The sequence below is a fragment of the Equus quagga genome, chromosome 13 (assembly GCF_021613505.1).
Source record: "Equus quagga isolate Etosha38 chromosome 13, UCLA_HA_Equagga_1.0, whole genome shotgun sequence".
Classification (NCBI taxonomy): Eukaryota; Metazoa; Chordata; class Mammalia; order Perissodactyla; family Equidae; genus Equus; species Equus quagga.
In genome coordinates, this window is record NC_060279.1 from 100,646,908 (window position 1) to 100,890,700 (window position 243,793).

Here is a 243,793-nt window from a genome sequence, read left to right on the forward strand (position 1 = left end):
GGCAAAAGCCATGCTGTGGTATAAAACAGAGGAAGATGGGCATGGATGTTAGCTCAGGGCCAGTCTTCCTCAGCAAAAAGAGGAAGATAGGCAGTAGTTAGCTCAGGGCTAATCTTCCTCAAAAAAAAAAAAAAAAGAAATCAGAGTGGCAGTATAATAAGTTAAACATTTTAATTTGCTGTTTTACTGTGTATGGTATATTATGTATAGTCTATTTTCTCATCATTTCTAGCATTATTTTGCAACAGATTGGTTGGACTCATATATTTGTTATTATCCTGTTATTTAAATAATGATACATGCAGTGTCTTTGTGAAGAGAATTCAATTTCTCAGAGAAACTGACTTGGGTATTCATTTCCTGACTTGTTCTCTTTAAGCTGAATAGTAAAGGTTTAGAAATTTAGTGTCTTATTATAATATTTTAAACGAAGAAAATCATTCTACTTTCTAGATCTTCCATTAAGCCATTGAGTAAAATGCCAACCTATTCATCTCAGCTTCAGTCTTGCAGAGTTTTTTTTTTTCTCGAGCAATTCTGACTGATAAGATTTTCTGAAAGAACGCGTGCCACAATTACTCCCATCCCTCCCAGTGGTGAGGGAGCTGGGATAGTTACATACCAGTCCCTGGGGGATGTTGACTCCCCTTCCTTGTGACCTGCTGCCCTCTCCTGGGCAGAGCGGTATTTCACAGCTATGAAAAAATCCCTCAGGCACAGAGATGCAGGTACCAACAGCTGAAAGTTGTCTGAGGCATACTGCCGCTCTTTGCTCCTGTTTAATGGTACTTAGGAACAAGTAGGCGAACATGGCCACTGCCTACATGAGTTTTACATTCTAGTGGCGAAGGGGGAAAAAAGTGAAAAAAGTAAAGGAGGGAAATGAGGTAATTTGATATTGTGATAAATACTGCAAAAGAAAGAAATAGGTGATAAAGAGTAAGCTAGGCGATATTTTCAGTAGAATTGTTAGGGAAGATGTCCGAGAGATAACAGAGCTGGGATGGTAAGGAAGCAGCAGTGTGGAAGAGTGTTCTAACGAGAGGGATAGGGACTCTCAAGACTTTGAAATAAGACAGAGCTTGGGGTATGCCAGTCACAGAAAGGAAGCTGGTGTGGCTGCAGCTTAGGGAGGGGGAAAGCGGTCCACTGAAGGGTCTTCAGTATGAATTACATTTTGAAAAGATTGCTATCTGTAGAAAATGGATTGGGTGGAGCCTGAGTGAAATCAGAGAAAGCAAGTAAACTACTGCCGTAATCCAATGTAGGGATGACAGTGGCTTACACTGGAAATGTTACAGGGGGAAAGAAGAGAAATGGACAGTTTGAGATATATTTTTGAGGTAAAAATAGGACTTGAGGTAGCTGAAGAGAAAAAAGGAGTTATCAAAGATAATTTTTAGGTTTTTTGATTCAGCCACTGAGAAGTTGGTCGTGCCATTTAGGAGCATGGGGAGACGCATGGAAGCAAGAATGCTGTTTTGGACACATTAAGATTGAGGTGTCTCTTCAATAGGAAGTACAGATGTAAAGCAGACAGATTAGTTATATGTGATTCTCAAGATAACCGGCATTTTTGCCATTTCAGACCACATTGTTGGATTAAAGAAGTTTGTTTTTGACCCCCATAGCTTAGCCATTCCACACTTTCAAATTCATATTTGCATTCTTTCTTATGGTAAATTCATTGAGTTCTTTTGGGAGGTGATTAGGTCATGAGGGCAGAGCCCTCATGTTTGAGATTAGTGCCCTTATAAAAGAGACCCCAGAGAGCTAGCTCGCCCCTTCCACCATGCCAGAAGTCTGCAACCCAGAAGAGGGCCCTCACCGGACCCTGACGATGCTGGCACTCTGATCTTGGACTTCCTGTCTCCAGAACTGGGAGCAATACCTTTCTGCTGGTTATAGGTCACCCAGTCTATGGTGCGTTGTTACAGCAGCCTGAATGGACTGAGACATGTTAACATGCATCTTCGGTCTATCATCATAAGTAAAATCTCTTGCAGTTGAAGTGGTACTTCATTAAGTTTCAAAAACAATCAAAGCCGTAGAGCATATGTTGTTTTGTTGTTTGCTGCTCTCTCAGACCTCACATATTCTTCATTATCAACACAAAATTTTCTGAAAAGGTGATCATAGTTGTTATGTGACATTATTGATAGTCTTGATTACTAAGAGATCGGTAAAGAACTAACAGTTTTTCATTTGCTCCATCGAATCCTTATGATGTAAGTATTATTATAATTACAATTTTACAGATAAGAAAACTGAGGCAAGTTGCGCAAGGTAAGCTAGAAAATGGGAGAGCCGGACATCAAACCCCAGCAGTCTCGCTCTTACTGCGCTTTACTCCTTCTCACACACGACCTTGGAAGAGACTTTCATGAATTAGAAACACCAACAAATGGTTAGAAAAATTGCTAAGTCAAAATTAACTGGTCAAAAAAAGGAATAAGCCATTGGACAGTAAGGAAAAATGATCGGAAGTGTTTTTTAAAAATAGGCATTTGCGGGGGATGAAGACACAAGTATAAATACAAACGAGCAAATGAAAAGGAACAAGAACTTAAGAGCTAGTAAAGGGTGGCTACTGGGGAAGAACGAGGGCACGTTCCTTTTTGAAATGAGAGGGAAATTGAGGTAAGGGCCCAGAGAATAATCATTGAGGATACAGAAGGGTCATGCTGAAAAGACCTTATCTCCTCCCAATGTCCCTGGTCTTTCTCCATAGGCCACGGCCTTTGAGACCTTCCCACCAAAGATCTCAGTGTTGTTTCTGGGGCTTTCCCCTACCTGGTCAACCTTTGCTCACTGGGGACAGTCCTTCTGTCACGTCCCTGGCAACCATCCAGGGCCCTTTCCCCTGTTCCAAGAAGGAGACCACATCTGGCTTAGAAATGGAACATCCCGATCATAAGAAAAGAAATAGGACTTGATGGTGCTGTAGAAGTTCCAGAATTCAAATTCTGTCCCTTAGAAATTAAGGAAGACAGGCAAGAGCAGAAAGGATGAGAAAGAGGACGAAAGCTCAATAGAGCGGCCCATTTCCCAGTCTACAAAGCACAAAGCACGCCCTTAAGAGGAGGGAAGAGCGGTTCTGCCATGCATCTGAAAGACAACCTGGAAATGCACAAATAAGGAAGAAGAAACTCCAGAAATCTTTGGAGATGGATGTGCTTACCCACTGAGATCAGGTTGCTCTCGTTCTGTAACATCGTATCTCTGTACAAATTCTTCTGAGCGGAGTCCAGGCACTCCCACTCTTCCTGAGAAAAGTCCAAGCCACATCCCTGAACGTGAGCAATCTCTGGAAAAGCAAATGCCTGTAGTACTAGTGAAGTTAAATACTTTAAGATGGAAGAATAGGAAATGTAAAAGGACAAAGAAGGGAAAGGGTGAGAAAGGCTGGATCTAGAAGCTTGCGTTATAGTAGAGCGCACTAAGATGATTAGAGTACATTCTAGTCGCTTCCGCATGGTAGGACCAATCCATTAACCGCCCGCGCCTGGGAGTGAACAAAACCCACGTGGAGATTCGAAACACAGAACACAATGTTTATAAAATTCAAAGCAAACTATAGGCTTGTCAATGAACAATTGTCAAAGACAGAAATTCCTCATCTCCCTTGAAGGACTAAGGAAGAAATGGGATTTTTCCAAACTAGCTAATAAATATTTATTTCTCGGAAAGTAGGATTTGTTAGAACTAGGAACTAAAAAGTGGCTGGATCTAGGAACAAGAGGACTTCCAACTGGAGAGACAGAGGCTGGGCCTTCTTTTCACTGTAATTTTTAAAAACAAATTCAAGCTTACAGGATAGCTGCAAGTACAGTGGAAAGACATGCCCCATACCTGAATATGTGTGAGTGTGTTTCTAACAAACAAGGACATTCTCGTATATAACACAATGCGACCCTCAAAATCAGGAAACATTGAATAATGATTGCCTAGACAAATCATTTGAATTTTGCCAATTGTCCCAATAATGTCATTGATTGCAAAAGAAGTTCAAAATCATGTCATGTCTCCTTCATTCCTTCAGTCTGAAGCAGTTTTTCAGTATTACTTTGACCTTCATGAATTTGATGATTTGAAGATTATGGGCCAGTTATTTTGTGGAATAACCTTAAATTTGGTTTTGCCTTATACCTCCTCATGATTAGATTCAGATTAGACATCTTTGGCAGAAATGTCACACAAGTGAGACTGTGTTCTCAGTGCATCATATCAGGTGATACCCAACTTGTCCCATTACTGAAGATATTCACTTAGATAATTAAATTAAGGTGGTGGTGTCAGACTTAGCTGAGGAAGAAACTTTAAGAGTATGTAAATACTTTTTAAGAAAAATGGCCCACGTTTCTGAATTTTTTTTAATGTACCCATATTATTTTCAATATGAGGAAAGAACGGTTAAACTATTTTCAATACAGGAGAATGAAGGTGGGCAATATCCAAGGAGGGGAGGCATTCTGAGCAAAGGAAAATTATGAGAAAATGGGACAATGTTGTGACTTAAGAGGTGACCAGGAAGAGAATTAGTGTGCCCGAATCAAATCACACCTACATGTTCCTGAATATCCCTTCAGTATCCCTTTGTCTCGGGCTAGAGACAAAGCCTCCTTGGAACAGAGAAATATTATCATATCCAGACCGTTCTGTGAATAAACAAAATTCAGGTGAGTGCCATTTCAGAAGCAGTGACACCGTGCACATAAAACAGACAGCACAGGATCTGGCACACAGCTGGTGTTCAACAGTATAAATGTAAGTTCCACTCTGTCCTCTACTGAGTTACTTATTTTAAAATTCTATGGATAGAATCTTTACAAAATACCATGCAAATCTTTACTGTGGATGGAAATCTTTATAAAATGTCTTACAAATCATTACTTTAGAAAATGGGATTTAATGCAACTCTAAACATTTCGTAAGTAGTTTATTCCTCATTAATAATGTCTTTAAATGGAATATCATAAACACTTCATTATGAAAAACCTTATAATAGTAATTTTTATTAGATGCATATTCCACTATGTGGATATAGAATGATTTACTTGACGATTTACCTATTACTGCCTGTGAACTCTGGACCAGTTCTTTACACATACAGAATTCTGCATATCTCTAAGTATATCCATGAAATAAATATCCAGAAGTAAAATTATTGAAAATTAAAGGTCATTCCCAGGTATTACAGTCTTTGATTCTAGACAAATCATTCTAAATCTTCTTTTTTTTTTTTTAGAAGACTTATTTAGTCTCCTTCCTTCTTTTTTTTTTTTTAAGTACACTTTTTGGTGAAGAAGATTGGCCCTGAGCTAACATCCACAGCCAAGCTTCCTCTTTTTTTTTTTTCTCCCCAAAGCCCCATACATAGTTGTCTATCCTAGTTGTAGGTCATTCTAGTTCCTCTATGTGGGACGCTGCCACAGCATGGCTTCATGAGCAGGGCTAGGTCTGCACCAGGATCTGAACGAGCAAACACTGGGCCACAGAAGCAGAGGGTGCAAATGTAACCATTCGGCCACGGGGCAGCCCCTAAACCTTTTGAGGTTAGATTCCCTTTGGAGGATATTAAGGAAATATAGCTTCTTTCCTCAGAGGACAGAACTGGACTCTTCGGGTCCACCTGAGCATTGTCCAATAAAAACATAACGCAAGCCATACACGTATTTTTAAATTTTCTTGTGGCCATATTTTAAAAAGTAAAATGAGGGGCTGGCCCCGTGGCCGAGTGGTTGCGTTCGCGCGCTCCGCTGCAGGCGGCCCAGTGTTTCGTGGGTTCGAATCCTGGGCGCGTACATGGCACTGCTCGTCGGACCACGCTGAGGCAGCGTCCCACATGCCACAACTAGAGGAACCCACAACGAAGAATGCACAACTATGTACCGGGGGGCTTTGGGGAGAAAAAGGAAAAAATAAAATCTTTAAAAAAAAAAAAAAGTAAAATGAAACAAATAAAATTAATTTTAATAATATACTTTATTTAATCCAGTATTTCCAAATATCATTTCATCACATAATCAATATAAAAGAATTATTAAAGGGCTATCTTACATTCTTTTGTCCTAGTAAGAAAATCTTGAAATCTGAGTGTATTTTACACATACAGCACATCTCAACGCTGACCAGTTACATTTCAAGTGCTCGAAAGCCACTCATGGCTGGTGGCTAGCAACCTGGAGAGCCCAGGCTCAGCGCTGCAGCTCCCATCATCCCCTCAGGCAGGAACGACCGAGAGGAAAGATCACTGGATAGGTCTTGATTAAGACATCTCAGGAGAAGGAAAACAAACACTCCCGTGCTCTGAAAAACAAGACTTTCAGGGAAGAAAGAAAACAGCCACTCGCCTCACAGTGTATAGATGTCCACCGTTTTTTTCCTTGTCCTCTGGCGCCTTTCTTGGAGAAGGGCACAAGCAGGGAAAGAGGGAGGAGTCGTGAAACACAGGCCCCTTCTTGCAACCCAGACTGACCAAGAAAGATCACAGCCTCCATCCTTCTCCCCTACTTGTCACAGACCCACAGAGGGAGTCTGGGAGGGCAGTCCCTCCAGGATCAGAGAAGCGCCAAGTTTCTGGGGGCCGGGGGGGGGGCTTGCAGTCCAAGGGTCCAAGGTAGGGCAATTCAGAGGATGCAGGGCATCTCCTCCTCCTGTCCCAGAGCTAAACTGGGGGAAACTTTCCATTCTAACTTTCATTCTGAGACCTGGTATGGGGCATGGGGACTCTTCACCTGAAAACTTCACTCCGGGCTCATGTTCCTACTTGGGGGCCATTTCTCCGAAACTGAGGCCCCTGTTACAATAAGGTGAGAGGACAGAGGAGTAGCAGAGAACTCATAGTCACAAGCTCCTAGAAAGTCTTGCACCCACAGTTAGCCTCAGGGTGCACGTCACTCCCATAATGTCCAATTTGTGTCTGCTCCTAACAGGATACAGAGTGGACATACCAAGAGGAAACTGTATAGCGGGGCTGGGCCCGTGGCTGAGTGGCTAAGTTCAGGCGCTCCACTTCGGTGGCCCAGGGTTTCGCTGGTTCGGATCCTTGGCATGGACACGGTGTTGCTCATCAGGCCACGCTGAGGCAGCGTCCCACATGCCACAGCTAGAAGGACCCACAACTGAAAATACACAACTATGTACCAGGGGGCTTTCGGAGGAAAAAGGAAAAATAAAATCTTAAAAAAAAAAAACTGTATAGGACGTGCTCCCATGGAGGCACTGTTGTAAAAACCTGGGATAGGCCCTGAAAGAAAAACAAGGGACAGGCACTAATACCAATCCCAGAAACACGGAAATCAGACACACAATGCACCCATTCCCTGACAGTTACATTCCTATAGTCAACATTGACCAGGGGCTACCCAGTGGCATAGTGATTGAGTCTGCGCTTGCTTAGGGCCAATCTTCCTCACCAAAAAAATTAAAATAAAAAAAAAATTGACCAATGGTCAAATGTTCACAACTTCCCTCACAGTCTCAAAGATCCCCAAAAGAGATGATCCCAGAAACCCAGAAATGAAGACAGGAACCTCCCACACCCACTAGCTTCTTAGCCAAACTCCTACATCCCTTACACGATGTAACCACACTCACAGTTGCCCTCACAGAGACACAAGAGCATCCCCACACAGCCACAAACCCACCGTTAGAAACAGTGAAATGACGACACGCTGCTCCCCAGTCCCAGCCAAATTCCTACCCAGTCAGTAACACAAATGGTGACACACAGCCACACAAACGATGTTTCCACATTCTCAAAGATCCGCAAAAGCACTATCACACTGTCACAATCCAGCCAATATAAATACCAGAGACAGCAGAATGACGATATGCTCGGCCATCTCCACTTCCCCTCGCCACCAAACTCTTACCAGAGTCAGTAACGTCAGTGTGACGAATGGTCACACGCAGTCACACAGATTCACATTCACGGTCGTACCATCACACTCACAACCCGGACTAGAAAGACAATCCCTCTACATACACTCAGTAACAAGGGCAAGAGTCACACACAGCCCCGCAAGCCCCGTTCCCGTCGTCGCAAACAGCCACACACGCAATCCCAAAGCAACAATCATGCACAATGTCACCCAGCCGGCCGGCGCGCGCACACACACGCCTCGCCTTCGCCGGCTCGGGCCCCCGCAGCCCTGAGTCCCCCGCCCCGGGCTCCCGGCTCCCTCGCCGACCGCCTCTCCCGGGTGGGTTCGGTGCGGCTGGGTCTCAGCCGAACCCTCCACAGCCGAACTGCAGGAGCGGAGCTCCCGCCTCCGACCCGGGAGCCCGCGCCCGCCCTGCACCCCCAGGCGAAGGGACTGCGGCAGAGAGCAGCCTCGGACGCAGGCGCCTCCAGGAGAGGTGGCCCAGAGCCCGGAGAGCCGCGGGCGGCGCCCTGCACTGCGGGGCCTCAGAGCACCCCGACCTCCCTTCCCCGGGGAACCAGAGAGTTGGCCCAACCGCGAACGGGGGCAGGCGGTGGCCTCGAGGAGGGGAGGGTCCTGGGAAATGTAGTCCAGGGCAGGCGGCCCCTGGGGCGCAGTGGACCCTGGGAAAGGTAGTCCCGAGTCGGGCCGGGCGGGACTCCTCTCCGCGTTGCAATGGCTGTGCCTGCGCAGAGCCGGCCTGGCCTGCGATTAGGGACCGGGCCGGAGCCCCCCCGCCCCCCGGAACTGAGCCTCTTTCGTTGGCTGGGTCATTCACGCCCTCTAGGCGCGAGTCGGCGCCCCTAAAAGGTGTGAGTGTCCAGGGAGGGGGCAGCATCCCGCTCTAGGCGGAGGCTCTGGCGGCGGGGAGCGGAGGGAGGCAGCAAAGGAGAGGCTGGGGTCCTTAGTGACAGACCCTGGGACTCTGTACGTATTGTGACTTTACTCCTGTAGGGCCCAGTGAGGGAGGCTCCGTAGCTGCGACTGTGGGTCACACGCTCAAAAGAAATAAAACAAAAAGTCCAATGATAAGAGAAGTAGAGTTTTAAAAGTTTTCTAGCCAGTGAATAGAATAATAGAGATCTGAGAAGAGATAACAGAGAAAATAGAATGGTGAAATTATCAAATAACACAAGAAAATTTCCCCAAGCTGACAGACATGAGTCAAGACGAAAGTCTATCGAATACCAAGCACCAATGGGTGAAAAAGATCCACTCCAAGGCATATAACTAGACACTTTCAAAGCATCAGGGGTGGCAAACGGCCACTACTGGCCAACAGGGAATAAGCCCGTTACAGTGTCTCTCTCCCACTAATTACTACTTAACACTGTGGACCAAATACAAAAGGTACTACCTGAGGACTCAGAAATGTAAACAATAGTAAACGGAAGTGGAAGGAGATAAAAACATGACGAATGAACAATATGGAGGCATGTTTACAGGGGTATTTTCCTCCTTTTCTCCTGGCTTTGACTGGAAGGAGGGCATGTCCCAGAACTGTGCAGTCGGTGAAAATAGCAAAAGTTATGAGAGAAACCCCTTCTTTCTAGCCAGAGGACTAGAAAAAAAGGCACCTGCATGGGGGCGGGGGAGAAATCCCTCCCCTTTCTTCTCTTTCCTTCTTTTTTTTCTACTGACTTTGCACTAAGACTGCGGCTACCCGGTCAAAAGGCTGCACTGCCACTATGGTAGCTGTCAGCAGAACCAAGAAAAGAGGCCCATGGGATCCAAAAAGGGTATGTTATTTTTTTCTCTCTCTACTCTTGCCACCTCTCCACAAAGTGAAGTATGTGACAGCATGAGGGGAGGAGGAACAGCCAAAACTTTGACAGAAACCCACTCTTTCTAGCCAGAGGACTGGCAAAAGAGGCCCCTGGCAGTAGCAGAATGTGGGGAAAGTCCTGGAAGAGAGACCGAGAAAAGAGGATCCCTTGATTAATTGAATGAACTGACACAAGACTCACACTCACCCTCGAGCTATAACAGGAGTGGAACAGACCCAAAGAAGCATAATAAAAGCTCTGAGAACTGAACTATGATAGAAACCACCTCACAAGTCCGAGACTAATCTCAGAGTGGCACATGTGTGGGCATACCTCAAGCATCAGGGCAAAGCTTTGGAAAACTAAGCTGATATTGGATCCACTGCCCACAGAAGGTTAAAAGAACTTGCAATCTTGAGCAGTCTTAACCTAACTGGGTATATTGCCTGCTAAAAAAATTTTGTTTAAATAATTATCCAGATGATTTTATCAGAACACAGAGTCTCAGAAAATAATACTTAAAATGTCCAGGATACAACCCCAAATTATTTGATATACAAAGAACCAGGAAAATGTGATCAACTGTCAAGGCAAAAGAAAATCAACAGATGCCAAAGTCAAAATGACTCAAATGTAAGAATTATCAAAGATTTTAAGGCAGTTATCACTATGCTGCATTTCACTCTTGAAATAAATGGAAATATAGAATTTCTCGAAAGAGACATAAACACTATAAAAAGATCCAAATGGAAAGATTAAAACTGAAAAATAAAATACTTGGAATTAAAAAATTATTAGATGGGCTCAATAGCAGAATGGATATAACAGAGGAAAGAGTCCGTGAACTTGAAAGTAGAGCAACAAAAATTATCCAGTCTGAAGAACAGAGAGAAAAAGATGGAAACAGAAAAATGAACAGATCCTTAGCAACTTGTGGGACAATATCAAATGCTCTAAAATTTGTGTCATTTGGGGCTGGCCCCGTGGCCGAGTGGTTAAGTTCGCGCACTCCACAGCAGGCGGCCCAGTGTTTCGTTGGTTCGAATCCTGGGCGCGGACATGACACTGCTCATCAGACCACGCTGAGGCAGCGTCCCACATACCACAACTAGAAGAACCCACAACGAAGAATACACAACTATGTACCGGGGGGCTTTGGGGAGAAAAAGGAAAAAAATAAAATCTTTAAAAAAAAAAAATTTGTGTCATTTGAGTTCCAGAAATTGAGAAGAGAGAAATTGATGCAGAAAAAATATGTAAAGAAATAATGGCTGGGGCCAGCCCTGTGGCACAGCGGTTAAGTTTGCATGTTCCACTTCAGTGACCCTGGTTCAGTTCGGATCCCAGGTGCGGACCTACGCATGGCTTGTCAAGCCCTGCTGTGGTAGGCGTCCCACATATAGAGGAAGATGGGCACAGATGTTAGCTCAGGGCCAGTCTTCCTCAGCAAAAAGAGGAGGATTGGCAGCAGATTTTAGCTCAGGGCTAATCATCCTCAAAAAAAAAGAATGGCTGAAATTTGGTGGAAGACATAAATTTACAAGTTGAAGGAGCTCAGTGAACCCCAAACGGGATAAATACAAAGAAAATCATGCCCAGACACATCGTTATCAAACTGCTGAAAAACAAAGATAAAATGTTTTGAAAGCAGCCAAAGAAAAAGAACACATTATATATAGGGGAGCAATGACTCCAATGGTCATGGATTTCCTATCGGAAATGTTAGAGGCCAGAAGACAGGGAAAAGAATATGTTTAAAGTGCTGATAAAAAAAGGTGTCAGTCCATAACTCCGTATCCAGTGGAAATATCCTTCAGGAACTACGGTGAGATAAGGACATTCTCAGATGAAGGAACACCAAGAAAATTCATCGCCAGCAGCCTGCTCTAAAAGAAATGCCAAAGGAAGTTCTTAAGGTAGAAGAGAAATGAAGGAATGGGGAAACTTGGCACTTTAGGGAGTAAGGAAGAGCAACATAATTGGTAAATACCTGGGAAACTATACGAGACTATTTTTCTCTTCTTAAGTTCTTTAAAGTATGTATGACTGTTCAAAAAGTATTACATTGTCTGGTGGGGTTTTCATTGTATGCAGATGTAATACATATGATAACTGTAAAAGGAAGTAGGGAGGGTAATGGGACAAACATGTTTTTAAGGCTTATACATTTAATTTGAAGTAGTTAAATATTAAGCCAGTAAACTGTGATAACATAGGAATGTACATTGTAACACTTAGAGGAACCACTAAAAAAAATACAGAGAGAGAGCCAGATGGACAATATTAAAATGTATAATTAAAGTGTAGGGTAATACATAAATTAAAATTAAACATAACATTAAAATGTATTCTAATGGAAAACTGTTTCTCCACTCACAACACATCTGATATCAAATGTGTGTGGGGTTTTCCCCCCATACCAATCAATTTTCCAACTCTCCAGACACTAACAGGTATAATTTAATTCAATTCTCACACTAACCAACCAGAGTTAGTGTCAGACTCCACAGGTTTAAAGCCTCAGTCTCACAACAGTGCTCTCACTTCAGACACCAGTTGCAAGTACTAGGTCCCCAGAGTACCCACATTTCTATGCAACTTGGCTACAAAGCCAAGGATTTCCACAACCCCCCTCAGGTTTGATAATTTGCTGGAATGGCTCACAAAACTCAGAAAAACATTTACTTATATTTACCAGTTTATTATAAAGGATACAGATGAAAAGGCACATAAGGTGAAGTCTGGAAGTCTCGAGTGCAAGAGCTTCTGCTCCTGTGGAATGGGGTGACCACCCTGCCAGCACATGGACGTGTTCACCAACCCAGAAGCTCTCCAAATCCTCTAGTTTAGGGATTTTTATGGAGGCTTCATCACATAAGCATGTTGGATTATTAACTCGGTCTTCAGCCCCTCTCCCCTCCCTGGAGGATGAGAGGGTGGGGCTGAAAGTTCCAAGCTTCTAATCATAGGTTGCTCTTTCTGGCGACCAGCCCTCATCCTGCAACTATCCAGGAGCCCACTGAGAGTTACTCATTAGGACAACAAATGCTCCTATCACCCTGGAAATTCCAAGACATTTAGGAGCTCTGTGTAAATGCTCCTATCACCACCATCACTCAGGAAATTACAAGGATTTTAGAAGCTCTCTGTCAGGAACTAGAGGCAGAAGACAAATAGACATTTCTTACTATGTCACAGTTCAGATAATCCAAAAGAAGACAGGAAAGAGGGAACAGAAAAACAAAGCACAGAGAGGCCAACATAAAACAAATAACAAAATGGTTATTTTGTTAATAAATCTAACCTCATCGATAATTACATTAAATGTAAAGGATCTTAACACACCAAATAAAAGGGAGATTTTCTCAGATTATATTGAAAGAATCGTTTTCCAACTATGGGTTGTCTAAAGAAATCTATCAGAAATACAATGATATAGCTAGGTTAAGGGTAAAAGGATAGGAAAAGATATGCCGTGAAAACACTAATAAAACTTAGCTTGTAATGGCTACAGTAATATCAGACCTAGATTTCAAAGCAAGGAAAATTACTGGGCATAAAGAACAGAGTGAAAGTTTTTTAAAAGAATTTGCAGAAACCTCAGGAACTTACGGGGCAATATCAAAAGATCTAACATTCAGGTCATTGGTGTCCCAGAAGGAGAGGAGACTAAGTCAGGTGCTGAAAAAAAATTTGAAGAAATGATGGCTAAAAACTTCCCAAATTTGGTGAAAGACACAAATTATAAGATCAAGGTGCTCTAGGAACCCCAAATAGAATAAACTCAACGAAAATCATGCCCAGGCACATCATAATCAGACTGCTAAAAAAAAAAAAAAAAAAAAAAAAAGAAAGGTATTGAAAAAACTTTAAAGCAGTCAAACAAAAATAACACATTACATGTAGGGAAAAAATGAATCAGTTGTGAACTTCTCATGAGAAAAAAAAATAGAGGCCAGAAGACAAGGAACCAACATTCTGAAAGTGCTAGTAAAAAGAACTGCCAATCAACAATTCTGTATCCAGTGAGAATATCCCTTAGGAATTAAGGTGAAATAAATGTCTTCTTGGATGAAGGAAAACTAAGAGAATTCATTGCCAATATCCTTGCTCTAAAAGAAATGCTAAAGGAAGTTCATTAGGCTGAAAAAAAATAAAAGAAATGGGAAACTTGGAACTTCAGAAATGAAGGGAGACCAACAACAATGGTAGATATCTGGATAAATACAAAAGGTTACTCATCCCTTTAAGGGTTATCAATGTATATAGATATAACAGCTACAACATAAAATGGAGAAGATAAAAGGACTTTATGGTTGTGAGACTACATTTTACTTAAAGTGGTAAAATATCAATTCTAAGTAGACTTAGAGCACTTAGATAAGTATACTATAATCTTCAGAGCACCACTAAAAAATAATACAAAGAGATGTAGCAAAAAAAAAGGGCAATAGATGAGATAAAATTGAATATTAAAAAATATACAACTACAAACAACAAAAGCTAAAAGCAACAAATGGGACTACATCAAACTCAAAAGCTCTGCACAGCAAAAGAAACAACAAAATGAAAAGACAACCTACAGAATGGGAAAAAATTTTTGCAAACTATATATCAGATAAGAGATTAATATCTAAAATACATTAAGAACTCAGTCAACTTAATAACAAAATCGAACAATCCGATTAAAAAATGGGCAGAAGAACTAAGTAGACATTTTTCCAAAGAGCACATCAAAATGGCCAACAGACACATGAAAAGATGCTCAAGTAATCATCAGGGAAGTGCAAATCAAAACCACAATGAGACATCACCTCACATCTGTTGAAATGGCTATCATCAAGAAGACAAGAGACAACAGGTGCTGCTTAAGGCAGGGTGAAAAGGGAACCCTTACGCATTGTTGATGGGAATGTAAATCGGTCCAACCACTGTGGAAAACAATATGGAAGTTCTTCAAAAAATTAAAAATTGGTCTACCATATGATCCAGCAATTCTACTTCTGGGTATACACACAAAGGAAATGAAAACAGGATTTTGATGAGATATATGCACTCCCATGTTTATTGCAGCATTATGCACAAAAGCGAAGGTCTGGAAACAACTCAAATGCCTATCAGTGGATGAATGGATAAAAAAGATGTGGTACGTATACACAATGGAATATTATACAGCCATGAGAAAGGAGTATATCCTCCCATTTGTGACAACATGGATGGACCTTGAGCATATTATGCTAAGCAAGGTAAGTCAGAGAAAGACAAGTACTGTATGATATCACTTATATGTGGAATCTAAAATAGTTAAACCTGTGAAAAAACAGAGAGTAAAATGGTGGTTATCAAGAGGTGGGGGGAGGAGATAAGAGTGATTGTGTTTAAGGGTACAAACTTATAATGAGTAGTAAATGAGCAATAGAGATCTAATGCACAATATGATGAATATAGACAATAATATTGTACAATAATTATGTAATGTGATAAATGTCACATGAGCAATCATATTACAAGATATAAATGTATCAAAGTAACACACTGTACACCTTAAACTTACACAATGTTACATGTCAAATTTATTCAATAAAAAACAAAAATATATATACAACTAATCCAAAGGAAGGAATGGAGGGGGAACAGAAAAAAGAAAAAAAGAAGGTAAAAAAAGAAAAGAAATAAAATTATAAACAAATTTAACCACATCTATAATTACATTAAATGTAAATAGCCTGAACATAACAAAACAAAGGATAAAAGACAGAGATTGTTAGATTGGATTTTAAAACACATGTTGCTTTTGATAGCAGTCTCATTTACATAAAATTAGCCATTTTAACATGTATAATTCCATAGCATTTAGTACTTTCATATTATGCAAAAAACACCTGTACCTAGCTAGTTTCAAAACATTTTCATCACCCCAAAAGGAAACTCCATACCTATTAAGTAGTCATGTACCATTCTCCCTCCCCCAGCACCTGGCTATCTGCTTTCTAAATGGATTTACCTATTCTGAATATTTCATATAAAATAAATCATACAATATGGGACCTTTTGTGTCTGACATCTTTCACTGAACATAATGTTTTTCATGTTCATTAATGATGTAACATGTATCAGTATTTCATTCCTTTTTAAGACAGTATTATCCCATTGTCTGATGGATATACCACCTTCTGTTTATACATTCGTCAGGTGATTGATTGGCTTTTGGCTATTGTGAAAACCGCTGCTATGAACATTCTTATACAAGTTTTTGTTTAAACACATGTTTTCAATTCTTTGTTATATCCCTAGGAGTAGAGTGTCTGGGTCATATGGTAATACTATGTTTAACTTATTTGATAGTTTTTCCATAGCAGCTGCACCATTTTAAATTCCCTCCTACAATGTATGAGGGTTCCAATTTCTCTACATGCTTGACGACACTTGTTATTTTCCATTGTTTTGGCTATTGCCACCCTAGTGGATGTGAAGTGGTATCTCATTGTGTTTTTTTTTTTTTTTTAAGATTAGCCCTCAGCTAACATCTGTCGCCAATCTTCCTTTTTTTTTTTTTTCTCCTCAAAGCCCCAGTACATAGTTCTATATCCTACTGTAAGTCATGCCACCACAGCATGGCTTGAGGAGTGGTGTGTAGGTCCGCACCCATGATCTGAACCAGCAAACCCCAGGCTGCCAAAGCAGAGTGCACAAACTTAACCACTCATCCACGGAGCCAGCACCCTTGTTGTGGTTTTGATTTGTATCTCCCTAAAGATTAGCGATGTTGAACATCTTGTCATGTGCTTGTTGAACATTTGTATGTATTCTTTGAAGAAAAAGGCTTCTAAGCTACTTGCCCATTTCTTATTGGGTTGTCTTTTTGTTGTTGAGTTGTAAGAGTTTTTTTATATATTCTAGATACTAAACCCTTATCAGATATATGATTTGCAAATATTTTTTTCATTCTGTATGTTGTTTTTTCACTTTCTTTATGGTGTCCTTTGATGCACAAAAGTTTTCGATTTTGATGTCCAATTTAGGTTTTTCTTTTTTCGCTTGTGTTTTTTGGTGTCATATCTAAGAAATCATTGCCAAATCCAAAGTCATGAAGATCTACCCTTATGTTTTCTTCTGAGTTTTATGGTTTTAGCTCTTATGTTTAGGTCTTTGATCCATTTCGAGTTAATTTTTTTATGTGGTATGAGGTAAAGGTCCAACTACTTTTTTTTGCATTGATTTTCCCAGCACCATTTGCTTAACAGACTATTCTTTCCCATTGAATGGCTTTCACACTCTGGTCAAATATCAATTGACCATGGATGTATGGGTTTATTTGGGGACTCTATTCCATTGATCTATGTCTCTATCATTATTCCAGTAACACATTGTTTTTATTACTGTAGCTTTGTAGTAAATTTTGAAATATATCTTTTTCCCAGTCTCTTCCTTCTAGGTTTTTCCATCTGTCTGCTGCTTGCTCTACTATTTCTTGTCACAGGCGGCTGTGGATAGTACAAGCTTTTAAATGCTTTTGACAAAAGCCTCTTAGGAGGCCACTCCAGCCCTTAGATAGCTCTGAGAGGGAAGCAAAGAAACAAAGGTGCCTATCCACTCAGGGAGTCGCCAGACAGGTCACAACACACACAATTCTTTGAGAACAAGGTCTGTATTGCCCACTATGACACCAACAAGCTGCACCAGGAATGCAGGCCACCACACCCACAGCCATCTCTGAGCTGGGGGATCATAGGTAGGTAAGCAAAAATGCCACAATTCCTTACCGAAATTTAGCAGCTTTTCTCTTCATTAAGCACTCCCCTGGTTTGTTATAATTTTTACATTAGATTCTAGAGTTCTGAAAAAGTTGATTCTGACCATTTTTGCCAGCTTAATCATTGTTTCAGTGAAGGGATAGATCCATGGAGCTCCCTATTCCACCATTCTCAGTGACATCACACCCATTTCTATCAGATTTGACTTACGTATGTCACAGCTCTGTTGTTCAGGACATACAGATTTAGGATTGCTCTACTTGAATAGACATTCTTGAAGGATATTTTCACTAAGTAGAGAATTCTGGGTTGAACAGTTATTTGTTCTTTCACCACCAGAAAAATGTTGTCACTTCCTCCATGATTTGTGATGAGAAATCTGCTGTCCTTCAACTGTTTTCCTCCTATGGGTGAGGTGTCATTTCTCTCACTGCTTTCAAGATTTTTTCTTTGTATTTAGTTTTCAGAGGTTTGATTATGTGTCTTGGCTTGGATTTCTTTTGTTTTTACTGTTTGGATTTTGCTCAGCTTCTTGAATCTTCTTACATCTTTTGCCATATTGGGGACATTTTCTTCAACTACTTATTTAGCCCTGCCCTTCTTTTTACCCTCGCTGTGGGACTCCTATGACATGAATACTAGATCCCTTCTTATCATCTCACAGGTCTCTGAGGCTCTGTTTTTGTTTTCAGTCTATTTTCTTTCTGCTGTCAGACTGAATAATTTCTATTGGCTGTCTTCAAATTTACGGAATCTTTCCTCTGTACCTTCCATACTGCTGTTGAGCCCATCTGTTGAGGTTTTTTTTAAATTGTAGTTATTGTATTTTTCAATTCTAAAATTCCCATTTGGTTCTTACGTCTTCTATTTCTTGCTGAAACTTTCTGTTTTTCATTTGCTTCAAATGTGTTTGCAGTTGCTCATTGAAGCATATTTATGATGGCTGGTTTACAATCTTTGTCACATCATTCTAACATGTGTCATCTGTTGGCATCTATTAATATTTTTAATAGACTTCATTCTTTAGAACAGTTTTAGGTTCACAATAAAACATCTACTGATCTTTATTCAAGTTGAGATTTTCCTGTTTGGGTATCATGAGTGATTTTCTATTGAAACATGGACATTTTGGGCATTATATTATGAGACTACATCTTATTTAAACCTTCTGTTTAACTGGCTTCCTCTGACACCATTATGGCTGAGAGAGCAGAGACACTACCTTGTTTCTGCCAGATGTGGGTAGAAGTCTAGGTTCGCCACTCAGCCTTCTTTGACACCCAAGGGGAAGGCCTCCTTGTTATTGCTGAGCAAGGATGGAAGTTCCAGCTCCCCGTTAGGCATCCACGGGGAACCACCCTGGCTGGAATGGATAAGACTGTATTATTACTGCTTCCCAGGTGGTCTCCACTCAGACTACAGCGGTGTGTGTGGCCTCCCTATCACTGGGCAGTGGTGAAAGTCCTGACTTTCCTGTAGGTCTCTCCGACACCACGCAGTACAGAGGTTGAGGGGTGCGGTGCCTCATTACTGCTGGGTGGGGGTAGAAATCCCAGCCCCCTAAATGGTCTACACAGACACCATGGGTGGTGGCGGGGGGAGGGGCAGGGATGCTGTCTCATAATTACCCAGTGGGAATGAAAGTCCCAGCTCCCTACTGGTCCTTTTCTCATACCGCCTCTGTGAATGGGGAGGTTGGGTTTGAGCACCTTTTTATAGCCTGGCAAGGGCAGAAATCTAGGCTCCCCAAATAGCCTTTGCTGGTACGGGCGGGACCAGTTTTTTCTGTGATGTTTTGCTGGAGAAGAGCAGTTATTGTCTAAAAGTTTTTGGTCCGACTACGTTGCTCCTTTCCTTGTTCTTTGGTTAGAGAGAGCAAACTTTTGTTGTTTTTTTCGTTTTTCTTTTTTTTCCTTCTGTTTACACCAATTGGCATTTCAGGGTTGCCAGCTTCTTCAGTTCCAAGTCTGGGATATATGTGGCAAAAAGAAAACCCAGGGAACTCACCACCATGTTATTCCTTAGGTACCATGGTCCCAACCCTGTTTTCTTTTCCCATCTTTCAAAGTCTTATATTTGTTTTCTTTGTACTTAGGGTTTTATTTGTCCTTAGCAAGAGAAAAGGAAAAGTACGTCTACTCAATCTTCCCTGAGGCAGAAGTCCCTCTTCTATTATTTTTAAATTACTTCTACCTTGTACATCTGTTCTTTTTGTGCCCTTTTAAATGTCTATTGTGCATATAGAGGATATTCTAGATCTATTTTTTATGCTTTTCCCTTTCTCATAATTTCAATCTATTTTTCTCGGTCCTGTGATGATTTATCGAGACGTTAAGATTAACCATTAAGATTAACAGAGTACCAGATATGGTACTCTGCCATATCTGTTCTGCTAATTATAGTTCCTGAGTCAAACTGGTACATTTTATTGGCCTCAGTTTGTTCACTTATAAAATAATGAGATTGGAATAAAGTCTTTAGCTTCCCATCAATCTCTAAAGATGTACAATTACAATAATAGTTTGAGAATTAATGGTTAATTACTAGCTATGTAAATTTCTATTTCTTTGGCAAAATGAAAATGTATGGTTAATTATATTCTATTTCCTCATTTGTAAAATGGAAATGAGTGACTACACTGCATAGACTTGATGTGAATAGTGACACATTATAAAGTCTTTAGAACAGTGTCTGGCAAATATTAAAGACTCAGTTACTGGTAGTTATTATTCAGAAACCTATGATTCCTGAGTGGACAAAGGCAGAGAGGAAGAGGAAAGGCTAAACGGAAGAGTAATAGCTGATCTCTGCCTTTGATGATGAATACATTTTGATAGCTGGTAATTGAGAATTATAGTGGATGGACATTCCAAGCAGAAGAAAAGTTGCTAATGTGGAAAAGTGCAAAGCAAGTTCTGGGACCATCAAGCAATCTATTTTTAGTTGATATATAAAGTACACGCTCTAAATTAGTGATAGATGAAACTAAAAATGTAGGAAGTGAACAAAATATGAAAGACATTGAATATTGATGTGAGGAGCTTAGCTTGTTCTTTACAAGATTTGAAGAATGATAGACATTTATTCTTAGTATGGCAATGAGATAACCAAAATTATCTTTTATATTTCTCCGTGAGATAAATGGAGATTGCATGTTATGCAATGTTTATGGCTCTATCTCAAAAAAGTTGCTTCTCTTGCCATTTCCTTCCTGGATTATCTATCAGACTGGAATCCTTCAATTATCTCAGGAACCCAGGCAACCAGACATTTAACCATTTCAACAAAATGAAGTTAGGAAAAATAAAAACTGGTTCTGGTTACAGGTGATTTTTCAGTTGATGGATGTGTGTCTACAGTAGTCCAGGGACCACACCCGAAAGCCAAACAACCATGAGGCCTCTGCAGCCCTTTTCAGTCCTGTCAGCACAGCCACTACTCAACCATCCTCACACACACTTCCCTTCTACTACTGTTTGTGCTTAGTTCATTTTGCCCCTGGAAATGACAACCAAATTACAAACACTGCGAATCTATTAAACCTCAACACTAAAGGTTCTACCTCCACTTTCTGCCTTAACTTAGCCATGCTTTAAGGATTTCTCTTCCCCCATAGTCCTCTAAAGTTGATGTTGCTCATTTTGCACTATTCGCATGCCATGGATCTCAGAAAAAGGGAGGATGTTTTTTATTGCCTACACATTTGTGTCCCTTATCCCCGTGTAAAAGTCCTTCCAGAAGAGCTGTCATATGCTCATACCCTTTCCTATACTTTGAACTACTGTAACTTGCTCAAAACTCATTCTAGGAATATAGTTTCAGGAAGAACTCATGGATCTAAGGTTTTTTTGTTTTTTAAAGAATCTGTAGTATTTCAGCTAGATTTGCTCAAACTCATGCTGATAATTTTAAGGACTTATGTATCTAAGATTATTTGCACAGAAACTGCTGTTTGAGCTGGGTTTACTGATTTCCAGGTTGTGGGCTGGATTGTCTCCCAAAAAGATACGTTTATGTCCTAACCCTGGTACCTGTGAATGTGACTTTATTTGGAAACAGGGTCTTTGCAGATGTAATCAAGTTAAGATGAGATCATACTGGATTAGGGTAGGCCCTAAATCCAATAGGAGGAGGAAGTTTGGAGACAAAGACCGAGGAGACAAGGGGAAGAGGGCCATGTGAAGAGACTGGAGCATGCAACTACAAGCCAAGGAATGCCTGGGGTCACAAAAATTGTAAGAGGCAAGGAAGGAGTCTTCCCTAGAGCTTTCAGAGGTAGCATGGCCCTGATCGTACCTACAGGCTTTGGACTCCTAGCCTCCAGAACTGTGAGGAGAGCAAAATACCACAAAATTGGTGGCCCATTAACAAAACACTTAGTGGCTTGTTTTAAGTTTTGTGGTATTCTGCTATGGCAGCCCTAGGGAAAAACACTCTCCTCATTCAGTGAAAACTTCAATACCAGTTTTTGAATTTTCTCTCTAATTCCTTTATCATTATCTGCGTGGAAAACTTACCCGGTTGGCCAGTCCTCCTCTTCTCACATACACTTTCACAATGATAGGGAATGTAATGAATGAGAACATACGTGTAATATAAACTTCAAGAGGGAAACTATGTATCAGTTTCATTTCTGCAATAAGATTTGAAAGCTCAAATACCACCAAACTTATTCCAGCAGGACTCCACGTTGGCCAAGCAGGAATTCTATAAGGAATGCAATAAATGGGCCTTTGTTGTTCACTTTTATTACATAATACAGGTAAATTATTTTAAAGAGAGAATAAAGAAAAAAAAAAAATCATCCATAATTCCAGCTATTCAGGATGATCACTTTAACCTTTGCTAACTGTCCTTCCTCATATTGTATTCTGAATGTGTACAGAAAGGGGATCTTGTCTAGCAATTGTTACTTATTTTACATCTTGTTTTGTTGGTTTCCTTATCATATTCTAGGAAATTACATATTTTTATTGCACTCGAAAAACATGTACAGGCAGTGGAAAAAGTGATCTGAGAGTAATACAGTATGTGCCACCTGGCTTTCCCACTCCACTCTGTTCACGCTTCTTGGCACTCCCCAGTTAGGGGAGAGAAAGAGACAGATTCCTGCTTGAAGACACTTTTAGGTGAAAAGGTTCTCGAGAGGGGTGTGAGCCTTCCAACTTACTGAGAGCCCTATGAGAAGGCCAGGCCTAAATGATCATCCATAACTGATGAGTGAGGAAACGGAGCCCCGAGTAGAAAGAGCCAGGTTAAGGCCATGACACAATTTGGGGCCCAGCTCCCCTCTCTTCCAAAGAACTCTCTCATCTTTTTAGGCATTTAAGAACAAGAGATTAAAAAATGATAAAAATGATCATAAATTTACCCTGAATTGGCTTGCTCCAGATAGTTTTAAAATATCTGTGAATTTGTCAATTTCTCTCTCCGGTTTTTAATTTTTGCTTTATATTCATTCTTTATATTCAGGCTATATTATTTAGGAATATTTAAGATTAGAATCATTCATTCACCTGGTGAGTTGACATTTTTACCATTCTCTAGGAACTTTATCTCTAGCAATGTGTTTGCCTTAAAGACTATTTTGTCTGGTATTAAATAAAACAGCTTTCTCTTGGATACAATGTGCCTAGTATATCTTTTTGTGTATTTTTCATGTGTGTCCTTATCTTTTTAGACATGTCTGTTGTAAATAGCATATAGCTGCTTTAAAAAAAAATCATATTTCACAAGCTTTGATTTTAACTGAAAATTTGAGCCCATTTACATTTATTGAGATTAATGATGTACTTAGATCTATTTCTAAAATAAATTCATTTTGTGGTTTCTATTTATCTCACTTTTTCTGTTTTTTGTTTTTGTTTCCTCCTCATTTTCCCGCCTTTCTTTGGGTTGTTTTTTAACTCACTCCATCATTTTCTTCTAGTTTGGAAGTTCTCTCTCTCCCTGCCCCCTCCCTCTTTTTAGCAGCTACCCTGGTTATTTTAACGTGTACACTTAATACATCTGCCATCCTTCCAAAATAAAAGGATTTTAGAATGCTTTACCCCAAGAACTTGCTAAGAAAATTTGCTTCTCAAAACTTTAGTCCTTGTGTTAACTCCACAAGTAGACATTATCATTGTTTTAGTCACTATTCTTAATCAAAATATTTATATTAAAAATTCTTTTGCATAAATATTTAACCCTGGGTATATTTTAGTCTGGTCTCCAGTATTTTCTCCTGTTTTACCTATCAACTTATTTTTTACAAGATTCCTGATGTAGACTAGCCAGGAATTCCCTGGATCCATATACTAATTAATTCTACCCAGCTAATGCAGACTTGCTTCACAGTTCACTATTCCGACCATCTGCATTTTATCTTCACTTCTGTAGGATAATAATCTCATAATGAACTTTTACTCAATAACATACTCTCAAAATTTCCTTTTATGTGGTAAGATGTCAACAAAAAGCTCTTAAGTCTGATAGTCATCTTAGGGTAGAAAATAACAATTGGAGAAAAGCCACCATTAGAATCTTCTAAGTCAACTCCACAAAATCCCCAGGGCCTGCAGTTCAAATTGTACACATCTTCAGGATGTCTGAAATGAGAGTTGCCTCATGAGGAAAAAGGAATTTTTACTGAAAAAAAAAAAAAACTTCTACCTCCTCAAATCTTACACACTCCCTCCTCTTCTTTTATTCTAACCAAAAACTTCATCTGATGCTTCATTGAGAAAATACGATTAACCATAGGGGCTCCTTTTATTCTCCCCATCACCAAATTCTCAGATCTGTTTCCATTGACACCTATATCCTCTCTTCCCTCCTGCTCACAGAGAAAGTAACCTAGTTCCTATCAACCACTAACTGGTCATCTATGCAACAGCTCATCTTCTCTTGGCCTCTCAAAAACTTCTGTCCTGAAGTTATCTTACTGGGCCATCAGTTTACAAATAAACCCTGTATCTTCCATCTACTAACAAACCGAAGAACTGAAAATTCCTTCTTTAATTTCACATCTCCCTCAAACTGACTCACCTCTGGGCTTCCAGCAAAACATTTCAAGAGTAGTCTACACTTGCTATCACCTCTTCCTATCTTTATGTTCAGTCTTTAATTCAATCTAATGATGATAAACATTTATTGATCATTTATTAGGTGCTGAGTACTGTTCAAAGATGGTTTTAATGTGAATTATTACTTAATCCTCACAAGTCTATGAGAAGATGATGCATCGGATAAGGCAACTGAGGCACAATGTTACAGAACTTGCAGAAAGCCTCAAAAACGGCAGGACAAGACTTCAAAACCAGGCAGGTTGACAGCAGAGCCGTGCTCTCATCAATCTACCCTATGCTGCTCCAATCTGGTTTATGACCCCAGCAGAGCACCACAAAGACCTACAATGGCCTACATTTTGCCAAATCTAAAGGACACTGTATTCATCTTATTCAATTTTATAGTAGCAATCACCAGTATGACTGGCTCTATCTTGAACCACATGGCTCTCCTGACTTCTAAGACACCACACTCTAGATTAGATATCCTCCTGCCTCGTTAGCATAGGAGACTGGCTACTTTTCCTTCCTCTGCATGACATCTAAATGTTGGAAGAGTGCCGAGGCAGAAACCTAGGCTTTCTTGTTTTCTCTATATTTATACTTTGCCTAAGTGATCTTATCCTATCACCCATCTTGAATACTATCTGAAGGCTGAAGTTACTGAGCTGTCCCCTGATTTCCACTTAGTGTCAAACAAGCTTTTCACACCTAACGTATCCAAAACCAACTTGATTTTATTCCCTCCCAAACTGATTCTCCATAGCCACCTAACATCTTCATTACCCAGTTCTAGTTTAAAAAGTTGGCACTGAATTTAACGTCTTCCCTTGTTATCACGCACCTCAGTAAGTCCTGTCAGCTCACCTCCAAATAAATCTCAGACCTATCCATTTCCATCCATCTCCAATGCAACTCCTCTGTCCTAACCTCTATCATCTTGCTTCAGTAATTATGCAGCCCCTAAAATGGTCGCCCTGCCTCTACTCTTGCTCCCATTTCAATCCACTCTTCACAGAGCATCAAGCGACCTTGTCAAAATGTCAGACATGTCACTGCCATACTCAAGTCTCCTTTGGCAAATTCTCATAACACCTTAAGAATAAATTCCAAGGGGCCAGCCCTGTGGCCGAGTGGTTAAGTTCACGCACTCCACTTCAGCAGCCTTGGGTTTTGCCGGTTCACATCCTGGGTGCAGACCTAGCACTGCTGATCAAGCCATGCTGAGGTGGCGTCCCACACAGCCAGAGCCAGGACTACAACTAGAATATGCAACTACGTACTGGAGGGCTTTGGGGAGAAGGGAGAGAAAAAAAAAAGATGGGCAACAGATGTTAGCTCAGGTGCCAATCTTAAAAAAATGAAAATCCAAGCCTTTGACACAAAGGCCTGTGACCCTTACAGCATATGCTCCATGCCTGTATCTTCAACTACATCTCGCAACATTCTTTCCTATTAGTGCATTATTTTTTCATTACGTTTATCACAAAACAAAAAACTTAATGCTTCCCCCCACCAGATGCAAAAGTAGTAGTAAGATCTCAAGAGGGCACGAGCATGTTGTCTTGATGGTCACCATTTATCTAATGTCTGGCATGTAATAGGCAATAGCCGAATATTCGTCAAAAAAGTTCACAAGAACATTCTCTCCCATCTATTACACTGAAATATTATAAAAGCCATAACTTGCTTCATAGTCTTAGCTCTACCACTAAGTAGATGTAAAACACTGAGTTTGCTGCTCATCTCTCATTTTTTCTAGATATTAAAATAGAGAAATAATATGCATACTGTCATCTACCAGAGAGCTGTTCTGGATAAAAATGTTTAGATCAGTTCTCAAAGTGTGGTCCCTGGCACAACAGCATCACCTGGGAACTTGTTAGAAATACAAATTCGCAACCCCCGCTCCAAATTTACTGCATCAGGAACTCTGGAGGTGGGGCTCAGCAACAAGCCCTCTAGGAGATTCTATGTATACTCAAGTTTAAGAACCACTGATTTAGATGAAAATACTTTGGGGGAAAAAAAGTAGAGCCAAACAAATGCCCGGTTATTGCCTTATATGACAAAATCATGCTTAACCTTGTTATTTGTCAGTGAACGTAAACAGTAAAATTACGAAGCCAGGGTTTTCATAATAGTTTATGTTGTTCATAGTATCTTAAACACAGAAGACCTTAAATGTGAAATACTTACGCAAGCAAAGCCAAGAGATGGTATTGCCTACACACACAACTAAGGAATACCTAACAGTAGATGCAAGGTTATGACTGAAAATTAGGACATTTTAGGGGTTTTGTTAGGCTGAGGGTAAGAATAAAGGAGGATGTTTTGTGGTCCTTCACATGGTTTGAAATTATATAAGATAGCAGTTAATATGTATACAGGCAATGTGGAATTAACCAAGATTTCTCTTATAAATCTTGACTAATGAGGATTCAGGTGTCCAACCGTCAAGTCATTTATATCTACACTCTATGAATTAGGATGGAGTAAAATACATGTACTTAGAGAGTTCAGATCATCTGCCTCCTGACATGAGTAAAACAGTAATTCTGAACTACAGATTCAACTTTCTTCTATGAGCCAACACAATGAGTATTGCTGGGTGGGGGAGGGGGTCCTAGGCCATGGCAAATAGACACATTAAGATATTCTCCTGGTTTTGTCTTAGCCTCAGGATTGTCATTTACTCTGCTGACTCTGAAGCTGCACAAACACACAAGCAGAGGTAGAAGAGCTACATGAAGCATGAGAGATTAAGGGAAAAAAAAGTAGTTTAGGAAAACATGTCTTATGCCTAAAATCTTTATATAGAATGTTTCTCCGTACTAAGAGTAACAAATGGAGGCAATTTTTAAATGGTGTACAAAAATTTGGTGCTGTTCCTCAGTAGGTTTAGTACATAACACCCTTTTTAAAAAAGTGGTGGGGGGGGGGGGGGGGTAGCCCTGTGGCTGAGTGGTTAACTTCCTGCGCTCTGCTTTGGCGGCCCAGGGTTTCACCAGTTGGGATCCTGGGCGCAGACATGGCACCGCTCATCAGGCCATGTTGAGGCGGCATCCCAAATGTCAAAACCAGAAGGACCCACAACTAAAACATACAACTATGTACCAGGGGGCTTTGGGGAGAAAAAGGAGAAATAAAATCTTTAAAAAAAAGAGGGGTGGGGACTTCATGTTAGGAAGGACTAAGATTCATGTGGATATTTCAGTATATAAGTCATGGTCATTCCTCCAAAAAGACTAATAAAAGATACAGAGTAACGTGGCATTTAACTGAGATTAAGAGCTTTTTTAAAAGGTTTTGAAATCAACCTCAAATGTTGTATTGCTGATGTTCACCATTATTTAAGAAAACCTTTAATAATAGTAGTTATATCAAGTTACACTGTGATGAGGGACCAGACAAAAAATATCTTTAGGAAGGACTGGTTTTCACAATCGAATTCTGCCGAGGGTCTGAACCACTTTTCTCATCATACCCATCCCATCCTTTCCACCTCTGTAAAAGAAACTAACAGTAACTCAATGGGGACAATCCCTTCACAATGTATACATATATCAAATCATCATGTTGTACACTTGAAATACTGTACAATTTTGTCAATTACACCTCAATAATGTTGGGAGAAAAAACAACAAAAAAAAGTGTCTGTCTAAGCAATCGGAGACATGCAATAGGCTACAGGTGAGATCCAAGTGTTGGCATTTAACTCGAATTGGGGGAAGTTCTGAGAACTTGAACGATTTTCTCTTTAAAAATGAAAAAATCAAAAACATGTTTAAAACCCATGCTATTCCTATGGAAATTCACAGGACCAGAAAACTGAAATTTCAAACTCTGTTTATATGAAGTATGTGCATGTATCTGTATTTAACTAAAGTTCTCAAAAATGTCTAAGCTCAAACAATATGTTGCAAAATAATGTTAGAAATGTGAAGATATGGACCATATAGTCTACACTATAACACGTAAAAATAAAACAGATTTGGATTATGCTGTCATTTTTAATTTTAATAAAATAGATTATTTCATATTACATAGAGAGCAAGTCCATCAACTCATCATTGATAAAATTTTAGAAATATTTTCTATAAAAAGTTTAGTATTTGATTGGGAATGAATCCATTAGAACATGATTTCTATAGGTACAGTGTTCCCATCCTCACCCCCATTCTTATCAATTATGAGAAAATTTAAAAATACAGAAAAGTACAAAAAATAAGACAAGATATCCATATACCATAACCCAGAATTATCCAACATTTTGATATATTTACTTGCAGTCTTTTTCATTTTTAAGAGAAATGAATGTTTATATATAAAACTGAAGTCCCCTTTAATGAATCCCTACCCTAACCCTCCCCATTCATTCCCCACTCCACTCTTCACAGGCAACCACTATCAAGAGTTTGGTCTGTATCCTTCCAACCCACTTCAAAAACATTTTAAAAACATACATACATATATGTATCCATTACCAATATATAGTACTGAATTTTGTGAAAGAAGTTTTAATTTAAATTTACAAAAATGTCATCGTACTATATGTGTCATTCTGCAACTTCATTTTCCCCCCTCAACTTAATTTTTGAGATCCTTCTCTGTAATACATGTAGATCTCATTTGTTACATTTTACAGATATACAGTATTCCATCATAAGTTGTTTTCCATTTTGTTCCTGATGGGCATTTAAGTTGTTTCCAATTTATGGCTACTACAAATCATGCCACAGTATATAGCCTGGTATATATTTCCTGAGCATAGAAACTCAGAGAATTGCTAGGGATTTTTGTTGTCAGGAATGTTTCCCTACTCCCAAGGTCATAATTTTAGTATATATAGCTTTGTCATAGTCCTGCTTCTAATCCCTTTAGATCTTACCTTTGCATATAGTTCATGGTCTATTTTTTTTCCTTGGAGAACAAAATACCTCCAAATCATTTGTTAAATAGTCCCATTATCTTCTCACCTCCTGATGCCATTTCTATCATATTCTAAATTTTAATAAATGCATAGGTGTTTCCAGAATCTCTTCTGTTCTGCTAAAGCAATATTATAAAAGTCTCTTCCTTTCCAAAACTCATGACTTCTTTTTATTACACTGAAGATCTCCAGATCTACGCAGATAGCAATAAGCATGTTTTCCATTCCCAATTTTAGTGGTAATGTGTCTTAAGATTCAGCATTACCTTTGCTGGAGGTTTTTTCGTTGAGCACAGGATTTTTATCATACAAATGTCCTTCTCGGCATGGTGTCCCATAAGTTTTTAGCTTTTCTTTCCCTCATTGTGATGCTTTCCTTCAGAACAATTATTTCTGGTGTGCTAGGAGGTGTAAATTCCTGATGAATGCTTTCCCATTTTCAAGGTATTCACAGGGCTTTTAATGAGTATGAATTTTCTGATGTCTAATGTGGTGAGACTTCTGGCTAAAGGCCTTCCCACATTCACTACATTGATAAGGCTTCTTACCTGTGTGTATTCTCAAATGCAGAGCAAGGGTTGAGAACTGAGAGAAAGCTTTCCCACATTCATTACAACCATAGGGTTTCTCCCCTGTATGGCTTCTCACATGCACGGTAAGAGATGAGCTTTGAGAGAAGGCTTTTCCACATACATTGCATTCATAAGGTTTATCACCTGAATGAATTCTCACATGTACAATAAGTGACGTTCGTTGAGAGAAGGCTTTTCCACATTCATTACATTCATACGGTTTCTCTCCAGTGTGAATGTTTTGATGTTTTATGAGGTACTTCTTCTGGCCAAAAGCTGTTCCACATTCACTACATTTAAACGGTTTTTCTCCAATATGAATTTTCTCATGCTCAGTAAGATTTGATTTGCCACTGAAGGTTTTCCCACACTCCTTACATACAAAGGGCTTCTCTCCTGTGTGGGTTCTCTGGTGTCTGATGAGGTTTGATTTCTGAATGAAAGCTTTCCCACAATCCTTACACTCAAAAGGTTTCTCTCCAGTGTGAATTTTCTGATGCGTAAGGAGGTTTTCCTTCTGGCTGAAGGATTTTCCACATTCATTACATTCAAAGAGCTTCTCTCCAGTATGGGTGTTCTGATGTTTAATGACATACTGCTTTTGGCTGAAGGCTTTCCCACATTCATTACATTCAAAAGGTTTCTCTCTATTATGAAAATGCTCATGCTCTGTGAGATTTGATTTGTGGCTGAAGACTTTCCCACATACCTTACAGGCAAAGGGGTTTCCCCCACTACAAATTCTCTGCTGACTGAGGTGTGACATCTGAATGGAAGCTTTCCCACATTCACAAGGTTTCTCTCCAGTATGAATTTCTTGATGAATGAGGATTTACTTTAGGCTGAAGGTATTTCCACATTTCTTACATCTGTAGGAGTTCTTTGTGTATGACCTTTTCAATTGTAGGGTAAGGATTAAAGTTTGAGAGAAAATTTTACCATACTCAGTACATTCAAAGCTTTCTCTCCAAGTATAAATTTTCCACTACTCAGTGACGTTTTGTTACTGTCACTGGTTTCTCTCCAGGTGAATTTTCTTCTACTCAATGAAATCTGTCATCTAGCTAAAGGCTTTTCAATATTCCTTAGAAGCACAGGGTTTCGCTCCAGCCTGACTTCGACATTTAATGAAGGGTGATATGTGAGTGAAAGTTTTCCCACATTCAGTACATTCATAGGTTTCTCTCCAGTATGAACGCTCTGGTATCAGACGGGTTTCAAATTTTTTTTAATTGAAGGCATTTCCACACTGATTTACACTCAAAGGGGGTTACTATCATAAAGAATAAGCTGTGGCAGGATTTCCAAACTAAGTAAATTGATGATTCTTTCCTACACAACTTTCCTCATGATTAAATCTAAATTGTTTCAAACTCTTTCTAGGTAAGTTGATAAAGGTGTTGCCTTAAAAGGTGTAAAGTCTGAGATCAGAGGAAGTATTTTTCCAATTTTCTTATATTCACTGCTTTTTTCCTCAGTCTGTACTTTATTGGAGATGGATGCAAGTCTTGTTGCCTCTCTATCTGCTCATCATCTTCTCAGGCTTCTTCTAAAATGGAGTACAAAGAATGATCATTTAAAGGAGTTAATGTATAAAGTGCTTAGAACTGTGCTGGCACATGGTAAGCACTCAATAAATGTTAGCTTTAATTATCATCATTGTTTATGAATTTTCCCATTACTAGTAATAAAATTTCATATTGTGCTTTTTTGGGATTAACTCTGGTTAGCCCATCTCACAATATGAAAGAATCCTCATGACCAATGTCTCCAACTAACTTTCAAGAAGGAAACTCCTGTGGAGGATATCTGGGTAGAAAATTAACATTCATGGGTACATAAAGCTTAGATTACTCTTGAGAAATAACCCTTCCCATTTCATAATTCAGCAAATTAAATGTAACAAACAATGAAAAGTTAACAAATAGGATTAAAAATACGACTACATAAAACTGAGAAAGTCTACCTGGGATACCTAAGAAAAGGAAAGGAATAACCAACATCTTCTTCCTCCCAAAACCCCATTAAAATGAGAAGAAAAAAGAAAATGGTACAAACTCACAAGAAAACAGAATATGATAGGAGACATCAGTAAATACAGATATTAACAAATTTTTCAATATAATAAAGCACATGGAAGATTTTCAACACACAGCAGACCTGAGGAAGTTCAAGTAACATAAAGGTACTGCAGAAGAGGGGGCCAATGTCAAGCAAGCCAATTTGCGCCATGAAATATCAGAAAGACTCAGGAAATGGACGGAATCAAGTACCTCAAGAGAAGGAATAAAGGATGGTGCCCAAGAAAAAGATTGTATAAGGTGCAGCTGGACCTTGACCCTCCCAGTCAAGAGGGGAAAGGTCTATTCCTTGTATGAAATGGAAATTATTCTTTGCAGAAATTTAAACAGAGAAGCTCAACTCAAGGACTCCCAACAAACAAGGCAACAGGGCACAGGTAATACACTGAAATCAATGGAATTAAAACTATACATAACATGGTGAGACCTCCAGCACCATTCTGCAACTGAGGCCAAGACATGTTGGTAACCAGGTACATATACCCATAAGCAAGATATGAAAGAATCCTTCTCTGGGAGAACCTGAAAGGCCCATGAAAAACCTTGGCAGGACGCCCCTCCAAGACAGTATTTGTCACCTGTACCCATTTTTTTCACCAAAACAAAGGACCTGGCCCCACCTGAGTCTGTGAGAGTAAGGCAGTATAAGCTTTCTGCAGGGAGGAGACCTGGGATCCATGAGGCCTTATACTTTTGATCCATTAAAGCCTACCAGACGACAAAAAGCATCCAATACAAGAAAGCTTAAGATCACCTTTTAGTGAATCATTCTTTTATTTTTTTTTTAAGATTTTATTTTTCCTTTTTCTCCCAAAGCCCCCCAGTATACAGCTGTGTATTTTTAGTTGTGGGTCCTTCTAGTTGTGGCATGTGGGATGCCGCCTCAGTGTGGCCTGATGAGCAGTGCCATGTCTGCACCCAGGATTCGAACTAGCAAAACCCTGGGCCGCTGAAGCTGAGCACGTGAACTTAACCACTCGGCCATGGGGCTGGCCTCAGTGAATCATTCTTAAACATGACCTTGCAGCCAATATTCCACACACATTTGAGGAACTCCACTATCATGAAAGACAGAGAAACATCAAGAGAAAAAGAAAGTCTGATAAAAGGAAAGGCATAGCAAACAACAAACCCTAAAACCAATCAGACAGTTACAAGAAGATTATTTTATCAGTGAAACAATAACAGGGTTTTGTAAGCAAGAAACAAAAAGTTCCCTTAGAAACTAAAACTATGGGGAGGGGAGAAGGGAAGGTAGACTGTATTATCATTCACCAGTAACAGAGTCATCTTACTGAAGAAGGATTTATATTACTTAACCCTAGCAAACTCAGGCATGGCCAAATACCTTGTTTGGCTAATAAAATATGAGCACAAGTAACAGTATCATTTCCTGATAGAAGCTTTAAGAAGACAAATTTAGAGGATAAACCAAAGTAATATAATAGCTGAGTAAAAGAAGTTCCAGAAAATAAAAGGAGAAAACTGACTAGAGGAAATATTCAAAGAACAGAAAAACTTCTTGTCCTCTAAAGCCACGAATTTCTAGACTTAAAGGGCCCACTCAGTACCCTCCACAACGAATAATAAAAGATGCATAACTAGACACACCACTATGACATTTCAAAAGGAAAAATAAAGAGGCTGTAAATGTTTTCAGAAAAAAAGAACATGTATCATTCAAAGGAACAGGAACCAGAATGGCATCAAATTTCTCAACAGAAACAGGGGAAGTTAGAAGACAAAATTCTGAGGGAAAAATTCTAAGTTTAGCCTATCAATCTAATGGACAGTCAAAGGCATTTTTCAGATATGCAAATGATGAAAAATTTTACCTCAAATCCACCTTTCCTCTCAGGATGCTACACGCTACTAAAAGATGTGCTCCACCAAAATTAGAAGACAGAGAAGGCAACAGATATAGGATCCAAAAAAGAAGAGATGTAACCCATAGGGAAAATAAAGAAAATTCTTTGATAATGGTGATGAGAAACTACAAGATAAGAGGTGACTATTGAGTCAGAGGATAACCTGTCCAGATTGGAGCAGGAGAACAAAAATTCTAGGAGTAATATCTCCATGGGGAAAAATGGGAAGAGATTTCCCAATGCATTTGACCATGTGGAAACTAGTATTGAGAGGGCTTGTAACTATTCTGAGGAAAGTCCAAGGGAGTCTGTGCTAAATGCAGAAAACCAAGGAAACAAACAAAAAGTGCGGCAAATATCAATTCCACAAAAAGCAAAAAAAAGTATAAAAATAAGTGTAATTTTATACAAATACACAAGTACTTCTACTGTACACCAAAGGATGATAGCTGTCTCAAGGAAGAGTACTTGGGCAAATCATTTACGTTGTGAGCTAAACTAGCCAACCTTTTTCACGGAGCACCATTAATTTACTTTAAATAAATTAATAAATGATTGACTTACAAACTAGAGCTATTTAGACAGGTATTATTTGGCAGGTACTTTGACAGAATGAAGTGAGAAAATCATTTCAAGGAAAACAAAGGACAGCATATGTTGCCAATGATAAAATTTGAGTTTTCAAGCAAAAATTAGCATTTCAGAAAACCTATATCTTCCCTTCACCAGGAGATGATAGCTTCTCAATTCTTCAAAGACTTTTCTAATGCGATCAGTAATGATATTAACAAATATGTTTTGATATTGTATAATAAGATGTGTCAACATTTGAAAATTCTGCAGAAATGAGAATCCAGCTGTCCTCTACTAAACCAGACAGTAGATATTTACAAATCTGCAATGTCGCTTTTCTCATTAAACTTTTTTAATTTGGAAAACTGTTATTTTTATTAAGAAGTGTAATTTAAGTTCCCATGTAATGGGATCATTAAATAAATAAATATTTTTCAAAGTTTCTCAATTTTACTTTTAAACAACATAAATATCACTAAAGTCCACAAAAACCAAAGGTCTTTGGAAGTTCCTGAAGTTTTAACAATGTAAAGGTGACTGCTAATTCGTATGGAGTTTCCCTTTGTGACGATGAAAATGTTCCAGAATTAGATAGTAGTGATGGTTGCACAACTTGTGAATATACTAAAAACCACTGAATTGCACACCCTAAAAGAGTATACTTTATGTTATATGAATTATATATCACTAAAGCTGTTATTAAAAAAAAAAAAAAGAAACCTAAGTTACTGAGACCAAGAAGTTTGACAACTGCTACTCAAAACGTTTCTTATTATTCATTCAACAAATACCTTTCTCTCTTCTCCTATGTGCCAGGCACAGTTCTAAGCTTCAAGGGATAAACAGTATTGAACAAAACTGACAAAATTCTCTGCCCTAATCAAGTTTACATTCCAGTGGACAGAGACAGATAATAAACAAATAAATAAAGGAGATGATTTGTCAAAAAGTTCTAAGTGCTATGAAAAAAAATTAGAGAAGGGGTAAAGAATTTCAATTTTAGATATAGTGGCCTCTGAGAAGGAAAGATTCAGGACATGAAAGAAGAGAGTGATCCTTACAGACATCCAGAGGAAGAGCATTCTAAGCAGAATTTAAAGTTCACAGGCCCTGAGGAACAGCCTGACAAGCGTGTTAAGTATACAACCAATGAGTCACAACTATGCATAGTATGTTCTTCCTGTCCTTTGGCTTAGCCTGACCTCTCCTATTTTCAACCTCCTTAGAATCTACAGAACCTCCTGGAAGCAGCTCCAGTAACATGCCCCTAAAAAGACTTCTCCAATCTTGTCTCTTATTTATAAACATCTTTCCCCAGAGCTTCTAATCACAATTGGATTCACTTTTCCTAAAATAAAAGTGTTCCATATGAAATATTTTTAAACCCAAATTCGTATGTACTTAAAGGTCTTAACATCCTAACTATACCCTGAGATGCTGGATTTAATGGCTCTATTCTTTTCTTTGAATGGCTGATAGTACATATTATTAAAATAGTGGGGGCAATATCAAGCGGGAAAATAAGGGAGGGAGGACAGTTTAGATTTTAAAGACTAAACAGACAACAACAGACAACAGACAACAATCAGAAGGGAGATCAACAGAAGAGCAACTAACAGGTTTAAATGATGAGTGTAACCTGAATAGGAAGAGCATTTTATAATCAAAGGCTAAGATTCAAATTCAAATTCAAAGATTTTATAGAGAGAAGGAAATATGTTCACATTTATATTCTTATGGTTAGTATGTCCTCTCTTGATTACACTGAAGTGTATCTTTTTAAAGGCTTGACTGACCATATCACAAGGATCATGAGAAAAGAAATAATCCAGACATAATATGAAACAGGTTTGAACTGATCTCTAGACCTGAAAATAATGAACTGAAATCTCTAATTTGGGTAGGAAATTAATGATTTAATCATCTGACACAATGAGAATGAAATCAGATGCTGTTTATCCTATAAACACATAAAATTATAGCAGGCAAGATAGAAAGGCTGGAGGTGCCAAAATAAAAATTGATATCATAAAAAGAATTACTTCTAACTTCAGAATGGATGCATCCTTTCTGGGAATTAATTTATAAAGGGAGGGAGGAAAGGCAGAATGCAGTGTTCTAGGAGTCATCTCCAGTAAGAGGATAGAGAGAAGAAAAAATAAAAGCAAAGGACAAAGCAGCACTATGAAAGATAAAGCAACATATCAGGTGATCAAAGCACCAATCCAACAGAAGTGGGACAGAATTCCTTGAGGGGTTACTCAAACATAACACAGATTCTTTCCTCTCAAATGGTAAAATAAAGACATCTCTGCCCACTTTCCATGTCTGAGAAAGACAAACAGAAACAGAAAAAAAGGAAAACTGCACTGTTGATAAGAGTAGGAAGCAGCCCCAAGGCTACTGTCTTATGAGAAAGGATCTGAGTAGACAGCTGCCACTGCTGTTTTGAAATAGAGCCCTCAAGCACAATGCTTTCCAAAAACATAAGGCACAGCCTCAAGGGCCAAATTACCACCTGCTTGTTTTTAATAACAGAATCCAGGAATGCAGGCTCCATCCAGGAGACATGGTGGACTCACTGGCATCCCTGAAGGTAGGAAAAGCAGGAATGAGCAAGGAAATGCAGAGACACCATCACTGAATAAAAAAGCCTCTTACTATAGCAGAAGAGAAGAGGTCAGAACTTTCTGTCTCCCTAAATTCCTGACTTGTATATCCAACTGCCTGCCTGAATATGCACTTAGATGATAAGGAGACACGTCACAATTAAGAAGTCCACAAGAAAACTCTTGATCTATCTCCCAAAATTCCTGATGTCTTTCTATCTCAGTAAATGGTAACTCATTCTCTTCCAGTTAAAAGCTTGGAGTCCTCAATAACTCCTTTTTTCTCTCATAACTGACATACAATCTATCAGCCAATCCTGTCAGCTATTCCTTTAAGATATCTTAAAAACCTAACTTCTTGTCACTAGCTCAACTACTACTATATTAGCGTCTGAGTAATCTCCTAGCCCTGGCCGCTTCTACCTTATTTTCTATACATCAGCCAAAATGTAATTCTGATCTTATCACTCCTCTGCTTAAAACCCTTTGATACTTACCCAAATCACTCAGAATAAAGGCCAAAGTCTGTGATTTGGCCTGTGAGCCAACCAAACTGCCTCTTATTCCCTTTTGCAGCCTGCTGCCCTGATCACTATTCCTTGAACAGCAAGTTCCGGACTCAAGGCTTTTAAAATTTTTTGTTCCTTCTGGCTGAACGCTCTTGCACCAAATACTGCACACCCCACTCTCACACTCTTTAGATCTTTTTTCAAATGTCATCCTGTTGTTGAGACCTTACCCTGACCAACTCACTTAAAATTGTAACTCCCAATTGGCCCTTCTCCATGCCAATTTTCCTTGATTTTTCTCCATAGCACTCACTGCCATCTGACAGAATATATTTTTTACTTATTTACTCATCATCTGCCTTCCCCAGTTAGAATATGAGCCCGAGGGAGGTATTTTTGATTGCTTTGATCACTGACATTTCCCTAGTACCTGAAATGGTGCCTAATACACATCATTCAATAAATACTTGATGAACATATGAATAAACCATGTTGGCAGAAATATAAATTGGTTTACTCCTTTTGGGAACAATGTGCCTATTTGTATCAAATCTATAAATAAACATAACTTTGACTCAGCATTTCTTCTTAAATTATTACACAGTTGTATCTGCATCTCTCTGCAAAGCAATATAAACAGGTAAATGCACTTGTGTCTTTAATAGCATAAGCCTGGAAACAACCTAGATGTCCATTAATAGGAGACAGGTTAAATAAATTATGTGATGGTAGAGAATCTCAGAAAAAAAAACTACACAATACAATACATACCATCATATATATGAAAAGGAAAACTGAGAGCTTATATATACTCATATTTGCAGCAGAGATACAAAATATATGCTGGTTTATTCACAGACTACCTCAAGAAGGATACATGAAACTCTTAAAAGTGACTGCCTCTCTGAAAAAGAACCATAGGACTGAGGACCAGAGGTAAGAGAGGACTTTTTCACTGTATAATTTGATGTTCAAAAATGTTTACAAGTTCATGTTTTACATTAAAAAACAAATACAGGTTCATACATTCATACAGACACACACAGCAGACAGACAGAACTGATTTCTAAGGCAACAACTTCTGAGAGGTATATGGCGGTGGAAGTGAGGGAGGCAGGAGTTTGTTGATGTATAATGGGAGAGGTGGATAAGAAGACAACAGGAAGTATGATTACAGATGTAAAATATAATTCTGAGGCATTTAACCCCTGAAAGAATGAGAGAAAGTGGTAATAGAAAGGAACCTAAATGTCAGACAATACGTAAAGACTTAAGACCTATAAAACACAATGCATGAGGAAAGGAGTCTATATACATGGGGGAATATGAGACTGAGGGCGTTAATGAAAAAGAGAACAAGCACACAGAGGCAGTACAAATGAAGTACAAAGTGCTGACATCCAGAATAGAGATAAGACAGGCACCAGACCCTCTGAATCTGACGATGAAGCAGAATGCTAAAATAGAGAAAACGATAATTGGAAATGCCATTCAAGTATCTCAAGAATTCATACCAAGTGATGCTTGAAGACTAGGGCCTATTAGAAAACAGCTTTAAAAGCCTTCCAGAGGGGTCAATGCTGACTAACCAACTGCAACCTGCTTGGTTGTCATTCACTCACCTGGACAAATTTCCTATCCACTTCTTTTCCACCACTCAGAGCTGTCTTCTTGTTCCAACAGAGGATCACAAACAGCTTGTTCAGTTTACAACCTGCTATTGGGGAAATGATACAGCACTAGAATGTTAATGCTGGGGCCAAAGTACCATCCTGGAACTCAGACTGAGCCCTGGAGCCTTCTGAAGAACGAGGAAGGTGCAGTTTCCAGGGATGCAGAAGGAAGCGGCCCTGTGGAAAAGAACAAAGTAATGACCTTTTGCCTTAGAGATTAAAGTACACACAATTATATGAGCAAAGGGACTAAGATTATTTGAATCCTGAATTTCAAAGCCAGACTCATTCAATCATGTAAGTCTCCACACATCCAGAAATGGGGGAAAAAAGGGGAATTTACTTTCAGAATTTTACTTACATAGGAAAACTGTTCATGCCTCACGTGACTGGCTGCTATTGTTCTCTAGCACCACTCTCCTGCATACGTTCTTGAGTGGATTTTAACTGCGGCCCTTGTTCCTGGATGAATTCAATACTCACATCTAATACTACAGCAACATACGCCTATCAGAACCAAGCCACAAGGACACAATGTGTAGGAAGTTGTTCTGACAATATTCAGGAATAAAAACTCAGAAAGTTTTCCTGGAGTCCTAATATTTACTTTTTTTGTATTATACTCTGAGTAAAACTATATATTAGAAATGTCCTGTAAACATAAGTTCATCCAGTCATTCAAAAAAAGACTTTAAAAGACACTATTAGGACAACTGACAAAATCTGAATATCAACTTTGGATTAAATAATAGTAAGGTATTGATGTTAGATTTTCTGGTTTTGATTACTGTACTGTGGTATGAAAAATAATGTCCTTGTTCTTAGAAAATTCATGCTGAAGTATTTATAAAGGGAGCATGTGTCCAACTTAGTCTCAAATCGTTCAGGGAAAAATTACACACATACATATCGGCAGAGAGAGAAGGAAAAATAAAGCAAAAGAGAAAATGCAAATGGCGAATTTGGGTAAGGTTATGCGAGAGTTCTCTGTACTATTCCAACTTTTCTACAAAGTTGAGATCAACACATACTACCTGCTGTGTGTGTTGAAAAAGCTCGGTCACCACTTTGTACTGGAGTGTGGCAGAGATGGAAGGCTTAGAGCCTGATTTAAACAGTAATGTACACAGAGAGAAACATGAAAGAGTGAGTTGCCCAGAGACAATCTGCAGGAGGAAGGAGGTCAAGTTTGATATTCTGGATATTCAGAGTGTCAGGTTTCTGAGGCACATGCAGGCAGATATATCCATTAGGCAACTGCATATACAGATGAGGAACTTAGAATAGGCCTAGCATGGAAATGGGAATTTGTTAGCTGTCAGAATATCACTGCTCCTGAACACACAGGTGCACTGTTACTGTGACTGCTTATAGAGAATATACACAGTACGTGAAGATGGTCAAGGACAGAATCCTAGAACATCAACATTCAAGGAGGCAAGGCAAGGTTTCACAGGAGCATGATGGCTGCTTAGTTTTGAATCATGCAAGTACTTCTCCTGAAACAGTACAAAACATCAATAATGGCGGTGGAGGGGGAGGGAACCAAGTACTCAATCCATATACTCTATCTTTAGTGAAACTAGTGGAGAGAATATATATTAACTCTAAATATTCATTCTCAGAGTGAGGGATTCACCCTGAGCGAAAATTGTTGTAACTGAATCTAACAACGAACAACAAATCTAGGGACAGAAAAACTCCCACACTCCATGTACCTCTGCCAAAGGCAGACCCAAACAGGAGGCTAAACAGGAAGTTGCAAAGAAGCCTAGGAAGAACTGAGAATGCTGAGGGGGATTCTAAGGACTCACAAGAGTTCAGAAATCTGCAGCTACTATTTCCTTACAGAATGAGTAGGCCTCACCCTAAGAAGGAACTGATGAAAGCAAGACCTAGATTAAACAGAAAAGGACTGCAGGGGGAAGGAGAAAGAGCAGGCTTCTAAAAGTGAAGGTAAGTACTATGAAAAATTGTGGGAAACAAAGAGTCAGAGATAGAAGTTGACCTCAACCAGGTTAGGGTCATCAAGCCAGAGAAGGTACGGAAGTCCTTTGCTTTAAACACTAGAAGAGGAGGTATGTGAACTTGGAAGCATAGAATGTTACTATGCCTCCTTTTTCCTGGTACTTGTCTAAGAAAATCTATTTCATACAAACATGAGTAAGACAAAATAATTTGTCTGTGTCCACACAAGGATACTGTAAGAAGAGTGAAAATGAATAGCATAATTTACCAACAGTTAATAAAAAATAACAGTTAAATAAACTCATCTGAAAAATACTGCCACAAAGCAGACAATAAAATGAAACACAACAAAATGAATCTTTAAAAAAAGACACAAAAACTTTAAGAAGCAAGCAAAGCTACAAAAAGAACACAAAAGATAAAACAGTAAAAAAGATAAAACTGAGTAAAGAAATGTCACCCAAAAGAAGGGAATGGAAAGAAAACAGAATAGGAAAAACAACTTACTGAGCATCTTATTTTTGTTCTGTTTGACTTTTCTTTTAAGACTGCAGTATCAGAGTTCAAAGGGGTTTTTCTTTCCTTGATTAATGTGATCTTTCCTGGTTGTTACATCTGGCCTCAGCCTCAAAAACTTTTTGTTTCTACTCACATCCCTGAGACCCAAGCAGCATGGGTAATCTATCTGTGTGTGTGTGTATATACATATATGTATATACTACATGTATGTAATTGTAAACTATATCTGACCACAAAAGCTAGCATTTTATCTAATGCAAAAATACTGGAGGCATTTCTTTCTTCTTTTTTTGAGGAAGATTAGCCCTGAGCTAACATCTGCTGGCAATCCTCCTCTTTTTACTGAGGAAGACTGGCCCAGAGCTAACATCCGTGCCCATCTTCCTCTACTTTTTTTATATGTGGGACGCCTACCACAGCACAGTGTGCCAAGCGGTGCCATGTCCGCACCTGGGATGCGAACCAGCAAACCCTGGGCCGCCGAAGTGGAACATGCGAAATTAACCGCTGCACCACCAGGCCAGCCCCAAGGCATTTCTATTAAATTCTAAATAAAGATAAGAACGCCCATTGCCTCAATTAGTATTTAATATAATTATAAACAATAATTCAGTAAGTTAAGCAGGGAATAAAAAATAAGCTTCATATTTAACACAACAATGACTCCATTCATAACAGCAATAGAAAAGATAAAGTACCTAGAAATAAACTTAGTAAGAAGTATCTAAACCTATATGAAGAAAATTTTTAAACACTCCAGAGAGCCCAAAAGGAAAATGGAATATATTATGTACAGGAATAGGAGTATTTAAAATCATAAAGATCTAATGTCCCTTTCCTCTAAGTTATTTCATAAGTTTAATGCAATATCAATAAATATAAGTGTTTTCCCCTAGAACTAGACAAGCTCATTCTAAAGTTTACATAGAAAAATAAATAAGCAAGAATAGCTAGGAAACTCTGAAAAGGCAAGCAATAAGGAGACGAGCAATACCAGGTATTAAAACAAAATTATAAAATCTCAATGATAAAAAGTTAAATATTGGTACATGAAGACAGACTGGAAGATGGATGAGAACATAAAGTCTACAAATAGACCTAATACATACAAGAATTCAGTATATGATAAAAATGAAATTTTAAAATAGTAAAGCTAAGACTTTTTAACAAATAGTGTTAGAAGAACTGAGTAGCCAATTAGAAAAAGATAAGCCTTGATGCATACCTAATATCATATGCCAGGGTAGATTCTAAATGAATTAAAAATATAAATAAGAAAATGCAATCCTATAAAAATGATAACCTTGTAAGGATGTGAAAGTATAGGTGAAACCTGGAGTGGGAAAGGCTTTCTGACTACGACCATAAATGAGAAGACTGATAAACTGAAGTACATAAAAATAAAAACCTCCTGATTCTGCAGTTTAGAAAAAGAAATGACCACCGTGAACAATGTCAAAACACAAATTTAAAACCTGAAAAAACCTGCAACTCATTTCATATAAGGCTAACTTTTCTAACAGCTCCCAAAAGAAAAAGACATCCCATACAAAAATGTGGAGAAGGATGTGAACAGACAATTCCAATAGATACATGTGGCCCTTACATGTATGGAAGATACCCAACCTCACTCATAATGAGGGATGCAAATTAAACCTACACTGAGATACCAATTTTCACTTATGCCTTTGGCAAAAAAAATCAAATAGTCAATACTACACTCTAAGTAAGGTTCTAGGAGTCAAATTGGGACAGAAGTCAACTTGAAGAAGCATCCACTGGCTAAAACTGTGATAATAAGAGTATCTGAGAAAAACTAGCTGCAGTTATTAGAACACAACTTTAAAATAGTACTTAAATAAGAAAAAGACAGGAAAAATTTGACACAATTTGAGGTTGCAATCAAATAAATGTAAAAGGAAGGAAAAAGTAAAAAATCATCACTTTGGAACCCATGAAGAAATTACTGATTCAGCCAAGGATTATTTATCGATGTTAAAATCATCCATTAAATGATTGATGGGAAATAAACATTTGTATGGGACTAAAGTAAAACTATTCAGATTACATTTTGGCCCTAAAAATACAATCACTAATGGTGGACCAGTCATACAGTTATGTCTCTTCTGATGTTATGCAATTGAAAGGTCACCTCTGATGTCTTCTGGCCAAAAGTCAGTCACAATTGGAACTTTTTAAAAACATCATCAGAGGTTCTGAATTAGAACCATGAAAAAGTAACCACAGAAATCAAAGAACACATCTCACGGAGGTAGTGATGAGTTTCTAAAGATGAACACAGAAATCTAACTTCCTCATTCCAGCTATAAAAGGAAATGTCAAAAAAAACACAATACTTTAAACACGGAAATAAGAGTATCTACATATCTGAATCTTTCAGAAATTTCTACCAGAAACAGTATGAATGGCTGTATTATTTCTGAGGATACACTATTTTTCAGATAGTAGTAACAGGACTGTTTAACATTTATCCAGTGCTTACTACATACCAGGCACTATTCTTTAGCACGCAGAACTCCCTGATCTACACAACCAACTACCTGTGAATCAGATACTATTATTTTCTCTGTATTACTAGATGAGAAGCTGAGGCACAAGTACCTGCCTAAGGCCACAGATGTACAAAGCAACAGAGGAATGAGTTAACAGAGGGAGTCTGGCTCCACGGCCTACGTCGTCCTTTAAAAAAAAAAAAAAATCACTTTAACTTTTGTATACTAAATTCACAGTTAGAAAACAAACCAACATAAAAATACTTGCCTTTGCCTTATCTATCCCAGTACCACTATCCCAAAAAGAGATAGCAGCTTTTATTAATTTCTTGTGTATCTTTTGAGTTCTTTAATGGAAACAAATACAAATACATATTCTTATTTCTCTTTTCTTAATACAAATGAAGCATATCATACATTCTCCATCTTGTTTTTTCTCACTTAACAGTACATTTTTGAGTGATTTCATTTCAGTGTCAGTATATAGTTTCCTCTTCATTCTTTTGTAAAGCTGTATATTATTCTGTTGTATAGATGCATCACAATTTTATGAAACCAATCTCCTACTGATGGGCATGAATAGTTTCTAATCTTTTTTTTTTTTTTTAAAGATTGGCACCTGAGCTAACATCTGTTGCCAATCTTTTTTTTTTTTCCCTTCTACTTCTCTCCAAAGCTCCCAGTACACAGTTGTGTATTCTAGTTGTGAGTGCCTCTGGTTGTGCTATGTGGGACGCCGCCTCAGCAGCCTCAGCATGACCCGAGGAGCGGTGCCACGTCCTCGCCCAGGATCTGAACCTGCAAAACCCTGACCTGACAAAGCAGAGCGCAGGAACTTAACCACACGGCCACGGGGCCGACCCCTCTAATCTTTTTCTATGCCAAACACTGCTGCCATCAGCAATCTCGCACTGATATCATTTCATGGAAACGCAGGTACATTTGTAGGACTAATTTCCAGATGTGAAATACCTGAGTCAAAAAGAAAACACATTCGTATTTATTATAGATATTGCCTGATTTCCCTTCACAGGCCTGCTTCAAGCTGATACCAACACTATTGTAATTTCTGAGGATTTATATTTTAAAACGTCACTGTTGGGCTCCCACCTCCCCACATCGCAACTGCTTTTCTTTTTCAGAGTTTTACTGGTTAATCTAGCTTGTTTATTTCTCCATATGAAGTGCAGAATCAGCTTATCTAGATCCAAAAGAAAAAAAACCGGAGACAATTTTATTAGGATCACATTAAACGAATAAATTTACTTAAGTTTGCACACTTCTTTATGAGGTCTTCCTATTGAAAAACATGGTATATCTATCTGTTCACATGTTATAACCCTTAGCACTTTAAAATATTCTTTTCTAGTCTTTTTGAATATTCCTTAATATTTTATTTTTTATTGCTATTGTAAATAGCGGTATTCTTCTATCATGTCTTCTAACCGGCTGTTGTTTGGCTATCTGAAGGCTATTGATTTGTAGATATTAAATTTGGTACCCAACTACTTTAACTCTTATTATTTAAAATTTACGCGAAGGATGACTGTGAGCGGATTCCTTAGAAAAAGCATCTTTGCAGACACATGTATTTTCATTACTTCACAAAATCCATACAAAGTGGGAACACCTCGATTCATTTAGGAGTTAGGACACCTAGAATCGAGTGTAGACTCACACGATTACACTCTAAAAAACTGCAACCCCAAGTTCTCTTCAAAGAATGTGGATCAATGTGCCTAACCTCGAACTCCAAACCCTTGACTCCCTAATCCTGGGCTTTCTGCGCCACACGACACTGCGTCTCGATGTGTAACGCTGATATTTTGTCCAGCACTTAACAGCAGCCCTATTAAAATACCCCAAAGATCAGGAGATCGGAGATCGTCTGAACCAGACTCCCACTAACGAAAAGTTCCTTTAAAATATTGTCTTTAAAAAAAAGAAGAAATCACGGGGATTTCCATTCTAGCCCAACTAAAAAGAAATGCGTTTTAATATAAAAATCCATTTTTAAACTGTTTTCCACTTAGCTTTTTCCCCCTTCAAATCTTCCAGTAAAACAGACGCCTCAGGAAGATGGCACCGTTATTATCAGCACTTTCGACAAGAGAAGCGCGGCTCAGATGTTATTAGCTCAAGGCTGATCTCCTGCATCTCCCTCTCAGACTCGGCCACCCACGATCCCGCACCCAGCTTCTCACTCCGTAATTCCGAACATCCGGTCAAACTTGCGGTCACACACGCTCCAACCCTCCTCAGAGGCCCCCACCCCCACCCCACATGGAGTCCTGACGCTTTTAAACCCACTCCCCACCCCGCGCCGCGCCCCAATAGATCCGGAATCCTTCCCTTCAACCTCCCGGACCCCACCGGCCCAAGACGCCCACATCCCACCTCCTACTTTGGCGCCACGTGGAGCCAGGGGCCGGACTGACCCGCGGACAAAGACCAAAATGTCCACTCGTTGCGCTGCGCTTGCGCACTTCGAGGGCGAGTGAGCACTCCCAGAAGTCTCCGCGACGCGGCCTGCGCGGTCACCGCGACCAGGCCAGGCTGGTTGGTATCTGATTACCTTCTGTCAACAGCAAGGCCGCTTTTCCGGCCTTGGACTACATTTCCCTTAAGGCTTTGCTGGTTGACACTCAATCGCTCTCTGTCTCTCCCCCGCGAAGTTGGCTGCCTCTTCCCGTGATTATGGGGCTCTCCAAGTGAGTACTTGCCTTGGAGGAAAATCAGCTCAAGCCTGGTGGGAGGTTTGGAGCGAGGACTCCATCTTTGAAGCCTCCCGGGCGCAGTTTCAGACGGGCCAAACTCAGACTCTGAGGTACAAGGACGCCATCTTGTCCGTGCCTGGTCTGGCTCTGGACTACGTTTCCCAGAGTCCACAGCGGCCCAACGTTACGTCTCTCTTGACGTCGTGGCGAGATGGTGAGCTCTGCAGGGACCCGGACGCGACTAAGGGGAGGCAGAAGGTGAGGGGTCTGGGAGTCCAGGGCGGGAATGGGGCGTGTCCAGAACTTTGCGTTTGTGCGCGCAGGCGGGAGCGGGCTGAGGATGCGAGATTCTGAAGGAGTCTGTGGCTGTGTGACCAGGTGTGGGTGCCTGTGAGTGCAGTGGTGACTGCCTGTCTCCAGGATGTATGTCTGGTTGTGTTTGTGTAACCATGTGCGGTGCTGTGTGTTGCGGTGTGGAGTCCTTGTGACTGTGGGGATGATAACTGCTTGTGTCCCTGTTGTGTACTGTGTGTGACTGTACGCCTAGTTCTTGGGAGGGTGAGTGCACCTGTGACTGTGAGATGGGTGCAGGTGTCTGTGTGATTATGATTACGTGTTTCTAAGGTGGGTGTATGGTTTTGGGTGTATGATATTGTGGCCGTGTGTGGTACTGTGTGCAGTTGTCGTGTGTCTATGACTGTGGTGACGCTGCATATGTAACCCTGCTGTTTCCCTTAGAGTTTGTCTTGAAACGCTGCTGCGTGTCCAAGTGTGGGATGTCTTTGCCTGTGTGAGTGTGACTGTGTGTATCTCTAGAGTGAATGTTCAGTTATGACTGGTTGATGTTGAGTGGGCTGGAGTAGAGTGCCAGTGGTTGTGTGTCCCCTCCCAAGTGGGAACATGATTGTGAGTGTGTGGGGCATTTGTGGTTTTTGGTGTGATAATCCTGTATAAGAGTGACTTTGTCGCCGCTGGAGAGTAGATTGTGTGACTGTGTGTGCCTTCTTAGTGGGTGTGAGATTGTTACTGTGTATTAGGGTGTGGAGGTGTCTGTGTTTGTGCGGTTGTGTCCTTATATGTCTCGAGTGGATGTGTGGTTGTGTTTGTGTGGCACTGACCATTTGTGCAGCACCAAATATGTGGGTGTGTTTTAGACTTAAAACTGTTGCACAAATAGAAGTCCCATATACTCTTAACCCAGCTTCTCTGTATGTTACCATCTTACATAATCACAGTACAATCAAAAGCAGGAGATTAACATTGATACACTACTACTAACTAATCTACAAACCTTATTCTAGTTTCATCAGTGTCCCTTAGTGTCCTTTTTCTGGACAAGGATCCATTCCGGGATCATATGTTGCAGTTAGTTGGTAAATCTTCTTAGTCTCCTTTGCTCTGGCACAGTTCCTCAATCTTTGTCTTTCATGACCGTGACACTTTTGAAGAGAACTGGCCATTTATTTTGTAGATTCTGCATTATAGAAGGTTCCTCAATTTGAAGTTGTCTGATACTTCCTCATGATCAAATTCAGAGTATGTATTTGGGGCAAGAATACCCCAAAAGTGATGTGTTCTCCTCAGTGCATTATATCAGGAGACCCATGAGGTCAGTTTGTCTCATTATTAGTGGTGTTAACTTTAATAACTTGGTTGAAGTGGTGTCGGGCAAATTGCTGCAAAGTCACTGTTTTTCCCATTATAATTAATATATGTCTTGTAGAGAAATACTTTAACCCTATATAAATACCCTGTTCCTCATACTACTTCCGCCTACTAATCTTCACATCCACTGAGAATTCTTGCCCGAAAATATTATTACCAGCTATTTGCCAAACGGTGATTTTTTTGTTTCCATCCTTCCATCTATATTTATTAATTAGAATCCTACTGTTAGATTTTCCTTCTCCTCCATTTATTTACTAAATTACTTGTATAAGTATGGACTGGATTTTTTTTTTATGCTATAGGTTATAATCCATTACTATCACTTTTCTTGCTCAAATTGTCTCAGATTTGGCCATGGGGAGCCCCTTCAAGTTGACTACCTGTGTCCTTTCGATGTATCCCCTTTATTTTTTTTTAGCACTTTCTTATTTTCTGGCACCACAAGGCTGATAATGTATGTACTTTCCCAGCCCCAGTCCTGGAGCCAGCAAATTTCCCAGGGAGCATTGACTCCTTTTGTTAGAAAATGATATTTAGAAAAGAAGATTAGATATGTTCATTGCTACTGGGATGTCACTGCATCTAGGTCCTCTCAGCTAGAAATGTGTGTATCTCTACGCACACATATCTATCCCTATATAGATAATCCGTGATTTCGTATGATATCTCCAATTCCAGTTCAGCACCAAACTGTTTATTCTAGCCTTCTCCATTTCCTTTTTTGTATCTCTCTTCTCTGATAGTGGAAAAACTTGACTCTCATTAACCACACTCCATTTATTAATTTAATTTATTTGCTCAGTCCTGAGTAGAATGCAGTTTAAGAATTGCTGGGCCAGCCCCGGTGGATAAGTGGTTAAATTCGGTGCTCTTGGCTTTGGTGGCTCGGGTTTGGTTCCTGGGTGCCAACCTACACTGCCCATCTGTCGGTGGCCATGCTGTGACAGGGCACACATACAAAAAGAGGAAGATTGGCAGCTGATGTTAGCTCAAGGCGAATGTTCCTCAGAAAAGAAAAGAAAGAATTGCTAACCCATACCTCCATACCCCATACAGTTCTTTTTGTCTTTAGTCTTACAGTATACAGTGTAAGAACAGTTTTCCTTACACCCTTCTGTATGGTAATGTCACTCCTTTGTAATACAGGTTCATTTGTCACTGTTTGTATTTTATTTTGGGTTTCCCCTTATACACACATCTTGGTTGATTTTAATTATTTTTTGAGTATGTGAAACATTACCATGGTTCTAAAAGTCAGAATTAGACAAAAACATCTACCCAATCACTCTTCCGTCATTTCTTCTCTCCCAATCCCATTCCCCCATTCTTTCTACACTGTTCCCACTCACCCATTAGAGGTAACCAACCTCATTAGTTTCTTGGGGTTTTTTAATGTTTAAATATACTTAAAAATATACGTAAAATTTAAATATACATAAATTTTACCGTTTTAACTATTTTTAAGTGTACCATTCAGTGGCATTAAGTCTATTTATATTGTTGTGCAGCCAGCACCACCATCCATCTCCAGAACTTTTTTCATCTTCCAAAACTGAAACTCTATCCATTAAATGGTAACTCCCCATTCCCCCCTCCCTCCAGCTCGTGGAAACCACCATTCTGCTTTCCATCTCTATGAATTAGACTATTTTAGGTGCCTCATATAGAGTCATACAGTATTTGTCCTTTTGTGACTGGCTTATTTCACTTCGTATAACATCTTCATGATTCATCCATGTTGTAGTGTTGTCAAAATTTCCTTCCTTTTGAAGGCTGAATAATAATCCATTGTACGTATGTACCACGTTTTGTTTATCCATACACCTATCAACAGACACTTGGGTTGCTTGCACCTTTTGGCTGTTGTAAATAGTAGTGCTGTGAACATGGGTTTACAAATATCTCTTCAAGTCCCTGTGTTCGCTTCTTTTGGGTATGTACCCAGAAGTAGAATTGCTGCATCATATGGTAATTCTGTGTTTAACTTTTTGAGGAATCACCATACCATTTTCCACAGCTCCTGCACCATTTTACATTCCCACCAGCAATGCACAAGGGTTCCAGTTTCTCCACATCCTTGCTAACACTTGTTGTTTCCCATTTTTTTTTTGTTTAATAATAACCATCCTAATGAGTGTGAAGTGGTATTTCATTGTGGTTTTGATTTGCATTTCTCTAATAATGAGTGATATTGGGATCTTTTTCAGGTGCTTATTAGCCATTTGTATATCTTTGGAGAAATGTTCTTTGCCCATTTTTCAATCAGGTTGTTTTTTGTTGTAGGAGTTCTTTATACATTATGAGTATCAATCCCTTAGCAGATATATGATTTGCCAATATTTCTTCCCATTCCAGAGATTGCCTTTTCACTCTGTTAATAGTGTCCTCTGATGCACAAGAGTTTTTAATCTTGGTGAAGTCCACAACATGTCTATTTTTATTTTGGTTGCCTGTGCTTTTGTTGTCATATCCAAGAAATCATTGTTAAATTCAATGTGATGAAGATTTTCTGCTATGTTTCCTTCTAAGAGTTTTGTAGTTTTAGCTCTCACATTTTGATCTTTCATCCATTTTGAGTTAATTTTGTATATGGTATTAAGTAAGGGTCCACCTTCATTCTTTTTCATGTAGCTATCCAGTTTTCCCACCCCCATTTGTTGAAAAAACTATCCTTTTCCCCATTGAATGGTCTTGGCTCTCTTGTTGAAAATCATTTGACCATATATGTGAGGGTTTCCATTCTATTTCACTGATCTAGATATCTCTCTTTATGGTAGTACCACACTGTTTTGGGGGTTTTGATAAGGATTGCTTTGAATCTGTTTATCACTTTGGGTAGTATTGACATTTGTCTTGTTCGGCTCAGGCTCGCATAGCAAAACACCATAGATCGAGTGGCTTAAATGACAGAAATTTATTTTCTCACAGTTATGGAGGCTGGAAGTCTGAGATCAGGGTGCCAGCATAGTCAGATTCTGGTGAGGACTCTCTTCCTGGCTTGCAGACGCCCACCTGCCTGCTTGCTGTTTTCCTCACATGGCAGAGAGAGAGAGTGCGTGTGAGCTCCCTGGTGTCTCTTATAGGGATACTAATACTATCGTATCAGGACCCCACCCTTATGACCTCATTTAACCTTAATTACTTCAGCAATGGCCCCCATCTCCAAAAACAGTGATATTAGGGGCTAGAGCTTCAACATGTGAGTTTGGGAGGGACAGAGTTCAGTCCATAGCAGCATCTTAACAATATTACACTTTCCAATCCTTGAACACAGGACATCTTTCCATTTATTTATGTCTTCTTTCATTTCTTTCACTAATATTTTGTAGTTTTCAATGTGTAAATCTTTTGCTTCCTTGGTTAAGTTTACTCCTAAATATTTTGTTCTTTTTGCGTCTGTCATAAATGGAATTATTTTCTTAATTTCCTTTTCAGCTTGTTCATTGTTAGTGTATAGAAATGCAACTGATTTTTGTGTGTTAATTTTATATCCTGCTACTTTGCTGAATGTGTTTATTAGATCTACCAGTTTTTTTGTGGACTCTCCAGGGTTTTCTACATGTAAGATCCTGTCATCTGTGAACAGAGGTAGTTTTGCTTCTTCCTTTCCAATTTGGATGCCTTTTATTTCTTTTTCTTGCCTGATTGCTCTGGCTAGGACTTCCGGTACCATGTTGATGAACATCTTTTCATATGCTTAAGGGCCATTTTTACATCTTTTTTTTGAATTGTTTGTTCCTATCTTTTTCCTATTTTTCTTTCAGTTTTTTGGTGCTTTGTCTCAATGTTTAAGAATTCTTTACATTTTAAGAATATTAGTCCTTCATCTGTGATGTATGGTGCAAGTATTTTGTCCCTGTTTGTCAGTTGTCTTTTGATTTTTTTATGGTTTTTTTGCCGTGGAGTTTTTATTGTATTGTCAGATTTACCAATATTTTCTTTTACTGCTTCTGGATTTTGAAAGCCTTTCTCAACCCCAGGATTAAAGAGGAATTTACCTGTGTAAATTTCTTCTAATACCTGTGTAGATTGATCTTTTACATTAGATCCCCAATCCATTTGGGGTTTAATTTTGTACATGGTGTGAGGTATCAATTTAATTTTATATTTTCCCAGTGGCTACTCAGCTTTCCCAGCACTATTTATTAAAAACTTTGTCTTTGGCCCAGTGATTTGCGATGTCATCTCTATCACATACTAAATTTCCATATATCCTTGGTCCTATTTCTAGGTCTTCTGTTCTACTGGTCTATTTATGTACTACTACCACACTGTTTTAATTGTAGAGGCTTTATAGTATATTTTAATGTCTGGTACAGCCAGTTCTCTGATATTTATTTTTTATTGTCAAATTATTCAGTTTCTCCTTTTCACTATTTCTGCAACCAAGAGTTCTGATGGCATAGATCTGTGTCTTTTGGAGGGTTGTGATTTGTTGATTCATGAGCGATGGCCCCTGTATAATTGTGCACAGATACCCCGGCTCATGTAGCACTCACTATTGATATTTCTGATTTTCACAGTGTGGACTAATAAACAAGGTCTTCTGTGCCTGGCTTTTCAGAGAATATGACTGGGGACCTATCACAAAATCTGGATTCACAAGTCTAAGATAAAAGTTTGTTTCAGTGACCAGATCTAATTTGATTTTGGGCATTTTGGGTTTTGGGTAGTCAGTCTTAAATTTGTTTCAGGCCAAATCCCTGTTCTTCTTTTGATAAATTATAAAAAATAAAAGAACATAGCTAGTAGTACTTGATGTTTGTAAGTAAATGGTTACAGCAGGGTTTTAAACAAGGTCCTGGTCCCTGTTCTTAGAAGTCAGGGTTCTGCAGACTCCATGAAATTGTATGCACCGTTTTTATAGATATTTATTCATTTTGTTTTTTTCTTGGAAGAAGATTTATGATTTGAGAAGAGTTTCAAAGAGATTCATGACCCTTGAAAATTAGGACCATGGTTCTAAAATCAAAGACAGTGATACCTAGTAACAGCCTTTGACATGTCCACAATTTACACTCAACAATAGGGAAACGGAAGAATGTTCCATCCTCTGTTTTATTCATATGATGGAATATTACCCAGCTAATAAAAAATATGCTTATAAGGAGTTAACCAAAACAATGAAAAAGCTGTAATGATCAATATGATGAATAAGAAAGTGCTCAAATTTTGCAAAGATCCTATCCAAAAATTTTTTAATTAGTGAGTAAGTGGAGAAGAGATTGTATATCTGACACCATGCTTTCTGCTTTGCATACACTGTCTTATTTAATCTGGAAATTGCATGTTCTTGAAAATTGGTCATTCACAGAATGTTTTGGATAGTGAAGCTGTCTCAGTGTACCAGAGAATATGAGTTAACATTGAAAGGACTGTTTAGATGTTATTTGTTTCAATCACACTGATTTCCATTTTTGTCCCCATTTGTGTCATAGACATTGACTCAATTACTCTTAATTTTTCTACCTCCAGAAAAATGAATACCAGCAACAACTCCGGTTATTTATTTTTAAGTGGAAAGAATATTGTGATTTTTTTATTATGAAATATCTAAGTGTAATGCAAAAATCTAGAAACTTGCAAAAAATGTAATTCCGCCATCCAGAGATAAATATTCTTCATATTTTGATAGATATAGTTCAAATGTTTTTCTGTGGGATTTTATAGAGTGGTGTCACTTTTATATAAATTCTGTAACCTGCCTGCCTCATTTAATAATGCATTGACTATCGTACAGTTACATTGTAAAATCACTGTATAGTATTTCATTATTGAAGTGCACCTTGATTTATTCATTTTATTGTCTACTAAAGAATATTTATGTCTCTATATTTTAGTTGTGAAATAGTCCCCAAATTATTCTTGTGCATACAACTTTATGTATTTTTATAATGAATTCCTTTAGGATATTAGACATTTATTAAGAATTTGCATATATGCAAAATCCTAATCTAGAACTCAGGGAGACAAAATGCTTTTAAAAAGTTGTAGTGTTGGGGCCAGCCCCATGGCCTAGCAGTTAAGTTGTGCATGCTCCGCTTGGGCACCCTGGTTCCCGGGTTTGGATCCCAGGTGCAGACGCATACCACTTGTTGGCCATACTGTAGTGGCAACCCACATATAAAGTGGAGGCAGATTGACACATATGTTAGCTCAGGCCAAATCTTCCTCAAGCAAAAAAAAATGAGGAGGATTGGCAACAGATGTTAGCTCAGGGCTAATCTTCCTCAGGCGGAATAAAGTTGTAGTCTCTATTTTTAAATTGCAAATAATGTAATAAGGGAGATAAAATTAGTATGCAACTGTCCAAAGGAAAGGATGATAAGGACACTAGTTTACCTTGACAGTATGCTGTCAGAATTCATAAGAGGGAGATATTTGTGTGACCAGAGCAGTCACTGTCATGTCGTATCCTGTCTAGTTAAACGGATCCCATAAGAACTCTGTGGTGGTGAATTAGTTTCCTGAGTTCCCTGTAGTTCCCTGCAGTTTTCATTCTAATCGTCAGAAATCCAAAATGTAACCAGTGGAGCAAGATGATTCTGTAGCTGTTTGGAGAGCATTAGGGCAGGTGCAGAAATGTAGTAAACCATCTGCAAGAGGAGCTGAAAGGTAGCATCACTTGTACACAGGACATGGCCCAGTGACTTCTAGTTCTTTTCCAGGCAGGACTCCAGCACACAGGAATAGAGTTTCCAAATCAGGAAGTTTGCAACTATTGGGAGCTGACGAAGCAAAAGTAGCAAAAGCCATTCTGTGAGAATACAACTGTGTTTAGAATATCCTGAGCTATTATTTAATATTTAGAGGATGATTGTTTAAAAAAAAAGTATTTTCTTTTTTATCTGCTGTTTGGGAGTAGCTTACATTTAACAGAATTTTAAAATATATATTTAAAAGTTAATACCTAGTTATTGAAAAACAATACACTTAAGTAAAACTAAGAAAATTGAAGACCACAACCCAGAGATGAGGAAGGTAATCTTTAAGGATGAAACATCTCAGATATTTTCCATCGGATTTGTCTATCTATCTTGTCTATATTGATATATATGTGTATTTTACAAAAAGGACCACATGATGCCCAGCTATTTTGTAAACCTGATTTTTTCTACTAACTGTACATACCTTAAACATTTTCTGTGTTAACTATTATATTACTACTAAATTTGTGAGTGCTCAGGATTACTGTTTTATAAAAATCTTTCATTTATTTAAGCTATCTGCCATTGTCTGACTCAGAATACTGAACATTACCTAAGAATGTACATATCTCTCAATGTATTGATTTTTGGTTGATGTTTGTGCTGGAAGAATTTATGTTTACATCCATAAAATTCAATTCAACATTTTAAAATATGACATATAGGAAAAGTTCCAAGTTACATCAAAAATACAATCAGTGAAACATCAGAGTCCTGTAAATATTTTGACAAGTGCCTAGATTGACATGTTAGCAAAAGGGATGTGCAGATATTCATGGCTCTAAGAGAGGCCATGTTGTTGTAGACAAAGCAACTAGTTGTAACTATAATGGTTGTTTGGTGATCAGGAAGTGATGTTTTAAGAAATTTTCAGACTAATACAATAGTTATTTCTTACATGTTGGTATTTTGTTGTTTTTTTGTTGTTTGTTTTTTTGGTGAGGAAGATTGGCTGTGAGCTAACATCTGTTGCCAGTCTTCCTCTATTTTGTATATGTGGGTCACCACCACAGCACGGCTTGATGAGTGATGTAGGTCCACACCAGGGAGCCAGTCCTGTGAATCCAGGCTGCCGAAGTGGAGTGCACTGGACCCAACCCCTACGCCACCAGGCCAGTCCCTGTTTTCTTGTGTTTAATTATATTTTAGGAAATTATTTGGGGGTTTTATGTTAAAATGTGATGCATTATATTTTTCACATTTTAAATATTGGGGAAAAGGCTCCTGGTTAGAGTTTTCAGTCAGAACGCCTGCTTTTCCAGGAATAGATTACTAAGGTTAAAGTGGAAATAAATGCATATGTGTAGTTCTCATGATCTGTGTGATGTGGGACCCATGGCCTCTAAAGAATAAAAATGTCTGTCAATTTAGAGAGAGGGAAAATCCAGGGATGTAAGTTCGAGCTTTACTAGGTGGTGTAGAGATGGCTGAACTTTGCTCAGAGGGATTTGTGCAAAGATCTGATGTTAGAGATCTAGAGGAGCACGGTTTTGCTAGGTCAAGATCAACTTGTCCCATAACGCATAATCTGCCTGTTTAGGGCCTTTTGTTTCACATTGTGGGTTCGTGAAAAATCCCTTTGAGATGTATAGAGTTGCAAATGGACAGCTCTGCTCTGTTATTTCTGAAGCTTCCTCTGACTTTTTTTTTTTTTTTTTGATTGTTCTTTCTTGTGTTCACCAAGGCCCTGAGTCTGAATTTGTGTATAGTCAGAGTATAGCTGAATTAGTGTATTGGTTAGGACAGGCTGTTATGTTGTGATAGCAAACAACCCCTAAATCTCAGTGGCTTACAGAATAACTTTTTATTTCTTGCTCGTGCTTCATGTCCAGTGTGCATCAGCATAGGCAGGGCCCCAGACCAAAAGAGACACCACCATCCTATAGCTGTACCATCTGAAACACACAGCCTGGTTGGCCACCACGTCAAGGAATAGAAAGACTGGAGAATCGTACAGCCTTTCCAGTACCTCAGACAGGAGTGACACACATCACCTCAGCTTATATTCCTTTGGCCAAAACCAGTTTATGGCCCTGCCTAACTGCAAGGGGCTAAAAAATGTTGTATTTTATGTGCCTAAAAGGAGAGGAAAACTGGACAGTTGGAAATTATTGTAATTAAATTAGTACTGTCTACCACATTGGCTAAGACCCATTTCTTTTTCTATATGTAAGAAGTAGCTTCTGTAAATGAGGTGGGATTTCTTTTTGGAGCAAGGAGGACATCCTGGACTGGTTGGAGAGAGGTTAACAAGTGGCCTGTGCACGGGTGAGTGAGGGGACTAAGGAAACAGGAAGCCCTTCATATGAAAGCTCACATCCTTTGTGGGAAGTCAGCAGCTTTAAGTTATTGTTCAAGGACACGCCCCTCAAAGGCTCTAGAACTATGGAGAAAATCACGCTCCTTCAGCATAAAGTTCCCAGAGGCACCCACTGTCACTCGTGAATCACTCCATTCATATTTCCTTTTATAATCCACCCCTCCATAAGCAGGAGGGTATTAATTGTATTATTTGTGATTATAAAACATGCTTAAGGGAAAATTTGAAAATACGGAAGTAAACAATGATTCCTGGATTTTTATACACTTAGAGAAAAATTTTGTAAAAATTTAATTGAAAATCTTTTCAGTCCATCTTCTATGCATACACACATACATATATATACACATATGTATATTTTTCCTATGAAAATAGGATTACACAACACGTACTGTTTTATTACCTACCTTATTCATCCAGCATGGTTTAACATCTTGACATCAACAAAGATATGTATCATTCTTTTTGTGGCAACAATGTTTCCATTTTATGGATACACTATAGTGTATTTAATCACTCCTCTCTTGTAGAATATTTAAGTTCTCTCCAAATTGTTTCCATTTTCCACATGTCTCCATCATATACCCCACACACCTTTTGGATAGCGTGTCAGATACAGATTTGCTTCATCAGAGGATATACATCGTTTAATTTCTGCTAACATTGCCTTGTTGAAAGTTTACATCAGCTACAACCTGTGTGTCCATTTCCTCACATGATGCTCTCGTGGAGTATCATCAATCTTTTAAATCTTTGCCAATTGATAACTATAAAAATGGCATTTCCTTATTGCTTTAACATGCATTCCCTTCATTACTAGTGAAGTTTAAAAACTTTTGATAGGTTGATGAACCACTATTATTTTAGTGAATTGCCCATGCATATCCTTTGCTCGTTTATCTAAAATTATTGCTTTTTTCTGAAAATTTAATTTTAAAAGCACTATCCATTAAGGATTTTTATTGTGTATTTGAGTTTTGAGTTAAGATATTTTTTTCCATTTTATCATTTCTCTTTTCATTTTTATTTTAGTGTTTTGGGGTAGAATTTTTTTAATCTTATCAAATATTTGTTTTTTCTTTGCATTTTTTTTTTGTCTTTTATGTCATGTGTCCACAAAATATAAATATATTTGTCTGAAATACTTTTACAGATATTTCACTTTTTAAATTAAATATTTTATCAAGTTAGAACTTCTTTTTGGCTTATGATATGACCACAAAAAATAGTCTGAGAAGTTTCTGCTTTGATACATTCTTAAAGTTTTCACTGCGATCTTGTACATTCATTGCAGTGTTTGAGTGCCTCTCATGCAGTATTTTATGTCTTGAGGAATTAATAATGAACAAAATCAACAAGATCCCTCCTTGTAAGTTTAGTTGGAAGAGTCAAATAATTGACAATCAAATATATAGTATAATTTTTAGTAGCACTGAGAGCTATACAGAAAAATAAAGCAGGGAAGGCCAGAGAGAATGGCAAGGGGTAGTATTTTAATAGTTTGGTCACAGAGGTGAAGTTTAAGCGGAAACTTTCGTAAAGAGAGAAAGGGAGCTCTGTGACTGTCTAGGAGAGTATTGCAGAAAGAACATACGAAGCCTCGTATTGCATAGCGAGTTCTAGGTAGACCATGGACATTTAAGAAGAATGAATATCCTGTTGGTAAGTAAAAATTTCAGAATCAGGCATCCAGGTGTGGCCCTCTGTGATTTTTTGTAAGCCGTCAGGGATTCTTTTTAATTTAAAGATTCAAATATTTCATTTCCTCTGGAAAATATTCTTTTATTCATTTTTTCTCCAGTGGTTCTGTTTTATTCTCCACTTTCATACGTATTTTAGGTCTTCTGGATCTCTCTTCCATATCTTTGACCTTTATTTTCAGAATTCCTTTCTTCTGTGTCTTTTTCCTCTGAATACTCCCCCCCCACCCCGATTCCTAACGTATCTGGTGCCTTCTTGTCTAATAATTCTTAGAAGAAACTATTACTTGTCAGAACCTTCTCCTGTGACAAAGCACTTACAAAAGGTTCCACTTTCCTTCTCCCATTAACCCCTAACTCTCTCTATTGCCCCCTTTCTATCCTGGGATTTATGGTCCATTCCCTCATTAATGGCAGTAACCACCGGGAGGCAGTTTACGCTGATGGAAACTTCCATGGGCAGCAAAATAGAACACGTGGGTTCTTATCCCGTCTCTGATTTTCTTGGCAGTGTGGCCTTGGGTGAGTCTCATAACCTTCAGACATTCTAGTTCTTCTGTATAATATAGGGAATAAAATTAACTTTATTTAACCCACAGGGTGGTTATAAAAATAAGAATAAATGAAAAGTGTATATGAATGGCACCACATCACCTCACCCTAGAATCCTGGGGACCATTCCTATACTCACTATATACTCTACCTTCCCTAGGGATGAGCTATTTGTGATTGTTCTGTAGTTCAGCCCCCAACACTTGGGTGCTGGTTCCCATCCCCTCTCTCCTACTCAAGATCATTGCTCCAGCGATTGTCTCCTTTGTTTGTTTTCTCTCTACTGGGTTATTCCCATGGCTATAAAACATGCTGTAATTTCTTCCACATTCAAAACAACCAACCCACCCTACGTGGACCCCATACCTACCTCTAGCTTCATTTCTCTGTTCTTTTCAGTAAAACTCCATGAAAGGGATGGCTCTTCTGTCCGCACTTCCTTGCATTCCATCCTGTCTTGAACTCACTGTCGCCAACTTGCTGTTCTCTCTGCTAGGAATGTGCTTCCCGTAGATATCTGCATTGCTCCCTCACTCCATTCAGTCTGTGCTAACATGTCACCCTCTCAGTGAAAAGCCTTCTCAGGCCACCCTCCATCCCCCCAGAGCTCCCTGTCCCCTCACCCTTCTTTATTTTTCTCCATAAAACTTTGGCCACCCGACATATAAACAGAAATATCAATGTCAGCATATCAGTATTTGTTGTTGTCTCTGTCCATTAGAATGTGAGAGCCACTGAGACAGGGACTGGATTTAGTGTCTTCCTCCAAGGTAGAACTGTGCCAGTTGAGATAGGAACTCAGTAAATACGAAAGAATTCTTGACCCCTCGTTCTCTCTCTGCATATGCAATCTTCATATCCAATCAGATGCCAGAGCCTGTTGATTTTATTTCCCTACAACTCGAATTCATTCCTGTCCTCCTCATTTCCACGATCACTGTGCTGGGTCAGGCCCTTTGTTTGCTTGGAAAACCATAAGCACCTTTCAGCTGATATCCCTGACTTCAGTTTTACTTCTCTTCAATAAAATAATCTGGCCAGGGCCCTATCACCTCCTCTTTAAATTCTTCTGTGGCTTTCCCTTCATTAATGCGTGAAAACCAAACTTTTATGTGTTCAGTCAGTATTCATTGCGTCCTCCAGACACGGTGGCAAGTGCTGGTAACAGTGATGGTGAGACCTGGTCCTTGCCCTTGTAGTTATTTTATTTCTTTCATATGCCTTCATTTTCCAACCCCTGATGTCACCTCCAGCATTATTTTCCTCTGGATTCTGGAAGTAATTAAATTTAAACTTAGATTAATTAAAATTAAATTATATGAGAAATTCAGTTCGTCAGTCCTACTAGCCACGTGTTAAATGCTTAGTAGCCACGTGTAGCTAATAGCTACATTATTGACAGTACAGATGCAAAGATGTCTATTTCCGTCATCACAGGAAGTTTTATTGGAGAGCACTGGTCTAGACCTTTCCCCAAACTACACAAGTCACTCTGAATTATTCTCTCCCCAAACACACCATATGCTTTTGGTCCACTGTTTTGCCGCTCCTCTTCACTCTGTTCAGAATGCTCTTCTGTCCCTTTTCTGCCTATTAAAATTGTCTGATTTTTAGGTCCCAATTCATATTCTACAACTTACAGAACATTTTCCTTGACACCACTCTGGCAGTTATTACATTAGTCATCCTCTGACTCCCCTCCCCCCGACAGCAGGCTTCCTGTACCTCTAGTTGGAACTGGCCTTACTACCCTCCTTAAAACCCCTGAGTTCTCTTTACTTTGAGGTACGAGCCGTTCTCCACAGAACTCCGGCCTCAGCAGCTGCCAGCCAGTGAGGAAGTGATGGTCTGCAGGAAAGCAGTAGGGAGGGCTTAGATGGAAAATAAGGAGGGCTGGGCCAAGAGGCTTCTAGAAGCTGAGTTCCCATTCAGGTCAATACTCTGAATGTGCAGGTTTGCTTGTAAGATGCCTGTATTACTGTGGTTTTCTTGTTCCTTTCTGGTGAGTCCAGCTGGGGCTGGAGTCTTTGACAAAGCCTCTGCTATTGGTGGGGTCCCTCTTTGGACTCAGAAGGAGGAAGTAGAGTGGGGGAGGTACCCAAGAGGTTTTGCCTGTTGAGCCCAGGGAAGCTGGAAGACTTTAAGGATTGCTTTTTCTCCAGGTTTCGCCTGCACAGGTATGCTGTGCTCCTAGCCTGTGGGTGCTGTTCTCATCCTTAGAGGGTAAAGTGGGTGAGTCTGAGCCGAGATCCTGCTTGCTTCAGCTGCAAAGGAAGATGGGCCTGGAACAGGTGGGAGCTATCTAGGCCCCCTCTAGGGTATGGGTTAGCATCAACAAGATGGGGGACTGTCCGGGCAGGAATCCCTGCCGCCGAGGTTCTTGGATTTTATGTCAGTGCTGGAGCACATCTTCTTTGAATCCATTTTTGGTTTCCCTAGAGTTTAGAGGAGGGCTGGGTTTTGTTAACTCTGTAGTTCTTAATATTAGTGTTGTGTGGCGGGATAAGGTGAGGGCAAGGGAGGCAGAGCAGGGACACTGGAAGTACAAGTGTTTTAAGCCCATCTGTTCAGGAGTGCTGAGGCCAGCTTGGCTTATGGGAGATTTCCCCTTTCTCTCGCTACTCTTCTTTTTCAGGACTCTGCAGTTGTCTGAGAGAAGAATCTAGAGAAATCGGAGCAGCTCAGGGAGTTCTAAAAGCCATGGCACAAGTAAGTTGAAATTTCCTCTATCCGTGAAATAATGTCTTCCCTCGAGATCGTATGAACGTTTGTGTTTTTCATCCTGAAACTTCCCTGTCTCACTGAGCCCCTTTCAGTAACCTGCTCCCCATTCCTCCGTCCCCGGGAGTAAGTGGCGCTGCTCCACTTCCCTCGGTGGCTCTCTCTTCTCCAGCAGTGTAGACATTTGTGCACTATGCTCTTCCCGAGCACCAGGAGAGCAGAAATACATTCTCCTAGGAGAATATGAGAGCCTCCCTTCTCAGAACCATGGGTGAGTGGGGCCAAAGATGAGATAACTTTGATCTTTTCCGTTAATCTGGGTGGTTTCCTTTCGTTCTTCTATTTTTAAATGCCACCCCTCTTAAAAAAATCATAAAACACTTCATATGATCAAAGAATACATACAAAACATTTATAACGTATATATGGTATGAAGAATGATAAACAATAAATAAAAATAAGAATAATAAAGTGAGGGGCCGGCCCAGTGGCGCAGTGGTTAAGTGTGCATGTTCCGCTTCGGCGGCCCGGGGTTGGCCAGTTTGGATCCCGGGTGCGGACGTGGCACCACTTGGCACACCATGCTGTGGTAGGCGTCCCACATATAAAGTGGAGGAAGGTGGGCATGGATGTTAGCTCAGGGCCAGTCTTCCTCAGCAAGAAGGGGAGAATTGGCAGCAGTTAGCCCAAGGCTAATCTTCCTCAAAAAAAAAAAAAAAAAAAGAATAATAAAGTGAGTATTGATCTACTCATCACCCAGGTCAATATACTGTTTAAGCATCCTGTGTTCCCTCCCCGGATCATATCCCCTCCCATATCACATTACCATTCACACTGATAGTAAGGGCTACTTTTAATTCTGTGTTTATTAATCCTTTGATTTTTATAAAAGTTTTACTGTATATGAATGCATACTAAGCAATATAGTGTTGTTTTCTGTTTTTAAATTTTTAAAGTTATCATACTTTCTCTATATTTTTACCAGATTTTTTCACTCACGGTATGTTTTCAAATCATTCATGTTAGATTGTGTAGCACTGGATCAGCGGTCTCAAAGCATGGTCCAAGAAGACTGAGACCCTTTCCAGAGGCCTGAGGGGTCAGAATTATTTTCATAATGATACTCAAATGTTAGCTGCCTTTCTCACTCACATTCTTTAATAAGTGTACAGTGGAGCTATAGGATATGTGCTGTCCTAGCAGATTGAATGCAGAAGCAGATGTGACAATCCAACTGTCTCTTATTCAGCCAGTCATTAAAGAGATTTGCAAAAGTGTAAAACTATGCTATTAAATTTTTTTGAGAATGGAGTCATTTTTCATAAAGTGTATGTTATTTATGTTAGCATGTAACAGATTTATTGTTGGTTATTTAAATAAATTAATAGTTTTTGTTCATTTTTATTTCTTTTTCTTCTCCCCAAAGCCCCCCGGTATATGCTTGTGTATTCTAGTTGTGATTGCCTAAATTAATAGTTTTTAAATTTATCACTTTTAATTTCTCATGTGGTAAATATTGATAGATATGACTAGCATTAACAGAAGTTCTTTGAGGTCCTCAATAACTTTCTTAACAGCTTTATTTATTGTATATATAATTCACATACAGTAAAATTCACCCATCTAAGTATACAGTTCAGTGGGTTTTAGTATATTTGCAGAGTTGTACAATCATAAGCACAGTCCACTTTAGAACACTTTTATCGCCCCAAAAAGAAATGCCATTTGCATTAGCAGTCACTCCCAGTCGCTCCTCCTCACCCACTGGCATCACTACTTTTCTTTCTGTCTCTATGGATTTCCTATTCTGGACATTTCATATGTACATGGAATCGTGCAATATTTGATCTTTTGTATCTGGCTGTTTTCACTTAACATAATGTTTTCGAGCTTCATCCATGTTGTAGCATGTACTTCATTCATTTCTATACCAAATAATATTCCATGGATATGTGTGTACCACATTTTTTCATCAGTCCATCTGTCTATGAATATTTGGGTTGTTTCTGCTTTTTGGCTATCATTAATAATGCTGCTGTGAGCATAAGTGTATGCCAGTGTTTTTGGGTGGACATACATTTTCATTTCTCTATACCTAGGAGTAGAATTGCTGGGTAACATGATAACTATATTTAGCTGTCAAAACTTTTTTCCAAAGTGGCTGCCCCATTTTACATTCCCACCAGCAATGTAAGAGTGTTCCAATTTCTCCACATCCTCACCAACACTTGTTATTTTGTCTTTTTGATAATAGCCATCCTAAAGGATATGAAGAAGTGGCATCTTTTTTTTTTTTTTTTTGTGAGAAAGATTGGCCGTGAGCTAACATTTGTTGCCAATCTTCATCTTTTTGCTTGAGGAAAGTTGTCACTGAGCTAACATCTGTGCCAATCTCCCTCTGTTTTATGTGGGTTGCAGCCACAGCGTGGCCTGAGGAGCAGTGCTAGGTCTGCATCTGGGATCCGAACCGAGAACCCAGGGCCGCCAAAGCAGAGGGCTCAAACTTCACCACCACGCCACCACTACCAGGCAGCCCTGAAGTGGCATCTTATTGTGGTTTTGATTTGCATTTCCCTAATGATTAGTGATGTTGAGCATCTTTTCATATGCTTATTGACCACTTGTTTATCTTCTTTGGAGAAATCTCTATTCACATTCTTGGCTAGTTTTTAATTGGGTTGTCTTTTTATTATTGAGTTGTAAGAGTTCTCTATATATTCTAGATGCAGGTCCCTTACCAGATAGAAGATTTGCAAACATTTTCTCCCAGTTTTTTGGATTGGATTTTCACTTTCTTGGTGGAATCATTTATAGCACAAAAGTTTTTAATTTTGATGAAGTTATTTTATCTTTTTGTTCTTTTGTCACTATGTTTGGTGCCACATCTAAGAAAGCCGGACTGAGGTCATGAAGATATACTCCTGTGTTTTCTTCTAAGAGTTTTATAGTGTTAACTTTTACATTTAAAACTATAATCTCTTTTGAGTTAATTTTTATATATGGTGTGAGGTGCGGTTCAGCCTTATTCCTTGCCTGTGGATACCCGCTTGCCCCAGCACTGTTTGTTAAAAGACTGCTCTTTCCCATTGAATTGTCTTGGTTGACTTAATTTAATATGCGGTGGTCTGTTGGGAACTGGGTAGATGATGCCTTTCTTCAGAGAGGTTTTTCACCTAGAAGTGTTCTCAAACTTGGCACACATTTAATTTTTCACCTGGGGTTTCCCCTAACTACGTGAATGAAGTTACTTTGAATTGCATATTTGAGAGTAGGCCTTTGGTTCTAGATTGGCAAAGGAAATGGTTATTAGTAGTAAAGTAATATCATTAATGATAGCCTTTTTTTTCTACCTGGAGTACAGCAGGTTCCTTGTCACTCTTTTCCAGCAAGGTTTTCCCTGGAGCCACCATTTCACTGAGAGAGTAGCTCTTCTAGGATCCCAGCTTTAAGTGAGGGTCCTGGGTTCACACCCCGTTTGGTAGATGTGCCAGGCCCCATACTAAGGTGAATTCCCCAAAGCATTTGACTTCGGGCTGGCCCCTGCTAACGTATTTGCCTACCTCTCTGGGTTCAACTCTGTGTGTGTGTGTTGCTTCTTTTGTTAGCCCTGGGATGTAATTTTCCTTATCTTCTTGAGAGCTTAGAAATGCACTTAAAAGGGCATTTGTTATAGTTTATTCCGTGCCTAGGTGTTTGCAGCAGGAGCCCCCAGTCTTCCCTCTCCCGTGTAGACATGGTCAGAGCTGGAGTGGTTGGTCCTGGTCTCGGTGTGTGGTGACATCTCCTGTTTTGTGAAGCCTTTAGGGTGGGGGCTGTGATTGGGAACTTTCGTTACAGAAAGTTCTTCAGTCTTCCAAGGGAATTTATGAGAGATGAAGAACCATAAAATGGTCCGTTTTGAGGTTGAACAATCTGTGTTGCTTGTGGGCCACATTCGTGTGACTGAGATACACCCCCGATCAACTTTCTTATTTCAGGAACAAGAAAAAGTAGACAGTGAAGGATGGTAGATGTTAACAAGTATATAATAAACACTGAAGATTTTACAGATCATGTTTAAGCTGAATGCCCCCAAATAATGGAATGATTATATCTTACAGGACATAAGGTGCCTTGTTATGTAGCAAATAAAAATTCCTGTGTTTATAATAAAATTTGTCAAACAAAAAATATGCTCGTGATATCTGACAAACTGCTTTTCAGTAGGGAGACTGTTGTCATTTTCAGCAATACAGTTCTTTGTTGTTTGGGACTGTCCTGGGTACCTGGCCCGGATAATTCAGGACACAACATTCCTGACGCCAGGCACTAAATGCCAATAGCAGCACACTGCCCACCCCAGCCCAGCCTCCCCCAACGTTGCAACAGCTAGACCATCCCCTCCGTGATCCCAAATACGTCCTAAAGGGGAAGGTGTAACCTGGGTTGAGATCCATGGACTAATTATGACCCTGAGTCTTCAGGATAGTTTTAAAACTTCTATAAGTCCTATATTTTTAGATAGAGATTTATTAGACATTTTAGATTCTTTTTTATCATCTCAATGGAAAAATAGTAAAAGGCACTAATTTTTAAAGACCATTATTTGCAAGGCCCATGTTTCCTGTGTTTTGTGTATGTTATCTCATTTATTTATAAGACTCTACTTAGCTAGATTTTGCTCAGTCACAGACCCTTGTGGAAAAGGAAGGAGGTTTCGTCTCTAGCCAGAGGAATATTCAGAAGCATGTAGGCCTTTAGTCAAATAAATTTGCTTATTCTACTTCCTTCGTGGCATAGGCATTTGGCCCCAGCTTGCTTGCTTTATCATCTCCTTCCTACACTGCAGTTCTCCATCTCCTCTCTTTCCATCTTTTGGACATTTTCCTGGATGAGTCAGGTTGCCAAAATCTGAACCTACTTATCAATTTTTAACCTCGTTAAAAATGGGACAACCAGTCACGATGTGCCTCCTAATGGGGTGCTGTAGGAAGTACACGGCACCACCTCCGACGCAGTCACAGCCCTCCAAAACCTGTGCCTCGGGCCTCCAGGTCTAACGACCTGTTCACAGAAAGCGTGGAAGTAAAGCAGCGTGGTAAACTATGTCATGAAGACGCAACCGGCCAGATCCAAAACGTGGGGAATTCTACTGATTCAAATGTTTCCTCAAGAAATAGCAATAAAATTTTTTAAAGAGTTTGTGGGGACTGTTAGAGATTTGAGAGACTTTAGGAAACCTATCAACTAAATGCAGTGTGTGGATCTTATTTGAACCCTGATTTGAACAAACCAACTGTAAAAAATCACTTTTGAGGAAATTGGGGCAGTTTGAAACTTGATCTTTTTATTAGGAAATTATTGTAAATTTTATTAAGCTTGATGATGATATTCTGGTTTTATGGGGTTTTGTGTGTGAGGAAGGTTGTCACTGAGCTAACACCTGCGCCAACCTTCCTCTATTTTATGTGGATGCCACCACAGCATGGCTTTACAAGTGGTTCTAGATCCGCGCACAGGAACAGAACCCCAGGCCACCAAAGCAGAGCATGCGAACTTAACCACTGTGCCACCAGGCTGGGCCCTGCTTTTTTTTTTTTTTTAAGTCTAATGTGTTAAATACGAAAGTATTTATGGGTAAAATACTATGATATTTGGTATGTAGGATTTGCCTCAAAATACACCAGCGGTAAAAAATGGAAGGGAAGAGATGAAACAAGATGTGCAAAGTCTTGTTAATTGTTGAAACACAGTGATGGATTCTTGGGGGTCATTATACTATTCTCTATACTTTGGTGTATTTTGAGATTTTTTTGTAATAAATGGAAAAAATAATAGTCCTTTCATTTACTGGTAATGCATGGGTTTATTATTTCAGGGATTGGTGACCTTCAGGGATGTGGCCATAGAGTTCTCTCAGGAAGAATGGAAGTGCCTGGAACCTGCCCAGAGAGACTTGTACAGGGATGTGACTTTGGAGAACTTCAGTAACTTGGTCTCACTGGGTAAGGATATTGTATAATACAAGGCCAGACGGAAAACAAGGCTCCCAGGGACTACAATAGAGGGAGACTGTTACCACCTCTGCCGGGAGGGCTAAAGGAGGAAACGCTGCCACTGGATGATGGTGAGAGCTAGAGTCATGGAGAAGGGCCCAGCTGGCGGCAACAGTAGCCACCTCCAGAACTCCTGGGTCAAAGGAGGGAGGGAGGGGATAAGAAATACCCTGAACTCTCTCTCTTCCTGCCCACTGACCTCCTGCTGACGCTTTCCCTCTGCCAGACCCATAGGGTCAGAGTAATGCAGTCCTTACAGTAAGCTGTCTGGGACACAGAGCAGGGCCAGAAACAGCTGTGAAGGGATTGGAGGGAAGGAGAAGGCAAATGGAGAAAAACCACCATGCTTATCTACTCTTAAATAACTCAGGACTAGCCTTCTAGAATTTCTGGTATCTTCACAATACCAGAATATCTAGGGAGACTCACAAGTTTCTAGCTGAATTTCTGCTGTCTGTTCCCAAGAGAATTGTTTGTGTTTGTGGAATTGGAAATAGGTAATTCCATTGGCACCTCCATCTTCCTGTCCTTTAGACAACCTTTACACCTTCCTTCATGTAATTGCCTCTCTTCTTTGATGACCAAGGGATGGGGTTTGAAATTTGGAAGAGTGTAATCATGCTCCATTTCTTTTTCTATAAACAGGACTTTCCATTGCTAAGCCTGATGTCGTTTCCTTATTGGAGCAAGGGAAGGAACCCTGGACAATTGCAAATGATATGCCAGGAGCATGGTGCCCAGGTGAGCAAGGGCTGATCCACTGGAGGTCATTGGGAATCATAGCCCGGCAGGTGAGCCCACTGATAGCAGTAACTTGAGTCAGTGATGGGAAGCTCCCCTCAAAGCCATCCCAAAAACTGCCTGAGATGCACACACGAAGAGCAGACCTTGTCAGCCTCAGCTCCCAAGGGAACCCTGCCCTTGCCCCCATTGATTCCTCTCTGTTCTTTCTTCTTTCATATTTTCCTCCCATTTTAGAAGAAATGTGCTACCTTCTTCCCCAGTGGCCAGCTGTTTACCTGTACTTCGGATACTTTTCTCTGCGAGGATCTTCATCCCTTAAAAAATACTTATTTTCTTAAAACAGCTTCTCACTTTACCTAATTCAGCAATTCATTTTTCTCTTAGCTGTTGAGAGGTAAGGTTGTGTCATGGTTGAGGGCACAGACTTTGGAATCAGACTACCTGAGTTCAAATTCTAGCTCTGCCACTTACTAGATCTGTGAGTTTAGGTAAATTACTTAAATACTCTGTGCTTCAGTTTTCTCCTGTGCAAATGGAATAAAAATAGTGTCTTCCATATGTAGTTACTGTAGCTGTTACATGAGTTAATAATGCGGGGGCTGGCCTGGTGGTGCAGCGGTTAAGTTCTCATGTTCCGCTTTGGCGGCCCGGGGTTTGCCAGTTCGGATCCCTGGTGTGGACATGGCACTGCTTGGCAAGCCATGCTGTGGTAGGCGTCCCACGTATAAAGTAGAGGAAGGTGGGCACGGATGTTAGTTCAGGGCCAGGCTTCCTCATCAAAAAGAGGAGGATTGGCAGCAGATGTTAGCTTGGGGCTAATCTTCCTCAAAAAAATAAAAATAAAAAAATAATGTGAAAATCCACAGAGCAATGCCAGGAGATAGTGACAACGAAACACACATTATCAAGTGTTATTAGTTGGCATTTGCTGGACAATTTTGGAGCCTTTGAATACTTCGTTATCAGTTACCCACCTCCTGACTTCTCTGCTGTTGTTGTCATTATTTATTTTCATCAGGGATCATTTTTTCTCTACCTGAAGAACATCCTTAAAATGTCCTTTTGTGCACGTCTGCTCTTGACAATTCTCTGTTTTTAACCACATGAAGATTCTTGTAGGATATTTTCACTGAGTATGGAATTCTGTGTTGGCAGGAATTTTCTCAGCCCAAAGAAGAAATCATTACACTGCCTTTTCTCTTCCAACGTTGTCAATAAGTCCAGTTGTTCCAATTTTGGAAAATGTTCCACATATATTTAAAACTGGTGTCTTTTGGATGGGGCCCTCGCCTCTATTAACTATAACTATTCTGATTATATGATTTAGAATCTGCCTGTCTTTTAGCTTTCTTGGTTCTGATGCTATCGCATTCTGAGAGCTGTTTCTTGTCTTATGTATTTTGCCACTGCATTTTACATTTTGTAAAGGTGAAATACAGCTCCTCCTTGAAAATTGTATTTTTGTCAGTACGGTCCATCCTTTATTTTCCCACTTAGTGCTTTTAACCTTGAATCCTGTTTTTTCTGATATTAATATCAAATGCCTTGTTTTTGTTGGCTTAAAAAAGTTATGACATATCTTTGCTTATCCTTTTTTTTTTAAGTTATTGCCACTTTAAGTGTGTCCATTGTAATGAGGATTCTGTTAGTTTCCTTTCTTAATCAGTCTGAGATTCCTTGCCTTTAATAAAGGAATGCAATCCGCTCTCATTTATTGTGGTAAATAATGTCTTTTCTTATTCCTGCCATTTTATTTTATATTTTCTGTTCCTCATTCTTCTTATTTCCAGCTATTCCTATTTTGCTCACATTTTATTACCACTCTTTCTACCCTCAAGTGATTTTAAAGTTGTGCTTCCTATTGCTTTGTAATAGAATAGTCTTTAATTTGACTTTAAAGAATTTGCTTAAACCTCTCTTGCTCTACCCACCTCAAGACTGAAAAAGAATATTTTTCTTTGTAGTGAAGTTATTTCTTAACTTTCTTATTTTGAAATAATTTTAGGCTTATGGAGAACTTGCAAAATTATTATAGAGAATTCTCGTGTACCCTTCACTCAGCTTCCACTGATGTTAACATTTTACTTAACCACAGTACAATTATCAAAACCAGGAAATTAACACTGATACAGTACAATTAAATAATCTACAGATCTTTTTAGAATTTTCTCAAGTTTTCCCCTAATGTCCTTCTTCTGTCCCAGGATCAGATTCTTCTGTCTGGTCCCAGATCCCATATTGTGTCTAGTTATTGTGTCTCCTTAGCATCCTCTAATCTGCTACAGTTCCTCAGTCTTTCATGACCTTGAGACTTTTGATGAATGCTATTTATTTTGTTTTGTTTTTTGTTCTTTGGGAGGTCTTTTGGTGAAGAAGATTGGCCCTGAGCTAACATCCATTACCAGTCTTCCTCTGTTTAGTATGTGGGACGCCACCACAGCATGGCTTGGTAAGCAGTGTATAGGTCCACACCTGGGATCTGAACCTGCGAATCCCAGGCCGCCAAAGCAGAGCATGTGAACTTAACCACTATGCCACCAGGCCAGCCCCATATGAATACTGTTTTGAAGAATGTCTCTCACCTTGTGTTTGTCTGATATTTTTCTTGTAATTATATTGAAATTATGCATCTTTGGCAGGAATACCACAGAAGTGATGTTGTGTCCTCTGTACATCATATCAGGGGTTACGTGATGTAATGGCTTATTACTTGTTAACTTTGATCTCTTGGTTAAGATAGGGTTTCTCATGTTTTTCCCCTATAAAGTTACTATTTTTCCGTCTATAATTGGTAATTATCTTGGAGGGAGGTACTTTGAGACTATACATTTTGCCTAATGGTTTTAGCATCCATTGGTGGATCTCATCTGTAACAGTCATTACAATAGTGTTGCCTAGTGTTGATTTTCTATGTACCGTATTCTTTCTACATTTATTAATTGGCATTCCTCTGTAAGGAACAGCTGTCCCTACCCCTCTCCCATTCATTTATGTATTCAATGATTTGTTTCTATCAGTATGGGCTCATGGGTATTTATCATATTTGATGGCTTGTAGCCCAATGCTATCATTGTTTATTTTGTTGCTCAAATTGTTCAAACTTTGGCCATTGGGAACTCCTTCAGACTGACTCCAGGGTTCTCTCAGCATGCCCTCATTCTTTTTTGAGCACTTCCTTATTTTCTGATACCATAACATGTTCCAGGCTTATCTTGTATTTTTCCTGCCCCAGCCCTGAAATCAGCCATTCCTCAAAGGAGCCCTGGTTTCTTTGATTGGAGACTGGTATGAAACAGTATCTTTGAATTTCTTTTTCTGAGCAAAGTAAGACTTTTACCATCTTTCACTTCCCTATGCCCTAGACCAGGGGTCGGTAAACTACAATCTGTAGGTCAAATCCAGCTCATGGCCAGTTTTTTTGTATCACCCACAGGCTAAGAATGGTTTTTACATTTTGAAAGGGTTTAAAAATATATATGTATGTGTATGTGACAGAGACCTTTTGTGGCCCACAAAGCCTAAAACATTTACTATCTGGTCTTTTACAGAAAAAGTGTGTTGACCTCTCCCTAGAGTCACCCTCACGCATACCCCACTCTGATTTTGTTTTAATAATCTGGAATTTTAGTTTCGTACTTTCATTGTTCTTATAATATTTCATAATTTATAGTGTGAATTATTCTTCACTAACAGTAATGATATAAGTCAGTCATCTGTACACTACGGCCTGCAGGCCAAATCCCGTCTGCCGCCTGTGTTTACATGGCCTGTGAGCCTATTCAGTTCTGTAAATGCTTTCTAAGGGATGCACATACAGTTAAGATCTCCTGCTCGTGGACTGATCTCAGTATTTGGCAGCACTATCTATAAAACATTTTCAAAGATGAAATACATAAAATCTCATTACAGGTCAGCACTAATAGATGAACATTGCCGTCAATTCTGATGCTGGAGAACACTAACCCTGAACTCCAGTTAAGTGAAATGTTATCTCCCCCAGAAAAGAATTCTATTCTTCTCGTTCATAGACCTGTATTACAAAAAAAAAAAAAATTATTTAAGTATAAGACTAATTATTATTATAGTTTGAATTTCATCAATAAAAACTTTGTGATAATTTGTTTTCTCTCTTATTGTATAAGTGCCTATATCATCATTTTTGCCTCTTGGACCACAAAGCCTGAAGTATGTACCATCTGGCCCTTTAAAGAAAAGAAAAAGGTTGCCAACCCTTGATTTAGAGAAACACCTGAAAGTCCATGTTTGAGGAGCACAGTATATATAATCAAAATCATACTTGCCATGCGCCTAAAACAGCCTTAAATCACCAAAACCTCTGCACTTCAAAGCTCAAAAACCCAAGAACCAACTTTCTGGCTTCTCTTTGTACTTTGGCTCTAACCTGCCTTTCCTTGGGAGAGTGGACTCCAGGGCTAAGATTGGGCAGGTGTGATGCATTGATGAATTACTCAGTTTTTTCCTTCTCTGTTAGTTTCCTGTGGCTTCTGTAAGAAACTACCAAAAACTTGGTGGCTTAAAACAACACAAATTTATTATTTCATAGTTCTGGAGAGCAGAAGTCCAAAATGTATCTCACTGGGTTAAAATCAAGTTGTCTGCAGGGCTGCATTCCTTTTTGGAGGCTGTGGGGAGAATCAGTTTTCTTGCCTTTTCCAGCTTCTGGAGACCACCTGCATTCCTTGGATCATAGCCCCCTTCCATCTTCAAAGCCAGCAGGGTGGCATCTTCAGATCTCTCTCTGACTCTGACTTTCCTCCGTCTTACACTTATAAGGGCCCTTGTGATTACATTGGGCCCACCCAGATAATCCAGGATTGTCTCCCCTTGTTATGGTCACTCATTACTGTTTATTCCGTAACAAGAATTATCGTTCATAGAATATTCAGTTGGTGTGTTTTCTGAGTCTTTGTAGTTTTAGGAGTAGGGGGGAGCCTTTTTAATTAGATTTTTTTTAATTGTGATAAACATTACATAAAATTTACCAATTTGACCATTTTTTTTTTTAAAGATTTTATTTTTCTTTTTTTCCCCAAAACCCCCGGTACATAGTTGTGTATTTTTAGTTGTGGGTCCTTCCAGTTGTGGCATGTGGGACGCCACCTCAGCATGGCCTGATGAGTGGCAACATGTCTGCGCCCAGGATTCCAACCAGTGAAATCCTGGGCCGCTGAAGCAGAGCAGACAAACTTAACCGCTCGGCCATGGGGCCAGCCCCCTAGTTTGACCATTTTTAAGTGTACAAGTCAGTAGCATTAGTTACATTCACAATGTGGTGCAACCATCACCACTATCCATTTGCAGAACTTACTCTTCCTCATCCCAAACAGAAACTCTGCACCCATTGAACAGTAACTCTCCATTTTCCCCTCCTCCAGCCCCTGGTCACCTCTATTCTACTTTCTGTCTCTATGAATTTGACTCTTTTAGGTACCTCATGTAAGTGGAGACATACAATATGGAGCCTTTTGTATCTGGCTTATTTCACTTAGCATAATGTTTTCAAGGTTCATCTATGTTGTAACATTTATCAAAATTTCCTCCCTTTTTAAGGCTGTGTAATATTACATTGTATGTATATACCACACTTTGTCCATCCATCTGTTGATGGACACTTGGGTTCTTTCCTCCTTTTGGTTGTTGTGAACAGTGCTGCTGTGGAGGTTGGTGTGCAGGTAGCTGAGTCCCTGTTTTCACTTCTTTTGGGAAGCTACCTGGGAGTAGAATTGCTAGATCAAATGATAATTGTATGTTTAACTTTTTTTTTTTTTTTAAAGATTTTCTTTTCCTTTTTCTCCCCAAAGCCCCCTGGTACATAGTTGTATATTTTTAGTTGTGGGTCCTTCTAGTTGTGGGATGTGGGACGCCACCTCAGCGTGGCCTGACGAGCAGTGCCATGTCCGCGCCCAGGATGCGAATCAGCGAAACCCTGGGCCACCGAAGCGGAGCGTGCGAACTTAACCACTCGGCCTTGGGGCCAGCTCCCTATGTTTAACTTTTTGAGGCTATTTCTCAATTTTTAAGAGCTTTTTATAAGTCAGGAAGATCATCCTCTTATCTGTAATGTAAGTTTCAAATATTTTCTCTGTCATTTGTCTTTTGACTTTGCTTTTGGTGTTTTTGTTCATATGCCGGTTGTCTGTTTTATTGTGTTTTTCACCTTTATGTAGGGGAATTGATCAGCCTTTTATTTTGTTGCTTTTGGATTTTGAGTCATTGTTAGAACGTTTTCCATACCTAGCTTATAAAGTAACCCACTTTGTTTCCTTCCAGTATTTGTGTGTTTTCTCTTTTCTTTTATCGTTAAAATTCTGTTTTGGAGTTTATTCTGGTATATGGTGGCAATGTATGGATCCACTTTCATCTTTTTCCAAATGATTAGCCAGTTACCTCAGCATTATTTATTACAAAAACTATCCTTTTCCTCTTTGAGATACCACCTTTATAAGAAATTCAATTTCCTTATAAACTTCAGTCGATTTCTGGTCTTTCTATTGGGTTCCATTGGTCTGTTTCTAGAATCTGATATTTATTCATTCAACAATCCATTATTAAAAGCTACCGTATATGCTAGGGTTTGGTTACAATGGCTAGTGAGAAAGGCATTATTTCTGCCTTTGGGGAGATTTAGAAGCAAGAAAACAAACAGAAAACAAATAGTAAATAAATGAAAATCTAATTTCAACTGATGAAAGTGTTAGGAAGACAAGGCACAAACTGTGAGAGAGAGAGAGAATCAAGGTGTATGCTTAGGGTTATCAGGCTGAGAGCTTTTCTGAAAATGTGAGTTTTAATCTGAGACCTGAAGGATGAGAAGAGCAGCCATACAAAGAACCAGGACAGGATTCCTGGTAAGGAGAAGAACCTGCGGAGAAATCTAAGCTGGAAAAGACCCAGATTTGTTCTAGGTGCTCAAAGGAGGCCTGCAGTTTGGTACATAGAGAGGATGGAGGAGAGTGCTTAATATGAAGATGTATCATTCTCGGTTGAGACAACTGGCAGCAAAGATAATCAGGGACCTGCTTTGCCAAGAGCCTGTGCAGCATGACAGTGAGTTTGGAATTCATTCTAAGGGCAGTGGAGAGGCTGTGAGAAAGTTTAAGTAGAGCTTTTTGTCTTGATTGGCATCAGCACCATGTGGTGGAAAGTGTTAAATATATAGATGCCTTGTTTATATAAAATGCCCAGAGTAGGCAAATTCATAGAGACAAAATTAGTGGTTCTCTGGCATTAGTGATTGCCAGGGGCTGGAGAGAATGATCAATGGAGAGTGACTGCTTAACGAGCACAGGTTTCTATTTGGGGTGATGAGAATGTTCTGCAACTGGATAGTGGTGATGGTTGCATGACATTGGGAATGTACTGCTGACCACTGAATTGTGTACTTTAAAATAGTTAAATGGAGAATGTCATGTTATGTGAATCTTAAAATATATACATAGGGCTGGCCCGGTGGCGCAGTGGTTAAGTGCACACGTTCCACTTTGGTGGCCAGGGGTTCGCTGGTTCGGATCCCTGGTGCGGACATGGCACCACTTGACAAGCCATGCTGTGGTAGGCGTCCCACATATAAAGTAGAGGAAAAAGGGCACGAATGTTAGCTCAGGGCCAGTCTTCCTCAGCAAAAAGAGGATTGGCAGCAGATGTTAGCTCAGGGCTAATCTTCCTCAAAAAAAAAATATTATTTTTGAAATAGATGGATGAATAGATATGTATATATACAGGCACATGCACAGACATGCCTAGGCCCTACTCCTGTAGATTTTGATTCAGTGTGGGGTGGTTCTTGGACGTTTGTATTGTTAGCAGGCTTTCTGGATGGTTCTGATCCCCAGCAAAATTGAGAACCCTGGCTTAATTTCTTTTCTTAGTCCCTTCTAGCACCATATAAGCTCTCATATTTGTGCTTTCATGTACTTTTTGGAAATTGCACAGCAATATCTGAGACTTATATAAGCCATTCACCTTTTATGATTATTATTTTCATTTTGTCTCTCTACTATAGATTTTTTTAAATTTCTGTTATAAGAGGAAAACAGCTTGTGTTTACTTTTTTTTTTCTTTTTCAGACTTGGAGTCCAGGTGTGAGAAATTTCCACAAAAAGACCTTTTTGAAATAGAGTCATTCAGTTGGGGGCTCATGGAAAGCCTTAGATGCTGTGGTTTTGAGGGCTCCAGTTTTAGAGATGACTGGGAATGCAATGGCCAATTTGAAAGACAACAGGTAAATCCAGAGTGCTGTTTCAAGCAAGTGGAAATCGCGTATGAAAACATGCCCACTTTTGAGCATTATACATCCCTTACTCTACATCAGGGCAGTCAGACTGGCGAGAAACTGATTGAATGTAGTGAATGTGGAAGAGCGTTTAGCTGTGGCTCACACCTTATTCAACATCAGAAAATTCACACTGGTGAAAAACCCTTTGAATGTAAGGAATGTGGGAAGGCCTTTAGTCGTGCCTCACACCTTGTTCAACATGGGAGAATTCATACGGGAGAGAAACCTTATGCCTGTAAGGAATGTGGGAAGGCCTTTGGTCGTGGTTCAGAACTTATTCTGCATCAGAGACTTCATACTGGTGTCAAACCCTATGAATGTAAAGAATGTGGGAAGACCTTTAGACAGCATTCACAGCTTATTCTGCATCAAAGAACTCATACAGGTGAGAAGCCCCATGTATGTAAAGATTGCGGGAAAGCTTTTATTCGTGGCTCACAACTTACTGTTCATCGGAGAATTCATACAGGTGCTCGACCCTATCAGTGTAAGGACTGTGGGAAAGCCTTTAGACAGCACTCACAACTTACTGTACATCAAAGAATTCACACTGGTGAGAAACCGTATGAATGTAAGGAGTGTGGAAAGGGCTTTATTCATAGCTCAGAAGTTACTCGACATCAAAGAATTCATTCTGGGGAGAAACCCTATGAATGTAAGGAATGTGGGAAGGCCTTTAGGCAGCATGCACAGCTTACTCGACATCAAAGAGTTCATACTGGTGACAGACCCTATGAATGTAAGGACTGTGGGAAGGCCTTTAGTCGTAGTTCATACCTCATCCAACATCAAAGAATTCACACTGGTGACAAACCCTACGAATGTAAGGAATGCGGGAAAGCCTTTATTCGTGTTTCACAACTGACTCATCATCAGCGAATTCATACTTGTGAGAAACCCTATCAGTGTAGGGAATGTGGAATGGCCTTTATCCGTAGTTCACAACTTACTGAACATCAGAGAATTCATCCTGGTATCAAACCTTATGAATGTAGAGAATGTGGGCAGGCCTTTATTCTTGGCTCACAGCTCATTGAACACTACAGAATCCATACTGGTTAGAATGCCTTGAACGTTAGGGATGTAGGCAAGCCTTTATGTGAAGTTCACATCTGACTCAATATTAGATAATGTGTAATGTAATGTAATTAATGTCAGAAATTCTTCATTTGTCACTTCCATTATGGAACATCAGACACCTTGTACCAAAAGAAAATTCAATAAATGTGGGATTCTTTTTGCCTCACACTCACTGTTTACTAAGCATCAAAGAACTTATGCTGAAAAAGATATTAATATGAATGTAAAAAGTCTTCTATTACCATTCAAAATGTATTAAACTTCTGAGAATTTCTAATAGAAAATGACCCTATTGAAGTATTTTGTGAATGTGCCTTTTGCCATGGCATACACCTTACTTAACATTAACTCAGTTCCACCAGTTACTGACTGAATAGCATTGGGCAAATTATGCAGTCTCTCTGTTCTTCAGTTTACTTATTTTTAAGCAGTGATAAATATACCTACCTAATAGAGTTTTTTTGAGGACTATCAGATATTTTATACAAAGCCTATGCTCAATAAATGTTAGTTATTGTCATTAATTATAACAGTATTACTGTTGAGTTCATTTGAGAGGAGGGCCTTATGAATGTAACAAATTTCAAAAAGCCTTCATAACCACTTGTTATGGTAATTCATTCTGAAAAACAGTAGTAAAGTATAATTATCATGAGAAGGCCTTCATTCAAAAGGTTAGAAATTCAAAAGATTAGTCCTAGGGCCTGTAGCCACCTGTTCTGTAGGTGCCAAGTCAGTAAAGCATTATCCATCCCCCACTGCCCTCATCTTTTAACTGAAAAAAACAGTTCAGAAGATTAGAAATTGACAGAAGAGTAGCCAGAAGAAATCTGCCATTTAGAAGTCTAAAACCACCTCCAAGTATATGTTCATTTCAAGAAAAATCAAAACTAGAATTACAAACTACAAATGAATGACACTTCTCTGTATCAAAACCAGTTCAGCGTAGCCAAAGCTGGACTCCTGTCAGAAGCCAAGGACTGGAGGCAGGGCCTGTTCTCCCAAGGTAGAACTCCAGCACCTCCCATCGCCAGTTATATGCTGAGCATGTTGAATGAATGACTAGTGAACTCTAAAAGGTGGGAAAAAATCACCACATAAACCCAAGTCAACAGTAATAATGATTATTAAAAATAAAGAATAAAGTAGAAAAAACAGTAGACTTACTCTGAAGGTTATTTATTTAACTATATAATAAGATAAAAGATTGACGACTCTGATACAGAAAAAACATTTAGCAATATGAATGAGGAAAGGCTGGATTTTTTTTTAAGTAGCTACTATGCATGACTTTAATATATTTGAAAATCTGGAGAATGGATTTTTACAAAAATATCAAAATTGGTTCAAGAAGATGTGGAATAACTGAATAAATCAACAGTTGTGAAAGGACATAGGAAGTCATCACAAAGGTTCCTGGACCCAGTTCCGACATGTGCATGGAGACCTCCCCACACCCACAAGCGGTTCTCGGACGCCAGCAGAGTGTCTGAGAGTTCGGCTCAGTTCTGACGGTATCTACCCGGAAATAGACTCAGATTCCACAGGTAAAGGGCTCAGTCCCACATGACCGGCCTCCACTCTAGACGCCAGTCGCAAGCCCGGGTTGTCACCTGTACTTCTGACTGACTGGCTGTAAACCAGAGATTCCCATGACCATCCTGCTCGGGTTCGGTTAATTTGCTAGAATCGCTCACAGAACTCAAGAAAACTCGTTTATTCACTAGATTACCAATTTATTACAAAAGATATTAAAGGATATACGTAGGGTAAGGTCCCAAACAAAGGAACTTCTGTCCTAGTGGAGCTTGGGGCCCAGCACAATGACACGTGGAAGCATTCTGGTTCCCCAACATGGAAGCTCTGAAAAAGGCCAATGAGCTGTCAGTTTGGGTTTTTATGAAAGCTGCTTGATATAGTCCTGATTCACCAAGTCGTGGGCCATTGGCAGTTGATTGAATCTCAGGTCTCCCTCCCTGGGAATCAGGGAGTGTGACTGAAAGTTTCAGTCCTCTCATCACATGGTTGATTCTCCTGGCAACCAGGACCCCAAGGGTGGGGTTCAAAAGTCACCTGCAGGGGCTGGCCTGGTGGCACAGTGGTTAAGTTCGCATGTTCCACTTTGGCGGCCTGGGTTCGCTGGTTCAGATCCCGGGCACGGACATGGCACCGCTTGTCAAGCCATGCTGTGGTAGGTGTCCCACATATAAAGTGGAGGAAGATGGGCACGGATGTTAGCTCAGGGCCAGTCTTCCTCAGCAAAAAGAGGAGGATTGGCAGCAGTTAGCTCAGGGCTAATCTTCCTCAAAAAAAGGAAAAAGTCACCTTCATTAACATAAATAAGACACCCATTTCACCTTTATGGCCCTGAAGGGTTTTCAGGAGCTGAGGACAGCAGGCCAAATATTTTAACAAAAAATCCTCCCATTGCTCTTGTCAGTTCAGGAAATTCCAAAGGTTATGAGAACTGTGAGCCGGAAACTATGGATGAAGACCAAATATGTCTGAGAAATATATATATTTTTTTTAAGATTTATTTTTCCTTTTTCTCCCCAAAGCCCCCTGGTACATAGTTGTATATTTTTGGTTGTCACATGTGGGACGCCACCTCAGCATGGCTTGACGAGCAGTGCCACGTCCATGCCCAGGATCCAAACTGGCAAAACCCTGGGCCGCCGAAGCGGAGCGCACGGAACTTAACCACTTGGCCACGGGGCCAGCCCCCGAGAAATGTGTTTCTTATAAATCACAATATCGTAGTCATCAAAGCTCTGTCCCTTTAAAGAAACTTTAACCTACAAAAACTTCAAGGAACAGATAATCCGTGAGAGAAGTTTGCCACTTCATTTTCAAGGCTCAATAAAATGAGGATAAACTCAACAAGCTTATCTCCCAAGACAAATTGTAGGTGATTATCATTTGTGAAGATAAATATAAAACTCCTGCTAATTTAAATCAGTCTATTAAAGTTAAGAAGCTACGTTTAAAAGGAATGTCTGGAGTTTCACCTGTCCTGGATTAATTATGTTTTCAGAATTTTTTTTTTTTTAAAGATTGGCACCTGGGCTAACAACTGTTGCCAATCTTCCTTTTTTTTTTTTTAAGGATTGGCACCTGGGCTAACAACTGTTGCCAATCTTTTTTTTTTTTTTTTCTGCTTTATTTCCCAACCCCTGCCCCGTACATAGTTGTATATCTTAGTTCCAGTTCCTTCTAGTTGTGGGATGTGGGACGCCGCCTCAACATGGCCTGACGAGCAGTGCCATGTCCGTGCCCAGGATCCAAACCCTGGGCCACCGCAGCGGAGCGCGCAAACTTAACCACTCGGCCACGGAGCCGGCGCCTGTTTTCAGAATTTTTATTGTAACTATAGGAGATTGACAGTGATGGGGAAAAGAGCCTAGACTCAACCCTAGTGACGTCTGGATCAGGGCTTGTGAATGAATCTGAAAAGTGTCAAGAAATGGGTCCCCTGAGCCTTTGGGGTTGCCAGGCAGTGTCGGGGGCAGAGTGCCCGTTGTACCCCAATGCCATCCATCTACTCAGACATCCTGAGGGTTCTGCAAAAACATCTGCATTGTCTGCATGTGCCGCCACCTACAAAGGATTGGAAAGCAGTGTTCTGTATGTCATTTTTCCTCATGTGGTTTAATGATTAGGATGTACAGTTGGAGAGGATCAAAGCTATAACATTAAAAATTGTCATTTTGAATAGTTAAAACACATGCACAGGATAAAAATTTTAAAGTTACAATTAGGTATACAGACGCAAGTCTCCACATTATCTCTGCCCACTGCTCACTGCTGTCAAGTTCTTGATAAACTTCCTGGTTTTCATGTTTGCTTAAGTGTAGATATACACATAACAGACTCTTTGTAAAAATTTTTTACACAAATGGTAGCAAATTTCTATACATTGCTATTTTTGCTTATCCTTATACCTTGAAGATTGGACCATATCAATACATATATAGCTGCCTTATTCTTTTTTAACAACTGCATACTGTTCCATCATGTGTGTGTTTCGTAATTTATTCAGTCTTATCAGTTTAGTTTTTTCCATTATTTTTTGCTCTTCCAAACAATCCTATAATAAATATTCTGGCATATAAATTATTTTGTATATGTGTGGTACATCTTTAAGATAAATCTCTAGAAGTAGAAATGTGAGATCAAAATGTATATGTATATTTTTAACTTTTTATTATGAAAAACTTGAACATACACAGAAATACACTGAATATTATAGTGTACCCCAGTGCCCCCATTACCAACTTCAAGAATTATTAGCTCATGGCCAGTCTCGTTGTATCTGTATTCCCACCCATTTCCCCCACTCCATGTTACTTTTTAAGTAAATCCTAGCTATATCATTTCATCCATAAATATTTCAGTATGCATTTCTAAAGTATATCCCAAGTTTAGAAAAGATTTGCACTCCTTAAAAAAATGGAAATACTGCCTTAATACCATTACATATCTGATAGTCAGTGTTCCAGTTTCTGTTTCATAAATGTCAATTTTTTAAAAAAGTTATCAGGATCCAAATGATGTCCACACGTTGCAGTGGAGTCTTACGTCTCTTAAGTCTCAATCTGTGCATTCTCTCTCATCCTTTTCTTGTTGAATTTTATTTTTTGAAGAAACTAGGTTGTTTACCCTGCAGAGTTTCTCAGAGCCTGGTTTTTGTTGGCTGCATCCCCATAGTGTAGTTTAACATGCTCCTCTCTCCTTGATATTTCCTGTAAATTAGTCGTTGGTATCTAGAGGCTTGATCAGATTGAGGGTCAGTTTTTTTGTTAAGACTACTTATAGGTGGTTAATACTAGGAAACATAATATTTAGGTGTCTTGGGGCTGGCCCTGTGGTGTAGTGGTTAAGTTCACGCACTCCGCTTCAGCAGCTTGGGGTTTGAGGATTCGGATCCCAGGCATGGACCTACATACCGCTTGTCAGGCCATGCTGTGGTGGCGTCCCACATACAAAAAGTAGAGGAAGATTGGCACGGATGTTAGCTCAGGGACAATCTTCCTCAAGCAAAAAGAGGAAGATTGGCAACAGATGTTAGCTCAGGGCCAATCTTCCTCACCAAAAAAATATGTATATATTTAGGTGTCTTTTTATGATTTAGTAGCCATTGATGCTCAATATTTAAGTCTATTAATTCATTACAGATTATAAAATGATGATATACTATTATTCCCTCTTCCTTTATTAGCTAGAATCTTTTTATGAAGAAAAACTTCCCTTCATCTGCTATTTGGTTACCCATATTACAGTGAGGAAAGACAGGATAAATGCTACTTTCTTGCCTTCTCTTTATTGGTTTTCAAAATAATGAGTCAGTTCCCTAGCCTTCTGCCATGATAACCAATGAGTTAGGGGGGTGTGAGTGTGAAGTATATTTAATATTAATATGTTGAGATCCATTTACGTTGTACCCTCATTGATGCTCAAATCCTTCCATGTTGGGTGGTGAGCTCCTGTATCCTGATATGACCCCAGTAGTCTTCAATCATTCGCTTGCTGTCTGCCACAAGATGTTCCAGGTTCATCTTGTTCGTTTCCTACCTCCCATCTTGAAGTAGCCTTTTTCCGAGGAGTCCTCTCTCCTTTTGGTATTTGGAAACCACAGCTGGGTTGCTAGAAGTGCTTCATTCGCCTGGTTGGGTATTTCTTAGATACATATACATTTTAAGCTGTTTTATATACATTGTTCAAGTGCCTTCAGGAAGATTATGCATCTGTGCCTCTACCCACAACAGAAGAGATCCTGAAGCACCACGTTCATCTAATCCTGGGAAAAACATTTGTTTTGAAGATAGACCATTTTGATGAGTGAAAAATGGAAAAGTCACTTTTGTTTTCACCTGAATTCCTTTGGTTATGTTTAATGTAGATGACCATTTGTTCCCGTAATTGTTGACCATTGGTATTGCCTTTAGCATGGTGCCTAAAATATAGTAGGTGCTCAACAATTATTTGTCAATTCAATAAATTAATTGTATGTTCATAGCCTTTGTTCATTTAATGTTAGGGTAGTCATGTTTTTCTTACTTAAAAGAGCTATTTTTGAGGGGAATAAATGTGTGTAAAGTTTATAGCACAATGCCTGAAACTCACCAAGTGTTAGATCCCTGCCTTGTTGTTTGAATACGTTGTCATTTATTACTTTTTTCTACTTTAAGAGATAAAGAAATTGAGAGTCAAAGATATTGAGTAGCTTGTCCAATGGCTCATAAGTGGGGAATCCTAATTTCAAGGGCATGGGCAGATAGGGGAGAGTTTCATGTATTCATGTTGGGGAGAGCTTTCAAAATGTGTGATTGTGAGAAGGAAAAATCAGTATTTTTTCAGATAATCTATAAAATGCAGTCAATTCAGGGGCCAGCCCCGTGGCCGAGGGGTTGAGTTAGCGTGCCCTGCTTCATCAGCCCAGGGTTTCACCGGTTTGGATCCTAGGTGTGGACATGGCACCACTCATCAAGCCATGCTGTGGCAGCGTCCCACATACAAAATAAAGGAAGATTGACACAGATGTTAGCTCAGGGCCAATCTTCCTCAAGCTAAAAGAGGAAGATTGGCAACCAATTTAGCACAGGACCAATCTTCCTCACCAAAAAGAAATACAGAGAATATAGAAAAATGTAAAGGAAAAACATTTTTAGTACCTTCACTCAAACAAATGTTTCTGGTTTTGTGTATTTCCTTCTAGCTTCTAAGTTTTTAAAAAGTCATACTTTATTATGGGAAACTTCAAACATACACAAAAGTAGAAAGTACGCTGCAGTAAACCTTCATATTATCATCCTGCTATAAAAACCATCACCCCATGGCTGGTTTGGTTTTGTCTATACTCATGCCCACTTCCTCTTTCACTGGAGGCTTTTGAAAACAGAACTCAGATGTCATATAAAGACATCTGTAAATATTTCAGTAATTATCTCTAAAAGATAGAGACTTTAAAAAAAAATCAGTAAGAATCTATAATCCTGAGCCTTTAGTAGGGAAGACAATAAAATTTTTTACCAAAATCTGGTTTAAGCTGATATCGTGATTCTCGTTGTGACTGCAGAGAAAGTTGTTTCATATGTATTAGGAGAATTAGGATTTTAGGAAAAGGTTTTCCTAAGAAGAACATTCTTTCCCAAAGCTCTCTCTTTTCAAAAACGAAAAGTTTTTGGGTGCTCTGAAAACTCTGGCTGAAGAAGAATTTCACAAGTCATTCCTGAGAATTCGCGTATTTTAATTTTGGAAATAAAGTTTGATGTTTCATTTTCATTAGCTCCATAAGCAGCATTAATGATGCAATAGCTTGCTGTACTACTCTGCCTAGAAATCTCTCAGGCATCTCAAGTGTAATGTCTAAAACCAGATTTTAAATTCCACTCCCCCTTCCTTATAGCTCCAAAATCCTCTTTTCCTCCCTTATTTCTAATATACCTTATTTAATGATGTCACAGTCTGCCTGGTCTCGCAAATCAGAAGCAGGCTATCAGCTAAGATTTCTGGTATCTTATTGTCCACATTTAAAACATTAGCTTTAGAATGAGGTCTGCACTCTATCACTAGCCAGACGATAACAACTTAGCCTCCTAAGCTTCAGTTTGGGGCTCGTAGTAGCACCTCATGCAGTTATTGTGACAACTTGAATGTGAAGTGCCTAGCAGAGTAGAGTTTCCAGCACATCATAAGACTAAACTCAGAAAGGAAAGTTTGCTATTACACCACAATTCAAAGTTACTTAAATAATTGCAGGTGTAAATTGAGTCATTCCTAGTCCCATTAGTAAGTTCCTCTAACTGTCTCCTCTCAACCATGGCCCCTTGCACACCCAGTTCCCCAACCAAACATCCTTGGGACCATCCTTGGCCTCCTATCCCTGATAACTTTGAAGTCTAATTTACTTCTAGCACTAGGACATCTCTGGAACACACACCGCTTTCCTGAGTACCATAAGAGAGGTGCTTTAGAGTAGTAGGCCCTGCAGCCAGAGTTCCTGAGTTCAAATCCAAGTGAGTCACTTTGCTTGCTGTGTGACCTTGAACTAGTTTCGTACTTTGTATCTAGGCGGTAGCTTTGCTGTGAGGCTATAAATAATATATGCTTAGAACACGCCTGGAACATAGTAAGGGTCGAGTGCATTTACTTTTATTTCAACTCAGTTCAACACTATTTATTGAGCACCTACGGTATGCCAGGCACTCTTCTAGGCCCTGTGGCGGGCCTCTGTTTTCAGTCACACTCAATGACAGGGTTCCAAATGGCACCATACCAAAGGAACTGGCTGTGGTAGACCGAATAATGGCCTCCCAAAGATGACCTCATCTTTTTAAATTTTTTTTTAATTTTTATTTTTTATTGCAGTAACGTTGGATTATAACATTATATAGCTTTCAGGTGTACATCGTAATATATTTCAAATTCTGTGTAGTTTACATCATGTTCGCCACTCAAAAACTAATTATAGTCCATCCCCACACGTGTGCCTAATCCCCCCTGTTGCCCTCCCCCCGCCCCCTCCCCCCTTCCCCTCTGGTAACCACCAATCCAATCTCTGTTGCTATGTGTTTGTTTGTCGTCATTTTTATGGTCTACTTATGAGTGCGATCATATGGTATTTGACTTTCTCCCTTTGACTTAAGATGACCTCATCTTAATCCCTAGAATCTTATATGGCAAAGTGGACTTTGAATGAGTTAAGGGTCTTGAGATGGAGACGCTATCCTGGATGATCCAGGTGGGCCCAGTATAATCATAAGGGTTCTTATAAGAAAGAGGCAGAAGATCAGAGTGAGTATTAAGAGGTGTGACAATGGAAGCAAGAGGTTGGAGTGATTCAAGGAAGGGGTCACAAGCCAAGGAATGCGGAAGGCCTCTAGAAGCTGGAAAAAACAAGGAAATGGGTTCTTCCCTGGAGCCTTCAGAAGGAACTAGCCCTGCCAATGTCTTGACTTTAGCCTAGTGAAACTGATTTTGGATTTTTATCTCCAGAACTGTAAGAGAACAAATTTGCATTGTTTCAAGCCACTATGGTGGTTATTTGTAACAACAGAGATAGAAAACTGATACAATAGCCAAGGGTGAAGGGTATTTGGACAAATTTTCAGGAAGTTATTCCTTAATAAATAATTATATAACTATGTTATTATACTATAATAATATATATTTTATTATAATATATTAAAAATATATAAATTTAAAATATATAATTATAAGTATATTTTATGATATTTATATAATAATTATAATTATGTTATTAAGAGATAAAATGATATATTACTTTTGGAATAGCCTTGGGAATCAAACATGAAAAATACATCACAAGTCCTACTTATATGCTTGCAAATGGTACTGCAAAATTAAATACATTCCACATATTTTCAAAATGCAGAATAAGGAAACAAGCAAAAAGCTGAAAGAAATCAAATTTGTACTCTCTTTTCAAAATACGTAAATGAAAATTGAAATCCTGCCTTTAGGAAATAGTCACATTCTCTTAGAAAAGCATCAGAAATGTTTAAAAGCACACATTAACAGAAATATAAACCCAATTTACAAAATCCTGCCAGGCTTTTGGAACAGTAGCTGTTAAAAAATTGCCAGACAGACAGGTCTTTGGTATATATCACCAAAGACAAAGGGAGAATCTTGGAAGCAAGAGAGAAGCGTCTCATCATGAACAAGGAAGCCTCAATAAGATTAACAGCTGATTTCTCATCAGAAACCATGAAGGTCAGAAGGCAGGGGGATGATATATTCAAAGTGCTGAGGGCCGGCCTGGTGGCACATTGGTTAAGTGCTCACGTTCCACTTCAGCGTCCCGGAGTTCGCCAATTCATATTCCAGGTGCGGACGTGGCACCGCTTGGCATGCCATGCTATGGTAGGCATCCCAGATATAAAGTAGAGGAAGGTGGGCACAGATGTTAGCTCAGGGCCAGTCCTCTTCAGCAAAAGGAGGAGAATTGGCAGTAGTTAGCTCAGGGCTAATCTTCCTCAAAAAAAAATAAAAGAGCTGAGAGAAAAATAACTCAACCAAGAATTCCATATCTGGCAAAACTATCTTCAAAACTGGAGGTGAAATTAAGACATTCCTAGATAAACAAAAACTGAGAGATCATTGTTAGCAGACCTGCCCTACAAGAAATGCAAAAGTAATGCTTCAGGCTGAGATGAAAAAACAGTAGACAGTAACTAAAACCCACATGAAGAAGTAAAGAACACTGGTAAAGATAACGACAAAGATAAATACAAAAGACAAGCATTAGTGTATTTTTTATTTGTAACTCCTCTCTGATTTAAAAGACAACTGCATAAAGCAACAATTATATATCTATGTTGATGGGCACAGTGTATAAAGATGTAGTTTGTGACAATAACAGCATAAGGAGGTAAAGCTATATAGGAGCAAAGTTTTTGTATATGGAAATTAAGTTGGTATTAATCAGAACTAGATTTTTATAAGTAATATGTTTTGAGATTTAATTTTCAATTAAATACTTTTTAACTTTTGGAGAAATGTCTATATTATTTGCCCATTTTTAAATTGGTTTGTCTTTTACTTTGAGTTTTGAGAGTTCTTTATATATTATGTATACTAGGCTCTTATCCAAAATATGATTTGAAAATATTTTCTCCTATTCTATGGGTTGTCTTTTCACTTTCTTGATAGTGTCCTTTGACATACAAAAGTTTTTATTTTGGTGAAGTCAGTTTATCCATTTTGTTCTTGTTGCTTGTGCTTTTGGTGTCATATCTAATAAACCATAGCCTAATCCAAGATCGTGAAGATTTACACCCATGTTTTCTTCCAAGTTTCATAGTTTTAGCCCTTGGATCCATTTTGAGTTAATTTTGGTGTATAGTGTGCTGTAAGGTCCAACATAATTCTTTTGCACGTGGATATCCAGTTGTCCGAGCACCATTTGTTTAAAAGACTGCTCTTGGGGCCAGCCCCATGGCTGAATGGTTAAGTTTGCAGGCTCTGCTTTCACCAATCCCGGGTGTGGACCTAGTGCCAGTCATCATGCCACGCTGATACAGTGTCCCACATAGCTCAACTGGAAGGACCTACAACTAGAATATGCAACTATGTACTGGGGGGGCTCTTGGAAGAAGGGACAAAAAAGAGGAAGATTGGCAATGGATGTTAGCTCAGGGCCAATCTTAAAAAAAAGACTGCTCTTTCCCCCACTGAATGCTCTTGGCACTGCATTTTACTCTTATCTATCATCTTACTTTTGACCACAAGGTTTACAACTATCCCTGGGTATGAGCAGGAAAGGAAGGAAGAAATGGTGACTATTAATATGGTTTTTGGAAATTTGTGGAAAAGTTGACCCCTTTAGTCAAAGTTCTCAGTTTAATTTCATATTGGCGCTTCTACCTGGTCATGAAGTGAAATGCAAGAGAATTTTTTGTTATTGAGTTAATGATAGGTTACAATCTTGTGAAATTTCAGTTGTACATTAATGTTTGTCATTCGTGTTGTAAGTGCACCCCTTCACCCTTTGTGCCCACCCCCCACCCCACCTTTCCCCTGGTAGCCACTAATCCGTTCTCTTTGTCCACATTTTTAAATTCCTCATATGAGTGGAGTCATACACAGATTATCCTTCTCTAGCTGGCTTATTTCACTTAACATAATTCCCTCAAGGTCCATCCATGTTATTGCAAATGGAATGATTTTGTTCTGTTTTGAAATGCAAGAGAATTTTATCTGCTGTTGGCATAATAAATTTTCAACTGAGTTTCAGTTAGAGACTTTCAGTGCATTTTTTGGAAAGGGCATTATCAAATAAGACTTTTAAAAACTCCAACTGTACATCTGATTTGCACTAATATTAGTATTAGTTGTAGTTGTCCTTACAATAGATGGTTTTATTATGAGAAGGAAAAAGAATGATGAAATGAAGAGATGTGTTCAAGTTCCACTGCTGGATCTGGAAGCATAAATAATGGAAATATTGAGGAAAATATTAACTCAGTAGACTTTTTTGAGCTGCACTATAAAAGGAAATAAACATAAGACTTTATAATTAAGATTATTTAAAATGTGGTTTTATCAAATGTATAAAACTCAATGAAAATGACATGCTGCAATATATTCTCTGTAATTCTTGGAAAAATATTTTAATTAAAGATACGTGAACATACAGCACATCCACCTGTTGATATGTCTATAGGACGCTGTGACCATAAGGATAGCGTCACCCAGATCACTGCTGCTTCAGGACCAAGGCATTCAGTCCTTCATCTGCTTGGAGCCTTGGCTGGTGATTCCTTGCAGCTGAGTTCTTCCCAGTGAGCGCTCTTGGCTAAAGAAAGGTTTTAATATAATATCCCCTTCCCAGAGACTGCTTATATCCAATGACTGGTTGATGCTGGCGATTCCAGCCCCATTGTCCCAATTTGGGCAACTCTGTGGAGCCACCCAAGGCTCCATGGCTCCTCTAGGGCTGACGTAGAGCACCCAAGGAAGAGGCCCTCCCAGGGCTGAGATCCAGACCTTGTTGGAGAAGGCATGGCTATAGCTCACTGAATGGCAGAGAAGTCGCTGTGGTGCTGTGCTGGTGGATCTTACTGGAAATCTGCCCTTTGAAATCTTACCTTTTAGAAATCCACCTCTAATGTGCCAGGGAAAACTGTTCAAGAGGAAGTGTCTCAATGAGGCACTCTGCTACAAAACCACCCAAAAGAGGCACTGGGGGAAGCTGCTGGCCACTAGGTGCTGCTGGCTGCCGTGCATTGCAGGCCCCTGGTTCTGGAAAAGCTGAGAATAATATAGGAACCGAGGGCTAGGGAAACTGCAGGAGCTGGGCACTGGGGAAGTCAAAGATGCTGTAGGAGCCTGGCAATCTGGCATCCCAGAGCCAGGAAGCAGAACCTTTTTCATTCTACAGTGTCTCTCCATCAACCTCTATTGAGGGAGTTTAGCATCATGCCAGCTGGCAAAGGAAAAAAAAAAAAATATATATATATATATATATCATATATTATAAATATTTATATATAAATAATATATAAATATATAAGTAACATATATAAATAATTATATATATATAAGTGGTTTTTTTGAGGAAGATTGGCCCTGAGCTAACATCTGTTCCTATTTTTGCTTGAGGAAGATTGTTGCTGAGCTAACTTCTGTGCCAATCTTCCTCTGTTTTATGTGGGATGCTGCCACAGGGCAGCTTGACGAGCGGTGCTGGGTCAGCATCTGGGATCCGAACCTGCAAACCCCGGGCTGCCAAAGCGGAGAGCACTAACTTAACCACTATGCCACCGGGCTGGCCCCCAAAATACTTTTTTAAATGAGACCAGATCCATTTTTACAGAGCACACAAAAAGTAAATTTAGAGCTAACAGACAATCAATCAATAATCAGCACAATCTAACTCTTTGACTAGTCAGCATCCATATGCACCCTCTACATAAATTTGAACTCCTGTACAACAGCAATATCAAAAAACACTTTATCTTTGTACTAATGAGATATGGCTATCTTTTTTACAAATGAAGAAGTTCTCACAAATGAGAGGTTCCCCCGAATGAGGAGATTCACAGACCCAGGAATCATTGTATCCATTAATAGATATGTTAATTACTTCTTAATTCAGTCGCAGTCGGATGAAATACTCTACTAGTAAAGGCCAAATTATAAATTAACTTCCAACAACTTACATATAAACTAAAAATGGACAAAGGAAAGAAAAGAAAAGAGCATATACAAATAAACACATACACATAATAAGCAAGTAGAAATATACAAAGCCACTACAGTCTTCATTTTTGTAATTGGTCATAGCTGATTTCTATGACTTCCTTCTTCCACAGCCCGTTCTGTATTTCTGCCATCCTCAGCCGGAACCTCAGCTTCTCTAGGTTCCTTACCTGGTGGGGTGATCTGTTTTGATGACCTCCTATTCACTCCACTGGTAAGGGAGGGCTCACCCCCCAACAGTACAAGATGGCCAAACACATGACACCCAACACTGACCAGCTGAAATAAACAGAAGTTTATTAATCAAACATACTCATAGCCCCAGAGGAGGACACGGAATGCCATGCAGGGCCCAATGACGTTGCACTCAGAAATAAGGGGAATGAGTGATAGCTGTGGGAAGCAGGTTTTATAGTAGCCAGGGGGCGGGGTGACCCCTGGTTCCCATGGGAGGACGTCATTGGCTTGTTTAAATAATTTCACGGACTGGCAGAGAGGTAAAACTTGCTAGTTTGAGGACTGGGTGGTGTAGCTGGTCTGGCTGATAGGGGAACAAACTAGGTGGGGAGCCTTTTCCACTGGTGGGGAGTCATATCTGGCAAAAGCAAGGAACTCACAGTTAGGCCTTTGGGCCCTGTGGGGCCCAAGTATGTCATGGCAACAGCACATGATGTTTTAGGCCTTACAACACATGATCTGAACTTTCATTCCCAAAAGGTCTGAGTCTCAATCATGCTGCCCTTTTGAGTTGCTGTAGTTTTCCATTAACCATTACTATTGGGCATGGAAGTACCAAGAAATGCTCCCAGAGAATTCCCTGGATCCATACATAGTCTTCTTGCCTCCAGAAGCAACCCAACTTCATTTTGGGACTTGGAATCCACGACTCCAGCAGTAGATTATTCCCTTCCCTTTTGTTTTTTGCCTATTGGCTCAGTGGTATAAGGGACCTAAAACGTTCAGGTGGTCATCTTACCTTCCAATTCAGCGGCTCCATTATTGTGTCCCCAGTGGATGCATTCTCCCTGGGGACAAAGACCTTCAAATCAGCAGAGCTCAAAATTTCCAGGACAGTAGGAAAAAATTCTGCAGGAGAGTTATTGCGTATAACAGTGAGAGGAGCCGCTCCCACTTCCACTCCTTGATTCCCAGACCCGTGTGTTCTAGGGGAGACAGCACCATATGATGGTCTCTGAGTCAAAGCATATACTGAATCCCATAAATACAGAACTCCATCTTTTCAGGTTGTTGACTCCCAACTAGCACCATAAGTGAGTCTTCAGTAAGCCATTCCACCTTTCAATTGAGCTAGCTGCTACTCGATGATAGGATATCTGGTTAACCAGTTAATTCCATGGACATGAGCCCATTACTGCACCTCCATTCTTGTGAAATGGCTTCCCTGACCAGACACAATGCTGTAAAGAATGCCATAACAGTGAGTAAGGCATTCTGTGAGTCCATACCTAACAGTGCTGGCACAAGCATTAAGGGCAGGAAAGGCAAATCCTTTTCCAGATATGTGTCTATTCCCATGAGAACGAATCTCAGCCCCTGCGTGTTGGAAGTGGTCTAACGTAACCAATCTGCCATCGAGCGGTTGGTGCTTCCCCACAGGGAAAGTGCCTCATCAGGTCTCTACTGTTGGCAGATTAGGCACTTGGCAATGCTGTTAACCAGGTGAGCCTTGGTAAGAGGAAGTCCACATTGTTGAGCCCACGCATAACCTCCATTCATGCCACCATGACCACCTTGTTCAGAGGCCCATTAACAAATGGATGGCTGAAGAAAGAGGCTGAATAACATCCACAGAACACATCGCTTTGTTTACTTGATTATTAAGAATCTCCTCTGCAGTGGATGCTCTTGTGGGCATTTATATGGAACATACATACTTGAAAGCCTGTGCTCATCAGAGAGGTCAATACATATATCTCTTCCTCAGAATTCCCTGTCACCAATTTTCCAATATTATTTCTTCCAAGTCCCTGACCAAACTAGTAACTGTCCATGAATCCATGCAGATCCATACTTCTGGCCATTTCTCATACCAGACTAATGAGAAAAGCCAAATATATTGCTCAAAATCATGCCCACTGAAAGGACTGGTCTTCACCACTGTCCTCAGAGTCACCTCTGAGTAAAGTCATAATGCTGCAGCTATCAACTTTCAGGTGGTACAGCATACCATGCAGACCCATCTGTGAACCAGGCTCAAGTTTTTCCTTCCTCAGTCAACCACTTGTAAGGAACATTCCAGCTGACCACAGGCATGGACTGAGGGAGAGTAGTCAATGCCATAGGAGATGGCATCATATGAGTCTGAGCCACCTGTTTGTGCAACTTACTTGCACCTTTTGGACCTGCTGAAGCTCAGTCTCTTATGTATCATTTTTATTGATGATAGATTGCTGTTGCTAATACCCAAACTTATGGCTAGATGGGTCATACAACACACAGCTTATGAAGGGAAGCTCAAGATGAATGGTTCCCTAATGTCCCAAAGTCAGAGTTTCAATCTCTACCAAGGCCCAGTAGCAAGACAAAAGCAGTTCCTCAAAAGGAGCATGATTATCTACAGAAGAGAACATACATTTTCTCCAAAATTCTAGACGGCTGCTTTATGATTCTCTTCTTGGTGCTTACCAGAGCCTCTGTACAGCATCCCTATTTGCTACAGACACTTCAAGCACTTCTGGATCTGCTGGATCATAAAGGCCAAGTGGTGGAATGACTTCTACCTCAGCCTGAACTTACAGAGCCTTCTCTTGTTCTGCTCACCTCTTGAAACTTGCAGCCTTAAGAGTGACTCTGTAGATAGGCTAAAGTAGCACGCTCAGATGTCAAATATGTTGCCTCCAAACTCCAGGAGGCCTGCCAAGCTTTGTGCCTCTTTGTTCAGTGGGCACTTTGGAGCAGATATGTCAACGTCCTGCAGACCTCTGAACTCAAGAAATTTCACTGAAGTCATGGTGCCTGAATCTCATGGGGTTTATCTTTCACCGTCTCATTATGTTTTACTAAGGTACATAGAGCCTTTCCTACTTCTCAGACCCAGATGACATAATGTCACCAATGCAATGCACCAGTGTGATCTTTTGTGGAATGTCAAGATGATCAAGGTCTTGTTACGGAACCTGAAGTGAGTTCGCTCACCCATTGCACAGCAAGCCAATCTCTGACACCGGGTGTGGTGGAAGAAACTAGGAATTTTATTTTTGCACAGCGCTGAGCAAGGAGAGAGGGCAGCTAATGCTCAAATCCCAAACTCCCCGAAAAGCTAAAAGGAAGGGTTTTTATTTGGGGCTTTAGGTAGGGGAGGGGGAGCATATGGCCTTGCTGGTCGGAGCTTTCCCACCAGCCTGTCTTTGGCCTTGAGCCACTTGCAGAGAGGAGGGAGCTCACGACCTTGCTGGTCAGCAGCTTTCCTACCAGCCCGTATCTCCTTGTAGGGAGGAGATGGTCCAGGTGCTTGTCCTCGACAGTGTCTGTCTCCATGAGGATAGCGGATTCTGGAGCCAGGAAGCCAGAGAGTAAGCAGGGAATGAGTGTATATGCTGGGTTTAATGTGGGGAAACTGATATCAGGGTTGGTATCAGTCTCTGCAGACAATTTTGTGTCAAAGAACAGGAGAGTCAACATAGCCCACAGGTAACACCATGAAGGTATACAGGTGAAACAAAATTGCTTCTGGTAGTTCTTCCAAACTGGTATAGAGAAAAAGGGATTAGCCAGGTCAGTAGCTGTGTCCCAAATGCCTGGGAATATGTTGATTTTTTTCTAGTAAAAGTCCTGCATGAGGGACAGTAGCTGCAACTGGAGCCACCATCTGGTTAAGTTTGCAATACTCCAGCCAAACTGGTGAATTAAATGAAGATGATCTTCTTTCAAGTCTTTCATTGTAGCATGACTTTCTAAAATTCCTGCAAGGATGCAGTGTTGCTTGTGTTTACAGCACGTGCATGCCACATAACGACGTTTCGGTCAATAACATACCATGTATATGACAGTGGTCCCATAAGATTAGCACCTTATAGCCTAGGTGTGTACTAGGCTATAGCATCTAGGTTTGTGTAAGTACATTCTATGATGTTCGCACAACAACAAAATCGCCTAATGACATATTTCTCAGAATGTGTCCCCATGGTTAAGCCATGCATGACAGTATTATCCTTGAAGGGAAAGGAAGTTCCAGGGACTTCCATTTAGCCCCTCCTACAATAATGGCCCTCACCCCATGCAGGGTGGGGGGGTGGGAGTAAAGGCTCAACCCTATTGTCCAAATTGGGCAGCTCTTTAGGGCCATCCCACCCCAGTTCCGCAGCTCCCCATGGGGTGATAGACTTCCTGCATGCAGATCTCTCACAGTCTGCTTCCTGTAGAGCTTGAGCTGCGATCAGTCCTTCTGATATTTTCAGAGAAAGAAAAAGGTTAGAGCGTTCAGCTCAATATTTTATTGTGCTATGGCTATTAATGAAAAAGTCATTACAATACAATACAATAATACTTATTCACATTTGGTGTGGCAAGATAGTCGAAATTTTTATTCTATTTTGGTATATCGATGTGGTGTGTACAATATTTCAAATCAGCTGATAAAGTAGAAACTCTCCCTCTCAGTGATAAGACTATATCTCATCAAATCTACACTGCCGTAGAATATCAAGAAGCGATTATTTTTAGACCATTAAGTCTGGTGTAGATTTGGTGTCTATTTCCCTACAGCACCAATACTTTAAACTGCACAATACTTTTCATTTATGTTACATATCAGGCAAGATAATTTTATGGAGGTTTAGTTGTATTTAAATTTAACTTTATATTTACAGGATTGAATACACTAACAGGATTAGAAAATCCTGTTATTAGAAAATCACTGTTAATCAGTATACATTAAACTGGAAAAGTTGTAAATGAGTTACAAATGCTGGAGCTACAAATATGACCAGAAAACGTAGTGGCACTATTAAATTCTTGGAAGAAGTGTAGGAACAATTCTTTATATAACAAAGCTTTGGCACCCAGAGAGATTCTTCTGAATCTCATTAGATACATTTGAAAATGCAGCAAGAATTATTAAAAGGAAGCTCATCAAAGAGCTGAATTTTTTAACTAATACATTTTGTTCAAAGATTGGACCTATCATAGTGAAATTTGTTGATTGTCATGAAGCACAATACTAAGTAGCTTAACTGAACTCAGTAATAAGATACACATTTTTCTACTTGAAAAGTAACTGCATTTGGCAAGTATTTTCAAAGCTATTATTTGACAAACAAAATTGGCATGTTTAACTGTTATTCTTGGCATTCTTAACGGATTACATTGAAAGCACAGGGGAAAATTATATGTTTCAACATGTGAAACATATTCAAAGACTCCAAAGGAAGGGCCAGTCCGGCGGCACAGCGGTTAAGTTTGCACGTTCTGCTTTGGCAGCCCAGGGTTCACCAGTTCGGATACCTGGTGCAGACATGGCACCACCTGTCAAGCCATGCTGTGGTAGGCGTCCCACATATAAAAAGTAGAGGAAGAGGGACACAGATGTTAGCTCAGGGCCAGTCTTCCTCAGCAAAAAAGAGGAGAGTTGGCAGATGTTAGCTCAGGGCTAATCTTCCTAAAAAAAACCACAAAGACTCCAAAGGAAATTGTTATGACAAGCAAAACTTAAAAGTAATCACCAACATATTGCAATATATGGAAAAGAACAATGTTAAGATGGTTTGAATGAAATAAAGTAGCAAATATTGTTTCAAATCCTGTTTGTTACATCTTATTTCTCTGTTTCAAACGTTAATCATTACTTTTCAGAAGAGAGTTTTAAACATTAAAGAAAAATGTTTAGATAGAAGATTCTTTTGTTTTTCAAAGCCTTTATTCAATAATTGTGTTAAACTTGCAACCAAAAGAAGAAGGGAATATTATAGCTAGTTTAGTTTGTATTGAAGAATGATTCATTGGTATTGAAGAATGATTGAAAGGCATAAAGTGTCATCATTGTGAGTAATATTAAAGAATAATAGCCATAGATACATGATCTGAGGGTGGAGTTTTTAGACTCTTGACATGAAAAGGTCACTTATCTGACATCTGTGTGGGCCCAGTCGATGGGTTGGTGTCTCTTCCTCTTCTTGTTAGGATACCAGTCCTACTAGATTAGGGCCCTACACTTATGACCTCGTTTAACCTTAGTTACCTCCCTAAAGGCCCTGTCTCCAAATCAGTCACATTGGATAGAAGGGTTTCAACATGAGTTTGAGGAAGACACAATCCAGCCCATAACATTCTGCCTTCTGGCCCCCCAAAATTCATGTCCTTTTCACACACAAAATACATTCGCCCCATCCCATCAGCTCCAAGAATCTTAATCCATTCCAGCATCAACTCTATAACCTAAAATCCAAAGTCTTGTCTAAATATCATCTAAATCAGATATGGGTGAGACTGAGTTACCATTTATCCTGAGGCAAAATTCCTCTCTATCTGAGAATTTGTGAGACCAGACAAGCTCTGTGCTTCCAAAATACCACGGTGGGTCAGGCATAGGACGACCATTCCCATTCCAAAAGGGAGAAATCAGAACGAAGGAAGGAATGAGGGGTCCCAAGAAAGGCCAAAACCTAGCAAAGCAAGTTTCATCAAATCTTAAGGCTAAAGAACAATCCTCTTGAGCTGGATGATCTGCCTGCTAGGCCCAGCAGTTCAGCCCCCACAGCCCCAGGCTGCAGCCCCACCCCTTCAGCTCTGTGCAGGCCCCACTCCTGAGGTACAATTAGTCTGTGACAAAATTTCTACCAGCATTTTGCTCACGATGATAGATTTATTCTCTGAGATGATAGAAGCATTCTCTACAGCTCTTCTCTTTTCCACTTGAGCCTTAAACCAGAATCACCCTTAACGTCTATATTTCTACCAATGGTCCCTTCAAGGCAAACTAGGCTGTTTCTAGCATGCACCTCAAAACTCTCCTGGCCACTGTGCATCACCCAGTTCCAAGGCCGTGTCCACATTTTTAGGTATTTGTTACATCAGCGCTCTGTTCTTGGTACCAAAGTCTGCATTAGTGTGCTCAGGCTGCTGTAACAAAATACCGTAGACTGAGGGGCTTAAACAAGAGAAATTTATTTTCTCACAGTTCTGGAAGCTGAGTCCAAGATTAAGGTGCTGGCTGGGTTGTTTTTGCTGAGACCGGTCTTCCGGACTTGTAGACAGCAAATCTAACAAGAATGCATCACTGAGGGTAGCCTGGGTGATCTAGTGGTTAAGTTGGGCGTGCTCCACCTTGGCAGCCCGGGTTCAGTTCCCAGGCGCAGACCTACACTGCTGGTCAGTGGCCATTGTGTGGTGGCAGCACACATACGAAATAGAGGAAGATTTGTGGCAGATGTTAGCTCAGGCTGAATCTTCCTCAAGCAAAAAGAGGAGGATTGGCCATGGATGTCAGCTCAGGGCAAATATTCCTCAGAAAAAAAAATCATCACTGAGTACTTCTAATTCTTATCTCTATCAGAAAACAATTGGGTATGGGGGCCAGCCTGGTGGCGCAGTGGTTAAGTGCACACATTCTGTTTCTCGGCGGCCAGGGCTTCACTGGTTCCGATCCCGGTGTGGACAGGGCAACGCTTGGCACTCCATGCTGTGGTAGGCGTCCCACGTATAAAGTGGAGGAGGATGGGCACGGATGTTAACTCAGGGCCAGTCTTCCTCAGCAAAAAGAGGAGGATTGGCGGCAGTTAGCTCAGGGCTAATCTTCCTCAAAAAAAAAAAAAGAGAGAGAGAGATTGTGTAAATCTATGACCAACATAAAAAAATCCAATTGTATAAATCCTCTCTTTGACAAGTAAAAATGAGTGAGACAGCACCTCAGTGATTTTGTTTTAGTAATAAAAATCTCTTTTCAACAACAAAAAAAAATTAAAGGATGAATCACATAATATCTAGGGCAACCTTTAAAATGAGAAAAATAATTTATAAATAGCTAAGAGCAGGAAATGGAATAATCAATACTGTTTGTGAATACAAAATAAGACAAGAAACGAGAGTAGAAGGAAAAGAGGACAGGTGAAAAAAAAAACTGTAAGGAGATAAATTTAAAACCTATTATGTAATGACCATGTTAAATATAAATAGCCAAATTAAAAGACAAAAAATAGGCAATGAGATTTTAAAAACAAAATTTATAAATACGGCTTAAACAAAAACTACTTAAATAGTCCATTTAACCTAACAAACTTACTGGCTAAATGAATTCTGGAAAGTCCATATACTGGAATACTATGTACCTAGAAAATAAATATGAAGAGTGATGAAGGGGCCGGCCCAGTGGTGCAGCAGTTAAGTTTACACGTTCGGCTTCTCGGCGGCCCGGGGTTCACCGGTTCGGATCCGGGTGCGGACATGGCACCGCTTGGCAAGCCATGCTGTGGTAGGCGTCCCACGTATAAAGTAGAGGAAGATGGGCACGGATGTTAGCTCAGGGCCAGTCTTCCTCAGCAAAAAGAGGAGGACTGGCAGTAGTTAGCTCAGGGCTAATCTTCCTTAAAAGATAAAAAATAAAAAATAAAGAGTGGTGAAGCTATTTATGTACTGATATAAAAAATTCCAACAAGTTTACAATAATACTTAGCGTTTGGTAAGCCCGCAGTCAATGTTAGCTGTTATTATCCCACCAGAACATAAGCTACATGAATGTATGGAGCTTGTCTGTTTTGTTCACTGCTGATCCCCAGTGTCTAGAACAGTGCCTGGCATACAGTAGGTACTCAGGAAATATATTTTAATTTTTAATCATGGAAAATGTCAAACACACACAAAAGTAGAGCAAATAGGATAATGAACCCCCACCTCATTTCAATCACCCAGCCTCAGTAAACTTGCTTCGTCTACACTCTCACTCTCTTTCCCCCCCCTCAATGAATTATTTTTTAGATAAAATTGGTGTATGACATTATATAAGTTTCAGGTACACAATATTATAATTTGATATTTGCATACACTTCAAAGTGATCACCACCATAAGTCTGGTTACCATTCATCACCATACACTTGATCCCCCTCACCCGTTTTGCCCTCTCCCCACCCCCTTCCCCTCTGGTAAGCACCAATCTGTTCTCTGTATCCATGAGTTTGTTTTTGTTTTGTTTGTTTGTTTTGTTTTTTAGATTCCACATATAAGTGAGATCACACAGTATTTGTCTTTCTCTGTGTGACTTATTTCACTAGGATAGTATCCTCAAGGTCCATCCATGTTGTCACAAATAGGAATATTTCCCTTTTTATGGCTGCATAGTATTCCATTATATGTATATATACCACATCTTCTTTATCTGTTCATCGATTGATGGACACTTAGGTTGTTTCCATATCTTGGCTATTGTAAACAATGCTGCAATGAACATAGGGGTGCAGATATCTTTTCAAATTAGTGTTTTCACATTCTTTGAATAAATACCCAGAGATAGAATATCTGGACCATATAGTAGTTTTATTTTTAATTTCTTGAGGAACTTCCATATTGTTTTCCATAGTGGCTGCATCAATTTATATTCCCACAAACAGTGTACCAGGGTTTCCTTTTCTCTACATCCTCTCCAATACTTGTTATTTCTTGTTTTGGGGTTTTTTAAATAACAGGCATTCTAACAGGTGTGAGGTGATATCTTATGGTTTTGATTTGCATTTCCCTGATAAAGAATGATGTTGAACATCTTTTCCTGTGCCCGTTGGCCATCTATATGTCTTCTTTGGAAAAATATCTATTCAGACACTTGGCCCATTTTTTTAACCAGGTTTTTTGCTCAATGGATTTTAAATCAAAGAAAGACATTGTGTCATTTCAACCATAAATACTTCAAATTGCATTTTAAGAGAGAACTCCATATCACACCTAAACAATTAACATTAATTTCTTAATACAGTAAAATATCCAGTCAGTGTTCACATTTCCCCATTGGGTCACACATATTTTTATATTTTTTGTTTATTCAAAACATATACATACTGTTTGTTCAAATCAGGATTAACAAACATTTTTGAATGAATTTGCTGATTTCAGGAACAAAGCATCCTTTTATGACTGGGGAAGGTGAGTATATTTTTGGGGTTTTGTTGATGCTGTTGTATTTGGGGTCTTGTTTTCTGTTTTTGTACATGCACAAAATTTCTCTGGAGGGATACAGAAGAAACAGATAACATAGAATGGTTCCCCTGGAGAGGAACTCAGAAGGTCCCAAGGGGGAAGAAGACTTTTCTCCCTGTTCACCCTTATGAATTTTAAACCACGTGAATTTATGATTTATTCAGCAACTGGGTGAATAAAAGTTAAAAGTTTTAAAAAGGAAGTCCTAAAACATCATAAACAGGACTAGAGTGTGGGAAGGTCCAAGTGGGAGGGGCCATTGTTCCGAGCCTGCCGCAAGGTGGCAGCAGAGTGACATCAAAACTTGGTTCTGGTCCCTGGAAGGATGCCTGATGTCAGCCTCCCTCCCCACCTACGACAGGAAAATCCTGGTGGGTGCCTGTCGCCTCTACCCTAAGCTGCGTGACTGGGTGGGCTAAACCATCCCCAGATTCCTGACCCACAGGCACTGTGTGAGATTAATAATAAATAATGTTTATTTTTCTTTTAAGCTGCTATAGTTTAGGGTAATTTGTTACATGGCAGTAGATAACTAATACACTAGGCATCATACCATTCCACCAAAAAATACTTGAGTATGTATTTCTAAAATATATTCTTTTTTTAAAAACACAACCACAATAGCAATATCACATATAAAAATGTTTAATTATTTAATATAATCAAATATCCAAGAAGTCTAGTTAATAACACATGCTGAAGTATTTGGGGAAGAATACTGATATCTGCAAGTTACTTTGAAATGGATCATAAATGATGTGGATTGATGGATCAATAGAGACAGAAATGGCTAGTTATGTGATAAAGCAAATGCAGCAAAATGTTTATTACAGAATCTAGGTAGTGGGTGTATGAGTGTTCATCATAAGACTCCTTCACCGTTTCTGTATCTTTGAAACTTTTCAAGATGAAATATTGAGGGAAAAGTCAACCTTGTTCAAATTTTCAATTGTCTCAAAAATGTCATCATTTTTCTTTGCCATTTGTTCATGTCAAGATTCAAACCAGGTCCCCATACTGGATTGGTTGCTATATAAGTTCTGTGTCCTTTAAAGCACAGTATTTTGGTGCCTTTTTGCTACAGCGGTGAGTCTTCATGCCCCTAAGACAGGGCAGCGTGGCTTCCATGCCCAGCTGGCTCTTTATCCTGAGTGTGAGCCCTTCTGTCCTGCAAGTTGACAAACCATTCCTAACGGAGACCTGAGCGATGGCAGCAGTGGCTTCTTGATTCCGCCTTTGCGACCCGAGGTCAGGGTTACAGGAGTGTGTCCTCAACGTCAGCCCTGCAGGAGCAGCTTCAGAGCAGCAGCTCTCCTAGTTTTCAGACATTCTGAGAGTCGCTCCTGGAGGACTAGCCTAGAAGTGAGACGTGTGTCCCGTGCACTGACACAGGCCCACGCTCAGGAGGGCCGCCGGCTTGGGTTTAACGCTCTGCAGTTGCCTTCCTGAAATTCTTAATACTGTTCTCTTCGGGTGTGTGTTCAGTAAGAGAACTCTGGTGGGACAATGGAGCATGCACAGGGGCTTGGAGCCTGACTCACGGGCCTTCTCTCCTCCCACACTCTCCACCACCCTGAGACAGAGTCTTGGCTGCTTGTCCTTCTGCCTCCAGGGGGCCAAGGCACCGGCATAGGGAAGAACCAGGTCCAACACACATTCCCCCACGGTCTCTGAGGGCAGGATAGGTGGCAGCTCCCCACTCCGCAGTTGGCATGCCATAGCACATTCGGCATGTGACCCCACAGGGGCGAGCGTCACGCTCACCTTTGATCTGGGTCCCTAGGTCTTCCTGGCAGGGAAGTTGCATTACCCACGGGGAAGCAAGCCTGTGGGAAGTAGAGATGCCTGGTTCGACTTCACCTCCGGCCAGGGCACAAGTTGGTCCAGTGGCTGGTGGGGAGAGGAGGGGAGCCCAGTAGCCAAAGGGCTGCATGTGTGGGCCCCAGGTGACTGTGTTTGTACTCACCCCAGGAGTATCTCTTGCTCTAGAGAGCACAGCGTTAAATAGCAAATTAAAAACACCCATGGCAGGTTGAGAGCAATCATGGAAGAAAGAAAAAAGCTTCACAATTTAGTACTGTTAATGGCACTTTCTCCTGCTGTTTGAACAAGGGGTCCCACATTTTCATTTTGCACAGGGCCCCATAAATGAGGCAGCAGTCCTGCCGAGAGGGCACTGTGCAGCCTCTCCAGCCTCTCTGGGATCCAATCCCTGTATCAATTTCTATGTTCTTCCCTGAACATGGATGCTACAGATGTAGATAACAGGCGACAGCTGGGTGAGCAGGTCTATGTGCGGCCACTCCCTGGGGATGCCCAGAAATATCCAGAGACGGCTAGAAGCTGGGAGAAGCACTGAGGTCCTACTTTATTAAGTGGGTGGGAGTGACCAAGTGAGAGCACATTTGGATTACATTATATTTTCTTCAACAACGAAGTCCACACGTGTGCCAGGTGCTGGGGATGCAAAGGAGTCTGAAGTCGACAGACAGATAAACAGAGCAGGTGCACCGTTTCCGGGGTGAAGACCGGAGCGCAGAGGTGGGGGTGAGATCCGAGGAAGCAAGGCAGTTGCTGGGCAGCGGAGTCATTTTGTACCCACGTTTAACTTATAGAGTCAACCGTGAAACCGGCAGAGTTAGCCGTTGATGATTAAGTAGCTAGGAACTAAAGGTTTTTTTTCCTTTTTGCAATTACTGATTACGGCTTTTAGCTGTTTAACTCACCCACTGTTATCTGTGCTGCTTAGGTAATACGCTGACTCCCACTCGGCTCCTACAGAGAACATCTCCCTGGAGCCTGGGTCACCACGGTAATCGGTGTGTGAGCTGCTTTTCAGGAATTAGAACTCCTTGTCCGCTTCAGGCTGGTTGAGACCACCAACTCATCAACTGGGCATGCGCAGATGTCAGATAAGCCACGACGTCAAGAGGTTAAAAACTCCACCCTCAGATCATGCTGAGGCCGCCATTTTGTGAACATGCGTCCTGTGAAGAGGCATGGAGTCTGACTACGCTTGCGCAGACCATCAATTCCCTCACCCCTCCTCACCTCCAATCACCTCTCCACATTTCAGACCACCTTGCCTCATCCCATAAATATCCCTGAATCCCTGTTTTCGGGGAAGCGAATTTGAGGCTCATGCTCTCGCTTCCTCGCGCGGCTGCCTTGTGAGTAAACTCCCTGCTGCCATCTCGTTGTCCTGATGTTTGGCTTTCCGGTTGGCAGGCGAAAACAAACCCGGCACGGTAACAACTGTATGGATTCACAATAAACCGAAAGAGATTGTGAAAAATATTTAAACAAGGAAAATTACCCTGCCCTCCATTCCACTCAATAATTAAGCGGCATATGCCCCCAAGTGAGTATGAGATGGAGTGAAATCCATTACTCCCTGGGTTCCCATGTCTCACCTTGGATAAGTGTGAGTTGAGTGTATTTTCATACAACCCGGCCCCTAAACCCAAACCTAACATTGACGTTTAGCCAAAGCCACAGCAATCTGTTTCAACACCGGAGGACAAAGGATTGTACTCGACACAATGAAAGACGGCATCTTACTTTCCAATATGGTGTCATCTAAAGGTATTTTCAAAGAAAGTTTTAACTGTACACTATTTTCGCCTCAGGAACTGACTCTGGAGCTTAACCCCAGGAGGAGACCCCACTGTCCTGAAGGAGCCAATCAGTCCTCGCTCGGCCACACCCACTCCCACTGTTCCTGCTGCCCTGCAGTCCTGACATCCTCTTGGCCACTCAGGCATAGGCTGCCAGAGACCAAGGACATGGCCTAGCACAGAAAGATGGGCTGAACCAATCAGGTTCTCTTTCTCTCTCTTAGCATTTTGAACAAAAACTATGGAGAAGGTTGGTAAGTAATCTGTGATCATCTAAAATTTAAAGATCATGCCATAAGGGTCACTAAAGACATAATTGCAAGCCAGTGTTGTAGAGGAGAAGAAATTATGAATAAGCAGAATTTATTGGTTTCAGGATAGAAAGAAGCAGACAGTGTGGAATGTGGCTGAATCACATTGTTGGGTTTTTATTAGTCATCTTTTTTAATTGTGAATGTGCATGTGAGGTATAATGGATCAGAGACGGGTTTCTTATTAAGTACCTCGAAGTAGATAATAAGTGCATCAGTTCCCCTTTGCCTGAGTCCTTACTCTTAGGACAATGTGATGAGAGCCAGGTCAATTGTCCTGTGTGTTTAGCTGGACACCCCATAGGCAAGGTAGGAAGAAAGGCCATTTTTCTCTGCTTATAAAGGAGAAGGAGGCAGCTGTCCCCCTCCCTCCCGAATATAAGTATACTTATATCTCCTTACTCCAGCCCTTTGATGTATCAATAAAATCTCTTCAGGAGCCAAATGGCCTGAGGCTTCTTAGCTTTTATGACCTAGAGATGCCTCCAAGGTCTGGGACTTCATTGCTTTTAACAGGTAGATATTGTTCCAGACTTCCTGGCACCTTGGGGCTTAATCCAGGGACCTTGTCCAGGCTGTAACCATGGCCCTCTTGTTGAGATAAGAGAAGTTTTATTACCCTCTTGTGTCAGAGCAATCAACCAGATAATGCTACAGATCTATGCAGGGAGACCAGAAAAGAGACTAGTACATGAGCCAGGAGGGAGAAGACATGGCGGCCTGGATGGGGGAGAAGGTGCTGGGGGGGAGGAGGGGTCGATGGAACTGAGAGATCCAGGATTCCCTCTCGGGAATTAGGAATGGGGAGTAGGGAACAATGCTGAAGTTGGAAGCAGTTGCCACGCCAAGCTCTGTTGCACGAGTGGCAAATTCAAATGCCTACAAGGACCAGGCAAGGAATATGATTAAGTGAAATAGGTGTCAGACATTAGGGGTTGATGGGGACTTTGGTGAAGTGAAATGCATGTCCTTATGTCAATTAGCTTTTGCTGTATAACAAACCGCCCAAAACTTAATGGCTTCAAATAATCAGTATCTCTTGTTCCTTATGATTCTGTGGGTTGGCTGGGCAGTTCTGATCTGACTCGGCTGGGTGGTCTAGGATGCCCTCACTCAAGTCTAGTGGTCTCAGCTGAAGCAATGGGGAGTGCTCAGCCCAATGCCTCTCGTCACCCAGCAGGCTAACCTGTTAGTGTGAAAACGGCTAATGTGCTATTGCTCTTGGCCAAAGCAAGTCATGTGGCCAAGCTCAGACTGAAGGAGCGGCAAATTGGAATGAGCTGAAGAATCATATTGCAAAGAGGCACAGGGGCCAGCTTTCCAATGTGCCGCCCCTCATTTAAAAGGGCGGTTGCTCTGAAGCCTCAGCTGATTGTTGCCCTGTAGGAATGCAGGTCCAGGGTTTATTATTTTTATATAGCTATTTGATATGTGGCCAACAGGCTGCTAGAAAGGTTGGTTCTAATTTACACTCCTCCCAGCCATGTAGAATAACACTCATTTCCGTACCTTCAAATAGCCAGGCAGTTAAATTAACGATGTAGTCTAGTTAATAAACTATTTAGCGGAAGTATACTTATATCTGCAATTTACTTTACAATGTGTAAAAAATAATATCCTGGAGAATGACTGTGGGCTATTGTAAACTTAATTGGGTGGTTCCTCCAATTGAAGCTGCTGTCCCAGATGTAATATCTTTGCTGGAACAAATCAACAGGCTCTGGTACTTGAGATGCAGCTATTGACCTGGTCAATGCCTTTCTCTCCACACCAGTTTTCAAGGACTATCATAAGAAGTTTGCTTTTAACTGCCAGCCCTAGCAGTATACCTTTACAGTGGTGCCTTGAGGCCACGTGAATTCGCCTGCTCTTTGCCGTAATGCTGCACCAAGATCTTGATCATCTTGGGGCCAGCCCGGTGGCATAGTGGTTAAGTTTGTGCACTCTGCTTCGGTGACCCAGGGTTTGCAGGTTCAGATCCTGGGCACGGACCTAGCACCGCTTGTCAAGCCACGCTGTGGCAGCAGCCACATAAAGTAGAGGAAGGCTGGCACAGATGTTGGCTCAGCAACAATCTTCCTCACAATAAAAAAAAAAAATCTTGATCATCTTGACATTCCACCAACCATCAGACTGGTCCACTATAAGAATGACATTATGCTGATTGCTCCTGAAAGTAGCAAGTACTTTAAATGCTTTCGTAAGGCATATATGAACGAGAGGATGGGAGAAAAACCATCAGAATTCAAGGACCCCCCCTCCCCCAGCTTCAGTGAAGCCTTGGGGGTTCAGTGGTCTGGAGCATGTAAAGCCAACCTTTTTAAGGTGAAAGACAAATTACTGCGACCCACACCACCTCCCACAAAGAAAGAAGCACCACGCTTGGTGGGGGTTTTTGGATTTTGGAGGCAACATATACCCTATTTGAGTGTGCTACTTTGACCCATCTTCAGAGTCACCCACAGGGCTGCCCTCTTTGAGTGAGGATCAGAACAATAAGAGGCTATGCAGTAAGCTCAGGCTGTAGCACAAGCTGTCCTACCTAGGTCAGACTCCTACACTAACTCCTGTTGCATTGCCGCCTCTCTGAATCCAAGCCTGTTGTCCTCCAGTGTGTTCCTTATGACCAACCAACTGAGGAAGAGCAAACTTGAGCCTGGTTTACAGACTCTGCACAATATGCTGGTCCCACCCAAAAGTGGACAGCGACAGCTTTACAGCCTCGCTCAGGGGTGAACCTGAAGGACAGTGGTCAAAACTTCAAGCAGTACATTTAGTTTTCCACTCTGTGTGAAGTGAGAGGTGGCCATGGATCTATACAAATTTATGGGCAGTAACTAATGGTTTGGGTGGATGGTGAAGGACTTGGAAGGAACAAGGTTGAAAGATTAGTGACAAGGAAGTTTGGGGAGTAAGCATGTGGATGGACTTCTCAGAATATGCATAGACTGTGAAGATATTTGTGTCCCATGTGAATTCCCCCCAAAGGGCATCCACTGGTTCTTAATAATCAAGTAGACAAAATGACATTTCTGGGGATGTCATTCAGCCTCTTGCCCCAGCTACCCCAGTACTTGCTCAGTGGGTCCCCAAACAAAGTGACCATGGTGGCAGGGATGGAAGCAATGCATCGGCTCAACAATGTGGACGTTCCCTTTACCAAGGCTGACCTGGCTACTGTTAAAGAAAAAATTATTCTGGGATACAGAGCCAAGGAGCAGGGGGGATGTTCGGTGGATGGAAAATTACTAAGAGGGTAGGGTAATTCTTTGCTAAACTGACCTAAAAGGAGTCTTCCTGAAGGCAGGCCAGCGTGATCTCAGATATTACCTGGAGGATTGTGGGAGGATGAGAAATTTGGTCAGATGTTGAGGATGACTAGATATCAAGGGTGGGACATTCTGGCTGAACTGACTTAGCAGATTCTCACTGAAACTAGACTCTATCAGGACATAGACAGAAGTCCAAGGTCAGGCCTGGTCAAGCAGAAGGCTCAGAGGAGCCTGACTAAAGTTTGGTCAAGAAGAGAATTTTTGTCACTACCACTGTTGAGTGCCTAATCTGCCAGCAGTAGAGACCAATGTTGAGTCCCAAATGGGACCATTTCCTGGAGAATCAGCCTGCTACGTGGTGGCAAGTCAGTACCATTGGACCTCTTCCATCATGAAGGGGACAAAGATTTGTCCTCACTGGAATGAGATATTCCGGATACGGACTTGCTTCCCTGCCTCTAATGCTTTGTTATCATCACTATCTATGGACTCAAAGAATGCTGGCCCGTGATCAAGGTATTCCACACGGCATTGTGTCAGATCAACAAACTCATTTCAAAGTGAAGGAAGTGTAGCAATAGGCTCACACCCATGGAATAAACTGGTCTTACCATATAGCCCATCGCCCAGAAGCAACGGGCCTAAGTGAAAGGCAGAATGCCTTCCTAATCACTCAGTTACAGCGCCAACTGGGAAACGACCCCCGGAAAGGATGGGATTCTGTCTTACAGGATGCGCTCTATGCTTTGAACCAGAGACCACCGTATGGTACTGTTTCCCCCAGAGCCAGAATTTACAGGTCTGGGAATAAAGGAGGAAGAGTGGGAATGGCTCCCTCACTATTATACCCAATAACTCACTTGAAGAATGCTTGCTTCTCTCCTCGACAACTTTGAGGTTGGAGGCTGTAGAGATCTTAGTCCCCATGGGGAGGAATGCTTCCACTAAGGGGGACAACGGATCCCCTGAGTTGAGAGATAAGACTCCCATCCGGACATTTTAGGACCTTATTCCACTGAACCAACAAGCAAAAAGGGGGGCTGGCTAATCTATTGGCTGAAGCAACTGATCCAAATTACCCAGGAGAAATTGGGTTACTTCTACACGACGAAGGCAAGGAAGACTTTGGAACCCAGAGGACTCTCTGGGTACTTCCATGCCCAATAGTAAAGGTTAGTGTAAAACTACAATTGAAAAAAAGCAGGATGCTTGAGGGCTCGAATCCTTTGGGAATGAAGGTTTGGGTCAACTCTACCACGTAAAGAACCCAGAGCAGTTGAGGTTGTGGCTGAGGCCACTGGAACTATGGAAGGGGTAATTAAAGAAGGAAGCAGCAGTTGGCGCCAGCCCGGTGGCGCATCGGTTAAGTATGCACGTTCTGCTTCAGCGGCCCGGGGTTCGCCAGTTCGGATCCTGGGTGCAGCCATGGCACTGCTTGGCAAAAGCCATGCTGTAGTAGGCATCCCACATATAAAGTAGAGGAAGATGGGCATGGATGTCGGCTCAGGGCCAGCCTTCTTCAGCAAAAAAGAGGAGGATTGGCCATAGATGTTAGCTCAGGACTAATCTTCCTCAACAAACAAAAAGAAATAAAATAAAAGACAAAGTATTAAAAAAAAAAAAAAAAGGAAGCAGCAGACATCACTTATGACCTCCTGACCAATTACAGAAAGGGGGACTTATTTCCTCTACTTGTTACATGCAGGTGTTTCTATGTATAAACTAACCATTCTCTTCTTTCTCCTCTTTTTTTTTTTCAATTTTACACATGAGTTATTATCAGAGGCGAACTTTACAATGCAGTCTGTAGGTACAGAATAGTCAGTCAGACTGTGACTGAATCTGAGGAGTCATTAATACAGCCTGTGGTGGGGTGTGACTGCTGGGACCGTGGGTCTTCTCTGGGGCACAGTAAAACTTCTTCACGGGTAAGAAGGATAGGGAAACATACAGAGTTGTTTCATTGTTGTTAGGGAGTTCAAGCGTGTGTAGACGGGTGCGTATGAAAGCTGAGTAGCCAAAGAGGTAGACGGTGTCAGCTATCTGCTACCTCTCAGCTCTGAACGCACCCTTCAATACATGCTCTGTGATAAACCACAGAATTCCCAAGCTTTTCTCCTCTAAAGACAGCACACTGTCAAGCTTTCTCAGTAGAGGGTACTGGAGGGACACTGCAGGATGCAGAGGCTTCCGGCAATTTCCAGCGCAGGCAGGGGCACAGTCCGGGTTGGTCGGTGGCATGGGTGTGAGGACTTCCCACAGAACCTGCCCCAACCTCAGCCTGGCAATCATCTTCCCACAGCTGCCTACCCAGACTCCCTCAGAAGCCCCCTCACATCCTGCATGCAGCCACCTGCTGAATTCCCTTGGCAAGCCCTCTGTGGCCTGCCCCTAGCCTCCTGTGGTCCAGAGGGTCATACACCACGCAGTCATTCCTCCTGCAGATGCTGCCCCACCCCCATGACCCTCGTGCCCTGCAGGCCTCTGTCCCTGCCAGCACCGGACTCCCACCGCAGACCCACTCCCCTGGCTGCCGATTGCTGCTCCCCTGCCTGCTCTCCAGGAGCTTGCCTATCCGTCCAGCAACTCCAGGCCACATCCAGCCTGGCTAAACCAGCGAACTTCACTGCTACCCAGTGACCAAACTGTTACAAAACCAAAGTGGGTCCGCCTCTTGGTGAGCTGAAAATCAGAGCCTCCACCAGAAGGACTTGTCACACAAAGTAAAGTTTATTTGCTGTAAATAACGAGCCCACCCATGGCTTTGGGAAATAATTTCCCTGTGGGCTCGTTTCCCTGAGCACAGGACAGCGGGGGCATTTATTTCGGATGGGGAATGACTATTCAAAAGGGAGAGGTGGGCATTCCTTTGCAGAGGCTCAGTCAGAAAACGTGCTTCCACGTACATGACGTGTTACGGTAATAAGGTTTACTCTTAGGCACTTTTCGGCCCATCTGCGCACGGTGTTGCTCTTGCCCTGGGGTTTGGACACGTTCAGGGTGGTTGGTAATTGCATCTCTTAACATAACAAAAAAGAAAAAACAATTTGGAAAAACAGCTAAATGCTTCCAAAACTTCTCTTGAGTTTCTCTGGGCAATTTGTCAGTGACAAAACCACATCTTCTCCAACAAGGTCTAAACTCCCGCACATTTCTCCTTCCTTGGGTACCTTCTTTCAACGTAAGGTACCATATAGAGTTACTCCTTTATCACAGTTAATCATTCTTTATATTGAACTTCCCTGTTTAACCTAGTGAGGGATTTCTATTTCCTGATTGGTCCCAGACTGCCACAGCGGGTGTACCATTCTGCGTTTTCACCAGCAATGTATGAGAGTTACAATTGTCCCACATCCTCACCAGCATTTGGTATGGTCAGTCTTTTTAATTTTGGCCATCCATTAGGCATGTAGTGATGTTTCATTGTGGTTTTAATTTGCATTTCTCTGATGACAATTGCTAGTATGGTATTGATCATCTTAAAATGTGGGTAAGCATTGTCTCAACTTGGGAAATTTTTGAATTGATTAATAAAATTTAAGTATAGAAATATTAAGTAAAATTAAGTAAAGAAATACTTCAGATGGTCAAAACCATGGTATTAACTTTTTTTGTATTGGGGAATCTGAATATTTAATATTTTAAATATTCATAATATCTAAGATAAATTGGCCTGTTCAAATAACAGGTCAATCTTGTAATTTTGATTTAAAATGTGGAATTCAGTTAATGACTAAGACTTACTTTTAGCTGAAATATTACTGTTTATGTACACTATTGGAACAATTAATCAAATATAAGTTTTGCCACATTTATAAATTTGTAATTTTAGATATGTGAAATGTGAAACAAAATGAAGTCATTTATGTCTAAGGGCATTAAAATGGAGGGCTGGCCAGGTGGTGTAGTGGTTAAGTTTGAGCACTTTGCTTAGCAGCCTGGGGTTCACCAGTTTGGATCCTGGGTGTGGACCTAGCACGGGTCATCAAGCCATGCTGTGGCAGGGCCCCACATAAAATATAGAGGAAGGTTGGCACAGATGTTAGCTACAGTCTTCCTCACCCCCCCAAAAAAAAGGGGGGAGCCAGGAAGCCATTAAGAAAATGGGTCTCATGCATGTCCTCATCCAGGAGAACATGACCTTTTGAACTGAGTAATGCTGCAAGAATCCTGCAGCTTCTCACAGTGACAGACGTTTGCCTTCCTCTAGCAGCCAGAGCAAGCAGTTATGTTTAGCCAAAATTAGCTTTCTGAGCTAACCCCAATGAACATTCTCCGTAATGCAAGCCTCTCTTCTTTGTCTATAAAAGCCCCTGACTTTTGCTCCCTAGTGGGACACTATTTGGGTTGCTACCTGGATCTGGGCTCCCCAGTTGCAATTCTTTGATCCGAAATGCCTCTCTGCCTGTCATTTTGGCTCCTTATTTTCAGGTTAACAGATTCATAAAACTTATGTCAAGTACTGAGGAAAGATGTCTCTGTTAACTTAGCCTACTGTGGCTCTTAAACGGAAAAATCTAACATGAAATTTACAAGCATAGTTTGAAACTATTAAGGGAATTTAATTGTTATAAGAGCCCCTTTTAAAGGAGATTGTTAAAACCTTTTAGGGGCTGCCCCGTGGCCAAGTGGTTAAGTTTGCGTGCTCTGCTTCTGTGGCCCAGGGTTTCGCCAGGACCTGGTTTGGGTCCTGGGTGCAGCCCTAGCACCACTCATCAAGCCATGCTGAGCCGGGGTCCCACACGGTAGAAGTGGAAGGACCTACAACTAGAATACACAACTATGTACTGGGGGGCTCTGGGGAGAAGAAGAAAAGAAAAAAAAACTGTTCTAAAACCTTTAAGACTAGGGTCATCACCAGTGGCTAAAACCATCAGGGCAACTGTGCTCAACCCTGGCTGCACATTAGAATCAGACAGAATTTGGGGCCGTCCCCATGACTGAGTCTTCATGGAAGGAAGGCCCCACGCTATAGTCTTCAAACTTGGCTTATAATAAACTCACCCCAATTTTGATTTATAGATTAATTAGGGCTTATTTGCATCGACAATATAAAAATATTTGATATATGAATCTTACCGCTAGAAAATAGTAAAAATAACGGCTCTTATTTGTTTCTGTGCAATAGTTATTGGCACGGTTATGCAATAACTGTACAGCAGTTATATGCAATAACCGTGCATAGTTATTACCTCAGTTATGTTCTCAGATGAGCTCATTAAATGCTCTCAGCAAACCTTTGAGGAAGATCCTCACTTACCCCCAGGTTACAGATACGGGAACTAAGGCTCAGAGGTGCAATCAGTCGATGTAGATAGAACAAGGAGTTCGAACCCCCGTTTGTCTGAGCTCTCTCGCGTTCTCCAATACCCACGCGGGTAGGGACAGGTACGGGGCACCGTGGTGGGGGAGGAGTTGCACTTGTCCCACGAGGCTATCTCCGCAGAAACAAACCAAAAATGTATCCCCTGGTACCGCTTTCCTCTCCACTCGGACCAATAGAAATTCCGAGGATTAGCACATGGGTGCTCCAACCGTTTGGCGCGGGGGAGGGGTCGGAGCATCTTCTCCGGGAGCCTATTGGACGAATCCGAATCTGGTCGCCGGATTTGTCCGGCTTCCCACCCCGGGCCGGGGACAGGGCTGCGGTGCGGCGCGCCGGGGGCGTGGCCTGGGATTCCCCGGGAGGGGAGGACACTGTATGTCCTTGGGTGGAGAGGGGAGGTGACTCCGGCCGAAGAGAAGGACGCAGAATGAGGGCCCTGCGGGTGAGGGTCCCCATGGGTCGGGCCGGGGCCCCCAATTTGGAAGCCCTCGCCGCAATACGAGACTCCCTAAACGTCTCGGAATCTGGGGCCTTGGAACGCGAGCCCCCTGCAGGATTCGGGACTCCCTCTCAAATGGCCTGGGACCCCGAACCCTCACCTCCCAATGCAATAGCTTCTGAGACCGCCGGGGACACCTAACATAGCCCAAAGCCCCGGGTTTGAACTTCTTCCCTTCATCCTGGGCTCCCTTAACACCTTGGGACCTAGGAACTGGCAACTTTACACCCCTTCAGGTCCCCCGGACTTCTTTGGCAGCCCGTAAACCCCATCAGGTACCCCGGGTCCAGTCCCGACTTGACTGGGACCTGAGCTTCTCCCATTAATCCAGGAAACCCTCCCCGCAAAAGCATCTCGGGACTTGGACCCGCAGATCATGAATCTCCCTTCTGGCTCCGCTCCCCTTCCAGGACCCTCTAAACAGCCTGGCAACCTCCATGCTAGACCCTCTAGGCGCGAGTCCCCTTCTTCTGGGCCTTTCTTGACAGGATCCCCTCCCCCACTCGTGCTGGCAGTTCGGATCTTGGCTTTGAGACACTCACTGCCCGGGAATAGGACCGTCCCCACGTCCGGGCCCCAGAGAGCCCGCCCCCCGCCCCCCGCCCCCAGCAGGACCCACTTCGGGACGCCTCTCTGGCTGCCTCCAATCCCCCCGACCCGCTCCCTCCAGGTCTCCCCGGCGCTGGTCCGCTCCTTCAGCTCAACCGCCCGGAACCGCTTCGAGAACCGAGTGGCCGAGAAACAGAAACTCTTCCAGGTGGGCGGGGCGGGGCGGGGCGAGGGGAAGACCCGGGCCGAGGCGGGTGAGGCGGGGGAGGCGGGAGCAGTCTACATAGCAGCCGACGCCCGCTTCTCATCGGACGACCCCAACTGCAGGCGGACAATGACCTCCCGGTGCACTTGAAGGGCGGGGCAACCGATAACATCCTGTACCGAGTGACCATGGGGCTGTGTCTGGGCGGTGAGTGCGGGGCCGGCGCGGCCTGAGCCCGGGGCGGGCGGGTCGAGCTGGAGTGCAGGGGCGGTTCCGGGCTGCGGTTTGGGGAGAGGCCTGCCCGGCATCTGGGCTGGCGCTTAGGGAGGGGCTTGGGTTCTGAGGGGCCAGGTTTGGGGATGGTACTGGAGTCCGGGCAGGCATATAGGGAGGGAGCACCCTAGGGCCTAGGCCCCCCCGTCCCAGGATGGGATCTGGGACCCAGGCGGGAGGTGGGGAGAAAGCTGGAAGCCTGGTCTGGATCAAGGCCTGGAGATCTCCCCTCACCTGAAGTGCAGTTTGGGGAAGGAGCTGGAGCCTGAACTGGGGCTGGGATCCAGGCTGGTGACCGGGGAGTCCGCAGAGGGGTTTAAAAGCCCCAGATGGGGTTCAGGGAGGCTAGTGTCATTCTGTATCCCCCACTCTCCCTCCTAGGCACCGCCTACAGCCTGTACTGCCTTGGCTGGGCCTCCTTCCCCCACAAGAAGTGAGACCAAGAAGCCTACAGGACCTGAAACAGTATCAATAAACGTGTTGCTTCTTGGGGAACCCGGCCCAGCCCTGACCTCTGTGTGTGTGCACCTGTGTGTGTCCATGCCCACCCCCCAGCCTGTCTTCCTATTAACAAGGGATCTCTGCCCCATGGACAGCCCATCACCCCAGGCCCTGAGTCCCACATGCTAGGCCAGGGCTATTCCTATGTCACTGCTTCTCAGCCCTCCAAGAGGGGTTGGGGAGCCCCAAATGGCCCCCCCGGGCGGTAACTTTGAATGGGACAGGGGCTCCATAGCATAGGATGGCAGCCCCTCTCCTTGCAGAGGCCCGAGGGTGGGAAGGAAGATGCTGAGAGGCACAGCAGGACAGACTCACTGGAGCCCACAAGCCAAGAGGGGGGCAAACATGGCCTTGGGGAACAGAGCCAGGGGTGGCACTGAGACCTTCCACCAGCCTGGGTCCTGCAGCAGAAGCAGAGATCGCCTGGGCTTCTGGGTCCCAGTCACCCTCCACAGGATCTGTGAGGGGTCTCAGCGAGAACCAGGCTACAGCTCAACTGGGATCCAGTATGAGAAGAAAAGACAAGAAAAGGACTAGGAGACATGCAGATCCAGCCCTGGGGGTAGTTGTGGAGACTGATAAAAGCGCCCCCACCCCTCCACCCCCCAGGACCCTGACTCCCTCTGCCCCAGACAGAGCCTGAGCCACCCCTCAACTCTCAGAACAGGAAGCAGATCTGAGACAGCAGCAACTGGGGTGCATTTATTTCCTCCTGGGCCTGGCAGGCTGGAGCAGAATACAAAGGCACTGGGGTGTGCGGGCCTGTTACGGCCTGGAGTTGGCTGCCTGGGTGGTAACCATGAATGGGTGTGCCAGGGCGTGTAGGGACTGGAGTGACAGTCTCAGGACTGAGAGAAGGGTCCTTGGGGCATGGAAGCAACACAAGTGCTGGCTTGGCACAGGTGCCCGAGAGGGCTGATGGAGCGGGTGTGAGATGGGTGTGCTGGGGTAGGGTGACTCTCGGGGCAGGGCGTGTTAGGTGTCTCAGAGCCAGGGGTAACTTGGGGCAGGGCAGGTTGGCGCAGGTTGGACCCTGGCTCTTGACGGAGAAGCCAGGTGCCAAGGGCTGGGAGAAGGGAAAGGCCTGTGGGTGCGCAGGACCCATGAAGACAAGACCGCAGACAGGATGAGCCCTGGGAGAGACTGCAGAGTCCAAGGCGACTCCTCCAGCGAGGCGACGGGGGGCAGGTCCGGGGTTCCCCTTCAGGAATACATAGTCAGCTGCAGCCACTGGGGACAGGAAGGCACAGAGAGTGAGGAGCGGGGAACTGAGGAGAGCAGGCGCCCTTTCGGCCCTCCCCCGGGGGCTGCTGGGAAGATGGGGGAGGGAGCCCAAGCTCAGGGCAGGTACACAGGGCTGAGGGGCGGCTCCCCTGCTAGGCACCCACATGCCAGGATGGGGGTTCTTACCTCCTGGATGTTCACCTGGATTTGTCCACTGCCATCTTTGTCAAGAGATTTGAAGGCACCTAGAGGAAAGGGGGAGGGTTGGGGGGATTTGGCTTTTAGGATAAAAATATACTAACATATAGGACGGCAGTACCAACAGCTAGTCCTTTACTGAGTACCTGCTCTGTGCCCAGCACTGTGTAAAGTGCTTGCCACATGCGAACTCATTTAATGCTGTTCTGTGAGATGTGTCATTTTAGAAGTGAAGTGATGTGCCCCAGGTCACACAGCGAGAAAGGAGAGGACCGGGACTGGAAGCCAGGCTGTCCCCACCTCAACGACGGCCTCCAAATACCGACCTGCGCCCTGGTCACCCTCTGCCCACGGCCTGCCTCCCACTCCCCTGGGCCCTCCAGTCCCAGCCTAGCCAGGCTCCTGCAAGGAGGCTCTGCGGGCCCCCTGCCTGCTCTGAAAGGCGACTCCAGGCGCCCCACCCACAGGCAGACTGAGGCAAACAGGGGCCCAAGGTCCACTTCCTCTCTCAGCACTCAGCTCCCACCCTCATGGGTCCACACACACGAGGCCCGGACCCTGCACGTGCTACAGTGACCACTGGCCCTCTTGCTGGGAAATCCAATGGCCATTTCTTGGGCCTTCTCTTCTCATACATGACTTGGCATCATCTGCCCTGTTGTCCACTCCCACCTTCCCTTCCCGTCTCTGACATACCTGCCCTTTTCCTCTACCCGTGCTCTTAAATGCATTGTCCTCCCTGGGCTCTCAGGAGGCCAGGGTCTTCCTAAAGCCAAACCTGACCCTGTCCCTCCCCTGACTAGAACCTGCTCTGGCTCTCCATTGCCCCAGTAGTGTCTGAACACCCTGAACTTGGCATTCACAGCCCTGCCTAGCCTGACCATGCCCATTGCTCTTGGTCTCGTTTCACTCAACTCTCTCAGATCCGAATCCAAACTCTGGCTTTGCAACTTCCCAGCTGAGCGACTGTGAGCAAGCCATTTTGCCTCCTTGAACTCTCGTTTTCTCCTCCATAAAATGGGGGCAAGAATTCCCACCTCTCAGGGCGGTCTTAGGCTTCAGTGCATTAATGTTCCTAAGGGCCCTCACGAGCCAGCCCCTATGGACCCCTCCTAGCCTTGTCTCCCCATCCTCCCCCCCTTCGGCACTCTGAACTGAGTCCAACTGAAAACACCCAAAGCACCATCCTCTCTTTCCTTTCTAGGCTTCGCACAGGCTGTTCCCACCGCAACACCCATCCCCAGCCTCTCACTGGGCTCACTCCTCATCCCTCAGGTCTCAACTCACAGGTGCCCTCCTCCAGGAAGCCCGCAGGCCGCATCAGGTGCCTCGTAAAGTTGGAATAGCCATTGGAGCTTCCCCAGTCACACGAAGCCCACTGTGCCCTGAGCTTCCCCCCACGGCCCCATCGCTCTGCCCAGGCATCCCCAGTCCCAGCATAACCATTCTGAGCTGTCCCCGTCTGGTGAGTTGCCTCTCCTCCACTGGACTGTGAGCAATGTGAGGGCAAGAACTGGGCGGTTTTGGTCCCTGCCGTGCCCCTAGCATGGCCCACCTCAGGGCCAGGCTCAGAGGAGACCTTGGCCGATGGAGCTTGAAGCAATCCCGCCCAGAAGAGAGCTGGGGTATCACTCACGGAACATGGCGTCCATCCTGACCAGGCAGCTGATGAAGTTGTCAAAATCCATGTTCCCTCCTTCATCCGAATAGCGTCGGATGATCATGTTGTAGAGATGCTCGTTCAGGTGGAACCCTGAGAATGGTTCCATCTCTCAGGTGTGGGAGCCACATGGCCCGACCCACTCTCAGCCCCGCTCCCAGGATTCAGGCTCAGACCAGCTCAGCGGCAGCTGCCTCGTGAGTCCCACCCCAGCCCCACCAAGGCCCTGCCAGCCATACCTGCTGCCTGAAAGGCCCCTGGGAGTTCACTGCTGCCGATGGTCCCCGAACGGTCCATGTCAAACTGTTTGTAGATGGCCTGTGGGGACAGGAAGGTCAGGGTTCAACTGAGCGCCGTGGGGCATGGCATCTCCATGGCTTAGGTGTCTTTGTGCTTGGAGTTTGAGGTCGCCACGCACCTGCCACTTTTTGATGTTGTTCCACAAGTACTTGAATTCCTCGAAGCCCAGCTTGCCTGTCGTGTCGCTCTGGTGGGAGGGTGGTTAAGACCAGCGTAACGGCTGTGCCCGGACGCGTGCACTGTGCACACTGTGTACCTGACGATTATCACGGCCCAGCGGGGGAACCTGGACTACAACCTCATCTCCCGTCCCACCCTAGTCATGTCACCTTAGGTACGCCTTTATTTTTTTATCTTTTTTTCTGAGGAAGATTAGCCCTGAGCTAACATCTGCCGCCAATCCTCTTTTTGCTGAGGAAGACTGGCCCTGAGGTGACATCTGTGCCCATCTTCCTCTACTTTATATGTGAGACACCTGCCACAGCATGGCTTGACAAGTGGTGCATAGGTCAGCACCTGGGATCCGAACCAGCGAACCCCGGGCCACCAAAACAGAAGGTGCGAACTTAACCGCTGCGCCACTGGGCCAGCCCCTATTTTTGTTTTTATCCATAGTTTATATTTCTAAAAAAAAGACTCTTTAAACATAACCATGGGGAATTATATTGAACTTCTCCAAACTACAAATTCCTCACCTGAAAATAGTTGCTAATTCCTCAATTTCATAAATGTTAGGACATGTAAAAAAGGAGGGTCTCTTAGAAATCTAAGGAAATAAGGTGATGAGAGTAAATACCTGCTGGGTGTGGTAGAAACTGAATGAGACACTGGTACAAAGCCTGTAGGTCAGGGGCTGGCATCTGATAAATTCTCGGTAAACAGCAACAATAGCCAAGACTTATCAAGTTACCTAGGACATGCGAGATGGTGCTAAGCTCCTCAAGAACTTTTCTCCCTAACTTTTCTCCCTAAATCCTCAAACACCAGCCCCACCACTATTATTCCCCAGTGACAGAGAAAGAAACAGATTCAGAGCTGAAAGATCTACGGAGTAAGATCACAGTAACAGCTAACGCATACAGACCACTTCCTGTGTACTCGTAGGCACCGTGCTAAAACTTTTGCATGTAGCTCCAATTTAGTATCATCATTATCATTCACCCCATCTTACAGACAGGCAAACTGAGGCACAGAGAGGCTCGGTAACCTTGTTAAGGGCCAGAGCCGGAATTGTTTAACCCTTTGCACCACACGTATGTGATCACATGACACGTACATATGCATGTGTCTGCACTGCCCTCTGTGCGGAGTGTGCACGTCCCCAAGATCAGCTAATGACTGGCCCATGTGCAAATATACATGTATGTCCCTGACCACGTGCCTGCACATCTGTATGTATATGGGTGTGCCCGTGGAAACGTGCATCGCATACCTACGGCAGTTATAAGCTTGGGTTCACAAGCCCAAAAGACCCGAGTCCAAATTCCTATCCTGCCACTCATTCTTTATTTCTAACTTCAGACAAATGTTTGCCTCTCTGTGAGTCTTTCTTCACCTTTAACTGGAGTACAACACTTGTGCCTAACAGGGTGGCTGTGAAGTAGAGGGAAGCGAAGTGCCAGCGCTGACAGCTGATGTTACTACTTATTGCCACATGTCCATAGGCGGGCGTGTGTTCTTAGGTATGCATGTCCACCCCGGTAGGTATGGAAGCTACATCCCGGCTGTCCCAGTCACGCTCTCAGAAAATTCCCTCTTCCCCCAAGGCCCACTGCCAGACTGCCCCCAAGGATACATCCATCACGGCCACCATGCTGCGGCACGTGTCAATGCCAAAGCCATCAGTCTTCAGATCAGGGTCTGTGGGGAACAGGTTGAAGGTCAGAGGCCAGAGGTCACAGCCACCCCGGCCACCATAACTCTAAACCGTCCCTTTGTGTTGATCCCAATCACTCACGTCGGGTCACGATCTTGTTGAGAATGTTCATGAGTTCTGTGGGACTGACCTCCATGTCCTGCGGGGAGAAGTAAGAGATGCGTCCGGGCGTGTCATGAAGGAGGATGGGAACTTTGGGATTGCCATGGTCGAGTGTGTGTGAGGGCAGCCCAGGGGAAGGCAGGGAAGGGTCAGCACAGGCCTGGGGGCCCGGGTTACTTACATCTCCAGCCAGCTGGGCAAAGAGCCTCCGGAACTGGCGGACCTCCTCGCTCTCATTGGCCTCGATGTTGGAGTAATGGGTGCGTGGGGGCTGCAGAGGGAGGAGATCTCATAGCAGGTAGGGGGAGGGGGACCTGGGACCTGGGTGGGAAAGTCAGAGTGGGCTGGGGCCTGAGTGATCAAAGAGGAGAGGTGGTCAGTGAACAGGGAGTGGGTATAGCTAAGTCTGAGATATGACAAGGGAGAGACTTAATAAAAGCGAAAGAGGGAGGAGGTGGGGCTTCTCCAAAGGGACAAGGATGCTGGAAGGGGCCTTGGAGTGAGAAGAAAGGTCTCCGGTTGTGGAGGGCGGCTTACCGGGGGCTCTGGGTTGTACTGCGCAGCCGCCTCGCTGAAGGGAAACAGAGGGGAGTCAGCGCCAGGGGGCAGGGCCAACGACAGGCGGTGACAGCCCCAACGCCCCAACCCGCCACTCTGCCGACCTGCTCCCTCCGCCTGCCTCATCTGTCCTTGTCCTCACCTGTCCCTATCCTTGCCACCCTGGTTACGCAGCGAGGAAACCCACAGGCCTGCCCCCACGGGAGGTCCCTCTCCTGCCAGGGCATACCCCCCATGGCAGATTCCTCAACAGACCCAGCCCCCCAGGGCCCCACCCTCTTCAGGTCCCACCTGTCTAGGAACCTGCTCCATCACCACAGCTTCCTGAACGGAAAGCCTGTGTCTTCAAAGAGTCCAGCCCAGCTCCATGAGTTCTCGCCCGGTCGAGGGATCACTGTTCAGAGGCCAAGGCTAACCAGGCCCCTACCGACAAGCTGTCCTACCTCCACCACGGCATCTTTCTATCTAGCCAGTTCCTGGCCAGGCCCAGCCCAAGGCCATGTCCCTCATCCCACTAGGCTTCGACCTCTTGTGGGCCCACCTCCTCATGGACCCACCTAGGACCGCCAGGCCGCGCCCACAAAACAAGCCTCGCCCCCGGGAAGGGACACCCAGTCTCGTTGGCACGGCCCCCCTAACGTTCGTCTCCAGGAACTGAAAGCAGGCCGCGCCCAGCCCGAGGAAGCCCCACCTCCCGGGTCCCCTCAACGGTCTGACTGCGCCCAGGTCAGGCCCCGCCCCTGGGAGCTGCCATCAGCCTCAGTACGGCCCGCCCCTCAAGGCCGTCTCCCAGCCCAGGCCCGCCCAGCCTAAGGAGGGCTCCAGGTCAGCCTCCAGGTTACCCCACTCTATGCTCGCTGGACATGCCTCCTCCGCCAGGCCCCGCCCCTCCTCAGGCCCCGCCTTACCTGATGGCGCTAATGACCCCGCCCAGGATGCGCATGGCAGTTCCGCCGCCACCGCCGCCGCCGCCACCACCACCGCCACCGCCTCCGCCGCCGCCGCTGATCAGGCCTCCGAGCACATTCCCCAGGCCCCCGCCCAGGCCCCCGCCTCCCCCGCCGCCGCCGCCGCCCTTCAGGAACGAGTTAACCAGGAACATGGCTGCGACTCAATATCCCTGAGGGGGAAAAAGGGGTCAGGTGGCCGCCTCGCCCCTGAGCCCGCCCCCTCCCCACAAAAACACGCATTTCTGGCAGCTGGACGTGGGAGAGTAATATGAGGCCTCTGGGCGGGGACCCGGCCTCGGGCTGGGGCTTGAAGGTCCATTCGGGATAGTGTCTGGGCTTCAGGGGGAGGACGGTTCTCGGGTGGGTGGGATAGGGACGGAGGATAAGGTTTGAAACCCCCTCCAGTCCAAAGGGTGCCCCTCTGGTTTGAGGGCCCCTAGATGGAGTCCACGCATAGGCATCATTTTAAGCACCAGATACCGTCCAGGTCCGGGCGAGTTCTCAAGATGGGGGCCCCAAGTTGGTGGAAGGCATCCTTGACGTGTTTGGGCGCTCGAGTCTGAGATCCAGAGCCCCAAAACTGGACTTGGGTGTTGGGTGGGTCAGGGGCGCGGATCAGAGATTCTCCACCAGGAGGCCCCTGGGGCAGGGTTTAGAAAATCCAGAATGGAATTGAGGGTTTAGATCCTCCCAGCAGCAGGATTACGGTGTTCCACTGGGTTTATGGGGTCAGGTCTAAGGTTGTGGGTGTGAACCCCGGGGCCCAGGATAACGGAGTCCCATTACAACCGGGAGCACGGATCTAGCTAGGATCGTGGTTCTGGAGGCCCCACCCAGGGCAGATTTTACGGGGTACCTCTCAAATCCATGGGCTCGTATTTTAGATCCTGAGCCGGAGGGTGGAGGAATCCCCGGGGCGGGATCACTAGGGCTAGACAGGTCTGGGCGTTCGAATCTGAGATCATGGTCTGGGGGACCCCTGAGACCGGGACTTGAGGATCTCGTCGGGGCGGGGGGCCGCCAGGGCCGGGCTTACGGAGTGCAGGGGCAGTCTGCACCGGGCGCTCACCGCCTCGCTCACAGTCCGCGGCTCCGCTCGCCTGCGCCGCTCCCGGGCCTCCAGCTGCGTCCGGCTCGACAGGGCGGGACCCGTGACTCAGGCTGCAAAGGCCGGATCCGGCACTGCGGGGTCCCGGGGGCGTCCGCGCGGTCCTAGAGCCGGCATCGGAACTGCGCCTGCGCGCGCCGACCCAGCCTTCGTAACTGGATACAGCAGCCGCCGCGCCGCGCTGAGTGTTTCCGGCACTCCGGGTTCCAGCCCCGGGCCGATTTAGTGGGGCTGAGGTCCGCTGTGCCTCTCCCGGCCGGCCGGGGGCGCCCGGGCAGGAGAGCTCCGAGGTGGCCCCGGAGGGTTATGGTGTGACTTTTCGCCCCGAAGCCAGCTTCCACTCGGCCACCGATGCGGTTTTCGGTCCTCTTGAAAAGGGACTGGGGACTCGGCGCACGGGCCCTCTCCTAACCTTGTCGCGACAAACAGCGTCTGGAGCCTGGTCTGTGGCAGGGACTCAGGCTAGATTCCCGGGACCCTGCGGCAGCCCGGGTGGCGGTCCAACTCAGGGCAGGACTTCGCCGCCCACGAGGCCACCTAGTGCCTCCTCCACCCGCGCGCGCCTTGACCCGGAGTTAGCGTCACCAGAATCGTTTTTCCTAGGCCGACCCAAGTGTCGCCTCAGTCTTCCAGTCTCTAAAGAGGGGCCGGCACTCAGGAAGAGTCCGCTGGCCACGACCTGATTTCTGAGGCTGGATGTCCCTGAGGTCAGGGGGTGGGTCGGGTGGGGAATGCAGAAACGGGGGGGAAATGGCGACTGAGTCGCCTTTGGAGGCCTTTTTCTTGCTCTTGGGTTCCAGCCTCCAACTTGCACGCGACCCCCAACTTCGCAGGGCTAAACTGGCTCCCTGGCGGTCTGGCCCTGGGCCTCTTCCCTGGAGGCTGGCTAAGCTTGAGTTTGAATCCTCGCTCTGCCCCTTAGCAAGTGTGGAATCCCAAAACAGTGATTTGCGGTAATGATTTTCTAATCTGTAAAATGGGAACAAGGGTTCCCACACCCCGCTGGGTCCGCCCATACCAGAATTAGGCAAAAACGCTTAGTAAATAATAGCTATTACCCAAGCTGTTCATCCTCTTGGAACCCACCTGGGTTCCTCAGGTGGTTGACTCTTGCTCATCTTTAGATAATACTGATTAGAATAACTGCCAAGCACTCTGCTAAGACTTTACATGTGACAAATAGAAATGGCAAGCAAGAGGATATATTGGAGTATATGAGGAATCCGTTTGGTGTAAACCTAATTCAGCCTGACTTTGTTTTTCCAAAAGGGCCTGACATGGCCATTGAGCATGCATTGTATATCTGCTTTAAACATTTCCTATGGCAAGAACAAATGGCCTTAAGATAAAGATGCAACTTCCCCCCACACTGGCATTTCCTTAGGGATAAGCATCTTTCTTTAGACTAGGAACTGATTGCTGAACTCACCTTTGACCACCCAGCTCACTTGTGATCACCCAGCTCAAGGACAACAGACTTGCTTCCTGCTGTGCCTGCCAAGACAGCAAACCTACTACCTGCTGTGTCCATCAATCGCTGTGCCACAGAGCAGTCTCGCAACTATTGTAAAAGGGACATTTCAATCCTATGTGAAACATCCTCTTTGGGGGTATAGGCCCCAGACCATGGTTCTCACATTTTAGCTCAGAATAAACTCAACCATATTTTCGTTTATAGATTGCTTATGGATTATTTTCCTCGTCACATGTACCAGCTCATATGTCCTCATAACAGTCCTATAGGATGGATGCTATATATTATCTCCATTTTACAAAGAAGTAAACTGACTCGGAGGTTTAACTCCCTAGCCTGTACCTTGAGGCATTGACTCCTCATGCATATTCTCCTAAAATAATAGAAATATTTGATATAATAGCTCAAATAACAGGATCACAACAGACAAAAATCACAATTGCAGCTACGCTTGTTGAGAGTTTGGGGCCTGGCCATGGAACTGCCACACAAATCTTGTCTGTGAGGCAGGAACTGACAGAAGAGAAAATGGAGGCTCTGAAGGCAGGGTGACTTGCCTGAGGTCACAGAGGGTGGCAGGACCAGGTCTGAACCTGGGCTTGGCTGATGCCAATATTTTTGGTGATTACTAATCCGATTCCCTTCTCCCCACACCCCACCCTGCCAGACTGAGCACCTCTGTGCTCTGCCCTCACCGGGGCTCGCTGGCTGCCAGGCTTTTGCATGGGCTGTGCCCTCTACCTAGAACATTCCTTCTACTTTTTTCCGTCTGGTTTTGTAGCTACTCGGGCTTTGGGTGTCAGCTCAGGAGTCACTTCCTCTAGGAAGCCCTCCCTGTCTCCTCCTGAAACTAGATGAGGCTTGCGGCTGCATGTGTCAATGAAAATAATCCATAATAAATCTATAAATGAAAATTGGCATGAGTTTATTATGAGCCAGATCTGAGGACTAGCTTAGCCTGGGCTTTCTTTCCCTGAGGAGGGAAGGGCACTGAGGAAGTGGGGTGTGCAGAGGGGTTATATACTGTCAAAGAGCATGTATCACATATGATCGAAATGTCCCTTTTACAATAGTCACAAGATTGCCCTGCACTGTGATTGATGGACACAGCAGGTGGCAGGTCTGTTGTCTAGAGCTGGGTGGTCACAGGTGAGCATAGCAGCCAATTCCTAGCCTAGGGAGAGATGCTTATCCTTAAGGAAATGCCAACGGGGGGGATGTTGCTTCTTTATGTTAAGGCCATTTGTTCTTGTCTTTGGGACACAGCAAATGCCTAGAGCAGAGGTACAATGCGTGCTCAACGGCCACATCAGGCCCTTTTGGAAAAACAAGTTCAGGCCGAATTAGGTTTACACCAAATGGCTCCCTCATATACTCCAGCATGTCCTACTGCTTGCCATTTGTCACATGCTTGTGTTGACGCAAATAATCCATAACCAACCTAAAAATCAAAATGAGGGTGAGTTTATTATGAGCCAGAGTGAGGATTATAACCCAGGAAGGCCTTAGAAGGCATTCCGGAGAAGCATGGGTTTCAGCACAGACTCAGATCTTTTCAGAACAAAGAACATGCATTAAACACACCCAGGATACGTTTTCATCAAAATTTCAGAAGTATGAAGTGGCAAATTACCAGGTTGACATGACCCTGGTGTCAGGAAAGGGAGTAATCCGGGCGTTACCAACAGGGCTCCGGAGGGGCAGTATGCTTCTTATCTTGAGAGGGCAATCTTTGCTTTGATGGTTAAGCAGATGTACAATGTACGTTTGATAGGCCATAAATCAGGCTTTTTAGATCAAGCTGAATCAGTTTTGGACTCAAATAGTTACCCCATATACCTCAATATGTGAAAATCTCTTGTGACCCATGACCTGCTCTTTCTCAGAGCACCCACTGCCAATTACAATCACATTGTAGGACCGGCCCCCCGACTGAGCGGTTAAGTTCGCCTGCTCTGCTTCAGCAGCTTAGAGTTTCGCTGGTTCAGATCCTGGGCGCAGACATGGCCCTGCTCATCAAGCCGTGCTGAGGCGGCATCCCACACAGCACAACCAGAAGGACCTACAACTAGAATAGACAACTATGTACCGGGCGGCTTTGGGGAGAAGAAGAAAAAGCAGTCGTTTTGTCATCTAGGTCTGTCCACCTGACTCGACTCTGGCCAGCTCCTCGGTCCTCCTCTCTGTCCCACTCATGCTATAGGGGATCTCCCCCCAAAACACACGGCTTAAATTCCATCTCCAGGCTATCAACAACCAAATTTCTATCTTCAGCCCAGAAATTTCTGTCTCCAGACTCCAACATTCTGCATCTTACTCTCCATCTCCATGGCGGTCTTAGCTGTGTCTCAAGCTTCACTCCTCCTAAACTGAGCTCTTGACCTTCCTCCCAAACCTGCTCCCTCTGACTTCCCTGTCTGCATTAATGGCACCTCCGTCCTTCCAGTGACAAACTTTGTCGACTCTGCCTACAGAAACTAAACCCTCCTCCTCCTCCACTGCCCACAAGCTGGCCTGGCCTCCGTCCTCTCCTGCCTGGACCATTACAGCAGTCTCCCCGCTCCCGCGCCTGCTCTCAGTCTTTTCCCCAAATGCAACCAGAGGGAGCCTGTGAATGCCTGAGTCTATTCACAACCCTCCTGGTTGAGCCCTCTCCTAGCTACACTTTACCGAAGATAAGACTCAAAGTCCTCACCACGACCAAGTCCCTAGTGCTCTGTCCTGTCACCTCTCTGCCCTCATCTCCTCCCCCTTAAGAAGGGAGAAGCCCTACTAGCAACTTGATCTGGATGCATGTTCCCAGCTCATCACAGACCAGACACAGATGGATGAGGAGGCTGCACAAGCCCGGCAATAGCCAGCAGCCCCTCTGCCGGCACTCTCGAGGCTGCCACTCCTTTCCCAAGTGCCTCCCGGGCCCCGCCTTTGTGCCTCAAGTCTCCACATCTCCTGATCTCAGGGAGGTCCTCTCAGATCTCCATCTCACCTGCGGCTCTTACTGTCACCAACTAATTGCCCCCAGGAACTCAAGGGAGCTTTCAGAAGCATTTAACTTTTTCTCCAAATTGTTTTTCCTTTTTTTTTTTGTTTTTCTTTTTAAAGATTTTTTTATTTTTTTCCTTTTTCTCCCCAAAGCCCCCCGGTACATAGTTGTGTATTCTTCGTTGTGGGTTCTTCTAGTTGTGGTATGTGGGACGCTGCCTCAGCGTGGTCTGAAGAGCAGTGTCATGTCCGCGCCCAGGATTCGAACTAACGAAACACTGGGCCGCCTGCAGCGAAGCGCGCGAACTTAACCACTCGGCCATGGGGCCAGCCCCTGTTTTTCCTTTTTTTTATGTTAAGAGATGCAATCACCAACCACCCTGAAGGGGTCCAAACCCCACAGCGAGAGTGACACCTGTGCAGATGGGCTGAAAAGTGCCCCAGAGATGACCTTTGCCTTATTTTAATGCTAAGATCTCCGCCCCAGGAGGAGCCAAAACCTTATTACCACAACATGTGATGTATGTGGAAGCATGTTTTTTGAACTGAGCTTGAGCAAGCGAATGCGCACCTCTCCCTTTTGAATATTCATTCCCCATCTGCAATAAAAGGCCCCTGTTGGAGCCGGCTGGTGGCGCAGCGGTTAAGTGCGCACGTTCTGCTTCTCGGCCGCCCTGGGTTCGCCGGTTTGGATTCCGGGTGCAGACATGGCACTGCTTGGCAAAAGCCATGCTGTGGCAGGTGTCCCACGTATAAAGTAGAGGAAGATGGGTGTGGATGTTAGCTCAGGGCCAGTCTTCCTCAGCAAAAAGAGGAGGATTGGCAGCAGTTAGTTCAGGGCTAATCTTCCTCAAAAAAAAAAAAAGTCTCCTGTTGTCCTGTGCTTGGGGAGCCATGACTTTGGGGAACAATTCCCCATGGTCTCTATTTGCTACAAATAAACTTTACTTTGTGTGACAACTACTTCTGGTGAAGGCGCTGATTTCAACTCACCAACAAGGGGACCCACTTTGGTTCGGTAACATTACCGTTATCATCTGCTGACATACTGCATGGTTTGCTTCTTTATTCGGTTTCTTGTCCGCCTCCCCCACTAGAGTGTGAGCTCCTTGAAGGCAAAGATTTCTGTCTGCCTTGTTCACTGCTATGCAGCCACTTCCTAGAACAGTGCCAGCACTTCTGAGGTCCTCAAATATTCATTGAATGAATGAAATGTTTTGTGTGGGCTTTCTCATTGAATTTTCAGCACCATCAAGGAGAGGACAGTAAGCATGACTAAAGTCTCCCACCATCTTCCAGACGCCTTGGACTCGGGTATGGTTATATGACTTGCTTTGGCCAATAAAACGTGAGTGGAAGTGTTGGCTGCGTCACTTCCCGGTAGCAGTATTTAAAAGCCAGTGCATGATGCTCCATGCTCTGGTCCGCTGCCCAGGTAGCCGTGGGAGCCATGGCGGCACAGACGTGCCTCATGAAGGAGGCTGGCTGGATCACTGAGCCGTGGCGTGGAGGACATCGCCTATTTCTATGAGCGAGAAATAAGTTTTGATTGTTAGTCCACTAAGGTCTAGAGCTTATTTATTACCACAGCATAACCTAGTATATTCTGACTGATGCAGGGAGAAACTGTTATCATGCCCATGAGGAAACCAGAGAGGTGGGATTACTTGTCCAAAGTCACACAGCTCGTAAGTGTCGGAGTCAAGATTTGAACCAGGAAGCCTGGCTTTGTAGCTCACTTTGAACCCTTCCAATTTGCTGCCTCAACGATGTTAATTTTAGGGGCCTGCCCAGTGACACAATGGTTAGGTTCGCACGTTCCGCTTCAGCGGCCCGGGGTTCGCTGGTTCACGTCCCAGGTGTGGACCTGCTCACCACTTGTCAAGCGATGCTGTGGTGGGCGTCCCACATATAAAGTAGAGGAAGATGGGCACGGATAGCTCAGGGCCAGTCTTCCTCAGCAAAAAGAGGAGGATTGGCAACAGATGTTAGCTCAGGGCTAATCTTCCTCAAAAAAAAAAAAGTTAATTTTACAAAGCCACCAATTAATAAACTTGCAAGAGTCCTAACTACCCCAGCCAACGCCGCCTGAGGGCTTGATGGGACCAGGCTGGGGTGATTGCTACAGGCCTGTCCTGCAAAGCCTCTCACAACCCTCTGGGAAGGAACCAGCTAATGTGAGAGGAAGTGGAGGTTCAGAGAGGTGGCATTATTTGCCTGAGAAGGAGGCAGAGCCAGGTCCAAACCCAAGTGTGGTTAATGCCAAATAGTTCTGTGCTGACTAATCCGGATTACTGTCCCTCCACTGCCCTCCCTTCGACGTGTATTAGTCAGGGTTCTCCAGAGAAGCAGGACCAACAGGACCTAGAGAAAGGGAGAGAAAGAAAGAGATTTCTTGTAAGGAATTGGCTCACAGGATTATGGAGGCTGAGAAGTCACACAACCTGCGGGCTGCAAGCCGTAGGTGCAGGAAAGCCAATGGTTTACGTCCTGGTCCAAATCTGAAGGCCCGAGGAGCAGGGGAGTGAACAGTGTACGTCCCAGCCCGTGCACAGGAGAAGCCCGACGTTTCAGCTCAGTAGCTGGGCAGAGCGTGAAGTGTTCCCTCCTCCGTCTTTTTGTTCCACTCAGGCCCCCAAAGGACTGGATGATTCTCCCACATCGGGGAGGGCCATCTGCTTTACTCAGTCTACCGTTCAAATGCTAATCTCACCCAGGAACACCCTCACAGACCCGCCCAGAAGTAAGGTTTAGCCAAACAAGTGTCTGGGCACCTTGTAACTCAGTGAAGCTGCCACACGAATGAGCCGTCACTCTTCCCGGTCCCCTCCCCAGGCTCCCTGCTGCAGGCTCTTGCACGGGCTGTGCCTCTGCAGGAACACCCCTCCTACCCTGTCTGCTTTGCAGTCACCTCTTCAAGGAAAGCTTTCCTGACCTCGCCCACCACAGACTCGAGCAGGTTGCCCTGTGACATGCTCCCAGGACTCCCGGAACTTCTTCCCCAGGACACGCATAGCAAATTATGATCTGTAGTGTTTGATAATGTCTGTCTCCTGGACTGATTGGGGGCCCTCTGATGGGGAGAAGGGCTATCTTAGGGACCACTGTGTCCTCAGCATCACCCAACCCAGAGCTAGGCCTGGAACACTTGGTCAATAACTCTTAGCTATCATCATCATCATCATCTTCATCATCTTCTTCGTCATCATCTTCCTTCTTTGGGGATTATTTGTACAACTCAGAGTTCCTCATCCGAATGAGGACTCTGAAGTCAGTAGAATGTGCTTTCACGGTTCCACAGCATGCCCTCTTCATCCTCCCCGACCCTGGTTCAGATGGCTCCCCGCCATACGCCTCCTTGATAATTCCCTCCTTGCCTCCTTGCCTCCAGCTAAATCAGGTACCTCCTCAGGCATCTCACAGCCTTCCGGGTTCCCTCGTCCCAGCCTGATCACTCTGGTATCTGAGTGCTCACTTTATAATGATTCAGTGTACTGTGCATTTATATTTTTTCTCTTTCTATGGGTATGCTATATTTCATAACTACAGATATTTTAAATATCTGGTAATGATGCAGGGTCGGTGAGCTGAGGAGTTGAAAGAAAGATTTCTTGGACTCTCAAGATCTGGCAGTAGTGCTCTTTTATTTAGAGAATAGTGTGGAATAGCATGGGGACAGGACCCATGGGCAGTCAGAGCTGCTGCGTGGGGCAGGGCCCACAGGCAGGAGGAGGTGCTGCTGGCATGGGGAGCTGCTGCTGCTGCAAACATGGGTGGAGAGTAAGGCTAAATTTAAGGCATAGGTATGCGAGTTATCTCTTTACAAGACAAAGGAAAGAATATGTAAAAAAGTTAAAATGGTATCAGTGCAGGTGGGGTCTGGCTATTGGGTGGTCCTATAACTTTTAGATAAGGATCAAATCGGATTAAATAAATGGCAGAAGTCACCGCTTAAATATTATCTTCAGCTAAAGACAAAGGAGGATGTGGGGGGGGGGGGGGCGGTCAGTTACATGAGGTTGCCAGACAGTAAACAACTTAAGTTCTTGCCTTCCCCATTAAGAGTTTCCAGAGATAAGGCAATCCCCCCTTCCTCCTGGCGCAGAGAGGGAGGCATAGAGACTTCCTTCACAAATACAAATGTCTCTCATCAAAGGGCAAGCAAATTCCACTCCTCGGAGCCTGCTTCTCATCTGCAGTTTTAAAATTAACCAGCCTAAAATCCTCATCAGTAATACTTGCTTATTGTAGAAAATGTATATATAAATAGGGCAAAATACATTTTAAAAGGAAAAATTCACCCACTTTCAGAGACAACCTCTATTTAGTCATATTTCCCTTCTGACTTTTTCCTGGGAATATTTTATAATTCCTGACTGTACTGCACATGCAAATTTTCATCCTGCCCATTTTTGCAAACAATTTGTATTAACCGGAAGGAGCAGCTACACTGCCTTTGACTGCACACCTGTGACCTGACCTCGCTGTCATGCATCAGCTCTTTGCCCTGAAAAGTCAGCAGAGAGATGACCTTCACACTCCGCAGGGTAGAACAAGTCAGACACTACAGCTAAGATTTTATTTCTCGGGTCAGCTGTGCTCTGAAGGGGCAGCTGAGAGAGTCTCCATTCCCTCTTTCTCCTTCTCACTGCCTGGAACAGGGATGTACCGAGAGCCACTGTGGACCACACAGGCCAGGGCAGGCCATAGGGATGGCAAGGCCATAGCTAGAAGCAGTCTGGGTCCCTGATACTAAAAAGCCTCGTTACCAGCCCCGGACACCTTACACTCAGGTTCCTACAGGAGAAAGAAAGAAAGTTCTATTTTATTGAAGCCACTGCCATATTGAGTTCTGTTACGGGATTTATATTAAATCCTATCTGACCCCATGTGTCTATTATACACACCCTGAGGAATTGTCCATGCCTCTAAAAATATCATTTTTACTGTGTTCATAATATTCCATGATCTGAAAGTTACTAGAAGTTTTTTCATTCATTCGTTCAACACTTATTTATTGAATGATATATATCCAGGCCCCTGGATGGGTGATGAGGATGCAGTGGTGAACAAAGCTCATGGCAAGCAATAAACAGGAAACAGACAACACAACCCTTCTCTATTATCAGACATAGCACGTCCCAAAATGTGTGGCAGAAATTGCCTAATTGCTCATCAAAACTGCTTCCCTTTGTTCGTCCACATGCAGCTGAACTACATTTCTCGTCGTTCCTTTCAATTTTGTATGGACGTGTAACTGACTTGTAGCCAATGGCATGTGAGCAGATATGTTGTGTCCGATCTCCAGGCCTGACTTTAAAAACCTCCCACACGTGGTCTTCTCTCTTTTTCAACCCCCACTGGCTCAACAGAGGGACTCTGAGGGCCTAGAGACGGGCAAAGCCACAAGATGGAAGGGACCCTGGTCTCTGAAAGACTGTGGAGCAGAGGGACCCCACTGGCTTGCATTGAACTGTAGTGTGAATTAGAAAATAGGTTTGAAGGTTCTTCAGTTGACAGCAGCTGGCATTATTTACTTTAACTAATACACTCCACGAAAAAGGGCTCTGTGGTAGACTGATTGCAAAAATAGCTCTATTTCCCACTCCTCCCTGTATCCTTGTCCTGCACAATCTGACTTTGCAATTTCTCACATCAAGGGGTGGAGTCCATTTCCCAACCGCTTGAAGCTAGACCAGCCTTGTCATTAACCAATAGAATGAGGTGGAAGGACAGTGCAATCCTTCGCAGCCTAGGCCTCAAGAGGCCTTATAATCTTCTCTCTCTCTCTGGATCCTAGCTCCTCCGTGAAAACAAGTCCAGGCTGACCAGGTGTGATGCAATGCTTCTATCCTATTATAAATTCTTACATTCTCTAGTCTGGCCAACCATTCTGTTACATTCTCCACTAGATTGTTCTTACAATAACACCACACCTTGAATTATGTAAGCTCCATGAAAACATATGGTGTCTGTTTTGCTCACTGCTGTGGCCACAGTACCCAGAAAAGTGTCGGCACATGGCAGGATGTCAATAAACATCTGTAGAATGAATGAATGAATGAATGAATGGATGGATGGATGGGTGGGTGGGTGAATGGACACAATATCCCAGGCCCTGTGCTGACATTGTGATTGTTTATATTGTGAAAACATGTAATCCCTTCCTCTGCAAGGCCCACAGGGAGCCAGAAAACATCTCCTTAATCCTGTATCAGTTAGCTTTTGCTGCATAGCAAACCACAGCAAAATTAGTAGCTTAAAGCAACAATAATTTTTATGATTTTTCATCACTGTGCGGCTCAGGAATATAAACAGGCACAGCCTGGTCTTAGGGGTATCTAAGCAACATCTAAGACAGGAGCAGGGAGCTGCGCAGTTGGCAAGCAATGTGTCCATCAGGAAAGGGGCTGGGCTGGAGACGGGGCTGTGCATCACACGCAGATGGTGATTAAAGTCCCAAGACCTGATTAGAGGAGAATGTGTAGAATGAGGAGAGAAAAGGACCCGAGCTGGTGCCTTACAGAATGTTCTCTATAGCAAGAAGGGACTCTTTTCAAACCTTGACAAGGCTCTGGCATTCCTCACATGAAGAATGGGGAGCGATGTGGCCTCCTCTTGAATCTGGTGGGTTTGTGATCACTTTGATCAACAGCCGCAGAAGTGATACTATGTGACTTCGGAGGCTGGTCAGAAAAGGCCATGAAGCTTTTGCCTGGATCTCCTAGAAGACTCAGTTTGGAGAAAGCCGGCTGTCAGTAAAAAGCCCAACCACCCCAAGACTCCCATGCTGGGAAGGCCACGCGGAGGCGCTCTATAGTCGCCGAGGAGCACCCAGCCAACAGCCAGCATCAGTGCAGCCAAGCTGCTGAGTCACTGTGGACACCCAGCCTAGTCAAGCCTTGAGTTGGCTCCAGGCCCAGCCAACTTCTGACTCAAACATATGAGACTCACCAAGCCAAGCCCTTCCCCAATTCCACATCTCCAGAAATGCAGGAAAAATAAAATGGCTGCTGGAACTTGGTGAGGTTTCCATATATTCACGGCCTCAATAGGTCACTGGAACACAGGTGCATTAGGTACGTATTGCTGCTAACAAATTAAAACCAAAATTTTTTTGTTTTCTGCTTTTTTCTCCCCAAAGACCCCCGGTACATAGTTGTACATTTTAGTTGTGGGTCCTTCTAGTTGTGGCATGTGGGACGCCGCCTCAATGTGGCCTGAGGAGCGGTGCCACGTCTGCGCCCAGAATCCGAACCAGTGAAACCCTGGGCCGCCGAAGCAGAGTGCACGAACTTAACCACTGGGCCACAGGGCTGGCCCCTAAAACCAAAATTTAACAGCTTAAAACAGAATTCATCATCTCGCATTTCCTATGGGTCAGGAGTCCAGGAGTGGCGTAGTTGGCTGGTTCTGGCTCAGGCCCTCTCATGAGGATGCGGTCAGGTTGTCGCCAGGCCCACGGCTATGTCGTGGCTTGACAAGGGTTGGAGGACCAGTTTCCAAGGTGTCCCGCTCCCAGGGCTCTTGGCCTCAGTTCCTGGCAAGTCTCAGTTTCTGACCACAGAGACCTCTCCAGAGGGCTGCTTCAGTGTCGTCACAATATGGGCAGCTGGCTTCTCTCAGAGCAAGTGGCCCGAGAGCAAGGACCAAGCCACAGTGCCTTTTTTTTTTTTTGAGGAAGATTAGCCCTGAGCTAACTCCTGCCGATCCTCCTCTTTTTGCTGAGGAAGGCTGGCCCTGAGCTAACATCCATGCCCATCTTCCTCTATTTTATATGTGGGACGCCTACCACAGGCATGGCGTGCCAAGTGGTGCCACGTCTGCCCCCAGGATCCGAACCGGCGAACCCCGGCTGCCCAAGCGGAACCTGTGAACATAACCGCTGCACCACGGGGCCAGCCCCTACAGCATCTTTTATGACCTGGTCTTAGGAGTTCCACACCATTACTTCCGCCACGTTGCATTCCTTAGAAGCAGGACTAAGTCAAGCCCACACCCAGGGGGAGGGCTCTCAAGAGAGAAGTGTCCAGGAATTTGTGGACACATTTTAAACCCACCACAAGAGGGTCCCAAACTCAACCCTAACTCTAAGCCTACAGCAGTCAGCCAGGTGACGTAAGTCAGTGAGTGGAGCCTGGTGCAGAGCAGCAGGGCGTGGGGAACCCTGCGCACCAGGGACCAGGCTGTGCTGCTCTGGGCTGTATTTGCCCCCCTCCCCTTTCTGCCTGCACCCCAGGCCAGGGTTCCCAGTCTCCCCCTTCACCTGGATTCACTGGGGTTCAGCCAATGGGAAACGTGAGCAGGAGATTGGAGAGCAGGAGGAAGGGGCCAGGGCAATTCTCCCCTCTCTCCCTGTGGTCCTGCCTCCTCCACAGTTCCAGCTCCTCCTACCCACACAATCCTACTGTGTTTCCAGCTTCTACTAGGTGACCCCATCTCTGGGCTCTGGTGACACCACCTCCTCCCTTCGTTCCTCCAGCCTGGAGCGGCAATGGCTTCTCGCTGCTCTGATTTCCAATAGCATCACTGGCTCCTTTTTGGTCCCTCAGCTCCTCCATATGCTGCATAACCACCTCCGGGTGTTGATGTCCCTCTCTTTTCACATCTGAGTGGCTTCTATAACCCAGTTAGGTCCTGACAGGTACAGCGGATCCAGCCCACTGGGTCCAGGTAGAGAAGCAGGCTCCGTGTTCTCAGCTATCCCGATATGGCAGAGGTCAGAAACCAGGACTGTCATGGGAAATGTTTGGATATTTTAAACACTGGAGACACCTGGAGTTCTTGAGATCCTTTAAGGGGGACTTTGAAGTTAAAACTATTTTCAGGGCCAGCCCCGTGGCATAGGTGGTGTAGTGGTTAAGTTCCGGTGCTCCACTGTGGTGGCACAGGGTTCGTGGTTTCGGATCCTGGGTGCAGACCTACACACTGCTCACCAAGCCATGCTGTGATGGTGTCCCACATACAAAATAGAGGAAGATTGGCACAGATGTTAGCTCAGCAACAATTTTCCTCAAGCAAAAAGAGGGAGATTGGCAATGGACGTTAGCTCTGGGCCAATCTTCCTCACCAAAAAACCCACAAAAAAACAATTATTCATAATAATACTTTTTTTCCTTTTCCACTATCATTCTTTCATGAGTATACAGAGAAGTTTTCCAGAGGCTACATAATACTACTCAACAGTTTGCATGCAGAAGCAGTTATGAGAATCCAGCTATCTTTTCTTTTCTTTTTTTTGCTGAGGAAGATTCGCCCTGAGCTAACATTTGCTGTCAATCTTCCTCTTTTAGTATGTGCCCCACTGCCACAGCATGACCACTCCCAGACAAGTGGTGTAGGTCCACACAGGAACTGAACCTGGTCCACTGAAGCAGAGCGCACTGAATTTAACCACTAGGCCCTGGGGCTGGCCCCCAGCTGCCTTTTCTTAAGCCAGACATAAAAAGATTTTCAAAGTGTAAAACAATGCCACTCTTCTCACTAATTTTTTCAAGTTGTTCTTTTTTAAAACTGAGCTAACATTGGTTTATAACATTATATGTTTCATGTGTACATTATAATCTGACTTCTGTATACACTACAGCGTGCTCACAAAACAGTTATTCTTTATAAAAAAGTTAATAATGTTAACATGCAGTGGTTTATTACTTTTTTAAATAAACGTTTAAAATTTTTAATTTCTAATGTGGTAAATACCTACAGATATAACCCTCATAAACAAAAGCTTTTTGAGGTCCTCAATAATTTTCAAGAATGCAAAGAGGTGCTGAGACACAAAAGTTTGAGAACCACTGGTCTAAATGTCAGGACCAGTAAGATGAGGTGAACAATTACCTCGAGTTCAGCAACAAGGAAGGGCATTAGCAATAAAAAGACAGTTTAGTTTTTGTGGAGCAGAGGGAGAGGGATGAAGGCAAGACCTTATCGACCTCTCTTTCCTGAAGGCTGGCTGTGGTTTACTACGGATGGATCAGGCTGGCAACACAAGAATCCAAGATGGGATCTCATCACAAAACAGGAGACAACCAGATGATAAGTGGCTCCTGATCGAAGAACTCAAGACCACCCATAAAGTATATTTACCCTAAAATTGAACCTGAATCTGACCCAGCTTTTGGATCTACCAGTTTGTAAAACATACAAGGATGGAACAACATATTAAAGGAGACCAGGAGGCACAACCAGCCAAATCAGACTGTGGGAAATCCCACAGGAAGACGAGAGGGAGGGGAACTGTTGTGGAATAAAAGACTTAAATAGCCAAATGGAGGGCAGAAACACTGTTTGGATTCTGATTTGAACAAGCCAACAGTAGGAAGACATTCATGAAAAAATCGGGGCTTCTGAATACGGACTCTGAGCTAGATAGTATCAAAGAATTATTGCAATTTTTGTTAGGTGTGATACCGACCCCTTATCTCTTTTAGAGATACATATGGAAACATTTCTGGGTAAGATGATAACGTTGCTTGAGATTTACTTTAAAATAATGGGGGGGGGCAGAAAAATTGAACACGGTTGGCCACATGTAGACAATTACTGAAGCTGGGTGATGGGGTACTTGGGAGATCCTTACACTAACCCAATTTTAAATTCCCTTAATATATTTTTTTAAAAAACAGTTTGTGAAGAAGAAGAGCGAAAAGAAAGGGGAAAAGGGATATTTTTTCCTTTAAGATGGGCTCGGCTTCAGCCGGCTTGAGAGCTGACCAGGAGCCCGGGAGAGTGACTAATTTAGATGCAGGAAAGCAAGAGCGAGGGAAGCGGGCCAGCCGGCTTCATCTACCGGGGCCAGAAAGTCAGCTATGGCGCCCCCGCCAGGAAGCCGGTTCCCTCTCTCGGATGACACGCTGGGCCGTTCGGCAGGCCGCCGCGCCTGCGCAGCATAGCTCTCCGCCGGGGAGCGGATTCCCTTCACCCCACAATTCCCTGCGCCGCAGGGAGGGAGCGGAGCTCCAGTTCCAGGCGATAGCGGGCGAGGCTGAGGGTGTCGCATGGTCTTCTGGGAAATGCAGTTCGCCTGCTAGGCTGGAGCCGTTGCCCAAAGCCAGCGAGACTACGCGCCCCACAATGCGCCGCGCGCGGTGCGCTGAGCAGTGCGTTGCTGCCCTCACGTGGCTGCTGCGCGGTTATTGCTCGCGACTGGGTTATTGCCAAGGCCGGGACGCTGAGGTTGCGGGGACTTGGGAGGTTAGAGCCATCCAGGGAAACTCTGGCAGTCCCTTTCGGACAGGGTGACGCCAGACATGGGTCAGGAAGGGTAGGATGGGGAGGGGAAACGGTGAAGAAATTGGGGGCAGGGTCCGCTGTGAGGATTAAAGGAAGCCAGCATAGCAACTGTTGACTATACGTAGTCGTTTTTAGACCTACAGCTAATACTCACTGAGTAAGCACTTACCTATGTGCCTGGCTCTGAATTTGAGCGCCTTCCATGTATTAGATCATTTAATGCTCACAACAATTGTTTGGGCTGAAACCCAGAGAGAAGAAATACTGTCCCCGGGCTGGCGAGTGACAGAGCTGGGGGTCCCGGCTTCAGAGTCTGTGCTCCTCCTCACTAAGGTTACAGCACCTCTTAACCAAGTTTGTAACTGTTACACGATTCAACCCAAGTGGGCTCTGAGCATGCTGAGTTAGTGATTTAGCCCAACTCTCGGACAAAAGCTGCATTCAGCCTAAGTTTGTGTTTCGCACAGGGATCAAGTTTCTGATCTGCATGAATCACCAAATGGATTCCTTCAGGCTTACAAAGCCCTGTCCCCTTATGTTCCCATGATTCCTATTCTAATATCTCCCACTCCCATCCCTTCCCTCACACCAGCAGCCCCTGGGGAATTTCGTGATTTTGTTCTCCCCACCGCCAGCAACCTTATTCATAATGAAATATCAGTCAAAAAAAAAGAGGCAATGTTTGGTAATTACCTGTTTATTTGTCGCCTTCAACTCCCAAGCAAGGACTGTCCAATTCATGAATGTGTTCCTAGCGTCAGGTCATATTGGGGGGGGGGGGGGCGCTGAAAAAACGTGGGGAAAGAGTGTTGGGCAGTCACTGTCTTCCACCTGTACGGACTGGGGGATCAAGGGAGGGTGGTGGATGGTGCAGGGCGGGCATGGGCCATTGTCGGGGGGTAGAAGGATTTAATGGGTGTGGAGGAAGGAGATCCCACAGCCCCTTCCTGCTGCTTCCCCTGAGGTTGTGGATCTGGTGACTGGTAGAGGGTGGGCAATGCTGGGGCCACCAAAACCCATGGTCCTTTTTCATAGTAGTCGCTAGCAGGGAGCTGCTCAGCCCAGAAGTGCGTTCCAAGGCCCACTCTGCCTCCAGAGTGGCTGCATGACTGATGAGTTCTCATGAATACAACATGAGCAGAAGTGAAATGTGTACCACAGGATATTAAAGAATATGGTGAAACTTCCAGACAGTCTCCTATTTGCCAGCTGGAAGCAGATAATCCCGAGCACATGGAAATGATGGAGCCACAGGATGGAGTCTGGGTGTGTGAGTCACCACAGTGAGGTGCTGCCAATCAAGCAAACCTGCATCCTGACTGTGGTGGGGGCGGGGGTACTTGTTACAGCAGCTGGTATTACGTGAACACACTGACCACGTCCCCTTCCTCTCTGGGGCCCCTGACAACATGAAAGCTTAAGCACCAGATCATTCTATAAATGACCTTCCACTGTCATCAAAAATTTCAATGTTGGGGCTGGCCCCGTGGCCCAGTGGTTAAGTTCATGCGCTCTGCTGCAGGCGGCCCAGTGTTTCGTTGGTTCGAATCCTGGGCACGGACATGGCACTGCTCATCAAACCACGCTGAGGCAGCGTCCCACATGCCACAACTGGAAGGACCCACAATGAAGAATATATACAACTATGTACCGGGGGGGCTTTGGGGAGAAAAAGGAAAAAATAAAATCTTTGAAAAAAAAAATGTCAGTGTTTCCCCATGTTCTTTTGGGGACAGCTTATCCATGTTAACAGCTGGCAGGCATAAAGCACCTCCTGGAAGTTTGTGTTTAGATCTTCCACTGCAGGCTGGCAGGTGCTGGTGGTGAAGCTGGGGACGCCCCTGCTCATGCTCCCCTCTCTGACAACTCCCTGACATGGAAGGGGCCTAAGCCGTCGGGTCCTTTTCTAAAATAAGCAGGACTGTTTTGTTTTGTTGTTTGTAGATTGACAACTTAACTGATGTGCATTTTTGTGGAGGTATGTATCCATCCCTGGTGGGTGTTTGTGTGAATGTGAGTGTATCCTGTGTGTATGTGTGGCTCCCCCACGTGTGCATGTGAGAGAATCTGTGGGCACTGTTTCTGCACGTGACCTGTCATGTCTGTGTTTTGGGTGTGTCTCCAGTGTCTGAGTGTGAGCCCAGTGAGCGAGTGGCCTGTGTGTCTGAGTTTGTCCATGCACAGTAGGGTGGGCATCAGAGTACGGGCCCACGGGGCTGGCTGTGGATGTGAGCAGCTTCCCCTGAGGATCCCTTCAGCTCGCAGGCGCTTCAACTTCACTCTGCGTACTGTGCTTGCTCCCTGCTGCCAAGCTCTTCTCTGGAAGTTATAATTAAGTGATCACAGCAATTAAGGAGCATCCCCCACACAGTGAGCCCATCAGGAACCCCTCCAATTGCTGCGAACCCGAGGGCAGTGTTCTTTGCCCAGCTCTGCAATGCTGAGGGCCTTCATGCTACTGCTGAAGAATTTAGACTTCTCACTTCTTTCAACTATTCTTAAGTGAACAGGTAAGATCCCTCACCCACAGGGACTATGGTAGAACTACTTGTTGACCCCCAATATCCCTTCTCCCCGGCTGCTGTAGTACAGGAACTTCTGATATTTGGCTAAGAACATGGCTGCCCAGAATAAAAACTACATTTCCCAGCCTCCTTTGCAACAAGTGGCCATGAGACAAAATTCTGGCCAATGAAATAGGAACGAGTTTTGAGTTATACATATTCCTTAAAGACAAGGAGTATCCCCTTCTTGTTCCCCTCTTCCTGGTGCCTGGAGCAGATGAGGTGGGAATCATGAGGAGGAGATGGGAGAGCAACAAGATGTATGGAGATGGAGACTGGCCTCTGACATGGAGGCGTCACCACATTAGCTCTGGGTGAGTACGTGAGACTTTACATGAGAAGGAAAGAAACTTTCATTTGTGAAGGCCATTATTACTTTAGGCCTCTTTGTCATAGCAGCAGAACACTACATTAACCAATAAAGTACAAAGAACAGTCTCATGGGCCTCCAGCTAAGGGATAAAGCCTCACCCAGCCTAAACTTTGCTGTGCCCAGCCCCCCCATTTCACCCTCACCTACCCAGCTGCCCCCAGCCCCTCCTATAATCATCAAGTCCTGCAAACATTTCCCAGTTTCCGGCAAATTTAATACATGAGTCTCAAAAGACAATGGCAAAGGCAAAGTGAGTAAAATAAAAATGGGGTTGGGGAAGAGGGCCATGGGCATACACAGGGAGGAGCAATAAGTAGGCGAGTTAGCTGGAACAGGGGGATGCCCTTGCTTGGGCATCACATCTCATCCAACCCATAGTCTTCCTCAGGGAAGTCCCCCACTGTCACAACTGATGGCTTGACGAAGGCGCCGTACTTGGCCTGGCATTCAAAGTAGCGTTTCCCATTCACGCTGTAGGGCATAATGGGGAGGCAGTGGTCAGAGGGCCCCCAACATGGCTCCCACCCCAGATGCTAGGATGGGCAGGCTCACCCAGTAGTACATGCATGCACTTACACATACATGAACACATCTGCAGGCAGAGACACAGGCACGGACACACACACAGCCGCCTGAGTAGGAATACTTATTACCTGCCATCGTTTTTCCCTAGAGGCTCGTCATAGCGGACACCAATCCAGTAGCCAGGCTTGAAATCTGTGAGTCCTGCCCAGGGGAGAAATCCCAATGACACCTTCATATGAAGCTCCCCCCAGATTTGTGCCTGCCCACTGAGTGGAAAGCCTGTCCTGGTGAAAACCCCTCCTCACTAACACCCAGGACCACCGCCATCTCCTGCCCAGACTAATATGGTCACCCCCTTCACTGTCTCCCTGCTCCTACACTAGACCCCCTATTCACTCAAAACCCCTGGCCAAAGGGGTCTTTGTAAGAAGTGAAGGGAAATAATACCGCTGCCTTGCCCCAAACTCCTCAGGGCTTCCCATCTCACTCAGCATAAAATCCACACTGCTTATGGTCAAATGATTTTGGACCATAAGGGTGCCAAGACAATTCAATGAGGAAAAAATAGTCTTTTCAACAAATTGTGCTGGGACAACTAGATACCGACATGCAAGAGAATGAAGCTGGACCCCTACCTCACACCACGCACAAAATTAACCCAAAACGGGCCAAGTCTTAAATGCAAGATGTAACACTGTAAAACTCCTAGAAGAAAATATAGGCATAAATCTTTGGGACCTTATTAGGCTGGTTTCTTAGATATAATACCAAAGTACTACTTGTGCAACAAAAGAAAAAATAGATAAATAGGACCTCATAAAAATTAAAAACTTTTGTGCTTCAAAGGACACTATCAAGAGAGTAAAAAGACAACCAACTCACAGAATGGGAGAAAATATTTGCAAATGATACATTTGATAAGAAAATTTTATATAGAGTATGTAAAGAACTCTTACAACTTGTTATGGGCTGAATTCACAGGCTGATGCTCAGTAGCTCAGAAGGTGACTGTATTTGGAGACGGGGCCTTTGGAGAGATAATTAAATTAAAATGAGGCTATTAGGGTGAGATCTAATCCAAGCTGACTGGTATCCCAACAAGAGGAAATCTGGACAAAGAGACGCCAGGGATGTGCCTGCACACGGCGGAAAGACCACGTGAGGACAGAGAGAGGAGGTGGCCTTCTGCAAGCCAAGTAGAGAGGCCTCAGAAGAAAGCAAACCTGCCAAGGCCTTGATCTTGTACTTCCAGCTTCCAGAACTGTGAGAAGTCAATTTCTGGTGTTTAAGCCACCCGCTGTGTGGTACTTTGTGATGGCAGCCCAAGCAAACTAATACACAACTCAACAACAAAAAGACAAACCACCCAATTAAAAAAATGGGCAAAAACATCTGAACAGACATTTCTCCAAAGAAGATATACAAGCACATGAAAAGATGCTCAACATCTTTAGCCATCAAAGAAATACAAATCAAAACCATACGCTGTACCACTTCACTCCCATTAGAATGGCTGTAATCAAAAAGACAGATAATACTAAGTGTTGGTGAGGATGTGGAGAAGCTGGAACCCTCAGACATTGCTGGCGGCAATGTAAAATGGTGCAGCCACTGTGGAAAACAGTGTGGCAGGTCCTCAAAAGGTTAAACACAGAGCTACCATGTGACCCAGCAATTCCACTCCTAGGTATAGAGAAATGAAAGTACACGTCCACACAAAAACTTACACAAGAATGTTTACAGCAGCACTGTTTGTGATAGCCAAAAAGTGGAAAGGACCCAAATGTCCATCAGCAAATGCATGAATAAATAAAATGTGGTATATCCATACAATGGAATATTATTTGGTAATAAAAAGAAGTGAAATACTGCTACGTGCTACAACATGGATGAACCTTGAAAATGTTACGCTAAGTGAAAGCCAGTCAGAGAAGACCACAGACTGTATGATTCCATTTATATGAAACGTCCAGAATAGACAAATCTATAGAGACGGAAGGTAGATTAGTGACCACTTATGTGGACTGAGTGGGGTTTCAGAAATAGAGAGTGGTTGCTAATGGTTATGAGGTTTCTTTTTGGGGTGATGAAAATGTTATAAAATTAATTGTGGCGATAGTTGCACAATCTGTGAACATATTAAAAACCAATGAATTGTACACTTTAAATGGGTGAACTTTATGGTATATAAATTGTACTTCAATAAAGCTGTTATAAAGAAAAAAGACTCACACTGCTCTCCAGTCTCTAAGGTCCTGCATGCTCTAGCCCTGCCCACACCCCGGACTTCACTCCTTACCTCTCCCCTCACTTACTCCCCACTAGCCAGGCTGTCTTCCTTTCTCTGCCTCAAATAAACCAAGCTTGTTTCTGCCCTTTACACTCACTGTTCCCTCTGGCTAGAACACTCTTCCCTGCTTTTCAACTTGTTCACTTCTCCCTTTCCTTCAGATAGTCCTTCCCCCAGGAAGCCCTCCTGGATTGCTCTCAAGGACGGGTCTGGTACCTCCTCTCAGCTCACACAGCCCCCTCAGCTTCCCTCTTCCCTGCCTGGATCGCTTCAGCCTGGGTTTCCCCCGTCTCAGCTCTGACCACTGTGCCCTGTGCTTTCAGCTCAGAACTGCTCCCTCTGGCCTCTGCTTCCTTGATCACAACCCATCACATCATCCTGCCTCTGCTTCCCACTTCCCAGCTGTGCACACTCTGGGCTGTCACCGTCAGCGTGGGGTCTGTCTCCCCTACTGGACTGAGATCTCCACGAGTGCTGGTGCCCAGCACTGCCCACCTCAGGGCCGGGCATAAGGTCTCAGTGGGCCACGTACCTACATACATGACGGTGCCCCGGCGAGGGGGCTGCCCAGGCGCCCGCACTTCACAGCGGCTGCCCACGGGGATGGCACTGGCCTGGGCCTTCTCCTCGGTGAGGCGCTGGGAGTTCTCAGCCTTCTGCTGTGCCTGCTCCTCTTCACTGTATCGGCCTAGCTTGCTGCGCTTCAGAAAGGAGCGGACTGAGTCTGTGGGTGGGGTGGGGGACAGGGGGTCAGACACGGTCCCCCTGGGCGGGGCCTCTGCTAACAGGATGACCTACTGCCCACACAGGGCCAACATTCACAGAGAAACTCTTCTGTTTTGGATGTCAAAGGGCTATTGCCCAAGCCCCGCAAGTCTCCCACCACTGCCCTGGCCTCTCCCAGGACCCCTGGGCCTCCCCACAATCCAGAAATAAGGGGAGGACGGCTGCCTCCAGTGTTTCCCATTACCCCATCCTCCCACGTCCCCTCAGGATCACATGAGCTCCATCCAGGTCCCGAGGCCCTCCATGTCTTCCCCACCACAGTCTGATCTGTCCCCACATGCCTGCACTGATCACCACACTGCCCTGTCCACTCCACATATCTTATCGTGCCCTGCCCCCAACAGCCCATCTGTCCCACCATGGCCCCACATGACCCTGACTGCTCCCCCCACACCTGAACCCCCAGCTCCCTTTCATGCCTATTTCCTATGTCCCTGTCTGCCTGCCCACACCCCCTCACACCTTCCAGCCCCTCTTCACACCCATGCCCTGTCCACCCCCAACTGCTCTCTCGTGTCCCCATCTGTCCCCACACCAACCTCAACTCACCCCCTCCATTTTCCTGTGCTGTCTGCCCCACTGCCCACACCACTGATCTCCCCTCCACGTCCCCATCTATCCATCTGCCCCGACCTCCGCCCACCTGCACACACTTCCTCCGGCCCGCACACGCCCCATCCATCCCTGGGTGCCCGTACCTTGCCTCTGGTCGTAGGCTTCTTCTGGGATCGAGTATTTCTTCACCTTGGACACGTCCTCAAACTCCCCAAGGCGGGCACCACTGTGGTCAATGACCTGTCATGAGGGGAGGTCGGTCGGTGGGGATCAAGGTCCAGCCAGGGAGCCCTGGGATGCGGGTGTGTGGGTTGCACACTGGAATGTTCCACAGATGTTAAGTCTTTTCTGTCAGGAAAACCCACATCCCTCTACCTTCACATTTCCCCAGGCTTCTCTCCTTTCCTGAGCCCAGCCGAAGGGATGAGAGCAGGTGTCTACACTGTCCATCTCCCCTTCTGCACCTCATCCGAGCCCCTGGAGGCTGCGTCTGCCCCCAAACGACCCCTGCGTGCTGACATGCCCATCACCGATGGTCCCCAAGTCACTGGAACTGAAGGGCAGAGCTCAGGCCTGGCCCACAAGCCCTCTAGGTGGCTTGTCTATCCTCTCTGGCCTCTGGGATCCTCCTAAGCTGGTCTCAACCTTCAGACCCTGGAACATCCCTTCCTGTACCACCTCCAATATTCACTCACTCAGCCCTTGCTGAGTTCCTCCAAGGCGCCCAGTTGGCCCTGTGCTGGGGACTAGGGACACGGTGCAAAAAGAGAGACAGCCCTGCCTTTAAGGAGGGTTTGTTCTGCTGGGAGACCAACCACAAACGTGTGCACAGGTACGTGTGTTACAGCCAGGTCACGACAAGGGTCTAGGTAGAAACATACCACAGATGGCCTTAAGGAGGATAGCAGGGTGGTTAGAGAAGGCTTCTGAGAGGAGGGATGTCTGAGACAAGGCCTGAAGGATGAGACGGAACCAGAGGCACAAAGTCCCGGATGCAGAAACGGCCTCAGCTCTTCTGGGGAACAGCGGGGAGGCCAGCGTGGCTGGAGTAGAGTGAGCCGGGGGAGAGTGGGAGATGCAACAGATCACTGTAGGCTTTGGCTTTTACCCAGGATGAGGTGCAGCCAGGGGAGGCTCTGAGCCGGGAGGGCCCTGACCTGACTCAGGTTCGCAGGCGGCTCCTGGCTGCCGTGGGGAGCAGACTGCAGGGGGCGGGGACGGAGCAGGGAGACAGGGCGGGGGCTGCTGTGATGGTCCAGGAGGCAGAGGATGGAGGCTGGACCAGGGTGGGGCAGTGGGGAGAAGAGTTTAGATCCTGGATAGATGCTGTGGGTGGAGCCCACAGGGTTTGCGGAGAGACTGGATGTGGATGTGAGGGAAAGAGAGGGGTCAGGAACACCCTGAGATGTTAGGCCTGAGCCCCTGAGCTAACATGGCAACGCTCACCCTGACCCACTCACACTGTAGGCCTCCATACACTCTTCCCTCCACCTGGCATGCCCTTCCCATTTCTTCTAGGTCGCTCTTTCCTCATCCTCAGGTCTCATCTCAGGCATCCCTTCCTTTAGGAAGCCCCTTCTGATCCTCCCAGGTGGAGGTGGGTACCTCTCTGGGCACTCCCAGTTCCCTGGGCTTTCCCCAGCCCAGTCCAGACCACTCTGGCTGTCACTGTCGGGTGATGGGTCTGTCTCTCCATACTGGACCAGGGGATCCATGACAGTAGGGCCTATCTTAGTCATCACACAGGGTAAAGTATTGCAAGCATCTGTCAAATAAATAAATGAACGGAGGGGAGGGATCACAGATGGGGAGGCCTCACGTGAATGCGGCAGCCATCGTCTACGGGGTACGAGCCCAGCAGGGCATCCTCCTGATCCAGCTTGCCGTAGAACTTGTCGTCAGCTCCATACAGCTCCAGTTCCATGCAAGAAGCAGGGCTGCCCACCACCAGCTCTAGTTTACACTGCGGGGGGCAGGAGAGGTGGAAGCTGTCAGTGGCCCCACCCTCCACCTGAGGCTCCGCCCCTTCTATCAATAACCATCACCCCATCCTTACTCCTCCGAGACCCACCATTAGGATCCACCTGGTTACCCCTGGCCGCCTCCCTCGGTTCTTGTTCCCGCCGTCTGGAACCTCTAGTTTTGCCCTGCCTCGCCCCCAATCTCTGCAACCTCAGCTTATCCCTGGCCCCACCCTGCGTTTGGGAAGCCCCTCCATTTCTTCTTTGCTCCGCCCCCTCAAACCCTGCGCCCCGCCCTCCGGGCCCCGCCCCCACGGCCACACCTTGAACTCAGCTATGGTGAGGCTGCGACTGTATCGCTTCTGGGAGCGGAAGCTGTTCAGAGAGCTGCTGATGAAAACGGTCACTGTGGGCGCCGACAGCCCCGTCACCTCCATGTCGCCGCGCCCTGCCGGGGCCCGCAGCCCAGTCCGCCGCCTCACACCGGCTCCGCAGCCGCCGCCGCTTCTGGGCTATCAGCCCCGCCCCCTGCTCGAGACCCAGCCAATCCGCGCTCTCCCGCCAGGAGGGCCGGCCAATCGCCGCCGTCTCTCCGCCCCCAGGAAGAGGGCTCCCCGTAGTCTTGGGTGGGCCCAGCCAATCCCGAGAAGTGTTCCATGGTGCCCAGTTCTTCCAATAGCCGCACGGGAAACGGCCGGGCGGCGAAGGCCGAAGCCGAGAGGAAGGCCTGGCAAGAGTTACTTGGGCCGCGAGGGTAAACTCGCGCATGTGCACGGGCTCTCAGCCAGAGACGAGCAATGGCGTCTTCATTTATACCAAGCGCTTTGCGGGTTACGGGACGCTCGTATTCCCGGCTCTCGTACCACGCTATTCTATAAATGGGGAAGCGGGGCCCAGAAGTCAGAAGCAATTACTGTAGAATAGCAAAAGATCGAAGCAAGCAATTAATCAAACTTCAGCGCAGAGAGCCCGGCACAAAGCCGCTGCGAGCCGCTGCGTGCGCGCAGCTCCGCCCCTCTTTTGGCGAAGCAGCGAGGCCTGACCCTTCCCGCGACCTGTTGCGCGCGGCGGAGCAAGCGCAGAAGGCTCGGCGGGTCGTGCGTGGCTATGGAGCCGGATGGGACCTACGAGCCTGGCTTCGTGGGTATTCGATTCTGCCAGGAATGGTGAGGCTGGGGCAGCAAGTATGGAAGGGGAGCAAATAATGGCCCCAGGGCTGACCTCTGACCTTCCCCTCCCCACAGTAACAACATGCTCTACCCCAAGGAGGACAAGGAGAACCGCATTCTGCTCTACGCGGTGAGCGGAGCCCGCGGGTTGCCCCGGGCTTCCCCGACAGGTCCACCCGTTCCCAAGTGGCCCCGCCCTACTCCACGTGACCCCCTACTCCCTGTTCCGCCCCCGACGCGCCCTGGTCTCGCCTCCTCACCACCTCCCGAGTGGACCCGACTCTCCTGTCTTGCCCATTATCCCAACCTCGAGACTCCATCCCCTAATTATCCCCTCTGGGGAAGGCCCTGCCCTCCCTCCTGACCCCATCGGGGATCGCTCCGTGACCTCCCCGCCACGCTCGCCCTCTCGCAGTGCCGGAATTGTGATTACCAGCAAGAAGCCGACAACAGCTGCATCTACGTCAACAAAATCACGCACGAAGTGGAGTGAGTGGCCGGACCGGAACTTTGGGACGAGGTCGTTGGCCTGGGAGGCCGGGTTTGAGCATAATTATTCACTCTCTCTTCCCTCAGCGAACTGACCCAGATCATCGCTGACGTGTCCCAGGACCCCACGTTGCCGCGGACCGAAGACCACCCGTGCCAAAAGTGAGCGCGCAGCTGGTACTGGGGAGGGAGAGGGGCTCGTCCTCGCCAGGCAGAGAAGAGAGGAGGGAAGGGTATGGCCGACTGAGTGGCTGAGTGTCCCCTCAGGTGCGGCCACAAGGAGGCAGTGTTCTTCCAGTCGCACAGCGCCAGGGCCGAGGTGAGTGGCACGAAGAAGGCTTTCTGGGTTTCCCGGGTTTAGTCCTTCCCGGGGGCGGGGATACCAGTACTGGGGGGACCCTGCCCTTCCTGGCGTCCTGATCTGGTCTCTTACCAAGGGGGAAAGCCCCCTGTCTGTTCCTTCGGGTGAGGCTCTGCTGGATGGAGGTTCCATGTTGGACTCTCCCTTGGGTCCAGCCTTCCCTAACCGTGCGTCATTTCTTCCAGGACGCCATGCGCTTGTACTACGTGTGCACGGCCCCACACTGCGGCCACCGCTGGACCGAGTGAACCCCCCTCCCCTGTGCAATAAACGCTGTGTTGGGTGTGCGTTTCCTGTGTTTATTTGCCTGTTGTGGGTGGACGCGGGTGCACAGTGTCAGGCGCGGTGCAGGGCGCGGTGCTGCGCGTAGGCGTCGGGCCGCGAGCTGGTGAAGCCGCAGTCCTCGCACACGTGCAGCTTCTCGCGGCGCTCGCGGTAGGCGTAGCTGGCCGGCTGCCCGTGCACCTTGGCGAGATGCGCTTCCAGCGAGCAGCGCTGCGTAAATGCTTTCCCGCAAGCTCCGCAGCGGAATGGCCGGATCCCTGCGCAGGTGGGTCCGAAGGGGAGAGGACAGACAGGGTAATGGCCTCCAGACCAAAGCCATCTTGCCCTACGTGAGCACGCCGCCGTTCGCCAGACTCCTCCGTCAGGTCCCACCATCTGCCACCTCTTCCCAGCACAAACATGGGCCAGACACCTGTATCCCTACCCTCTTCACCAGGAGGTTCCTTCCTCTGCACCCTTCCATCCGGGACCTGCATCCCTTCACCAGTATTCGTCTTCAATCTACACCCCTTGCCAGGCCCCACCCTAGTGCCACCTTACACCCACCTGCCCACCTGCTGGGATCTAAGGTACACGGTGTTCAAGCCTGCAGACGGCTAAGTCTCTGCCCCACAAACAGGAAACTCCACATCCCTGGTGCCTTCTGGCGCCTCCCTCCATTTCGTTCCGTCCCCGTCTGGGGCCCAGCAGCTCCTCCCTGTTCCTACCACTGCTCACCGGTGTGAGTCCTCATGTGGCGCTTGAGGTCAAAGGCGTCGTGAAAGCCCTTGCCACAACAGCGGCACACGTGGCGGCGCGCGGGGCTGTGGCACTTGAGGTGCCGCGTCAGCATGCGTCGCAACGGGAAAGCCTTGGGGCAGAGCGGACAGCCAAGTGTCCCAGGGCCCCTGGCAGTGGCGGCCATACTGCCCTGTGTGGGCTGTGGGAGGGATGTGGGAGTTAGACCCCTGGCTGGAACAAACGGAGTGCCTAGACTGGGGAACCCAGGAGGTCTGGGAAGGCCAGAGACTGCTACTTGTGCTAATTTCTGTCTTACTCTTTCAAAACACCAGTTGCCTGGAACAGTTCCTGGCGCTCAAATACTGAGTTAATCTTGGCATATTTACATTCCACCCGTGCTTTCCTTCTTCCAGTGCATGCCTAGCTGAATAGCCCCTCCGGGAGGCCCCAATCTCCTCCCCCATCCCGCTCCTGTCACCTTGTCTGATCCTCTGGCATAAAGCAAACCAACCTCCACTTGGCTTAAGTCTTGGTCTGCCCCACTGGACAGAGAGATCCCTGAGGGCAGGGGCTGTGGCTGCCTACCCTGGGGACATGGAGCTTGGGATGAGGCCTAACAGGGAGCTCACTACTGAGAAAGTCAAGGCATTCCCAGCAGAGAGAACCATGGGTGGAAAGGTCCCAAAGCTGGAGGGGCTGGAGGGTGAGGGGAATAGGGGGCACTCAGGTTCTGTAGAGGCTGACAGCGGGGAGGGGTGAAACTGAGCGGGGTCTTGTGGGCCAGCAGCACACTCACCGCCACCCAGGGGTCCCCGTGGCTGGAAGGCTGGGGTGCCGGTGGCCCCCCCAGGCTGCTGCAGTCTGAGGAGAGAAGCCAGACAGTGAGGCTTTGTGTCTCCCCGCCCCTCACCTCCAGGCCCAGGGAGGGGCCCACCTGGGACATAGGCGTCTCCCCGGAGCTGGTCAGGCAGGTGGCCCCAGTTGGGTGGCTGTGGACGCCGGCTCCTGACCAGGAAAGCACGAGGCATCACCTCCGGGAATGGGGAGATGGCTCCACACACTCACACGGGCTGCTCCTCTGCCTGCTGTCGGGCCTCAGCCCGGGTCTGACTATCCCAGGTGGGAAGGGAGGGGAAGCCATGGAGGAGCCTCCTTCTCTCCATGCAAATTTCCTGACAGGCCAGGGAGCAGACTTGGCTGGCTCCAGTTACCTCTGCCTCCGGGTCCGCTGTTCCTCCCTCTTGTCCAACGCTGCGTTTCTGAGGGCACTCTCCAGCCTCCAGGGGCACACAAGTGCTAGGACCCCCAAGGAGATCGAGAAAGGGTGAAACAGGAGCCTAGGGGGCTTTAGGGGGTGAAGACAGGAAACAAAGAGCCCAGGGGGACTGAGTGTCTGCCCATGGTACCAGCAGGGCCAAGGGCCTGAGAGTCTGTTTGCCAGGCAAATCAGTCACCACCAGATGTCCAACAGCTGCTTGGGTATTCAAATCACAGCAGCTGTCTGAGGAAGCAGGGGAGGGGGCAGCTGTGATTGCCTTGCTCCAGAGCACGGAGGGACGCAGGGTCCTATAGGTAAGGGCAAAGTGAGGATCCAGGCTGTGCGTCCATCTCTCTGCTCCTCAGATGCCCAGGGCTGACTTCAGCCAGAAGCACTGTTCAGGTGTACTGGGCATTAGAATCCTGGTTTGTTAATAGTTCAGCTCGTAGTGACTGCCTGGGACACCACTCCTCCACTCTCCCACAGTCCAGGAATTAAACAGTGTCACCTGACCCAGCCAGGGCTCCTCAGACCCTACCCTAGCACGCTGGCCAGGCTGTGTTCTAGATTGGTCATTGTCTGACCTCTTAACCAGGGGTCAAGGATTTTGAATACTCCTCACGCAGTTACTTTCATTTATTCCCCCAATCATTTTCTGAGCTCCAGCTACAGACCAGGCCTGGCTCGGCACTGAAAATGAACACACAATTTAGTCCATGGGAGACTCACACTGATAGCTCGGATGACCAAGGCTAGGATGGGGGAAGCACAGGCAGAGAGCCAAGCAGCGATGGGGAAAACCCAGGGTGCTCGGGGGGCCTGGAAGAGGCTCCCGATCCAGCCTGAGGGTTCAGGGATGACTTCCGGGGTATGAGCCCTGAAGGAAGAGGAGGTTTCAGGTGGAAGGGGAGGGTGTTCCTGGCAGAGGGGACAGTCTATACAAAGGCTTGGTGCTGAGAGAAGCAATATTTCTTCATTTATTCGCACTCCCTGAGACTCAGTCCTGCTGACTCCCTTGAGGAGGCAAGGGGGCCAGTGCTGAGAGTCTGCCAGCCCAGGGCTTTGCCGCTTCACCTCTGCAGGACCTGGGCAAGTCACTTCTTACTGAGCCTAAATTTCTTCATCTGGACAATGGGACCGATGAGTCCCCCTAGTGCCGGTTTGTGTTGAAGATCTATGTAGATAATGTCAGGAGAATGCTTAGCATGGGGTCCAGCATGCGGCCAGGGGGTTGTTTGGAACTCTTGAGAGGCAGGGTGGCCAGGCAGGCATCTGTAAAGTGCGGTTTGAGGTGTCTCCATCTCACAGCTGTTGGATTGCATGCAGCCATGACTGGAGGGCCCGGCACAGGTCTGGCAGCCCAGTATCCAGGAGCTGTCAGACGTGGAGTGCACGCGGCCTCCTTCAGTTGCATAGAATGAGCTGGCAAATGGGTTAGGGGGAGCCATTTTCTGTTTCTTCTCAGGTGCCCAGTTCTCCATACTCCCGACACCATGTCTCTTGAGCAACTTGTTCCTGTGTTGTAGCTGAAAACGCATTAGGGAAAAATCTAAGGCTGGAGATCTTCATTTGCCCCCAGCCACCCTTTCTGTCCTGTTCTGCCCTGCTCCGTGTCCTGGGAGGCTGACCTGGGTGGACAGCATCATCTGGGCTCCCACGCCCTCTGGCTTCCAGCAGGGTTTGGACAATGGGGAGCCCCACAGAAGATGGGAGAGGGGATCCCCCCAACTCCCTCCCCATGGGCTTGGCAGGAGCACAGCTCCCCTCAGGGCAGCCCTCTCTCCAGGATTTGCTCTTTGGGATTCCACTATGCACCCTTGTGCCTTGAGGCCTGGAGGTGACAGCTTTCCTCTGGTACTAGTCCGGATTTGGTACCTGCCTTTGGGTGCCCTATTCCCTATCTTTTCCTCTGCAAATGCTCCCTTCCCTAAACTCTCTGTCAACTGTCCCACTTGAGCATGCTGTCCTCTTCCTGCCAGGCCCCTGTTGATGGATGGCCCGCACACACGTTCATCAGCAGTGGTTTCTTAACCAGCTGGTTTGTCCGAGGAGAGAAGTCTGGTGCTTCCATGGATGAAGAGCTTGGCACTAGGAAGTGGAGAGTGGCAGACACACTGGGTCCTAACTACCAGCCACCTTTTGTGCTGAGAACCCTATTTTGTTTGAGCAGCAACATGCCCAGGACAAGAGGGCAGTTTCAAGCAAACCAAAGCCATCACCATTCCTGTGGCCTGCCACTGATCGGAAAGGGGAGGCACTTGGGAAGGCTTGCAGCTTTTTCCCACTTCCCTGGCAGCTGCCCCGCTTTGTGCCTTTGCTCCTAGTTGGGTGAGGATGTATTGCTGGGTGCTATGGCAGCCATGTTGCAACTGTGAGGGCCTAAGCTGGAATGTGAAAGTCAGACTCACAGAGAGTGACAGAGCAGGAACATAATCAAGATAACAATTATCCCTACAGCTTGGGCCCCCATAAGCCAGGTGTTTGCTACTTGGAGTTGCAGGCTTAACTATGATACAGAGTGGGAGGATGGGTTAATTCCATGAGGGACAGAGGTCCAGGATGGTCCCCTGGGTGTCCAGGAGCCTGGACACCAAATCTTGCCTCAGGGATCCTAGGTGACTACAACCAAGCTAGGCAAGGGCAGGGAGAGTGGGTCTCTAGTCTTGCGGGGTGACCCGTGGGCCTGGGCAGGGAGCCTCCTCGCAGAGGTGCAGCCCACCTATGAGTCCTGGAGCACCTGGGCTCCCTGAGCAGAGAGAGGGAGTCTTAAGAAATAAACGATACTGGAGCTCCCCAAACCCCCAAATCAGGCATTTTATTTAGGAAAAAAAATCATGTTGTGAATGTTTCTTGGACTTAAATGTCATGAAGGAACAGGGCCCTCCCACCTGCTCTCCTCACCTCTTCCCCCAGCTCACCCCATTCCAGCCATCCCGGCTTTGTTGCTATTCTTTACCCATACCTGTGATCCCCATGGGGTCTTTGCACGGGCTGTTCTGTCTGCCTGGATGTGTCCCCAAGATGTCCACATGGCCTGTGCCCTCTATCAAGCCTCGGCTCAAATGTCACCTCAGAAAGGCCTTCTCTGACTCTTCTTCGGCCACACAGTGACTTCCCTCAGCTCACCTACAGCTGTTAGTAACTGTTTTCATTCCTGGGTGTACTGCTCTCTAGGAGGTGAAGGCCACAGGGGAAGACGCCTTGCCTGTGCTCTTTCTCACCCCACCTCTAGAGGGGAGGACAGTGACAGGCACCCGTGGGCTGGCAGGGTTTCTGAACGACTGCATGATTGGTTCTGGTGTGTCAGTGTTTCCAGAGGCAGCAGACCATGTCCTCATGTCACCAAGGAAGCCTAGGTTTAAGTCTCAGCTCTCTGGGACTCTGGGCAACACAGTGGACTTCTCTGAGCCTCTTTCTGGTGGGCCACGATCACAGAGTAGAGAGGAACTCACAGGCAAGTGTGGGTTCAGGCCACAACAGGCTACATGGTGGGACTGTGCTTTAGGAGACAGCCCTGCCCCTGCTGGCTTCCGTTTTATAGAGACTTGGGACAGTGGGGGCTTTGGTGGTCACAAGAGTGGCCTTCTTAGCAGACACACCATATGGCTAGATGCCTGCTGCCTGGGGAAGCTGGTACCAGTGCTGGGAGCTCATGGGATGCTGAAGCTGAACACAATCCTCCTGCTGGGGAAGGAATTACGGATCCCAGCTGCTGGGTGGCCTGGGCAGGCTGCCCAGATTGTCCAGTGGGTGACCTGTTTGTCTCTTCTCAATTTCCCCTGCTGCAGATGGTAACAAAAACCTGGACCTCATAGGATCCACATGGGCCCCACTAGGCATGGACCACCCGTGACCCCACAGCAGCTCACTGGGCTGGGGATAGGCGATGTGGCAGCCAGGCACTGGGATCATCATTACTGCAGTTCCCAGATTTCTTGGGAATGCTGGCCCATTGACGGCGTCCTGGAACAGGGACTGGCATCAAGCATCTGTGAGTTCCCCAGGCTGGTCCACCAGAGCATTGCTCTCCACCCTCCCTCCCCGCCTACACCTGAAGGGGGCTTTGTGGATGCGCCAGGAAAAGGAGCAGGAACCACTCCTTCAAGCTGTCAGTTTATTGGATTAAAATACCTCTCTCTTCAGAAGCAGCAGGGCTGCGGTGGAGGGGGCTGCTGGCCCTCAGTCCCCCCGGGCCTTCCTCCGCACAGCCTGTACCAGCAGCTCCGAGTAGTGTTCCAGCAGGGCGTGCAAATCGGGGCTGGCAAGGGGGCACAATGTAGGAGGGGAAGGGGGCCCTGGGCTGGGCAGGGCCTGGTCTGGGGCCACATCAGTTCCAAGCAGCCAGTCGTTGGCCTCTAACTGGCAGTGGATCCAGTGGAAGGTGGAGGCCAGCTCAGTCCGTGCCTGCCGCTGCTCAGCGCTCACCTGGTCACTGGAGACCACCTGCAAGAGGTGCCAACCTTGTTGGGGCCACCCAGGCCAGGCAGTCCCAGGGAGCCCCCTCGGCCCTTTCCCTGGACCCTGGGGCTTGGCTCACCAGGTGGTAAAGGTCCAGAGCTTCCTGGAAGGTAGTCTGCAGTCTGTGCACAATGGTCTCCACACTGCTCAGCTCAAGGGGAGCCGGCATCCCAGGCTCCCCCCACCGTCTGGGGCTGCCCTGCAGTAGACTGGGCGCATCTGGGAGCAGAGGGAGGGAACGAGAAAGACACCGCTACTTCCCAGCTGGTCTGAGAGAGGCCAGGCTAGCTGGGCAGATCCTGAGTGTTGTCACTCTGCCTCAAACACTCCCCAGTCCCCAAGGCTCCCTTCCCGCCCCTCCTGCAGGCCTCTGCTCGATGCCGTCTTCTCCCCAAAGCCTTTTCTCATCATCCTGTCTAAACTGTAACCACTGCCCCCACCCCTCACTCCCTAAACCAGCTCTTGCATTTCTCTCCTGAGTGCTTGTCAGTGGGTGACATACTTAGCACTTTCCTTATAGATTTAGTCTGGGCATCTCCCCCAGTTAAGGTGTCAATTCTCTGTAGTCTTGTTGACCACCATGTCCCATGCCCCCAGGGCCTAGAACAAAGGCCAACACGTACACAGTGGTCACTGAATATTTCAGTAAATGAACGAATAGATGGAGCAGCCCCTGTGGCCAGGTCAAGTGCCTGCTTTTGGAGCTGAGTCAGCTGTTACAGGGGGTGAGCTAAGGGGACAATCCCTTATCCTGAGGGTGGTACTCACCAGGAGTGGGCTCCAGGAGGGAGGTGATGTTGCCAGGGGCCCCAGGACTGGCCTCTGGAAGCGGGGGCTTGTTGGGGTGGGCAGGGGTGTTGAGGGGCTCAGGGGCTGGAAGCCTTGGGAGAAAGGCGGAGTTGTGGAGCCTCAGGGTGCTCCCATCCATGGGGCTATGGGCCAGGAAGCTGGCTGTTGCGGCCATGACATCAGGCTGGGTGGCTACAGGTTCCTGGGACCAGACGCACGTGGTAGGAGGCTCCAGCAGGGGTGGGGGCAGCAAGAGCTCATCACAGATGTTCGACAGGGTCAGTTTCAGGCTGGCTCGGGCCTCATGGTTGCCCCAGGAGGGCAGGGCAGGCTCTTGGGCCTTGCTGTCAGAACTGGGTGCTGCTGTGCTGACAGCCTGGAGATCCTGGCCCAGGGAGGCCAGCTCCCCCATGGACGAGGGTCTGCAGAGGGGTCTGGGCAGCTCAGCCAGGACAGGGCTCTCCCTGTCCTCGAGAGAGATGCTACGTGACATCTTGGCACGGGAGCTGGCAGTGGTCTGCAGGTAGGAGCGGGTGGAGGGGGTGCAGACCTCCTGAGCCAGGCCTGGAGTGGGTAGGGCTGTGGGCGTCAGAGGCTTCCTGTCTGTGGGCAGCACTGAGGAGGAGGGGACACATGGTGGCAGGCCTGTGAGGCAGGGGGCTGTAAAGGAAGCAGCTGGCTCACTCTCACACCAGCCACAGAGCCGATGGGCAGGGCCTCACCCCAGGGTGGCTGCAGGGTCTGAGTGGCCCCTGCCGATCCCCACCCATAGTTCAGCTGGGCCCCCAGGGCCATCTGCTGACAAGCCCAGGGCTGTTCCTGAGGGAGCGGGGACACTCACTCAGTGGGCACCAGGCCTCCAGGGGCTCGAGGGGCTCCTCAGCCATCCCCACAGAGAGAACCTGCAAGCACAGCCCTGCGGTGAGGACATGGCCTCCCAGCCCTGTGCCCCAAGGGAGGCGGCCCCAGTACTCACACTGGTCCTGCCCGGGGAGGTGCAACCAGCATCCACTCTTGGGGGCTCTGCTCTGGGCTGGCTCCCTCTGAAGTCTGACTGTTTGACCTCTGGGGGCTTCCCAAGGTGCAGGGGCAGCTGGGGAGGGCAGGTGTGGGTGAACCTGTGGGGAGACCAGTGGTTGTGGCTGCCCTGGGGGTGTCTGAGGGGACCCAGCCCCGCCCAGGGGGACGCAGATGCTGGAAGGAGGGTGGGGGTTCACTGGGTCACCAGCTCCTACCTGGATGTGTTCTGGAGGCGGGAGAGGAACTGGGCCGAGATGCTCAGCCGGGGATTGAAGTAGTCCTCAGCCTCAGAGGCCTGCACGTCCCTCAGGGATCCGTGGAAGAGCTCTAGGGGCAGATGCCGAGGGAGCCCTCAGAATCCCTCCAGCCAGCCAGCCCTGGGCCCGGGCAGGGAGCTCCTCAGAAAGCCCATCGCCAGACACCACACACACCTCAGGAGCAAACGGCGCAGGGAGAGGAAACTGCCGCTCAGTCCTTAGAGAACACGGGTCCCCTCCCACCACGCTCACCAGCCCGGCCAGGGAAGCCCTGCCCAGAGACGCCCACACTGTGCCCAGCTCTGATGGCCCGCCCAGGCGTGGCTCAGAGAGGGGCAGGGCCCTACCCTCAGGGGGGGCGTCAGTAAGTGTCTCGAAGTGGTGGCGGAGGAATTTCTCCTGCTCAGGGGTCTGGGGCAGGGAGCCGTTGGAAATGCTTGGCACTTCGGGCTGGGACAACTCTTCTGCGGTACCTGGGCATCCTGGGGAGAGGTTGGGGGGGGAGGGCGGGGCGGGCAAGAGAGAACCTTCAACACCATGAGTCATGGCAGACGCCCTGACGGAGATGCCAGACACTTAACACTGGAGGAAGCTGGACGCGCCAGTCACACACCCTGTTGCCACCAGGCCGAGAAGGAAAAGCTAATGGCTCTGTCTTCTAGGCCACTTGAGGCTTGGTGGGCACAACGTGCAGGGCTGATGTGGGGCCCGTGGTTCTGTATCATGCCCACCCCCTAGCCAGGCCCCTGCTTGCCTGGTGTTGGGGGCATTGGCACATCAAATCGAGGGTCTGGGTCCGGCTGTGGAGGGGAGGAGTGGATGGTGGCGAAGCTGCACTCCAAGTCGGCCTCTGACTCCCCTGAGTCTGGAGGAGCAGAGCAGGGGGTCAGGAGCCCCAGGCTGGGCCCTTCCTGGGTGAGTCAGGAAGTGGCTCAGGCTCTCCGGGCTTCAGTTTCCCCATCTGGAGAACAGGGATGATCATACCCGCCTCCCATTTTTCCGGACCAGCAAGGTTACATTTGGAGGAAGTGGCTGAGCTGGGCTCCTGCCAGTGGGCAGCTGGGTTCCAGGATCCTCCGGTAATAGCAGGGAGCCTGTCTACCTCTGTGACAGAATGAGCTTCAGGAAGCTCACCATCAGCGCCCAGAAAGGGGCCTGGCTGGACAAACAGACAACCACAGGGTCCCTGCCTACCCCTCACTCACCCTCCGGTGGGCTCTGATGCTTCAAGCCGATGGAGGGGACCTGGAGGTAGGAGTCGCCTTGCTGGTCTCCGGGCTCCCTCATCCCCTCCTTCGCACAGTCCTCGCTGCAGTGCCCGTGGGGGTGGGCGAGGGAATGAGAACACCCCAGTCACTAAACACCTGGCCCCCAGCCAGGACCCATCGGTACCAGCACCCTACTCTGACTGGGAGTACTGCCTCGCCTCTCCTGCCTCCCCCAGAGGCTCCCTTCACCTCCCCGGGGACCCAGGGAACCTGAGGCTGAGCTGAGGCCGCAGGGCTGGGCTCCTGCGCCATGAGGGCCTCGCTCCCTCTGCCCTACTCCGAGAGGCCCCCTGGGGGGGCGGAGAACAGCTCTTCCAGAGTGTGCCTACCAGCGGAGGCTTCCACTCTCCAACTAAGGCTCCCCTTAGTGCATAGGACACCCACCTGTCTGTCCCTGTGACCGTCACCTCCGCCTCTGGGGAGTAGATGATGAGCTCGCTGGCCTCAGAGGACTCGCTCTGTAGGGGCAGGAAGGAGGGATGCCCACAGCCATCCTCCCGGGGACTCTCGGGCTGTGGGGTGAGGAGAGCACGGCCATCTGGGGCAGCTGTGGCAACCAGGGCCCTCGCAAGCTGCCAGGTGTTCTGCCAACACCGACAGTAGCGACAGTAGCGGTGAGGATGTCGGTGGGGATGGCGGCCCCACTGTGGACGCTCCTGTGAGCCGGGGCCGGGCTGAGAGCTTTGCGCATCATGAGCTCACTGCGTGATCCCCCTGCTCAGTCACTCGCCCCTTGACAGACAAGGAAGATGGATGGCTCCTATCCTCTAAGATTCACTTATATCAAGCTAAGACCCAATGCACGGGGAGAGAGGCCAGGATGCTGGTTACCTCGGTGGCGGGCTGATGGGGAGGGGCACACAGGGGTCTTCCAGGAGGCAGACAATGCTCTACACCTAGACCTGGCTGGTGGTGCACAGGAGTGTACGTCAGTAACAACTCGTTAAGCTGCGTACCTAAGACATGTGCACATAACTGTATGTACATTATGCCACAATACAAAGAAGACTTACACAATAGAAGAGAAAAGAATTTTGTTTGGAAAATAATAGAATAAGAACCAAAGTTATTTCAGCACCTCTAAGGCCTCAGGCTCTGCTCTTGGCCCTGGATTCCTGTAAGAGCCCTCTTAGGACTTTCTTTTTATGACCAGTTTTATAGAAATCTTTTCTTCTTGGTTATCTTTTTGTTTTTGAGGAAGATTGGCCCTGAGCTAACATCTGTTGCCAAACTTCCTCTTTCTTCTTTAGGAAGACTGTCGCTGAGCTAACATCTGTGCCAATGTTCCTCCACTTTATGTGGGATGTCACCACAGCATGGCTTGACAAGCGGTGCTAGGTCTGTGCCTGGGATCTGAACCCGTGAACCAAAGGCTGCCGAAGCAGAGTGCATGAACCTAACCACTACGCCACCGAGCCGGCCCCTGGTTATCTTTTTTAAAGACCATTTTCTGGAAAACTGAAGCCCAGAGAGGTAAGCCTTGCTTCGAGTTACAGTCGGGAAGATGTGGGGCCAGGGCTCCAGCTGTTCAAATGCCCCTCACTCAGGCACAGGCCCGCTCTCAGGTCCAAGCTGTTAACCAGGTGGCCGCCTCCCAGGCTCCTGGTCTGCATGAGGCCCGGGGTGTGCCCTCCTACCCTCCATTATATCATGTAATCCTCCTGCACCCAGCAGTGGGACACTCGGCTTATTTTCAAAACAAGAGCTCTGAGGCCCCAAGGCCTGGGTGAGCATCGTGGTGCAGGGGCTACAGGCCAGGCTGGGACGGACAATGCGTACCTCGCTCAGCAGGCCCGCCGGGCTCTGTGGCTCCACTGTATCCAGAAGGGAGTCCTCCAGGCTCTCAGGCTTCATGGGGGTAAAGTAGCAATCCAGGTCCCGGGCATCCAGGATGGTCTTGAGGGGCTCCTGGTCAGCCCGCTCTGCCCAGCGGCCATGCGGCTGGTAGCTGCGCCTGGCATGGAAGGCTGAGCCATCCACCACATCATCGTCATCTCCTAGCTGAGGGTGACAGGGGACGATCAGGCCGCCAGCTGAGTGCTCACCCCCTCCAATGGGGGCCAGGGACACTGCATGGACCTCATCCAGGCTCTTGGCTCTGTAAACACCACTCAGGAACACTGTCCAGATGTAGCTCCCCAGCCTGAATCTCGCTCTTAAACTTCAGAAGCGCACATGCAACTGCTTGACCTCCCCACACGGAAGTTCAGTGACATTTCAAAGTGAACATGTTGAAACAACTCCTGACTCTCCCCAGCCGGCTCCTCCTAAGGCCTTCCCTGTCTCGGGTATTCTCTCCAGGCGCTCGGGCCCCGAACCCTGGAGTCACCTTCCTCTCTCTCTGACTCTCCCTCACACTCCACACTGGACTTCTCCAGCAAGTCCTGTCAGCTCTGCCATCCAAGCACATCTAAGATACGGCCACTCTCCTGCCCTGCCTTCCCACCTTGCCTCCTACCAAGACCGCTGCTTGACAGACACTGGAGGGTGGGCATTTGAGAACTCAGGCTGGAGCCAGCCTGCCCAGGGTCGATCCCATGTCCTCTGATTCCTAGCTGTGTGACCCTGGACAAGTCACTCAACTTCTCTGGGCCTTAGTTTCTCTGTCTGCGAAATGGAGACAGGAGAAGCCCCTACCTCAATGAGGATTAAATGAGACGATACATATAAAAGACTTGGAGCCCACACAGAGTAACTGCGCTGTGACTGTCTGCTGAGGGGGATCCCAACTGTAACCTGCACAGATAAGGGGGCGGGGGCTGAGAGAGTGGAGCCAGATGCCCCGGCCTGGTCTGCAGGGGAGGGCACGGCGGGGAGGACTTCCCTGAGTTGCTGATATCTAAGCTTTGATCTGAGGTCTGACGTTGTTCTAGAAATAAACTCTCTAACCTAGAGTTTAGGATTCTGCTGCCAGCTTTGAACCTGCCACCTCCTAGCCTGCCCCTCTCCCAAGTTAACAATCATTCAATCTTAACTTCACCTCGGTCCCTCTCCTTCCCTCACATCCAATTGTTTGGCTCCCTCTTCAAAATCCACGCAGAACCCAACCATTTCCTCCCCCTGGTCCAGCCTCCAACCTCTCCTGCCAGGAGGACACGGCAGTCTCTTCCCCAGCCCCCCTGCGCACTCCTTGGAGTCGGTTGCCCACAGGCAGCCAGAGGGTTAACACCTGAATTGGACCACGGCCTTCCTGGGCTCAGAGCGCCCCCTGTCTCCCTTTCACTCGGTGGAAGAGCTAGGTGGGGAGGACACCAAGGAGTGTCGAGGGACACAGCACAGCCCGCACGGCCCCACACCACCCGGCCCCCGCTGCCTCTGAGCCCCTTCCTCCCACTCTGCCTCTCATTCACCCTCAACCCAGGCACCTGGGCCTCCCTGCACCTCCCTGAACATGCCAAGCACAGTCCTGCCTCAGGGCCTTTGCCCTTGCAGACCCTTCTCTCTGCCTGGAACATTCTCTCCCAGTATCTGCATTTCTCACTTGCTTCAACTCTGCTCAGACATCGTCTTCCCAGTGAGCCCTTTCTGCCTACCCCGACACTGTCACCCCTCCCCTGACACCACTTATTTTCCTTGTCCACTACTTTTTTCCTCCAACGCACTCATCAGCTCCCCAAATACTGTGCAATCTACCTGTTTAATGTGGATTGTGTCCATCTCCCACCCTAGGAAAGGAGCCCGCGAAGGCAAAAATTTTGTCTGCTTTGCTCATTGCCATGTCTAATGGCCAAAACAAGGCCTAGCACAGGATAGGCGTTCTGTGAATACATGTGGCACTAATGAAAGGCTGTCTAAGCTGAGACTGGAAGGGTGACAGAGTTCTCCAGGGAAAGGAGGGCCGTGGAGGGGGTGAAGAATTCCCAGAAGAAACAAGACGATGGAGTTGGGTCCCCTACATGCCAGCCCCAGGAGTCCTGCTCTCTGGGCAGACTCACCAGCCGCTTTGCCCAGAGTGGCAGCTTGCCGTTGGTCAGCAGGCACTGAGGATCTGGAGAGAGACACGGAATCCACAGAAAGAGAATAAACAACCCAGCAGACCTATGGGCACTATACATAAACAGGCAGTTCTCCAAAGGGGTGATTCAGGAACTGCCGGACATCCCAAAGATGCTCGACCTCAGTAACTGTCAGGGAAACGCGAATCTACACAGTGGGATACAATATTTTACCCCAAGACCGACCCAAATTGAAATGCTTCATATAATTGAATGTTGGCAAAAGTGTGGGGGAGTGGAGGGCTTACTTACCCCACTGCGGGTGGGGCAGAAACTGGATTTGGAGAGCCCTTGGGGTTCTCTTTTAAAATAACAAGTGTACTAACCCCAGGCCCCAGCAGGGCCACTCCTTGGCCTCCGTCCTGGAGGAACACTCTCCCGCGCGCCCGAGGGGAGGCCTCCGAGGTCAGCACAGCCTCATTCCCAGTGGTGTAAAGTTAGAAAAAATCTAAACGCCCACCTGGGGCGACTGGACTTAAAGAACTCTACTACGCTGCAGGTTGAGAGAGGGCGGCCTCGGCTTCGCATCCACCAACATACTGGGCGATAAGATACTTGTGAGAGGAAAGAGACGCAGAACAGGATCCGCAGGATAATACACTTGATGGATATAAATCTGACGTTTCTGAGGATACGTACATATGGACGTGAATGTCCAGGAAACGGCCTATAAGGATTCACACTGAACTGACAAAAGTGCCACCCTGGAGAGGACCCTGGGTCAGGTGTAAGGATGGCGAGAAAGAAAACTAGCTTACTCTCTGTCTAATTTTTGCCAAGGCTGAATTCCCATATTGCTGTTGCCTCGCAATCAGCCATCCAGCCAGCCCTGCCTGTTCCCCTTGTCGGCAGAGCCCACCACTCCCACTAAAGGCACCCATGCTAGTCACTGTTCCTAGCCTTCCTCATGGCTGGAGCAATTATGGCCAGTGGACCTGAGAGAAGCCTGCCAGGGGCTTCTGGGAAAGTTTCCTCTCTAAAGGAGATTCCAGGAGAGAACGTCCTCTTCAACCATGTCTCTGATGCCTGGAACTTCAGCAGCCATCTTGCAACTACGAGGGCCAGGTGATATGCAAAGAAATTTACAGAGGGCCTGGCCTTTTATAGTCATTGAGCTACTGCTCTCCCTTTTGCCTGAATGACAGAATCGGTTCTGTCTTCCGGTTCACAGCACCCTGTTTTTCCCTGGGATACTCCCTCACACCCCCTGCTCCTTTGGTCAGGTGGTTTGAGTGGAGCTGACTGTAGCCGCTGCCCACAGGGATGACCAAATGACTCAGGCCTGGCCAAACAGAGCGACTGGCTCAGAAATGGGCACATGACTCATGGCAGGAACAAAAGTCAAAACCCCAGGACTTTGCTTGAGCTACTGTGAAAGAGGTGCTCTCTTCTCTATAGACTTATAGTCTACAGCTGCTGCGGGAATCTTTGCCCGCAGTAAAGGGAGAGTCTGCCTGAGAGCAAAGCCAACATGGAGAAAAGCAGAGCCAAGAGATGGAGAAAAATCGATTTCTTTAACATCACCTGACTACCCAGATCCAGCTATGCCTAAAGCCAATAATCTCAAGTTTTCAGTTACAGGAACCAAAAGATCCTCTTTCCAGCTCAAGCCAACGAGAGTCTGGCTGCTCTTACACTGAGAGTCCCGACTGACATGACTGTTGAGCTTCACTACGTGCCCGGCCCTGGAGACAAAGGAGTGGGCAAAACCCGGCAGCGAGGCCCACACTGACAGAGTTCCAAATAGGGCCCCTTCCCCACCTGGATCCAAGCTCTCCTTGGACGGTGTCTTCAACAACTCTTCAGGTTCACACTCGTCTTCCAGCTCATCCTCCGTCTGTTCTCCAGGGCTTAGGGAGCACGTCTCACTGGGCATGGATACATATGTCTCCTGCCTGAAGCCAGAAATGAGAAGGGTAAGGAGAGAAATAGGTACATGGGGTGGGTGGGCGTGAGCTGCCTGGCCAGGCCTTGGGGTGTGTGAGGTTCCATATGAACATATTCTTGGCTTCTAGTCAAGATGGTGCTGGGAGGTCTCGCCTGCCACACTCACTTCACTAGAAACATATCACCACAATAAACGAGATATAATAAAGGTTGCACTCAAAAAGTAAGACGAATTCTCCAAGAGCCACAGCAATGGGACAGAAGGCAGTGCAGGTAAGGCTGGAGTCCTGAGCTGCTGGAGTCTGTGCTGGGAAGCGGGGGGTAGCAGCGAGATTTTAGCTCCTTTGGAATACAAGAGACTAAAACATGCTTGATACAAGGTCGGCACAGGAGCCAGCACCCCACTGCAGCCCCAGGGTGGGATGTGACCTCAAAACTGAGAGCCACAGGGGGCTACCCGCTGCCCTGGTGCCTAGATTAACACTACCTCCACTACCAGTACGGGACTGGTCGCCCGTTCAAGGCCTGTTCCCCGCGGGGAGGCAACGGCAACTCATCCAGACAGACAGACAGACAGGGACAGCTCCAGGGGCAGAAGAAGAAAAATCCCAAACCTCCTGCTCAAACTGAGACCTCCAAACCCAAATCCCAAATCAAAACCTAGAACGTGAATTCACTCCAAGGAAAACCGGTCTTGTAGCATGAGGACTTTCGAAAAGGATGTTTGGAAGACATAAAGCAATAAGGGAAGCAGTAACTTTGATAGAGACATCTCAGCTCCACTGGAGCCTCCCCCACCCCCTCCGGCCCCCGCGGGCTGGGTCAGGGCTCCTCTGGTCCCCACAGGGCATGGGCTAGCCCTCACAGGTTCTCTGAGCATCTCCGCTTCAAAACCCTTCTCGGGAGTATTCTCGTAACCTTGTACTCAAAGGCCGTCTCCCCCACCAGTGCACGAGGGGCAGGCCCGGGCTGTCTTGGCCATGGCTACCTCCCCAGCGTCACTCCTCCCGAGGCCCAGGGCAGGAAGACCTTCCTCTGGGGGATGGACAGGTGGCTGCCAGGACCTGGGCTGGCTGCTCCACATCCCGTCCTTCGTTTCCTGCCGCTGCTGCTCCCGGCGGTCGATCTCCAGCAAGTGCTGCTTCATGCAGTTGGTGAGCTCCGGGCCCAGGTGCCAGATGAACACGCAGCTGCAGAGGCCAAGGAGAGGTGCAGAAGGGGAGGAACAGTGAATACGGGAGCCGTCGGAGCCTGGAGCCACCCGGGTCACCAAGGCCAAGACCCCATTCTTTGGCCCCTCCCTGAAAACACACCCCATTAGCTTAGTGCCAGGGCTCTGGACCATGTCAGGTTTACACCCTGGATGGGGTCCAGGGCATCCCAGCAAACCAGGGCCTGCTCTGAAGGCCTCAAGACCCACGGAAGGGGCCTGTGAGGAAGGATTGTGGTAAATCAAAGGGAGCGGCTAAAGGGGCTTCCTGAGGCACCAACCACATGCTAAGGACTTTATATATGTCATCTCATTTGATTTTCACCATACATTTTTTCAAGGTAGATGGTGCCATCTCTCTTTTACAGAGGAGCAAACTGACTGGGGCTCAGAGAGGGGAAATGACCTGCTCAAGGTCACAAGTTAATAACTGGCAGATCTGGGATTTGAACTGAGAGGTGGGTATGACACTAATGTGCACACTGTCCAAGGAGAGAGTAAGCTGAAAGCTCAGAAGAGCTCTCTGCACAGGGGGGCTGTGAGCAAGGTGTTCACGTGTTGGAGTCCCACATAGAATATGTCCCACCCACTCGCTGAGGCAGGCAGCCCGGGTCAGCCTCCAGACCTTTCCTACCTGTCTCCAGACACTGTGATCAAGTGACGACAGTCATAGGTGAACTTCATGCTGGTGACGATTTCTGCAAGTAGGGCAGAGAAGCTACGCTGGCCTTCTGAGTCAGAGGCTGGGTGGGAGCGGGTGGGGTGGTGTCCTGAGTAGGGAGGCACACCCACCTGAATGGCCAAACATCTTGGCAATGCACTCGCCCGAGTAAAAGTCGATCACGGAGATGCTTTTGTCAGAGCAGCTTGTGGCCAGGAAGGTGCCTGAGGGGTCCACGTGGACCTGCCGAGAAGAGGACCCACGTGACACTTGGGCTGCCTGCTTCTTCCCTATTGGGAGGCATGGGTCAAATCTCACAGCCACCAACGACTAAGGACCCCTCTCGTGCTGGCCCCTGACACATGGACTTGTGCCAGGCAGCCCTCCTGACACACAACCTGGTAGGGTGGGAACTCCTGCTCCCACTTAGCAGGAGAAGAAGTTAACAAGCACAAGATTGGTGCCGGCAGCAGCCAGGCCCTGGGCTAAGTACTGTACGTGTGTGAACTTACTGCCTCCACAGAACAACCTTATGATGGAGGTTCTTTTTATTTGCATTTTACAGATGATGAACAGGCTTGAGGAGATGACACTTGCCCAAGGTCACAGTCAGCCTGAGGCAGAGCTGTGAGGGGGCCTGACCGTGGAGCCTGAACTCATAACTCCCACAGGCCAGAGGCTCTGAGAAGGTCTCCACCCGTCCTGGATAACACAGGCAGGGGAAAGCCTAGTGAGGGAGCCCAGGCCTCTCTGATTCTTCCTACCACACTTTCTTGTCACTCGAACTGGAAACCACTTATATGTCCCCACTTGGGGAAGGGCTCAGTAGATGGAGGTGGAGCAGTCGGGGCCACCCCCGGCTCCCAAGCGTCCTTGGTCAGCCAGGCCTCAGTGGGTGCCGGCCAGCATGTGACCCTTTGATCGGGTGCCAAGGAGGAGACAGGTCTCAGGTGGCCCATCAGGGCAGCAGACAGGGGGCTCGTGGGGGTGTGTGTGGTTTTCACCCTGGGGCCCAGCTCCTTACCTTCAGCAGGGAGCCTTCGTCACCCTGGGAGCCCTTATAGCACTTCTTCTGCTTCCCGTTCACCGTGTTGTAGACTCTGGGGAGGTGGGGACATCTCATGGCCAACATGACCCTGCCCACTCCCTCCCCCACCCCCTTGTTCTCCGGTTCCAGCCTTACCTGCCACCCTCTTCTCCCCTGGAAGCCCCCTGCCACCTGTTGTCCCCCATCTAATGCCTGGACTGAAACCCCAAATCAGGGAATGAGACCCCCACCTTAGGCTGAGGTTGTGGAGGTTACGTATTGGGGTGTCCACTGAGCTAACGTCTGTCTCTCCCATCACACAGCAGGCCGAGTGCCTGGCTCCCAACAGGAATGAGCAGATGGAAGAGCTGGGGAACCACTGCACATGCTCATTCCTCCACCTCCTCCCCAGTCTCAGAACAGACGTCCCTTCCATCAAGCCCTGCTTGATCCCCAGGTGCGGTCGGGTATCTCCCCGGAGCCCCCTCATCCCAGCCCTGACCACTCCATGCTTTCACCATATGCTCCACTGGACTGTGAGCTCTGGGAAGGCAGGGCCTGGGGCTGCCCTGCTCACTGCTGTGGCTTCCGCACCATCCATCCAACAGGTGCTCAGGGAATGCGGGTGAATAATGGGTTTATGAGCCACATGGGCCCCTCTCAGTTGCCCCGCACAGGCTCCCGGAGGGCCAGAAGGAACCCTCTGCTGACCTGGAGGCTAGGCCTGGGTGAACCCAGCTCCTAAGAAACACTGGCTGGGTCCCTCTACCCCACGCAGCTTCTCAGGGACACAATGAGCAGGAGGAAGAAAGCAGACAGCTCATGAGAAGACAGACCCAACTAGGCCCCATACAGGCCCCACACAGAAACCAGCCCAGGCCACCTCCTCACCTTACATTGCGGTCTTGGCAGGCCACAGCCACATACTTCTGGGTGATGTCAATGTCCATGTCATACAAGGTGGTCTTCTCTGCTACGTGGTGGGTACGGACAAAGTGTAGTCCATCCGAGGCCTGGCAGGGCAGGCAGGTCCTTCAGAGGACACCCTTGACAAGCTCCCCACCTCAACCCACAAAGAGACCATCCCACTCTACCTGCTGGGCACTGCGAAAGTAGATGCTCTTGTCAGCCCCACAGCTGATCATCTGGATGTCTCTGGTGCCTGGCGGAGGAGGAGTGGTGCATTAGAGGGCCACTGCTGGGCCTGACTGGGGTCAGGGACCCTAGCTACGGAACTCCACGGTAAGGGAACTCTGCTGGAGGTAAGGGAGGGCTTCCTGGAGGAGGTGAGGTGGGTGCTGGGTGCAGATAGGACTCTGTAAGATGTGAACTGTGTGTGTGAGGGGGAGCGGATGGAGCAGTGGGCAAGGCAGGCTCTGCAGACCAAGGGCAGATAGGGAAACAAAGGCCAGGGACACAGAAGGGGCACCATGTCTAAACTGAGATTTGGAAAAGTGACTCAGCCAGCAGAGTGGAGGCGGGACCGAAGCAGGGAGGAAGTGAGACAGGCAGACTGCAGGGAGACTCATGCCATCGAGAACAATCACAGCACCCACGCATACTGTGGGCCAGGCCCTGTGCCACACTGCCTTCCTTCCTGACTGCTCACTAGCCACTCCATCGTACAAATCTGAACCAGGGGCTCAGAGCCACACAGTCCTTGTCCCAGGTACGCGGAGAGTCAGGATAGGGCTAGGATTGACCCCGGACATTCTCTGGTTAAACACTGTTCTCTGAGCCCAGACTTCCTCTTCGAGCTTCAGCTTTCTGTCTGTACAATGGGCCTACAACAACCCCTGCCTGTGGAGTTGTGTGAAGGCCTTGGAACAGTGGCTGCCACCTGGTAAGCACTATTAGCGTCCTTGCTTTTCTCCTTCTTTCTTTATAGAATAAAAATAGTAACAACACAAATACCTCACAGAGTTGTGGTGAGGATGAGGAGACAGAACAAATAGAAAACATTGAGAGCCTTGGTACCAAAGATGCTCTTCCTTCCTGACAGCACGTTTGAGAGGGCTGAGCCTGACTACAAGTTAAGATGTTACTCAAGCAGGAGGCACTGGCTCACGGAGGGAGTGAGTGCTGTGTGGGGGAAGTGTGACCTGGGAGGGACTGAGAGGGCCTGCACGTCACTGGTAACGTTATGCTTCTTAACCTGGGGTGGTGAGTCCAAGTATTTTGCAACGTTAGGACCCCGAGCAATCAAAACAGCCACTGGCTATAAACAGTGGGCACGTCTGTCCTAGGTCATACCAACCACCCTGAACCTCGAGGTGGATGTTCACTGTGTCATTCTGTAAACTATATAGAGATATTCTACTCACTTGTTTGGGTATGTGTTTCAGAGAAAACTGTTAAAAGACAGAATCCTTCTTTAGCAGCTTCAGTCAGGTTCTGACCAGCTGGGGTCCAGGTTAGACGGAGTATCAAAGTTTTGAGCATAACTCCCAAAAGAGCCAGCCTGGCCAGAGCAGGGCCCCCAGGAGCCGCATCCTTTTGGACTGGCTAGGGCTCTAATGAAGGCCCGCACCCTTCAGAAGGTGGCCTTAAAGACTGACTCCCGGGCCACCCCCTTGGCCAGGCATCACCTCTCAGTAAAGGTGAGGTGACTGCTGGATTTACTGACTTAGTCTAACAACCTCTCTCCCATGGAGTGGGATGGTCTGAACAGTCTTTTAAGGATGCCTGAGAAGTGTGAGCTGATCAGCCTTTGTTAGGTTTCCATCAGGACCTATCAAACACGGTGAACCTGTCTTTGCCCAGCTCCCTACGACCTTAGCTGGAGAGAGGCAGGCAGAAAGTGGAGAAGACCAAGAGACAGCAATACATTCTCATTCTTCATAGTCAGGAATTTGCATAGAGTACCCAGTACAGGGATGCATTCTCCCCAGGAATAGAGTCCTTTTGAGTATAGTTTTGAACACGTTCTTGGATTCTGATCAGTTAAACTCCACAGGGCCTGCCTCCCCTCCCCGTGGAATCCCTCAGGGACAGGGATCTCCATACTGAATCTTTCCAGAACCGGAGGAATCCCTCTGCCTTCCTGATTGACTGTGGCTTTGGAGAAGGACAGCCTCAGGAAAGAACCAAGGCCCGTACCCATCGGCTTATGAGGTGGTACAGAATGGGTAGGGAAGGAAATAACTGCAGGGCGGAGCAAGATCACCACCCAGCACAGAATTAGCCTCCAGCAATCGTTGCTGTCACCTATTTTTCTGTGAAAGTCATCAGCGCCCATCAGGCCTTCTCACAGGATTGGCACCCTGGTTTCTTTTCGGGGACCAGCACTCGCCTAATGCTAGTCCCCCCTGGATCAGGGGTGGAGGCAGGTGGCACATGAGTCAGACCTGGCCCAAGAGAACACCCCTGAGTTCTGGAACCGATAACCACTCTGGGAATGGCAGGTGCCTCAAGCCAGCACAAGGAAAGTCAGCTCCCAATTTTTGTCAAAATTGATAGAAAGTGGGGGACTCTCTTTCCAGTGGTCGAGTGACAACCAAGATGGTATCCACCAGAGAAAGGCACAGCTGGCAGAGGGAGGGAGTCCTGACAATTTTCAAAAATCAACCTTTGGATCCAGCTGTGCTCATATTCAGAGTTCGCTTCTCCCTTTTTTGTTTAAAGGAGTTTTTGCTGTCACTTGCAGCCAAAGGAGCCCATCTAACGAGGCACAGGCAGCGGGAAGGAAAGGCTCACCAGCGAACTTGATGGCTGTGATGGAGGAGGAGTGGTCGTCCAGGGTCTGCTCCAGGTTGTAGTTCTTCTCCACGTTCAGCACGTGGATCAGTCGGTCCCGACTGGCTGAGGCCAGCAAGGTCAGCCCTGCGAGTAGAGAGGGTAGGCCTGGGTGCCCCGGAGGCCACTTGATGCCCAGACCTCCCGAGAGCAGCGTGACCGAGCTTTCCAGGCCTTGAAGAAGGGCTCTTTGGTTCCCTAACTGCAGCCAACTTGCCCCCAGCCCAGAGAGGGGCCACTCCCCTGCTCCGTGTAGTCTTTCCCCAGACCCCCCAAACCCTGGCATTTCACATCCCATGTCACCAGTTCAGGGAGGATGAATCTCAATGGACACAAGGACACTCCTCCACTCGTCCCCACAGCAGACATTCCAGCCCAGCTGAGCACTCCGTCCTGCCAAGTCCGACTCCTTGGCACGCCACGCATGGCCCTGCCAACTTCTCAGCTTCCCGAAAACACTGCCCCCTTATTCTCTGAGCTCTGGCTGTACGGGCCTCGTCCAGGCCCTATCCACCACCTGCTGCCATGCTTCCTTCTGTGCTGGGCATTCCCTGCTGGCCCCTGTGACAGTGTCTACCCTGGTCACCTGGTCTGTCAGAGGCCTAACACACGACCTGAGGTGAAGGGGAGCTCAGGAAAGGTGTCCTGAATGAGGAGAGGTTTAAAGAAAATCCGGTGGGCCAGAGGTGCAGGGGGAGGAAGAAGGAAAGAAGAGCATGAGAAGGTCGTTAACATATCAGGACATAACTCCACCCACGTTCTATTCCTGCCAAAAATGTACCGTCAGAAGCAAATCGTGAGGAAAACAGACAAACCCAATTGAAGGAAATTCTATAAAATGACTGGTCTATATTCTGCAGAATGCCAAAGTCTTAGGGACAAATTAAGGCTGTGGAAATGTTCCAGAATAAAGGTGACAAAACAGCCATGAGAACTAAAGTGTGAACCTGGATGGGAAAAACAAAGGTGCGATAAAGGACAATTCTGCAACAACTGGCAAAACTGGAATAAGGACCACAAGACAGATGACAGTATTTGATCAGTGTACTCTGGTCACATAAATGGATGTCCTCGTCCCTAGGAATGCTCAGAGAGGTATTCATGGGTGAAAGGGCATCAAGCCTGCAACTCACTCTCAAAGAGTTTAGCAAAAGAAAAAAATAAGGTATGCGCTATTCTTTTATTACATGGGGGTGTGTGTACAGACCCAGAGAGAAAGATGGAGAGAGGGGAGGCAGATAAAGTCGACACAGTCACAGGACTCTGTTCCTGTCCGAACAGGAACTAAAAGAAAAAACCTGGGGGACTCGGGGTGAAGAGGATGCAGATATTCATCACCATATTCTTGCAATTTTTCTGCACGTATCAAATGTCAAAATAATTACATTTAACTATCTATCTTCTCCAGCAGAGAGATTCACTCATTCAACATCCACCTCTTTAGCCTGAGCACTGTTCCGGGTGCTGGGGACCAGGGTAAGCAAGTCAAGCTGAGCCCTGCCTGCAGGTGTCTTGCTTTCTGGAGTCCCGATCACCCTGGTCCAAGGGTCTAGTGACAGGGCCTTTACTGAACACAAGCCTCCCAGCTGTCGTTCGCAGCCCCACCAGACACCAACGACTCGTCTCGGGCTCTGCCAGGTGGCCAGTCCCCTGCAGCCCCCACGTGGGCTCACCCGTCTCGGGCTTGGAGTACTCCAGGCACAGCACCTCGGCGTCGTGGGCCTCCACCTTGACCAGTTCATCCATGAAGTGCAGCTCGTGGATCCTAGGGGAGACACACTGCCTACTGTCCCCTGCCCGGAGCCCCCACCCCTCAGCCCCAGGCGCTCTGCCACTGCTGGAAAGGTCAGAGCAGCCAGGTAGCCAACATGGAGAACCCCCTACCCTGGCCAACTAGTGTAGAGACGCCCAATCGCTCTTCTCATCTAGAAACTGCCATCTGGAAGGAAGCAGGGCCAAGCCTAGGAGCACCTCAGTGGGCACCCAGCCCCTTGCAGTTCCATGAGCCAGATCCATAACAGTCCGCTGGGGGAACAGGGGTTAGAGGCAGGGCTGAATCAGAGGTGGTTCCTGGGGGCGGGGCAGGGTCAGAGGTCATACTCAAGGATAGGACCTATGGGTGGGAACATTTGATTCGAATCTCTCATTCTTAAAGGGTCTCCAATCTACACTTTTCTCACATTCTCTCCAAATGAAATCAAAGAGTCAACAAGTCAGCCTGGACTGAAATAAGGAACAGGCATCCCAGCTCCTCCACTCTCTTCCTGTGTGATCTTAGCCTAGCCACTCGGCCTCTCTTGCCTTGGTTAACCCACCCGAGGAGCTAGGAACAGCACTGACATCAGAGGGTCAGTGGGAGGACTGAGTCAGTTGAGACAGCACTCAGGCCAGTGGCTGGCCTGGGGCAAGAGTGCTGTCCCAGGTTAGCTCCTGTCACCGCTTTTGCATTCACGGCAGAGCACTGTCACTGGGAGCAGACCACCAATACAGTCAGTTTGCCTCATGCAGTGACTGATATCAAAACAGTTGCCAGCATTTAAAAACCACAGAACTTCATAGAAAAAAACATCTGCACTTGCTGTTCTTCCTGGACAACGGGAAGAGACGACAACCTGCGCTGCTCGGGCTGCATGGTGGCCGCCCCTTTACGGGCACGTGGTCTACAGTTGCCCTGGTCCCTTCCATCCCTCAACAGCCTCTGCACCCAGGTCACAGCTTAAACCTGGTCCCTCTGACAGGGCTCATATTTGGCCACCAGCTGCTGGGCTGTTAACACCCTGAAAAACCTCTGCAGAGTGGGTAAACAGCCTTAGCGCTCAAATGGCCCATCCTCCTGGCCCCCTCTCCCTGGGTCACCAGGAACCCCAAGCCCTGGCTGGCATCCTCTCTGATGGCTCAGCTGTGGTACCACGTGGCTGGTGAAAGTGTCACCCTTCCCCAGAGCCATGTAAGTTTGCCTGTCCGCCCTGCAGGCAAAGTTCGCATGCCCCAGCTGCTGAGACCTGGTAGCTGCCCTGATCTCAGCCCTTCCAGAAGCTCTTTCTCAGCTGAAGCTCCCAAGACTGTCTGGTCACCAGATGGCTACTCACAGTTCCTCATTCCCAATGCATAACTGGAGGCGCCCAGGCCAGGCTGCTCCCCACCACCCTGAGCGTCTGAGCCTGAGCTAGGAGGTGCACCCTAGACACCGCCCTGAGCCCCCAAGCCCAGGCTGGGAGGTGCGCCCTAGACACCGGCCAGGGCCCACTTGCCTCAGATTTCCACTTCGGTCGCCTGAAGCCAAGTGCTGGCCGTCAGGACTGACCTGCATGACTCGCACCCCGGCCTTCACGTCCAGAGGTGTCCCATTCTCGCTCCCTCGGTCTGGGAAGTGGGACATGTCCTGCAGGTGCTGGATGTCGTTCTCCACATACACTACCTTCAGCAGGGTCTGCAGGAAGCAGGGCTGACATCAGTGCCACAAGAAACTTGGAAGCACCTCTGTAATTGTGTCTCCTGACAGCCAGTCTCCATTCTTTATTAGTAATAGAACTCCAATTTTGACCTGGGAGCTGCTTTACCACTCAGAACAACAACTGTTTCTGACCTCCTTTGCAGCTAGATGAGGCTGTGTGATTAAATTCTGGTCAACGAGATATAAAGCAAGTGCAAACCCTTCTGCTCCTTTTTCTCTGTCTGGCTGCCTGGAACTTGGATGTGATGACTAGAGCTCCGGCAGCCATACTGGATCACAAGGACAAGGGCCACTCCTTCAAAATGGCAGAGTGGAGAGCTGGAAGGCTCCTGGGTCTCTATGGACTTCCTGCAGCTGCAAAACACCCCAGAATGGTTACCTCCAGACTATTTATGAGTCATAAAACCAAACTTTTACCTCTTATTTTGGGTTTCACTATTGTGTGGAGCCAATGTATATGACAGATGCAGAGAAGATGGTAGTTTTGGGAGGGGCATAGTAAAGAAGCCCCTGTTGAACACACCCTGCAGGCATTATGGGCCTTTTTCGTCCCAGCCACACTTTCAGGTTTTCCAACTCACCAAGCTCTCTCCTACCTCAGGGCTTTTGCATAGGCTATTCCTTTGGTGCAGGACCCTCTCCCCTCCCCTCTTTATTCCTCTCAATCCTCCATATCTCAGTTCAGTTGTCTCTTCCTCCAGGAAGGTGCCCCTGATGCCACAGATAAGATCAGATGACTCTGTTTTATGTCCTACTAGTACCTTGCAATTTTCTTTCGTGGTGCTTATCCCATTTGTGATTACATCAGAATCTGTGCAGTTATGGTTCACTGTCCGCCCCCTCGCCCCCACTAGACTGTGGTGCCGCGAGGACAGGAGAAGGGTCTGTCTTAGACACTGACGTGTCCCCAGCGTGCAGCACAGACCTTCGTAAGCATCTGCAGAATAAGCGAACGCATGATTCAGGTCTCAGATCCTCAGCTCCCTCACTGTGCTGGCAACGCCATTCATTTCTTCAGCAAAGTGTCTTCTCCCCAACCTCTCTTCATGGCTCTCTCTGGGATCCTGCTAGCACCTGACCCGAGGCCCCACTGTGTGGCAGCTAGCTAGACAGGGGATGCCCCTGCCTGGTTGGGCCCATCAGGTGTTTTGCCAAGGAGTTCCGACTCGAGACTTGGGCAGCAATTTCATTCCTATTGAGTATGTCAGGCTGCCTAGAGTGGCTGTGTCCGCGCACACCTGGAGAGCAGGAGCTGATTGGCAGAGAGGACAGACTATCCCACCTCAGAAAGAAAGAAAGGGGGAGCGAGGAAGAGGAGAGTGGGAGACAGAGAGTAAGCTGCCTTGGTTCCTGATCCCACCCTAATGAAGCCTAATGCCAAGGTCGCATGAGACTCCCTCCTGCCCGTACAGCCCAGCTTGAAGCAGGTCTCTGTTCCTCCGAAAAGATGGTTCCCAACAAAGCCACTCACATTACTGAAGATGTTTTTCTGCCAGTGAGAGTCAGGGCTGCTATCCATGTTCCAGAAGCGGATGGTGTTGTCTGAGGAACAAGTCAGAAAAGATCCTGATGGCAGACAAGCTCTCTGATCTTCAAACTCAGGATACACCTACAGTTCCCAGAGAACAAGGCAAAGGGCAACTTATTACAACCACTTCCGTGACAGCACCATGATACACTATTGCATTCTGGTGAAAAAAAGTGAGCTGCTGATAAACAGGCATAGCACAATGCCTTCTAGGTTAAAAATAAACACGACAAAAAGGACACAAAATGCTGCCATATACTATCCATGCCCCATCTTCAGCCCAGGCCGTCAAACATCCCCACAAATACATTTCCAAGGAAAACGGGCAACTCAGTCAAAAATCACTAAGCATAAAAGGCAACAAGGTACCACGAGCAAAAAGCAGCAGAAACAACAGATCTAGCTTCAAATATTGGGCTTATCAGACAGAATATAAAATAGCTATGTTTAATATGTTTAAAGAAACAAAAGAACTGTGACAAGATTAAAAGTATGAGGAGCCAAGCAGAAACTATAAAGAATAAGCAGGGCTGAAAAAGAACAAAACAGAACTACTTCTATAAAAGAAAAATAAAACATATTAAAAACCAAAGATTAGACACAGTTGAAAAGAAAATTAAGTGAATTGAAAGACAGAATTAAAGACATCATTCAGAATGCAGCTCAGAGAGACAACATATAAAGACATTTCAAAATACGGAAGACTGGGTGCTGAGAAGATGATGATAACAGCAGCTTAGATTTTTAATCCAAAATCCACACACAAAAAAGAGTAAGCAGGGGCCAGCCCTGTGGTCAAGTAGTTAAGTTCCTGTGCTCCGCTTTGGTGGCCCAGGGTTTCACTGGTTCAGATCCTGGGCGGGCACCTGGCACTGTTCATCAGGCCATGCTGAGGCAGCATTCCATGTAGTCCAGCCAGAAAGACCTACAACTAGAATATACAACTATGTACTGGGGGGCTTTGGGGAGAAGAATAAAAAAAATAAAAATAAAATTGGCAACAGATGTTAGCTCGGGTGCCAATCTTTTTTTTTTGTTGTTGTTAAAAAAAAAGAGTAACTAGACAGCAAAACCAAAATCCATGGACAACATTTACAGACTAACTAGGTGACAAGATAGTCCCATAACTCCCAAATACAAACAGGTAGGGACAAGGTACCACCAGTCATAAGACCTACATGTTATCAACACGTATAGGGGAGAAAGCAGAGAGAAGCAATGAGGCATCTGACAGACCCAGGAACAGGATGACCGCAAAGTAGGCAGCAAATACTCAGTGGAAAGCACAATGGGCCAGAGAGAACAGAGCTGAAACTGGGAGGGTTTTGTCCACTCCAACAGAGGTTGGGAGCAAGGGCTGGGCAGCAAGGTGTGAAGGGGCTGGAGCAGCCAAGGCCCTGTGAACTCTGGAAACCGATCTGCCGGGGCTCCCTTCCAGGACAAGGCCCCACCCTGGGGAAACTGCTGAGAGTGGAAACAGAATTGATCAGGACGAGACAGGAGAGACAAAGGAAAGGGGAGGTTCAGATATAAGTAGAAACGTAACATAAATCAGAACATAATAAGGAAATATCAGAAAGCAACCTGCCCTATTTTTGAACAATACAAACTAAGAGACGATGAGTTCTTTCTTGTGAAGTTAGAAAACCTGTCCTGAACCACACCAACTTCTAAAACTTCAGAAAAACTAGCACATAAAAATCAACAACAAAAAAAGAACCAAGGTCAAGTCCCAAAGTTACTCTTTAAAACAAAAGGAAAGAAAGTAAGCACATCATAAAGACACTTTTATAAACAGATCAGAACTCTAACTTACTATTTCAAAAAGAGCTAAAAGATACTAAGAAAATGATCTAAGATATGAAAAAGAACCTAAATGATAACTACAAAAACTCAGAGACAAAGTGATAGAATTCAAAGTTAGAAATAAACGCAGAAATCATTTCAGAAATAAAGGCCAAATTAGAAGGAAGCCAAGAGGGAATAAGCACAAAAGATAAGGTATTAAGAAAGGTGAAAAGGAGGAAATTATTAAAAATCAAAAAGAAATGGTGAAAGAGATAAAAGAATTCAAGAAAAAGTGACAAATATTGAAGCTAGGCAAAGCAGATCCAATTTACAGATAACAGAAATTCCTGAAGAAAACCAAATCAAAGTAACAGAAAAAAACACTAAAATCTATAATTCAAGAATATGGCTACCTATAAAAACCAACACCAAGATGTACTCTAGAGTAAAATTACTAGGCTTGAAAGAAAATGAAAGAAATCCTTCAGACTTCCAGGCAAAAAACAGGCAGTGACTTACAAGGCGAAGAAGGACATCAGACATCTCAATAACTGTAAGAAAATGGAGCAACATATTTAAGATAGACAGGAAAGAAACGTGAGCCAACAGGCTGGCCCAGTGGCATAGTGGTTAAGTTCATGTGCTCAGCTTCAGCAGCCTGGGATTTGTGGGTTTGGATCCTGGGTGCAGACCTACACACTACTCATCAAGCCAGGCTGTGGTGGCATCCCACATACAAAATAGAGGAAAACTGGCACAGACTTTAGCTCAGGGACCATCTTCCTCAAGCAAAAAAAAGAGGAAGATTAGCAACAGATGTTAGCTCAGGACCAATCTTCCTCACCACCCCCCCAAAAAAGAAGTGAGCCAAGCAATTTTTTATCTAGCAAAAGTGATTTTCAAGTATAAAGGGCAGGGCCAGCCCCGTGACTGAGTGGTTAAGTTTGTATGCTGTGCTTCAGTGGCCCAGGGTTTAGCCAGTTCGGATCCTGGGTGTGGACATGGCACCGCTCATCAAGCCATGCTGAGGTAGCATTCCTCACATCACAACTAGAAGGACCCACAACTAAAGTGTATAACCATGTACTGGGGAGATTTGGGGAGAAAAAGCAGGAGAAAAGAAAAAAAGATTGGCAACAGTTGTTAGCTCAGGTGCCAATCTTTAAAAAAAAAAAAAGGATAAAGGGCACAGAAAAAAGATTATCATAATGCAAAAACTCAGGAAATAGTGTCCCCATGAACTGTTCCTGACAAATCTACTAAGAATGAGCTTCAGATAACAAAAATGACTAGAGAGACATCGACACAAGGAGATGAGGATTAAATATATAGTCGCTTGTGGAATTAATAATAAAGGAGGATCAAGGGACATCACCAAAAATGGCAAAGTGGGAACTCCAAAACGCTGTCCCTCCGCCAAAACAACCTTACGCTGGCAAAACTGCCAGAATCAACTTTTTCAGAACTCTGGAATCTAACTTATAATAACCAGGGGAATGCTTAATGAGGAAAGAAGCTGCTGAATTTTGGCATTTAAGAAAATCAGTGACAAATCATGGCTGACCACTAAGATAACGGAATAGAGACTTCAGTGCCCACATGTGGCACATGACAATAACACAATCTTTACAAAAATAGTTTAGAAAAGTCAGTAAGCAAACAATTACAACCCATAACAAGCTCTGGGGAGGAGGAGAATATGATTTCCAGAGTTATCACATTATAATATTAAAAATACCAGTTTTTAACGAAAAATATGAGACAGGCATGCAAAAAATGAATAGTCCATTCACAGGAAAAAACAAATTAACAGAAATTGCTAACTAACAGAAACTGAAGAAGCCCAGATTGGACTCATTAGACAAAACCTTTAATCAATTGTCTTGCATATTCTGAAAGAGATCAAGGAAATTGTGTCCAAGAAATAAGGAGAATAATATCTCATCAAGTAGGGAATATCAATAAAGAGATAGATCGCTTCTCGGCCTTTTGGCTAAGATCAAGTGTAATAAGGAGATAGAAATAATAAAAGGGAAACAAATAGAAATCTGGAGCTGAAAAGTGTAACCACTAAAATAAAAAATTCACTAGGGCTCAACAGTGGATTTGGATTTGACAAGCAGAAGGAAGAATCAATGAAGCTGAAGATCAATTGAAATTACGTAGTCCAAGGATCAGAGAGAAAAATGTATAAAGAAAAATGAACAGAGCCTAAGTTACCTATGCAACACCATGGAGAATATGAACATACACATTATGGGAGTCCCAGAAGGAAAGCAGAGAAGGAAAAGGGCAGAAAAAACATTTGAGGAATGGCCAAAACTTCTCAAATTTGATAAAAGACATGAATCAACACATTCAAGAAGCTCAAAAAGCTCCAAGACAAACTAAAAGAGATCCACATCGAGACACACCACAAATTAGTGAAAGCCAAAGCCAAAGGGAAAATCTTGAAGGCAACAAGAGACAAGCAACTCATCCTATACAAAGGATCCTCAATAGAATTAACAGTTGATTTCTCATCAGAAATCATGGAAACCAGAAGGTAGGGGGACAACATTTAAAGTTAAAAGAAAAAACTGTCAACCAGGAATTCTCTATCTGACGAAACTATCCTTCAAATGGAAGGCGAAATTAAGACTTCACAGATGACAAAAGTTGTGGGAATTTGTCGCTAGGAGACCTGCCCTACAAGAAATGCTAAAGGGAGTCCTCCAGGGTTAAGTGAAAGGACATGAGACAGAAACTTGAAGCCATATTAAGAAATAATGAACACTGGTGAGAGTAATTATATAGGTAAATATAAAAGCCACTATTATTGTGTTTTTTGTTTGTAACTCTTCTTTTGCTGTATGATTTAAGAGACAAAGACATAAGACAATAATTATAAATCATTGTTAATGGGTATACAATGTATAAAGATTTAATTTGTGACAATAACAACATAAAGGGAGGGACAGAGCCATATAAGAGCAGAGCATGTGCATACTACCGAAGAAAGGTTAGTATTACTTCAAACTAGTTTGTCAAAAATTTAAGATGTCAATTATAATCCTCCAGTAAAAAAATAACTTTAAAATATACAGGAGAGGAAATGAAAAAAAAAAAAATGGAACACTACAAAAAATTAAACACAAAAGAAAGCAGTGATGGGAGAATTAAGGAACATAAAAGATATAAGATAGAAAGCAAATAGCAAAATGGCAAGAGTGAATCCTGCCTTATGAATAATTACTTTAAATGTAAGTAGATTAAACTCTCCAACCAAAAGGAAATAAGTGGCAGAATGCATTACAACAAAGATCCAATTATACGTTGTTCATAAGAGACTCACTTTATATCCACAGACACATAGAGGTTGAAAGCGAAGGTATGGAAAAAGATAATCCACACAAATGGCAACTAAAAGGGAGCTTCAGGTATCTATAGTAGTGTCAAACAAAATAGACCTTAAGTCAAAAATGTTACAAGTGACAAAGAAAGACATTATACATTGATAAAAGGGTCAATCATCACGAAGATATAACAAGTATAAATACAGACTCATCTAACAACAAAGACCCAAAATACATGAAGCAAAAGCTGACAGAACTGAAGGGGGAAATATACAGTTCTACGATAATAGTCGGAGACTTCAATATTCTTTCCGTAAACAGACATATAAAGAATATTCCACCAAAGGGGCCAGCCCCATGGCCAAGTGGTTAAGTTCATGCGCTCCACTTCAGCGGCCCAGGGTTTCTCCAGTTTGGATCCTGGGCATGGACTTGGCACTGCTCACCAAGCCATGCTGAGGCGGCGTTCCACACAGCACAACCAGAAGGACCTACAACTAGAATATACAACTATGTACTGGCGGGCTTTGGGGAGAAGAAGAAGGAAAAAGATTGGCAACAGATGTTAGCTCAGTGCCAAGCCTGAGAAAAAAAAGAATATTCCACCTAATAACTGCAGAATACACATTCTTTTCAAGTGGACATGGAACATTCCCCAGAAAAGACCATATATTACATCACAAAATAAGTCTCAATAAATTTTAAAAAACTAATCACACACTATTCTCTGACCACAACGGAATGAAACTACAAATGAATAACAGAAGGAAATTTGGAGAATTAACAAATACAGCCACGCACTGCATAATAATGTTTCGGTCAGTGACAGACCACATAGACGACAGAGATCCCATAAGATTAGGAGCATAGAGCCTAGGTGTGTAGTAGGCTATAATGACTAGGTTTGTGTCAGTACACTCTGTGATGTGTTCATACAATGACGAAATTGTATAACGACGCATTTCTCAGAACGTATCCTTGTGACTGACTGACGCATGACTGTACATGGATATTAAACAACACACTCTCACACAACCTATGAGTCAAAGCAGAAATCAAAAGAGAAATCACAAACACTAAAATGGCTATAATTTAAAAAAAAAAAAGGAAAATAACCAGCGTTGGCAAAGATGTGGAGAAACTGGAACCCTTATGCATTGCTGGTGGGAATGTAAAACGGGGCAGCTGCTGTGGAAACGTTAGGCGGTTTTTCAAAAAGCTAAACATAGAATTACCATAGGACCCAGCAATTCCACACTTGGGTATACACTCAAAAGAATGAAAAACAGATGTTTAAAAAAGCTTGTACAGGAATGTTCACAGCACCATTCACAATAGCCAAAAGGTGGAAAGAACCCAAGTGTCCATCAGCTGATGCAGAGATAACCAAATGTGGTGTTATCCATACAATGGAATATTCTTCAACCTTAGAAAAGAAGGAAATACTGATAGATGCTACAACATGGATGAACCTTGGAAACATTACGCTAAGAGAAAGGAGCCAGACATACAGTTCACATATTTTACGATTCAATTTATATGAAATATTCAGAACAGGCAAATCCATAGTGACAGAAAGCACATTAGTTGTTGCTAGGGGCTGGGGGAATGGGAATGGGGAGTGATTGCTTAATGGGTAGAGTTTCCTTCTGGAGTGATGAAAATGTTCCAGAAACAGATAGTAGTGATGGTTGCAAACACTGTGAATGTACTAAATGCTACTGAATTGTACATTTTAAAATGACTTAATTGGTAAATTTTATGTTATGTATATTTTACCATAATATATATGTACACTTATACCCCCCAAAACAAATGGAGTCAAAAGGGAGAGAATATAGTATTAATGACTACACAATCGGATCATATAGACACAGTTCAATTATTTTTAAGATTGGGGGAGAATGGAGAGAACATATGCAAAAAAAATTGTTTTAATTGTTTTCCAAATTGAGTACTTGTCCTTCTTAGACTGTTGTTTGTATAATGCTGGAACAAGTAAATGACTAACTGTGGATATTCTAATTCCTCCATCCCCTACATCTTTGAGAACTAGGATCCTGGAAGGATCAATCCAATGGCTATGAGCAGCTCCAGCACCCAGACTGTACTGTGAAATACCAATATGAACTGGAAAAAAACAAACTAGGACTTCCTCAAAAAATGGCTGATTCCGGGTCTGGGACAGGAAATGTACGAGATGAGGCTGGAACATCTCATCTCAGATAGTAAGGTAGTTATCAGACTATGAAGGTCATGTTCAAAGGACTCAAGAGCCAACTTGAAGAGGCTCCCACTGGTCAAAGATGGGACAATTTGAGCTCCAGTAATGTTAATAGTTGCAATGGATTAAAATATATCCAATATATTTAAATATATGAGTTTGTAATGATATTAAATAAAAACAACTAGTTACCTTTAGAGGCAGGGAACCAATTCATTATCTTGCAAACTGGTAAATAAAGGGAAAGAATCAAGCATCTATCCTGCCTTTCCTATATGAAGTATACCACTGGGTGACCAAATGGTAGATGAGGGGAAGTGTCTCTTCATATTAGTAGTCCAACTAACAAAAAGAAATGATAGAATTAGAATAGCACCATATTGCAGGCCCCAATGAATAAATGGATCTAGGCATTAAGCATCAACAGTTGCCAACAATAATCGATAAACTGTACATTTTTGTGTGTGTGGTTTTCTAGTTCTGTTTTATTTAAAAAAATATGAAAGAGAGAGAGAGATAGGACATCAGAGTTATAGAAGAAGAGAGAGAAAGGGATAGAGGCAACTCTTAAATAGGTACTGGCTGAGAATTTTCCAGAACTGACAAAAAGATCCATCCACAGATATTTTTGTTGAGGATATACATATATAATAGGGAGATGCAAAGAAATGAACTGAAATACTAAACTGAAAACAAGAGTGACAGTGAGAGAGAGCAGGATTGGGGGGGTGGGGAGGTGATCAAAATAGATGTTAGCTTTATCTGTAATATTTCAGCTTTTTTTAAGAATATATTTATATATAAATTTTAAAAATTATTTTAAAAACATTCTTGTTAAGTGAGAAAAGTGCTATCAACAGAAACGTCAGATCCACAAAGGCAGATGGATTCAAGCAGTCAAAGGGCTGAATAAGCTTATTCAAGAGAAGTCATTTCTCACAATCCTGAATTGGGCCACTGACAAACATTCCTAGTAGTAAGAAATTTCCAGCAAAAAAAAAAAAAAAAGTAGATATGATTCTTTCTCTACCAGTTGTCTTATCTGTAAGGAGTACTTAGAGCAGTTTCAGAGAATAAAGAATGCCCACGGAGTCATTCTCAGAAAATAAAAACTTCTTCAACACTTAAAAAAGAAAAAGCACTACGCTCCCCAAATGGCCTCCTGTGCAGCTCTCTGAGGCACACATGCCCCTGCTCCTGGACCTTCGCTCTTCCTGTTCTCCCTGGTGGTCACTAGCCTCAGTCCCTAACTCCCTGGAGGTCTCTGCTTGAATGTCACATCCTCAGAGAGGCCTCCTAAATCATGCTCCTCTCCAGAACAGCACACTCCACTCCCCTTTCCCCTCTGCTGCTTTAGCTTTCTCAGAGAGGTACTGCTACTTGGCATATTACGTATTGATGATGTTTATGGGTTGACTCTCCCACCCAAATGTGAGCTCCATGAGAGCAAGACTTTTGTCAGTTTCTTTCCCAGTTGTGTCCCCAGCACCTGGCACATAGTAGGGGTCCACGAGTATCTTTTGAAGGAATAGCTGAATGGGTTTCCCAAACTCTGCGGAAACCCCAGTTGGGGCTGAGCAAGGGCGGGGGGAGGATGAGCGGGGCTCACCTCCACATTCCAGACGTAGGAGCTGTGGAAGAGCTCTGACCACATCTTGCCTACTTTGTTGATGTCTTTGACATCCCAGATGTAGATGCTGTGGTCCTTATACACGCAGGACAGCCACTGGTGGATGGGGTCGAAGGTCAGCGCCACTGTATCTGGGTAGACTGCTTCTGCCTTCCTGTGGAAGAGGAAGCTAACAAGGCCACACGAGTCATCAATCACCATCAATGTCACTGTGAGTAGTAACAGCTGCCTCTGTGACACTCCAGCTGTTTTATGCCTGGCAATGCCATGGTAGTCCATCTCTCCCACTCCAACTCCACTTCTCCCTTTCCTCTTCGTTTTGCTTCTAATAGAGATTGTAAACTGGAAGCTTCTGCTTGGCCCTGAGAGCATTTGAATTTTCGACTCCAGTTAACACTTCTTTCCCCTCATTTCACCCAACCCAAGCTTTGTCCTCCCTGAGCAAGGAAGGGTAATGGGCATATACTCAGGCCGTCTCTCTTGTCAGCCCCACCAAGACACGATCAAAACTCCGTGGGGCCTCCTCACAATGGCTACAGTGTACTGAGCACCTCCTGTGTGCCGAGTAAGAGCTTTAGCTGCACTGAATCCCCACGACCTCTATGAGAGGCAGGGGCTATATTTTATAGATGAGGAAACTGAGGCACAGGTTGATACACTGACCTGCCCGAGGGCACATGGCAGAAGGTGGCAGACTGGGCAGCCTGGCTACTATAGCACACCACTGTCTGTGGGTTGCTGACCCACTCTCTCTTTCCTTTGGGACAGCCAGTTGCCCCCTCTAGGCTCTCTCTTAGAAAATGTACCCAGGAGCTAATGTCCAGCAATCTACTAAGAGGCGGCCCCAGGTATCCAGCACCTCCTGGTTAGGAAGCCCCCTACCCCACAAAACAGACTCACAACAAAGGGGAAGACAGGCCACAGCTCAGCGCTTCCACCCGCTCTCAACGTGGCAGCCAGAGGATCTAATGCTCAAGGCCTGACCATGTAATGCCAACGCCTGAAACCCCCACTGGCCTCCCAGGACCTCAGAATAGACTACACGCTCCTCCCGGCAGCCTCCGTCACTGCTCACACCTGTCTCCTACCACCCTCCCCTGGCATACTGGACTCTGCCACATGGCCCGTAGCTGTTCCCACAACATGCCAAGCCCAGCGTGCTGTCCCCTTAAGCCTTTCCACATGCTGTCAGGACCCAGCTCTCCACACGGCTGGCTCCTTGTCACCAGAGAGGTTTCCCCTGGCCACCCAATCATCACAGCCCCACCCCCAGGCACTCTCCTTTCTGAGTCCCTGCTTTATTTCACCAAAGTGTTTATGACTATCTAAAATGATCTTATGTACTTGTTTCTCATCGAGCTCCCTCACTAGACTGCAGACTTCATGGTGGCAGAGCTTTTGCTGCCTCATTATAGCTGTATCCTGCTTCCAGCCCAGGGCTGGCCAGATAGGTAGACTGATCTGGAAGCATGGATGGACACCAGCAGACAGACTCTGGGTGGGCCCCTCTCCCTCCCCTTGTGGGGTAGTACCTGGGCTCCAGGCCCTGCGCCACGTCCACCCCGAGGTAGTGTGGCTTGGGCAGGTTGGCGAGGTAGTGCAGGCTGTGGGCCTGGAAGATGCGGACTATCCCATCTGTGCAGCCGCAGAAGATGAGCTCCTGGCTGACACAGAGGCAGGAAGACAGGGAGACCTGTGGGGGAAGAGGGGACCTAAGTGGACTTGGTGCTTTGCGTGGCCTGGTTCAGGGACATGGCGACTGACAGAACAGCCTTGGGCCTCCTGAGAAACCTTATAGTTTCTTGGGTCTGAAAAGCCCATTTTAGCAAATTCTAAGATATGTGAAGTCAGGATACAGCACACAGACAGTGTGGAAGGAAACATGCCGGCAGGCAGACAGATGCATGACCTGGGAGAGAGCTGCTATCTACAGAGGAAGTCAGCTGGGGGTGGAAAATACCTGTTTGGCAGGTTGTGACTTCAGGTAGGTCACTTGCAGTAACAGGGCTGAAATCGAGCTTAAATTTTATTTCCTACTGCTCAAAAACAACTTCATAGATCATGCTTAATAGCAGCATAGAAAAACGTTTCTGTACACAGGAAGACACGCAGACAGAAGGGGCAGGAAGTGCAAGACGTCCTGAGATAGATTACGGGAGTTTTCCCAAAGCCAGAGGGACTAAATTTCTGAGTTGTTTAGATGCTCAGGGACTAAACAACCATCTGTCAAAAGCTTCTGCCTTGCTTAAAAGTTGCATAAGTTCTAGCAAGAGGATTCAAATAAAAAAAAATGATATTTAACCACCTAGGAAAGACAGATAAAACTCAGAATTCTTCCCCATGCCTGATACCACGCCATTAACCCTAAAGGTGAGCTCTGGAGGGGAGTCACAAGAGCAGGAACAGAAAAAGGAGGGACCCGCCATGCTCCTGCTGACGGCCAGACAGGCATCCAATCTTGGAATGGGGAGACAGCCTGGACTCAAACCCTCAGATCTCCAAGAAAAGTGGTTCTGCAATTTATTGATATACCATCCTTTAGTTTAAAATGTTATGTACTTTGTATAGCCTTTTCTGACTGAAAAATTAAATCAATGATCCTTTAGATTAAAAAAAAAATGGGGCTGGCCTGGTGGTGCAGTGGTTAAGTGCGCATGTTCTGCTCTGGCGGCCTGGGGTTCACCGGTTCGGATCCCAGGTGCGGACATGGCACCGCTCGGCAAGCCATGCTGTGGCAGGCGTCCCACATATAAAGTGGAGGAAGATGGGCATGGATGTTAGCTCAGGGCCAGTCTTCCTCAGCAAAAAAAAAAAAAAAAAAAAAAGAGGAGGATTGGCAGCAGATGTTAGCTCAGGGCTAATCTTTCTCAAAAAAAAAAAAAAAAAAAGTAGACCTCCCATGCCAAGAGTGGTCAATGAAAAGACGTGTAAACTGGATCAAAGAGTGATGGGGAAGTAATCGTAACCTTGATCCCCGTTACAGGGTACCCGGCACTGTGCTAAGTCCCTTATATGTGTTATCTCATGTGACTCCCTTATCAATTGTGAGATAAGGCAGCGGTATTGCCATCTTACAGATGAGGAAACTGAGGCTCAGAAAGGGAAAGTCACTCACTGGAGTTGCACAAGTAGAATCTGAAGTCAAACCCAGAGCTGGTGCGATCAACTACCAGGCAGGAACACTGCTGAGTGTCCCTGGAGACACGTCATGGGAAGTTTCCCCCACTGAAGGCAGAGAGGGAGGGGGGTACCTTTAGGTTGATCCACTTCTCTAGTACCCTCTTCTCGTTGAACTGGCAGAGGAGGCCCGAGTAGGACACACAGAAGGTATTGCCTGCCATCCGGCCCCGGCCACAAGCCACACCACAGAAGACGTTGTTGTGCAGCTCACCCAGGATGCCTGAGCGCCCCACGAGGGGCACCGTGCCCGTCACCTGGAGGCACAGCAGAGCACAGTGAGAAACCGTCCACAGGGCCTAGCCCCCAGCAAGGTCCCACTGGGCCTCTCATGAGCAGAAGATACAACACAGCCAAACAGAGGACTCCAAGAAACTCCTCCAAGTGGAGGAGAAGGGAGGGAAAAACAGAACACACACTTCCAGGCAGACTGGCTGGAAGGCGGCAGTCCAGGAACAAGGTCTGGCCCCGGAGTTGGAGCACGGAGGGCGTCGGGGGAAGTGTCCCAGCAGGGCCTGCCAGTCAGCACCTGGAGAGCAGGCTCGGAGGCAGAAGCGGACCCCTGAGAGGCTGGACACCTCTGAGACCACTGCCCCCAAATCTCAGGTAGAAACAGGAGTCCATGCTGTCCCTGATGGTTTCTCCCCGGGCCTGGCTGGGGTGGCAGGGACAGAAACTCACCTTTGCCTCAGTGGAGACTTCCAAGAACCAGAACCTCACATGCCGGTTCCCAACGGTGACAAAATAGCTGCTGTCCTCGGAGAAGGAGAGGGCGATAACTCTGCATGAGACCTTGTTGGAAGCCACCAAAATGCCTTTCTGAAAGAAGCAATACAGAGAAGTTCATGCCAGTAGCCACCTGACCAGACTGTCCACGGCTCTGCCCTCAGCCCTGCCTCTCCGACTCTCCCTGCTCCAAGTCCGTCTTCCCTGGGCCCTCCTGGGAGCCGCTTTACGGGGCAACCTGTGTGTGGCACTCTCCTCATTCCCAATACAGAGGAGACTAAGCCTAGGAAGGTTTCCATATGAGACTAAGTTCCAGAGCTCTCCTCAAGAGTCCAAGCTCTGCAACCCACACACGGTGTCGAGGACAGTCACAGCTGGGAGGAAAGGATGACACAACCCATGGCTACCACACACAAGGCTCACTCTGGGCCCTGCTGAGCCCTTCACAGGATAACTCAGGGAATCCCCTCAACAGCCCTATAAGGGAGGTGCTTCTCCCTCAGCTCGGCTAGGCTCAGAGTGGGGATGTCATGTGCTCAAGGTCACACAGCAGATTATGAGCAGAGCCAGAACTTAGCAGCCACTTCTGCTGATTCCAAGGCTTCCCCGAGCTGTTCCAAAGTCCAGCCTTCATATTGACTCATTGAATTCTCACAATTCAGGGAGGCAGAGACATCTATATTCATTGTACAGAAGAGGAAACAGACTCAGGGAAGGTGGGTCACTTGCTCAAGGCCACGGCTGGTCAACATAAAAATAATTATATAATCCCACTAGTTGGGAGTTTGTCATTTGCCCTACAGAAGTGCCTAGAACAGGGAGCAGCACGTGGTGGGTGCTCAATAAAGATGTGCTGGGTAAGCGAGTACTTTGCCAGGTTATCTCATCTAGTTCTCCAAGGCCTGAGACTCAGGCTGCCCACCCCGACGCCCACGAGCTGGCTCTCACCTTCCAGTCCCAGACGTTGAGCACCATATCGTGCTGGTAGCCCATGGACACGATGTGCTTCATGTTGGGGGAGAAGGCCACACAGGCCACGCCGTATTTGTGGCCCAGCATCTCTGCCACCTGACTCTTCTCATCCACGTCCCAGATGCGCACGGCAGGCCTGTGCCCGTTCTGGGGAAGGTGGGGCCATGACTGCTGCTGGCTCTGCTCCAGGCAGGTCTAGAGGGGCTGTCAGGGCTGACGGTGGCATTGCGCCAGGGTGGGCCCAAAAAGCTCCCCCCGAATCTGCCACAGGGCTTTTCTGTCCCAGGAAGGAGCTCTTCCAGGGACTCCGCAGGCCTGCTGGGCACAGAAGGAATGGCCCCAAGACCCCTCCCTACCCACTCAATCATGGTCACAACTCACCTCCCCCGTCACTATGTACTTCCCATCAGGGGAGAAGGCCAGAGCACTCAGAGACTTCCTGGGGACAAGGAAAGGGGTTGACCACTGGTCCCACTGAGGGGGCAGCCAGACCCCAGCCTGGCTGCGCTCACAGCACTCTGCCCACTCTCACTCCCAAAGAGGCCAGAGAGGTGAGCGCCAGCTGCTCCCACAGAGCCCGCGCAGCCTCCATGCCTGCCCGCACACAGCACTTCCCTGCATTCCCTGCGGCCAGGAGGAGTGGGTGCAGTCCAGGGGATGGGTGCTTTGTAAAAGCAAGGGCCCTTCCTCCCGGAAGCCCCAAATCCAGATGGGGTGGACACTGTAGGGGGCCCTCCTTCCTCTCCCTCAGCAGGGGTGGGCTCTAAGACCCCATCCACCCTCTAACCCTGAGAAATTCAGATGCAGGAAATATACGGATCTGGCCTGTGGGGTGGTGCTGAAGGGAGGACCCCACAGACATCGTGCTGAGACAGCCTGCAGCGTGTGTGCCACTGCCAAACACTCAGGTGTTCTGGAAAACACGTAAACAACCAGCATGTCTCTGATACTCCCAGGGAGCCCGCACAAGGCCTCAATGACCGGACTAGTTTGCACACTTTTTGGGCAGCAAGTTTCACCATTCCAAAACTGTTGTTTTTTTCTCTCCTTCTTCTCTTTTAATCCTGTTTGTACCTCTGTTCCTTAACAGTGTAGTAATTGCCTCCCTCACACGAGTAAACTGGCATGCAGAAAACTAAGTGAATGCTTCTGAGTGAATCTCTGACAATCTCACAGAACACTGATCACATCGACTCAGGCCTCTGGTGGCTTCCTAAGGCTCCTTACCGTAGCAGACAAGGGGGCCGCCTAGGCAACACCACTCGCCCCCCCTCCCTCACCGACGGACTCCCAGTTTTCACCGGGATAGCACCATCCCCAGCTAGAGTGTACTTCCTCACCTCTCTCGCAGCTGCACAGGCACAGCTACGCGGCTGAGTCTAGCTAAGGAGAGGTAAGCTGAAGTGCTCTGTGAGGCTCTCAGAAAAATTTCTCAAAGGGAACGTTCTGCCTTGCTCCCCACTCGTTCCCCTTCTGAAATGAAGACAGGACAGCCAGACTCCATCTTGGACCATGAGGCGACCTCAAGAACAGAAGCCTCACAGTAAGCGTGGCACAGAATGACAAAAGGAGTGGGGTCCCTGTTACTCGCAGAGACACCAGCCCCCTGGGTGCCTGCCTCCACCTTAGGTGCAGGAAGAGCACATCCTTGTGTTCTAAGCCACACTTGTGGGGTTTCTGTAGCCTGCAGCTACTCCTAACCTGTCGCACGCCCCGATCCTGTGCCCAGCCCTCTGCCAAATGCCGTGAGGGCATCACTGCACTGACTCCTCACACATGCTCCGTGAAGCCAGGACTCTCGTTAGCCAGTTCTGAGGTGCGGGGACCTCAACACAGGGAGGTGCCCTGGCCAAGTTGACCTCACCAGACAGGGCAGAGCCCTGGCCTCTAAGCCCGTGGTTCTCAGTCCTGGCTGCACATTAGAATTCCCTGGGGAGCTTCTGAAAAACGTCAAAGCTGTGCTGAGACGAGTGAGTGAAAGTTTGGTGAGGAACAGGGAAATATTTGCAGTTTCAGAGGAGCTTCCCCCAAGCTACTCACTGATTACAAGGGGGAAAAGAGCAGCTTCACGGGGGAGAAGCCTGGCAGACACCATCTTAACCAAGAGCTCAAAGGAAACACCACCAGTCAGGGGAGAGATCAATGCTGTGCACTTCCTGAGAGAATGCCTGAGAAGAACGCAGCATTCCTTCTGAGAACCTGAATCTATCTATGAGGAAACATCAGACAAACTCAACGTTGGGACATTCTAAAGATACCTGGCCTGTACTCCTCAAAAGCGTCAAGGTCATGAAAGTCAAGAAAAGATGGAGGAATGGCTTCAGACTGGAGAAGACTGAAGAGACAACAAAATGCAATATGTGATTCTCGACAGAATCCTTCTGCTATATGTTCTTGGGACAAAGGGTGAAATGTGAATGAGGAGTAGATGGTATTGATGTACCAATTTTAACGTCCTGATTTTGCTGAATGTACTATGGTTTTTAAGGATCCTGCCTTTTTTCTTTGCAGCAAATACACACTGGAGTACTTAGAAGTACAGGGACATCAAGTCTGCCACCTCCTCTCAAACGGTTCAGAAAAAAAGTAATGTGTATAGAGAATGATAAAGTAAATGTGGTAAAACGATCACATTTCGGAAACATGGATGAAAGGCGTACAAGAGCTCTTTGTACTATTAAGTCTGAAATTATTTCAAATATAAAAAGCTCAAAAATTGCCAATGCCCAGGCCTGGCTCTAGACTAACTGATTCAGCCTTCTGTGGGGCTGAGGCCCAGGGATCAGGGGGCTGAAACGCAGCCAGGGTGAAAACCTCCACACAGGCCACACCGCCTCCTAAGACAGACCCACCAGTGGTTGAGAGTGACACCTCCATGCCGCCTGCTTCAGATCAAGGTTATTTACTCCACTGTCTACAGCAACCAGGGAGGCAACAGGGAGGATGAGAGGAACTGGCCCAGGGGGCTCTGACAAATGCCACCAGACTCCAGCCCATCGTTGCCACAGGAGGAATGTGGGCCCCAGGGGCCAGAATCTCTCACTTTTCCAAAATGAGAGGGCATCTGGATTCCTGTGTAAAAAACTTTAAATGTTGTCAACTAGTCCAATCTTTCAGACATACTGTGTCAGACAAGTCCATGGGCCTCTAGTTTGCGACTGTTGCCAAGAAGTGTCTCAGCTGAGAAGACGTAGTGAATAAACACTTGAGCCAGGACTGGAATCCATCCACCTCTGCCCTCACCACCAGGGACAGAACCCACAGCCAGGAGCCAAAGTCCAAGAAGCCCCTTCCAAGAGGGAATCTGTATCTGTCACGCCACAGGGACCTGCCATATCTTAAGGACTGTACCTTATGGACCATAAGGGAAGAAGAAAACTCACATCTTCGTCCACCTGGAGAACCAGGCCAAAGGAGCTAAGCTTGAGCTACACCACGGAGTGATATTTTTGCAGCATTTATGAAATAAATAATGGCAGTGGGGTGCCTCCCAAAGGTCACAACCCAATTGGGACCAAAGCCCCAGGACGACACAGTGATCAATCAGTCCCAAAGCAGACCCCAGGGCACCAACTGGGGCCTGCTCAGAACAAGGGCCTTCTCCAATAAACTGGCGGCTGGAGGATCCTTCTACAACCCAGATCACATTCATTCCTTCAGGAAACAATAAGTGCCATCCATGTGCTAGACACTGCTCTAAGGGAGAGGGACACAGGTTGAACTAAGACAAAGTCCTTGCCCTCAGAGAGCTCACACTGTGGAAAGCAGACTATGGAGGTCATCAGTGAGGAAATTGGACAGAACATCAGAAAGCAGAACATTTTGTGGAGAAAAGTAAAACAGAGAAGGGAGATAGCACATACTGGAGGGCTGCAGTGAGGAAAGCCGATCCCCAGCCTGTGAATGCCCAACAGTGCACTCTTTGCAACAGTATCCAACCCCCTTGCCAAGGCACGTGTGACGTGGCTTCAGCCTGTTCCAGCCTCATCTCCCCCTCATCCACACCTCCATTCAGGCACATGGATCCTTGGCTGTTCCTCAAACCCGAGATTCTCAGTTACTGCAGGGCCTTTGCTCTTGCTGTTCCCTCTGCCTGGAACGCTCTCCTCCCACCTTCACAGGGCTCACCCCCACACTTCCTGCAGGTCTCAGCCCCAGGGAGGCCTTCTCTGAGCCCTCTGATGTGGCTGCCCGCACTACTCTCTGCCCGCAAACCTGCCCTAACACATCCCATCATCTCCGCCACAGCAGTGGTCACAGTCGGCTAGTAATCTGCCGACTGGTTGAGTCTGTCTCCTCCACTGAGCTGTCAGCTCTACGAGAGCAGAGGCTCTCATCTCTTTGGTTCACTGCCGTGTCCCCAGCACCTGGAACAGTATCGAGCACGGAGCAGACCAATGGGTGAGTGAACGCATGAGTCTCCCATCCGCAAGCACTGCCAGGCAACGTGCGGGGAGGATGTGCCAGGATGCTGGGCCCACCCCTACCCCATGCCCAGGCCCCAGCCTACCTGGCAGTATTAAAAATGTGCTGCTGCTTGTTCTCCTTGGGGTTCAAAATCACCACCACACAGCTGGGAAGAAAGAGGAACATGTGCCCAAACTCAGGGGAGTACTGGGGCCTAGGGACAATTCTATTCCCAACACAGGTGCCCACATATAAACAAGGCTCCCTCTGAACAGAAGATTCTCTGGTCTCTTCCTCCAGGTGTCTATGCTGAGAATTCTAGGGCACTTCACATTATTATTATTATTATTATTCTGTCACTAAACAGAAACCAAGACCTCTTCTGTGGAAATCATTCTGTCAGGCCCTGGGCTAATCAGACCTTACTTCCACAATCTCTTTAAATCCTCACAACTGCCAAGTGAGGTCAGAAGTCAGTCTCATTTTATAGACGAGGAAACTGAAGCCCAGAGAGAAGTCCTTTGCCCAGGGCCACCTAGCTGGTCAGGGACAGGGTGGGGATGGTCGGAAAGGGGCATATAGGGTGGAGTTGAGACACAAATCCAGTTTGCCTGCTATCGCAGCTTGAGTCTCAACCACCTATCTTCCCCAGGATCGCTGCCACCCCCTACCTGCAGTCATGATGAGGCCTTCATGGCCCTCACTTCATACCAGGTACCAATCTAGACACAGATGGGCCCGTGGAATCCTCTCCACAGCCCTCAGAGGTCAGCAGCATTATCTGCATTCTGCAGGTGGACAAGCCAAAGCCCACCCATTCACTCACCCTGCCAGGTAGGCCACGTGGCCTGTGCCGGGGTCACAGGTTAGGCCATTGCTGTTCTGAGCTGTGATGCCGAGCACCTTCTCGAGTGACACCTGCAGGGAAAAGGCCCCAGTCAGAAGCACCTGCCCCAGCAGGGCCCAGTGGCACAGCTGCCTCAGCCACCCATTCAGATCCTGTTATATACACTACACTCACTGAGCTTCTAGTCATGCACCAGCAGCTCACACTCGTTCTCCTCAGTGTTCCTTTGACAAATACACAGTGCTCAGTGAAGGGCACAGAATGGTGAGGAAGAGAGACAAAACTCTATGCCCTGTTGGAGCTCACATTCTGGTGGTGATGAGACGGAGGACATGGAAAATGAACAGAACAAATATGTAAAATAAACGCCAGGCAATGACAGGAGCAACAGAAAAAAAACAATGCAGGGAAGGAAACTGGGAGCGTGGGGGAAGGGAGAACGCTTCCGTGAGGTGACATCTGAGGAAATCTCTAAGTATTTTACACAGATGAAAGACCTGGAACCCCACATCAACCCAAGGAAGAAGGCACCAATATCGGCCCTGTTTTACAGATGAGGACACTAAGGCCGAAGGTCCCAGCCCTGTGGAGTGGCAAGTTTAGGCTATAAACCCTGGTAGTCTGGCTCTGAAAAGCACTTTGGGCCCTGCAGGGGACACAGCAGTGAGCCAAAGTGGACACTGTCCAGTCCCTCACCAAATTCATAGTCTAGAGGTTCGATAAGTAAAGAAACAGGTGAACAATCACATTTAAAATGAAAAAAACTCTCTAAGCAAAGTAAGTTAAATGGGCCAGTCCCCACCATGGCTGATTAAACAATTTAGAGTACGGACTTGTAGAACTGTGACATTTTCACATTTTGAATAGATGAGTTTCCAATTATTACAAAGTAAAACATTCTCAATTAAGTCCTTGGCCTCAGAAACGAAAGGCAAACAAGATACTAATAGCTAACATTTAGTGCGCATTTACCAGGAGCCAGGCACTGTTCCAATACCTCTAACTGTGTTGACTAATTAATGCTCACACTAACCCTGTGATTTGGTCACTACTGGCATCATCCTCTCCATCTCACAGATGCGGAAACAGAGGCCCAGAGGGGTTACCCATCCAGGAAGGATCAGTGCCAGGACTCTAACCCAGGCACCCAAGCAGTGGCATTCACATGGGTTTTATCTGTCAATCAGCATTACTGAGAATTAGTACAACTGGTCATGTTTAGACTAGGTTTTTTGCAAGCCAGATGGACTCTGCGCAGCCAAACAAGAAAAATAAATAAATGATATCAATTAACCAAAATACACAATAATAACAGTCGTAGCTAACACTAACAAAGTACTTGCAATGTGCCAGGTATTGTTCTGAGTGCTTAAGATATGTGAGCTCACTTAATCCTCAAAAATACCCTATAAGGGAATATTCATACTATTATCGTCATGTTATGGATGAGGAAATTGAGGCACAGGAAAGTTCCTAGCAGGAAGAACAGAATTTAAGCCCAGGCAGGCTGGGTCCAGAGGTGGTGCTCTAAACTACCTTGCTGTACTGCCTCTCTGAAACTGCTACCGTTATTCCACTCTTCTGTACATTCACTTTCAGAAACACACAGATGAGGGCTATGAAGTGCAGGGCACTGGGTGAGAGATTAAAATGGGTGTCTGCTTTAGGCTGGGGTTCGAGAAGGCTTCTTGGGTTGGGATATTCAGGCTGAGACCTGAGAGACGGGGAGCCAGCCAGGTAGACTGCAGCAAAAAGCCCAGACAGAGGACTCATGAAACACAAAGGTGAGGAGGCAGGAAGAGCCTGGAGCCTCGGGGAAACAGAAAACAGGCCAGTGTGACTGAACCCTGGTGAGCAGGAGGACAAGAAGGTACAGCCAGAGAGGTGGGCAGAGGCCACTTGCCCAGGGCCTTGGAGCCAAGAGTGGATGATATCATCAGAGTGAGAGGAAGCCAAGGGGCAGGAACAAGATCCAGCAGCAGCTACCATGTATCCACCCTTTACCTGGACTCTGGGCCCTATTCACAATTTCATTTCAGCTCTCTGCAGCTCCACGGTATAGTTATTGTTATCTCCATTTTGTAAAAGCAGACTTTGTGGCTCAGGGAATTGGAGAACAATTTTTTAAAAATTGCTGCTGTGCTAATCGAATTCCTTCTGCCTACTCTCAAATCTTCCCCTTTGTTTGTGTCTCAGGACTTAGGGAACTGTTCTGTACGTCCTCCCTTCAGGCAGCGATGCTGAGATTTTACAAATATCATTCACATACTCTCCACAATTTAGGGTGGCAATATGGAATAAGAATCCCACCTTGGTAATGGAGAAGGAAAGAGAAGGCAGGGCGTGACGGAAGGCGGAGTAGAGCTGGGGGAGAGTTGAAGCAGGTAGGACTCGGGACTGAACCCTGGTAGGGACCCTGGAGACGCAGCGTGGGGCCAGGTCAACAGCAGCGGAAGAGCCCAGAGAGACGTCTAAATGTGACTGAAAGGATGCACAGCAAGGCGGGACTAGGAGGTGACCAGACCTAAAATACACTCCCAGGAATGGGACCAGGGAGGAACCCAGGAATACGCCAAGGGTGGGGCTAGGAATGACAGGCAGTACCCGAGAGCTGAGAACACGGGAAGGTGGGAGGAGCCTTGGCTAAAGGGGCGGGGCTTGGGAGATGGGGCGGGGCCACAGAGTAGCCTAAGGGGACAAGCGGGGGGCTGATAGGTGGGGCCAAAGATCTAAGGGCGGGACGAGGGGAGGCCCAGGGAGCCAGGAAATGGGGTGGGCAGGGCAAGCAGCACCTCACCCGGTTCTGCATCGTTTCCTCGGGTGCCGCCAAGGGTCGCGTCCGCCGCCGGAGGCAGACCGGTGGAGCAGGGGGCGGAGAGGACTGGCCCCTCCGCGCCGAAACTCCCGCCATGACGGATGGCAGCTTCTCGACTGCATCGTTCCGCGCGAAGCCTCCGGGCCCTATGGCCGCCATCGTCGCGCGGGAGCCGGGCGACCGTTACACTCCCCAACCGCCGCCGCCGCCGCCACAACCCACTTGAATAGCGAACCGCCGCGGGAAAGCCGGCGCCGCCGCTCATTGGACACAGCAGGCCGCCGGTCTGGCCAATCGCATGGTTGCCGGGCGGTGCTTTTGACCAATGAGGGCTAGGAGGCGGAGCGGAGGGTCTGTGGCAGGGTGGAGCCACAGCTAGTCGACCTGATGCTCGATCACAAGTTGGCGGCTTTTCTATCCAATCTGTGTTTTCATCATTCACTGAAACGTACAGGTTTTAACTTCTACGACGCTAAGGCCAAAGCCTCCTCACCTCGCTTTTTGCTGCCCTCCCCCCCCCCCCCCCCCCCCCCCGGCGACTATCCTCGCAATGGCAGGCGCCCGGATGTAAGCGTCGGGTGGAGCGAAAGAGACTGCCAAGTTGGCGCAGACTCAGAAGCGCGGTGACGCCCCGTCTCCGCCAACACGTGATTAGGTCCGGGTCGCTAAGATCCGGCTTTGCGCAGACGCATTCGCTCTTCCCCGTTGGCCACCTGAGGAAGGCGTAGCTGTGGTAACGCGGCCGGGCACGTAGGACGCAGGCGCTCTCTTCCCTCCCCAGCACGTGACCAGGCACCCAGGGCCGTCACGTGAGGCAGGCGGCGAGTGCGTGGGCGGGGCGGGGTTCGGCGGCGCCCGGGGAGGACCAAAGTGCGCAGCAGAGCGGCCCACACTCGGCGGGGGTGGACAGCCATGCCCAAGTACTGCCGGGCTCCGAACTGCTCCAACACTGCGGGCCGACTGGGCGCGGACAACCGCCCCGTGAGCTTCTACAAGTGAGCGCCCGCGCGGGGCGGGGCTGGCGGGGAGGCGGGGCCCTGTGGGGGCGGGGCCAGAGATAAACGCAGCTGCGCGGGGCGCCTGCTCCAGCTCGCAGGCGTCTAGAAGCAGAGTTCGCGAGGTGAGGAGACGGTATTCCCAGCCGTTCACCGGCAGACGCCGCCCATGCAAAGGGGCAGTTGTGTGACAGCAGGGGTACTTATTTAACTGCAGATAGTGAACAGGACGAACGGAACGAGAGGAGGGCTGTGCAGGGGGAAGTGAGATTGGTCCAGGCTCTGTAGGAGTCTACAACTGCCCACTCGCCACCTCCACGAATTTGAGGCATCTCAAACTCAACGTCCGAAACTGAGCTCCTGCATCTTGTCTCTCCCACAACCTTTCCTACTTAGTTAATAGCTTTCAATCCTTCCTGTTGTTCAGGCCAGAAACCCTTAGCGTCATCTTTACCTCTCCTCTTTCCTCACACTTGAGAAAGTAAAAATCTTAGCTTGAACTGTAAGAAAAAAAAATCTGCCTTCTCATCGATTTGGCTGTATTAACCGACACGGAAAAAGCCAGCTGACGCGTCACTAAGAAAAAAAAATTGTATATTTTTCTCAGGGACATGCTGCAGATGTAAAGTGACACAACTCCTCTTTGAGTGACTACTGCTTTCTTACTCACTAGGAAACTTTGTTCTCTAAAATCATAGTCTACCACAAACTTTGCTGTTTGAAATTATATCAGTAAGCATGAAACATCTCAACGCCTGGAGGAGTTAGGTCACGTTGGCACAGAGAATCAGCCTCGATTTATAATCCAGGTGCAGAGCTGCTGGTAAGGGGTTTCTGGACAGCAGGCCACATCTATCAAAACTTTATAGCTTCCAAGGGGACAGGATCCTGGGACCACTTCACCATCCAGACCTGATATTGATCCCTTTACACACAGTTCTGCTTTGCTTTGAGCCTCTCCCAACCCTGTTTCGTTTACGTTTCACCTACACTTCAGCCTTCCCTGAAACCCAGATAATTATTCTCTTTTCCTTTGTTTTATGAGACTCCCCCCAGTCTCTCTGCTGTGCAGTCTCCCTTGTTGCCATGGTAAATAAACCTGACTTTGTTGGACTGCAGGTTTGTTAATTGGACTGACCAGGATACGTTGCTCATCCAGTCCATCAGCAAATCCTGTTGGCTCCCCTTTTACATTTTTTCTGGAATTGACCACTTCTAACCCCCTTCTCTGCCTCTGCTCTGGTCTTGGCCATTATCACCTCCCAACTGCATATTTTATAGCTTCTTCATTGCTCAACATGCTCCCAACAGTCTGTTCCCCACAGGCAGTCACAGGGGACCTGTGAACCCCTGAGTCAGATCAGGGCCCTCCTCTGCTCAGATCCCTCCCCTGACTCCCACCTCGCTCTATAAAAGACAAGAAGGTGAGGCTCGAGCAGGCAGAAAGCAGACCTGTAAAGCCCTACAGGAGCTGGATTCCTGATATCTGTATGACCCCATTTCCTCCCTCCTGCCCCTTACTCTGCTCCAATGACACTGGCCTACTCAGTGTTCCTCTGCCATGCCAGGCACATTGTTGCCCCAGGGCCTTTGCCTGTGCTGTTCCCTCTGCCTGGAAAGTTCGTCCTTTTATGACCACGATTCTGTGTAAAATGATAACCCTCTCCCAGATATATACAGAGTCTGCCTATTTGCCTCCTGCTTTATTATTCCCTCTAAACTTACCACTCTCTGCCATGTCACATATTTGATGTATTTGTTTATTGTCTAGAATAAATTAGAATGTCAGCTCCATGAAGGCAGGGATTTTTGTCCTGTTCTGTGTTTTGTCCCCAGCACCTAGAACAGTGTCTGGCACGTAGTGGGCACTCAGTAAATATTTGTTGGATGAATTCAATGAATGCATTTCAGGTGGGCTCCTCAGGAAACCCGGCAGTCCATGTCCCAGCTATCCTGAGGGACCCTGGTGCAGGGTAGGAGGAGTGCAGAGGTGTCTTTAAGCCGAAATCAGTGTGTGCAGACTTGCCTTTTGTTTTTGTGAGGAAGATTGTTGCTGAGCTAACATCTGTTGCCAATCTTCCTCCTTTTGCTTGAGGAAGATTGTTGCTGAGCTAACATCTGTGCCAATCTCTATTTTATGTGAGATGCCGCCAAAGCATGGCTTGGTGAGCAGTGCTAGGTCCATGCCCGGGGTCCAAACCCATGAACCTCAGGCCACTAAAGTGGAGCATGCAAACTTAACCACTACACCACTGGGCAGGCCCCCAGACTTGCTCTTTAAATTATATCACTCTAGCACCATTTTTTAATTCAGCAACTCTGAGTGTCTCCTGGAGTAAGCAAGCTCCTGCTGGACACAAAGGACCCTGACAGCTCTTGTTCCTGCCCTGACAGAGCTCGTGGATAGGTGAGGGGTCACACAGTGAAGAACTGAATACACAGCCTGGGAGCCATCCATGATCCTTTCTTTTCTTTAGCACCACTGCACCCCCGTCTGGCCCATTCACCCTTCCTTTGACTCTACCTTCCAAACACATCCCCATCCTGCAGCAATCACAACAAAACCCATAATAGTTTGGCAATACAATTATAAATGCAAATGGAAAAAATCCTAGCGAAACTATTAGGAAATAAGAAAAAGAAAAAAATTCAGTCTGACCGCTTCTTGTCACCTCTGCTTTCACAGTGTAGTCCACGCCACCATCATCTCTTAATGAGACACTGTGATAGCTGCTTGCTGTCTCCCTGCTTCCACTCTTGCCTCCCTCACAACAATAATGACTTACTTAAGAGCACTTACTGTATGCCAGGCAGTGTTCTGAGTGCTTCACATATAAGAAGGAGGAGGAGAACAGTGACAGCTGTGCATAGCAGCCAGACTTTATAAAAATCAGTTCATGTCTGGTTGGTTAAATTCCACCAGTGGCTGCCAGGCTGTTCCTCACATAGGCTAGCCCATTCCCACCTCAAGGCCCACCCGAGGCAGTCTCGCAGAAGCCACTTAGCTAAGAGTAGAGTGAGGAGCAGTTTCCAGAGGAGATGCAGGGAAGGGCATGGATGCCAGGTAGGAACGAGGTGAGACGTTCTGGGGAAGTGGCTGCTGGGAAATCCCTTGAAAGTCTACCCAGCAGCCAGAGGAAACATTCATTAGTTCTGTCATAGGCCCTTTCAGGGACAAACGACAGTCATCTCTAACAGAGGGCCTACCAGTCAGGAATTGCATCTGGCTGGCAGTAACAAAATCCCAATATAACAATGGCTTAAACAAAGTAGGGGGTCTATAGGGATCAGCATGGTTAAGTTATGCTGCAGTAACAAACACAAAATCTCAGTGGCTTACTACTACAAGGTTTATTTCTCACTCGCTCTATGTCCTTCGCAGGCCATTCGTGCCCCTACTCCACAGTCTCTTAACTGGAGACTCAGGCCGAGGGATCTGCCCTTCCGTGGAGTATTGCTGGTCTTGTGAGGGGGGGAAACAGAAAGTGGGAAGGATCACCCAATGGCTCCTGGTAAATTTTGTACTTAGGAGTGGCCCATGTCACTTTCACTCCTTTGGCCAAAGCAAGTCTATGGCAAGCTGCAGGTGAGTGGAGCGGAGATGTGTAACCTTCATGTGAAGAAGGGCAGCAAATGTTTTGAACCGTAATACAGTCTACCACAGGGTTTATTTTTCTCTCGGATGTAAGAGGTTGGTGGACCCCTACTCGTGTGGCAGCTTCACAATCACCAGGGATGAAGGTCCTATCTTTCTGCTCTGTCATCTTTAGCATGTGGCCTCCATCCAAGATGGCTGCCAGAGCCCGAGCCATCATGTCCTACCATTTCTGGTGGGAAGAAAGGGGAAGGGAGGAAGAGCAAAAGGGACTCAACTCCAAACCGAGTCGGCTCCCTTTACAAAGCCTTCCCAGAAACCCCACCCAATGGTGGGTTCTTCATCAGTGGTCTCCCCCCAACCCCAGAGGAGGCTGGGAAATGTAGTCTTATAGCTGGTCATTTAACTGCCCTGAAAATGGTTTGAGTTGTGTTAGTAAGGAAAAAAGAAGAACTTCCAGCAGTGTATACCACTCCATGCGCTAGATAAGATGACCAGCAAGGCTAAAATACTCTCTAAAAAGAAGACTGGCTGTCCACTTAAGGTAGATTTTTAGAGAGGGATATTGCCCATTATAAAGGTTGCCATCCAGAGGAACAAAAGGAAATAAGAACAAAACCAAATGAGGAAGAGGTGGTTTATGATACTCACTTTCCTCCTTTTCCCCTTGAGCTACCCTGATTCCATTTGAGAACTCCTTTGCCTTTAAGGTACCATCCCAGACGTGTCACACAACACGAAAGTATTCATTGGCCAGAACTTAGCTACGTGGCCCCACCTACTGCAGAGGAACTTGGGAGACAGTCCTTCAGCACAGCGCATCAGGCCTGAAATAAAGGGGGAGTTTTGTTAGTGAGGAAGAAGAAGAGCGTGGCTGTGGAGTAGTCAGTTGGCAGTCTCTGCTGGGGAGGGCCGGGAGGGGGGCTTGCTGCCAGGGATTTCCTGCGTGTCCAGGCAGAATGGGGCTGGCGAGAGCATTTGGATGCCAGGCGGAGGCTGAAGGGACTGCAGCAGCCAGAGGTCCTGGCTGAGTGCCCTGGGGTCTGTTCTTAGGGGGCCACAGCTCTTGTCTGAGTCAGCCCGTCTGTGCTCTTTCACCAGCTGCCCCCTCTTCCCTCTCTGTCAGCCTTTTGCCTGAGAGGTCTTGCTCCCTCATCTCTGTCCATCCCATCCACCTCCTCCCCACTGGTGGCCTCTTCAGTTTCTTACGTGTCCTTTCCAGTGTTCCTTTATGCAAATATATGCAAATCTGAATATATGTTCTTATTTCCCCTTTTATTACTGTGTTAGTTTCTTGTGGCTGCTGTAACAAACTTGGTGACTTAAAACAACAGGGATCATTCTCTCACAGTGCAAATCAGTTTCACTGGGCCAAAATCAAGGTCTCGACAGGGCTGCGTTCCCTAGGAGACTCTAGGGGAGAAGCTGTTCCTTGCTTTTTCCGGTTTCTGGTGGCTGCCGGCATCCCTTGGCTTGTGGCCACGTCATTCCGGTCTCTGCCTCCATGATCACATTGCTTTCCCCTCTTCTGTCCGTGGTAGTATCTTCCTCTGCCTCCCTCTTATAAGGACGCTTGTGATTGCATTTAGAGTCAGCCTGGATGATCTAGGGTAATTTCCCCATCTCAAGATCCTTAACTTAATCACACTTTTTGTCATGAAATATAACATTCAAAGCTTCCAGGCATTAGGACATAGATATCTTTGGGAGGCCGCTGTCCAGCCTACCACAGTAACTAAAAGCTGATAGACTCTGTTTGGAACCTTGCTTTATTTACCTAACGTGTGCCTGACTACGTTAGTTTATCGAAGGCCTCCGGAGTCTGTTTTAGAGCTGTGTAGTGTTCTTTTGTGTGCGTGTGCCTAAGTAGAACACCCTGTCCCCTGTAGATGGGAATGTCCCCCACTCTCTAACACCATTTACTCTTCCTTTTTAGCAAAGTGAGAGCACGCCTCATAACCCTCAGTGGGTAAAAGTACCCAGATGTTTTTCTGGTTAACTTCTATTTATGGAATCGATACTGGTTTTCTGTTTTCAGTTGTGGTGTAAAGTTTCTCTTTTAGGTATCTTTGGGAATTACTTAAAGTTACTCAATTTTAAGAAAAGTATTAAGTAAAAAATGTCACAGATACGGAAGACATGGTGAAGGTGGGATGTGCATGACTGACTGGATTAGTTCATCTAATGCTGCATAGCAAACTATCCCTAAATTTAGCAGCTTCAAATAAACGTTTAATGTTTCACAGTTTCTGGCAGCTGCCGCAGGACAGACTGGCCAGAACTTAATCATGCGGCCACCCTTGGCTGCAAATGAACTTGGGAAATGAGGTCTTTATTGTGGACAGTCTTGAGCCCAGGTCTAAACAGAGAGTGTATTGCTATATAAGAGGGCAAAAACGGCTGTTGGGGACAAGTGAGTAGTGGGGCGCCATGAGAGGGTGCCTGATCAGATAATCCCCACCCATCCCCATTGGGAAAGCCAAATAGTTCATTTAAAAAAAAACTTATTTTTATTTTTAATTGTCATAAAATACACATAAAATCTACCATCTTAACGCTTTTTAAGTGTACAGTTCACTAGTAAGTTTATTCACACTATTGTGCACCCAATCTCCAGAACTATTTCATCTTGAAAACCTGAAACTATATACCCATTGAACCACTCCCAATTTCCCCCTCCCTCCAGCCCCTGGCAGCCAGGAAACTTTCTGTTTCTATGAATTTGACTCCTGTACTCTAGATACCTCATGTAAGTAGAAGCACACAGTATTTGTGTTTTTTTGTGACTGGCTTATTTCACTTACATAATGTCCCCAAGGTTCATCCATATTAGAGCGTTTGTCATAATTTCCTTCCTTTTTAAGGCTGAATAACACTTCCGAAAAAATTGGCCATGAAACTATGTGCATAGCAGTGGAGCATTGTCTGATGTAGCACCAGAAGGTGAGAAGATGGTACAAAAGACCAGGCAGGTTCCACTGTGCCGTACACAGGGTTACTAGGAGTGGGAATCAACTTGATGGCACTAACAACCACAAAATACTCCATCGTATGTATATACCACATTTTGCTTATCCATTCATCTGTTGATGGACACTTGGGTTTCTTCTACCTTTTGGCTACTGTGAATAATGCTGTAATGAAGATGAGTGTGCAAATATCTCTTTGAGACTCTGCTTTCACTTCTTTTGGGTCTGTATCCAGAAGTGGAATTGCTGGATCACATGGTAATTCTATTTTTAATTTTAGTTTTTTGAGGACCCGCCATACTATTTTCCATAGACATTGCTCCATTTTACACCCCCATCAACAGTGCACAGGCTTCCAATTTCTGCACATCCTCACCAACACTTATTTGCTGTTTTTTTTAATAATACCCATTCTAATGGTTATGAGGTGATATCATGTGGTTTTGATTGGCATTTTCCTAATCATTAGTGATGTTGAGCATCTTTTCATATGTTGGTTGGCCATTTGTGTATCTTCTTTGGAGAAATGTGTATTCAAGTCCTTTCCCCATTTTTTAATCAGGTTACCTGTTTTTTTGTTGCTGTTGAGTTGTTAAAAAACTTTTTAACAGGTGTTTTCAAGCATGCACAAAAAAATAGAGTTGTATATATGAATCTTCATGTGCCCATCACTCAGTTTCACCAGTTGTCAACATTTTGCCAATCTTTGTTCGCCTTCCTCCCACATATACCTTTAATGCAGCATTTTAAGGTAAATTCCAGGCATTAAGTCTTTTACCCATAAATATTTCAGAATGTTTTTCTAAGACTATTTTAGAAGCATAAACCAATACAGTTATCACACCTAGCAAAATTAATTTCTTGCAATTATCTAATAGCCAGTGCACGTTCAGTTTTCCGCAACTGTTAAAATGTCTTTTTACAGAATGGTTTGTTGCACATGAGGTCCACGTTTGCATTTGGGTTGATGTTTCTTAAATCTCCTTTAACCTATAACTCCACCCCACGAATGTGAAATCTCTCACATCCTAGATTTGTCTGATTTTGTCAGCTACTCCCTCAGTTCACATGGAGGAACAGACCGGGGAGAAAGGGAGAGTGGCCTTGGGCAAGGAGACCAGGAAGGGGGCTGCTGCTAAAACCCAGCCAGGAGAGGCTGCAGGCTGGGGGGGTGGGGGGGGTGGGGGGGGGGGAAAGGTGGCTGACGCTGGGTGTTTAAAAGGTGCAGCCAAGCATGGGCTGTGGGTTGGAGGTAGAGAGAGCCTGGGTGGGAGGCAGAGCCAGTTTCTGGCCTAGGGGAGGCAGAAGTTTGCAGCCTGGGGACGTCCAGGTGTGAGTGTTCTCAGGGAGAGGTGGGGTTCGACCTGATATTGCTAACCCCACCACCCCCACAGGTTCCCACTGAAGGATGGCCCCCGGCTGCAGGCCTGGCTGCGGCACATGGGCCGTGAGCACTGGGTGCCCAGCAGCCACCAGCACTTGTGCAGCGAGCACTTCACGCCCTCGTGCTTCCAGTGGCGCTGGGGCGTGCGTTACCTGCGGCCGGATGCGGTGCCCTCCATCTTCTCCCGGGCGCCGCCCACCAAGGTGAGCGCAGGGAGGTCCCACTGCTGGAGTCTGACCCCAAGCCTTCCCCACCTGGGAAATGATCTGTGGAGTCTGACCCTCAGCCCTCCCCTCCTGAGGAAACTCCCCTCTGAGTCACGGACATCAGTCCAGCCCTGACATCCCCCTGCCCCATGCCTTGTCTTCCAGAGGCAGCGGAGTTGCCGAAGCACCGAGAAGGGGGGCGTGCCTCCGCCTCCGCAGGAGACCACGCCCCTGTCCCCTGGTCCAGATGTCCCGGCCCCTGGCCCTGTACACCTCGTGGTGCTAGGACCGGCATCTAGAGGCCCCGAGGCAGCAGCCACCATGTTCCTGACCCCTGTGGCCCTTCCCCCGGCCCCCGCAGGGCCGCGCACCGGAGTGGCCGCCCAGCACCCCCGGGCCGGGCTGGGGGCGGCGCTGGGCGCGCTGCAGCGGCGGGTGCGGAGGTTGCAGCGGCGGCACGCGCGGCACCGGGCGCAGCTGCAGGCCCTGGAGCAGCTGGCGCAGCAGCTGCGCGGGGAGAGGCTGGTGGCGCGCGCGCGCCGGGGTCTGGCGCGCGGGGTGAGTGCGGCGGTGCGGGGCTCCCTTGAAACTAAGGGCCGGTGTCGAGAAAGCAGAACACGTCCCCCATGTTTCCAAATTTCCGGCTTTTCTGGGAAAAAGTCAGTCTGGCGATGCCAAGCAGCTACTGGTCGGAGCTGATTAGTGACCGCTCCATTTATTAATAGTAATATTTAAGGAGCGGTTACTTCCTGCTAGACACAGTTAATAACTATTGAAAACTCACTAGGCCTTGATACTGTGTTGTCCCCATTTTCCAGATTAAAAAACTGAGGCACAGGATGGCCCAGTAACTTGCCCAGAGTCAGGCAGCCGGTACTGCAGGGCCGGGCTTCAGAGCCAGGCAGGCGGTTGGCAGCAGAGGAGGCCCGTGCTGTCCTTTGGAGAGCTCCCTGCCTGGCCCTGTCGGGCTTGAGTTTGAATCCCCTGTGCTAGAGTCTCCTGGGGCCTTTCCAAGGCCCTTTTGCCCCCTTGTATTTTACTGCTGAATATTTTCTTGGGGAGAGAGAGGTATCATGTCTTTAAAAATCAAAGTTTGACCAGGCCTTTTCCCAGTTTAAAACCCTAGGGCCAAGCTAGAGGTCCCTGGGGGCTCTCCGTCTTGCCTGGACAAGACAGGTGGGAGGGGGTTTCACAGAAAAGAGCCCCCGAGAGTCCCTCTGTAGCTAAGTGTCTCAATCTGACAGCCAGTGGGTTGGACATGGCCCACGGATAAGATTTTTTCGGCCTCAACAACGTCTTAAAATAATTTCTGTCTTTCCTGAAGGCAGATCAGCAGAGCCGGCAGCAATGGGTTCATATTCCCAGAGAGTAGCAGTCAGCTGGAGCTGCAGTGTAGCTGCCCCTGGAGGCTTTATGTGTGAGACCGTGGCCTGAACCACGCTGGGGCACAAGAGGGGCATCCAGTTGGGCAAGGACAGAGCTCAGTCTCAGGCCTGGGGCTCTTATGGAGTCTCCCAGGGCCCCTGGGCTGACAGTGTCTCTTTCTGCCTCCCCTACCCCCATTCGGTCCCTGTCTCTCAATCTCCTCCTCTCTCCCCCACATTCGTCTTTGTCTTTCTGACCCTCATCTCCGTCCTCCCATCTATCTCCCCATTTGCCCATGTCTCTCTTCATCTGCATCTTCCTGTGTCTCCCCTATCTGTGGCCTTGTCTCTCTGCCCCTGCATTTCTCCTATCCCCCTTCTCTGTCTCTCCATGTCTCTCTCCCCCCACACCTCTCTCCCTCTTTCCCCTTACCTCTTTATTGCCCTGTGAATGTCTCTCTTGCTCTCACATCTGCTTCCCTGTCTCCCCATATCTCTCTCTGCCCACATCTCTCTCTCTTTCCTGATACCCCCTCCCACCTCGGCCTCCCTGTTCCTCACCATTTCTCCCCGCTCCCTTTTTCCTTCCCTCCTCTCACTCCCCACTGTGTCCTCCATCTCTGCCACTTCTTTGCCTGGGACGGCCCAGCTCCCTGGACCGGAGGAATCCCAAGCCTTCACCGTCATCTGCGGAGGGTCTGACATAGCTGTGGTCCTCGCCCAAGGCCCTGCACCTCCCACAGTGGACGCCATGCCTGAGCTTCGGGACACTCAGACCCCTAGTGCATAAGGGCCAAGACAGATAATGTCGCGGGACAGATGACAGAAGACAGAGGAAGAGAGACATATCACACATGGGCTTGGCCCAGCCCCACCATGCCTGGGGCACAGCAGCGCCTCCCTCAGGGCCTGACTCCCACCACTCCCTCCTAGGGACCCCCTGAACCTTAGGGCCAATCTGGGCCCAAGACCCCCGTCAGTCCCAATTCCCTTGGACACCAAGTCCCTCCCACCTCCAGCTTGCATCTTTGCCGTCAGTAAAACAGTCTCAGAGCAGGACAAGGGTTGGTTGGTTGGGGAGAGTTGGACCTGCTTCTAAAGAGCCCCTCCTACCCCTTGCCAGGTCTGGTGCCAAGCTGGGGACACAGCGGTGGACACAGCTGGCAAAATCTTGCCCTCGTGCTCGCATTCTGCCTGAGTGGAAGATGAACTAGTAAACTAATAAACAAGATAATCTGAGATTGTGATAAGCGCCCTAAAGACTGAATGAAGATGTAACGGGGTGGGGCGGGGTGGGGGGCTGCTGGGAGGATGATGCTCTAAGGAGACGATGTTGGAGGAGAGACCTGGATGATGAGAAGGAGCTGCCCTGGAAGGCACGTGGGCTGGATGTTCCAGGGAGAAGAACAGCCCATGCAAATGCCCAACATCTAGGTGTCAACTGGAGGAGGGCAGTGTTGCTATGGAGAAAACTAAAGCAGGGAAGGAGTGAGTGTGTGTGTCGGGGGTGAGGAGGATGCAATTTTAGATAAAAAGAGCAGAGAAGGTCTCATTGAAAAGGCATCAATAAGTAAAAGCCCAAAAGAGAGGAGAGAGAGAAGCAGGCATCTGGGGGAGGAGCATTCCAGGCAGAAGGAACAGCTAGTGCAAAGGTCCTGGGGTGAGGAAGAGCAAGGAGGCCAGTATGGTTGGGGGAGAGTGAGAGGAGGTGAGATTGAAGAGATGATGGGAAAGTTCACATAGGGTCTTGTGGGCTGTGGTTGAGAACATTGGCTTTTACCTGGAGTGAGGTACAGCAAGCAGCTACCTCTAAATTGAGGACGGTCCTGACAGGATAGGATTACTGGGTCTCTGTGGCTGCGTATAGGGAGCAGACTGGAGGAGGGGAGGGAGGAGCAGGGAGTAGGCTGTTGCCATAGTCCAGGTGGGAGAAGTTGAAGGATGGACCAGGATGAGGGCCTGGGGTCAGGGATGAGGGATGAAATTCTGGAAATATTTTGGAGATGGAGCTACTGGGCCTGCGCATTAGAAGGATGAGGGGTGGAAGGCCGTCTCCCAGCCCTGTTTAAGCCAGGTCGATTGTGGGCAGTTCAGGCCACAGCCAACCAGGTGTGACAACCAAGCCAGGATGATGGAGCCAGGAAGGCCTGGGCCAGCTCCAGGAGGCTTTTCCCGGGGAGGGAGAGGTTTCAAGAGGGTTGGAGGGGTCCATTGGCAGATCTATCCCCTAGACACTGCTACAGCCGTGTAGCATGGTGATTAAAAGCCCGGACTCTACAGCCAGGCAGCTGAGATTCAAGTCTTTGCCCCATCACCTACTTGTTGTGTGCCCTCAGGCAAGTGGTTTAACTTCTCTGGGCCTGGTAAGTGCTTATGAGAGTGTCTAGGAAATCCTTCCTCTGAGACATCCCTTATATAGGGCGAGCATGGAGAAGGGGCCAGGTGTGAGATCTCAGAGAGAGGAAGCACCTATCACCACCACACCCCTGAACCCCTGCCCTCACTGCCCTGGTTTGTAGGCCTGCGGGAAGGCTCTGTCACAGGGAGATGGACGAAAAGAACGGCGCCCGCTGTCCCATCCCTTTTTTTTTGCCCTTGTGCCTGCTTCATCTCTCTCCTGTCTCCACGTCTCACATCCTTCGTGGCCATCTCTTCTTCCTCTCCCCATCCTCCGTGTCTATCCCCTTCCCGTCGCTGCCTCCAGCCTTTTCATCAATGTGAGCAGCCTCCCAGTATCTCCGCCCCCGCGCCTGGTTGGGGGTAACACAGCGCATGCGCTGTCAGCGCCCCTCCCTCTCCAATCCCATCCCCCGTCGGCGTCTGGGCCTCGTCCCCTTCTCTCTGTCTCCCTCTCTTCTCCCGTCACTTTCCCCGACACTGACACCCATTACTCCTGTCTCCCCAGTCTCAGCTTTGGTCTCCAGCCCCGTTGGCCCGAGGTAAGATGGGTAGAGGGGACGCCCGCGGAAAAGGGGAGGGGCGAAGCATCCTGCATCCCGAGATAAACAAACCCGGGGAGGGGGCGTCCTAGACTGAGGGGCCTGACGCGGGAGAAGAAGAATGGGGGGCTGGGCCTGGGGGAGTGGTAGACAGTGGGCCCACATACGGCGTCCTCTGATGGGTAACGGGCGTCCATGGGATTGCCCAAATTCCAAAGCTGGGGGCGTGGGGCCCTGAGAGCTTTTAGGGGCTCAGATCTCGGAGCCTGTGGAGCGCCCTCTCTAGCTGACCTCTGCCTCCAGGATTTGCCTGAAGGCCGCCCCCAACTCTGCGTCCGCCCCCCGAGGCCCACCGAGGACCATGACTAAGACAGATCCCGCTCCAATGGCCCCGCCGCCCAGGGGGGAGGAGGAAGAAGAAGAGGAAGAGGATGAGCCCGTCCCCGAGGCCCCCAGCCCCACCCAAGAGCGCCGGCAGAAGCCTGTTGTGCACCCCTCGGCACCTGCCCCCCTCCCCAAGGACTACGGTAACCACCTTCCCCGCCCTGGAATCTGGCCTGGAGCCTTGGATGGCCAGGGAGGTTGGGCTGAGCTCTGCTAGTGGTGATGGTGGGAGGGTACTGGGGTATTTGAAGGTGGTCTGAGGCGTCTTGGCTGCTGAGCCCTTGGATTCTGCACTCCCTTTCTTTAATTCATTCATTCACCCATTGGAGAATGGAGTTGGAATAATCCTAATCTTTGATTTATGATGCATCATTCAATCATTTAGTCATTCAACAAACATTTGTTGAAAGACTGCTATGCACCTGGCTCTGTGCTAGGAGCTGGGGGAACAGCACGGAGCAAGACAGACCCAGTCTTTGCCCTGAGGGAACTCACAGACCTCAAATAATGACCACACAAATCAGTATAAAACTATAGTATAAATATACAATTATAAGACGTGATGAGAATTGTGCTTGCCAAGAACAGGATGCTGCCAGAGCTCTTTCAGACATGATTTCTCTGAGGAGGTCGCATTTGAGGGACAGCTAATGAAGAGCTGGGGGTTAACCAGGGAAGGGTCAGAGGAAAGGGGTCCCAGGAGAGGTAACCCCATGAGTAAAGGCTCTGAGGCAGAAGGCTGTGGGGCTGAGGGTGGCCTCTTGGGGAAACGGAAAGTGTCTGATCATTCCCCAAGCAGTATTTATCCATTGCTGCTACTCAGGGACAAGCCTGATGCTGGGCAATAGAGATTTAGCAGTGAGCAGTCCAGGCATGAGCCCCGCTCTCAGGGGAGGAGAGCCTCAGTAAGTGAACAGATAAATACATCAGCTAAATTCAGAGGGATTGAGAGCTGTGAAAGAAAGAAAAGACGGACATATAAGAGAAAATGGCTAGAGGGCAGCAACTTGAGACAGAGTGGTCAGGGTGGGTCTTTCTGTTGGGGTTGCATTTAGGCTGAGACTCAGAGCATGAGGAGGAATCAGCCATAGGAGAGCTGGAGAAAGAGAGTTCCAGGCAGAGAGCAGCAAGTGCAAAGGCCCTGAGGCAGGACTGAGCTTGGAACAGCAAGAAGCGCATGGAGCTGCACTTAGGGAGTGATTGAAATTGAGGTGAGAGGTTGGCAATGGCTAGATCTGGAAGGGCCTTAAAGGCCATAGTGAGGACTTTGGATATACTCTAAGTGTGATGGGGAGAGCAGTTGAGGGGGAGTTTAAAAGTAGAGGAGTGGTGGTCTGATTTATATATTTAAAAGCTCCCTCTGGCTACTGGGTAGAGAGGGTGGGGCTCAGCCAGAGTTGGATATATGAGGGGCTTTTAGAAGATATTGGCTGGGAATCCCCAGCAGCTGTGAGGTTCAGAAACTAGGTACCAGGTTCAGAGAGTAGGCATTGCCAGGATAGGGCAGGAGGGATGGCATCTGAGGATGCGTCACCCACTAGGGGTGGGTCAGAGAGGCTATAAGTTGACCTAAGGCTGATAGGAAAATGAGAAAGTTATCTGGGTGTCTGGGGCAGGGGATCTAGCCCAGGAAACAAGAAAATCTCCTTTGGAAATGCAACTGGATGTGGCTTGGGCCTGTGGCCTGGTGGCAAGTCGGAGGGCCTGGGCTGCCTCCCCCCGCTTCCTGCCCCCCCCCCCCCCCCCCCCGCCCCTCTTGGAACAAGCCGGATTGGTCACAGAATGTGATGGAACCTGGAAATGTGGTCAGGAGAGAGGGAGGGCTAAGGCGGACTCCAAGAGGAAATCACGGATTTGCTTATTGAATTTGTACTTGAATTCAGCTGAGCTGGACCAAGCACCTGCTGCAGGCTGGGCCCTGGGGACCAAGGAGAGAACAAGGCAGGCTGGGAACAGGGCTTGCATCCTAGTGAGGGAGACGAGTGAGGAAGGAAGGAAGAGAGAGGAAAAAGAGGGAGGGAGGAATGAGTAAACGAGTTAAGTGGTGATGTACGCTGTGATTAAAGGAATGAAAAGGGTGGGAGATGGAGCCGGGCAAGGTGCTGATTTAGACAGAGCAATCTGGGGAGGCCTCTCTGAAGAGGTGACATTCCAGCAAAGACCTGTGAAGTCTTGAGAAGATCAGAGGGAAGACTGTCCCAGGCAAGAACAGCAAGTGCAAAGTCCCCGAGACAGGAATTTGCCTGGTGCGTTGGAAGGACAGAAGGAGAACAGTGTAGCTGGAGGGGACTGAGGGTGGGGGAGGGCAGAGAACAGACGAGGCCAGTTTGTGCAGGGCCTGTGGGCCGCGGGGCTCTGAGTGTGACGGGAGCCAGGGCAGGGTTCTGAGCCAGGGAGGGCTGTGACTGGGGTTTTAAAAGGAGCACACAGGCTGATTCCTGGAGACACCTCCTGTGCGGCACTTCCCTGGGCTCTGGATCATCCCGTCCTTCATTTACTCACTCATTCAACACACGCCCTGAGCTCCTGTAGCGTGCCAGGCCCTGTTTGGGCGCTGACGTCACTACACAGAACACTCACGAGTCTAGTGGGGGCAGATGGAAGTTCCTCTGGGCACCACCCCAGCTGGCCACAGGTTAGATCCTGCCCATGGATTTGATGTGGATTGCACAGTATTTGAAAAAATTTTCGAGGTTTTTCTTAAAAACTGGGATTTCTGGCTTTTAAATTTGTTTTACTCTGTCGATTTGCCCAAAGCGTGCCCAATATTCTGCCAGAGCAACAGTGGCTAGAGCAGGAGCAGCCCCGTGGGGGGCCCCACAACCCCGGGGCATGCAGACTGCGGATGCTGCCCTCCCTACCACACTTGGGTTTTAAGGGGTGGGGCTTGCTGTTCTATGGGAATTGCCTGATCTTCCAATCTTTCATGACACACTGGGCGTCCAGATTTTTATGTGAAACCTCCTGATTTTGAAACCTCATGTACAACACACAGAAGTTGCCTGTGGCCCATGTGCCCCCAGTTTGAGACCCTGCATTAGAAGGTCTTAAGGGCAAAGACCTGGAGCCCCCCTGCCTCAGGATGGAAGGAGGGTGCCAGCTTGCCTTGGGTGACCTTGGACCTCTCGCCACCCCAGCCTTCACCTTCTTCGACCCCAATGACCCGGCCTGCCAGGAGATTCTGTTTGACCCGCAGACCACCATCCCTGAGCTGTTCGCCATTGTGCGCCAGTGGGTGCCCCAAGTCCAGCACAAGATCGATGTCATCGGCAATGAGGTGAGAACACCGGAAGCCAGGCAGGGAGAGGCGGGGGTCCCTCCCACGTTTGGGTAACCTTCCCTGGACTCCTGGTCCTCCCAGATTCTGCGTCGAGGCTGCCATGTGAATGATCGGGACGGGCTGACCGACATGACGCTGCTCCATTATGCGTGCAAGGCTGGGGCCCACGGAGTCGGTGAGGGCCTGAACCCCCCCAAACCATGAGCCCCAAAACCCGGGCCCCAGACCCAACACCCTCATTACCACCCAGAACCCCAGCCTGCAGACCTCCACCCTGACCCCTCAGCCTGAGACCCCAAGTACAGTCCCTAAGGCGCTGGGCCCACGCTCTGGAGGAGGGGATGCAAGCTGACCGGGGCTGTCGTGCAGGGGACCCGGCGGCGGCCGTGCGCCTCTCTCAGCAGCTGCTGGCCCTGGGCGCCGACGTGACCCTGCGCAGCCGCTGGACCAACATGAACGCGCTTCACTACGCCGCCTACTTCGACGTGCCCGACCTGGTGCGCGTGCTGCTGAAGGGCGCGCGACCCCGAGGTGAGGGGAGGGTCCCGGCTGGGAGGGGCGGGACCAAAGCCAGGGAGGAGGGCTGGAAGCCAAAGGTGGGTGCCCAGGGTGTGGGGGGAGGGGAGGAGACGTGGAGGGAAGAAGGTGGGAGGCCGAGAGATGGGGCCCAACTGAGGCCTGGCTGGGAGGGAAGGGGGGACCAGGATCCGAGGAGACAGTGGGAGGCTGGAGGCAGGAAGTGTGGGAGATGGGGCTCCGTGGTCCACAACCGCAGGACAGGGCAGGACCTGGTCGGGAGGGGCGTGGCCGAGAAGGCGGGGTAGGGCGGCGCTCTACAGCAGAGGTTGCCTGTGGTTGAGAGATGGGGGCTGGAAGGCAGAGGGAGGGCGGGTGCCGAGGACGCTCATCCGGAGCCCTCCTCTCCCCACTTCCCAGTGGTGAACTCCACATGCAGTGACTTCAACCACGGCTCAGCCCTGCACATCGCTGCCTCCAACCTTTGCCTGGGAGCCGCCAAATGTTTGCTGGAGCACGGCGCCAACCCGGCCCTGCGGGTACTGCCACCCTGGCCCAGTGCCCATCATCTTCCTTCTCCCTGCTCCCCTCCCCACTTCCCGCCAGCAGGCCTCTGCAGAGGATGGGAGGAGGGGGCAGAACCACTTGCGTTTCTGAAAGCTCTCAAAATATTACAATAATCATCTGTATGTTCAACAAATGAAATGATAGCTGACATTTAGCATTCATGATATGTCAGGTGACTCTATTATGAGCCCTATTTTATAGTGGGGAAAGAGAGTAAGTGATTTGTCCGGGGTCACCCAGCAAGGAATATCTTCTTTCAATCCTGGCTGACCCCATGACTGTGGGTAGACAGCATTTCGGGATGATGAAGAAAGTCAAGCTGAGACCCTTGGCAAATGAGAGGGTTGGGCCCCCATAAGCCCTCAGTGTGATCTTTGCCCACCCATCCATTTCCAGGTCCCATCCCCAAGATGAATTACTCTGCAGCATCCCAGGCACACATATCCTGGGGAGACATGGCCTGTGGCCCTGAGGCCCTGCCTCTCCTCACTACCCACTGGCCCAGTTGGACCCCTGTCCCAGTACCACAGGAGCCCATTTTCAATGTTCATCCCTCACATGGTCCCATTCCGGGCTTGGGGTCTCTGGGGGCGTGGCTCCCTGAAGGCATGGTCTACAGCACTGAAGGGTGACCTTCATTCCCTATTGGCCCCACCCCAGTCCCACCTCAGCATGAGGTCTCAGGGGTGGACTTCCCTGGGGACGAGGTCTGCACTTTAATGCCCCAGCCCTTCTTATTCCATTGGCCCAGGGTATGAGCTAGTCCCACCTCTGCTTCACCAAGATCCTGGGTCTCTGGGGGCATGGGCTCTGTGGGGGCATAGCCTGCACCACTGAGTCCTTGCCCTCTCTCTTCCCATTGGCTCCCAGAACCGAAAGGGACAGGTGCCGGCAGAGGTGGTTCCAGACCCCATGGACATGTCCCTGGACAAAGCAGAGGCAGCGCTGGTGGCCAAGGAGCTGCGAACGTTACTGGAGGAGGCTGTGCCACTCTCCTGTGCCCTCCCCAAGGTCACACTGCCCAACTATGACAACGTCCCAGGCAATCTCATGCTTAGCGCACTGGGCCTGCGCCTGGGAGACCGCGTGCTGCTGGATGGCCAGAAGGTCAGGGACTAGGGGGGAGGCCGGGGGGGGACTCATCCTTCATCCCTCAGAGCTGGTCCTTGGGCAGAGTGCAGACTCACCCCTTTGTCTGCCCACCCTCCCAGTCATTCACACAGTATTTATTTCATCTAACAGTCGTCCTGTGAGTGCCTCCTTTGTGCCGCACCCTCTTGGTCTGGGGCAGGGTGGGGAGACAGATCCATCACCTGTCAGTGACAGCCCAGAGCAGTCCTGGCTATCATGGGGAAGCAGAAGCAGAGCAATCAGTGCAGCTCTGCCCCATTTGCATCCCCCTTGGCCTCGTGGTCCCCAGTCAGGGCTCACGTCTGCACCCAGAGTGGTTAGTACTTTGGGAAAAAAGCATAGGTCAGAGCGATCGGGGGTGTGATGGGGTATGCCCCCACTTGAAGATGAGGAGGAGCCAGGAGAAGAAAGGGAGAAATGGTCTCAGGTAAGGGGAGCAGGTCAAAGGCCCAGAGGGCAGAGAGAATCCTCATTCCTCCAGGTCTTCCAACTTTGATTCACTTATCTGGTGGCTCAGGCTCCATACTGGACCCAGTCCATCCTTGGGGGTAAAGGTCTGTGTCAGCCTTGGCCCGGCTCTCACGGAGTTCCATTTCTAATGAAGGAGAGACAATAAAGCAAACCCATAGTCAAGATAATTTCTGGTAGCAACAAGGGCTTTGACAACCATTAAATGCTTAGATTTAGTAAATTGTCTCTGACTGAGGGCAGAGATAATTTTAGCTGAGGTGTTTCAAGAAGGCTTCTCTGAGGAGGTGATGTCTGAGCTGACATGGGAAGGAGCTCACCCTGCAAAAATATGGAGACAGAGGAAACAGCAGTTACAGAGGCCCAGAGGAGGGAAGGGGTATGTGACTGGAGGGTGAGGTGGAGAGGTCAGCAGGGACTGGATCACACCAGACCTGCAGGCCACTGGAAGGAATTTGGATTTTGTTTGTTGTACTGTCAGAAGCCATAAAAGCCACATTTTGTTTCCTAATCAAGAGTTTTGCATGCATCAGCCTCATCTGGAAAGCTTTCTGTACATGATGTAATCATATCCCTGTGACAGTTCTGAAAGCAGGATGGATTGGCCCTCCCCATTTGACAGCCCAGAAGACTGTAAGAGGCTCAGAGACGTGAAACCCTTTTTCTGAAGACGTGTGATCACAATCTCTGCCCCTTAGAGAGGCAGCACAGCACAATGGTTATGAGCTCAGGGAGTCCTCAGGCAAATCTCAGCTTTGTCACTTACCGGCTGTGGGGCCTGGGCCCAGTGATTCCAGCTCTCTGGGCATCAGTTTCTTCATCTATAAAATGGAGCAAATAACAGTACCCATCTCAGGGGGTTGTATGAGGTTTAAGTTGGTTAAAATGTGTACAGCGCTTTGAACAGGGCCTGGTGCCTCCTAAGCACTCTTTGTGGGCCAGGCACCGATGTCCACACCCCCCCTGACGTGGGCATGATTAATTAGCCCATTGACAGACAAGGAACTGAGGCTCAGAGAGTGAAGGAGCCTCACACAGTGATGATAACCACACCCACTGCAGCTAGGCAACTTTACATATATTAAAAATGTTTCAATCAGACAACCAACCTATGCAGTGGATTGTTACCCCATTTTCCAGAGGAAACTGAGGCCCAGGAAGTCCCTTGACGAAAGTTACCGGATGATAATACTCAGCACTTACTGCCTTACTCAGCACCAGGCCCTGTTCTGAGGGCTTTCACTTCTTTATAACAGCCTGTCCATTAGACCTTTCTGAGATGATGGAAATGTTCTGTGTCTGCGCTGTCCAGTGAAGTAGCCACAGGCCACATGTGGCTATTAAGTACTTGAAATGTGGCTAGTGCAACTGGGGAAATGAAATTTTAATTTAATTTTAATTAATTTAAATTGAAATTGTCATATGTGTCTAGTGGCTATTTACTGCATTGGACAGGGCAGCTCTGTAACAATCCTATAAGGTGGGTGCGATTTCTGTTCCCATTACACAGATGAGGCCATTGAGGCACAGTGAGGTTAAGTCATACAGCCAGTAAATGGACAAGTCCGAGCTGGGAGTTGAGCCTGGGGGTCCCTCATCCACCCCACCACGCTCATGTGTGCCAGTGATCTATTGTGGCCTCCCAGGGGCCCCTCAAGCCATATCCTCTCTTGTTTCCTCAGACGGGCACGCTGCGGTTCTGCGGGACCACGGAGTTCGCCAGTGGCCAGTGGGTGGGCGTGGAGCTGGATGAACCTGAGGGCAAGAATGATGGCAGTGTTGGGGGTGTCCGGTACTTCATCTGCCCTCCCAAGCAGGGTCAGTCCCACCCGGGGCCCAGAGGGGAGGTGGTGGGGTCCACTCAGTCATTGTGATGCTGCTGATTGGTTAATGGGGATTGGGGGATGATGGTGGGTCAGGGAGCAAAGGCTTGGACAACTCCAGCCCAGGCTCTTCCCCGCAGGTCTCTTTGCCTCTGTGTCCAAGATCTCCAAGGCAGTGGACGCACCCCCCTCGTCGGTCACCTCCACACCTCGGACTCCCCGGATGGACTTCTCCCGTGTCACTGGCAAAGGCCGCAGGGAACACAAAGGTCAGAGGGGGAGACCTAGGGGTGAGGAGAACCAGTCTTGAAGATATTCTGTGGGGAGCCCAGCTTCTGTGACTCAGTTTCTCCTCAGGCCCAAACTCTTGTTTTAGAGTTCCTGAGTTCTTTGAGTTTCTGACTTTTGTGACTCAGTTTTTCCTTTGGCCCAAATATCCTCAACTTTGAGAAAGGATTTTAGGGTTCTCCAGGTTCTTGACTCAGTTTCCCCTCAGGCCTAAAGTGTCCCCCCGCCCAGTTCTCTGGCAGCAAGGATTGTTTCCTTTCAATCCCAAGGACACCCCCCTCACCCACCCAGTTCTGGGGAAGGCTCTGGAATTCTTCTGATTGGAGCCAGGACACAGTTTCTACCTTGGGGCTTTCTGGGTGGCATGGGGGCCCCAGCCCCATGCCCTGTACCCTCCACCCCCAGCCAAGAAGAAGCCCTCGTCATCCCCGTCTCTGGGCAGCCTGCAGCAGCGCGAGGGGGCCAAGGCTGAGGTCGGAGACCAAGTCCTTGTCGCGGGCCAGAAGCAAGGCATTGTGCGCTTCTACGGGAAGACAGACTTCGCCCCAGGTGAGGACGGGGATCTGGGCGGTGGTGGGGGGAGGGCCCCAAGGCATCCTGACACCTGCCTGCTGCAGGTTACTGGTATGGCATCGAGCTAGACCAGCCCACGGGCAAGCATGACGGCTCTGTCTTTGGCGTCCGGTACTTCACCTGCCCCCCAAGGCATGGAGTCTTTGCGCCAGCATCCCGAATTCAGAGGTGAGCCCAAACTCTGACCCCAGCCCAGGGCACCACCCAGAACCCTAGTCCCCCCTCAGATGTCTCCTCCTCTTGGACCAGCAGGACAGTGTGGATACCCACCCATGCCCTAGCTCTTTCTGCCTGGGGCCCCTGGGGCTCAGCCCCGTCAGACCCTGGACTCTTGTGGCTCTGATTCCTCCCACTCCTTGTGTCTCCCCAGGATTGGTGGATCCACTGACCCCCCTGGGGACAACGTCGGAGCCAAAAAAGTGCATCAAGTGACAAGTGAGTTGGGGACTGAAGTGTGGGGTCTGGGTCATGGGTTCTCTGGTATATGCTGGTGACAGAATCTCCAGTATTTAACTGGGGACACATAATCCAGGAAAATGATGAGACAGGATCCCAAAGAGGACAGGTGCTATAGGGTATAGAGGTGTTAGCCACAAGGCCCTGGGCAGGCACTGGGGACATGGGTAGGTGTTGGGGGACACAGGGAATATTATTGATAAGAGGTCCAGGTGGATATTGAGAATGTGGGGTCCAGCTGGGTATTGGGAATGTGGATAAGTATTAATGGCAAGGAGTCTGGGTGGGTCTTGAGGGCACAGGTGGGTCTGTCATCCCCTCACCTGAGACCTTTCCCTCCCCTTCAGTGACGCAGCCCAAACGCACCTTCACGACAGTCCGGACCCCAAAGGACATCGCATCAGAGAACTCCATCTCCAGGTGTGTAGCAACCCCTGGCCCCCTCTCCTCTGGGATGTTCAGGGAGAGGCAGCCACAAAGCCGTTGGACGTGGGTCTGGAGCTCTGGGTGGGGCTGGAAAAAGAGGTTAGGAAAATTTGTGACTAGTCAGCTTACCCAGAAACAGTCTTCAGGGAGTGAGGCCCCACACTGAATTCTGGTGACTTCAACTTGTAAGGGGCAGGTAGAGGGGGCAGAACACCCTCCACTCCGCAGGAGCCTGCGAAGGCACAGCCGGGGAGCCAGAGGCAGACTCCAGAAAGGCCGAGTCCCAGCCACGCGGGGAAGAGCTGGGGGGTGGGTCCCCACGTCCCCCGCCCCGCATCAGGGTGTGACACGGTTCTCCTTTGCAGGCTGCTCTTCTGCTGCTGGTTTCCCTGGATGCTGAGGGCGGAGATGCAGTCTTAGAGGCCCTGGACACCCAACAAAGAGACACAGAGCCCCCTCTAGCGTCTCCTGACACAAGGAGCCCCCCAAGTCACCCTGAGATAGAGATTCCCAGTAACACGTCCAGAATAGAGATCCCCATTAGCCAGCCCTCAATCACTGAGGCCCCATTATTAACAGATTCCCTCATAACCCCCCAACTACAGACCCCGTGTTACCCAGAAAGAGATTCCCTGCGTGTAGCACCTTTGGGCTAGTCCCTGTCCCCAACCCCTCAGAGCAGAGCCCCCGATTAACAGATTTCCACTTCACCCCAAATGATGGTGACCTTCTCCATATAATGCTTTACAGCAGAACATTCCTGAGTCACTCATCACTGGATCAGAGCCCTCCCCCATTAACAAAGACCACCCCCCAATCAAGTCTCCTTGAAATAAACACAGGTCACACCTCCAGAGTAAGAGTAACAGACCTTCCTGTCGCTATCCCACATTTAACATCAGTCCCCTCAAGATGTTGTGACTCCCATGGTCACCCCAAAACCCTTACACTGAAATCAGAGACCCCCTCCATTAACAAAGGCCCCTGCTCTTACCCCTCAAGAAGAGACTCACATTAACCAGCCCACTGTCACCCCCAATTTACAGACACCAAAACAGTCCTGGAAGTGCTAATTACAGGACCCCTAAGTCTTCCTACCCTCTGCACCCTCAAGAAACCCCCAGTGCCTTGTATGAAGCCCACCCCACATGGCCTACAGCCCCTGTGCTGGCCAGGTTCCCAGAAAATTCTCTATTTTTTAAGTAATGACTTCCCCCTTTGGGGGACCCCAAAATTTGGAGGCCCCATTCTGAGATTCTGGGGATCACAAACCCCAGAGTATATGTCCCAAACTACCCCTGTGCCCCCAAGTCCTATAGCCCCTAGAAGACCCCAAGGCCCTAACTCCCAGGACCCCAAAATCACAGAATCCCCAAATCCCCAGGGAATCCCAAATTTAAAAATCCAATCCCAACCCCCCTGGAAACCCCAGTCACGGAGGCCCCTGTGCCTGGGATGGAGGAGACTGCAGTCAGGATATGCATCCCGGGCTCCCAGGGCACCTCAAGCCCTACTCATAGGCACCAGGAGACCCCAAACAGGAATTCTCACCCCTGGAAACCTGAGGACTTAAATGCTCCGACTCCGTGGGTCTCAAGACACCCAAATTCCAAGAGCCCCTGCCCCAAGGGAACCTCAAATCCTAAAGCCTCCATATCTAATACATGAAGGGCCCCAAGGCCTTGAGGGGACCCCAAATCCGGGAGCCCCCATTTCAATCTACGTTCCGGTCATAGGTCCAAAACACCAAATCTGAGTCACTGGCCCCAAAGGACCTCAGCATCGGGCCAGAGCAACAGCCTGAGGGAGACCCTGAAGGCCCAGGGAGTCCAGGGCGGACCTGGGGCCCTGACCACCAAGGACAGCTCACGACTGCCCCTTCACTGCATGTCCCCGAACTCAGCATGACCCCTGCCCCCTTCAATAAAGACGTTTCTATGGCTTCTCTGTGTCGGGTCAGTGTTTGGGGAGTTAGGCCCTGCCTCTGTCCCCTTGCTGGGGGGAGATGGGAGAGGAAGTCCTTCAATCTCGCCTCCCTGCGGCATGGGCATGGGACGATCTAGCCTGGGGGAGGTCCCTTCTTACAGTCTCCTTTCCTTCCCGCGGCGGCCACGGCTGCCCCTCCCATCTGGGCCCACTCCGCAGTGTGGACAGGTTCGGTTTTGGAGTTCTGATTGGTCGGTGCCGGACGAAGACCCGTCTCCGCAGGGTCCCCAGTGGCTTAGAGGCCGGGAGGCGCAGCCTATCGCTGAACGAGGGTGAGGGGGCGGGGCAGTACTGAGTGAGGGCGCCGATTGGGTGGAAGGCGGACCCTCATGGCCTGTGAGAGTTCCCATTGGTCTGAGGGCTTCTGCGTCAGACACGTGGGGCGGAAGTGGCTGGGAAGGGAATGGGGGTGTTGAATTTGGATGTTGGAGGGGACACTGGTGGACGGTCAGTTTTGGGGGTGGCGGAGGGCGGAGCTAGGGCTCAGAGAGGGCTGAGAGTGGGGATCTGAGGAAGCTCAGAGTGTGGGGTCCTAGAAGACTCAGAGCGGGGGCTCTAAGAGGTTCAGGGAGGGAAGAACATTTGAGAGGAGTCAGGCTCAGAGCTGAAGGTCCAAGGGTGCTGCAGTGAAGGGGCGCTGAGGAAGGTGAAGTCTGAGGGGTCCAGAATAGGGGGATCCGACGAGACTGAGAGTGGACGCGTGTGAGGAGACTCATCCGATTGGTGGCACAAGGGTGCTCAGAATTGGGTATCTGAAAGGGCTAGAGGAAGGTCCATGGGGACCCTGAATGTTGGTGTAGAGCCAGTCTCATGGTTGCAAGTCTGAAGTTGTCAGGATGGGGTCTCAAATTAAGGTGTTTAAAGGGGCTGCGGGATGCAGCCCTGGAGGCTATGTGTGGAGCTCTTGAGAAAGGCTCCCAGTGAGGTCAGAGGATGCCCTCTGTGAGAGGCTTGAGAGGGCAAATATGTGTACTTTGATGGGCCCTTAGTGGATGGATTTTGGGGGAGTGTTCTGGGTGCTCACTGTCCTGGGTGTCCTGGAAGGAGCCTGGGGACTCACTGGGTGGCTTTGATCAAGATGCCAAGGACTCAGATTTTAGAAACGAAGTGAGTTTCACTACAGGGCTGAGGTGAGGCCCTGGCCTGCGACAGAGCAGAATGTGGGGTCATAGCCTGAGGGTGGGAGGCTTGGTGACTTCAGCGTGTCCTCCCCTCCCCACAGGACTGGGTGCATGGAGTTGGTGTCGATGGAGGATCAGGACGCCAGGGTCCCAGCCCTGGAACCATTCAGGGTGGAGCAGGTTGTCAGGATGGGGGGTGCAGAGGGTGAAGGTGGGGACTAGATGGTGGGAGATAGAGTGGCTGACTCCTGGGTTTGTGGGCTGGGGCTGCTCCCTCTTTCCAAATTCATTCTTACCCTCAGGGTCCAGCCCCACCCTCGCTTGGGGACTTCCTACCCCCAAAATGGGCATTTGTCCCTCGATTTCAGGCCCTGGCCTGTCTGGGGACATCCTAAGCCTTGCTCCACAGGGAGGGGCTGCTCAGCAATGCTAGGGCCCCTGTGTAGGTCCGAGGGCCATACCTTCAGGGGGATCTTTCTATCCTAGGCACCACCTGTAATCTACTATGTCCCTGACTTCATCTCCAAGGACGAGGAGGAGTATTTGCTTCGACAGGTGACCCCAGTGCCCTCTGGTCTGTCCTCCCCCTCTTCCCAGATCCCTCCCCAACCTCAGGTCCTATGTGAGAGCCCCCAAGGCGACAGTGAAGATCCTGGCAGCACCCATCCCTCTCCTTCCCTATTCCTGTCTCAGGACCTGCTGAGGTCTCAGAAAGAGCTTTTCCCAGGAGGTTTAGGGGAAATCAAACTGATTCTTAGAAAGAAGGAGCAGACTCCCTGTGCTGAGATGGCCCAGTCCAGCCTCCAAAATGAGGATGTTATTAAGATCAGATTTCTTGTGCTCGAAGAGCGCAGTGTAACCCCAGAGCCTCAGAAACAAGGAAGTTAGAGAGCTCATCCTCTCTGTGCTGAGATAGCCCAATCCTGCTATCTTGGAGAAAAGGAGGTTATAAAGATAGGCAGAGATAGCCTAGTTCAGGCCCTTGCGATTTGGGAAATGAAGAATTTGCAGTGCTCAGATTTCTGTGCCGAGATAGCCCAGGCATCAGAATGTTACAGAGTAAGCTTTTCCCTCTGCTGAGGTAGCTCAGCATAGACCCAGAGTCCTGGGAACAAAGAACCAAGCACAGACCACCTGTGCTGAGATAGCACAGTCTGCATTCTTTTTTTTTTTTTTTTTTAAGATTTTTTTTTAATTTTTCCTTTTTCTCCCAAAGCCCTCTGGTACATAGTTGTGTATTTTTAGTTGTGGGTCCTTCTAGTTGTGTCATGTGGGATGCCGCCTCAGCGTGGCTTGATGAGTGGTGCTATGTCCATGCCCAGGATTCGAACTGGTGAAACCCTGGGCCGCCGAAGCAGAGCACGCGAACTTAACCACTCAGCCACGGGGCCGGCCCCCTGCATTCTATTTTTACGCTTTGGGGAAAGAAGAATTTACAAAGCTTAGAGTCCTTGCACTGGCATAGCCCTTCGCAGCCCCAGAGCCTTAGTTATAGAGCACAGATCTTCCTTTAGCTATCCCAACTAGTCCTGTCTAGTTCTAGTTCCAGGAATAAGTTAGCTACAGAACACAGTCCCTTGTGCTGAGATAGCTCATTCCAGCCCCATAACCATGAAGGGAATGAGGAGATTATTGAGTATAGACTTCTTGGAGATTGCCCATTCTAGACCCTTGGGATCTTGGCACTGGAGAATTTTCAAAATACTCTCTTTGCTATGCTGAGATAGCCCAGCTTAGCACATTCCCTCCTCCAGGTAATAGGAACAAGGAAGTTCCAGAAGTCAGACTGTGCTGAGATAGCCCAGAAATCAGGAAATTATAGAGTCCAGACTATTTGCTGGGCTGAAAGAGCCCAGCCCAGCCCAGAGCTGTGAGTAGATTCAGACCATGATTGTGTAGCCCTGGATCCTTTCCTTTGCCCTGGTAGACACAGGTGGGCTTTGGGGCCAGAGGCCTCCACAGAGGAGAGGGAAAATGACAGAATCCTGGGGACTCTGTGTCCCAGAGAATGATCCCAGACACTGAGATGACCCATTTCCACCCCAAGTCAAGACCCGTATGTTGGGCTGGATGGGAGAATCAGAGAGGGTGGTCCTGAAAAAGGGGTGATCCCCTCCCTATCTCCCAGGTCTTCAATGCCCCAAAGCCTAAGTGGACCCAGCTCTCCGGGAGGAAGTTACAGAACTGGGGTAAGTGTCCCTGCCTGGGGGCATGGGTGATTTGGGGGTGTGGGCTGGGGCTGGCGGCTCAGGTTGGGTAGGCTCAAGACATTGGGGGGTCCTTGAGGGTTCAAGAGGTCCCAAGGGCCAGGAGGATTCTGAGAGGTCAGTGGAGGTCCTGAGAGGTTAGGGATTTCCTGATGAGTGGGGAGGAGGGTTGTCTCTTGAAGGGTCCAGGGGTTTGGAGAAGTCAAGAAACCTTTGAAGGGTTGGATGGTGGTCTCCAAAGAGTCAGGGGTCCCTGAGGGGGTCAGAGTGCTACCAACCACTGGGATATCCCTAATGGGGGCCCCAGGTGCCAGGGCTCCTTGCTTGGGTGCCCTCAGGACCTCATTGTCCTCCCCCAGGTGGGCTCCCCCATCCCCGGGGGATGGTTCCTGAGCGGCTGCCCCTGTGGCTCCAGCGCTACGTGGACAAAGTGTCTGATCTCAGCCTTTTTGGGGGTCTCCCAGCCAACCACGTCCTTGTGAACCAGTATCTGCCTGGGGAGGGCATCATGGTAACCACACACCCTCACCCTGACCCCCAGACCTCTGATCCACCATGGGGCAGGGCATCATGTTGACCTACCTCCATTCTCATTAAGCAGCCGCATACCCCAACCAGGCATTCACCTCCCTGTCCCCAGCTGGGGAGCCCCCCTTGAACTCCAGAGGGTGGGGGGTGTGGACTCCTGCCCTGTCCAGCCCTGGTGCCCACTCCCCAGCCCCACGAGGACGGGCCACTGTACTACCCGACTGTCAGCACCATCAGCCTGGGCTCCCACACCATGCTGGATCTCTACGAGCCGCGGCAGCCAAAGGATGATGACCCTACAGAGCAGGTGGGCCCTGAGACACTGCCCCAGTCACTCGTGGGCACTCTGACATCCCACATCCTCCAAGAGGCCCCAGTCCCACTGGGCTGATACCCTCCCAGACACCTTCCCCTGTCCCCTCATGGAGTGCACTCACATCCTCCCAGACACCTGACCCATCTACTTGCAGAATGCCCTAGAAACCTGATGTCCACAGACACCCTAATAACCCCCCCCATGCTGAACGGATGCCCCGACACCCTACAAATCTGCTGGCCCCACACGTTCAGATTGCTCCAGTAGCCCAAGGTCTTCATACCCCATGCAGGGCTCCCCAGTGTTCCAGAGGACACTGATATCCTCAGATACCCCAACACCATTCACTCATGGGTGGCCCTGACATCCTCCCAACATCCTGGCTCTCCCTGCCCACTGCACAGGGCACCCCGAGACTGACCTCCTCCCTGCCACTCCAATAATCTGATCTGCCATGTGGGACACCCCCAGATTCTCCTTGGCACCTCAACCCATGACTTGCTGCTCAAGGACCCCACAGATATCCTGTGTCCCGTCTCTGACGGTTGCTCACGACAGCAGCTTCCCTGACCTCTTTCTCCGGGTGATGCATTTCTGATACCCCAGTGTCCACAGAGACTGCCCTGGACACTCCCCAGATGCTCCGTAGGGCTTCCCTTTTTAGCCCTGCTGCTCCTGGATACTCTGACACCCTCCCCATACTGCGCCGGTGCCCTCGAACATCCTGATGTCCCCAGATACTCCCAGACCGCACCCCCCCATCTCTGCCTCACTATCTCCCTGCCTGGCCGCTGACCCTCAGTTGCACCTCCCCCCTCCCCTTCCCCGTAGCCCTGGCCCTGGGACCCAGGGGATTTACACTTCAACCTCTCCATCCCTGGGAGCACGCTTGCCCCTCAGCCTTTGCCTCTGGGAACTCGACCCTCGTCCCCTGGCCCCCAATGTCTGCGGACCTCTCGCCTGTCCCCCGACTTCTGGGGACTGGCTGACCGTCGACCTGCCCCGCAGCCCCGGCCCCCACCCCGGCCGGCCACCTCGCTGCTGCTCGAACCGCGCAGCCTCCTGGTGCTCCGTGGCACCGCCTACACGCGCCTCCTCCACGGCATCGCAGCCGCCTGCGTAGACGCACTCGACGCTGCCTCCCTGCCTCCCAACGCGGCCGCCTGCCCGTCTGCGCGGCCCGGAGCCCGCCTGGTCCGCGGCACCCGCGTCTCGCTGACCATCCGCCGCGTGCCCCGCGTGCTGCGCACCGGCCTCCTGCTCAGCAAGTGACGCCGGGCCCCGGGACCCGCTCCGACTTCGGACGGCTGCGTCCCTGTGACCTTGGAACCCTGGGGCAGAGGCAGCTTTCCTGGGTTATTTCCCCAGTAACTATGGGAGCCACAGGAAAAGGCCCCATTCCAAATAAAACAAAACAAAACATCTTTCTTTGGGTTTAGATTTCTCGGAGGTGGGGACCAGATGCTTGGGTTCCCGAGGGGCAATGCATCTGGGACCTTAGATGGATGGTGGGGCCCCTGGGGTCAGATGAATGGGTCACTGGGTGGGGCAGAATCCGGGTCTCTGGTGTGTGAGGGGGTTATATCTGGAACCCTTTCGCGGTGCGGGGAGGGCTAGGGTGAGCCTGGAAGGTTCGCAGCTACTGGTCTGCTAGGGAGGAAGGAGTTAAGTGGTGCCTCTGTCACCTGAGCTGGGAGTCAAATTACCTGGTTCCAGGTTCCCCTTGGAAGGAGGTGGAGCCAGCAGGCCCTTGGGCCCCTGGCTGCCTCAGGCCTGGGTGAGTCCTGCTGACGTCTGGCGGGTTACCCCTGGCTAGGAAAAGGGCTTTTACTGGGGATTTTCATTGACTATCTGTCCCCAGGCCCCAGCTATGGCCCTCCTACCACCTCTGGACCCTAGACCCCCTTCAGAGCCCCTCAACCACCCCCCTGGAGCCCCTAGGGAACTGAATCTCGTTGGATGCGCCATCTGCCCGGCATCTGGAGAGGAGAGAATCAGGTAGGGGTTGGGGCTTTTGAAACTTGGATCCCAAAAGGTACAGGGGTAGGGCAGGGTGGATAGTGGGTACCTGGGATCACCCGGGGGCCTGTCAATGTCCCCTACCTCCCAGGCAGGAACAGGCCCAGAAACAGGGGCAGGATTCCTTGGACCCTCTTGAGCACTTCCAGGGTGGGCTGAGGGGCAATGAGCCTGCTACTGGCCCTTCCAGACTGCCAGCGCCCTCTGCCGGTGAGGACCCAGCAGGGGGCAAACACTATGAGGTGAGCTGAGGTGCCCCGGGACCCTGTGCCAGCCCCACTTCCTCTCTGTCCCCCAGAATCTGCCCTCCACATGGGAGATGAAGTGATGGTGCTGGGAAAGTGTTGGGCATCTGGGAGGGGAGGGCCGCTCTAGAAAACGCTTCTTTACCAATCACTAAGGAAGTATCTCATTATTTTACCAACTGAGAGAGCATTATTTAATTGCTGGCTTGCGTGCAGCCCTGTTCCTTGTGGGGGTATCCAGCTCCATCGCCCCCTCCCTATCCAGACCCCCAGGCCCCACATGTCCAAGTTTCCAGGAGCGTTGAAAACCTGGAGACTTTGAACCAGAGGGCCTCAGGCCTGGCTCTGCTGGGAAGGACTCCAGGTGGGAGCAGCATTGGTGCAGATCCGGAGGTGGATTCTGCTGCGGAGAAGCATCCAGAAGACAGGAGCCTACAGAAGAGGAGTGGCAATGGGAATGGGGGCAAGGTCTTGGTTGGCCCACCAGCCCTGACTCAGCCCCCTGTGTTCCCCAGTGCCCCATCTCTGCCCGCGACGTATTGGAGGTTGACCAGGGGGACTTGCATCTTTGCCTGTTGGGGCTAGGTCTCCAGCTGCAGGACCTGGAGCGAGGCCTGGGGCCCTGGGCATCAGCCCAGAGCGGAATGGTCCAGCTGCAGGTGGGCAGTGGGAAGCCAAGATGTAGGAGGGTGGGCAGGGCCTCAGGAGTGAGTGTCAGCTTCCTGGGGTAGGAAATGGGTTTATTCTGTGTTCCAGGTGTCTAGATAGGAAAGGGACGGTGTGACTCTAGGTCCCAGGTCTCTGGTCCCTGGTGTGTGCGCGTGTGGGAAGTGATGCCAACCCTGTGTACCCAGACCCTACAGGCAGACCTGCGTGGGGCAGCTGAGCGTGTGGATGCACTGCTGGTGTTTGGTGAGGGGCTGGCACAGCAGAGTGAGCCTCAGGCCCGGGCCTCCCTGGAGCAGGTCCTGAGGGTCCTCAGAGCCCACCGAGACAGCATCTTCCGGCGGCTCTGGCGGCTGCAGGCCCAGCTGGTCAGCTACAGCCTGGTATGGCCCACCCTGGCGGTCCCTGGCTCTGGTGCCAATCCCACAACCCTCATGACCTCTGTCCTCTGACCAGGTGTTCCAGGAGGCCAACATATTGGACCAGGACTTGGAGGTCGAGGGGGACTCGGACGGGCCAGGACCTGGTGGAGTCTGGGGGCCCCGGGCACCCAGTAGCCTCCCTACTCCTGCAGAGTTGGAGTGGGACCCGGCAGGGGACGTTGGGGGCCTTGGGCCCTTGGGGCGAAAGACACCCTTGACACCAGGGGCTCCCTGTGAGCTGTGTGGCCACAGGGGCTCTCAGGGCAGGGGACAAGGCCTTGAGGTGAGACGGGGCGGGGCAGGGGACGACACCCGTGTGTGCCTCCTAGCAGGGTCCTTCCCTTTCAAGGAGGTCTTAGTGGCTCTCTCCCCCTCTATCTCTGTCGGAGTCTCTTTCTCTCTTGGTGTCTCAATGTTTTCCTCCCTCCCTCTCTCTCTCTCTCTGTTCATCTCTCTCACTTTTCATTTTCTTCTCTTCTGTCTGTATCTACATTTCTTCATTTTCTTTCATTCTCCCCCTCACTCACCCCACTACAGCCACACTAGCCTCCTGGCTGTTCGAACATTCCAAATTCACTCCCATCTCAAAGGCCCCAGATGATGCCCAGCTCACTCCTCAGATGTCACCTCTTTGCAGAGGCCTGCCCTGCCCTCTCTCCTTCTCCTCTTGCTTTATTTCCTAAGAGCAATGACCACATTTTGACATATATTTATTTATTGGTGCATGGTCTCTCTCTTCTGCTAGAATAATGCTCCATGGATGCCAGGACTGTGCCTGTTTCCATGCCCACTGTGTCCCCAGCTCCTAGAAGAGTGCCTGGCATGTAACAGACACTCATTAAATATTTGTTGAATGAATAAATAATGTCTCGCTTCTCTTGGTTTCTTTGGCTCTGCCCCTCTCTTCGTCTCTCCTCAAGATCTCTCTCTTCCTCCAGAATCTCATCTCTATGACACTCCCCATCCTGGCCCCTCCTCAACTTTGGGTCCCTTTGTCATTGGTTCTCCAAGGATCCCACACTGCTCTGTCCCCACAGGACATGCTGCTGTCAGGCCTTAGCCACCGGAAACACTTAGCAGGGCATCGAAGACGCTCCTTGCTCCGGAAGTCTCAGGTGAGCTGCTCCTCAGCTAGGTGTATCGCTCAGGAATCTTGATGGCAAGTGGCGGAAACCCAGCCTAGATTGAACTGCATAAAAAAGGGGATGCTGTTTTTTCATGTAACTGAAAAGTCCAGGCGCTGCTGAATGCAGGACCTCAAATGCTGTCAGGGCTCAATCCCTCCCTCCCTTGGGCTCTACTTCCCCAAGGTGTTTTCCTTCTCAGCAGAATGGCCACCCCAGTGGCTACACACTCACTTCCCACTGGTCTACCCACCCCAGGGGAAGGAGCATGCCGCCGACCTTCAGGCAGCAAAGTTGCAGGGCTGACTCCCACTTGCCCAGCTTGGGTCATGGCCTCTACTCTGAACCAGTCACAGTGGCCAAGCTCATGGAGGACTCGGATTGGCCAGATCTGGGTCACATGCCCAATCACTGAATTGGAGGTGTGGGGTCAGGAGAGTGAGGAGGTGTGACCCCATCCCCCTCAAATTAAGCCACCGTTACCAGGAAAAAGAGGATCAGATGAAGGGCAGGTACAAACAGACATTCACCACATTGGAGGGGGTCCATTGGGGTCCTGGGGATGGGGGATGGGGGGGCCAGGAATGGAGGAGAAGTAAGCCCAGCCCTGTTGGCCTGTAGTAGTAAGAGAAAGTCCACACTGAGTGCCACTTCCATCCATTCTGCTGCTGGGTGCTGTCTACCTTTAGGACAAGAAGAGGCAAGCATCTCCCCACCTACAGGATGTGATGCTGGAGGTAGACCCTGGGTGAGATGCCTGGGAGATGGGTCTGCGGGTGTGGGGACAGGGCTCATGGTGGCAGCCCACGTATTTGCATAACACTGCATTTCCCTTCACAGAGCCCCTGCTCCTGCCTCCAGGCGGCCCCTGACCTTCCTCCTTCTCCTCTTCCTCTTCCTTCTCCTGGTGGGTGCCACAGTGCTCCTGCCCCTGTCAGGGGACCCCTGCTCCTCTCCCGCCCGACTGGCCAGGACACCTTACGTGGTGCTCAGCTATGTCAATGGTCCCCCCCCAGTCTGAGGACACAGCCCAGGCATATGTAATAAATGGTCACTGTCAAAGGATGTGTCTTAGTCCGTTTGGGCTGCTATAACAAAATACTATAGACTGGGTGGCTTATAAATGATAGACATTTATTTCTCACAGTGCTGGAGGCTGAGAAGTCCCAGATCAAGCTGCCAGCAGATTTGGTGTCTGGTGAGGGTCCACTTCCTGGTTCGTAGGCAGCTGTCTTCTCGCTGTGTCCTCACATGGCAGAAGGGGCAGGGAGCTCTCTGGGGTCTCTTTCATAAGGGCACTAACCATTTCCACCTCATGACCTACTCACTCCCAAAGGCCCCACCTCCTAAGACCATCATATTGGGGGTTAGGATTTCCACACATGAATTTTGAGGGGACACATTCAGTCTGTGGCAGACGTGTGAGGATATCCGGTGCTCGAGGACCTAGAAACTAGCACACAGTCCCGATACGTCTGGACAGCCGCCTCCACAGACCCCTTTGCCTTGAGCACAGGACACAGAACTGAATCAGCCCATCTTGGGTTGGGGTCCCTCGGACCCTGAGGCAAAAGATTCAAGCACAAGTAGCTCATTGGGGAGAGGGTCCCAGCAGACGGACAGGAAGCAGGGGGATTGGGGAGGGGGTCCCAGCAGACGGACAGGGAGCAGGGGGATTGGGGAGGGGTTCCCAGCAGACGGACAGGGAGCAGGTGGTGAACCAGGGACGGGAGTTGATGAGCTGGTTGCTGCTCTGGGCACCTGGGGCGCCATCCCACTGGGACCTCCAGCAGACTGTGTGGGACACGCTCAAAGTTGTTCCACCCTAGGGGTGAAGAAGTTGTGACATTTAGGTACCAGCTCCCATTTCTCACTGGTTACAGCTTGTTCCTGGAGATGTTAACTCCCCGGCACTTCCTGCCTTTCCTGCTTCTAAAGGCCAGCAGGCGGAGAGGCACTGGAGCTTGCCACAGGAAGCCAGAGGCGTGTAGGGAAGGATGCAGGTGACGTGGGCGAGTTGCCTCTGACCTGCATCCATACAGGTGCTCTGCTCAAATTCTCCATGGGGGGCCCCCAGGCTGGGCCATCCCTGGCGCAGGACTGTGAAACCCCCTTTCCTGGGTCTTGATGACACCAGGATGAATTGCCAGGGCTTGGTCCTGGAGTCCAGCCTCCAGCCCCAGGTGTCTAAGCTCCTGTACTCTCCAGAGCTTCAAGTGTCAGGACAAGAGGTGGAGCAGAATCAGAGTCAAGAGCAGAGGCGGGAGCCCTGTGCTAGGCTCCTGGCTATGCACTTAAGACAGATCTCCTCTCCTTAATTCTCACAACCACCCGATGATGTGTCCCCACTTAACAGAATGGGAAACTGAGGCTCTAGATGGGAAGCCACTGGCCTGAGGCCACATAGAGAGCTAGTGACTGAAGCCCAATCTCCACTGATTTAAATAGAAATGGGAATTTATTTTCATGGGTAACTGAAAAGTTTAGGACTTCAGGCACAGGTCGATCCAGGGGCTTAAATGATATCTCCAGTTCTTTTCTCTGGTTTGGCTTCATTCTTATCCTGGTGGTGGCCAGCGTGTCCCTCAAAACCTCCGAGCATACATCCCTCTGATTTAGCAGCCAATAGGAGAGTCCCTTTTCCTTTAGAGTTCCAACCACAGTCCCAGAGCTGGCTCCCCTGGAGACTCCAGGTTCAGGGAGAAGTCAGGAGGCAAACCTGGGTCTGTCTTGTTTCAAATGCCAGGCCAAGTCTCTGTCCCCAACCACGGAGGCATGGTTTCCCTGGGGACACTGCAAAAAGGGCCGGCAGTCTTGGCAATATTGACCCAAATGACCGGGTAATGGAGCAAATCTGTGTCATCCATTCATTCATTCAACATTGACTGAGAGTCTGCTATGAGCCAGGTCCGGGTCAAAGGGCAGGGCTGTGACAGTGAGCAAGACAGGCTAAAGTCCTGTCCCTGTGGAGCTGACATTCTAGTCGGGGAGACCAACAGTAAGTAAAAGAAACAGGTAAGTATGTAATGGGTCCGATAGTGATAAGCGCTAAGGAGAAAGAGGGGGCAAAGGGGAAAGGGGCTACGATTTAATCAGGGTGGTGGAGGAAGGCATCAGGGTGACAATTATGTCATCATGTTCTAACTATTGTCGTTATAGCAAATCCTAGTGAGGAAACCAGCCACGGTGGGGCCTCCGAGTAGTGCTGTCCAATGGAAAGAGAATGTGAACCACAGATATACTTTTAAATTTCCTAGTAGTCACAGTGAAACAGTAGAAACAGGTGAAATTAATTTTAATGATTTAATTTATATTCTCTTTAACCTGATATATCCAGAACATTATCACTTCAACATGTAATCAGTATAAAAATGAGGTACTTTACAATCCTTTTTTCTTACGAAGTCTTTCAGACAATTAATTTTCAACAGATAAAATGAAAGGTAATCCTACCAAAACAATAAAGTTGTGTTTAATGGAAAAAAAATATTTTACACTGCTTCAGTTTTAACATTTAAATGACTTAAAACTTATAAAATTAAAAAGAAATCCTCATTTCAAATGCTCAAGTCACAGGTAGCTCCCAGGTACCACACTGGGCAGTGCAGACCTGAAGGAAGAGTATTCCAGGTTGAGGGAACAGCAAGTGCAAAGGCCCTGAGGTAGGAGTGTGCCTGGGATGTGAGAAAGCCAGTGTGGCTGGAGCATGAGTCGTGGAGGGGGAGAGTGGGAGGTGAAATGAGAGAGGTGATGGAGCCAGACAGGTGAGGCCTTGTGGACCACAGTGAGGACTTCTAGTTGAGTGAGATGGGCACCACTGGAGTTTGTTTTGGTTTTTCAGTTTTCATTCTGCTACTTTTTGAACTTGTACAAAAGGAGAAGGAACAGCATTACAAGTCCTCCTGGACTCATCTTCAGCTCCAATCGTTATCAACTCAGAGCCAATCCCATTTAATCCTCCCAGGCACCCACTCCCCGAGGAGTGGGAGAGGAGCTGAGATGAAAACCGAGGCTGAGAGAGAGGAGCAAGGTGCGGAGGTCCCGAGGTGAGTACTAACTGGAGACAAAGCTGAAGTAGAAGCCACACGCCCAAGGGGAAGAGCCTGTGCTCTGGGGCCCTCCAGGCCCCAGTGGGGCCCTTGCGTGTCTCCCCTTGGCCCCCTCCAGGCCTTTCCCCACACTGGTCCTCCTGCTGAGAAGCCTATCCCCACCTTCTGACAAATTACATCTCTTCAAATTATAATTCTGCAACTTTCAACCCCATTTGATAACTATTTGGGCACCTGCCTCCCCCAACAGGGTTTAGGGCAGAGTCATGCTTCTCTTCTGTCCATCCTCCCTTTGGTCTGAGGGCTGGGCTCCTTCCTAATGTCCTCCTCCTCCTCCCAGCTGCATCTGCTAAGAAGTCGTCTGCTTTCCACTTATTTAACCAACATGGGTGCAAATACAGCTCAGGGGTGCAAAATGCAGTACCCAGAGAAAGTCTAGGGCAGGCCCACACGGGGACACGGGAGGGGGTGTGCCTGTGGTCTGCCCGCCCATCTCTCCTCCCCAACCCCTGGGCCTTGCTGACAAAAATCCCAGCTTGTAGCTGAGACTGGACTCTGCTACCAGGCTTGATCTCCCCACCACTGCCTCAAGGATTCCCAGCCAGGCCTCTTCATTTCCTCTCCTGCCTCACTGCCCTCCATTAAGGAGTCAGCTGGGGTTTCTTTGGGGTCAAACCAGGATGGGTCCCATGGATCTGCCCAGTAGAGAGAACTATGCTGCTGGAACCAATTTGCCAGTCTAGACAGCTCCCTAAACCCAACCCTCCCAGCGGGTCACTTCTTGGTTTGTGGGGCATCTTCAAAAATCCCCAAACACATAAAATCTTTAAGACCACCGACAGGGAAGTAAGCACATCCCAAATTTTATTCCCTTTGTTCAACAGTCCTGAAGTTGGAAGGGCACAGGAGTCACGATGCCCCCTCAGAACCATCAAGTAGAGGTCTTGAGGGGTCTTTAGTTGATCGGCTAGGGTGAGACCCCCTAACCCCTTCCTCACCGGTTCTAGTTTGTCGCAATAATTGGGGGAAAGTTTTCCAAAGGGGGATTCGGGGCTTCTCACTGTCCATAAAGGCATCTTCCCAAATTCCTCAGCAAAAAGTCTGCTACAGGAGAGGGGAGTTGAGGAGCCAGGCATCAAAAGGGTGTCCCAGTCTCCTGCTGTCCAACGAGGGCGGTGGGGGCGGGGGGGAGTCCTGACTCCCCTTGCCTTGGAGTAAGTAGCTCTCAGCTTGACACAGTCCAGCCAGCCGGCGACCCAGGCCGCCCCAAGCCCTCAGGGAAGAGTCCGACCCGTTACCGTGGATCGGGCAGGCTCGGACATCTCTCGCCATCCATCATGGGTGTCTCTAGGCCCTCACATCGCCAGGAGGTCTCTCCGATTCCCCCAGTCCATGGAGCTAGTCTCTCAAGACGTCTCCCCTTCCATCAGGCGGGTTCCTCGGTCCCGCCACGCAGTCAGGCTGGCCCCCCGGCTGCCCTGCGCCATCGGGTGAGCTCTTCTGCCTGTTACCGTCCATCAGGCGGGGTCTCTGGTGACCCCATGCCGTCGGGAGGGCTCCTTGGACTGTTACCATCTTCAGGCGGGGTCCCCGGGACCCTCGCGTCCCGGGGCTCCTCGGTCGGGCCCCGCGGGCGCACGAAGGCACCCATGGCCGTGGCGTGGCCCGAGCGGAGCAGCTGGAGCTGGCGCCGCCCGCGGCGATACAGGTACTCGATGCGCAGGACGTCGGAGCGCGGCAGGCAGGCGTGCTGCCGGAACTCGGCCCGCACCCGCGCGTCGGCGCCCGGCTTCCCGCGCGCGGCGCGCAGCAGCTCGCGGTACAGGCTCAGGACCTGCCTCTGCAGCCGGCTGGGCCGGCTCATGGCGGCGGCGGGGCCGGGATCGCGCGCAGAGGAGGCCGCGCCAACCGTGGCGCCGTGGTGCTGGGCGAGATGGGGGAGCGAGGCAGCGAGCACTTCCGCCCCGCGCGCTCCCACAGCTCTGCCTCCCGCCTCCCTCCTCCCTCGCCCTCGCGCCCCATTGGCTGTCGCTGCAGTGACGTCACAGGGCTGGGCGTAGGGGGCGGAGCGGCTGGCTGGCGGGCCCGCCTCACCGGGAATTTGTGTCCTTGAGGGGACAGTTCTGGGATCCCGGAGGAGGAGGGGGCTAGGCGCTCGGACTCTTAGATTTTGGGTCGGAAGGGGACTGGGGTCCTGACCTAACTCCTGGGTCGTGGGAGAGCAGGGAGCTAGAGGTTGGAATCCTTTTGTTCCCCAGGGCGCGGCGGCACGGGAGAGAGAAGACAGGCACACGCGTGTTTTTGTCATCAGTTATTTATTAAAACGATCGCAGGAAGCTCCGTGCGGTCCCACCTCCAGGGCCGGCGTGTGTCGTGGGTCCCAGCCCTGGGGACGCGCAGACGGACGGTGTCACGCGGGGAAGTGTTGAGTCACGGCCTGCAGGAGAGCTTCTCTTTACAGTGGGAAGACAAACGGAAAGGGGGTGGGGGCTCCAAGCCCCCAAAGGCAGCCTGTTGGCAGGGAGTTGGTCTGGTAGCTCCCTCTGCTGATGAGAGTGAGGTCCTGGGGCAGGAGAGGGAGGGTCCTCAGCAGCTGTGGAAGCCCTGAGTCCGGCGCGCCTGGAGCACGTCGACTGGGCTGTTGCCCCGGAGTCCTCCTGAGAGTATCAGGTCGTCGGCCGCAATTCCGTTGTTGTCCCCGGAGGCGTCCTCGTAACGTGGAGGGCCACCGCCCCCTCGGGCACCCAGAGCATGAGGGACCGCTTGACGATAACCCCAGAGCCCTCCGCCCAGCGTGCGACCACGCCCCCGCACGACTGGGCCGGGAGCCGCGCGGGGCGTCGGTTCACCTGCGCAGAGGGGAGACGGGTCAGAGGCCGGGATTAGGGTCGGAGTCTGGGAGTCCGCGGGGCTTCAGAAACCACTGTGTAGGGGCCGGCCTGGTTGCGCAGCGGTTAAGTTCACACGCTCCGCTTCTCAGCGGCCCGGGGTTCGTCAGTTCGGATCCCGGGTGTGGACATGGCACCGCTTGGCACGCATGCTGTGGTAGGCATCCCACATATAAAGTAGAGGAAGATTGGCACGGATGTTAGCTCAGGGCCAGGCTTCCTCAGCAAAAAGAGGAAGACTGGCAGTAGTTAGCTCAGGGCTAATCTTCCTCAAAAATTAAAAATTAAAAAAAAAAAAGAAACCACTGTGTAACTGTAATGGGGTTTCATAACACTATTCTCTCTTCTGTGATGCTTGAAAATTTCCATAATAAACACTTCCCTAAAAGGGAGCTTTAGAGGGGAAAAAACAGCCTCTGGAACTTGTCAGGTCTCTCACCTCTTGTCTTCAAAATCTAACATTCTCTGTGCCAGGCGCTATTCCAACTGCTTTAATATTTTACTATTCAATTCATAAGATAATGTATGACACAGTACATCAATAAAATTTGCAAAATAATACGATGCAATTGATATTTTAATATACTGTCACCAAATTTATATTATTTTATGTAATACATTTATTTTAAAATAGTGAATGTTAAAATAGCTTATTAAATATTTACAATGATATTAAATCCCACCAACACACTGACAAGGTGGATCTGCAGCCTATATGCCTCTTGCCTCTTACTGATTAGGAAAGAGACCCAGTAGGGCTGGCCCCATGGCCGGGTGGTTAAGTTCCCGCTCTGCTTCTGCGGCCCAGGGTTTCACTGTTGGGATCCTGCGCGCCAACATGGCACCGCTCACTGAGCCATGCTGAGGTGGCGTCCCACATGCCACAACTAGAGGGACTCACAACTAAAAATATACAACTATGTACCGGGGGGATTTGCGGAGAAAAAGGAAACATAAAATCTTAAAAAAAAAAAGAAAAAAAGGAAAGAGACCTAGAGAAGTCACAGAGCTTGCCCAGGTTCATGGAGCTGGTGAGTGGCAGAGCCAGGTTTGGATCCTGGGGAGGAGGGGGTACTGGATTCGTGACCTGTGTTCTTAACCACTCTGCTCTATACCTTGTCTCTCCAATAATAATATAAAAGAGGCTGCGAGAGCAATCACAGCTCATACTTACAGAGCACTTAGTGTACACCAGCACTTCACATGTATGCTCACAGCTGCCCTATGAAGGAGGTACTATTCTTATGACTGCTTTTTGTGGATGGGCAAACTGAAGCATAGAGAGGGGCTGAGTCACGAGCCAAAAGTTACACTAGAAGTTTAAGAGACACAGTCCGGGGCTCTTGGCCCTACAAGCAAAGCTCTGGCTCAGCCTCC

The 243,793-nt window shown here is 47.1% G+C and overlaps 13 protein-coding genes and 1 long non-coding RNA gene across 38 annotated transcripts; 7 read left to right on the forward strand and 7 right to left on the reverse strand.

Moving 5' to 3' along the window:
* Positions 1-28,502: 28,502 nt before the first annotated feature.
* Positions 28,503-46,989, reverse strand: ZNF146 (zinc finger protein 146). 4 transcript variants are annotated; one of them, XM_046681279.1, is made up of 4 exons: positions 46,713-46,989; positions 44,425-44,502; positions 39,265-39,492; positions 28,503-31,551 (listed from the first exon to the last, which is right to left on the reverse strand). In XM_046681279.1, exon 4 carries the CDS (start codon positions 30,766-30,768, stop codon positions 29,890-29,892), a length of 879 nt encoding a protein of 292 aa, XP_046537235.1. In that variant the 5' UTR covers positions 30,769-31,551; positions 39,265-39,492; positions 44,425-44,502; positions 46,713-46,989; the 3' UTR covers positions 28,503-29,889. The 4 variants fall into 4 exon arrangements, with proteins under 4 accessions (XP_046537235.1, XP_046537236.1, XP_046537234.1 ...); XM_046681280.1 differs by lacking the exon at positions 44,425-44,502 and having other exon boundaries at positions 46,720-46,989; XM_046681278.1 differs by lacking the exon at positions 44,425-44,502.
* A 50-nt stretch (positions 46,990-47,039) lies between these two features.
* ZNF565 (zinc finger protein 565) lies at positions 47,040-79,023 on the forward strand. 3 transcript variants are annotated; one of them, XM_046681226.1, is made up of 5 exons: positions 47,040-47,290; positions 62,615-62,688; positions 68,558-68,684; positions 69,381-69,476; positions 77,567-79,023. In XM_046681226.1, exons 2-5 carry the CDS (start codon positions 62,680-62,682, stop codon positions 78,835-78,837), a joined length of 1,503 nt encoding a protein of 500 aa, XP_046537182.1. In that variant the 5' UTR covers positions 47,040-47,290; positions 62,615-62,679; the 3' UTR covers positions 78,838-79,023. The 3 variants fall into 3 exon arrangements, with proteins under 3 accessions (XP_046537182.1, XP_046537184.1, XP_046537183.1); XM_046681228.1 differs by having other exon boundaries at positions 47,040-47,246; XM_046681227.1 differs by lacking the exon at positions 47,040-47,290 and adding an exon at positions 59,991-62,211.
* Positions 79,024-115,362: 36,339 nt separating this feature from the next.
* LOC124249850 (uncharacterized) lies at positions 115,363-117,265 on the forward strand. Its single transcript, XM_046681319.1, has 4 exons — positions 115,363-115,686; positions 116,414-116,500; positions 116,620-116,704; positions 117,152-117,265. Exons 1-4 carry the CDS (start codon positions 115,378-115,380, stop codon positions 117,205-117,207), a joined length of 537 nt encoding a protein of 178 aa, XP_046537275.1. The 5' UTR covers positions 115,363-115,377; the 3' UTR covers positions 117,208-117,265.
* A 683-nt stretch (positions 117,266-117,948) lies between these two features.
* On the reverse strand, positions 117,949-125,359 carry CAPNS1 (calpain small subunit 1). 3 transcript variants are annotated; one of them, XM_046681286.1, is made up of 12 exons: positions 125,176-125,295; positions 124,620-124,779; positions 124,098-124,309; positions 123,169-123,202; positions 122,813-122,902; positions 122,611-122,668; positions 122,449-122,513; positions 120,772-120,840; positions 120,593-120,671; positions 120,330-120,446; positions 118,682-118,740; positions 117,949-118,501 (listed from the first exon to the last, which is right to left on the reverse strand). In XM_046681286.1, the coding sequence occupies exons 3-12, from the start codon at positions 124,289-124,291 to the stop codon at positions 118,475-118,477; spliced, it is 792 nt and encodes a 263-aa protein (XP_046537242.1). In that variant the 5' UTR covers positions 124,292-124,309; positions 124,620-124,779; positions 125,176-125,295; the 3' UTR covers positions 117,949-118,474. The 3 variants fall into 3 exon arrangements, with proteins under 3 accessions (XP_046537242.1, XP_046537243.1, XP_046537241.1); XM_046681287.1 differs by lacking the exon at positions 124,620-124,779 and having other exon boundaries at positions 125,209-125,359; XM_046681285.1 differs by lacking the exon at positions 124,620-124,779 and having other exon boundaries at positions 125,176-125,328.
* Positions 125,360-144,064: 18,705 nt separating this feature from the next.
* Positions 144,065-150,505, reverse strand: TBCB (tubulin folding cofactor B). Its single transcript, XM_046681304.1, has 6 exons — positions 150,313-150,505; positions 149,848-149,991; positions 148,172-148,268; positions 147,220-147,411; positions 144,526-144,598; positions 144,065-144,343 (listed from the first exon to the last, which is right to left on the reverse strand). Exons 1-6 carry the CDS (start codon positions 150,424-150,426, stop codon positions 144,229-144,231), a joined length of 735 nt encoding a protein of 244 aa, XP_046537260.1. The 5' UTR covers positions 150,427-150,505; the 3' UTR covers positions 144,065-144,228.
* A 207-nt stretch (positions 150,506-150,712) lies between these two features.
* POLR2I (RNA polymerase II subunit I) lies at positions 150,713-152,295 on the forward strand. Its single transcript, XM_046681329.1, has 6 exons — positions 150,713-151,155; positions 151,234-151,288; positions 151,574-151,647; positions 151,735-151,809; positions 151,915-151,966; positions 152,194-152,295. The coding sequence occupies exons 1-6, from the start codon at positions 151,097-151,099 to the stop codon at positions 152,254-152,256; spliced, it is 378 nt and encodes a 125-aa protein (XP_046537285.1). The 5' UTR covers positions 150,713-151,096; the 3' UTR covers positions 152,257-152,295.
* A 4-nt stretch (positions 152,296-152,299) lies between these two features.
* Positions 152,300-153,883, reverse strand: OVOL3 (ovo like zinc finger 3). Its single transcript, XM_046681328.1, has 3 exons — positions 153,810-153,883; positions 153,011-153,212; positions 152,300-152,550 (listed from the first exon to the last, which is right to left on the reverse strand). Exons 2-3 carry the CDS (start codon positions 153,195-153,197, stop codon positions 152,345-152,347), a joined length of 393 nt encoding a protein of 130 aa, XP_046537284.1. The 5' UTR covers positions 153,198-153,212; positions 153,810-153,883; the 3' UTR covers positions 152,300-152,344.
* Positions 153,884-154,951: 1,068 nt separating this feature from the next.
* Positions 154,952-201,949, reverse strand: WDR62 (WD repeat domain 62). 7 transcript variants are annotated; one of them, XM_046681104.1, is made up of 33 exons: positions 201,464-201,941; positions 198,646-198,737; positions 197,923-197,985; positions 193,794-193,851; positions 193,389-193,559; positions 192,396-192,533; positions 191,789-191,971; positions 190,070-190,230; positions 188,517-188,706; positions 179,504-179,641; positions 177,830-178,008; positions 176,252-176,343; positions 174,540-174,665; positions 171,938-172,005; positions 171,735-171,856; positions 170,841-170,916; positions 169,948-170,059; positions 169,790-169,853; positions 169,010-169,135; positions 167,820-167,953; positions 165,999-166,051; positions 163,843-164,064; positions 162,448-162,575; positions 162,001-162,104; positions 161,550-161,660; positions 161,143-161,277; positions 160,754-160,865; positions 160,495-160,636; positions 160,360-160,420; positions 159,498-160,178; positions 158,809-158,948; positions 158,403-158,714; positions 154,952-155,797 (listed from the first exon to the last, which is right to left on the reverse strand). In XM_046681104.1, exons 1-32 carry the CDS (start codon positions 201,638-201,640, stop codon positions 158,451-158,453), a joined length of 4,623 nt encoding a protein of 1,540 aa, XP_046537060.1. In that variant the 5' UTR covers positions 201,641-201,941; the 3' UTR covers positions 154,952-155,797; positions 158,403-158,450. The 7 variants fall into 7 exon arrangements, with proteins under 7 accessions (XP_046537060.1, XP_046537061.1, XP_046537062.1 ...); XM_046681105.1 differs by lacking the exon at positions 154,952-155,797 and having other exon boundaries at positions 158,372-158,714; positions 159,498-160,133; positions 201,464-201,942; XM_046681106.1 differs by lacking the exon at positions 154,952-155,797 and having other exon boundaries at positions 158,372-158,714; positions 162,448-162,521.
* A 300-nt stretch (positions 201,950-202,249) lies between these two features.
* Positions 202,250-213,249, forward strand: THAP8 (THAP domain containing 8). Of its 3 annotated transcripts, none has more exons than XM_046681283.1 (4): positions 202,250-202,476; positions 210,435-210,627; positions 210,796-211,188; positions 213,118-213,249. In XM_046681283.1, exons 1-4 carry the CDS (start codon positions 202,394-202,396, stop codon positions 213,190-213,192), a joined length of 744 nt encoding a protein of 247 aa, XP_046537239.1. In that variant the 5' UTR covers positions 202,250-202,393; the 3' UTR covers positions 213,193-213,249. The 3 variants fall into 3 exon arrangements, with proteins under 3 accessions (XP_046537239.1, XP_046537240.1, XP_046537238.1); XM_046681284.1 differs by lacking the exon at positions 213,118-213,249 and adding an exon at positions 211,955-212,777 and having other exon boundaries at positions 202,251-202,476; XM_046681282.1 differs by having other exon boundaries at positions 202,252-202,476; positions 212,644-213,249.
* An 85-nt stretch (positions 213,250-213,334) lies between these two features.
* CLIP3 (CAP-Gly domain containing linker protein 3) lies at positions 213,335-225,699 on the forward strand. Its single transcript, XM_046681186.1, has 14 exons — positions 213,335-214,933; positions 215,237-215,460; positions 218,455-218,594; positions 218,679-218,772; positions 218,967-219,128; positions 219,534-219,652; positions 220,551-220,787; positions 222,962-223,097; positions 223,243-223,371; positions 223,796-223,939; positions 224,008-224,131; positions 224,334-224,398; positions 224,767-224,839; positions 225,211-225,699. Exons 1-14 carry the CDS (start codon positions 214,767-214,769, stop codon positions 225,263-225,265), a joined length of 1,869 nt encoding a protein of 622 aa, XP_046537142.1. The 5' UTR covers positions 213,335-214,766; the 3' UTR covers positions 225,266-225,699.
* Positions 222,107-227,043, reverse strand: LOC124249871 (uncharacterized). The gene is made up of 4 exons (XR_006891479.1): positions 226,931-227,043; positions 224,786-224,932; positions 223,288-223,386; positions 222,107-223,034 (listed from the first exon to the last, which is right to left on the reverse strand). It is a non-coding gene; the product is annotated as an uncharacterized LOC124249871 (long non-coding RNA).
* A 174-nt stretch (positions 227,044-227,217) lies between these two features.
* ALKBH6 (alkB homolog 6) lies at positions 227,218-232,427 on the forward strand. 3 transcript variants are annotated; one of them, XM_046681288.1, is made up of 7 exons: positions 227,218-227,278; positions 228,054-228,132; positions 228,439-228,507; positions 230,081-230,141; positions 230,519-230,670; positions 230,878-230,994; positions 232,012-232,427. In XM_046681288.1, exons 1-7 carry the CDS (start codon positions 227,235-227,237, stop codon positions 232,273-232,275), a joined length of 786 nt encoding a protein of 261 aa, XP_046537244.1. In that variant the 5' UTR covers positions 227,218-227,234; the 3' UTR covers positions 232,276-232,427. The 3 variants fall into 3 exon arrangements, with proteins under 3 accessions (XP_046537244.1, XP_046537245.1, XP_046537247.1); XM_046681289.1 differs by lacking the exon at positions 227,218-227,278 and adding an exon at positions 227,348-227,938; XM_046681291.1 differs by lacking the exon at positions 227,218-227,278 and adding an exon at positions 227,349-227,961.
* Positions 232,428-232,569: 142 nt separating this feature from the next.
* On the forward strand, positions 232,570-236,542 carry SYNE4 (spectrin repeat containing nuclear envelope family member 4). 8 transcript variants are annotated; one of them, XR_006891469.1, is made up of 9 exons: positions 232,570-233,001; positions 233,114-233,264; positions 233,783-233,926; positions 234,122-234,316; positions 234,390-234,638; positions 235,294-235,470; positions 235,738-235,991; positions 236,101-236,227; positions 236,320-236,409. XR_006891469.1 is itself a non-coding variant. In XM_046681254.1 (8 exons), the coding sequence occupies exons 1-8, from the start codon at positions 232,874-232,876 to the stop codon at positions 236,498-236,500; spliced, it is 1,284 nt and encodes a 427-aa protein (XP_046537210.1). In that variant the 5' UTR covers positions 232,570-232,873; the 3' UTR covers positions 236,501-236,542. The 8 variants fall into 8 exon arrangements, 4 of the variants coding, with proteins under 4 accessions (XP_046537210.1, XP_046537212.1, XP_046537211.1 ...); XR_006891470.1 differs by having other exon boundaries at positions 236,169-236,227; positions 236,320-236,370; XR_006891471.1 differs by lacking the exon at positions 235,738-235,991.
* A 3,811-nt stretch (positions 236,543-240,353) lies between these two features.
* On the reverse strand, positions 240,354-241,468 carry SDHAF1 (succinate dehydrogenase complex assembly factor 1). The gene has a single exon (XM_046681335.1). The coding sequence runs from the start codon at positions 241,390-241,392 to the stop codon at positions 241,036-241,038; it is 357 nt and encodes a 118-aa protein (XP_046537291.1). The 5' UTR covers positions 241,393-241,468; the 3' UTR covers positions 240,354-241,035.
* Positions 241,469-243,793: the final 2,325 nt, after the last annotated feature.

Coding starts and splice junctions, on each gene's coding strand:
- TBCB (XM_046681304.1), bottom strand. CDS start 150,426: ATGGAGGTGACGGGGCTGTCGGCGCCCACAGTGACCGTTTTCATCAGC. Junction 149,992..150,312: donor TCACCATAGCTGAGTTCAAG/GTGTGGCCGTGG, acceptor TGCCCCCCGCAG/TGTAAACTAGAGCTGGTGGT. Junction 147,412..148,171: donor AGCCTACGACCAGAGGCAAG/GTACGGGCACCC, acceptor CCCCACCCACAG/ACTCAGTCCGCTCCTTTCTG.
- ALKBH6 (XM_046681288.1), top strand. CDS start 227,235: ATGGGGGTGTTGAATTTGGATGTTGGAGGGGACACTGGTGGACG. Junction 230,142..230,518: donor GAGGAAGTTACAGAACTGGG/GTAAGTGTCCCT, acceptor GTCCTCCCCCAG/GTGGGCTCCCCCATCCCCGG. Junction 230,995..232,011: donor ATGATGACCCTACAGAGCAG/GTGGGCCCTGAG, acceptor CCTGCCCCGCAG/CCCCGGCCCCCACCCCGGCC.
- CLIP3 (XM_046681186.1), top strand. CDS start 214,767: ATGCGCTGTCAGCGCCCCTCCCTCTCCAATCCCATCCCCCGTCGGCGT. Junction 223,098..223,242: donor CATCTGCCCTCCCAAGCAGG/GTCAGTCCCACC, acceptor TCTTCCCCGCAG/GTCTCTTTGCCTCTGTGTCC. Junction 224,840..225,210: donor TCAGAGAACTCCATCTCCAG/GTGTGTAGCAAC, acceptor TCTCCTTTGCAG/GCTGCTCTTCTGCTGCTGGT.
- SDHAF1 (XM_046681335.1), bottom strand. CDS start 241,392: ATGAGCCGGCCCAGCCGGCTGCAGAGGCAGGTCCTGAGCCTGTACCGC.
- OVOL3 (XM_046681328.1), bottom strand. CDS start 153,197: ATGGCCGCCACTGCCAGGGGCCCTGGGACACTTGGCTGTCCGCTCTGC. Junction 152,551..153,010: donor CCACATGAGGACTCACACCG/GTGAGCAGTGGT, acceptor CCACCTGCGCAG/GGATCCGGCCATTCCGCTGC.
- WDR62 (XM_046681104.1), bottom strand. CDS start 201,640: ATGGCGGCCATAGGGCCCGGAGGCTTCGCGCGGAACGATGCAGTCGAG. Junction 191,972..192,395: donor AAGTCTCCACTGAGGCAAAG/GTGAGTTTCTGT, acceptor CTGTGCCTCCAG/GTGACGGGCACGGTGCCCCT. Junction 171,857..171,937: donor ACTTTCGCAGTGCCCAGCAG/GTAGAGTGGGAT, acceptor CTGCCCTGCCAG/GCCTCGGATGGACTACACTT.
- LOC124249850 (XM_046681319.1), top strand. CDS start 115,378: ATGTATCCCCTGGTACCGCTTTCCTCTCCACTCGGACCAATAGAAATT. Junction 116,501..116,619: donor AGAAACAGAAACTCTTCCAG/GTGGGCGGGGCG, acceptor CCCCAACTGCAG/GCGGACAATGACCTCCCGGT. Junction 116,705..117,151: donor CATGGGGCTGTGTCTGGGCG/GTGAGTGCGGGG, acceptor TCTCCCTCCTAG/GCACCGCCTACAGCCTGTAC.
- THAP8 (XM_046681282.1), top strand. CDS start 202,394: ATGCCCAAGTACTGCCGGGCTCCGAACTGCTCCAACACTGCGGGCCGA. Junction 210,628..210,795: donor CCCGGGCGCCGCCCACCAAG/GTGAGCGCAGGG, acceptor CTTGTCTTCCAG/AGGCAGCGGAGTTGCCGAAG. Junction 211,189..212,643: donor GCCGGGGTCTGGCGCGCGGG/GTGAGTGCGGCG, acceptor GGGACGGCCCAG/CTCCCTGGACCGGAGGAATC.
- ZNF565 (XM_046681226.1), top strand. Junction 68,685..69,380: donor CAGTAACTTGGTCTCACTGG/GTAAGGATATTG, acceptor TTCTATAAACAG/GACTTTCCATTGCTAAGCCT. Junction 69,477..77,566: donor GCCAGGAGCATGGTGCCCAG/GTGAGCAAGGGC, acceptor TTTCTTTTTCAG/ACTTGGAGTCCAGGTGTGAG.
- CAPNS1 (XM_046681287.1), bottom strand. CDS start 124,291: ATGTTCCTGGTTAACTCGTTCCTGAAGGGCGGCGGCGGCGGCGGGGGA. Junction 120,841..122,448: donor GCATGGTGGCCGTGATGGAT/GTATCCTTGGGG, acceptor CCCTCCCACCAG/AGCGACACGACAGGCAAGCT. Junction 120,447..120,592: donor AGGGGCCTTTCAGGCAGCAG/GTATGGCTGGCA, acceptor AACCATTCTCAG/GGTTCCACCTGAACGAGCAT.
- SYNE4 (XM_046681254.1), top strand. CDS start 232,874: ATGGCCCTCCTACCACCTCTGGACCCTAGACCCCCTTCAGAGCCCCTC. Junction 233,265..233,782: donor CAGGGGGCAAACACTATGAG/GTGAGCTGAGGT, acceptor TGTGTTCCCCAG/TGCCCCATCTCTGCCCGCGA. Junction 234,639..235,293: donor GCAGGGGACAAGGCCTTGAG/GTGAGACGGGGC, acceptor CTCTTCCTCCAG/AATCTCATCTCTATGACACT.
- POLR2I (XM_046681329.1), top strand. CDS start 151,097: ATGGAGCCGGATGGGACCTACGAGCCTGGCTTCGTGGGTATTCGATTC. Junction 151,289..151,573: donor ACCGCATTCTGCTCTACGCG/GTGAGCGGAGCC, acceptor GCCCTCTCGCAG/TGCCGGAATTGTGATTACCA. Junction 151,967..152,193: donor CGCACAGCGCCAGGGCCGAG/GTGAGTGGCACG, acceptor CATTTCTTCCAG/GACGCCATGCGCTTGTACTA.
- ZNF146 (XM_046681280.1), bottom strand. CDS start 30,768: ATGTCACACCTCAGTCAGCAGAGAATTTGTAGTGGGGGAAACCCCTTT.